At 41.5% G+C, this 216,865-nt stretch overlaps 4 protein-coding genes, 1 long non-coding RNA gene and 2 pseudogenes across 33 annotated transcripts, besides 18 other annotated features; 2 read left to right on the top strand and 5 right to left on the bottom strand.

Annotated features, from left to right (window-relative positions):
* Positions 1-546: 546 nt before the first annotated feature.
* MAEL (maelstrom spermatogenic transposon silencer) lies at positions 547-47,179 on the bottom strand. Of its 6 annotated transcripts, none has more exons than NM_001286378.2 (13): positions 47,095-47,179; positions 33,277-33,360; positions 32,932-33,024; positions 31,284-31,383; positions 29,920-30,075; positions 28,692-28,733; positions 18,457-18,581; positions 17,631-17,685; positions 17,364-17,505; positions 6,477-6,539; positions 4,802-4,934; positions 1,601-1,676; positions 547-1,093 (listed from the first exon to the last, which is right to left on the bottom strand). In NM_001286378.2, exons 3-13 carry the CDS (start codon positions 32,986-32,988, stop codon positions 906-908), a joined length of 1,137 nt encoding a protein of 378 aa, NP_001273307.1. In that variant the 5' UTR covers positions 32,989-33,024; positions 33,277-33,360; positions 47,095-47,179; the 3' UTR covers positions 547-905. The 6 variants fall into 6 exon arrangements, with proteins under 6 accessions (NP_001273307.1, XP_011508370.1, XP_006711646.1 ...); XM_011510068.2 differs by having other exon boundaries at positions 31,293-31,383; XM_006711583.2 differs by lacking the exon at positions 47,095-47,179 and adding an exon at positions 37,413-37,544.
* On the bottom strand, positions 16,684-16,802 carry RNA5SP65 (RNA, 5S ribosomal pseudogene 65; annotated as a pseudogene).
* Positions 32,709-33,908: an enhancer, noted in NCBI's record as "BRD4-independent group 4 enhancer chr1:166958090-166959289 (GRCh37/hg19 assembly coordinates)". NCBI's record gives its function as "activates an origin of replication core promoter dependent on BRD2, P300/CBP, MED14 and CDK7 cofactors, and independent of BRD4, by STARR-seq in HCT116 cells {active_cell/tissue: HCT116}" and the evidence as "EXISTENCE:reporter gene assay evidence [ECO:0000049][PMID:35650434]".
* Positions 32,911-33,486: an enhancer, noted in NCBI's record as "H3K27ac-H3K4me1 hESC enhancer chr1:166958512-166959087 (GRCh37/hg19 assembly coordinates)". NCBI's record gives its function as "activates a minimal SCP1, AML or CMV promoter by ChIP-STARR-seq in primed H9 embryonic stem cells {active_cell/tissue: H9 hESC(primed)}" and the evidence as "EXISTENCE:reporter gene assay evidence [ECO:0000049][PMID:30033119]".
* Positions 46,802-46,851: a silencer, noted in NCBI's record as "silent region_1518". NCBI's record gives its function as "represses an Ori minimal core promoter by ATAC-STARR-seq in GM12878 lymphoblastoid cells {active_cell/tissue: GM12878}" and the evidence as "EXISTENCE:reporter gene assay evidence [ECO:0000049][PMID:35858748]".
* Positions 46,972-47,261: a silencer, noted in NCBI's record as "silent region_1517". NCBI's record gives its function as "represses an Ori minimal core promoter by ATAC-STARR-seq in GM12878 lymphoblastoid cells {active_cell/tissue: GM12878}" and the evidence as "EXISTENCE:reporter gene assay evidence [ECO:0000049][PMID:35858748]".
* ILDR2 (immunoglobulin like domain containing receptor 2) lies at positions 47,221-127,065 on the top strand. Of its 15 annotated transcripts, none has more exons than NR_199384.1 (11): positions 47,221-47,538; positions 64,660-64,992; positions 65,909-66,028; positions 86,024-86,170; positions 87,284-87,460; positions 95,581-95,694; positions 99,952-100,168; positions 101,382-102,054; positions 103,371-104,969; positions 114,657-114,721; positions 126,331-127,065. NR_199384.1 is itself a non-coding variant. In NM_199351.3 (10 exons), the coding sequence occupies exons 1-10, from the start codon at positions 47,493-47,495 to the stop codon at positions 103,404-103,406; spliced, it is 1,920 nt and encodes a 639-aa protein (NP_955383.1). In that variant the 5' UTR covers positions 47,221-47,492; the 3' UTR covers positions 103,407-114,574. The 15 variants fall into 15 exon arrangements, 13 of the variants coding, with proteins under 13 accessions (NP_955383.1, NP_001397820.1, NP_001397821.1 ...); NR_199383.1 differs by lacking the exon at positions 114,657-114,721 and adding an exon at positions 83,191-83,247 and having other exon boundaries at positions 47,221-49,859; positions 126,660-127,065; NM_199351.3 differs by lacking the exons at positions 114,657-114,721; positions 126,331-127,065 and adding an exon at positions 83,191-83,247 and having other exon boundaries at positions 103,371-114,574.
* Positions 47,322-47,371: a silencer, noted in NCBI's record as "silent region_1516". NCBI's record gives its function as "represses an Ori minimal core promoter by ATAC-STARR-seq in GM12878 lymphoblastoid cells {active_cell/tissue: GM12878}" and the evidence as "EXISTENCE:reporter gene assay evidence [ECO:0000049][PMID:35858748]".
* On the bottom strand, positions 49,713-95,590 carry LOC124904449 (uncharacterized). 3 transcript variants are annotated; one of them, XR_007066715.1, is made up of 5 exons: positions 74,919-75,006; positions 74,602-74,806; positions 51,898-51,976; positions 50,291-50,490; positions 49,713-49,775 (listed from the first exon to the last, which is right to left on the bottom strand). It is a non-coding gene; the product is annotated as an uncharacterized LOC124904449 (long non-coding RNA). The 3 variants fall into 3 exon arrangements; XR_007066714.1 differs by lacking the exons at positions 49,713-49,775; positions 74,602-74,806; positions 74,919-75,006 and adding an exon at positions 95,154-95,590 and having other exon boundaries at positions 50,014-50,490; XR_007066713.1 differs by lacking the exons at positions 49,713-49,775; positions 50,291-50,490; positions 51,898-51,976; positions 74,602-74,806; positions 74,919-75,006 and adding exons at positions 89,149-89,234; positions 90,636-90,869; positions 95,154-95,590.
* Positions 51,955-52,024: an enhancer, noted in NCBI's record as "active region_2030". NCBI's record gives its function as "activates an Ori minimal core promoter by ATAC-STARR-seq in GM12878 lymphoblastoid cells {active_cell/tissue: GM12878}" and the evidence as "EXISTENCE:reporter gene assay evidence [ECO:0000049][PMID:35858748]".
* Positions 53,481-53,610: an enhancer, noted in NCBI's record as "active region_2029". NCBI's record gives its function as "activates an Ori minimal core promoter by ATAC-STARR-seq in GM12878 lymphoblastoid cells {active_cell/tissue: GM12878}" and the evidence as "EXISTENCE:reporter gene assay evidence [ECO:0000049][PMID:35858748]".
* Positions 72,275-72,569: a silencer, noted in NCBI's record as "tiled region #1052; HepG2 Repressive non-DNase unmatched - State 24:Quies". NCBI's record gives its function as "represses a minimal TATA promoter and a strong SV40 promoter by Sharpr-MPRA in HepG2 cells {active_cell/tissue: HepG2}" and the evidence as "EXISTENCE:reporter gene assay evidence [ECO:0000049][PMID:27701403]".
* Positions 75,067-75,116: a silencer, noted in NCBI's record as "silent region_1515". NCBI's record gives its function as "represses an Ori minimal core promoter by ATAC-STARR-seq in GM12878 lymphoblastoid cells {active_cell/tissue: GM12878}" and the evidence as "EXISTENCE:reporter gene assay evidence [ECO:0000049][PMID:35858748]".
* Positions 97,397-97,556: an enhancer, noted in NCBI's record as "active region_2028". NCBI's record gives its function as "activates an Ori minimal core promoter by ATAC-STARR-seq in GM12878 lymphoblastoid cells {active_cell/tissue: GM12878}" and the evidence as "EXISTENCE:reporter gene assay evidence [ECO:0000049][PMID:35858748]".
* Positions 120,265-120,765: an enhancer, noted in NCBI's record as "H3K4me1 hESC enhancer chr1:166871233-166871733 (GRCh37/hg19 assembly coordinates)". NCBI's record gives its function as "activates a minimal SCP1, AML or CMV promoter by ChIP-STARR-seq in naive H9 embryonic stem cells {active_cell/tissue: H9 hESC(naive)}" and the evidence as "EXISTENCE:reporter gene assay evidence [ECO:0000049][PMID:30033119]".
* Positions 138,046-138,545: an enhancer, noted in NCBI's record as "H3K4me1 hESC enhancer chr1:166853453-166853952 (GRCh37/hg19 assembly coordinates)". NCBI's record gives its function as "activates a minimal SCP1, AML or CMV promoter by ChIP-STARR-seq in primed H9 embryonic stem cells {active_cell/tissue: H9 hESC(primed)}" and the evidence as "EXISTENCE:reporter gene assay evidence [ECO:0000049][PMID:30033119]".
* Positions 138,546-139,047: an enhancer, noted in NCBI's record as "H3K4me1 hESC enhancer chr1:166852951-166853452 (GRCh37/hg19 assembly coordinates)". NCBI's record gives its function as "activates a minimal SCP1, AML or CMV promoter by ChIP-STARR-seq in primed H9 embryonic stem cells {active_cell/tissue: H9 hESC(primed)}" and the evidence as "EXISTENCE:reporter gene assay evidence [ECO:0000049][PMID:30033119]".
* Positions 146,111-146,160: an enhancer, noted in NCBI's record as "active region_2027". NCBI's record gives its function as "activates an Ori minimal core promoter by ATAC-STARR-seq in GM12878 lymphoblastoid cells {active_cell/tissue: GM12878}" and the evidence as "EXISTENCE:reporter gene assay evidence [ECO:0000049][PMID:35858748]".
* Positions 146,497-166,251, top strand: TADA1 (transcriptional adaptor 1). The gene is made up of 8 exons (NM_053053.4): positions 146,497-146,601; positions 152,907-152,998; positions 153,251-153,316; positions 158,840-158,937; positions 160,349-160,558; positions 162,424-162,575; positions 164,480-164,642; positions 165,042-166,251. Exons 1-8 carry the CDS (start codon positions 146,528-146,530, stop codon positions 165,192-165,194), a joined length of 1,008 nt encoding a protein of 335 aa, NP_444281.1. The 5' UTR covers positions 146,497-146,527; the 3' UTR covers positions 165,195-166,251.
* Positions 146,561-146,610: a silencer, noted in NCBI's record as "silent region_1514". NCBI's record gives its function as "represses an Ori minimal core promoter by ATAC-STARR-seq in GM12878 lymphoblastoid cells {active_cell/tissue: GM12878}" and the evidence as "EXISTENCE:reporter gene assay evidence [ECO:0000049][PMID:35858748]".
* Positions 146,641-147,040: a silencer, noted in NCBI's record as "silent region_1513". NCBI's record gives its function as "represses an Ori minimal core promoter by ATAC-STARR-seq in GM12878 lymphoblastoid cells {active_cell/tissue: GM12878}" and the evidence as "EXISTENCE:reporter gene assay evidence [ECO:0000049][PMID:35858748]".
* DUTP6 (deoxyuridine triphosphatase pseudogene 6) lies at positions 153,554-154,027 on the bottom strand (annotated as a pseudogene).
* Positions 166,252-166,401: 150 nt separating the features above from the next.
* Positions 166,402-183,286, bottom strand: POGK (pogo transposable element derived with KRAB domain). 8 transcript variants are annotated; one of them, XM_011509815.3, is made up of 7 exons: positions 183,157-183,286; positions 181,673-181,806; positions 176,023-176,149; positions 175,169-175,267; positions 173,021-173,823; positions 172,338-172,966; positions 166,402-170,176 (listed from the first exon to the last, which is right to left on the bottom strand). In XM_011509815.3, exons 2-6 carry the CDS (start codon positions 181,802-181,804, stop codon positions 172,352-172,354), a joined length of 1,776 nt encoding a protein of 591 aa, XP_011508117.1. In that variant the 5' UTR covers positions 181,805-181,806; positions 183,157-183,286; the 3' UTR covers positions 166,402-170,176; positions 172,338-172,351. The 8 variants fall into 8 exon arrangements, with proteins under 8 accessions (XP_011508117.1, XP_005245427.1, NP_060012.3 ...); XM_005245370.5 differs by having other exon boundaries at positions 172,338-173,823; positions 182,992-183,286; NM_017542.5 differs by having other exon boundaries at positions 172,338-173,823.
* Positions 182,761-183,000: a silencer, noted in NCBI's record as "silent region_1512". NCBI's record gives its function as "represses an Ori minimal core promoter by ATAC-STARR-seq in GM12878 lymphoblastoid cells {active_cell/tissue: GM12878}" and the evidence as "EXISTENCE:reporter gene assay evidence [ECO:0000049][PMID:35858748]".
* Positions 183,101-183,530: a silencer, noted in NCBI's record as "silent region_1511". NCBI's record gives its function as "represses an Ori minimal core promoter by ATAC-STARR-seq in GM12878 lymphoblastoid cells {active_cell/tissue: GM12878}" and the evidence as "EXISTENCE:reporter gene assay evidence [ECO:0000049][PMID:35858748]".

Below are 216,865 nucleotides of genomic sequence, written 5' to 3'. Positions count from 1 at the left end.
ACTCAACAGTTAGTAAAGGAAAATATGGGTATTAATAAAAACCAGAGGCCCAGGACAGTCATTCTCTGTAATCAGAGGGACCAGAGTTTGGAGTGAGACAGACTTAAACCAAATTGTTGCCTCTGTCAATGTCATGTGTGGTCTTGGCTTGTGGTTTAAAGTAAAAGGGGTTACCATACCTGTTTTACTCATCCTAGGTTATATATTACCCCAGGTTGAGAACATAAGCCAGTTTAAGTCAGTCACAGAGTGAACACCTGACTCAATATAATACCTGCTTGCTTTGCAGTCCAATGGATGAGAAATTCATTCAATATCTAGCCATGTGATGTGATTTAGGGTAAATTACTTAACCTTTCTAATTTTGCCTTCGCATCTTTCAAGTGCCTTCTTTTGCCAAAGTAAGTATATTTCAAAAACTTTTTAAGGTAGCAAAATTCTGTGTCTGTTAAAGGCTAATTTTCTTAGTTATTTGCAATAAAGACAGCCTGCAGGTCTCCAGTGTAAGGTTCCCATTTCATGACAGGAAGAAACAGATTAACACTATTTTAGAACCTTTCATAACAGATATTCAATACCTTTATTATCAGGAGAAAGAATGATCAATCTATAACATTCCCAAAAGTACAACTCTAAAAATGTCAGTTTTGTTCATATAGGACTCCAAACTTTAATGATATACCCATCATACAGCCAGGAAGCAGAACAATCCCTCAAGAAAAAAAGCACAAATGCCAAGATGCTCTCCAACCACAATTTTTTTAAATCTATGAAACAATTTCCTTACAAATTAAGTAGTTTTTATAGTAGTGACATTTGTCATTGATGTGATCTGTTTAATATGACTGTAGTAAGAAGGAAGTTGGGCCTGTTACTGTTTTCAGAAATTGAAAAGAGTACCATCATTAAGATAAGGAAGAGAAAGATTTGTATCCATCTTTTTGGGACATGTAAGGTGAGAGTGAAGTGTCACAGTTGGAGAATTTGTGGATATTGCTGGAAGAATTGGAAATGCTCTCTAGTAAGCGGGTAATTCCTCTTCCCCGAACGCTGCTGTTTTGGCCAGAAATTTTTGCCCTAGATGGGTAGTCACCTAGGATATTGAAAATACAAGAAAAGAGATATAGCAATTTTATAATTTTATTACAAAGAGATGCCTCAATTAACTGACTCATCCTACTGTAGGCCTTTCACTAAGCCATAATTCAACAGAAAAATGTTTTTGTTTTTAGCCCAGGAAACTTTTAATTGAAGTTCTTTAGGTACCACTTGAAATTTCATGTCACTAGCTTTTAAAGTTTCTCACCCCACAAAAGATACCATTAAAATCAAAACTATAAAGCTATTGCTGCTACAAGAAAAACAGGTTTTCTTTTAAATGCCCTAACAAATTCTGAGAAGTTACAATGTATCCAAGTGACCCAAAAATGTACACATCTAAATTGTTTAAGGTGCTAATGCCAAATAAAACCCTCAATTCAACAAGCTTCTTATATCCTAAAGCTAATTTAGATATCACTGTTTAAATACCACACCTGGGATCTTAGTAATAGGCTCTAACATCCTTTAGGTGCATTTTTGTAAAATATAAGTTGCTTACCAATGGGTGTGTTTGATCTTTGTTCCTCATTAGAAGAGTTGAAATGAGAGAATCCTGAACTCCCAACCCTTAGCTTCTGTAAGTAACAGGAAAATACCAGGGGGAAAAATGTTTATTTCTTATTCATTACTGGATGGTCTGTCTTCAATTTCATATTACTCTTTAAAAATGCAAACTAACACTCAAATACTTTTCCAATGTCTTATCAATTTTTGCTGCAAAGGGGGAGAAAATAGGATAGACTTTGGAGGGAGATTACGAAGTATAGGGCAAAAAAGGGTTTGCCTTTTTTTTTAAAAGTGAGATTATAGCACGTTTGCTGATAATGAATTAGAACAGAGGGAATCCCTGATGATACAGGAGGGGAAAATTACTGAAGCCATGTCCTTGAGTGGTAAGGGAAGGAAATCTAATATACAAGCAGACAGATTGGTTTTAGATAGGAACACAGAAAATTCATTCATTAAAATAGGAGTAAAGCAGAGAATATGGTAGATGCACGTAGATGAGTGGTAGGAATATGTAGAAAATCTCTCCCAACTGTTTCTATTTTCTCAGAGAAGTAGGAGGCAAAGGAATCAGCTAGAGCAAAGGTGAGGGAAGAGATGATGAAATCTGAAGGAAAAAGGTGGTGAGAAATAACTGTCTAGGAGAGTAGGAAATTAATCAGACTAGAGAAATGGGTATGTCAGGCAACAATAAAGGCCCCTTGAAGTTGGTGGTGATGAATAGTCAGTAAGATCGGTCAGCGTGGTAGTTCCTTTCCAGCCGCATTTAGTGTCACAGGCATAGGAGGAGAGTAGGTGAAGAGTTACATGTAATCAGGGTTAGTATCTGTCAAGTATGAGGAAAAAAAGAGGGCCAATGGAGTTGACAGTGCATGCAAGGCAGTGGAAAAGATAGGCCAAGGAATCTGAGTTGGGAAGGAAGGAGGTGAAGAGTAGAGACAAAGGTGGTAAAGGAGGAGACATGAGTCTACAGCATTACTAGTGTGAATGGTGTCCTGGAGTTGTGCAATGAAGTGGCCCTGTAAGGGAGTATAAAACAGTGGAGGCATAAATGAATTGTATATCCCAGTAGAGACTAAATAATTGTTAGCACAGGGGTAGTAGAAGATGGTGGTAGTCTGAGAGGGGGATGTTTGAAATTGAGATTATGAAGGAGGTACCACTGGGGTCCAGGATATGATTGTTAGGTAGAAGACAAGATTATTGAAGGAGAGGAAATCAAACTGAGAGGTTAGGCAGCTGGAAGGACTATGTGTAGGGAAATTGAAATAAATAATTCTGATGGAAAAACCAGTTTTCTGGATTGGTGTTGCTCTAAGAATGAGGGGAACCAACTCAGGAGTCTACTGACTCCAAAAAGAGGCCATTTGGAGTCTACTGACTCCAAAAAGGTACTACATCCTGGATAACAGGAAATTCAATGCCTAGGAATTTTGGGGAGACTATATAAAGAAGTCTGGAGGCCACGATCAAGGACAACTACTTCAAATCTAGGCCCTATGACACATGAAGAAGCAAAAGATGTCACCATTTGAAAAGGTTAATAGAGAAGCAGTGTCCTTAGAGGAGGGTCAAGTTTTAGTTAGAACCAAGAAGGTAAATAGACTTTGCCCCAAAGAAACTGAAGATACCTGAAATTTTGCTGATAACTAAGGCTGAGAAAACCCACAGGAAGGTTTCTCAGGAGTTGGGAAGGGCTGGGAAATAGGACCAGCCAAATAAGGTGAGTCTGGGAGATGAGAGAGAATCTGAGAGTCCTAGGCTTCCTATAGTAACTGATATAAACAATGAAAAGGCACATTATTGAGATTAATTCTGATGATGTGAACACAGATAGTGGTGATGAAGCTAAGGTAGGGTTTCTCAACCTGGGCACTAATGATATTTTAGGCTGGAAAATGCTTTGTTGTGGAAGGCTGTCCTGTATAGATAGAGTGCTTAACAGCATTCCTGGCCTTTATCCACTAAATGCCAGGGGCACCCCCTCCCCAGATGTGACAACCAAAAATGTCCCCAGGCTTTGTCAGATGTCCCATGGAGGACACAAATGGAGTCGAGAACCACTGGGCAAAAGGTTTAAAGGGAGGGTAGAGAAGGGTCTTGCCCAGAGTACATATGGAGAGCTCTGAAGTCCTTCCGTTTTTATTTTTAAATTATCATACAGTAAAACTTTTTTTGGTGTACACATCTATGAAGTTTAATGTATGTACAGAATTGTGTAAACACCACAATCAGGATACAGAGCCATTCTATCACCTCAAAAACCTCTCTCATGCTCAATCCCTTTACAGACACCCTGTTCCCACCCCTAACTCCTGGGAACCACTAATTTGTTCTTGTTATAGTTTAGTCTTCAAAAAAATGTCATATGAATGGAATCATACAGTATATTCTAAAGTACGTAATTTTGGAGACTGCTTCTTTTGTTCAGCATAATTAACTAGGATGAATCTAGCTGTTTTCATCAGTAGTTCATGCCATTTTTTGAGTTTCCTTTTCAGTAAGTGTTTATTTTAAAATAACAACATTTATTATCTATTAAGCTCTAAGGCAGGGAGGCCTTGGTACTGTCATATATTGCTGCATTTAATCCTAACAAATACTAGCCCCTATTATTGTTCTTGTTTAATACATAAAAAATTAGTACAGACAGTTCAAGTATTGTGCATAAAGTCACAAAACTTGTATGTAGCAGAACCTAAAATAAAATTCAGGAATTCTGACCCTAGAGCCCATACTCTTAACTGCTATGCACTTAGTGGTTTAGAGGCCTACTAATAAGTAAACGGCAGGGAGGGAAGGAAGGTGGTAGAGAAATTAGATAGCTTTTAATCAAATCCTAAATCAGGTCTTAAATATTTTTGAGGTAGATGTTTAGAATATTTATATTACTTACATTCAGATATTTAATTTTTGGAATAAATCTTTGGAAATGTTTTACATAAAGATTAAATACCAGTTTTAACTTTCTTAAAACTTTGTTAAATTGGTAGGAAATATACCAGAGAAAAAAGAATTTTACACAAGACACAACTGGATTAGGAACTGTTTGACATTCCATGAAGTACTTCAAAATAATGTTTAAGGGGAGGGAAAGAACCAAACAAAGGCTGATCTTTTGTTTCTGTTGGCCAGAATCACATTGAGTAGAACAGCTAAAGAGACCAGCAGCTCTTAAAAGTCAGTTCCTTACCTGGTAACGCCCTGCATCCAATACAACCATTTTGGGTGTCACACTATTGCTGGCCTCATAATCTTGTAGTGGTACATGAGCCTCTGTGAGCTGGATTCCAAAGAGAGTGGCCAGAGAATTACTGATGCAGTACCTTTAAAAGAAATAAAAATCTCACTATCAGAATCTAATTTAATTCAACTAAAAGTATTTGTATTTTAAAATCTCTAACAAAAAGAAAGCATCTGAGGTACTGTTATAAACTGGGAAAAAATAAATTTGGAGATTCAGAGAAGACATATAAATAAATAGCAATACATATAATAAAACAGGTTATTACTGCTAAGCAATCTTTTGATTGCCAGATAAAATTTTAGGTTCATTTTAAGGGCATGGCAATGAAGATAAAGATTACCAGGATTCCCAAATGTTTAAGGCAAGGAGAGGGCAGCGGCAGAAATAACACTACAACCATAAACACTAATCTATCCTGTGAACTAATATCACCCACTGGGCTACCAGAGCACCCAGGTTATCTGGGGCTCCCGGTACTTTCACTACAAAACGAGAACAAAAGACCTATGTGTTAGAGTACCCCAATAAGGAAGTGGTTCTGAAGGTTCACCCATATTGCTAGGAGAGGTGACATGGATAGAAAATAAAAGTAATATGATGTACAAAACCACCTTTATTTTTATTTTTTATGAGTACATAGTAGGTGCATATATTTATGGGGTACATAAGATGTTTTGATACAAGCATGCAATGTGTAGTAATCGCATCATGGAAGGTGGTATATCCATCCATTCAAGTATTCATCCTTTGTATTATAAACAATCCAATGATTCTCTTTTAGTTATTTTCAAATGTACAATTAAATTATTATTGACTATAGTCACTCTGTTGTGCTATCAAATACTAGGCCTTATTCATTCAAACCATTTTTTGTACTAATTAACAATCTTCACTTCCCCCTCACCCCTCTAGTACCCTTCCTAGCCTCTAGTAATCATTCCTTCTACTCTCTATCTCCATGGGTTCAATTGTTTTGATTTTTAGATTCCACAAATAAGTGAGCACATGAGATGTTTATTTTCCTGTGCCTGGCTTATTTCACTTAACATAATGACCTCTAGTTCCATCTATGTTGTTGCAAATGACTGAATCTCATTTTTTTAATGGCTGAATAGTACTCTATTGTGTATAAGTACCACATTTTCTTTATCCATTCATCTGCTGATGGATACTTAGGTTGCTTCCAAATCTTGGCTATTGTAAACAATGCTGCAACAAACATGGGAGTGTAGATATTTCTTCAATGTATTTCGTTTCTTTGGGGATATACCCAGCAGTAGAAGTGCTGGATCATAACGGTAGCTCTATTTTTAGTTTTTTGGAGAACGTCCAAACTGTTCCCCATAGTGGTTATATTAACTTACATCCCACCAACAGTGTATGAGGGTTCCCTTTTCTCCACAACCTTACCAGCATTTATTATTGCCTGTCTTTTGGATATAAGCCATTTTAAACCAGGGTGAGATAATATCTCACTGTAGTTTTGATTTGACCCCCTTTGTTTTGAAAGAGCATTGTGGAAACAGAGTTACCCCGATTGCCAAAGCTATAGCAAGCAAAACGGCACAGAATAATTTAATCAGAATACAGTATTATGAAGAAACTCCTTTCCCCAACTTACGCAATCTTCTTGCAAACAGCTAAAGCACAGAAGAGAATATCATTTTCTTCATGCCACTTGCACCTGTACAAAAAAATGGACTTTAATATCCTAACTGAAGTAGCACTGCTTAAAGGTTTTTATATGCCAGATTTCTATCTGAAATCTTTTAAAAAATGAGGTTACTTGAAGACTAAAACTTCAAATTTAACACAAAGATTTTTAAAAAACAGATTTTAATGCTACATTCTCTGATACAAATTCATGATACTACGCAACCTACACATAACCATACAGTCAAATTTTACCTTGAAATAAAATGAGTGCTTCTGGCACATTAGTGACAAAATGCACTCATTCAACAAACATTTATTCAATGTACACTATTTTCTAGGCCTTGTGGTAGGCACTAGAAATACAGTATTGAAAAAATAGAAATTATTGTCCACACAAAACTTACTTTCTAGAGGGAAAGACAGATCAAGAAAGATATGCAAGCATAATACACAGTAAATTGGAAAATTGGGAAAGTTCTAAGGATAGAACTTTATTTAAAAATAAAAAGATAATATAAAATATTGGAGAGGAACAACATTTTAGATAAAGTGTCAATGAAAGGTAACACTGAGAAGGTGGTGTTTCAGTGGAGATCTCAGGAGGTGATGTTGGTGAGGAAATGACGGAAATAATTTGTGTAAGTCAATACAAGGTTACAAACACTAAAATAGCACACTTTCATGACAAGAGCTGTTATAAACTTGTGTATATCTTTCCAATGAGTACACAGTCTATTAAGACTCAGAGCAGCTCTACTTGTACAATACAAAGCTTGCCTAAACTTAGCAAAAGTCTTCATTTAAAATTATAAACACACTAAACAGTGTAAAAAGTCCATTATTTGCACTGGATGAAAGTTATTTCATGCATGGATGAATGGAAGACTACTTAAAAATAAAATTAAGAATTTCCCACTGTTTTTCCAAAGAAAAGTGAGCCTATAAATGTGGTAGTTCACAAAACTGTAACATGAAGCCTTAGATTAAAACAAAAGTTAAGTTATATAAACATACTATGTACCGGCAAAAAATAAAAATTAAGAAAACAAAAAAACTCTAAACTGGCTGGGCATAGTACTCTCTAAAGTACTCTGCCTTTCTATACACTCTTCTGTATCCTGTTAGAGCTATTAGTTTGCTTTTGTTCCCTGGATTATCTCATTCTTCTGGATTGGGAGTTGTGGTCTCCCTGTTTTGTTCTTTTTCATGTTGCAGGCTTTTCTTGAATGCCTGATTATCCTTGATTGTGTTCATATTTAGCTATGAGGCGCGATCTCTGCTCACTGCAACCTCCACCTCCAGGGTTCAAATGATAACTCGTGCCTCAGCCTCTTGAGTAGCTGGGATTACAAGCATGTGCCATCATGCCTGGCTAATTTTTGTATTTTTAGTAGAGACAGGGTTTCACCATGTTATCCAGGCTGGTCTCGAACTGCTGACCTCAGGTGATCCACCCACGTTGGCCTCCCATAGTGCTGGGATTACAGGCATGAGCCACTGCGCCTGGCAGGCTTTCATTTCTCTGAGTCACTATTCAGGCCATTTTTTATTGGAAAGGTCCCCCCTTTCAACCCAAATCTCTGCTCTAAGAAATTCTATCTTCACAGAAGAAACAAATAAAACATTTATTCCATATATTAGTTAACAGTTTTTAAACCCTAACAACACTTAAGTGATGTCTTCTGCATATGATTTTTCATAACTTTTTGAAACTCTTTTGGAATTCTACCAGAATTTACCATACATGACTAGTATCTTCACACTAGAGTCTTATTGGACAGGAGATTCTGAGGCCAAGGATGATCGTGTCACTCCCATATTTCCCACAGAAACTTTCCCATACAAGTGCCTTATGTACAAGAGCAGCTCCAATCCTGCTAAGTATCAAAAGCTCATTAAAATGGACTAAGAAAAACTATTCTAAAGTGATAAAGTATAAAACTGCATCTCTTAATACTACTATTGCTGGGGTTTCTGGTTCAAGATGGTGAATTAAACACCTGCACAAATTTATCTCTTCTTGGTCCCAAGACGCTGTGAAGATGACAGGCAAAGAATAAAAATGGTACATGTCCACAATAAAGGAAAAAAGCAGGAAGAGGCCTCCATAGAAGACATTTTAACAAATCTGTGGCAAATAAAATAAATGGTAACTGATGAAGCTGGAAAGAAGTCACAGTCTTCAGTGCTCAAGAGGCTAGCAGCAGAAGAAAGTCTGCCTATCAGAACTCTGGAGAGGCTCTGGACTTGTGAACATGTCTCTACTCAGAGCAGAAAGAGAAGACATGAGGCTGAACTTCTGTAAAAAGAATAGTCTACTTCCCAGAACCCCCATGAAAAAAAGTAAACTGTTCTTGGAAAACCAGGCAGCAAGAATGGCTGCTGGTACCTTAGAGCAAAGCCTTTCATATTCTAGCATTTAGGATTTTGCCTCCAACTAAACATCTCTCTTGTCTGCTTTCCTTACAGGAAAGCCTCATCAGTTAACAATCCCCACTGAACAATATGGAACACTCGGCTTTGTAGCCTCATTTCTAAATATGAATGCAATCAAGGATAATCAGGCATTCAAGAAAAGCCTGCAACATGAAAAAGAACAAAACAGGGAGACCACAACTCACAATCCAGAAGAATGAGATAATCCAGGGAACAAAAGCAAACTAATAGCCCTAACAGGATATAGAAGATTGTGTAGAAAGACAGAGCACTTTGCAGAGTGGTAAAGAAGACCAAATACTTCACAGAGATTTATGAAATTATTACATCCAGAATCCCAGTTTTTCTCATGTCTTCAACCCTCATCGACACTGATGATGGCTATGATGATTTGTATAACATAGGAACACTTACAGGCTGAGAGGTACTGAGACTTTGAAAAGCCTCTGCCCACATTTTAACTTGTCAGAGCTCGTCAGGGCTTGTGCCGAGTCCTCTTCTCTTTCTGCTGTTTGCCGAGGTGATCTCATCTACGTGCTGTGAGGTCCATCAAGGCAGAAGACTTGTCTTCCTGTACTGTATCTTCAGTGCCCAGCACATAGTGAAAAGAATGCTGACACTACCCAAACCGCTTCACTGAGCTCTAGCAGGACGACAGTTGCTTGCCTGCTATCTCCAGATGTGATGCCTCACCAGGACCTCAGAACACTGTAACCTTGCTCCTCTCCTCCTCATCTATCCAATAGTATACACCAGAAACCTGGGTGTCATCTTTCATTATTTCTTTCTGTTTTCTCTCCCTGGGTCCAGTCCATCAGCAAGGTCTACTGACTTTAACCTATCTTAAATCAACCTATTCCTTTCCATCTCTCCCTGTGTTCTTGCACGTTTAAAACTTTTTCTAATGGTTTATGACCCCCAACTGCTTCAACCTCATCTTGTGCATTCTCCTCTTCACTCATTACTCCCCAGTCACACTGATTGTCTAACAATTTCTAGCAAACACCAAGCCTTTACCTCAAGGCTTTTCTATCTCTGTCCAGGGTGCTCTTCTTACCATTTTTTGCATGGCTGCATCTTTCTCCCACTTCGGTTCTAATGTCACACCCTCAAATTCTTCTTGACCATTCTATAAAGTGGTCTACTTTTCTATACATTCTTCTCTGTCAGAGTGTCTTGTTGATTTTCTTCTTAGCACTTATCAAAAGCTAAAATTACCATTTTCTTTATTATGTACTGTATGTTTCTTTCCTACTTAACTGTTAGCTTCTTGAAGGCAGGGACCACATTAATTCTGCTCACCTTTGGATCATCTTCTGGCACAGAGGAGGTGCTCAATAAATATTTGTTGATTAAATAAAGGCTGCCATGTTTAGTCAGCTGATCATAGACAGTGAATTAGTCCAAGAAGAATTATGACAAGAAGCATCAGGAGACTAGGGGACCTATAAAAATTATAAATATTCTAGCCTCCAAAATGCATGTTATCAACAGACTGTTTACTTAAGATTCTAATATTCAATTTGCCTAACTGTACTCAATTTCACCAATACAAAATCTACCCATTTCTCTTAGAACTAGACAAAACATTTATCACAAATTTATTACAAACTTTAAGGTCTTTTAGTAAGCATTTAAGAGCAGTGGTTGGAATAAGTTTCATTTGCTTATATTAACAGATTCTAACAGTTTCTATTGTATACTACAATCCAAACTCCCTTGTAAAATATCATACATTTGAATCTTATTATGTTATGAAGCTCAATAAAAAGTAGATCCATCCTGTCCAAAGAAGTTTAGTAAAGTGCCTACAGTACTATGTAAGAGTTTTACCTTTAACAAAATCCCACGGCATGGACCTCAAATAATGTCTCAAACTAGAGCTACTCTAGTCTTGTTGTAGAGTATAGCTACTCTGCTGAACTCAACACTGTATTTCTTCAATTATAAAACACATTTTCTTGACATTTTAACCAAAATTAGAATGCATCTTACAATTGAAGGTATTGCACAATGTCTATTTGACAGTCTAGAAATAGTTGCCATTGCCTAACCATGTACAAATTTAATTATTAATCTTGATGGTAACCAGACATTTGCAATCCTTCAACATTTTAGTCAATAAACCATTTAAAGATTATTTGAGGACATATTAGTTTGTCCCTGAAAACTTTCTTTTGACCTCTTCTGAAAAGATCAAGAAAGAACTGGCATCAAAACTTGCAGAAAGGATATGCTTAGAAGAAAACCCCAGAGACAACAGTGGAGTTCTTTTTTAAGAAATGCTGTATCGCCAACACTCTTAATGGCACAGAGGACAATAATGTATAAAAACATGGACAATGAATGACTCAATGTGAAATTTTAGAAATACTTCAGCCTGTAACTGAGGTAATGGTACATAAATCCAAATATCTTAACACATCATCCATAAGCTTTACAGATTAACAAGAACAACAACAACAAACGTGGGGAAAACAAAATCTACACCTACAGCATAACTAGAAGAACACTACAAAACTCAGTTGTCTATAAATAGAAAAATGAAAACTGTAATTTCCAATGGAGCAATTTCTCAATCTCCTACCCCAACCTTTATATGCAGTAGAGTCCAGAAAAAACTTGGGGAAGGAAGAAAGAAAATGGAGAGCCTAAGATTAAATTAAAATCATTCTTACAATGAGGAAGCCCATTCTTTACGTAAATATTCAAACAGTCCTAGTAGATCAGAGCACTGACTATAGGCAAGTGCCATGCTAAGTGAAAGAGGAAGGGGGAAGGGCCCTTTAGAAATTAGGTAGAAAAAAAAAAGCAAAGGGGGAAATTTAAGATCATGCAGGAAATAAAATTCTAAGAACCTACAACCACACTCCCACCACCCTGAAAACATTCATTAAAGAACCTGTACTTTGTCACATTGACAGAGAGGAAGGTTCTTGGAAAAAAGACTCTCAATCAAACCTCCCGCTAAATTATCAGCCTTGTCCAAGAAACGCAAAGGAGCAATGTATCTTCATCTACAGAAAGCTATTATGGGAAGAAAACAAGCTATTATAAGAACAAAATAGCCAGGCATAATGGCTTGCACCTGTAATCCCAGCAATTTGGAAGGCTGAGGCAGGAAGATCACTTGAGGCCAGAAGTTCGACACCAGCCTGGGCAACACAGCAAGACTCTGTCTCCACGACAAATGAAAAATAACTAGGTACGCATGGTGGCACATGCCTGTAGTACCAGCTACTCAGGAGACTGAGGCATGAGGACTGCTTGACTCTAGGAGTTCCAGGCTGCAGTGAGCTATGATTGTGTCACTGTATTCCGGCTGGGGTGACAGAGCAAGACTCTCTTTAAAAAAAAGAAAAGAAAAGAAAAGAAAACAGAAAAGGAGAATCAAAACACTTTAGCTGATAATTTCTCATACCCCCACCCCCCAAAAAAACATGAAGGAGGGGAAAAACCTAACATTACTGTATTAGTCTGTTCTCACACTGCTGTGAAGTAATATTTGAGACTGGGTAATTTATAAAGGAAAGAGGTTTAACTGACTCACAGATTTGCATTGGTGGGGAGGCCTCAGGAAATTTATAATCATGGGAAAGGCAAAGGAGAAGCAGCCACCTTCTTCACAAGGCAGCAGAATGGAATGAGTGCAAACAGGGGAAATGCCAGATGCTTATTAAATCCATCAGATCTCATGAGAACAGCATGGGGGAACCGCCATGATCCAGTTACCTCCACCTGGTCCAACCCTTGACACATGGGGGTCATAGGGATTACAATTCGAGGTGAGATTTGGGTGGGGACATAGAGCCAAAGTATATCAATTACCATTCCATGTTAAATTAAATATCCTCAAAAAGAATGTGAGAATATAAAAACACACCCTGAATGAGAAACTTCAAAACTAGAAACAGAAATAAACAAAAAATGAAGAAATTACTTAACTCAAGAAAGAGAGGGGAAAAAAAAGACAAAAACATTACAGAAAAGAACTAAATTACCAACTGCCCAAGGCTGAACAGATTCATTTGTAAAGTTAATAAGAGAAACTGAAGAAAGCAGAAACTATCATGAGAATAAACAAAGTAAAAAGGGTCAGAAAAAGTGATTAAAATGAAAGGCAAAGAAGATCAAACATACATATATATTGGACTCCTTTTAAGAAGAAACATTAGACAGTGGAACAAAACTAACATTAAACTATGATCTAAAAAAAAAAAAAATCTCCAGAAATAGAACCTGATTCTGCATATTGAAAGGGCTCACCAAATGTCTTAGAAAATGGACCTGCATATAAACTCAGAGAAATAGCCTAGTAACAGTATTAGACTTTAAAAATGAAAAAAGACTAAAGTCTCCAGGCAAAATGATCAACTAACTCCAGTCAAAAAGATCAGATAACTAAGGCCAAGAAAATTAACTGACCAAATTTCACAAAAGGAACACACAAAGCCATGAAATGAAGTTGCATTTTCTAGAAACTCAAGGAAATATGGTGTACACCATTAGAAAAAGTTTTAAACATGCAAGAACACAGGGAATACTCTTCCATGAGCCCCTGATCAATTTACTGTATCAAGGTTCAGCAAACTTTAACTTTTAAGGCATCAAATATCACAGCAGCCAGCTTACAACTACAGGAAATGCAATGAAACACAGACAGAAACACAGTAATAATAGGAGATTACTGTCAACACAAGACATATCAACTGGATAAAATATACCTAAAGAAAATGTAAACAATACAATTAATGTAGATGATGTATGTGTGTGGATCTCAAATGCTATATCCTGAAAAGAAAGTATATTCTCATATGCCAAGAGAACAGTCACAAAAATTGATTATATATTAAGTCAGCAAAAAAACCCCAAAGACCAGTAACTTCCATAAAGTAAAAATATTATAAACACTTTCTGATCACAATGTAAAAACACTGGAATTTACTAAAAGAAACAAAATGCAGAAAGTCCTTTTCACCTGGACATTTAAAAGCCTTGTTTTAAAGAGATGGTGGCTGAGAGTTAAAATGACATAATTTATTTAAAATGGCAATGAAAATATTGCATGCAATAATCTACGTAAATTCATTGAAAACAATGATTAAGAGAAAATTCACTCTACTAAACACATCAAAAAAATCAGGCAAAAGATAAATTACATTTCCAGCCCCCAAAACTAGAAAAAGAACAACAACATACAAAGAGAGTAACAGCAAAAATTAATTAGGAAGAGAATAGAAAAACAGGTCTAATAAATTAAAATCCTATTGTTTTGAAAAATTAAAAAAGACAACACATTTGCTTACAAAAAAATGAGAGAGCACAAATATACAATGACAAGATAACCATTGAAACAGATGAAATTTAAAAAAATTTTAAGAGACCACACTTCCTTGCAGATCTTTAAACAAATAACTTTGAAAAGCTATATAACATGTATCATTTTCTAGAAACATACAGATTACCAAAATTTACCCCATTAAAATTAGAAAGCCTAATAAAACCAATTTCCATAGAAGAACAGAAAAAGTTATCAAGGAACTGCTCCTACAAAAATGCGCCAGTCCCAGAGATGCACAATCTGTGTGAGAAAAATTTTAAAACATATTTGAAAGACACAAAAGTAGATTTGAACAATGGAAAGATGTCCCTAGTCTTTGGAAACAACTCAACAATATAAATATTTCAGTTATCCCCAAGTTAATTTATAAATTTAATGCAATCCTAACAAGCTTTTTTTAATGAAGCTAGAATAAAGTGACACTTCTGAATATTATTTTTGTTTACAAAACGGAAATGCTTTAGACATTCAAAAGCTAAATTAGCAAAAATGGAATACAAACAAGCAAACGAACTTAACTATTAATATATTTCAAAAGAGTAATTTGTACTGAAAGGGGAAAAAAGAACCTAAATAACTTCTGAACAAAGTATTTTGACTATATACTTTCAGACTAAAAGCGATTATAAACAAACTCTAAACAGTTGTATGTCTTTTTTTAAAAATAGTGGTACCATATAATTCTAAAAAATACTGACAGCCAGGGTTCTCATTCTCAGAGAAAGGAAATTTTTTAAAAAGTAAAAAAACTAGAGAACTCTATGGTATTGGATTGAAATTACAGGTTAAGTGTGAACTCATGATAAGATAGAGATGGATAAAAAGATTGAGAGACCTAGCTACAAACAGATGTATATGGAGTGTGTGTGTACATACACACACACACACACACACACACACACACACACACACACAAACATATATTTCCTAGCTCTCTACTAAGGGGATCTAGAATCAATGATACTCTAGTAAGAAATGAGCACACCTACCACCCAGATTCTATCTCCTAACTGTTATGCTCCACTAAAAGAAACCAGAGATTCTTGGGAGAAATGGCTAATCCAGGGCTGGAACAAAGAAAGTACAAGATAGGCCTGGAACATATTGTGCCAAATAGAAAGCAAAGAAGCACTGTTAGATAGAAAGCAATGAAGCAATGTCAAAAGGACACACAAACCCCTGCTTGAAGGTACTCCCACTGGCCATATATGGAACAATTTGATCATAAAAATAAATTACAATAATAGATTAAAATGTACTGAATAGGAATCCATGAGTCCATGCTCATATAAATGAAAAAAATAAATAAATGGGTAAAAAGGAGAAACTTTTTTTTTTTTTACAGTGGAATGCCAACCAATAAATGCAGAAGGAACAATCAAATTAGAAAAATCACCTTTCACAATGATAGTAATAATTGACTCAGGCAAAAATCAGCACTTGATACTAAAATTTGTATATGAAAGTTTGAGGAAGAGAATACCTACCCAATTTGAAAGTATTTCCCCACAAAATATTTATTAATTATATGGTAAAAAGCTGGGAGCAGTGGCTCACGCATGTAATCCCAGCACTTTGGGAGGCTGAGGCGGGTGGATCACGTGAGGTGAGGAGTTCAAGATCAGCCTGGCCAACATGGTGAAACCACATCTCTACTAAAAATACAAAAATTAGCTGGGCATGGTGGCGGGTGCCTGTAATCCCAACTACTCGAGAGGCTGAGGCACGAGAATCACTTGAACCTGGGAGGTGGAGGGTGCAGTGAGCTGAGATTACACTACTGCACTCCAGCCTAGGTGATACAGCAAGACTCTGTCTCAAAAAAAAAAAAAATGTATATATATATATATATATATATATATATATATATAGTAAAAAACCAGTAACTTTCCAATAGAGAAATATTGATAGGTACTATATTAAACAAGTGATCAAAGTTATCATCATCAGTAATTGGACAAACTGACATCATATACCTCCAGATATGACACACTGAGCAGTCAGTCACATAATCCCTTCTGTGGTATTCCTGCCAAAAATGCATAATCTCAATTTAACCATGAGGAAATACAGATCAACTAAAAGTGAGAAACATTCTATAAAGTAACTGGCCTGTACTCAAAAATGTCCAGATCATGAAAGTGAAAATAAGACTGAAGAACTGTTCCAGATTAAAGAGATATAATAACTAAGTGCAACATGTGGTCTTGGACTGGACTCTAGAATTTTTTTGGCTGTAAAAGACACAGTGGAATAACTAATACAATATGAATATGGTCTTCGGATTAGATAATAGTATTGTGTCCTATATTCAACATTCCTGATTTTGATCATTACACTATGGTAATATAAATGTTCTATACACACACACACACGCACGCACTCACACAGTAAAAGCCTACAGCACCCAGTATTCCCAGGCAGTCTCTCATCTAAGTACTAACCAGGCCAATCCCTGCTTAGCTTGTGAGATCAGACAAGATCAGGTGTGTTCAGGGTGCTATGGCCGTAGACTAAACATTCTTATTCTTAGGAAACACATATTGAAGTATTTAGGTATAAAGAGGCATAATGATAGCAACTTACCCTCAAGTGGTTTTGAAAAAGTGTATATATATTTAGAAACAAAATTATAAAGAAAATGTATTAAAATGTTAGCAATTAAGGAAACAGAGAATAGTAAACTTTGTGTTATTTTTGCAACTTTTCTGTAAGTCTAAAATTATCTCAAAATAAAAAATACTTTTGCCAATTTATTTCACTTATATATTCTTTTACATGTAAGTACAAGAGTTCTATGTAATAAAAATCTGTCTAAATAAATTTAGGGATATTCTCTCATCAGTATAGAAATTCTAAGTGATAAGAAAGAACAGTTTATTTGGCAGGTTTGTTTTTAGTGATACACAAGTAACAATATATCTTACTATCAATGAAATTTTATATTCAGGGAAATACAATGATTCCAAGCTTTCATGGGAAAATATTGCATAAAAAGGCAAAAATAGTCCTACCATATTTTCTCAGTCTAGAAAATAAGTCAAAATGACTCTAAAACAAAAATGCTAGCAATACCTTGTGTTGCTAGAATAATCCCACATGGCCACATCTAGGAGGCTTCGAATCCAAGTCTTAGAGGGCTCCTTGAGAAATTTTTGTTGGTAGATCCCCACTACAAGGTCCTCTACAGTGAGAAGTTGTAGATCTTGCCTGATTTCTTCCATTAGTAAATGGAAAAACACATACAATTAGTAAATTTAGATACCTGGAAGATATCAAAGTGGAAACAAATACAGATATTAACTATAAAGCACTTCTGCAGCAACCCAGAGTTTTACTTACCTGATGCCTTTGCCATATGCTTCAAACACCAGTTGACTCTGGTTCTATCATCAGACTGGAGAAAGCAAAAAACAAAAAACAAAACAAAAAAACTACTTGTATCTTCTCCTACTTTGAATGACTTCTAATGCTGTCCTTTCAAAATGTGGGGGTTGGGAGGTAGGGGGCACAGGAGAAAGACTGAGGAGTTTGTGCCAATGAAATGAAAACTATAAAAAATTGACATATATTAGAAAAGACTACAGCTATTATTAGTCAGTTACATTTATACAGAAATGTTAAGATACTTTATGAGAAGCAAGAGAGACCTAGGGTATGCAAATGAAGAAACCAATGTTCAGAAAAAGATCAGATAATCACTTCACGGTTATACTAAGTAGCAAGGTTAAAACCCAACTTTTCAACTCCAAGCCTGGAAGAATATAATCTCTCTAAATATTACAAACAAAGAAGGAAGGGATTGCTACAAAGACAGTTTTGAAGAAAAGGTATTCTTGTTTCGAAAGATAGGTGTACGGAATAGAATGGAGCATCCATTCTTAAGGGTAAAAAGATACTGTAGATATTTCAGAAAGAAGAACTCAGAGAACATGAACTCTACCAAAATAGATATATGTTTAGCTTTTGCAGTCTTCAAAATCCCTCCAAAATTGGAGACATTTTTAAAATAGGCACTATACCTAATTACATTCAAAACAATTCAAAATGAGTGTGTTTTAAGACACACAATATACAGACAAAAATACACAGGCAAAAATTCTTTGTTTTATGGATCTTTTGGTACTATAAATTGATACCTTAAAAGAACTTCTTAACCTGAAATTACCTTGCAGTAGATAGGTGGCCAGTTCCCTGGGTTGGGATGAATAAATCTATAAAGGTTTTGTAACACAGTTGCTTGGTTATGCCCACGTTCAAAATTTGAAATAGGAATCTTGTGACTAGAATCACCTGAGGGAAATAAAAAGGAGAAGTTCAAACTTTGAGCAAGATAAATATTATGGGGTAGGTATAGAAGTGGGGGTACAAGAAGAGAGTAGTGGGTAACACACAGTTAAGTACTTGTACAAAGCCCCGTTTTTGTTAAGGATTTTACATATTTTAACCCACAGTCTTACAGCCATTCTATGATTTGATTTGATGTGTGTGTGTCTGTGTGTGTATGAGAGACAACTGAGAATCACAGAAATCAGTAAGTTAATAATTGGTAAACAGTTGAGTCATGACTTAAACCCAGGTTTGTTCAGTAACCAGGCCTGCGGTGTTTTACTATTCCCATGCTGCCTTTCATAAATTTTGTATTAGTAAGGCTTGAGAACTTAACAGTAATGACTGCTTTATAAAAAGTTATATGATGACACCCACTTCACATGAAAAAAAGACCAAGTAATTTAGACCAACTTTCCCACAGAAAATAAAAAAGCGTGAGGATATTAAGATCACATAGAGCATTAAGGAATTAATGGGTTAAGATTAGAGAATATATCAATTCAGAGCGGTGAGATTAGCTTTAGGGAAGTTTTTCCTCTGGATCATTTGCCAATTCCAGAAGAGGAAGCTGAATGACTGAATAGAGTGCTTTTAACAGCTTCTAGGCCTGGCCTTCTAGGCCCCCAGGTATCTTAAGCAAACACAAACCCTTTCCAGAGGAAGTTAACATTATCATAAGTCTCAAATGACTCTGAAATCATTACTTCCACCAAATACTCCATGAACAATCAGGTACACAATAAAACAAGAACGAGAACAAATATATAGTTGACAGAAAGATACCCACAGGTACTCCAGATTTTGAATAGACAGATTTTACATAATTATGTCTGAGGCGATCAAATTACCAATTTTAGCATAAAATTGTTAATTATGTATAAAGATTCAGGAAGCCAGGTGTGGTGGTGTGTACCTGCAGCCCCAGCTACTTGGGAGGCTGAGACTGGATCAATTGAGCCAGGAGTTTGAGGCTGCAGTGAATTATGATCATACCACTGCACTCCAGCCTGAGTGAATGAGCAAGAACTCCATTCCCCTTTACTCTCCCCCAAAGAGATGCAGGAGTTGTTCAACTTCTAATGATAGATTAGGGAAAAGCTGAACAAATAAAACACCTTCTTCAAAGACCCGCAGAGACAAAAATGCGGTGAATGAATCATGGGCCCAAAATCTTGGAAAGGAAGAAATCTTAGAGAGCTGAATCTGGCAGTTGGGTTTGTTTCTTCCCAGGGCGTTACCAATTCTGGAAGAGGAGATTTAGAGGCTGAGAAACAGAACAGAGTTTCCAATAAACTCAGAGCTGGTAAGAACTAAATATTTTATTGCAATATTACTTACATAAAAATTTATAATTAAAAAAATATTCCATTGTCTTCTGGCTTCCATTGTTTATGCTGTGAAGTCAACTGTAAATTTTACTAATAATCCTTTGGTGATTACCTGTCCATCCTTCCCCCTTTTCTAGTAAAGGCCAACTACAAATTAACTTTTGTGATGTCTGAAACCCAATTTAAAACCACCTCAATCCATGAAAATGCATTAGGGTAATCTGAGATGCTAGTGACTCCAGCTTTCTGACAGACACAATCATAAATCTTCTTTGGAGAGAAATAACAAGATTTCATATACACTGTTTAGCACTCGAAAATAACTAGACATATGAAGAGATTCTGTTAGCTTGACTGAACATCACCATAACCAACAGACTATAAAATCAACTCCAAAAAGAAGATCCCGATAAGAGGATTATCCAACATAACACTTTTAAAATAACTAGGCTTATTATGTTTAGGGAAATTAAAGGCAATATTAGTAATTTCTGTAGAGCCATAAAAAAGAATCAAATTCAAAATCTTAAAATCTATTCCCAAACCCATTTTATAATGGCAAAATAAACTTGATAATAAAATTAGATAATCTGTCTTTAACATAAATGGAAAAGTCCTAAAACAAAATAGTAACAAACCAAACTCGGTATATTATATGTAAAATATATAGTGACCACACTGGGTTTGTTCCTGGAAGACAAGGTTCGTTTAACACTAGTAAAGTACCACATGAGGCCGGCACAGTGGCTCACGCCTGTAATCCCAGCACTTTGGGAGGCTAAGGTGGGCAGACCACTTGAGATCAGGAGTTTGAGATGGGCCTGGCCAACATGGCAAAACCTTGTCTCTAATAAAAATACAAAAATTAGCTGGGCGTGTGACGTGCACCTATAATTCCAGCTACTCAGGAGGCTGAGGCACGAGAATCACTTGAGCCTGGTAGGCAGAGGCTATAGCAAGCTGAGATCATGCCACTGCACTCTAGCCTGGGTGATGGAGTGAGACTCTGTCTCAAAAAGTAAATTAATGGCCACATGAACAAAAGATAAAAATCATATGACATGCAGAAAAAGCATTCATTAAAATGTGCAACTGCTATCTCCCTAGCCAGATAGGGAATATAAACATATCTTGGAGATGCTGTGGGTTCAGTTCCAGACTGCCACACTAAAGCAAGTATTGAAATAAAGTGTCACACAAATATTTTGGTTTCCCAGTGCATATAAATGTTATGTACTCTAAAGTTATGACTATATTAAGTGTGCAGTAGCATTGTTTTAAAAATGAACATACCTTAATATAAAAATATTTTATTGCTAAAAATACGAATGATCACCTGAGTCTTCAGTGACTTAACAATCTTTTTGCTGGCGAAAGATCTTTTTTAAAAAATGTTTTTATTTCCGTAGGTTTTTGGGGAACAGGTGGTATTTGGTCACACGAGTAAGTTCTTTAGTGGTGACTTGTGAGATTTTGGTGGACCCATCACCCGAGTAGTATACACCGAACCCAATTTGTAGTCTTTTATCCCTCACCTCCTTCCCACCCTTCTGCCCCCAAGTCCCCAAAGTCCCTTGTGTCATTCTTATGCCTTTGCATCCTTATAGCTCAGCTCCCATTTATGAGTGAGAACATGTGTTTGGTTTTCCATTCCTGAGTTGCTTCACTTGGAATAACAGTCTCCAATCCCATCCAGGTTGCTGCGAATGCCATCAACTCATTCCTTTTTATGGCTGAGTAGTATTCCATCATATATATACACACATATATATACTACAGTTTCCTTATTCACTTGTTGATTGATGGGCATTTGGGCTGGTTCCACATTTTTGCAATTGCAAATTGTGCTGTTATAAACATGTGTGTGCAAGTTATCCTTTTCGTATGACTTCTTTTCCTCTGGGTAGATATCCAGTAGTGGGATTGTTAGAATTTTCAAATGGTAGTTCTACTTTTAGTTCATTAAGGAATTTCCACATATTTTTTCCCATAGTGGTTGTACTAGTTTACATTCCCATGCTGGTGGAAGATCCTGTCTTGATGTTACTGGCTGCTGACTATCAGGGTCATGGTTGCTGAAGCCTGCAGTTGCTGTGGCAATTTCTTAAAATCAAACAATGAAGTTTGACACACTGACTGACTCTTCCTCTCATGAAGAATTTCTCTGTAGCATGTGATACTGTTTGATAACATTTTACTCACAGAACTTCTTTTGAAATTTAAGTCAATCCTTTCAAACCCTGCTGCTACTTTACCAAGTTTATGAAATATTCTTAGTCCTTTGTCATTTCACCAGTGTTCACAGCATCTTCACTAGGAGTAGGTTCCATCTCAAGCAACTAGTTTATTTTCTCACCCATAAGAAGCAACTCCTTACCCATTCAAGTTTTATTGTGAGACTGCAGCACATTTTCAGGTTCCATTTCTAATTCTAGTTCTCTTCTATTACTTCTTCCACTGAAGTCTTGAACTGCTCAAAGTCATTCATGAGAGCTGGAATCTAATCCTTGCAAACAACCTTTAATGTTGATATTCTGACCTCCTCCAATGAATTATGTATGTTCTTAATGGCATCTAGAATGGTGAATCCTTTTCAGGTTTTCCATTTACTTTGCTTAGATTCATAAGAAGAATCACCATTTATGACAGCTATAGCCTTATAAAACATATTTCTTAAATAATAAGACTTGAAAGTTGAAATTACTCCTTGATCCATGGGCTACAGAATGAATATTGTGGTAGCAGGCATGAAAACATTAATCTCTTTACATCTCCACCAGAGCTCTTGGATGACTAGGTCTAATGTCAATGAGCAGTAAAATTTTGAAAGGAATCTTTTTTTTTTTCTGAGCAGCAGATTTCAACAGTGTTCTTAAAATATTCAGTAAACCATGCAATAAGCAGATGTGCTGTCTTCTAGGCTTTGTTGTTCCATTTTTACTAGCACAAGCAGAGTCAATTTAGCATAATTTCCTAAGAGCTCTAAGATTTTCAGAATGGGTAAATGAGCCCTGGCTTCAACTTAAAGTCACCAGCTGCATTAGTCACTAACAAGAGAATCAGTCTGTCCTGTGAAGCCAGGCACTGACTTATCCTCTCTAGCTATGAAACTCCCAGATGGTGTCTTCTTCCAACAGAAGGTGGTTTCATTTTCGTTGAAAATCTGCCATTTGCTGTAGCCACCTTGATCAGTTATCTTTGCTAGATCCTCTGAATGACTTGCTGCAGCGTCTACGTCAGCACTTGCTCCTTCACTTTGCACTTTTATGTTATAGAGATGGCTTCTTTCCTTAAACCTCATGAACCAAACTCTGCAAACTTCAGACTTTTATTCTGCAGCTTCCTCACCTCTCTCGGCTTTCACAGAATTGAAGAGAGTTAAGGCTTTGTTTTGTATTAGGCTTCAGCTTAAGGGAATGTGGTAACTGGAGAATGTTGATCTATTCTGACCACTAAAACTTTCTTCATATCAGCAATGGGGCTGTTTCACTTTCTTATCATTGGTTGTTCACTGGAGTAGTACATAAATTTCCTTCAAGAACATTCCCTTTGCATTCACAACTTGGTCATTTGGCACAAGAAGCCTAGTTTTTGGCCTACTGCAGCTTTTGATATGCATTCCTCACTAAGCTGAATCATTTCTAGCTTTTGATTTAAAGTGAGAGACATGCAACCCTTCCTTTCACTTGAACACTGAGAGGCCATTGTAGGGTTATTAATTGACCTAATTTCAATATTGTTGTGTCTTAGGGAATAGTGAGGCCCAAGGAAAGGGAAAGAGATGAGGCAATGGCCAGTCAGGGGAGCAGTCAGAACACATACAACATTTATTAATTAAATTTGCCATCTTATATGGGCATGGTTCATGACACTCCAAAACAATTACAATAGTAACATCAAGGATCACTGATCACAGATCACCATAGCAAACATGATGATAATGACAAAGTTTGAAATATTGCGAGAATTACCAAAATGTGACACAGAGAAAAGTAAGCACATGCCACTGGAAAAATGATGCCAATAGACTTGCTCAATGCAGGGCTGCCAGAAACCTCAATGTGTAAAAAAATGCAATATATGCAAAGTGCAATAAAGTGAAATGCAATAAAACAAGGTGTGCATGTAGAGGGAAACATCTTTATCCTGATAAAGAGCACACACCAAAAACGGGGGTGGGGAGAGAAAGAAGAAACTACAGCAAATAGCATACTCACTGGCGAAACACTAGAAACTAGAGGTACTGGTCAGCATACTAAGACAAAGCAAATTTTAAAAATTTTAAATGAAGATATGTAGATTAGAAAGAACAAAGTGATTTAACAGATATGATTAAGTAATCTGCTAAAAACTCAAGAGTTTACCAATGGGTGGGACAAAACCAAAATATAAAAGTAAACAATTAGAAAATATAATTTCAAGGGATATCATTTGTAACAGCAACAAAAGGCATGATAAACTATAAATTTAACAAATGATATTCAGATTGTTAATGGAGAAAATTATAAAATTTTATTGAAAGATATTACGGATCTAAAAAATAAGAGGGAAGCCCCATGTTTACAAATATAAAGATTCAATATAATGAAGATACCAGTTTTCTCCAAAATGACCTAATGTAAAACATGAAGAACTGATTCTAAATAGTGTATGGAAGAACAAAGGGTCAAAGCAGCCATGATATTCCAAAAGAATGAGGTCGGGGGCTTATCTATATCATCAAACTACTGTGTTTAAGAATATGATATTGACAGCAAAAAAGTAGAACAGAACAGAATAAAGAGAACAAAAGATCCTCCTACACACAAACAGAAACATGATATGATACAGGTGGCACTACATATTGGGGTACAAATTGATTATTCAATAAATGATGCTGTGATAAATGATTATCCACATGGTTAAAAATTAAAGTGAATCTCTCCCTCATACTATACACAAGTCAATTCCAGGTAGAATAACAACTTGAATACAAAAAATAAAGCTCTATAATTTTTAGAAATAGAGATTATTTTCACAACCTTGGGGTAAAGAATTCTTGAATAAGACACAAAACGCCATAAATGATAAAAAATATCGACACATTTACCAAATTAAAAATAAAAACAAGCTGGCACAGTTGTGCATGCCTCAAGTTCCAGCTACTCAGGAGAGTGAGGCAGGAGGATCACTTAAGCCCAGGAATTCAAGGCTGCAGTGAGCTACGACTGCATCTGTGAACAGCCATCATGCTCCAGCCTGGGCAATAAAGCAAGACCCCATCTCTAAAAATCAAAAAATGTTTAAAAAGTCTGTTCATTAAAAGACACCATAAAGAGAGTAAAAAATACAAGACACAAACTGAAAACAGGTATCTGCACACAATTTTTAAAAATCCATCAGCAGATAAGATAAACTTCCTCAAATCAGTAAGAAAAACAAATGATTCAATAGAAAACGAGTGAAAGATATTGAGTTAAAAAACACAGGAAAGGAAATATATATATCACGCTTGTACAACCCACGGCATGCAGGCCTCATGCGGCCCAGGATGGCTTTGAATGCAACCGAATACAAATTCATAAACTTTCTTAAAACATTACAAGATTTTTTTGTGATTTTTGTTTGTTTAGCTCAACAGTTATTATTAGTGTTAGTGTATTTTATGTGTGGCCCAAGGCAATTCTTCTTCCAATGTGGCCCAGGGGGGCCAGGCGTGGTGGCTCACGCCTGTAAGCCCAGCACTTTGGGAGACCGAGGCGGGCAGATCATGAGGTCAGGAGTTCAAGACCAGCCTGGCCAACATGGTGAAACCCTGTCTCTACTAAAGATACAAAAAATTAGCCGGGCATGGTGATGCACACCTGTAATCCCAGCTACTCAGGAGGCTGAGGCAGGAGAATCACTTGAACCTGGGAGGCGGAGGTTGCAGTGAGCTGAGATCATGCCACTGCACTCCAGCCTGGGCGAGGGAGCAAGACTCCGTCTTAAAAAAAGAAAAAATGTGGCCCACGGGAGCCCAAAGATTGGGCACCCTGAAACATACAATATGTTAATTACATAAATGTTGAAACAAGTAAAATTAAACACATCATTTAAACAAATATGTACATGTAGTAAAACTATTCAGAAAAGAAATACACAAAATTCAAACGCAAAATTCAGAATCGTAATTTTCTCATAAAGAGGGAAGGGAATGCCATCAGGGAGAGATACAGGGACTTTCAATGGCACTGGAAATGTGCTATTTTTTCAGTTGACTTGTGGGTGCTTTTTTATTAATGTTCGTTATACCTTAAATAAATGTTATAATCTGTTCTGTGTGTAGAAGCTTCCTTTGAAAAGCTGATGGACCTTTTGTATAGGAAGCTGAAAGCAATTTTCAAAATTTTGATGTTTTAAAGCAGAATTTCTCTCAAGAAAAATCATTAACCAGTAAATTGGAGAGAAGCAGAGCTCATCTGGTTAAAGTGGGGAAGGAGAAGCACCAGGACCTCCTATACTCTCACTCATAGTTCATAAAAGATCAGACAGCACAGGAGTATTTGAGAGATCCATATGCATGTTCCTTAAATACCACTCAAATTCTTCACATCCACATGTAAATTTGTTCCAGTGTGTTACTATACAAAACATGGTCTCCTCCAAATCAGCTCAATTACATTAGCATAGGCATTTTTAGTTATTATGGTGACAGGTGTGACTCTAATAGTCATTTTTATCTTATTTAATTGGCACATTTCCCGGGATTATCAAATTGGCAATTTAAGACACACTCAAATTGGTAAGCTCCAAACATTTTAAGTTTCCTGGAATGAGAAACATTGTACTCAGTTTTGACTAGGTTGAATAATAAATTAAGAAAACATTTCTAGAATCTTTAATAGATTTTTTTAAAGAACCATGCTTTCTGTTAATCTGATTAATTTGAAAAGGTTGTAAAAATAGGTCGTCAAAAATAGATTTTTAAGAAGGATTTAACAGAATCAAAATAGCAAAGGAACAGTAAGCCAGTGACAGTCTCAGAAATGAATGTCTGGCACATAGTAGGGATTCCAATGCATTTAACAGATGAATAAACCTGAAACAGAGTCTAAGTAAAACTTGAAAATTAATTCACCGGCTAAGTTTCCATTTTTTTTTTATTTTTTTTTTTTAACTGCCATCTAGTTCAATAACCTCAGATGATGTAACAGTTGGGGATATTAGCTATGTTCACACTTTAAAGCAAGTACAGAATTTTTCTTCCATATTGTAATTACTTTCCATTCAAAGCTATATAAGAAGGAACTACTGCCAAGCACGGTGGCTCACGCCTGTAATCCCAGCACTTTGAGAGCCTGAGGCAGGCAGATCACCTGAGGTCAGGAGTTTTGAGACCAGCCTGATCAACATGGAGAAACCCCCGCTCTACAAAAAATACAAAAGTAGCCGGGTGTGGTGGTGCATGCCTGTAATCCCAGCTACTTGGGAGGCGAGGCAGGAGAATTGCTTGAACCCAGGAGGCGGAGGTTGCAGTGAGCCTAGATCGTGCCATTACACTCCAGCCTGGGTAACAAGAGCATAAATCTGTCTCCAAAAAAAAACAAAAAAGGAACTACTAGAACAATTCTCCCTTACATTTCTTATTCCATAGCCTACAGCCCTGATTCCAGTCAAACAAATAAAGAATTAGTACATATTAAGAATTCAAAATATACAACCAAATATAAGTCCAAAATATGTTCATTTATAAAGAACAGTGTTGTAAGTATTATAGCTGCTGGTTGTGGCAGATTTGAAAAACTTATTTTTAATTTCAAACACTTCTAGAGGCTAGCTGTCCACGTTTCTAAGCAAAAAAAAAAAAAAAAAAAAAATTACTGGGTGGGCACGGTGGCTCATTGCCTGTAATCCCAGCACTTTTGGGAGACCGATGTGGGCGGATCACAAGGTCAATAGATCGAGACCATCCTGGCCAACATCGTGAAACCCTGTCTCTGCTAAAAATATAAAAATTAGCTGGGCACCGTGGCATGTGCCTGTAGTCCCAGCCACTCCGGAGGCTGAGACAGAAGAATTGCTTGAACCAAGGAGGCAGAGATTGCAGTGAGCCAAGATCACGCCCCTCCACTCCAGCCTGGTGACAGAGCAAGGCTCCGTCTCAAAAAAAAAAAAAAAAAAAAAATTACCTTACAGACAGGAATCATTAAATAGTCCCTATGCACTGACACTTTTAATATACATTTAAAAATAAACCTATTCCGATTTTCATTCTATTTAAGCAGAAAATCACTTAAAACCTAATTCCCAGAAAAAGGGTTTAGTTCAAGGGCTTAGATATACACAGTCATGCCCTTTGGTTGCAAAATACTTAGAAAACTGTTTTCCTTATCTAAAAAATTCAGAACTCGTTTTATTTTTGAAGTATTAACTTATAAAACACAATTGAAATGGATGTCCCTGAAAACAGTCCTAAATCTAGATAATCTGAGACCTCTTAAAAGGTTTTCCTAAGTACCCAGCCACTAAGAACAGCCAACCTTGAGGTCAAAGGATATATACAGAAAATAAAACAATTCCCTGAAAAGAAAAGGGACAGTATACTATCAGTCTATAAAAAATTTAAAGATCACAGACACCATCTATCACATCTATGCAGATTCTCTAACAATAACCTAAAGTTATTTTCCTCTTATTTTATAGTTTGTGTGTAAAAGGAATAAGTCTAACCAGGTATGAATAGATTCAAGTCACAAATCCTACCCCATTCCTTTATACTTACTTGCAGCCTGACAATGAAATCGAAATCCTCGTGGAATTTCACCTATAATACAAAATATCTTGTTGAGAAGCAAAAATTTTAAAGTTCTCTAGTGCTACAGTAATACTCTACAAGATGACCAAGTTATCACACAGAAAGGTAATTTTTATTACATGAAAATACAAAAGATTAAACTTTTATAGGGTTTATTTTTAACCAAAGGTATGAAAACTGTTAAAGAATTTGGTATATTGTCTAAGCTACTTTTAAAAGTAAGTTACTCCTTACAGAGAAAGAAATGCTAGATAAAGAAAGCATGTGTCAAAAGAGTCTTAGCTCCACGTCCATGAATGGGCCTCAGGGGGTCATAAGGGCATTGATACAGCAAGGTGTATATGCGTTTCTCAGAGGAAAAACAGTCCCCAAATTCTATCTTTTTAATATTTTACAACCCATGTGGGGAAAAGCAGCTCTTTGACTTGTCCTAAGTAGCAACACTCACAAGTGTGAGTAGGATGATTAGCTTTTCTGTCATCTAAAAATGAGGAAAAAGTGCTGGGATGTCCTAATTAATTTTAAAGTAATTGATAATTGACAAAACTAAAAATGAAGTCATGTCCCCAATCTCTTCTCCCTATATATTTTTCCTACTTACCTTCAAGGGTATCAAATCCTATGTCTTCATACCTACCTTGCTTTTTAATGGGATGGAACAGTAGGAAGAGATGCTGATAATATCTGAGAGCTGATTAAGTATTAGGCTATTTCCATATTTGTCATCTATTCCTTAGAACAATCCTCCAATAGATATTATCCCCACTTTACAGATGAGCTAATAGGTTCAGAGGGGTTAAGTAATTTCTTCAAGGCTACAAAGCAATAGCAGCTTAAAAAGCTAGTCACCACTGAGGTGAAGGATGAGGTAGAAAAAGAAAAGATCATGGCATACACGGCTTTTAGAAAATCCCAAGATGTAAGGCCATAGGTAGGTGAATAGCAGGCTATGAATTGTTCAGATAGTCTATCCATCTGATTTTAATGGTAACTTGAGGTTAAAAGCCTAAACCAAAAAACCCTTTGTCAACACCTAATTCCTAACAGTTTTTCAATAAGCATTATGAAGTCTTGTTACATTAAGAACACAGCTGTACATGAGCTTGTAAGAAAAAGTACTATTATCAAATAAAGTCAAGATTTAAAAAAAAAAACCATACACGTTTAAGATCTAGCATCTACTCTGACTACTTACCAGGATTTATAAAACTGTGGAAATCTGCCATAATACCTTCTTGGAGAGAATACTTAACACAGCCAATTTCACAAGGGAGGAAGCGCTGTTCACAATGAGGAGGTAGCTCGCCATGGCTAAAAATGTTCAAAAAATAAAAAATGCCTCCAAGGAGAGCTAAAAAAAAATTGTAAGATAAAATGAATAAATGAATGTCTCAAATTTACCTCTTCCACAAAAGCCTCTTTAGTTGAAGGGAAAAAATGTTTTAGAACAATTTTCTTTCTGTTCCTATATTCCTAAATGAGCTGGAAAAGAGAAAACCAATCAGCCGTACCAAATAAAGAAATCAAAATTCTTATAATTACAATTATCAAGGATTAAAGTAACCACTCTTTGCATGAAGCAACAAAATTATTCCAACTTGCAGCCAGCTCTACATAATTCGGCCATAGATAAGCCCTGAATCTCAGGAATGACACAGAGCAGTGACCCATATTCAACAAATATATAGGTCTGGGAAACGAAGCTGAGCAGAATCAATGTAGAAAGATTGTAATATAAACTATGAACAATTCAGTTCATTCTTTTTTCACTTTTTACCAATATATATAAAACCACCTATAAATCCTCTAAAGGAATAAAGGAATGTGAGAATGTGTGAAGTGTTATTTACCAAGACTGGACACATTTAAGACTGTTAAAAGTTTACCAGTGTTCAACAAAGGCAGAACACAATAAAAACAGCCAGAAGGAATAGCAACAACCCTTATTAACTATGTTCTCTTCTTGGCAAGTTCCATAATTCATTTGTATCTTTATAAGCCCCCTCCACCACCCAGGATTTTTAAATATTTTATTCTTAATTGACAAATAATAATTATATACATATTTATGAGGTACAATGTAGTTTTGATACATGTATACATTGTGGAATGATTAAATCAAGCTCATTAACATATCCATCACCTCACTTTTTGTGGTGTGAATATGTAAAACCTACTCTTACCAATTTTGAAACATACATTAACGTAGTCATCACACTGTAGAACAGATCTGAAAACGTTCTTCCACCTGTTTACTTTTGTTTTTAACTTAAGTATATTTAAGTGTCCAATTATAAACAAGTCTAAAAAATACCTATGTTTAACAACATATAAAGTGGTAGAAACAGAGAACAGATTTTTGTTAAAAAAAAAACCACTCTCCTATTTTATTTCAACAAATTACCTAATCTTTTATAATGTCAGTACCACAATATTTAACACTTGCAGTTATTTACTTTGAAACGGAGGATCAAAATGAACAGAAAATATTTTTACTGACAAATATAGTGTTTTGGGCACTCAAATTTATCTCAGCAAAATATTTCAGGATTACTCTACCTTGATCACCTTTTAAAGACAAAGCTGACATATCTGGAGGTGAAACATTCTGCTTTGGTACAAGCATGCCTGGCCTCCTCAGTGGTGTGAAAACAGGTTTCTAAAGAGGAAGAGAATGATTGGCCACATAAACTCTTGCTGGGCACTTTTAGACCATACATTAAAATTTAGCTAAATAACTGCAAAACAGCCTATAGATTACCAAGGTCAATGAATCCAGTGAATAAATATATCTGTCAATAATACCAACACCCAAAGGCAGAATAACAAATTATAAATATTCTGAATCAGAAGGGGAGTGGTAAATAACCAATGCCACTACTACTGAAAGCCATTTTGCCCACTACTGATTATCCAAGGTAATCATCCTGAGCCACCTACTACATGCCAGGCCAGTGGCCAAAAGCACACTATGCCCCAAAGTACTCTAATTTTGCTTGTTTTTCACTTAAAGTCAAAACCAGATTATGTTGTCTCCAAGTCTCACATGAGGTACACATACACCATAGCTTTAGTTTTGAGGAGAGATATCTTGTAAGAATAAGGCTTGCAAGTATAAGTACAAGCTCAACTGAGCTTCTACTCATAAATCCACAAAATAAAACTATCTCTTGAATTTCAATCCAATGTTGACAGTTTAAGAATGGAATTTTACCATGTAAGAATGGAAAAAACAAAGGGTAGGGTAGCACCAACAATTACCTGGCACTTTCCTGATACAAATCAACAAGAAAACAAATTTTATTTAGTACTTTAACATTCTACTACACAGAAATTTACCCAAATAAACTTCATTCAACTTTTTTTTTTCTTTTTTTTGATACAGAGTTTTGCTCTTTCGCACAGGCTGGAGTGCAGTGGCGCAATCTCGATTCACTACAACCTCTGCCTCCCGGGTTCAAGCGATTCTCCCACCTCAGCCTCCTGAGTAGCTGGGACCACGGGCGTCTGCTATCACACCCAGCTTTTTTTATTTTTTACTTTTAGTAGAGTTGGGGTTTCCCCATGTTGGCCAGGCTGGTCTCAAACTCCTGACCTCAAGTGATCAGCCCACCTCCGCCTCCCGAAGTGCTGGGATTACAGACGTGAGCCACCGTGCCCAGCCTATTCAACTCTTGTAAAACATACACACATACACCAACTAATCCAAGTCTTGTTATTTCAATATTTTAAACACAGCAGCTGGCTTTGTTTCAGGTGTCATTTTTAAAAGAATGGTATATTTTGCTAAAGAAAAAAAGACAGAATGGTCTAAACTAGTTTTAAGCCCCCACTGCCCACCCCCCACCCCCCGCCAAGGCTCATTAATCACAGAAGAGTTGAAAGGGACACCTTGATGTCATCTAGTACAACCCCTAGATGTTACACTCCCATTAGCGATCAAAGTGTATTGTCTACAGGTTTCCTAACAGGAATTCCCCAGGCCTTTCACCATCAAATTACACCAATGTGTGCATGCCCTAGTTGTGGAGGCTGTTGGTTTTTTTTAACAGGCATTCTGACACCAGGGGAAAAGAAGAACGTCGTCTTCGCACTAACCGAACCCCCAAAGCAGTCCACCCTTGACATTCACTCATTCACTCATCCAGCCTTTACTGAATATGCCTATGTGCCAGGCAGATGGCGGCTCTTCTCTCGTTAACTTTACCTGCTTCTCTGAGGGCCCAGGGTCCTTTCCCTGAGCGGCCCTCCATTCTCGAGCCATTTCTGCGTATTTCTCCTTTTCTTCCTCCCTCAGAAGCTTTTGGGGATTGAAGGAGCAAAGAAGAGAAACAGCCGTGAGGATCCCGTGCTCTAGGGCCCGCAGGCAGATGCTGGGGCATTACAGGGAGGTGGTTCTGGTGTCGGTTTGCCCAGGGCCACAAACGGGGGCCTTCCTCTTCCTCTGGCAGGGCCAAGCCGCCTGACCTCCTCGAGGCCTTCTGCCCTCCCGCCTCACCCTCCGGCTTGCCCAACTGCCCTGCCCAGCCCTCTCACTCCGCTCCAGCCTTACCGCCCAGTCTGAGGAGCAGTAAGGGATGGCATCAGCAACGCGAGCCACAGGCAGGCCTCGTCGCCGTAGTTCGGGGATCTTCTCCTGCACGAAGAAATAGTAAGCATTCCGGCTGGCCTTACGGTTCGGCATGGCAGCGCGGTCAAACTTCCTGGCCTCAGACAGAACAAAGCACCGGCGCCCTCGCCGGGCTCCCGCCCTAAGTAACAGAGGTAGGCGCCTGCGCACGCAGCCCGCAACTCTCGGCCAATCAGGAAGCGACGCGCAGTCGCATTGCCCCGCGGGGGAACAAACAGCCTGAGACTGGAAGATTCCGGCTCGTGCCGCCTTGCGGGTGAGGTGGGGGGAGAGCGCCGTCGCAGGTGCCAAGTGCTCTGATTGGCTGGGTGCGTGGCAGGCGGAGGCATTGTCACGTGGGAGGCCTGGAGCAATTTCTGTACATTATTGCGTAATGTGCGACAAAGTAGGTAGAGAAAAAGAGGAGCTGCGGGTGTTTCCGCGTTTTACAGGTACAAAGGGCCAGCCAGCTTTATGCCAAGCACTGTGAAAAGTGTTGAGGAACATGTATGAGGAACATGACAAGGTCTTCCTTGCCCTCAAGTTTACAATCGAATGAGGGGAGAGGATGACAAAAACCAGTGAAGCAACAAAACTCGAATTTTTTAAAAGTACATTCAAAAATAAGTGTTAGAAGGAAACAGAGGAAGAGGTTGAGATTTAAAATATCCTTAAAGTTTTATAGATTTCCTCATAAAACTGTTTCCTTTTTGTCAATTTTATTCCTAATTAACAATATGAGTTTTTATGAAAAATTTCTTTTAAAAAATTATATTTTCTAATTGATTACTACTGATGTCTAGAGAAGGTATTGATTTTAGTGTTGGTCCTGTGTATATAGTCACACTGCTGATCTCTTATACTAGTTTACATCGTGCTAGTTGGTTCTCTCGGTTTTCTAATTACGTTTCCCAGAGAAAATTCCTTTCTCGGGTCAGCTTTCTAAGTGTATGTATATATGGGGTATGTATATGTTTTAAAATCAAGAATGGCAGTTGAAAATTTGCTAAATTTCTGGATCTTTTCAGGTAATCACACGGTTTTATCTTTTAAATTTTTTTTTTTTTTTTTTTTTTTTTAGACAGGGTCTCAGTCTGTCACCCAGGCTGGAGTGCAGTGGCACGATCCCGGCTCACTGCAGCCTAGACCTCCTGGGCTCAAGTAGGACCTCCCATCTCAGCCCCCCGAGTAGTTGGGGCTACAGGTGCACACCACCAGGCCCTGGTGATTTTTCTGTTTTTTGTAGAGACGAGGTCTCCCTATGTTGCCCAGGCTGGTCTCACACTTCTGGGCTCGAGGATCTGCCTGCCTAGGCCTCCCAGAGTGCTGGGATTACAGGCGTAAACCACTGAACCTGGCCTAATTTGTTAACATAAAGAATATTGCTAGTTTTCTAACGATGCAGCCTACCATTCTTAGTATAAACTATTGTTGATCATGAGGCTTTGCTTATTTTTTAAAAAACATAATATAGAATTTTGGCTTCCTTGATTATAGTAATATTGAACTGTATAGATTTTGTGGTATTTTCTTTACCAAATATTGGTATCAGGGTTGTGTTCAGATAGAATAATAGATGGGAATTATCTATTCCTTGACAGGTTGGTAGAGCTTATTAGTAAAACTCTCTGATCTTTTACATCTTTGGAGGGTGCGTCCACCTTTAACTACCATTTCAATATCTTTTGTATGGTTATTAGTCTTCTCAGTTTTCTTAGTTTTATTCACCTAATTTTTGTAATTATATTTTCCTAGAAAAAGTGTCTATCTCATTTAGATTTTTCTAGTGTATTGGTATAAAATATGGCAAGGATCTGAAGCAGCTGGAACTTTCATACATTATTGGTGGGACAACTGGTTGACAGTTTCTTATACTTATCATAGGACCCAGCAATTCCATTCTTCTAGGAAAATGAAAATATATATCCACAAAGCCTTGTAGATGAATTTTGAGAGTAGCACTATTCATAAGAGCTCCAAGCTGGACAACCCAAATGTTCATCAACAGGTGAACTGATAAATTGTGGCACATTCATTTAGTAGACTACTACTCAAGAATGAAAAGGAATGAGCTATTGATATTCGACATGGATGAATTTTGAAATTTTGTTGAGTGAAAGAAGGCATACATAAAAGTATACATAGGATGTGATTCAATGTATACAGAACTTGAGAAAAGGTAAAACTGTAGTTATAAAAATCAGATCAGCATTACCTGGAGCCCGGAGGTGGGGAGGGGAGATTGAGAACTGACACAGGGAACCTTCTGGGTTGTCAGAAATGTTCTCTACCTTAATTGTGGTGTTGGTGGCTATTAGTAGTATATATTTGTCAAAATTCATCAAACTATGGACTTAAAATAGGTGTGTTTCATTTTAAAGTCAATAAAGTTGACTTTAAAAAACATTGGCATAAAAACAAATGTAACAGTTGATTGTAATTTTAAACACACACACACACACACACACACACACACACACACGTCCCCTTCCTTTTCATTCCTAATTATTTATGCCTTCCAGATTTTTTCCTTAATACTTGCCAAATTTTGTTTATTTTATTGATCTTTTAAAAAACACTTTTGATTTTATTGATCCACTTTACAGTTTTTCTTTGCCTTTTCACACTTTTCTGCCTTAAGTTTATTAATTCCTTCTTTCTACTTCAGGCTGTTTTATGTTTCTTTTTTTAGTTTCTTGAATAAAAAGCTTTGTTCAATTTATTTTCTTGCCTGTTTATTATGTTTCTAATTTTTCCCTTCTCTGCGTGAGCTGGATTGATAACTATTTTTTGCTGTACTTTCTCTTCCACTGGTTTTAAAGTTATACATTCTATTTTTCTTCATTCTGCTGTTACCCATAAATTTTAGTGTACTTGTTTTAAAACTTACATTTTTATCACAACTTTTACAGCTAATAGGTATTCACATCCCCTCTTCCCAAACAGACAAGCAGCTTAGAAAATTATTACTTCTTCCCACTCAGACTCTCTCACTCCACGCACCACCGTCCCACTTCTGTCTCCCATGTTGGTATCATCTGGGATTTTAATTTCACATTGCTTTTTTTTATAACAACATTTAGATATGACTGAACTATAATAAACACAATATATCTAAAGTGTATAATTTATTGAATTTAAACTTACGTGTACACCTGTGAAACCATCTGCCATCAAGATAATGAACATATCCATCCCCTAAAGTTTCCTCACTACTCCTTTACACTGCTTGAAGTTGCCCATGGTTTACTGATGCTCTCTTCATTTTTTTCCTTCAGTCTTTTTTCTCTGTTTCATTTTGCATAGTGTCCATTGGTGTCTTTGTGTTTAGTAATACTTTATTCTGTAATGTCTAATCTGCATTAATTCCATCCAGTGTATTTTTCATATCAGATTGTTTATTTTCATCTCTAGAAGTTGATTGGGTCGTTTTAAAAAATCTAAAAATCTTTAAGCATATCTCTACTTAACATAGTCTATCCTTCCTTTACGTTGTTTAACATGGAATACAGTTGCAACATGTAATATAATTATGATAACCATTAATTCTTGTCTACTCATTGTATTATCTGTTTCATTTCTGGGTCTGTTTCTACTGATTGATTTTTCTTCTTATGGATTATGTTGTCCTGCTTCTTTTGTATGCTTGGTAATATTTGATTGGATGCTGGTCATTGTAAATTTTACCCTGTTTAATGCTGCATATTTCTATATTCTTATAAACATTTTTGGGCTTTGTTTTGGGACACAGTTCTGTTACTTGGAAACAGTTTGAGTCTGGTTTTCACTCTTTTTAGGCTTACTTTTCTGCTTTGTTATTTGAGATCAGAGCAATCTTTAAGGCTAATTTTCTCCTCTACTGATATAACATCTTTCTGAGTACTGTACTTGATATTCCATAAAATTTGGAGCCAAATTCCACTTTGGCTGATGGGAATATAAACTATTTCTAGTCCTATGTGAATTCCAAGGATGGTTACTTGTAATCCTTTCAGGTTGTTCTTTCTTTGGCTCTGTGTAGTTTTTTCCCACACATGCACTGATCAGTATTCAGCTCAGGCTTCAAGGGAGATCCTTACCATATCTCCAGAGCCTTTTTTTTGGTGATTGTGCTGTTCCCTTGTTTCTGGTACTCTGCCCTGCAAACTCTATCCACTGTGGCGCACCTTGACACCCACCTCCATCTCCTCAACTCAAGGAGACTCCACTGGGCTCTGCCTAGGTAACCCATTGTGATACTGCATTCCGGTACTCTCTCCAGGCAGCTACCTGTGGCAATCACAGAGCTCACCTTGTTTGCTGTGGTTCTTTCAGGGGTTACTCATCTCTACTCCCCAGTGTCTAGTGTTTGGAAACATTGTTTCATATATTTTGACCAGTTTTTTTATTAGGTTGGTGCAAAAGTAATTGCAGTTTTGTTTCAAGCTACTGGATACATTCATTTCCTGTTACTCCACCTTGGGCAAGATGGCTTTTTCATAGTTTAACATTTTTAAAACCATATCTAGATTTAACTACCAAATATTTAGATGGGTGAACAGGGCAAACCTCTATGAGGAGCAGGTGGCTTTTATAATGGGAAAGGATGGACGGAATAGAGCTAGTCATGTGAAGAATTGAAAGAAGAGAGTTCTAGACAGAGGGAACAGTATGTGTAAAAGCCTCAGGTGATAAAGAATTGGGTGTCTCTTCAGAACAGATGGAAGACTAGTTAGTGTTGCTGTACTGTATCTAGTCAGGTGAAGAATGGTGCCTGCTGAGGTTGGAGTGATCAACAGGGATTTCGGCTTGACCATGACCATTGTAAGGGGTTCGAGTATTGCTCTAAGTACAATTGTTGTTCATTTAGGGGGGTTATTTTATATTTATTTATTTATTTTTAATTGACAGATACAAATAGTATATATTTATTGTGTACAACATATTTCAAAATATGTATATGTTGTGGAATGGCTAAATCGAATGACTTAACATATGCAGTACTTCACATACTTATACTTTTTTGTGGTGAGAACACTTGAGATCTACTCTATTTAAGGGTTTTTAAAAAACATGTCATGTTTTCTATTTGGAGAAAGGGTTCAAAGCATTAAGAATGGGCATGGTGAGACCAGTTAGAAGGCTCCTTCAGGAGTCCATGTGGGTGATGATGGCAACCTCGAACAGAAAGGAAAGGCTGGGCTCAAATTGTATTTTGGGAAAAATAGAACTAGCTAATGGATTGGTTGTAGGAGTAAGAAAAAAGGAGGAGTCCTAGGATTTTGGCTTGAGTAACCCATGGGCACTTAGTGCTTTTACTAAGATAGGGAGGACTTTGGGGCAGAGGGAGACAGTGCTAATGCCAAGGAGGGTCCAAGGTCCAAAGCTCCCAATAATTTCTGTTATCTGCTCCTCTCCTCATAGGTCCATTTTTTTTTTTTTTTTTTGAGACAGGATCTCATTCTGTCAACCAGGTTCGAGTGCAGTGGTGCAATCACAGGTAACTGCAGCCTCAGTCCCATGGGCTCAAGTGATCCTCCCACCTCAGCCTCCCGAGTAGCTGGGACTACAGGTGTGCGCCACCATGCCCAGCTAATTTTTGTATTTTTTGTAGAGACGGGGTTTTGCCATGTTGCCCAGACTGGTCTCATACTTCTGGGCTCAAGTGATCTGCCTGTCTCAGCCTCTCAAAGTGCTGGGATTACAGGTGTGAGCCACTGCTCCTCTCCTTCTTTGATAAAATTGATTTTTTTTCTATTTTACTTAAGTCCTACATAAACAGAACAGCTTTCCCCATTTTCCAACCAGATTGATTTTTTTCTATTCAGAAATTCTAAAGGGTGGCAGGTTTGGGTTGAAATATGTGGAGGGGGTGGATCAAGAGTTCTATTATGGACATGTTCATTTTGAGATGCCTACTATATATTCAAGTGGAGATGTCAAGTAGGCAATTGACCATGTAAGTCTGGAGTTCTGGGCTTGAGAAAGAATCCAGAAGTAAGCCACATAAAGATGGTATTTAAATTCATGAACTAGATGAGATCATCTAAGGAGAGAGTGAAGAGAGAGAAAAAAAGGATCCAGGATGGAGTCCTGAGGAACACTAGCGTTTAGAAGCCAGAGAAGGAAGACCCAGTAAAGATGACTGAGAAGAACATGTGAAAAAGTAGGAAGAAAGGCAGGAAAACCAAGAGAGGGGAGTGATTCCAGTAGCAAGTGGTTCATTTATTCAATAGATATTTATTAAGAGCTCACTGAATACCAGCCTCTATTTTAAGCACAATAGGTTGAATAGAAAAAAGCTTATAGTGGAAAAAAACCCAGGTAATAAATAAATAAACTATTATGTATATAACAAGATGTCAGAATATCTTTTTGGACAATAAGTCCAATGAAGAAAAATAATGTAAGATAAGGGAATAGCAACAGTTAGAGGGTACAATTTTAGGGTGGTTATTAAAGGCCCTATATGAAGAAATGAAATTTGAGCAACGACTAGAAGGAAGAGAGCAAGCAAACCATGAAGATATCTGGAGAAGAGCATTCCAGGCAGAAAGAATAGCAAGTGCAAAAGCTCTGAGGTGGGAGCATATCAGGTATGTTTGAGGAAAAGCAAAGTAAGTCACATGGCTGGAGTAAAGTGAGTGAGGGGGAAAGTAGAGAGAATATTAGAGAGGGAGGTAGGGCCAGATCATACAGGATTTACAGGGCCTCCATAAGGACTTTAGATTTTTGTCTAAATTGGGGGAAACCACTGGAGATTTGGATGACTATTACTTTTTTTTTTAATTAAGTATAAGGTGTGATTTTCAACCAGGTACGTGTTATGCAAACCACTGAAGAGCACCACAAGTGTTCTTGGAAAATGTGGCTGAGTTTTTTCCTGATGGTAGTTTAAGTGAAGGCCAACATTATTCAGCGTGCATCTTCCCTCCTGTGCTAATAATAATAATAGTAGTAATAATAGGTGACATTCATTGCAAGCTACATCCAGCTTTCTGCTAAACACTCCACAAGGGTTATCTTATCTCCCCTTCACAACAACCCTATGAAATAGATTCCATGATTATCCACATATTGCAGAAAAGGAAATTGAGGCTTAGAGTGGTGAAGTGACTTCCACATGCCACACAGCCTTTGAGTGACTTTGACATCTATGAGATCCCAAGTTAACACTCATTCCAATCTGTTTATCTTAGATGTTCAAGGTTATTACCTGATGCTTTGCCAAAGTTAAGTGATAAATTTCTGAGTACCATCTAGACATTGTTTGAATGTGCTCTCAGATCTTTAGTAACTCAACCTGATGTCTGGTTGATTCCTCCTGCTTGCAATATACATGTGAATTCTACCTCTTGTGACTCCTTGCAATGTCTTTCTCAATTGATGTTAGCATTCTCTTCGTGCTGCCCCTTGTTAGGTGCTTGTTACTTCTTGAGCTCTTGTAATGAGCTCTCCCATGGAAGAGACCTCAATCTGTTGTCTCTGTCTCCATCAATTCATCCTACACCCTGTGGCCAGAATAACTTGGTTGGGACACAGGTCTGATCTTGTTCTACTTAGAAATTCTCATGGATGGTACATTGCCGGTGGAATTACATCCAAATCTGCTATCCTGGTTTCCCTTGGTTCAACCTCAGCCTACCTTTCCAGCCTTATTGCTGACTCTGCCTTTTGTAAACCTATGCTCTGGGCAGCAGTTCCTATTCTCACCTCTGCCTATTGCTTGTGCATCTGTACTACCTCCTGCTCCCTTTCTGCCCCTAGAAATTCTGTCCAGATGATGTTAAAGCTTAGCTCAGGGGTCACCTTTTCATGAAGATATCTCTGACCAGGACTACTGATAACTAATTGACCCTCCCCCACTTAATTTTCCTACCATATTTGGTACATGTCCTAATACAGGCCCTGTCACACCATCATAAAGACCACATATTTGCCTCCCTCCCTCCCTCTCTACACACATGGAGACAACTCAAATGTAAGCTATTTGACATAAGGGGCTGTGATTCATTCATCTTTGAATTCATATTCGTTTTTAATTTCTAGATAGCATAGTGTCTAGAATATAGTAAGTATTCAATAAATGTGTGGAATAAATGAATGAATTCAGGGAAAAGAAAAGGAGAGATGACGAAAAGGTAAGATGAATACACTGGGGGCAGTTTGTAATTAATTAGACAAGTACACATTGATCATCTCTATGTAAAAGGCACCTACTCAGAATTGGGGAAGGAGTACAGAATTAACACTTCTATGAGAGATCCTCGCCCCGCTACTTCAACACAAAGGTCAGGGCTGCTGTTTTCTAACCCTGGTCTTTAAAGCCCACATGCCACTTCTCTTGCTTGAGCAGTTTCTTTTCATGGTGCTCCATGTTCTGGCCTTCTCATTCTAGCTCTCTTCCCTGCCCATTTGCTGGGGGTGAGGTCATCAGATGACATATTTGTTCTGGCTCATTTCCCTCTCTCAGGTTCTGTCTTTGACCTATGCCAGGAAGAAGGCCTTTAGGAGAATGTGTAGGGCTGAGCTCTGAGAAACAATCTTCTGGCTAAATCACCAAGACCCAGAGCCCAAGGCAGCTTCATCGTGTAAACTGTAGGGCAGCCAGTTACCCTTTCTTCCTATAGCCTTTTGGCTGTAGGAAGCTGCTTGACCACTAGTATAAGAATTGCTCTGCTGCTCATCTGGGGGGCTGTCAATGCTCTTCTGGTCTCCAAAGGATGCTAACCATGAAATAAAAACAGAAACAAAAGCAAAAACTGGAGACAGGGCTCCTAAAAGAGCAGTAACCTTCATCTCTGGCTCTGTAACTTTCAGAGAAATTATAGGTTGCACTGTCAGTAAAAGCTCCCAGGGCTCAACTGCTCATAATTAACTTGATTAACTGCTCACGAATGAGACATAATGAGAGCAGGTGTACATGTGGGGGCTTTGTATCTGGCTGAAGATACAGGCCTGACAAAACACCTGTCACTCCTTCTCCTTGCTTCTCTCCTTTCTGCAGGGATGTCCTAGAGACTGGAGGACAAATTCACAATGAGTAAATTTTGGCATGGGCACAGCTTTTGTCCAGCACCTTTTCCTATATTATAGAAATATTAGAGGGTATAGAAAATTATAGGCTGGGCACAGTGGCTCAAACTTGTAATCCCAGCACTTTGGGAGGCTGAGGTTGGAGGATTGCTTGAGGCCAGGAGTTTGAGACCAGACTGGGCAACATAGCAAGATGCAGTCTCTAAAAAAAAAAATACAAATTAAAAATTAGCTGGGCATGGTGGCATGCACTTGCAGTCCCAGCTACTTGGGAAGCTGAGGCAGGAGGATAGCATTGAGCCTAGGAGTTCAAGGTTGCAGTGAGCTACGATGGCACCATTGCAGTCCAGTCTGGGTGACAGAGTCAGACCCTGTCTCTAAAAGAAAGAAAGAAAGACAATTATAAAGAAAAAATATAAATGAATGATGATCTTCCCAGAGATAACCATTGTTACTCATTTATTTCCTTTGTCCCTTTTAAATGTATTTTTTCATATTTGATACCAAGCTCTAAATATACTTTTATGTTCTTTTTTTCTGCACATTATCCTTGGATGGACCTTTTTAGGGAATGCTTTGGTAGAGAGCTAATTCAGGCAAGGGCTGCCCCCACTGTTGAGCAGGATCTAGCTTTAGGATGGGGCACACAAAGCATCACCTAATTCAGCACCCAGCACCACTGCAGTTGGATTTGAAGCCTGAGACTGCAGGTTCTTGGATTAAATCTGCTGGAAGTACATGGAATTTTCAACACATTCTCCCAGGCTTTTACCTTTTTAAATTTCTAGATAGTGTGGTGTCTAGTGTCCACTGTTCTTGCCAGTTCAGATTTTGTTTTGTTTTGTTTTGGCATAATGCATTTGTATACTTGCATTTCCTTTCTTTAAAGCATTTTCTTAATCAAACAATTTATTCAACATGAAAAGACTTCAAGATTGAAAATGTTTTTGGTTTTCAGTATACGGTGCCTAGAGTCTCCAGTTTTTTTAGTTCCTTGGTTTTCTGGGTTCCAGTTTTTTTAGTTCCTTGGTTTAATTTAGTTTTTTTTTTAACTTATAATTCATTGAGGATGGTTTTGAAGGTATGGAGGATGGGAAAGATAACAAACCCAAAAGGTAGCAAGAGAAAAAAAAAGATGGACCAAACTTACATGAGAAAAATGGTATCTGTTTCAGAGTCATACTTCGTATATTCCTCTTGGAATGCAGGATCAGAGAGGAGAAGTAGAAATATGATTTTATCTGTGTGCTTTAAACAGACTCACGTTAAGCAGTATTCATGTGCATGCATGCCTGTGTGTCTGCAATGAAATCATGTTTTAAAGAGGATTCAGCTACATTATATTTATAACTATGTGGTTGCTACCAGCTACCAGTATGTCTCCTTGTGGTGGTTCACTTCTCTTTTCTCTGTGTCCTAATTCTGTTCTCTAGTGTAGAGCTTTGCTGAAGCAGCCTGTTAGTCCCCCCACCACATACAATCCCAGCTGTGGCTTCCTGGGAATCTTGTTCTGGTCCCATACAGGTCATTGTTGTGACATGTTTGTCTCATTGCAGTAGAAAGTTTGAAGTATTGCAGAGCCAGACCCCTTCCTTGGCTGTGATGAATCAATCTCTCTATTTGGGGTCCTGTCCTATTAGGTCAGAATGAATGAACAACTGGAGCTTAACCAGATACAAGGCTCATTAGAAAACATCAGCTCAACAGCTTCTCAGGAGAACAAAAAGATAGGTATTGCTTCTTAAACATTACTGTGCATTGGAAGCACCTGGGGAAAGTGGTTAAACTGCAGATTTATGGGCTCCACCTGGAGTTTCTGAGCTCATTATTCTTAGTAGAGCCTGTGAATCTGTGTTTAAGCAAACACAGTAATATGATCCTGATACTGGAAGTTCAGAAACCACATTGGGACTCTGGGTGCCATATCCCATCACCCACCACCAATATGGCAAAATAACACCATTTTCCCATCCTCTTTCCACCTCCATCCCTTAGGCTACATGTTTTGAATCATTACATATATTTCAAAATTTATATTAACCCTTCATCACCTTGGTAACAACATGTGCAAGGTGATGGAGGGGCACACATTGTGATTCACTCCAGTTTAGCATCCCCTTCAGGATGGCCTGGGCGCCACTCACTCAGGAAGATTCAGGATACACCATGTGTACCTCTCTGGCTATAAAGTAGACATGCAGGGCACTACATGGAAAACACATTTCTGGGATGATGGACAAGGCAACTGCATTCTATGATTCATTGTGGCACAAGCTCTTCTCCAAGTCTCCTGATTCAACTACACAGACACCTCCTCTGAGCAGACATGAGTTCATTTCTGTGGGCATTCACGTTCCACTTCATATACACATCCAGGCTTCCTTCACTCAGTCCATCTCCCATTTTTCACATGTATAAACTTGCTCATATGTCCAAGTTTTGCATAAAATGCCATTTTTTTTGAGACAGGGTCTCACTCTGTCACCCAGGCTGGAGTCCAGTAGCGTGGTCACAGCTCACTGCAGCCTCAACCTCCCAGGTTCAAGTGGTCCTCCCATCTTAGCCTCCAGAGTAGCTGGGACTACAGGTATGTACAACCACGCCTGGCAATTTTTGTATTTTTTGTAGAGATGGGGTTTCACCATGTTACTCAGGCTGGTCAAATTCCTGAGCTCAAGCAATCCGCCCACCTCAGCTTCCCGAAGTGCTGAGATTACAGGTGTGAGCCACTGCACCTGGCCAAAATGCCACTGTTATGTGTGCTTAGATAATAAACACTATTCAAGCTCTTTTGTGCACTGTGACACACACACATAGATGCAGTAAATGGCACAGCATAATACAAATATATCATCTCAATCTTCTGGTGTAGATGTTCTTTTTGTGGTGCAAACAGTATATGCTTTAGAGTCAGATTCAAATCCTAGCTCTGCCACTTACTAGTTGCCTGATCTTAGAGAAGTTAGTTAAATGCTCTGGGCCTAAGTTCCCTCTTTAGGGTTAAATGAGAAGGTTTGTTAAACATGTAGAACTCTGCCTAGAACCTAAAGGAAACCCACAAGTGTTAGGTACCTCCTATATTTTTATTTTTCTGTATATGAAAGGAAATAGTCCTCAAATTTCTCTCATGCAGTACATAGCATGAAAAAATCATCCTGGCCAAAATAAGCAAAGAAAGAGTTTATGAAAGGATATTGGGTGGCTCAAAGAATTGCTGGGGAAGTGAAGAGCCAAGTGTAGAAGAGAGGCTAGAACCCAGAGAGCCTGCAAGACCACAGCCAAAAATCACACCTTGGAGCATCCTGGTGGCTTGACCTCTGCCACAGCTGATCATGTACACTGGATGCTGCTGCTGCCTCAGTGACAAAATCAATTCTCCACTGTCCTTGTTTCTTATATCCACCACTTGCTCCAGAATCAAAAAGCTCTGAGGGAGAGGTCAGCCTGGCTATGCCAGGGGCCCGGGCCTGCATTCCAGCTGGGATGGTCAGGGAGGTGGCTCTAGACTTTCTGGCTTCTGCAGTTGGAATTTCTCAGAATAAGAAGGGAATTGAGATGTCAGGCAGCCATAAAAGACAGCTGCCCAGGGTCTATTCTTCCCATTTCTCACATGTTCACATACATATTCTCCCTGTCTGTGTACACATTCACTCTTAGGTGTGGAGTCTGTCTGCTCCAGGAACTCCCCTCCAGCCTGGCACCACTCTGTTTTCAGATGCTACTTGAGACCTTTCTGCTATGTCTCTTTCCTCTGCCCAGAATGCCCTCGCCTGCCCCCTTTCCACCAGGGATCCTTGAATGGCTCAAATCTTGTGCTTTCTGCAAATGCCAGCTCAGATGTTACCCCTCCTTTATCGTGGTGCCCCCTCCCCACCCACGACTAACTTAGTCCTTCCTCTATGTTCCCAAGGCACTTTCTCTATGTCTCCATTATTGCACTTGCCCCGTTTTACTAGGAATAAGTATCATGTCTTTAATGGTCTGACCTTCCTCCCTTTCCTCGACCCAAGATGAGGCTCCTAAGGGCAGGAAGTCTATCTCATTCCACTTTGTAACCTTAGTTCTTAGCACCTAGTAGAGGCTTCATAAATATATTTCTTAAGCAAATCATACATTTCTCAGTTCTCTCTCAACACATACATTTTGAGACACAAGACAAATCCGTCTGACAAATAGGAATAATCCATGTGAATGCGTGCTGGAATCTATAAAGTGTTGGATGGATTTAAGCCGTTATAATCATTTATCTCATTCTGGTTTTACATATTTTCTGTTAAAGGGCCGGATGCCCTTATTCTACCTCATATTTTAACAGGAAAAAGTAATGACGCGAGATTCCCGCCTACCTTTTTCAATTCTGCGGAGCCTCTTGCCTGGTTCCTTGCACTGTCAAAAAGGAAACCAGACGGAGGGGCGGGGGTACCGCAGAAGCGAACATTCTAGCCTAGAGGACTTGCTAGTTAAGTCCTGTAAGAAGTTACGCCAAGTCCCCGCCGTCCCCCACCCTCGCCGCTGTCACTCTCTCCCCGTTCAGGTTGGCTGTGGCTGCCCGCAGACACAGGCTCCCCTGCTCGAGTCCCCAGCCAGCGTTCTCGCCCGGGTTCCCGAGCGCGGGCGTCCCTGGGAGAAGCCGCGATGGTCGCTCCCCGCTCGGCGCGGCCCGCGGGGCGGCCTCCCCCGCGCCTCTCGCTGCCTGCCACCCAGAGACCCCCTCTCTCCGCGTGGCCTCAATCACTCCACGCTGACCTTTGGGCCGCCGGGGGCCAGCACGTGACCGAGAAACTTTGGCAGTCGCGGCAGCGGGCGGCGGGGCGGAGGCGCGGGAGGCGGTGCGGCGGCCGAGCTCCCCCGCGCGGCGGGCTCTGCGGCGGGGAGACGCTCGCCCCGTGCCGCGCTGCCTGGGCATGCGGATGCGCCGCCGAGCGCTGCGCGGACCCCGGAAGCCCGCGGCAGCGCGCGCTCAGCCGGCGGCGCGATCCAGCCCCCGGCCCCGCCTGCGCGGCCGGCCCGGCGGGCGCTGCGCCCAGGGACGCCCGGTGCCCGCCGCTCCGCCGCCGCCCGCTGCCGCGGGGTGACAGCGATCCTTCTGTTCCAGCCATTTCCCACTTTCCTCACTCCGTAATTCGGCTGGGAAGTTGGGGAAGATGGATAGGGTCTTGCTGAGGTGGATTTCTCTCTTCTGGCTAACAGGTAAGAGTCCTTTTCAACAGAAACGAATAACTTTGTATATTCCTGTAGTGGTTCTGTTCTCACCGCGCCCCCCGCCCCCCCATTTTCCTCCTTACTGACCATGTTTAAAGCTGCTTAGCGGTCTGGTGGAAAGTGGGGGAGGGGGCAACGTGTGTGTTTGTGTATGTGTTTGTGTGTGTGTGTGTGAGAGAGAGAGAGAGAGAATGATGGGGGCGGCGGGGGAGAAGCCCAATGACAAGTGAGACGCATCTAGATGCAGGTGTTTGACTCATTGGCGCTGAGGTTGTTCTTTCGAATGCATTTCCCCTCCATAAAACGGTTCTCCTTCGGTCTTATCCTGAGTTTGTAATGCTGTGAGTCTTGTGAAAAGCCTGGCTGGAATAAAGGAAGCTCAGAGGGAGCTGATTAATTAAATGAACTGGTTTTCTGGAGGTGGAGGCTAGAGGACTGTCTCCTTAATTTCTTCCCTAGAGAAGGAGGGGGACCCAGGGCATTCTCTCTGTGGCTCTCTGGAGGGTGCAAGGAACTGGAGGTTGGGAAGAAGATGGGGATGGAACCTTCACTGGTTGTGGAGTTTAGAGCCTGGCTCTCTCTTACTTGGTATCATTTGGGGAGTGGTCCCAAATGATAATTAGAAAGCAGAAGAGCCTTTCTAATAGGTGCACTCTCCGCTCCCTAAAAGATAATTTGCAGAGAGATTTAGAGGCATTGGGCTTCTCCCCAGCATCAAAGTCACTGGTCTAGCTGGGTCCTCTGTGCCCTCCCCTCCTTTTTGGTGAACTTTCTCCCCATTCTGCTGGGGTCAGTAGATGCTCTTGTTCTTAACCTATTTCCCCACATGAGGATTCCGATTCCCATAGGGATACAGGGCCTTGGGGTGGCCAGCCCTGAGAGATTCACAAAGCAGCCCTGCTGAAGGGAGTAGGATGGGGGTGAGGAATGTCTGGATAGCTTGGACTGGGTCAGAGGCAACCATTCAAATCAAGGTGGAGGCAGAATGATGGAAGAAATGGAAAAAGGGATCAGAAAGGTGAGGACAGGATGGGGGTGGAAGGCAGGAGAGAAAAGGGACAATAGTACCACATGAGAAGTTTTGTCACCTCTAGCATCACCAGCCAGAAGATCTGGACAAAATCAAGGCACTAGGCAAAGGGGAACAAGCTTAAAATAGCTAAAACAAGTCATGTAAAGGGGGTAAAATACATTTAGCAAGAAAAGGCAAATACCCCATTTCCCTTAGCTTCAGAATAAGATTCTTCATTGCCTAAATATTTTTCCCATTTCAAATGAAATGCCCCTAACATTGCCGTTGCCCCACTGCTGGGTTTAGGCTGGGGGAGGCATCCTCAGCAGAGTTAGCCTCTTCTTTTGGCTGCTTTGAGTTCATCCCTCCCACATTATTCAGATATGAATCATCTCTAATTTCAGGGTTTGGCTGATCCATGCCACCCCGCTCCCCTGGCCTCCCAGTGCCTTCCACTCCCACCCTCACTGATTCTTCACATCCTTAATCTGCCTCTACTCTCGGTTATCAATATTCTCAGGGCACTTAGTCCTTGAGCCTGTATCACAACAGCACTGAAGTCAGCCAGGCATCGGGGGGGGGGGGGAGGGGTCCCTGAGTCAGAGGTGCTCTTTACAGACACGCTGGGGTCTGCCTAAAAGAAGTACTCTGGGGGTTTGCAGGGAGTGAGAGAAGAAGGGAAACATAGAGCTCTCTTTAGATGGCTCACAGCTTTTTATGAAATGGAATCATATCACTGGAGGGTACTACAGGAACTGTAGTTCAGCCCTCTCAGTTTATAGAGATGGAGTCCTAGAGAGGCAATATGCACATAGCACGTTCATGATTGATTAGGGACTAGATTCCAGTTCTCTCAAACTCCAGACCAGTCTCATTTGCCCTCTCCTAAGCTGCCTCTCTGGGCTTTTTGCTGGAGGGCTTTTTGTTTTATTTTTGTTTTGAGGGAGGTGATGGCTTTGTCTGTGCCTTCTGCCACCTGCACCTGGAGAGGCTGTTCTGCTTGGAATCAGGCAACAGGTTAGTTATCAGGACCAGCTCAGCTGTCAGATGGCTGGGGATTCTTTGCTCCAAAAGTGAGACTGACTCCTGGGATCCCATTGATCATCCTCTGCTCCCTGCTCCTGCTTTCTCCTCATCCCATCACTGCTGTCAGAGGTGTGGACAGACAAGCTGCCTCTCAGCCTCAGCAAAGTAGAGGAGCAAACAATGGCGGCTGGGGAGGGGAGGGAGGAGACAGAAGCAGACAAGGAGGAGATGAATTCAGACTCATTCTTCACAGAGAACCATGAGACGAAAGGTGAGAAATTTTAGTCCAGCCCAATCAATGAATTCTCTTTTGAGGGGGTGGTAGAAAGGAAGGGAGACAGGGAAGAACAGATTAAAAATGAGACAGAGAGCCAGGAAAAAAACCACATTCATTCTTCCTCTCCCTCCCTTTCTCTCCCCACCATCTCTCTCCCACTCCCTCTCTATTTCTCCTCCTCTCCCTTCTCCTCCTGTTTCTCTTTTTTAATGCAAGCTGAGCGATTTCTAATCAGCACTTCAGTTTTTTCCTCCAGGCTCTAGCAGCTTCTTCCTTGTCTTTCATTACTAAAATTCTGTATGTCTTCCTGTTATATATTTAGCCTTGTGATTCCTTATTGCCATTGTGATGTTGCTTCCTGTAATATATTGGTTTTGTTATTGTTGCTGTTGTTGTTGTTATTTTGAACAAAACAAAATGCTTACCAGCTGCTATTTTAGCAACAGGTGCCATCTAGCAATAAGACTTGAAGGAGGGTTCACTCTGTCTTTGTTCCTGAATATGGGTGGTGTTTTATCCTTTCCTGGCAGCAGAGGCTGTGAGAAACGCTGGAGCTGTGTCGACACTCTGGGAACACACTCCTGGAGCAAGCGATGTGTTTTCCTGGAGGCTTCTTTGGGTATCTCTATGACAAAGATTGCTTGATGAATTAGCATTTCTTTTTCTTTTCTTTTTTTTTTTTGAGAGACAGAGTCTCACTCTGTCACCCAGGCCAGAGTGCATTGGCACCATCTCGGCTCACTGCAACCTCTGCCTCCTGGGTTCAAGCAATTCTTGTGCCTCAGCCTCCCAAGTAGCTGGGATTATAGGCACGCGCCACCACACCTGGCTAATTTTTGTATTTTTAGTAGAGTTGGGGTTTCACCATGTTGGCTACGTGGGTCTCAAACTCCCAACCCCAGGTGATATGCCCTCCTTGGCCTTCCAAAGTGCTGGGATTACAGATGTGAGCCACCATGCCCGGCCCTTTATTAGCATTTCTTTTGATTTCACTTGTTTGTCTATTCTACAAGCACATATTAAATTCCTGTGATTTCTAAGTATTATACTAAGTGCTGAGAATGAGGCACTAAAAGACATAGTCCTTGCCCTCAAAGCGTTGTCAGTCTAGTCAGTGATTCAAATAAGTTTTCAGCTATGCACAGTTGTTCATGCCTGTAATCCCAGCACTTTGGGAAGCTGAGGCAGGTGGATCTCTTTGAGCCCAGGAGTTTGAGACCAACCTGGACAACACAGTGAAACCTCATCTCTACAAAAAATACAAAAAAATTAGCCGGGCACGATGGCTTGCACCTGTAGTCCCAGCTACCCAAGGGCCTGAGTGGGAGGATTGCTTGAGTCAGGGAAGTAGAGGCTGCAGTGAGCTGAGATTGTGCCACTGTACTCCAGCCTGGGTGACAGAGTGAGACCTTGTCTCAAAACAAAAACCAAAAACCAAGTTTTCCAGTCACTTTGTCATGGTAGTTAAAGGTCCTTTGATGAGAGCCACACCCCTGCTGTGAGAGCATAGAGGAAGCACACTCAACCCAAACCAGGACTGGTGCAGCAGCTCTGAAACAAATTCCCAGAAAACGTGATAGCTGAGTTAAGATATTTGTTCATGAATAGTCAGTGAGTGACTTACTCCTATGTCCCAGAAGTTATGCTGGGGTTGAAAAGATGAATAAGTCATAGTCCTTGCTTTTAAGGTACTCAGTCTGGTGGTGGAGACACCAGTTATGGAGTAGCATTGTGCAAAAGCAGTGATAAAGATCTGTACTCTGGAGTGCCTTGAAGGGGCCCCCAACCCAGCCTGCAGTGGGAAGGGAGGTATAGGGAATGATCATTAGTTGGTCTGGTTTCATGTTCAGGTAGACACCTGGTGACTGAAGGATAGGCTTGGGTGTAAAGAGTTAAAATGTTATTAGCCCTGGAGAAAGAAGAATCGCTTTTAGAGACTGCTGACACCTCAACTTCCGTTATCTCTTTTCCTGTCCTGTATATCTTCCAATTTCTCTTCCTCCTCTGTTCTACTTTTCTCTGTGGAACGTACCTCGTCCATCTTCTTTCGTCACTTTAGCACAGCTCTCCCAGCTCGGCATTGTCCCCCAGCCTGGATGCTTCTCTCTGGACTAGGAGAGGGAAGTTATTTGAATATCCTCATCACTGTTTACACTTTAGACATAGGAGTATTCTGGGTGGCTAGTTTATATAGAATTGAGTATCAGTATGAGTAGTCTTGCACTACTCGCACTACGGTGCAAGTACCTAGTGCTTAGTTCAGTGTTAGTATTAGTACCAGGACACCGTAAGTAGAAAGAGCCCTGACCTGGGAGCTGAGGATTAGGTTCTAGTCCCACCTCCTCCATAAATCACTGTATAACCATGGGTTTGGATCTTGGTCTTAAATATTGAGCAAGGTGATTTTTAAAGTTAACTTCAGCTCTAAGATTCTAGGGTTCTGAAATTTTCCCCATTAAAATTTGATGAGTTGTAAATGAAAGCTAAAGAGTGACAGGTACATGATTCCTTTTATGATTTACCCAGGAAGAGCCATCAAGGGAGACCCAGTTATTTATTTTTTTTCAGACTTTCTCAAACCATTAATGATTGGAATGAAAAACAGGTAGAAAGGAAGAGCTCTTCCTCAAATTTTCAGAAGAACAAATGGAGCTGTTGCTGGACAGGACAGGTTCTACTCTGAACAATTAAATGTGGTCATATTGGGAACTGGTAAAGTGAGGCAAGTACTTTGGACGAGATGGGATGAATCTTACTCCAGCCAATCTGGTCCTAGAATGTCCCTTCTAGTCCCAAATTTTTGTTCTGGGACTTACCTGTTCACCCCTTCCAACTATTTTTACTCTTATGCCTTCTTTCTCCCGATGTTTTTCTCACTTATTTACATGCTATGATGCTTTTCTATGTGTTAAATGGCTTTCATAGACATTATCCCATTTGATCTTGCCAAGTAAGTAAGGCTGGTATTGCCTACCTACACTTAAGAAGACCAAGGCTCAGAGGAAATAAATGACTTGTCCAAGCCCATGATATCTTACTGGTTAAAAGAATAAGAAATAATGTCACTGCCTTAATATGACTTGGTTATTTGAAGTGCCTGAATTCAGGGAAACATTCTTTTCTGGTTAAGGTAGATCAAACTGTAACTCCTGATTTAGGTGAACATACATGGTGTCTATTATGGGGCATTGGATATTGAGGCACAGAGTTCATAGAACTCAGGGAAATAGTGCAAGAAAAGTGAGAAAGAATGGCAGTTAGTTTTTCGTAATGAAATCCTAAGATCTAGTGGGAAAGGAGCGAATGAAGAGGACTCCAGCAAAGCACGTGAGAACAGAGGATGTGCCCCAGTGACAGAGCAGAAACTGATGGCACATCAGAGCCCATCTGGGACTAGGGGCTGCTGCTGTGCTCTCAGGAGCCACACAGGATGTAGCTACAGCATATGCATGCTTAAAGTCTCAGTCTTCAAGATAGTTTTTGGCTTTCTGAAAATGAAAGAAAGTGTTTTGGATGACTAGAGTTCTTTACAGGCCAAGGAACAAGGAAGAACTCAGAAGAACATGCCGCTTCCTCTATTCTCCTTCAGCATGTGGAACCCTACAGAAAGTGGTGCTGAATAAGGAGTAGGGCCCTTGCATTCAGCTGAGACCCTGTATCATCACTCCTTCCATGCCCTTGCCTCACCAGGAGGCAGCGTGTAGGGGGGATGGTGAGGCTCAAACTGACCTGGATTTGATGCCAGCTTAGGATTTTGTCTTTTTTTGTTGTTGTTGTTGCTTTAATAATGGAAAGCTAACCTACCTTATAGGGTTGTTGTGATAATTAAAATTAAATTATATAAAACTTCTAGCACAATGTTTGGCACACAGTAGGCCCTCAATACTGATTATGAACCCAAACTAGATGTATTTGTCAGTATTTTGATGCAGAAACAAGCAGCGCCCAAATCTCAATAGCTTACAACATACACTTAGTTCTTGCTCATATTATATGAGACCTGTAGTCAGCTGTGGGTAGCTATGGATTGGCTAGGTTTGATGGGGTTGGCTCAATTCCAATTCTCTTCTTACTCTAAGACCCAGGATGAAGGAGCAGCCACTATCTGAGCATTTTGTTCTCACAGTGGAGGGCAAATGCTCAAGGGGGTCAGGGCAAGGGCAGAGCCAAACCACACAAATGCCTTTAAAGCTTCTGCTTGGCCATATCTATGGCACATCTGCTCACAACCCATTGACCAAAGCAAGTCATGTGGCCAAGCTTAAGTCTACGGGGTAAGTATACTCTGCCTACAGGGACCAATGCAAGGATGGGAAGGAAACAAATCATTGGGAATAAATACTATAATCTGTCAACTGGGTTAAATTATTCAACACATGTATGGAGTACTTACCATGTATCAGTCTTTAGAAGTCTGCAGAGGGAGCTTTTTATTAGTGGGGGAGATAGATGGTTAAATAAGAAATTCTCAGGGAAAGTGATGTGATTCTTTGGGGTACTGTGACTGCTGTAAGAACAGGAAGAAGCTTCTAGAGGCAGTGATAGCTGAGCAAGTCCTGAAGGATAAGTAGGAGTTGGCCAGAGAAGAGTGGGATGGGGGAAGGAGAATCTGCAGAGAGAACAGCCTGTGCAAAGGCCAAGAATCAGGGGAGGGCATGATGTTTTCTGAAAACTGAAATACTTTAGTATGGTTAGAGTATTTAGTACTGTAGGAAGAATGGAAGGTAATGGCCCCATCTGAAAGGAGCTTTTGTGCTCCTGAAGGCTAGAGGGAATATTTTAAGAATGAGAGCAAGACAGTGGCACAATCAGATGTGCATTTTAGAAATATCATGTGAGCCTCAGTGTGGAGAGTAGATTAGACATGGACAAGGCTTGTAGCAGAAATCAACTAGGGGACACTTGCAGAAAGCATGGCGAGACACAATGAGATCCTCAACTCACATGGCACAGTGAGGATGAGAGAATTGGACAGAGTGACCAGAGGTGGAGCACATAGGACTGACTTAGATGGATGTGGTGGTTGAAGGGGAGAGAGTGTCAAAGTGCCTCCAAGTTTCTGGCTGGGGACTGCTGGAGATGCCATTCATCAACATGAACTAACACAAGAGGAGAAATGTGTTTTGTTTTGTTTTGTTTTGAGACAGAGTCCCACTCTGTCACCCAGGCTGGAGTGCAGTGGCATGATCTCAGCTCACTGCAGCCTCTGCCTCCCAGATCAAGCAGTTCTTGTACCTCAGCCTCCCAAGAAGCTGGGACTACAGGCACACATCACCATGCTCGGCTAATTTTTGTATTTTTAGTAGAGACAGGGTTTCGCCATGTTGGCCAGGCTGGTATCGAACTCCTAGCCTGAAACAATCTGCCTGCCTCGGCCTCCCAAAGTGCTGGGATTATAGGTGTGAGCCACCGCATCCAGCCAGGAGAAATATGTTAAGGAAAGAAGATGAAGTTTCCCCTCCCTCCCTTCCCCCTCCGTTTCTACCTTCCTACTGTCCTTCCTTCCCATTTAAAGTATAGCCTAAGCTGCTATAACTAAGAAATCCTAAAATATTGTAACCCACACAAAAGAGTGTATTTCTCTCTCCTGTAAGAGTCCAAATCTGTGGGGATAAGCCTACCGTTTCCAACATGCAGCTTCCGAGACTGCTCATAGCCATTTCTCAGCAGGAAGGGGCAAGAAAAGCAGAGTTCCAGGGCAAGCCACTTGTTTTGAGAGAAGTGGCCCAGACGTTACACACATCGCTTCTCCTAACATACCTTTGTCCTGAGCCTAGTCACATGGCCACACTTAGCTAAAAGAGAGGCTAGGAAATATATACTACTTGGCTGGCCAAATTAAACCTGGGAATTTCTATTACTGAAAGGAAGAAGGAGATGGTTAGTGTCTCCATCTACAGATGGATGAGTTTGAGGTGCTTGCATAACATCCTGATAGACAGTGAAGTTGTATATTTGATTCTGGAGCTTAGGAAAGAGATCTAGACAGGAGATACAGATAACAAGTTGGTAAAGGCTGATAAGAGCTTTGTTAGAGGAGTTTTTTCCTGTCTAAGTGGCTGTTCCATCCCAGAAGTCTGACCCACTTGGAAACCAAGACAGTTTTCAAAGTACCTCCACATTGCAGGGTAAAGACTGACCTCTTTTAGCACTGCTTTGTCCCATTGGAACTGCGTGTAAGCCAGCTAGACAACACCTATGAACTCATTTCAGATCTGTGGAAGATGAGGCAAATGAGACAGAAAGAAAATGTTTCTAGCTTTTACCTACGCAGTGATGGCAGAGTACAAGAAAGGATGGCACACTTGGACACAGAGAAAATATGCTTGATGAATAGCAAGATTTGTGTAAACAAACACCAGAGTTATTGGCAGCAAATAATAACTATGCCATGAGCAAAAATCCACCTGGGCAGTGGCAGCACTGGTATTTACCATGGCTCTTTGGAAAAGAGTGACATATTGCTGCTTTTGAGACTCTTGGGGGGAAAACATACGAAAACACTATCATGTTTTTAAAAATTTCAAGATGGTACATCTGGTTACCCTAATCCTAAAGTGGATTGAGCAATCAGGTATATCATGGTAACAACAAGAAACTGATTCTGGCCAAATTAAGCAGGAAAGGACTTTATTGGAAAGAAGTTGATTAACTCACAGAATCATTGGCAAAGCTGGAGAATGAGGCTCAGAAAATAGGCAGATTCCAAGGCAATGTCTACTATTCTTGGTAAAGCCTTTTTATTTTAGTTTTTTAGGTTTTTTTTTAACACAAGTTTATCAAGGCGATGAATAGTTCCTATTTCGAGAAGAAAAAAAGATTCAAGCTGCATCTTCTTTGTCTTTATACTTTTAGCCTTGTCTTTAAATATTTCCCAAAATGTTTTATTCTCATCCCGACAATGCTACTAAGGGCTGAACAAGCTTTCTTTCCTTGTCTGAATTATGACCAAACTCAGAGGAGATGTTTACTCATCTCCCTATTCATCTCCTACACTTAAAAAACCTGCCCATTGGTTGTTCCTAAAAAGTATCTTAGGAAATTGGGACAACATGTTAAAACTGTAAAAACAAAAGATGAATGTCTTAAAGAATACCTAAGTTGACCAGCTTGGCCAACATGGTGAAACCCCACCTCTACTAAAAAAAAAAAAAAATTAGCTGGGCATGGTGGCACGCACCTGTAGTCCCAGCTACGTGGGAGGCTGATGCAGGAGAAACACTTGAACCCAGGAGACAGAGGTTGCAGTGAGCCAAGGTGGTGCCACTGCACTCCAGCCTGGGTGACAGAGAGAGACCCTGTCAAAAAAAAAACAAAAAAAAAAACAAAACCTAACTTGAAGGCAGGCAAAGAAAGATTTGTACAGGTTGGGCATTGCTAATCTGAAAATTTGAAATCCAAAATGCTCCAAAATATGAAACTTTACGGGTGCCTACATAATGCCAAAAGTGGAAAATTCTGTACCTGATATATTTGCTTTCTGATTGTTCAATGTACACAAACTTTGTTTCATATACAAAATTATTAAAAATATTATATAAAATTACCCTCAGGCTATGTGTATAAAGTATATATGAAACATAAATGAATTTTCTGTTTAGATTTGGGTCCCATCCCCAAGATACCTCTTCATATGTATGCAAATATTGCAAAATCCAAAAAAATCTGAAATCTGAAACACTACTGGTCCCAAGCATTTCAGATAAGGGATACTCAAACTATATTGTTATACTGAATGAAGAAAGAATCTGAAGGCCAAGGTATGCTGAGGAATGGGCAATTCTGAGGTCAAATCCTGCTTTTGGTACTCAAAGAGTTAAGGGGTGGGTGAGCATTATACAATATTTCTAAAGATGCCTGTCTCTAATGATGATAATTTTCCATGACCTTTAGCAGCAATCTTTGTTTCTCTAAAATGGGGCTATGCTTATAGATCTGCCTCCCAAAGATGCTGGCAGGAATAGCTTACAACTAGTGGGGGAAAGGAACTTGCTTTGAAAAAAATGAAAGTGCTAAAAATAAGAATAGCATTGCCTTAGAGTCTGTGTTTGTTATTCTTGCAAGAACACAGTTCATCATATATAGAATCTTTTTCTTTACATGAGAATTGGGGCAGGACCTTTTTTTGCACATGCAGCGAGACATTGTCTGCACTTGAAGCTGATCTTCCCTAGCCTGGTGACTGGTGACGAGGTACCTACACCTGGAGATTAGCTGAGATGGGGGCTGAGATGGGGGAGAAGAGCTGTCACTCTTCACTCTACCTTTAGGCAGGTTTCCTAGTTATTGGCCAGAATCCATTCTCTGAGCTGGGGACCACCTGCTAAGAAAGGCCCCTCAGACTCACAGGTTCGGTTTTCATTCATTCATTAATTCATTCCACATTTTTTAGCTTCACCTATATTCTTTGCCTTTGCTGTATACTAGGGATACAAAGTCAACCAAATCCTGGCCCCTGCCCTCAGGGACCTTATAGTTAGAAATGAACTTTATATTGAATTTCTCAAGATGAGGGACTGGTCTTTTAAATCTGTTTTGCCAGAACTTAGCGTAGTGTTTCAAAATACATTTTTGGTCGAATTAAAATTAGATAGTCAAGGGTGGTTTTCCTGGAGGTCAGGGCACCAAAACAGTTAAAAGAATAGTCTGGTGGTCTAAGAATGATGACTCCCTCCTCTGCAAAGCAGAAAACCACCTGTGGTCTTCAATTCTAGTGCTTCTTTTAGTGAGGAATTCTTAAATTTTTTTTTTTTTTTATTTTTAGATTTAGAAGGTCTAATTTTTACAGGTATACTCTCTCCAGTATAATTCTTTACCTTGCTTCACTTCTTTTCCTCTCTTGCTCTCTCTCCTAAGGTGCCTCTCTCTAGTTTTCCAGAATACCTGCTTTAGTTTATAGGGTGAAGCACAGGTTCTTTCTGCACCTCTGTAAATTTCTTTATAGGAGTTTGAAACTCAAGTCCCATATGGTGTTACCAGTGCCTGGACTTGGAGGCCCAGCCTTCCTGTTGTACCAGCGTGTGCTTGTTTACGTGTGGGCAAGACCCTTTTTCAGTGCTTCTCTATGTCTGCCTCCCAGGAACTCCTTCAGTTACATGGCCTGATATTTGCCCAGGAGGAGGGGATAACATACTTATAGTCAAAGGGTTGGAAATATTTCAGTATGGCTGGAGCATACTGGGGGCCATGTCAAGGAGAAAGTTTTATATGCCATGTTGGGGTATTTCAATTTTGTCCTGGAGGGAATGGGGAATCGATGGAGGCCTTAAAGCAGGAACTGACATGATTGATGTGTGTTTTAAAAACGGTATTCTAGAAAAATATGGAGAGTGGATTGGGTTGGAAGTAGGAAGACCATTTAGTTGGCTATTCTCAAACCCAGGTGGTGGTGAGGACCTGTGTGAAATGATGGTGAAGATCTTTGGAGCCAGTCAGTCTAGGTTCAAACCTAAACTGTCACCTGCTAACCTTGAAATGTTAGGCAAGATACATACATACATACATTATCTGAGCATCAGTCTCTTCGTCTATAAAACAGGTGTAATAACAATGCCTACTTTATAGGATTTTGAGAGAATTCATTAGGATACTACATGAAAAGTGCTTAGCACAATCCCTGACACACAGTAAGCATTTTACAGCTATTTTCTAGTAGCAGAAATAGAAACTTGATTTAAGGGAGTGACAGTGGGAATAGAGAAAGATCAAAGTTGAGAGATATTTAGACTTAGCGACCAACTGAATGTGGTCAGGGACAGAGAGGAAATTATCAAAACTAAGATTTCTATCTAGGGCAATAGATTAAGTGGTATTTTGGCAAAAGAGCAAGGGATAGAGAAAGGATGAGTTTATAAAAAAAGAGCTAGGGTGGGAAAAGAGGAGACGATGAATGAGGTTTAGACATGTTTAATTTAAAGTGTTTGTTAAATATGCAGATGAGGCTTAAGGGAGTTGGGGGTGTGAGACATAACTGGTAGTTGGAGCCTTGGGAGTAAATCAGATTTCTTAGATCAAATGCACAGCTTATCACTACAAAGAGGCTGAAAATGTTTAATTTATCTGGAATTCAAATGTATAGTTACATATTCTTATTAGCCTGTATAGACTCCAGCATAAGAAGTACTTGTTCTTGGTACCTGGTTTTTGGCATCTGACAAGTAGGAAAATTGAAAAACGAAAACAAAACTCTAAGAGGTAGGACCCCAGCTCAGGATACTCCCCTACTCCCAGGGCAGACCTCTCGGGAATGGGAGCCAGAGAGAGGGTATCTCCAGGTCAAACTTCAGTGTCCACAGGAGACTGGCAATCCTAGTCCCCACCCAAATTAGCTACCAGTTCTGAGGGGCCTGATCTATGTGGGTCCCATGAGAGGTATTTTTTGAAGTTGGATGGATGGCAGCATCACAGTTTCAGATTTGGATCAGCCATGCATGAAGGTATAGGAAACAATACCCAACCCTCAGGAGAAGGGGCTGGTATTAGGGCCCCAGACAAGCAGGCCAGAGTTCAGGGCAAGGGTTCTCAGACCCAGTGGAGCAACTGGATTGCAAATCAGGATACCAAGGTGGAAAAACAGTCTCTAAATAAGGTAAACACAGGTTGAGAGAAAGAGATGCTGCCCAGTTGTATAGGACACCTAGACACCAGGGATCCAGGGTTAGGGCCAGAAGAGCAATTCTAGACCCTACCCTCCAGTGGGAATGGGGGTCCCGATAAACTTGGTCAGGGCAGTTTGGGGACTGGATGGCATTCATCTAACAGTTTGAAACCTGTAGTGTGGAAGCAGGGATTGGCATTTTTACTTTTATCTCCAACACTTCACTCTGTGGTTCTCAAAGATCCAATAAACTCACATTTACTTGGAATTCTAGTCCTGTCTTCTCCAGATCTACCTTTAGCTTAGAGTCCCATTGTGCCTGTACATGTATACATGTGTATGCATGTGTGCATACACGTGCAGGGTTACTCTCTACTTCTGAGTTCCAGGAGGTGCATAAGTGATGTGCAGTGAGGAGCATACCCAGGCACTGTCACTATTGAACTCCTAATGATGTATTCTAGCATTCTTGTGCAGTTTTTGCCCTGTACACACTCGGCATCTGACACCTTGATCTCTGTACTTGCGTAGCTCTAGGTTTGTAGCTTCACAGAAGTCATCAGACTGCTCTTGATAGCCTCAGCAACATTAGCAACTACATTTATTGAATGCTCACTGTATACCAGGTATTATTCTAAATACTTAGGATACAATCTTACTTAACCCTCAAACAACTCCATAAGGTAGTTACTATTATTCTGGTTTTGCCAGCGAGGAAACTGAAACTCATCAGAGTTGAGTAGTTTGCTTGAGGTCATGTAGAACCTGGATTCTTACTTAGGACTGACTGCAAAATCCATGCCTTTAAGTATCATGCTATAAAAAGGCAGATGTTTCTGAGAATGTATTTTTTATTTTTATTTTTTTGGAGCATGAGTTTATGTTTATGTCATAGAAGCTGAGAATTGACCAACCTCTATTAATAATTGATTAAGAGAGTCCAGTGGCTTGCTCAAGTGGCTAATCTCATTAACAGAGAACAGAGCTTGGAAGGAGGCTATTCTTAGTAATTATCTAATGAACAAAACCCCAAACTTCCTCTCTAAAAAAATAAATAAATCTCACTACACTTTTGTAGAGCACCCACCTGGGTGATGAAATGGTCTGTACACCAAACCACTGCAACACACAATTTACCCATGTAACAGACCTGCACATGTACTCCTTGAACCTAAAACAAAAGTTGGAAAGAAGAAAAAAAGAAAGGCTAAGAAATGTGATTTCCCAAGCAGTGCCAGAATAGCAGTGGAGCAGAAAAGGGGTGTGGTCAAGCACACAGCCTTGTATGGGAATGGTGCCTGTGAGTGGTTATCCAGCCTCAACCACTGCTAATTGAAGTCATTTCACCTCTCTTGTCCCATTCTTATTACCTGAAAAATTGAGGTGTAACTATTTGAAGAATAATTACAAGGTTAAAAAATTAATGCGCTAGAATTTAAGGAGAAACTATAAAGAAATTTATTTTCCTAATCTAGCTTCATAAGTGAGGGAGAATGGAATTAGCCACATCAACATTTAGTGGTGGTGAAGGGAAGCATGGGAACTAGGGTTCTTCAATGAGCTTCCAGATGGAATTGTTTGCCTTTTGATGGGGCTGATCTACATAATCTGGATGTAATCAAGCCTGGTGGTGATGTATGGTTATCAAGATTCAGGATGGGAGGTGAGGGGAAAGTTTGGCAAGGTGAGGGAGAATTAGCATTTGAGACCTACTCTTTACCGGTCACAGTGCTCTTCTACTGAGTCTCCTCTCTGAAGGTGCCCAATGAAAGAATGTTTGTTAACAACTCTGAGAGTAAGCATTATGGTGCTCATTCTATAGGTGAGGAAAATGAGTCTCAGATTGCTTAAGAAACCATCATTAGTGTATGGTCAGATGAGATTCAAAGCCATTCCTATTTGATGCCAACACTATTTTACTACACTTCTGACTCATTTAACTAGTTTCATCTGCAAAGTCCTAGAAATTCCCATATTAATAGCCATTCACTTGCTCATACATTTCTTCATTTATTCTGTAGGTAGCTATTGAGCACAGGGTAGGTCCAAAATGCTTTGAGATTTGATAAATCTCAAATACTCTGTTGTATTCGCTTCCAGATGTTACAGAATGCAGAAACCCTTTTCCCCAACAGGAATTAGGACCTACTTTTTCATTGTTCCTTTCATTGAATAGAGACATTGGTCTGGATGTCAGAAGATATGAGTACAAACATGTATCTTGCCCTTGTCAAGGGTCCTTCAGTAAAGAGGCATATTCATAAATAAGTTTATGCTTTAGCTGTGGGAGTGAATTGGCTTTGCAGGATGTCATTGTGAACACTGGCACTAATAAAGGACAGGACTCCATGGAAAGTAGTCCTTTTTTGCATGTCTCTGCCCCAAGCTACTTGAAGCTGACTTAGCAGTCTCCTGGATTCAATTTGGAACTTCTTTATCATATCTTCATATTCGTTTTTTCTGCCTCTCATCATATTTCTATTTCTGCTTCTAACCTCACATCAAGCTAGAAACTCTTGACTCTCCCATTCAACTGAGAAAGTTATGTTCCCTTTGCTTGGAATTTCTAGATCTTATCATTGAGTTCATGTGGGACCTTTGCTTCTCAAACACTCCCCTCGTCTCTCATTCACTGAAATTTCTCATTCTTTCTTGGTCACCAAGCATCAGGTTGGATCTTTTTACCACTTAAACTTCTCATCTGCTTTTTAGCCCCCACTTTTTTTCCTTCTTTTGATTATCCTTCAAAGCTTTGAACTTAGTCTACTGCATTTGATCTGAAATCCTCCATTTCTCTCAAAGACTTATTTTCCTTTTCATCTCTGTCCCCTTTGCTGGGTCACCACTGGAAGGGAAGTCACTTCCTCCTGAAGTGATACTTCCTGGCTTCATTGTCATTATTTATCAAATATTTGTTGAGTACCTATGGGCTTCACAAGCCAGGGCAGCAAGGGAAGATACCTTCCACACCTGACGAGTCTGACAGGCCTGACAGGCATGAAAAGAAGTACTCGGAAGACTGTGAGAGTAAATGTTTAGAAGAAAATGCTGGGTGTACTGATAGCACAAAGGAGGAAGTGATAAACTTATTGGTCAGAGAAGGCTTTACAAGAAGCCCTTGAACTGGGTTTTAAAAGATGCAAAAAGTTGCCCAAGCAAAGAAGTGAGGAAAAAGCATCCCAGAAACAGGAGACATCATGTGCAAAGACCTGGAGGCATGAAACAGGATATCCCACTGGGGAAGCTATTAGTTGTTTGATATTCTTGGAGCTTGGTGCTCAAAGAGAGGTGTTTCAAGAGGTGAGAGGTGAGGCTGAGGCGGTAAGAGGAACTAGATGACGGAGTACCTTGCCAAGGACTTTGGGTTTTATCCTGAGGGCTATGGAGGATGAGTGAAGGGTCTTAAGAAAGAGAGCCATAACAATCAGTTTAGAAAGATCATCTGAACTGTAGCAAGAAGAGTGTACTGGATGTTGACAGATTAAAGGCAGGGAGACCAAACAAAAGATTATTGTAATATTTTGAGGAGGAAATGAAGAGAGTCTAAGGAAAGGCAATAGTAATGGGGTTAAAGAGGAGGGAAGAAATATTAAAGATGTTAAGAGATTAAGTTGATGTGACTTAATGCGTGACTGGATATAGGGAGTGAGGTTGTATTGGTCCGCTCTCACACTGCTATAAAGAACTGTCTGAGACTGGGTAATTTGTGAAGAAAGGAGGTTTAATTGACTCACAGTTCCACAGGTTTAACAGGAGGCATGACTGAGAAGACTCAGGAAACTTACAATCATGGTGGAAGGCAAAGGGGAAACAAGCACCTTCTTCACATGGCAGCAGGAGAGAAAGAGAGTGAAGGGGGAAGTACCACACACTTTTAAACCATCAGATCTCGTGAGAACTCACTCCCTACCACGAGAACAGCACAGGGGAAACCCACCCCCATAATCCAGTGACCTCCCATCAGGCCACTCTTCCAATTTGATGTGAGATTTGGGCAGGGACACAAATCCAAACTGTATTAGAGGGCATATTTCTGCACAAAGCAACCAGATGGATATTAATGCCATTAATTATAATTGTGAAAATGAGGTTGAGGGGACACAAGTTAGGGAAGTGAAATGGAAAGGTGTGATCATGTGATGGAAGGTGAGGTCCAGGATATGGACACTGTTCGGACATGTTTATTCTGTTTTGCAGCCATGGTCGAAGGCCTTCAGGTCACAGTGCCCGACAAGAAGAAGGTGGCCATGCTCTTCCAGCCCACTGTGCTTCGCTGCCACTTCTCAACATCCTCCCATCAGCCTGCAGTTGTGCAGTGGAAGTTCAAGTCCTACTGCCAGGATCGCATGGGAGAATCCTTGGGCATGTCCTCTACCCGGGCCCAATCTCTCAGCAAGAGAAACCTGGAATGGGACCCCTACTTGGATTGTTTGGACAGCAGGAGGACTGTTCGAGTAGTAGCTTCAAAACAGGGCTCGACTGTCACCCTGGGAGATTTCTACAGGGGCAGAGAGATCACGATTGTTCATGGTAATAATGCCCCTATTTTGAATCTAGGAAATGGGAGGGAGGTTAGTTTCATTCTTCCCTTCCCTTATGTCAATATGGTGATATTCTAGCCTCTCACCCTTTCAGACCCTCAAGACTTTTATTTTATTGGAAATGGGAGCATCAAGAGACCTATCATTGCCCTAACGGGATGGTGAGGGGGAAAAGGGTGGATCGTGTAAAATCTCCTGAAGACATACAGATGAACTTTGGAAAGAGTCTTTCCAGAGCCCAGCATCAAGCCTCAGGAGCTTGTTTTTAGAGCTGAATTGACACGGGTTTTAGGGGAAAAACTTCTTCAGCCAAACATCCTATACCTTGACATCAGCCTTTAGGGTCCTTTCCCAAATGTGGAAAGCAGACTTTTTTGCTGGGAGAAGGGACGTATGCATACAAATAACAGAGCCAGGTAGATGCTTGGCCCAAGCCCCAGGTGGCTTTGCATCAATTCCACCCTTTCTCTTGCTCTCTAAAGCTCTGGACCTCAAAAGGTCCCAAGAGTCCGATATGATCTATTCGATTATTTGAATTTTGAAGAACTCCTGTGATTTTAGCTTATTTCCATGAGTTCAGAATAATTCTGGCATTTTCCTGGCTCTTAGGGGCCTCTGCAGGCCTGGTTCAAAGCCATCTCCTACTCCTGAAACTGCACTAGAACTAGACTGGTTTCTGACAGGCTCTAATTGTCCTTCCTTAGAGATGCTAGTTTCTGTTATGGTTCTGTTGGTCTTGTTTGTTTGTTTTAAGCAAAGCACACATCTTTCAACCACCATCCAGATAAAGAAAGAAAATACTGCAGATACCCCAGAAGGTTTCTCCCTTCCCAACCCCCATTGTTTAGTGTTTTTCTTTCAGAGGACAGAGTTTTAGGACTGAGTCCTTCTTTTTGTGATAACAGATGCAGATCTTCAAATTGGAAAGCTTATGTGGGGAGACAGCGGACTCTATTACTGTATTATCACCACCCCAGATGACCTGGAGGGGAAAAATGAGGACTCAGTGGAACTGCTGGTGTTGGGTAAGTGAAAACAACAGGTGACATTTTCATCTTAGACCACTTGCACTTGCACTGTATCCTATCCCTCTTCTCACTTCTCCCCTGTGTGCATTAGCAGGTTGCATACACAGTCTTATCTTTCATGCACACTCCCTTTTAGAATATGCTCTTTATGAGCAGTAGCTGTACTTATTATGTCTTACTTCTTGAAAGCTATGACCCCCCCGCCCCCACCTTTTATCATTGTCCTGAATATTTCTTCTGCTTTCTTCATTTTTTTCTCTCCTTTCTACTTTCACCTTTAACCTTGATTTCTCTCTTTGTCTTGTTATATGCTAATTTTGAAGAAAATGCTAGAGGCCTTTGAAGCAAGGTAGAGATTACACAGATAAGAATTCACTGATGTGTCAGAACCTCTGGAGACATCAGGAATCTTTTCCCACTGGATTATCTCCACTTAAAACAATCATAAGAAAAGACAGCTGTAAACTAGAGAGTTTGGTAATAAAAGATGCCCAATAAAAAGAGCTGCTTGGGAGATGTACTAGTGTTTAATTGGAAGCCAGATATCTTGAAACCTGAAAGTGTCCAAGTTATGCTCAAAGCAAATACATCTAATCCTTATTAATATTAATCTCCTCATAAATGAAAACTCATTATTTTTGGCTACTTTCCTTTTTTGTGGATTGGAGGAATGTCAGTGGGAGCTGACCTCTGTATGAAACTGAAAATTGAGCACATATTTTGTGCTCTATTAATGTTGTTTGAACAAGAAAATTAGAACATACAGAAATAAGAAAAGAAACTGCATAATTGTAGGGAAAAAGGTAGTTCAGGATATACACCTAAAGCCATTTTCAAAAGAAATTACATTTTTATAGCTTCCAAGAAACCAGGTGATAGCAATTTGGAGTAATTTGTAAGGGTGCCTCCTATTAAAAGTAAATGAGGTTGAAGGTAGATTTGTACCCTATATAAAAATTGTAGAGAAACTCAATCCCTAGGGAGAAAGTGGCAGTTGTTATTTAGGATTTTTAGTTTTAGTCTTTATCATGATTGTGTGACTTTGGCAAAACAACTATTCTGATGCCTTAGCATTATGTTTTGTTATTGTTTTATTTTTAAAAATTATTTTATTTGATTTTATTTTTGAGACAGAGTCTCACTCTGTCGCCCAGGATGGATTGCAGTGGCTCAATCTCAGCTCATTGCAACCTCTGCCTCTCAGGTTCAAGTGACTCTCGTGCCTCCAAGTAGCTGGGACTACAGGCGTGTACCACCATGCCCTGATAAGTTTTTGTATTTTTTAGTAGAGACAGGGTTTTGCTATGTTGGCCAGGCTGGTATCCAACTCCTGTCCTCAAGTGATCTGCCCACCCTGGCCTCCCAAAAGTGCTGGGATTACAGGTGTGAGCCACCTCGCCCACCCAGCCTCATAATATTTTGTAAATTGGATTAAGGTGATAATGGTCTGCCTTATTAGAAGGTTGACTTAATTCAAACAAAGTCTTTGGGTCCAATATATAAAGTGTAACTTGTGACTTGTAAAAGAATGGAAATATGACTGATATTCAGCAGGAAATGAAAAAGTAAAAGGCTTATATTGACATTGTAAAGAACATAGGGAGATCAGATCTGGGATCTGCTGTGACTCTATAAATCAAAAAGGAATAAAAAGACACATTTTTGCTTAATCACAACCCTAATAGCCAAGTTTGAAGGAACAAGTGGCTCATTGAGCCCACAATTAGCTAATTGTGAACATAGTTATTTGGCCAGGGCAGCCATTTGCAGAGAAGTAGTTGCCTGTGCAGGAAAAGGAGGCCAGGTAAAAACCACTTTAAATAATTTGGTCCCAGTTGTTCTGCAAACATGGGGAAATAAATAGAGTGAAAGCTTTGTCATCTGAGGATGTGTTGAAGTATATGAAGGGCATTCCTCTGGATCAAAACATGCAAAGCAACTTGGGCAAAAATGCTATTCTCAAGGAAAAAAAGGGCCAGCAGCAGAGAGGTGAGTAAAACAGAAGTTCAGATGACAGTAGTCGCCAATTATGGGAGGAAAGATGAAGAAAAAAAATCAGTATTACTCTAAAGGAATCATAAAGGAAAACTTACCAAGGCTGCAAATCCAAACTCGTTGCAGTAGAAGCAGCCTGTCTATGAAACAGAGACATGCTAGGGCTCTTGGTAGGGAAGAAACACATCATTCTGTTTTGTTCAACATTAGAGATGTTCAAAACATGATAAATTTGTCATGGAAACTTTTTAGGGCAACACTAGCTGTGTTACTTATTTAAAGGGGTTAGTTAGAAATCTACAAAAATTTTTCTGAGTCCATAAAGCACTGTATTTACTTTCCAAATACAAAATTCTGAGTCTTTTTTGTCTTCACATCCCTTTATACAATATTTCAAAATGCCATCACAGTTGTAAAATTTCTTATTTTGGGATTATTTCATCCTGCTGGCCTATTTGTTAAGTATTCTTTTTATGTGAGACCAGGAGAGCAAGCTGATTTCTGAGTTTATTTCTAAGGAGATGAAGACCTCTGTGAGAAGATAACTGGGACCCACAGTTTGCTAATTATAATGTTCATGAACCACTGGCTCAGTCATTGAATTTTATATGAGGAATGATTGGAGGATTTGGTCTAGCAAAAGTGGACTTGGAACAGTGAGCATGAGAAGTGTCTCCAAATATTTGAAGTGAAATTATATAGAAGAGAGAATGGAAACATACTCTGTCTGGCTAGATAAAATGGAATCAGGAGTGGAAGTAACAAAGGGAGGGAGTCTATCTCACTGTAAAAGAAGAGCTGGAGACATCTAACATTAACAACTGGAGACATCTAAAGATGGAATAAGTATTCTCAGAAATGAGTTCTATGTCCCTGGAGGTACTTATGCACAGGAAAAGGTATTCAGTTAAGTTACTTTTGAGCTTTATTTCTATTGTAAAGTTCTTGGTTTAAAAAGTAGATGAACATGATTGATGTGACTCCCTTGATGAATAAGAAAATGATCTCCCAGGAAATCAATCCTCATGACAGAGAAAAACAAAGTAACAGATTGGTTACAAGAACATGCAGGGTGATTGATGTTCATTCACAAGGAACCCAGAAGAATAAACTGTGGTCTTTTGCAGTAGGTCAGGGCTAAGAGGACTAATCCCTCAAGAGTGAAGAAAAAAACTATTGATGGTGGCTTGAAAGAGTCAACTGCTGTAGCTTTTCTTGGAGATGATCACAAAATGGGGAGCAGAAAACAGGTTGAAATTACAGAAGATTAATTAGTAAGAAAAGATGGGTTAAAGATGTAAATTAGAGGCAAAGTTAAGAAGAATTTGGTTTCTTCATTATACTCAGAAAGGTAAGGATGGAAAAGTTGATGGAGCAAGATTGTGAAGTATCTTATATGCAAGACTAAGAAGTTTGGACTAGATTCTGAAGACTTAGGAGAACCAGTGAAGAAATCTTAATAGAGGAATCGGATTAGATCTTAGGGTCAGAACAATTATTAGCAAGCAGGGTAGGTGAAGTTCCTGTTGACCCACTTTGGTCAGTTGTCCCCTGCTTAGCCTTTTGAGACCAGGGGCTCTTCATAGTTACTTTATCAAGACACAGAGAAGAATTAATTCTCCAAAGTAAATTAAGACACTGTTACATAAAAGAAGAATAGATGTGGGATGCCAAAAAAACAATATGTGTCTACCAGAGGATGCCATTACTACATCTAGCACTAATACTAATGTACACTGAAAATAAGTTGTAGTTTATAAAATTGTTCTGTAATAATCTTGTAGGAGGGCAGGTATTATTTTCCAAATGAAAAAAGTGATGTCTGTGTTTTATGCCTAATATCCTAGTTAAAAAAGTGTCATCGATCAAACTCAAGTGTTTTGATTCCTAGCCTTATCTCTTTCCACAATACCACATGACCTGTCTGTATGAAGAAGCTATAGAATAAGCTATGTTAAAAAAAAAATGTGGTTACTGCTTGAGGCCGTGGGTAATGTTTGTTACTTGTTCCAGGTTTGCTTCAGTATTTCACTTTATTTCTTAGTCAAACTGCCCACAACCATTGACCGAAGCTCTAACTTCAAAGGCATAGTTGTTATTGTCTAGATTGCATTCCTTCCCACTGAGCATGACTCACCCCTCCTTCCACCCTATACATCTGACCATCCACAAATCGCTATGGATGGCTCTTTCAGTGGTTTCAGAAATATCCAAAGATATGTGATTCACAGAAATGGGAGGACAACCACTGATTCAACATTAAACACAAAAACTATACTGAACACCCTTTAATGTCTTTTTGATGATTCAGAAGGTAAAGTCATTGTGAAGATGGAAATGCATAGTGTTTTGGTGCTTTAAGATGACAGTGACAGGTATCTTAGAAATATTTAGACAGTCATTTGGGATCATAGGGCCATACCAGCAGTCACAGAAGATGGGAGTGTCTAGAAATCTGCCATCCAAGATTAGAAATTTGTCTAGGATCCATGGTAAGGACAGGCTGTTTATAATCTGGAACCACGCCACTGTTTGGACAGGAATAAAGTTCCCTGGGGCATCTCCAGCTGGCAGGCAAAGGACTTCACCATTTCAGGAAGGCTCAAACAGGGAAGTTATTTTAAAATCTAAAAGCAGCTCTCCTTGTTCTTATGTCTTTCGATGTACAATCTGAGGGCTTGACCCCTTCTTTCTGATGTCCTATGTGGTAGCTTATTTTTTAAAGGCCTTTAATTAGAAAAAGGGGAAAAAGGCCTGGGAGGAAATGTGACTGGATGAACACCCCTGCCTATGGGCCAAGAATAGAATAAGAGGATATGAGGGAAGGGGTGTTTAGATTCATCCTAAGGAAGACATTCCTAATGGTAAATAACAATTTTTGGAAACTATGGATGGTTGAGGGAAATTATAAGAAACTCCTCTGATGAACTTTTAATATGGAACAGGTTCTCTTGTCGGGGATATTACGATAAACAAGATGGTTTTTTGGAATACTTTCTATGATTCTGGCTTTATTTAAAAGATCCATAGATGGCAGAATTAATTCCCTGTTGAGGGTGATACCTCAAATACTGCTGTTTTGTGTCATTTTAATATTGTTTCTGTTTTAGAAAAAAAGATACATGCTTATTGTAAAAATTTCAAACAAAACAGAAAAGTACAAAAGAAAGTATCTCCTAAAGATCTCACTATCCAAAGGTAACTGCTGTATTTTTCAGAACTCTTTTATTGTAAGGGATAGAGGCTCAAACTGGCTTAGGGGAACTCTGGTAACAGATAATTTGATTTACGTAACAGATAAATCCGGGGGTATTCCTAGCTTCAAGCATGGCTAAGTCCTGGTTTTCAGATTATGTGTTAAAGAATCTCTGTCTCCTCATCTCCATCTCCTGGCTCTGCACTCTCTGTGTTAGCATCATTTCCAGGCAGGATCTCTCTGCATGGGGCAGAGATGATGGCCCCCAGCAGATCCACCCTTCCATAGTCTTTAGCACCTTCCATCTCAAGAGGATAAAGTGCCTCTTTCCCCATAGTTTCAGTAAAAGTCCTGTTGTTGGGGGTGGCCTGTGTGTGAGAGGACTGTAGTATACCACCCAACCCCAACTGAACCTATGAACTGAAGGGAAAAGTGAAAAAGAGTAACTTCCTAAAGGAAACTCTGGCAATTTGTTTCCAAATGAAGAAAACAATGTCAGGCAGGCAAATAACAAACATGAACATTTTGGGGAATTCATCCATTTGTGCTTCTTTATGGTCCAAATGCAATGCTAATCCAGGAGGCCAGAAATAGGTATGCTCCCAGCAGGTCCTTGTGAGTAAGGCGCTCATTTGGGATTGATTCTTCCCCATGAATGTAAGCCCACAGAATTGCCTTTGTTTTCCTGTCACGCTCCTATTTTTTTCTTCTATCTCCTCCTGTGATTTAACCAGAAGTACAGTTATATTACATAGATAAGTGGTAAAGGAATGGGTAGGCGTGTGTGTGTGTGTGTGTGTGTGTGTGTGTGTATTTTAGATCAAATTATTCACAATACTGTGCCTGAAATTGTTATTCTGCTTTAAAATAAACTTCTCCATCCACTAGTATTAAAAAGCCATATAGTATAAAATCAGTGAATTCTTGGGAGGGGACGTCTCAGAATTTGCGATTGACTTTAGGGATGTTTAATGGGAGCATGTGTCTTAAGGCTATGCAGAAATGCCCCCACACCTACCCCTGTGTTACTGCTGCCTCAGTTTGAATCCTGTCCACCCCCTACCCCTGTGACTTTAGTTCAGTCTCTTCAGAAAGGCTACTTGTTGCCAATGTTTCCCCTCTCTCCTTCTCCTTCTCTTTGCCAGCCCCAGCCTGGTGCCGCTAACCAAGGAGATTTGACGATTAAAAGGGCCTCAGCTCCCAGAGTTCCCATGGCAACAGCCTCCTTGGAGGTCTTTGTTGCCTGCTAAAACTTTGATCTCTGAGAGTGGCTGCTGCTGTTTCTTTCTAAGATTTACAAACAGAGGAAGAGGGAAAAAGAATGAGGGAGAAGGAAGAAAAAGTTTACTCCTGGCAGAAGGGAGAAAAGGAATTAATTACAGAGCCACACTTTCGCCATAAATTTGGAGGCTACTTCTTTGGAACATCTTTTGACTTGAGCTGTACCTACATTTTCATTTGTAAACTCAATTATGCATCAGATATGCTTCAGATTATGCGTCAGTAGAGTTGATTCCCCAAAGAAAGCAGAATCATCCTTTCTATCATCAGCAGACACCTGTGCCTTCAGGTTTCCAGAACAGCTGAAATAACTCCATAGTTTTCCATGAGAGACAGAAAACAAATGAGGAGTGGCTTTTCAGGCCTCAGCCCCACTGCCTTTTCTCCCAGCACTCTCTCCTAGCTTTGGCCTGCTCTGCCCTGAGCTTACCTAGATGCCTCTGCTGGTCTTGTTTTTAAAAAGAACCAGAAAAAAAATGCATTGAAGGGATGGAGGAGAGGGAAGAGCCAGAAAAGTTAGCCAAGTGTCAGCTAGAATCTGATTCTGGTTAATGACTGCCAATAACATTCATTCTACTGAATGAAGAGTGGAGTAGGGCTTGTGGTTCCTTCAAAGATGTGGGATCATGCCTTTCATTCTTTGCAAGAAGCTTCCTTTGGCCTTCAGACCTTTCTACTCCATAATCTCAACCTTGCTCTTTGATAGGCACCATGGAGTGGAGTCAGTTTTGCTTCAAGTATGATTTGTATTTAAATTATGATTTTAAAAAATGATTATTTTTTGCATATTATATCCCTAGCACAGTGAGGATACAAAATAAAGAAATGACAGTGTCTTGTCTCTATAAAAATTACTGTCTTTTGGTGAAGATAAAAGATATATTTCTGAAGCAGTTAGAGAACAATACAAGAAGATATTAAAGCTGTATTTGGATATTAAATATGTAGGCCATTGATTCTCAAGAAGGGGCAATTGTTGCCTTTCCAGGAGATATTTGGCAATGTTTGGAGATAGTTTTTGGTTGTCACAACTTGTGGGATGCTGTGGCATCTAGTGGGTAGAGACTAGGGAGGCTGCTAAGCATTCTACAATATGCAAGGCAGCTCTCCCATTCCCCAAAGGAATTATCTGGCTCCAGATAGAAATAGTGCTGAGGCTGTGAAACTGATCTTGACCAAAGGTCTCTCTGGATATTGGATAAAGTCCACTGTGAACAGCAGAGGCTTCAGGGTCAGACAGCCCTGGACTCAGTGCAGCAATATGAACTTGGACAAGTCAACGTCTATGAGCATGGGTTTCCTTAGCTGAATAAATGGGGAGGGGTAATAAAATTTACACGGAAGACCTATTGTGAAGATTAAATGCACAAAGAACTTAGTAAATGTTAGCTTCCTTCTCCCACCCCTTACCACTCCCCACACCACATCGCCAGCGTTTCATCTCTAATCTGAGGGAACCCTCTTTAGGGAATTCTACATTTGGAGACTCCTGCTAAAGAGCTGATTTTCCTTTAGCCCATTCCACGGGCAGAGGCTTTAATGGCCATCTGTGAATTGGCAATCCTATTGCTAATAGATTCACATTTTCTCAATGACATCTGTACTGTATTTTGCCAGTGGTGACCCTAATCAGCCCAGTGGAAATCTTCCTGCTAGTGGGTTTGAAAGCATTCTGTCCCAGCATGCTATCTTTTGGTTGCTGTTGGAAGCCCCCATTTCTCAGTGGATGACCCTTAGTTAATTGCAGGGTGTTTACTGCCTAACCTAAATACAAGGATTAGGTCACACAGGCCAGGCCATTTGATGAAGTCTGGAGGGATCTGAAGAACACTGGACTTGGATTAGGATCTGGGTGAGCTTGGGAAGACTTTAGATAGGGTGACTTTACAACTTATCATCCAAACTAGGATACTCTTGAGAGTGAAAAGGGGGGACTTTTAATAATTTCTGGCAAGACAACAGGCATAAACCGGAACTGTCTAGGCCAACTGGTATGATGGTCACCCATCTTTAGCTGCTGACCACCTTGAAGGGTCTCCCATAGATTGAAGAGAACAGAAGATCCAGAGGGTTGGGGGGGAAATTAGTGTCGGCTCACCTCCACCTGCTGAACCCTGCTGCTATCTGGCATTTCGTTCCTGGGGACCTATGTATGTGCACGTACATCTCCATTCATCTAGGTACCTGAATCGAGCAGAGGGGCCCAGCAAAGAGGTGGGGGTTTGACGTAATAGTTGTTTTCTGAAAAAATTGCCCTAAGATTTTTGAACCATAAATGACGTCGTTCGCGGCCGTTCACTGCCCTGTGTTAAGAGAACAAATGCGGTCTTGCAGGCGCTATTTCCCCTTCCCTAAGCCCCCAGCCACCCCGGTCGCGCCCGCCGCCCCCTCCTCGCAGCCTTTATTCCGCCTCACTATTTTTGCTTCACTTGTTGCTCATCACTGTGGGAGGAAACTCGGCCTTCAATTAGCGCGCATTCCTGGCGGCCCGCGGTTACCGTGGTTACCCCGGGCAGGAGCCGGAGCAGCTGGGTCAGCCGCGCGCTGCATTGTAGTCGGGTGGACCCGCGCCGGCCCGAGCGGGGGAGGAAACGGGGGCTGGGGGCAGGCGCGAGAGTGGGTGGCACCGAGAAATTGGCTCAGCCCCTGGAAAGAAAGAATGGCAGCTCTTGAAAGCCGGGCAGGAGACAGTTGTCCCATTTTTCTCCAAAGCCAGCTGCCGCTATTCAGGCGTGCAGGCTTGCGTTCACACGGGGGCTGTGCCTCCGACTTTGCTGAATTGGCTTCCCATGAGAGGGTCTGGGAAAGGCCCCATGCCAACCCCTTCACACTAAGGGGGCTGGCCACGGAGGAAAGGGCAGGAACTCTGACAGTTTGAGACCTACCAAGTGTGTGCCCCTCTGTGTCTGCCTGAGACCGCCAGGGCCTTTTTTGGTTAAAGAAAGTGGCCATTCTTGCTATCTTTGTATCTGTGGCAGTCTGATGGATGGAGCACAGTGACTTCAAGACACCACACTGGGCTCCAAGAAACTCACTTTCCCCGTTCCATGACATCCCACGCTCCTCCACGGCATTTTAAAGTCAATCTAGCAGTCTTCTGCATTTCACCTCAGGCCAAGTCGACCATGTTATATTTCTAATAATATTTTGTATTTATTCGCTCTCTGGGGGTGGAGGTTGAATCACTATAGCACTTTGTGAAGTCAGATTACTTTGCAATCATTTTTGTTGTTTATTAGTTTGTAGCAGCATGGTGAATGCCTTTCAATTAGCCCATACTGTGTTATGATGTATTCAGTGATCATTTTTTCCGGTTGCAACTTTAAAAGGTGCTGAAAATTTCAGTTATCTCCAACATTTCCTACATCCAAAAATTGTATTTTAATTACATAAGTAGAGCAGTAGTGCCAAAAACATGAACACATTTCAGGGTCATTCACTACAAATATTAGGAGACTAGAAGGCAGTTGGTGCACATTTCTAGATGAAAGATAAGCAAAGTTTTGGGGTGGTGAGATATTGGGAAAAAAACTGGAATTGGGGTGAGTACACCTGGTTGTATTCTTGGCTTGATCATTAGTGAATTGTGTGACTTGGGGTAAGATTCTTAACCTCTCAGAGCCTCAGATCCCTGAAACATAGGGTAGAATATGGACTAGATGACCTCTAAGATCCTTTCTAGTTATAAAATCTGATTCTAGGATTCTGTGGGAATAGAAGTCAGCTCCTTAGGCCAAGCTTATAACTACTGCCAAAAACAAAAACAAAAAACAAAAAACCAACCTCAAAGCATTTATTAACAGTTAATTGTAGATGGTCCAATACTAGTTATTTTATGGATAGAATTCGGTTTCAGAATTATTCTCCTTTAAGACTATAATTTAAAGTGAACTAAAATGTAAAGGACACAGAAAGAAAAAGTAAACATATGAAATGCTTAAGAACATAGTTTATAAATATATATAAAAGAAAAGGGGGCTATATCCACATTTGTGATAGTCATAAACTATATTTATTAAATGCATGGTTACCATGGGAATATAGAATAAAAACTGGGATGTGTGTGCCCTTGGGAAATTTCCAATCTATTTGGGATTCCAAATAGCCATAGAAACAACTTAACACTTAAAAGCATAGCCATAGAAACATCTTTACATTTAAAAGGGCCAGAGAAAGGCATCTGTTCTCCTCAAAGACATAGGAGTGAAACATTTTGGAGGGTTAGGAGATGACAGAACAGGGGGTGGATACAGTACATCCCTGAAAATGGATCTAGGGCATCTGAGGAAAGCTTGAAAGTGGGATGAAGCTGAGATGTGCATTAAACATAAGGGAGAAGAGGGGAACCACACGGAGCTGGGGAAGAAAGGCATTCCTCACTGTCCTAAACAGAAAGTTCATCTGTATAGTGTGTTGGCAAACCCTAGAAGGACTCCAACTTAATAAGTTTAAAGAAATGGAGGTAACTCTGCTGTCAGCAGTGGTGTCATAAAGATAAAGGAAATGTTATACTTCCTTTTCCTAAGTTCCAATGCATTAAACAATGTGTTATCAAGTGATTGAGTAAGCAGGTTCTGAAAACAGGTTTGTCCTAAATCCTGAACTTCTTTACCTTCCATTGTAACTTTGAAGGCTTGGAAATGATTAGAGCTTGGATTTAAGTTTTAAGAGTAGAGACCAAAACAGTCTTTTTGGCTGAAAGTTTTATGTGTTATTTTATCTCTGTAATGACTTCCTCAAAAATACCCTAGGATAACTTCAAAAGTGGCAGTGGCAGAAAACAACTGAAATGGGGAATTTTATAGGTAAGATAGGTAAGTTATTTTATTCACAATGCATATTTCTACCCTGATCATTTAATCCAAAGCGTGTGAATGTGTTTAGCTCTAGAGTTTGTGACAGTATGATATGAAACTGGCACTTGTGTGTGTGCATGTACAAAGTATTAGTATGCCTGATTCGTTTGGTCTATTCAACTTTTTGGTGTGGGATAGGGTGGTGCTTTTGTCTCCTTAGATAGCAAGATGGCATTTGGGGATATTCCAATGACTGGAGAATGCTCCTGGCATTCTTCCCTGAGTTCAGAAGTGTTAAACATTGTGCAGTATATAGAATAATGCTGCATGAATAAATGAATAGTTCTTTCATATTTTCATTAAAAGCCTACTTCCACCTGAGGTTGATAAAGTCACTATAATGCGCAGCAAATCATAAGTCCAGCTAGAAACCCTGCATATTGAACAAGGGGATTTGCTATTGGAAACACTTCAAGTTCCTGATGGGTGGGTGAGGTGCCTCCTCACGCTGGGCTTCTGGAGATGCCAAGCGTAGAGCATAGTCCCTGCTCTGGAGGGGTTTCCATCTTGGTAGTGGAGGCACTCGTAAAAGTAAAGGCACATTGCAGCCACGAGATAACTGCTTTAGTGAAGGCATGTGCAGTGGTCCTAGGGAGCATGGAGGAGGAAGCACCTTCTTAGTGCAGCATTCTTACAGGGCTGTGTCAGAACATATCTCAGTCTTGTGGTCTTTGTGGTAAGGAATTGAACAAAGCAACTGAAATGCTTATCTGAGCAAAGAAAGTAAATCAAGTTTGCTTTGAGGGGGCTAACCTACCAAGAAAAAGGTGTAAAAAAACTTGGGGAAATGCCACTAGGACATAATTTGTTGTGAAATGTGCAAAGACAATGTTCTGAGTAGAAGTGGGAAACCAGGCAAGGACTAGGTCTCCAGGGAAAGGCCCCATGACCAGGCAGAACCTGATGTCAAAAATGCAAAGAGGGCTGATGAAAACTAATTTGGCGGGAAGATTTAATAGTTCTTGTGGCACAGAAGCACATAACTAAAGCTGAGTTCTGTGTGGGCTAGACTGTGAGCCTCTCAAGTGTCTCAAGGGAACACATCTTGTCCCCTGTGTCTCCACCTAGCTAAATATAAATTTCTTTGTTGAATGAATGAATGATGAATGAATAAATGAGAGACATTCCAACAGTGAGCTGGTTTGCAGGAATGTGTACAAAGAGTTCAGTTGAGGATAACTTCAAAAGTGGCAGTGGCAGAAAACAACTGAAATGGGGAATTTTATAGGTAAGATAGGTAAGTTATTTTATTCACAATGCATATTTCTACCCTGATCATTTAATCCGAAGCGTGTGAATGTGTTTAGCTCTAGAGTTTGTGACAGTATGATATGGAACTGGCACTTGTGTGTGTGCATGTACAAAGTATTAGTATGCCTGATTCGTTTGGTCTATTCATGTGGAAATTTCTTAAAAGTAATGGATTCTGCAAGATTTGGGGAAAACTGTTTGAGCGCTTACATAAAAACTGTATTTTCCTCTGATAGTTTGAGCTGTGGTTTGAAAAGAGTAAATGTGGCCTTCTATTTGCAGGGCTTGCTTTCCATCCTTTCCTCAGACATTAAAGTGACTTGTAATTGCCACTCTTAAACTGAATCCTGGAAGAATGACAGCGATTCACAAGTGTTGGTAAAGTGCTGCTGAAATCTGGAATGTATTTACTGCAATTGTTTAGACTCTGTAAGATCAGGCCTTCATTGGATATGATAGAAGAAAAGATAAAGCATTTCTAACTAGCAATAACATTTCTTAGGAATTGTTAGGGAAGAAGCTGGAAGTGGAATATTTTCAGAAATATTCAGCATAAATATTCAGCATAAATCCACTTTTTAAAATGCCTTTAGCTCCAATAAAATATAAGTAATGGTGTAAAAGCTATAGAGCCTTTTTTTTTTTTTTTTTTTTTTTTTGAGACGGAGTCTCGCTCTGTCGCCCAGGCTGGAGTGCAGTGGTGCAATCTCGGCTCACTGCAAGCTCCGCCTCCCGGGTTTACGCCATTCTCCTGCCTCAGCCTCCCGAGTAGCTGGGACTACAGGCGCCCGCCACCACGCCCAGCTAATTTTTTGTATTTTTAGTAGAGACGGGGTTTCACTGTGTTAGCCAGGATGGTATCGATCTCCTGAACTCATGATCCGCCCGCCTCTGCCTCCCAAAGTGCTGGGATTACAGGCGTGAGCCACCGTGCCCGGCCAAAGCTATAGAGCTTTGCACCGTCTCTGCTGTTGACATGATATATTGGTATTGTCTGCTCTCCCAAAACTCCTACTATGTTTTGAATTCTGAAGATATTTAATTTCACCCACTTTACTGCACATATCACCTACACTACCCTGTGGCTAACACTACACAGGTGCATTATGGGAAGGCTTCACCTTCTGAAGCATCAGATATTGACTGTTGCTTCAGGGAGAATGAGAAGCTTGATGTATGTCTTCCTGTTGGAGTGAAAAGCTTTGTGAATCACCTGTCCATATGTCTGATACACCCTTTCCTTATTTTAATTTTTTCCATTACAAAAGTAAAAAAGTCTAAAGTAAAAAAATGCAAGTTCCTTCATTGTTCTTCCATGCTGCTCATTCTAGCTCCCTAGAAATAAGAAGGGCTAGCAATTTCGTGCATAATACTATTGTTTCCAATTTTAATTTGAACATAGGTGACTAGATCTTGTATTTACTGTTATTCTGTGTGTGGAAGTAATGTTAGAACACCATCAAGGTAACCTAAACAGCCTGTGGGGAAATGCAGCTTTGTGTTTTACCATCCCATAAATTTATCTGTGTGTGTATACCCTTCAGAGGTTGCAAACTCATGATTTCTGGGCTCTATGCAGCCTGCAGACATACTGTGTATGGCTCACCCAGTGTTTTAAAAATAATGAACTGGTTGCCAACATTTGAAAATCAAGTTATTTCACATAAAATCTGGGGCCTGGAAAATATTGAAAAATAGGATGATCTGAAACCCTGAAGACACATTTCTATGGGGCCACAAGTGGCTAGAGGTGACTAGTAGCAGCCTCCTGATGACATCTCTAGCTACTCCCTGTTATATTATATCTGGCCAGCTGCACTCATTTGCATTACCTGCTGGTGCCCATAGACATTTGAGTTTTTAACTCCAATCACTGAGTATCAGATTTGGGAACTAAAAGTGATATAGAGTGACCACATAATTAATTGTCCAAACTAGAATACTTTGAGAGTAAAAAGGGGTGCTATTAAAAATTACACCTGGACCATAGGCATAATCCACAACTGTCCTAGACAAACCAAGATAGATGGTCTTTCTGTTTGTAGACTACTCCATTCAACCCCTTCATTTTACTAATGAAAAAACTGAGACCCTGAAAGGGAAAGTAATTTGCCTGTAGTAATCACCAAGTGAAGTAATGATAAAGTTGCCCTGAGTATTCTGACTCCCAGTTCACTGCTTTTTCCGATATAACATGCTCTATATAATATGTATAAGCACCACATCCTCCTTGAATGTATGGATTTTTATAGTTAATTAATTATCACGGTTTGCTATAGGAGCCCACGAATTGGTAGCTTATATCATCAGTGACATTTCTATCATGAATTTAAGTAATGATTTGGATCATAGCATATCCAGAGATGTTTAAAACATTGGTAATCTTGAGAAGTGGAGAGTAAACACTAGCAAAGTTTCTGATTTTACAAGATACACCAAGATATATATTTACAAGTGCTAATTATGCAGATTGAAAAAAACAATAAAAATCCACCATCAAGTACATATCTGATAACTGGATTGCTAAAAAAACAGTATGTATTGACTTCTTGATCATTGATTATTGCCTGGTCTTCAAGAAATCTCCAGGAGCCCAAATTCCCAAATCTTTGACTAGGTGATTATTACCTCGTTGAGTTTCCGAGAGATATTTTTATAGAGAACACTCAGAGGAGACCAATGCATGCTGTCTCTTAATCACTTTCTCAAGCTTTGGCCCCAAATATTTACTAGTTTCCTACCCTAGGGAACTGCGTAAGCCTTAGGGGCATCTCTTAGTCTTTTATGAAGGCTTAGGTCAAAGACTAGCCTGAGAAGACACCTTTTTCCAATGTCCCACTTGACTCCTACTTGTCCTTCCAAGAGACCTTGCAAGCAGCAGAGCAATCTTACCATGTCAGCTGCATGAGATGGGGGACAGAAAGAAGGAAGCTGTATTTGCCAAGGCCAAAAGCAGAGTTGGCCTAAGTCACCCATCCCATACTTCCTTACCTTGGAATATACTCTGGTCCCCATTAGCTTTTTAAATATGGGACCATCACCCACATAGACTAGGACACATGCTACCACACTGGCCTTGTAGAGTTGAGGAGAGCCAAGAAAAAGTGAGCAAAGACCCCTCTACCCTGCTCACTAAATCTTACCCCAGCTCCAGCATACTCCCCTAGTGTCCTGGAGGAGCCCCTTTTTCTTTGACCTTTGTCAGAGCTTCTTTTCTGTGGGTGACTTGATAGAGGAAGGGACAAGTGACCAACCATGACCTTAGATTTAAAATATGAACCACACACATGAGTAAACTTTTCTCTAATGCACCTCAACAAACTTTAACATGAAGGAATTGTTTTCTAAATGAGCCATATCTATATGGATGAAACAGATCACCAGAGCTGTGCTGTCCAATAGCAACATGTGTCTACTAAGTCCTTGAAATGACAATATTTTAGTGATAGTCACATAAGCTAAAAATAGTATCACATTAATTTCCTTTGTTTCTTTTTACTTTTTATTGTACTTCCTGGAAAAGCTAAAATTATCCACATTGCTTGCATTATATTTCTGTTGGCTGGTGCTGTTCTAGAGGTATATGTCAGGTACCTAAATGAAGTAGAATTTAGTTGCGTGTTTAGGTGCTACAGTGACTTTTTACCACCATCACAAGTCTGAAAGGAGGGAAATTTGCTAGTTGTTTATGGTACTACTAGTTTAGAGATATAATGTCAGGGGCAGAAGTTCATAACAGGACTTCACCTTGATATGAGAACATGATGAAAGCATTCATCATGTCTTTCTGTAAATCAGGCTAGTTTTAAAACGGACTAATCTGCTCCCTTATGTCTTCCAGCCTCTTGTTTCCTGCACAGCTCTTTGCTTCCCAGAGTCCTTGAGGGGCACCTGTTCTGAATCCAGCTTTTAAGTTTCTTTGCCATATTACGCAGAAGGCACTTGGGTCCATATAATGCCAGCTGTGGGTGCCATATGGAAAAGCCATACCATCTACATATGTACAGTGTATTTCAGAAGCCAGAAGGAGTGTAGAGGAATGTGTAACTGATCTAGTTTTATCTTTCCCTTGCCTTTGAAAATTTTAATCATTGAAATATCTTTAGGCCACAAATAGAATCATGTAGTGAGATAATTCTGAGTTAAAACCAAATATGTACTTTTGTTTTTATATGGACATAGGACTGTGTATGGATGTATGAAAATGTAGATTGAACATTTGGATACAGACGGGCTTGACTTTCCAATGAAGTGTATGGAGACGGATGTATAAATGAATGGAGATAGTGTATGTCAGTCTGCTCAAGCAGAGATTTCCTCCTCCTATAAATAGTTGGAGAGAAAGTTCTGTTTCTGCTTCCGCTTAGTTTAGGTGCAGAGTTCACTTAGATGGCTGCCAAAGATTGACAGGGAAAGTCATTCTCTTGTCTCAGCCTAGCTTTGGTGATGTGCTTCTCATATCACAAAGAGCATGCACTAATGGCCGCACGTGTGGATGGTACCAACTGGAGCCAGGCTTTAGGCTATGTTTTCCCTTGGAATAACCACTTTCCTTCTTCTTTTCCTTCCACTTCTTCTAGGCAGGACAGGGCTGCTTGCTGATCTCTTGCCCAGTTTTGCTGTGGAGATTATGCCAGGTATTCGGTCATTTAACTCTTTATTTGCTTGATTTGCTGTTATTCCATCTGTCTTGCTTCTGCATTAGTCGCTAATTGCTTCTTTACTTTATTGCCACATTTGTCTATATGTCTCTGATCTTTTCCAGGATTAACTAAACCCATTGGAAGGGCTTTTAAATTGCATTCCTTCTGTTACTAGGCCTTAAAAGAATAATGATAATTAAAAATAGGCTGAGATGGCAACCCAGTCCTTCAGTGTCAGGCATGCAGGCTCTTTGGCAATCTCCATGCCCATTTCAGTATTTCAGCTGTACCCATATACCTAAAAGTATTTTTAATAGAATCAGTATTTATCTGCCTTCCTTATTTCCTAAGTTATATGTTTACTGATTCATTATTGTACAACCATGTTACTCTGAATTGCCTTTTATAACATCATCAAACTTTTTTTTCAAACCTTAGGAAAGCTATGTACCCCTCCTCCCTTGAAAAATACAAATTTGCAGACCTACATTACTTTGTACACAATTTCAGGGACTTATTAGTCCCTTCGAATCCCTATGGGTCCACGGACCATATGTGAAGGACATCTGGGACGAACATACATCTCTGTCTTTTTATGTACCTTCAGTTGAATCCACCAACCTAGACAAGCCAACATCAGTTTGGTACAGCTTTATGGTCTGCAGTTGAGGGAGGCACAGAGAGAAGCAAGAATGAACTGTGGGGAAGAACATATCTAAACTCAAACAGTAGGAAAAGGGATGATTTAGTCTTGTCTTGGAGGGTTTCTGCCAAAGTTTTAAGAGCTGCCTAATAGCAACAGAGATATAAAATATCCCTGGGTATTGGTTTTTAGCTTAATCCAAATTTTTAAAAACATCCAGATTCTTTACCATTGAGCTTCACTAATTATTCGTCTATGAATTCTAGTCCCTTTCCATTAGGTGGCCAACCCAAACACAGACATTCTTTTTACTGATGTTGCTCCCAAGGACACAAATGTATGCCTCTTTGTAATCCCCTTATCCAGAATTCCCTCAATTTGTAAGCATTTGTTCATCACAAAAACAATGTTACATTGCAGTGCTTGAAACTAGATGTTACATGTCCCAGTCTCAAGAAAGAGTTACTGTGTTTTTCATATCTGGCCCCATATGGCTAAATTTCCCTCCCTTTGATTCCAAGAATCCTTTCACAGATAATATTCTTTTGTTTCTCACATATAACTTTCCAGTCTTATCCTTGAATGCTTGACCCAAGTTGTAGCCACCACTTCATACAGCTCATCTAAACCTAAGAGCTCCTATCTATCTCAGGCTATGTTGCATTATTGTGTTGTTACTAAGGCTTAGGCCAAAGCCTTCTGCTATCGATTGTCCTCGGCATGAATGCTCTCTAGGCCACTCCAGCCAGGCACAAGGCCTTCCCATTCCCTCACTGAAGAGATGTTGACCTGTTTAATTTGAATGTATTTCAGAAAGATTAGTGAGGAGGGACATTCAGGAAACATGTTGTTTGTTTCCTCTCTGAGGAAATTATGATCTAAACAAAGTCATTTTGTTAACCATTATTATACAACCCATTATTTAATAAAAATATCATATTCTCAAGCTCCCAGGAATGTCCATTTAATTGAAGGAATATTTGATAATCAAAATCTAAGAAAAACAATGTGTGCTTGAGGTTCATTGTAAAGGGATTTGGGATAGATGGCTTTTAACCAAAATGAATTGCTTTAGTCTTTTTGGCTTTTAAAGGAAAGCATGGCTCTCCCCAGTCTGTCCAGGCCTCCAGGGGAAGTTGGGTCCTGTAGCCAAGTCTCTAAAGTATGATGCTGAGACAAGTCACCTGAGGGCCACAGTAATTTTTATCTAAGCCACTCGCAATTTGTTTCCTTTCTCTTAATCTTTTGGATGGGCAAATGAAATGGAATTCACATTCAGCTTCTGGCAGAGCTGTGAAAGAGGCGGAGTTAACAAACATACCCAGATATACATGTCAGCCTTGCCATTTATCCAAGCTCAGAGCCACTTGAGCCCTTGGCTATGTTGGCTGCCTAGCATGGGCAGCTTGAGTGTGATCAAACCAAACTCATTCTCTGTTCACGGGGACAGTGTCTTCTCTATGGAGACCACGTCTCTAGTTTTCTCTAGCCATGGATTGTTGTCCTGGTATAAGCAAAGAGTTTGGATCTCAGAACTGGTGCTGAGTACAGGAAAGCTGTTCTAGGGACAGTCAGCAGGGAAAGCAGGTGAATACATTACAAAAGGGGCCTGGAACCACCTAACTATAAACTACATCTAGACCCCTAGACATAGAGACTGTTTCCTCAGGACTTAGACTTTTATAGAGAGGATTAACTTGACAAAAATAAAAATAAGTATTCACAGAACCCACCACTTCGTAGCCCAGCAGACAAGGTTCTCCTTCCCCCCAGCCAGGATTCTTTCAGCTCTGGTCCCATCCTTATTCTGATGCTACAGTCAATAGTGTAAATCCTTTCCCCAGTATAGGACTCTGAAATCCCCACATTGTTTTGTGCCGATTATTACATGTACCCAATGTAACATAGATAACCTTCTTCCCTCTTCTCCATTCCCCGGGACTGAGGGTCTGCACTCCTGACTCTCAGAGTTCCTCTTGAGTGTTGGGGCTCTGTCTCCTGTTAAGAGAAGCTTTCTTCCCTAGGTCCCTCCTCCTCTCCCCCTTTCACCGGGAGATGCCAATCAAAGTGCACCCTGCCCTGGAGGTGGGCTGCCTCGAGTGTGGATTTCTTTGTGCATCCTTCCAGAGTGGGTGTTTGTTGGCCTGGTGCTCCTGGGCGTCTTCCTCTTCTTCGTCCTGGTGGGGATCTGCTGGTGCCAGTGCTGCCCTCACAGCTGCTGCTGCTATGTCCGCTGCCCATGCTGCCCAGATTCCTGCTGCTGCCCTCAAGCCTGTGAGTACAGTGACCGCTGGGGAGACAGAGCGATCGAGAGAAATGTCTACCTCTCTACCTGACAGCTGTGTGCGCTGGGTTCCTCCTCCACCTCCTGTCCTGCCACCCCCAAGATTGGTCATTCCAGACTCTTCTCCGCTGGGTGCCCCTGGCCTCAGGGATGACCATTCTCATTTGCCTTTTCACCTACATACACCTCTCCACACTTCTTATCCATATCTATCACTCCATGCATTTGGAATTCTCATGGACACTATTGATAAAATGGAAGGGCAGGTTTGGCGTGGTGAGGTTGTGGTGTAAGACTGTTCCCTCTCCCTGGGGCATTCAAACTAGAGGAAACCTTCTCTGGTCGTTCCCTTCCCATGCAGAGAAGTTCCTTTTTATATGAGAAGAGTGTGCAAACTGTGGCCTTTGGGCACCCACCCAGCCACAGATTTGTTTTATTTACTCCCATGATGACATGGGCCACAATAGGGCCTAGTTCTTATTTGAGGATTCACAATTTTTACCTTACTGGCCAAGCCCATATAGACATTAAGTTTGGTACCCCTCCCATAAACCAAACACATCTTGAAAGAGAGAGGCACACCAGTTATCTTTAGTGTCTTCAGGAATAAAGCAGTTTCTAGGAAGACTCAGGTTATTTGCTCTGCTTTTGAAATCACAGAGCAAGGACCATGTGCAAGCCCATTACTTGCTTTCCTTCTCAAGAGAAGGTTCAGGATCCTCCTTGAAGCAGCCCTGGGCAGTCCCTGTGCTAGGCTGCCTCCAGAGGGGCCGAGGCAGCCTCCAGACAGTGTGGGTAAGAGTGGGCTGCTGCTGTCACTGGGGATGCTGCTGTGACAGCTCCCAGAACCACTTAATTATTTAGTTGCCAGGTACTAAACATTGTAATTCCTTTTGTCGTTGCCGTTTGGTGGAGCTGGAGAGTCCGAGGGAGTGGGGGAGAGTGATTCTGATGAATCAGTTCAGTTTTAGAAGAACAAACGCTCACACATGCACATACACACATCCAGGAGCTCCCTGAAGTGCATCCTCAGGGATTTTTGGTGTGAGGGTTGTGGAGGGTGGGACGACGTAATCTCTCTTGCTCTTGATCTCCCTCCACAGTGTATGAAGCAGGGAAAGCAGCAAAGGCCGGGTACCCTCCCTCTGTCTCCGGTGTCCCCGGCCCTTACTCCATCCCCTCTGTCCCTTTGGGAGGAGCCCCCTCATCTGGCATGCTGATGGACAAGCCGCATCCACCTCCCTTGGCACCAAGTGACTCCACTGGAGGAAGCCACAGTGGTAAATGTAGTTCCAGACTGCCCTGCCCATGCTTGTCTCGGGCCCCCACAGTGGTTCCTTGTTGTTAAGAACAGTCAGTTCAGTGATGTGTCTTTGGAAAATAGTTTTCTCTGTTCCAGAAATGGGATCCTTCCAGCTATGTCAGATATCTTTTAGGGTACATTCATGCTTTCCAAAGGCTGCAGGACATTGCTGACCCCTGCCTCCTCCCTAGACTCCTCAATTACTAGAACTGTAAGAAAAGAGACAAGATATCCCTTGAATGTTGATTATTCAGTTAGCAAATAGTTGTTTCATCCCTACCTACAGGAGTCCACTACTACTGTGAGGGCCTGCAAGAAGTGTAGGACATGGTTTCTCTGACAAGCAGCATGGCCTGGTCAGGGAGAGAACGGACCTTTATTAGGATAATCAGATGCTAAAGAGTATGCTAAAGACAATCAGTTCAAAGAAGAAAGAACTGGACTGGTCACAAAATCTTCAGGGAGGAGGTGAAATTTGAGCTGAGCCTAGAGGAATGAATAGGATTTAGGAAAGCACATTCAGGGGATGCTGAGCACCCCAAGTGGGAAGGTCAGCGTGATGAAATCCCAGAGCTGGGAGAACACAGTGTGAGTATGTGACAGTGTCCAATTTGTCAGATTGACTGGAAGAAGGTAGAAGGATACGACGGAGCCAGACTGGGGAGGGCCTTGAAACCCCTCCAGAAGATCTGGGGCTTGGTGTGAGAGCCACTGTGGGCAGGCTCCTGAGGGCAGAGGTGGCACCATGACAAAGGGAGTGGCAAGTGGGAGACAGTAGAGCCAGAGACCATGAGCTAAGGTGTGGTTGAAGTGGTTGAGATATGTGAGCATCTAGATTATGATGGAGACAATGGGAGTGAAATGTGTGGGTAAAGCTGAGAGACACTGTGAAAGAAATAATGAGATATTGCGGAATGAAGGAAAAGGAGGCTTCAGGATGACCCCAAGTTGTCTAGATCATAGATCATAAGACAGAATTGAAATAAGTGGTAAGGAGAGCTGATTTAGCTGAAGGTTAGCCCCATTTGAGGCACTATTAATTTGTGGTTATAGGCAGGGGTAGGTAGGAGGTATAGGTGGAGGGGCAGGGTAGGGTGGAGAGGTGGAGGGGCATTAAAATATAGCTCTTCTTGAGGCATTTGAACAGGATTACAGGGCAGTGAAGCTTAGGATTGTATGTGCTATAGATTTAGAAGGTGATTTTTAAATCCCTAGATGTAGATGAGCCGCTGGAGTTGGTAAAACAGACATTTCTTCCCTGGAGGTATCTTGACTGCCTCCATTGTGAAGTGGGGAAGGGTATCTAGCCCACCTAATGAGCTGCCAGTGCCTGATTGTAGAATGAGTGGCTATCCTCAGTGAGTAATTAGGATTTGTATTTTTCTCTCCCAGGAGCTATTAGTAGAATTCTGACATCTGATACAGAATGAGTCACAGACTGAGAAGTAAAAGTTAATGATCAGTGACACACAGATAATTAGAGAAATAAAGACGATGTAGTCCATTTCCATGAAAGATGAAGTGGGCAAAAGAGACATTAGTGGAACTTATCTCATACTCTTTGTCTTTTTTCTAATCTTTCTTCCCACCAGAATCCTTTCCCCCTTATTTTTTAATGGATTATCTAATAAAACTGTTCTTATTCATAGAATAGCAAATACTTACTCTCTGTCATTTTCTGTCTTTTTCCAGTTTCTCTTTGTTGCAGTTCAACCATTTTGGTCTCATTCTGCCATACTAACCAATTGTAACTAGAAGTGGCATTAAAATAGAAATGTCAAGGTAAGGTAGTTCCAGGGTTGGTTAATAGAACAGTTCAGGTGGCAGCCCTGAAGGACCTAGTTCCTCTGTCTTTTCTTCTGTTATCCTGAGCACATCCTCTGTCCTCCTCAGCTGGCTTACCTCATGATCTCTTGATGACTGCATAGTTCCAGGTAATTAAGCAAATTCAGAGATTGAAAGTGGTATTCTCTTCCTTGTATCACTTTTCTCAAGAGTGAGAAAAACTTTTCCAGCAGACTTTCCCTTTTAGTTTTATCAGCAAGAATTGGGCTCTTGCCCATTCATAAACAAAATTGGCTTGAACTACTCAAGATGCACCTCTTAGGCCTAAACAACTATTTACTTTGGAAGTGAACAAAATCACGGTTCTGTTAGCAAGGAAAAAGAGGAAGGGTGGCAATCAGTGTCACCGCAGCTAGTCTGGCCCATGCTGTCATGGTCTGGCTGGTGGAGCCAGGACAGACTTCTTCATGATCCTCACCAGGCATGCTTCTGTACTCATGGTCCCATGGGGAGTGTTAGTGATAGTGTTTGGCTAGTCCTCCTTTAGCAAAGGTGGCTTATGCCAGTGTTCCATGTAGATTATTCTTTAAAGAACATTAAAAATGTTAAGAAATGTTAATTTACAAAAATGTCAATTTAGCCTATTTTATATTTATATACTACTTCAATTTTAGGGTAATTATTTCACAACAGTAATTTTTCAGATTACATTTGTACACAATAGTCTTTTGAACAATGTGTGGTTGAAAAGGGCATCTTTGATGAACTATGTATAGTATAGCCAGTTGGTTCCTGAATGGAAGAGGTAAGAGGCACTCTAGTTCCTTCTCCCATTCTTCAAGGCAGCTACTTGAGACCTTGTTACCATGCAGGAAGACTGCCTGCTCCTGTGCTGCTCTGGATCCATCCCTTTAAGCTTTGTCAAGGCTCTCTCTGTGTTGAACACCCACACTCCGCCCTGTTCCCACCTCACATCTCCATTCTTTTCATCTTTAGTGACTCCTTCCTGTCAGCATTCAAAATATGCTAAAGTCTCTCCCATTAAAATACAACAATTCACAAAAATCCTGTGGTCCTCAGATGTTGCTTTCCTGTCCCTTTACTCTTCTTCACAGCCAAACTCCTTGAAAGAGTTTTGAATATTAAATGTTTCCTTTCCCTCTGCTCTCACCAACTCCCCAGCTCCCTTCCATCTTGCTATTGCTTTCACCATTCCAGAAACCAGCTCTTGCTAAGATTGTCTGATTGCTAAATTTAATGGATCCTTTTCAATCATTACCTCCTTTGACTTCTCAAAAGCATTTGCCACTCTGAGGCGCTCATCTTTCTTTGCCTTTCTCAGCACTGTACTTTGTAATTTTTCTTACCTATCTCTGTGTATGCTGGGTGTTCTTCCACTGTACATCCTCCAGATGTTCCTGTTTTGTTTGAGGTCCTCTCCCTGGGAAACCTTATTCACTCCTGTGGCTTCAATCATCATCTATATGCTGATGACTTCTGATCATTATCTCCAGCCTCTCTTTTGCTCCTCAATACCGTATATCCAACTGTCTTCTGGACATCTCCACCTGGGTGTTTTGCAGGCATTTCAACCTCAGCCCCTAGGAAATTGAATTAATCTGCTGCTTCTTCACTTCGAACCAGCTTCTACATATCTTATCTCAGTGGATGGCATTGTTGTCCACCTTTTAGCCCAAACCAGAAGCAGAGACTTCATCCTTATCCCTTCCTTCTCCCCCACTTCCCTCATCCAATTGGTCACCAAGTCCTTTAGATTGTAACTCAAAATAACCTTGAGTTGGTTTCCTTTTCTCCATCTCTACTGAAACTGTCCTAGTCCTTGCTGCCATTACCTCCCACCTTGCTTAACACAATCATCTCCCACCTGGTCCTTCCACATCTACTCTGCTTTGCTCTAATCCATTTTGTTTCCACATCTACCTGTCCTCCACCCATTCTTCATGCAAAAGAATTGAGTAGGCAAGTAGGGTTTTGAAATGTCATTTTCAAAATTAATAAGGATGTGTATCTATATATATGCCTACTGTATGTATACAGAGAATATGCAAATTTTAAGAATCACTTCTCCCACAGCTGAGCTGCTGTCACCTTGGGGGTGGAATCTGGCAGCTGTTCCATCATCCATAAACAGCTTTACTTAGCTTATTAAGATAGGACAGGAAGAACAAGGCTATATCCATGAGTATCTGCCTCGGAGACTTCTTTTGCAAGTTTTACAAGTTGGATTTTGGCTGTAATGAGGAAATTAGCTGAAAACTACCTAAACCTTAATTGGGTCAAAAGTATCAGCAAAAATCCTTTAACAATAAGAATTTTTAAAATTATAGTTTGGCATCAAAGTGAATATCCCAATATCCCCTCTCCAAAAATTGAAGTTGGCAAGGCTAATAAATTAGAGGAGGTGAAGTATGAAGAGCCACAGCAGCCAAATGACTTGGGCCAGACTGAACTTGAAAACAGATAAATCATCCATCAATCTTAAACTGAAACATCACTGGGGAAAAAGGTCATTTTCCAAATATGCTGAACTTTGGCCAATAGTCTAGGACATTTCTTATTAAAACATCACCATACGTCCCAGAGAGTTCTGTGATCTTCAGACAAATTACAGATAAAAATCAATCTGACACCATGCTATTTGCTGTCAAATCAAGAAAAATTTAATGAACGCTAACAAATTTTACCTGCCGTCAAGGAATGTACAGTCTACCAGGTGGTTGCTGGGGCTTGTAAGTGGAAATAAAATGAGTAAGTAATACAAGGCAGTATAAGATTGATCCATAATGCCAGCTCAGAAAGGAAAATCTCATCCTTGGAGAGGAGGGACCAGGAAAGGTTTTCTGGTGTTTCATATGCTCCTCAGAATGTATGTGACATAGAGCCAGATTCTACCAGGATCAGAGAATAGTTTAGTATATTTGAACTTGTAGCTTATCATTTTTAAAAAGTCCAATAGCTTTTAGAAGGAGAATTGCCCAGGTTTTTAGCTACTGAAACCAAATGGATGATACTCCTAAAGTCAAAAGATCAATACTTTGCCTCTGTCTTTTTTGACAAATTAGAGGAATTTAGATTTCTGAAGTCATGGGCTGCTGTGACTAAGAAGTCAAGGCTGAAAGTATCTGGTACAGTGGAGTCTCTTTATAATGCCAGCACTGAAGGCAAAACTATCATCTTCATTTGAGGCTATAAATGGTTACTGTAACTTTTCAGGGACATGATAACCTATGCATACACAATCAAATCTGTATCATAATGAGGAGTGTAATTTGTTATAATGACATAGAAAACTATGCTCTAGTCCAAGTGGCAATTAACTGAGGATCCTCCAGCTGCTTCTCAGGGTGGCAGCCATCTCTCACCGACCATGTCTGTCTGCCAGGGCACAGCTGGTACATTGTTCCATATAGCAACAACTTTATGGGCCCCCTCCCCCATGACCTCTAGTGCAGTATCACTGAATGTTTACCATAACAGTGCTTCAGAAATTAGAACACCTAGATAAAACCACAGCTCCAGGTAGGGTAGGCCCTTTTCATAATGCATACAGACATGCTAGTTTTCCTTAAAAAAATTAATAATAATAATAATCATGATACCCAGACTTTTCTACGATCCAAGCCTTTCCCTTCCTGATCAAAATTCTCCAATAAACCGCCCATATGGCCTCATCTGCTATATGTTGTAGTCTCTTATAATATGGTTTCTATTCCCAGTTTCTCCTCATTCATTCACTCATTCCTTCATTCATTACAAACACACATATTTCAAATGTCTACAATGTGCCAGGCTCTATGCTAGGTGCTGGGGATACAGAAGCGAACCTAGTCCTTGCTCTCAGGAAGTTTGCAGTCTAGAGGGGAAAACTCTACTGAAAATGCACTTCTCAAAGAAACCATTAACCCTGCCCCAATTCCCAGGCTGACAGCAATGCAACGAACATTTTTTAAGTTCCCCACTATGTGTAAAGCATGGTTTTAGGCACATGGAGATCCAGAACCATAAGGATTCTTTTCCTTCAAGAATCTTTGAGAAGATTAGACATTTATACAGATAACTTGAAACAAACTAGAATATATTAAGGGCCATAATAAAATTCAAACTGAATGATTTGTAAGTTAGAGAGAGAGACAGAACTTTTCAAGCTATGAGAATCAAAGAAAGCCCTTTGGCTGAGGCAGCATTTGAGCAGCTCCTGATAATGATAGAGAACTCAAAGTGCTCCACTGATTTGGTCTTAGTTGTCCTCTCATCTTTAAGAGATTATTTAAAGGTTGGCAAGTATTCATTGCATTTTATAGACATGAAAACTGAGTCCTACATAGGTCACCATTTCTTTGAGGTCCCTCAATAAATAGCACTGCATGCCTACACAATGCCCAGTTCCCCACTTCCCAGGCTGGAGTCTCATCCATCAGACATAACTGCCTCCAGAACAGACATAGCAGTTCTGTGGGATAATTGCATTTTAATTGAACTGTCTGTACGACTCAGTAAATGCCTTTGTAGAGATGGAAGAATGTTTAGCTTGATAAATAAAATTATTTCTGCTAATCATTGCTTCCACACAAGGATTATGGATCTAACCTCTGGGAGAAAGTGCCACTAAAAAGTGTGTGCTGAGATTCATTAATTTTTTTTCTAAGTAATTCCACAATTTGAGATGAATGTGGACTGCCCAGTATATTCTCATATAGAAAATCGGTGCACCTGCAAATGGGTGTGTGGGTGACTTCTGTTTTTAGTGCTTGGACTACAATTAGAGTGCTATGGAATTTTATATTTTAATCTTCCATGTAAATAGCTTGCGTGGGAGGGTTTTGTCCGCAGCCAGGGTAACATGGCCAGACACTATACAGCAGGGTTTTCTCTGAATTTACATGCAGTCATATGGTTTCTTTATGGTGTTTGCCCCACTTTGGGAACAGGGAATGCTGGAGTTAGGTCACTAGCTTACATCCCATTGAAAAGTCCTTAATAGCTGGAATATAGGACCATGCTGTGCAGACCATACAACCCATGGCATAGCTAAAGCAGTTCTTACTCTGGGCTTTCCTTCCTTGTTTTTCTCACCTGTCTCTTCTCACTACCTCTCTTCTTAGACTCTAGAGAGGCAAGATGCCCAAATATGGTTAAGCTTCCATCAGACTACATGGTTCCAGCCCTGGCACTGCTAAATTTTTCCTGGGCAAGTTATGAAACCCCTCTGACCCAAAATTTTCTCAAACATAAAATGTGGCTGATAACAGTACTGTTTTAGGTGGTTCTGAGGAACAAATGTCCATGTAAAGCATTTAGCACAGTACCTAGCACATTTTCAGTGCCCAGTAAGTACTGACTAATTACCATTATTTTTCAGTACCCATCCCATCATTCCCTTCTCTCTTTCGTTTTTTCCTCTTTCTCTTATCTGTAAATTAGGCCCACTGGTATCTATCACTCTTGGGGCTGGTATTGGGCTAGACTGATACTTAAGTGATATGGGGCTTAAACAGCCTTTGTCTCTGACAATATGAGTGATAGAGATGTAGGAGATGTTCTCTCTCCTGCTTTAGTTTTGTTTTTTATTAAGCCCTGAAAATAACAGCTGCTTGTAACCACATCGCAGCAGGTCAAATTAATCATGTCTAAAACACAGTATTCCTTCTCCTAAAAGGAAAATGCTAAAGAAATGAAATGGAACCATAATTAAAAATCCACATAGTTTGAATTTTGTTTTGTACTACTATGTATATGGTCTAGAAATTAATATTAGCTCTTATACACAACTCAGTTTAAGGAACTTTTGCATTATCTCCTAGGCAACTCAAAGCTTTCAGGCCAACTTTGTCAAGGCCCTTGATGTTTGAGTATCTGTAAGTTACCTGTGCTCTCACAAAGTGAAGGTGGGATCCTCAGATGCTAGAGTGACGCATGTCCTCAATCTAGAAAGTGGTCTTTTTTTAGTGTGAATATGCTCCTCCAATGGAACGCAAAAGCGCTGAGAAGATGAGCACTAAGTGGAGCTGTAAGAGGTCAAAAGATAGGAAGCAGAAGTTAACAAATGACTAAAAATAGACTGTAATGGAATTTTGTTGTTGACCTTTAGGTCCTCCATTCCAGTGGCGCCATCTGATAAAGGGGATCACAGATATGGTCCCATATGTATAAATATAGATCGTTATTTCTGGGTGATTTCAAAAAGAGTTGTTATAATTGGAAACCCTATTTTCTACTTGGTAAAATAAATGGAGGCCTCCTTCTCCTGATATTTTCCTTTTTCAGCTCACCTTCTTGTGCTTTTCTCAACAGTTCGCAAAGGTTACCGGATCCAGGCTGACAAAGAGAGAGACTCCATGAAGGTCCTGTACTATGTTGAGAAGGAGCTGGCTCAGTTTGATCCAGCCAGAAGGATGAGAGGCAGATGTGAGCATCTGTTAGTTTTCTGTGATCTGTGCATTATGCAGGAGTTAGTGTGTAAAGGGGATTTGGGGGTCACCAAACTTGGGCAGCCCTGAGCTTGCAGGCTTAGAATTAGCAGGGGTGCTGGTGACACTACTGAAGAAAGTAGCTCTCAGTACACAGAGGGGAAAAAAAGGTCTTCTGGTGTGAAGAGTAGAGCAATTCGGTAGCATCTTGGTTTATGTTGGTTTTCTCCATGGGGCAGTCAGTATTTCTGGGGCTGTGTTATCCATGCCCCATGGATAGAACCAACATTCTTTGAATATATTTTATTCAAACTTTCTTTGAATAAAGAACCAACTTTCTTTGAATATATTTTAAAAGGAGTAGAAGGGAAAGACTATTTTAATAAAGCATTCCAAATAGTCTTTCCCTTCTACTCCCTTTAAAATATATTCAAAGTAATGTCTTAAGATGTGGAAGCTTAAGTATCAGTTTTTTCCAACGTGAAGGGTGCTAGCCTTGGATAATACAACCACCAACTCGCTGCATGGAGGCCTCCTGAAAGTGAAAGAACAAGTCTGGCACGTGAATCTGGAAAAAAGGTTGTTGCTCCTCGAAGATGCCAAACAACAGAGATTAAGGGGCAAGCAAAGAGGCTGATCCTCTTGTCAAAAGAACTTTTTGAATACTAAGTCTGAGGTGGCCGGGCCCCAACCCTTAACTCACCCCCAGCCCTTGGATACTCTGCAGCTGACACAGCTGATTCTTGGGGTGGATTCCAACTTATGTATCATGGGAGGTAACATAGGGCAGGTCCCACATGGACAGGCTCATTATCAGAGGGTGCTGGCGGGTGTGGAAGTGAGGTCATTATGCTGTCTCTTTACCCTCCTCTTCTTGGAACTAACGAGAGACTTGACGGAATTGTTGGGGAAACAGTCCCAGACTAGAAGAGCTTTATTCAGATTAAGGACAACATATTCCACCCAGTTTGCAATTCTAAATTCATCCTGTCTGCGTTGTATCCATTGCTGTATCCTCCCACCACACCGACTATAAAAAGACCATTTCCAGATTGGAATGTCAGGAATGCAGATGTCACTGCACTTGACAAGCTAGTTGTAACAATGTTGTCATGGATCCCTGTAAGGGGCCAGAGACAGAGTGAGTCAGGGACCACAGAGGAGTCTGTGCAGGAAATTTGCGAATCTCACAGCTCAGAGAAAAAGTTAACAGCTAAGGTTAAAACTAAAGGAAGAATTCTGGTTTAGGTGATGTCTCCTGTCTCTCTACTTCATTAAAATGGTCTCTAGGGGCTTAATGGTCATAAGGTAATGGACTCTTAGAGTCAAAGGGGGTCTTAGAGATGGCCTAGGTTAACCTTTGTAGTGTGCAGGTGAGGAAACAGAAGCCTAGGGATGCGGTGACACAATTAGGACCAGATTCCAGCTCTTCTGATTCCCAGTCCTGTGGTCTTTCCAGAAGAAACTCTTGGGCAAACTGTGGATGGCTCCATGGCTGTAATGTGGATGGCTCCATGGCTCCATTCTGTTCAGAGACCACAGCCTTCTAGCTAGTAGGACTTTAGAATGTCAGAGCTGGAAGGGACTCTGAGGTTGTTGAATCCGTCCCCTTCACTAAGGTAGAAAGGGAAAGTAACAAGCACCAGTACTCAGTGCCAGTGCCAGAACTGGAACCCTGATCTCCTGGAACCTGCAAGTTAATATTATAACAACTGCATAGAGATAAAGTAGGAATACTGTTTACTTTGAGAAGTCCTGTTCCTGAAGAACATAGTAAACCATGGGCTGGATCATGGAACTGGGCAATCTTGAAATCTCATTATAAAATGGATCTCATGGTTTCAGGTTGGGGCAGGAGAGTAACAGATTCTGTAAGAATTGAGTTTGAGGTCCAGGCTCATGAATTTGCTAGCCAGTATGGTCCTCATTTGCTTTGCCCTTCTAAATGGTGGGGGTTGTTTAGGGGATGTTTTTAGTCTGGGAAGTTCTAGTATAGGGCTCAGCAAACTATATCTCCTGGGCCAAATATATTTCACTTCCTTTTTTTTTGAGACAAGGTCTTGCTCTGTCACCCAGGCTGGAGTGCAGTGGCGCAAACACAGCTCACTGCAGCCTCGACTTCCTGGGCTCAAGGGATCCTTCCACCTCAGCCTCCCCAGTAGCTGGGACCACAGGCATGTGCCACCATGCACAACTAATTTTTTAATTTTTTATAAAGATGAAGATCTTGCTATGTTTCCCAGGCTGGTCTCAAACTCCTGGGCTCAAGCAATCCTCCCTCATTGGTCTCACAAAGTGCTGGGATTATGGGCATGAGCTACCGTGCCCAGCCCCACTTCCTATTTTTATAAATAAAGGTTTATTGGAATATAGCCATGCCAATTCACTTATGTTGCATCTATGACTGCTTTCATGCTACAGTGGCAGAATTGAATATTTGTGCCAGTATGGCTTGGAAAACCTAAAATATTTACTCTCTGGCCCTTTACAAAACGAAGTTTGCTTACCCCTATCCTAGAGTTACATTGTGGATGTCTGTGAGATGGGGGCAGGTCGATGTTTATGTTCAACTTGGCAGAAATTTTAGCACAATATACAACTTAGACAATCCATCACTGTGAATAGTGAAACATAGATCGTCCTCATTATCTAGATAAATAAAAAAAATCAAGTATTCCCTGAAGTTTAAGGAAAGTTCTGAGCCAACAATGCTATTTTTCAGTAGGGTCATTTGGTGCATTTTAAAGGCCTCTTCTGTGTGATCCCTGGGATACTGGAATTCATGGGGATCATGAGAAAGGAAAAGTTCTAGATTTTATTAATCAATAGTATCTGAGTTATTTTCCTTAAAATAGGCATAGTCCCTTCTTCTTAGATGGAAGAAAAGGTTAAAAATTAAATTATAATTAAAAATCAACTGATTGCATGATAAAATTGAATGGCATTCGTGGTAAACGCTCTGCCCCTGGTGAAACAGAACTAGGAGGCTGTGTTGGGAGACCCTCCCTCATCTTTGTGCAAAAATCCCGTTCCTCCAAGGACTCTTGGGGATAGCAAGGGGGGAAAGTAGAGGGAATCTGAGACACATATTTCCACATCTTATCTTGGCCCACCTCTCACTCAACAGCTAGGCCTGAAATTTGGTAAATGTTGTTTTTGATAATATTTTGAAGTTCTAATTAAAGGACTTTAGAAAACCAATGGATTCAGTTACATTGCAAATAGATTCAGTAGATTTATTTTTTAAGTACAATGAAATTCAATACATTTCAAAGTTTTATAAATAAATAGTTGAGTTTTTGTTTATTTTTTCCTTTCCAGACTGTGATTCTGGTCCTTGTTCACAAGTGCTTTTGCAAAAAGCTACTTAGGCCACTTTAGGAAATTAGAAAGCTGTGACTAGATACCCCCATTTGTATTTTTGGGCTGGGGCCAGAGTATAAGTAGAGGCCCACAGGTATAAGTACAGCACACCCTCCTCTTCTTTCCATACTTCCAAAATGCTGGCCTAGCCACTCATGGACACATACCCCTGGAAAACTTTTTTGGGAGAGGGGAAGAGGTCTGCCCAAGTGCTGGAAGTAGGCTTGGTGCTACTTGAGCAGGATCTTCCAGGTTCCTAAATGAGCATGGGCTAAGTCAGGGGGTATATGGATACTAGGTACAGGTTTCCCCTTGACTATTCAACTATTCTGTGGACTTCCTGCTCTGTGGGGAGGGGCACAGCCAAAGGAGGCCAGAATGCAGTGCCTCTACAGCATATGGCAGTACTGGCTCTGAAGGTCCATCTTAGGACTGGGCCAGCAGTAAGGAAGATGCTGTGATCTATGGCTTCTGTCTCTCTTTTTCTGTTTTTGGCTTAACATGTCTAGGATCAACACAGCTCATCACAGAATTATAAAGGAAGAAGAAAACATTTGAACAAGGATGATGATGTACTAGGAGGAGGCCAGCAACAGAGATCCTGAGTTCTGGAAAGCCTGCCTTAGGTGCAACAATAACAAACTTGTTCTCCTATTCCAAGAACAGAGCATGTAGGAACCTCCCTCTCTGTAAGCAAGTAGGCTTCAAACTGGAGCCAATGCCTGCTGAGCTAAGAATACAAACACCACTAGTTCAGGCTTACAACCCACCCTGGACAGCAATGAGGCAGGAGTTTCCTGGAGCCTAGGGTCTCAGCCCTTAACAGGATTCTCTTCCTGTCTAAAACAGAGTAACACAAAAAGCTCTATCATGCCTGATTTTGTCCCTGCAGATAACAACACCATCTCAGAACTCAGCTCCCTACATGAGGAGGACAGCAATTTCCGCCAGTCTTTCCATCAGATGAGAAGCAAGCAGTTCCCTGTGTCTGGGGACTTGGAGAGCAATCCTGACTATTGGTCAGGTGTCATGGGAGGCAGCAGTGGGGCAAGCCGCGGGCCCTCAGCCATGGAGTATAACAAAGAGGATCGAGAGAGCTTCAGGCACAGGTGATGGCTGTGAGGGGCAGGTCTGGTCGGTGTGAGGGGGCAGGAGCTGGAAGGCAGGGTAGATCGGAGGCAAGGAAGATGCCATCCAGTAGCATCTCTGTCTCCCATTCCAGGTTATCCTGACACATCTCTCTTTCTACAGGATATTGAACATCTCACATTTGTCAAGACAGGGAACACTTGTGACAACATGTGTAGAAGTAATTATTCAAGACCTTTGAAATGGGTCCCCTAGACCCTTTAATGAACATTAATATATCTCTGCCCTTCTCATATATTTTATCCTATAACCTCTACAAAATCCCACCCATCATCTCCATCTTTTTTTTGTTTTTTTCGGTAGAGACAGGGTTTTGCCACGTTGACAGACTGGTCTTGAACTCCTGAGCTCAAGCGATCCACCCACCTTGGCCTCCCAAAGTGCTGGGATTACAGGCATGAGCCATCATGCCTGGCCATCTCCCTCATTTTTGATCATTTAGTATATGAAAGGTAAAATGCCAAACACTTCTCTTACATTTAATTCTCATAACTCTAAAGGGCAGCTACTATTAATGCCCCTATTTTAAGCTGGGAAAATGGAAACTTCTAGGTGCTAAGGCACTTACCCAGGTGATGTGGCCTCCCACAACAATTGTGGGAGGCTAAGATTTGCTATTCCCCCTAAATAGCACCTTCACCACTCATCTGTCCTTTACCTTAAAAGACAGTGAACATTGCCTTTCCCTTACAAATTGCAAGTGTCCTTCTCCCCTCCTGCCCCAGTAGGTAACTTGGCCCTTGGCTCTGAGGGAAGAAAAGGCCTCTCTGTGTGTCACCACACATTACAGGGACTCCTGGGACCATAACTGTGTGTACTGACACCTGCGCTGGCTTTGAGGGTGGAGACGTGTGGCTGTCAACCCGAGGTCACAACATAATGACCAGAAGGCAGCCCCACGGTGGGTCAGTATTCCATAGGATACAGAATATGTTCTATCCACACAACCCCATTTTGATGCGTGGCACACGAGTGGAATAGACTCGGTTGCCCCTACTTGACGTTCTGGGGTGTGAGAGGAGCCTGGAATGCTTCATCCAGCCTGGAGCGGAGCTGAGGCTCAGGCCGAGGTCTCCTGAGCGTGGCCCCAGGACACGATGGGTGCTCTTGGGAGCCCTACCTGGAGCTCCAGGGAGGGACCGGCCGTCTGACCCCCTCCTTCTCTGCCCGCAGCCAGCCGCGCTCCAAGTCGGAGATGCTGTCGCGGAAGAACTTCGCCACGGGGGTGCCGGCCGTTTCCATGGACGAGCTGGCGGCCTTCGCTGACTCCTACGGCCAGCGGCCCCGCCGGGCAGACGGCAACAGTCACGAGGCGCGGGGCGGGAGCCGCTTCGAGCGCTCGGAGTCGCGGGCGCACAGCGGCTTCTACCAGGACGACTCCTTGGAGGAGTACTACGGTCAGCGCAGCCGCAGCCGCGAGCCCCTGACCGATGCTGACCGCGGCTGGGCCTTCAGCCCCGCGCGCCGCAGACCCGCCGAGGACGCGCACCTGCCGCGGCTGGTGAGCCGCACGCCAGGCACCGCACCCAAATACGACCACTCGTACCTGGGCAGCGCGCGGGAGCGCCAGGCGCGGCCCGAGGGCGCCAGCCGCGGTGGCAGCCTGGAGACGCCATCCAAGCGGAGCGCGCAGCTCGGCCCGCGCAGCGCCTCCTACTACGCTTGGTCGCCGCCCGGCACCTACAAGGCCGGCTCGTCGCAGGACGACCAGGAGGACGCGTCCGACGACGCGCTGCCGCCCTACAGCGAGCTGGAGCTGACCCGCGGCCCGTCCTACCGCGGCCGCGACCTGCCCTACCACAGCAACTCGGAGAAGAAGAGGAAAAAGGAGCCCGCCAAGAAAACCGTGAGACTGCGTCTGCCTCCCCTCCTCCGAGGGGACTGAGCGGGAGCCTCCAGGCAGGGCGAGCAGTGTCGCTGTCTGGGGGCCGGGGAGGTGGCGAGGCGGGAGGGTCCTTGCCGGAGAGGCCGCAGGGGCCTGCCTGGGCGAGTTCGTCCGCGGATGCTAGGCCGGGGGCTTTTTCAGCCTCACTCTGTCCAAGGCCAGATGAAGGAAGGAAGCAAGGGCTGGGAGAGTTGAAAAACAGGCAGAAAGTTGAAGGCGTGTATATGGTTTTACAGGGAGCATTAGGTATTTAACCAACTCAGAAGCCTTTAGCATCAGGGATCTCGGGAGCCATCACCACCACCGGCCTTTAGTGGGCTTCTGAGGTCTGTGTGCAGAATCTTCGATGCATCCTTCTATGTGCATTCCTCCCCAGCCCTGCTTGGGGCGAGGGTTTGTAACTTGCATCCGATTTCCAAGAACCCACATCCCAGAGAAGGCTAAGAGCCACTGCTGTTTGCAAAGGACAACTCATGTCTGTCCTCTTTTGATGTTTTATTGAGTGTAAACTGCATTGTGCCCGTATATGTGAAGGAAATCCTTTGGTCCCTATCCAGTTCATTGTCTCTTTTGTAAGTGGTCTTATATAGACTTCATTATTTTCAAAATGCCAAGAGCTGCCTACTCCATCCACAGCCCCAAAATGGGAGCCCTGGACCTCAGAGAAATGTTGGGGGACAGTCACAAATGTCCGCTGTGGGGTACCAAGGGCCTCTGACCCCCATGCTTTGGAGATCACTCTCCAAGCACAACTGCTTCTCCCCCTTCGCAATTACCCTGCCTCCCCACCATTCCGTTTTTTATGAATCCAAGCTGGACGTTTTCTTTAGTGTTTAGTATGGGGAGAAGGAATATGAACAGAAAAAGATTTTGACACAATTATTAACCCTTCCAAAGGAATTCAGTGTATTTTATTTTTCCTTAAATAAAAAAATGCAATAACCAAAGTACTATGAGTAGGGAAGAAACTTTCAGGCGATTTCAGGTTTATGGAATACCAACCACACTTGCTGTTGTGGAGCTCTAAACATAGTAGTTATCCTAAAGGGGGTGAGAAGTTATTCTGTGACCATGGAACTAAGCCTATCAGATGTATGCTGGCTTTAGCCTCTACTGAGGCTTAGGATCAACCATCACAGGTCTAATGAAAGGTTCTGAGAATCAGGGGTGCCTGGCACTGAACGGGTTGTGGACTCTGCCCAGAGAACCATCTGTTATTCGTTGTTTTCTTTAACTAGCATGTGGCTTAATGTTGGGCTCTTTCTGCTCTTTCCTAGAATGACTTTCCAACCAGGATGTCCCTTGTGGTCTGATGTTGTCAACATTTCTCTGGATAATGAGAAATCAGACATGGACTACGGGGACAAGACACAAATCTAAGAACCAGCAGGCCCAGGACCTTCTCTGGCCATCACCTTGGAAGATTTGCTGATCTCTGCTTTGGCAAGGGATGGCAGGCAGCCTTTAAGGGAGGCTGATTTCAAACCTCTGTGCCCATCTAACTAGTTTGAGAAGCTTACCAAGAAAGCAAGAATGTGTGAGAACATTCCTACATACAGAGTTTCTCAACTATAGCGTTTATCCTGCCCAGCCTCCTCCCTTAACAGAACCAGGACTCCATTTGCAATTCTGAAAGAGAGTTAGCTCTGGACTGCTAAACTCCAGAAATTGCCTATGCCTACAATATGCTTTTCTATACCTCCTGTGCTATACTTAGAGACAGAAGAATTTATTACTACTATTAGAAGGCCTTCTTCTGACAAGGGAAGATAGCTTCAAGTCAAAATATACCTTTTATCCCCATCACTTTACAGTCACTAGTCAATGACTGTTGTTACACTAAAATCAAAAGGCCTTTGGTGAGCTCAGTGACAGTGACCTCTGGGACAATCACAGAAATGACTTCACTGCTGTTCTGAATGACAATTCTTAAGTGGCTAGGACAAAGCAAAAGCGAGTATACCTTTTTGAAAAGCTGTCTAAGTGGTATTTCCTTTTCCATTCTGAGAACGTAAACTGCTTTTTCCTTTTCTGCTGCACATGTCAATATCGGAGTCTTAGACATTAAGGGCTCTTCTCTTCCTCCCCTCTCCTGGACTTCCCACAGGTTGGTGCCACACACACAGCCCTGCCTCCCTCTGCACTCTGATTAGATTGTCATTGAATGCCTTGTGATAAATGCTTAAAATATACACATGAAAGAGAAGAGGGAGGAAAGAGGAGAAAGCAGTAATGCATATAGAAAAGAATGAGAAGGAATTTAAAAGGGAAATAACATCATCTCATTATATTTTGAATGTGGACCATTTCACCCACAAACTTCACTCAGTCTTTTCCGGTTTTGTGCTTCACTTGCCGTTAATTGTTTCTGCCATCCCAGTTCTGCCATTCTAGGACATGGGGGATGTGGAACATACAGCATTTGGCCTGACTAGACTGCCACTATGGCTGCTTTCAAGAGATTAGAGATACTGCTTTCTCAGGAAGGAGTACTTCCTATTCCCACCCTTGCCTAAATGATAGATTTTGCCTAAATCCCAAAGCTAGATCTCTGGATTTTATCGTTTGTGTAGATAGCAAAAATGGCCACGAACTCTTTCCTTCTCATCAAGAGGTGCCATCTTTTTTCCAACCCCTTGAATCTGGAGTTGGCTATGTGATTTGATTTAGCCAGTAGCCCAACAAATGTGACACAAGCAGAGACTTGAAAAGTTCTTGTGCATGGGGCTTGTCCTCTTTTGCTGCTCTTGGGAACCTTGCAACTACCATCAGGTGAACAAGCCTGGACTATCCTGCTGCATGACAAAAGAAAAGGGCCCAGTTACCCTTGTCACCCTATCTGACAGCCCGTCAACTTCCAGCTGATGCAGACATGGGTGAGTCCAGGTGATACCAATAGAAGAACTGCCTAGCTGAACCCAGCCCAAATTTCTGATTCCTACTCGAGGCGTGAGAAGTTGGTGCATTCTTTATGTTCATTTCTCTTTAAGAACAAACCTGACTCGTTCTTGTCTGAATGTTCATCCCTGAACCTCTTAATCCATCCAAACTTGTGTTTCTCATAGCCTCCACTATTGTTGACAAATTTTTATCAAAGCTTTTCACCCTGCACTCTTGTGGAGTGGAGGATAATGCTTGACTTTGCTATCCCTTAATCCAGCAGTGGTTTCTTCCCTGTCTATGGATCCGTGGACAACCTCTGAAGATCTCTTCTTTACCATCCTTTTGGTCTTCTCCAGAGCCACCCTACTGGGGCTAGACCCTATTCTCAAAGTACCATTCCTCTAGTATCCATTTGTACTTCATGACATTTCCAAAAAAAGTCCTATGTTTGCAATGAAATAAGAAAGTGGCTGGGTGAGGGTCGGAGGGATGAGCTGGTATGTGTCATTGCTTGGAGAATTGACCTACCAAAGGACTTCCGTGTTGCTTTGGCCAGTCCCAGAGAAATCAGGAGAACAGTTGAACCCAGTGCTGGCACTTCCAAGGGCTGGAAGACACAAGCCATAACCCTGGTGCTGAGTTTTAGACTTGCTGGTGTCCCTGGCCTCTGAAAGCCTAGGTCTAGCCTGTCTGTTTGGACCCCAGTTCAGATGGAAAAGATGATAAAAAACATTTCTTAGTCACCAGCTTTGGATTTCAACTTGCTCAGGCAATTTTGGAGAATATTGGGTAGCTGTGGTAGCTATTATCGCTTTATACTGAGCACTGTGTCAGGCTTTTCACCACCAAAGAGCCTCATAGCACCAGCTGCAGAGACCAAAAATAATGTTTTTTTAAAGCTACGGACGTATGATTTTGGTGAAGGTTGAGGGTAGCAATGGGAAAGAAAGAATTATTAAAATTGGAAACCTGCAATTCCAAAGACAACAAAACTACAGATAGACTGAAAAGTACAAAGAAGATAGCAGGCTACTGAATTAACCTTGGGAGTTGGGACCAGGTTGTCCTTTGTAGAACTGGATAAATCATTCAGACTTCCAGGCTTTCAGTAGAGAGAAAAAGCAGTTGTTTCTGGGTATATGGACAGGAGTTAAGGCTGAGTTGACAAGTCAAAACTTCTTGTCCTCAGCACCCCTGACTTTCCTCTATGTGTCCTTTTGTTTCTTCTCCTTTGAATAGTGTGTCCTGCACAGGAAATGGTTATATTTGTTAGCTTCTTTCCTAGGTCTTATTGGAGTACAAAGTAAATCTTGTGTAAGACATAATCTCTGTCCACTAGGACCCCGTAATTTAATAGGGGAAATAAGACATGCTCAAGAAAGGAGATTTTATACATAGAGTATGAAATAGTGCTATGGATAAATTATAATAAAACCAGAGATTTAGTTTTTTTAAAAAATGAGAATACTTTGATATTAAAGTGTTGTATGTGTTTGTCCATCATCTTATTTAAACATAGACTTGGTGATCTGAAAAGCCAATACTCAAAAGTCTGAACTGAAAAGAGGTGAATTAGGATCGGGAAAGGGTGAGCAGCAGGGGTCCCAGGGGGATGATGCATAAGCTGCTGTGCTTGCCTGTGAGTCACTACTGAGTCAGGAACACGCTGGAGGAGGGAGTGTGGATGCAGGTGGCAGGGAGGTGTCCCCTGGTAGATGAGCTGCTTCTCTAGGCCATGCATGGATTCATTAGGAAGTTGGAGACAATGGCCATGGACCTGGTGCATGGCAGCTATTCCATCCAAGCACGTTCACAGGGGAGCTCAGCGTGGCTGCTCCTGGGGCTCAGTTCTGCGGCTGTGAGTGCTGCTGCCCATATTCACCAACACAGGGCAGGCCTCACGGAGATGCTAGGCCTCACATCCCCCTTCTCATGATCCTCACTGTGCACTTGACATAGGATTAGGCATACTGGAGATGAGAAAAGGCTGCCACCCAAACCCAAGGCACCTGACCACATCTGTAAATATTTCTGAATAGTCCACAAAATTTCACATAGGTAGTCTGATTAGATCTTGCCTTTGAGAGAAGCTGAAGTCACAGATACTGTTGTAATTTACCACCGCCCCTCACCCAATTTTTTTTAATAGGTGAAGAAACCATCACTGCCATTAATGAAGTCACAAACCTATTAGGTCTTTAGACTCCCAACCTCTGGATCTTTTCTGCTGATTAGTGTTTCCCAAAATTGCCTAACCACAAGAATTAACTTGATAGCTGCTGTTAAAAAGGTATTGTTGGACCCTGTTTTGGAGATTGATTGGGTGGGTCTAGAGCCAGAATTCATATTTTTAATATGCATTCCAGGAGACTCCTGTGATCAGATGCATTTGGAAATCATTGCACTAAGTCATACCTCTGGGTACTCCAAACAGCTAGTCCTGAGGCTTCCTTGGGCCTTAGAATTTTTTCTTCAAATGTCCTGGTGAGGTCCCTCTCAATCCTTTGGGGCTGGCTGTGGTGAGTCACTCAGAAGTCTGGCTGTGACCTGGATGGGCTCACCAGAGTACGCTAGTGGTAGTGGGAAAACAGGCAGAGAGAAAGGAGTGTCAGGAGCACTCCCAGGGAGGCTGTTGTAGATATTTCCATTCCCAGAACAGTGATCTATTGTGACAGTCTCAGAACAGACAACAAGAATTACAGGTAATTTTCTCATTCTCTTGATATATTTTTAGCAAAACTTAAATCATGAATAGAAGGAAAAGATGCCATTGGGGAAATAGAAAAACTCAATCATTTTATAAAGCATACAAATCATAAGGATGACTGGCCAATAGCACTCCCACTTTGGTCTTACCTAAAGTTGGGTGGACAAGAATAATAAAAGTCCTCATTTTATATCCTTCCAAAATCAGATTTAAATGCTGCCAGCATCTTAATGGAAGTCTGAAATTGATTGATAGGATGTAGAAATCCAAATTCACTAAAATAGGGGGCCAGCTACATAAAGTCCTAGAAGGAAAAAGTGCCTCGCTTTTTTCTGCCATTATCCTACCCCCTAGTCATCTGGGGAATTGATCTATGAAGCTTGAAGAAGGGGCATTTAACATCAGAGTGGTGCAAGGGCAGTGTTGAGATGCTTTAAGCAGCAGCCTGAGCTTTAGCACTATTTGAAGGGGAGAAGGTTAATACTAATAATATTTGTGTTATTTTTATGATATATTACTGTTTACAGAACACTTTCATTTGATCCCAACATCAACTGCTGTGATAGAGGCAGGGCAGATGTTGTGGTCTCATTACATAGAATGTAAAACTGAGGTTGAAAAATACTAAGTGACTTGTCTGTAGTCAAATGGTTTTTAAAATTATAAAGCCAGGCCTTCTGACTGTCTTGTCTGGTGTCCTTTCCAATTCCTTAAATACTCATGGGACTGGAATCTGGGTATTCCAGATTCCAGTTTCTCTTCACAGCCAGACATCTGGTGAGAAGAGCCGTAGACTTGATGCTTGTTCATATGTCATGGATGTGGCGAAGCCATGAAGACAGATACTGTTGCTGCTTCATCCAACTAAGCACCATTCATTCCTCAAATGCTAATCTAAGAGGGAGTTGTAGCTTCACTCAAGGAGAGTTTCGTTTTCTTTTTCTTTCTTTTTTTTTTTTTTGAGACAGGGTCTTGCTCTGTGGCCCATGGTGCAGTGCAGTGCAGTGGTGCTATCAGCTCACTGCAGTCTCAAACTCCTAGCTCAAGCAATCCTCCTCCCTCAGCCTCCCAAGTAGGTAGGACTACAGATATATGCCACCACGTCCAGCAAATTTTGTTTGTTTGTAGAGATGGGGTCTTGCTATATTTCCCAGGCTTGTCTCAAACTCCTGGCCTCAAGTGATCCTCCCACCTTGGCTGCCTAAAGTGCTGGTATTACAGACATGAGCCACTGAACCCAGCTGAGAGCCTCACTTTCATCACCTGTGCTGTGAGGGGTAATATATGCTTCAGGTTTTCTGGAGAATCCTTCTTGCAGAGAAGTTTCTGAATGAAACGACAGATTCATCTGGATTCAGAACTCCAGGCAGAAGCTGCTTAACAGCAAAAATCTGGCATCTTCACTACATTTTAAGATTTTAGGTAGAACTAAGAGGGATCAGATATAGAGGAATAAGGAATGTGAGAAGGAAAAAGATATAGTAGTTTAGCTAAATTTTTCTTAGAGTTTCTTGGTGGGGCTGGCCATGAAGTAACTAGTCTGACTCATTTCTTCTGGGAAGGCTAAAAGAGACACAGATAGCTTCTCTTTTACCTTGGCTTTAAGGAAAAGCCATTTTATTAACAAAAGTATTAGACACGACTGCATAAGAAATTTGCTGTGTGAGAATAAAGAACAAGGGAGTAGGAGGGTGGGACAGAGAAGGGTGAGAAGTTGGCTTCGTGAGGGCCACCTGTCAGTTGTCTTTGTGCCTTGTGACATCAAAACTGAAATGTTTGTATTACTGTTGTCCATGACTTTTTTTTTCTGTGTCAGACATACAAATTGAATTTGGTTGTAATGTTTTAAACGTAATAAAGAATTCTTACCTACATTTGTTACCAAGAACTCATAATTAACACAACTATGGTTAATCATGATCTGACATTAAATGGCCTCAGCAAGAGAAAGAATCATATGATACATGTCCTTCTCTGATTGTTGTAAGTACAGTAATAGAGGAATACATATTGTGGGGTTACAGAGGGGGCTGGTACTGACAGAGCAAAAGGTATGCTTTTACAGATTGTAATAAGCTAGATAAATTCTGTTGTCACTCTTACTGCTCTCCACAGACTGTAACATTCAGAAGGAGATGAAGGGTAGGAAAGGTGGTTGGATAAGGTGATGGTACCTAGCTCATTTCCAAGAGGGGCACAAGCATATGCCTGCTAGAAATTACACTTGGGGAAGGGAGGAAGGAAGCTATTCGTGGGAGGACATTTCAAGTTCTGTTAAGATTTGAGAAATTCCACAGCACCATAATTAAGAGGAGGCAATTAAAAACCTTTGTTAGCAAAAGAAGTGATAAATACCTCTGAGAACTATTAATCCTGTTTTGGATGGCTAAGCCCTCTCAAGGGAATTCCAGATTTTAGTGGCCTTGTCAAGCAGAAAATCTGTTTTTGCTTGAAGCATCTGGGCTCAATTTTTTTTAAGTAGTTAACTTAAAAATGTTAACATGTAGATTTAACTTAAAGATAGACTCTAAAACAGTTTGATTACCTCTGGATTTTGTATTATTTTGTGTTTTAATTCCATTTAGGTTTTTCAGCTTTATAAAATATTTTTGTTTTTATTTATAAAGTATTTGTTTAGAATCACCCACGTGTTTTTTCTACACATCTTTTTTTCCTATATTTCAGATCTTCCTTTTGAAATATTTTCTTTCTGAAGGAAGTTTACTTCAGTAATGATTTGTTGGTAGGATACTCATCAGTCTTTGTTGATGTAAAAGTCTTTATTTCATTCTTGTTCTTGAAAGATAATTTCACTGATTATGATTCTAGATTGATAGTTATTTTCTTTCAGGACATTGAAGTTATTATTACACTCCCTTCTGACTTTTATTTTTGCTTTTAAGAAGTCAATTACCAGTTTAATTATCCTTCCTAATCTGTCTGGTCTCTCTGACTGTTCTAAAGATTTTTTTGTCTCTAGTGTTCTTTGGTTTAATTAACATGTGACCAGGTGTGGATTTCTTTTTATTTATCCAAATTAGGATTTGTGGTGTTTCCTAAATCCGTGGATTGGATTTCCCATTAAATATGGAAAACTCTCAGCTATATTAACACATCAAATATTTCCTCTTCTTTTTAAACTCTCTCTTGAGAATTCCAATTGTTAGATTTTTTTTCATTCTATGCCCCATATTGTTTAATCTATATTTTGTATTTCCTCTCTCTGTGTTTTCTATTCCCTATTCAGGTAAATTTCTTCAGGTTTATCTTCCAGCTCACTAATTTTCTTTTCAGCTAGCTCTAATCTCCTTTATTTGAGTTTTAATTTTAATTAATATGTATTTCATTTCTAGGAGTTTAGTTCTTTTTCAAATTTACATAGTCCCTGTTGTCTTGTGACTTACTCTTTTTTTTTTTTTACAATGCCCTCTTATTTATCTGAATATCTTAAAGATACTAACTTAAAATTTTATATCCAGTAATTCCAATATCTACAGTCTTTGTGGGTCTACTTTTAGAGTTTGTTACTTCTGCTAACTTTCACTCACAGTTTTTTGTTTCTTTATGGGTTTTATAGTTTTTTATTTTAAGCTCATGTGTGGTGCAATGCCATATTACATTGTGCCAGTCAAGAAAAACCTTTCTTGCTCCTTATCTGCCTTACATTTCTCCATAATGACTCTATATATACACAGCAACCCTGGGGAAGCCAGGAAGAGTGAATGATTGAGTAAGGAAGAAGTAAGTGTGCTAAATGGGAAAAAATGAAAAAGGCACACATACACGCATTGTGCATTTCTTTCTAATGCAACCTGTAGACTGCAAACAAAATCTTAAGATGGGGAGGGCAAGAGGCTTTAACTTTACATATTCTTTAGAGTTTGATAATATAAGAGAATGGCTGTCTTAATTATAGACATAGACTGTTTTAGGGTTTAAGAGTGAACAGAAGGCTGTTAATTGTTAAGAGTGGCCAAATAAATTATGGATGTAGATTTCATTCAAGAGGCAAGGAAGGCCGGGCCCTGTGGCTCACACCTGAAATCCCAACAGTTAGGGAGACAAAGGTGGGAGGATAGCTTGAGCCAGGAGTTCAAGACCTACCTGGGCAGTATAGTGAGATCCCATCCTCCACAAAAAGGTAAAAATTTAAAAAGACAAGAAAAAAAAGAAGCAGCAAGGAAGGACTAGACTCATAGGATGGATTAAAATTAGGCAAAACAAATAATTCATTTTTCCCTATGATTATCTAATTCTAATCCAATTTTTATATGCTTTCATTTCAAGAAATAAGAAGTAGGCTAATTTCAGGTTCTCTTAGAAAATCTTGGCAGAGACATCCTAATCATACTCATCACACCACTTAGGTGAAAATTATATTTTCTGCTGAATTGGTTATAAGCATTTCCTGAATACTTATCAGGTGGCCTAAGATGACTCACCAAAAATGGCATGAGGTGTAGAAGTAGCTAGGAAGTTGCTTAGAGGTGAGTGAGTTGGTCTGACACGCCATCTAGTGGCACACATCCAAGAGAGTGACTCTATTGCTAACCTTCCAGTATTGGATGGAGGTGTGCCTCACATTACTTAAGGGAAAAGCTACATATGAATTTATATAGCTTATTTTAATGCTATATATGAATTTATATAGATGAATTTGGCTTTTGAAAAACAAATTAAGTGCATTAGGAATTTTTTCTTTAAAAGTGATATGTTTTTCTTACACTTTGCAAGTTTAGAACTTGCCATATTATGTTTTTGAGGCAGGCTTCTGTGGATATAATGTGGGGAAAACCATGAGGTTTTTGCTTGGGATCAAGTGGGATTTAGGTGCATGCCTTTTGTGATTTAAAGCTATTTTAAAGTGTGCTTTTAACACCATGGAATTACAATTGTTTTCTGAAGTCAGGTCAGGACTCTGATTCTGCAGAATTATGGTGAAGCCAGTTTCTCTTTAACAAGCAAAAACCGTGTCATCAAACTGTACAACCAAAGGACCTAAATAGTCCATTCCCTAGTCTTCAGCTGTACAAAGATGAATCAATCTCTCTGTCTCTTGTTCTCTCTCTCACTGTCTCTAAAAACCAAGCAGAGGAGAAAATTCCAGACATGTTAAAACACTTTACTTTTTTTTAAAACAATCCTTGCTCTCTGGAGATATTTTCTCACATTTTGTTACAAATTTTGTGTAGAAGCATAGCCACAGTGGATTTTTTCTGGCTCTTTTTCTTTCTCTGAGACGTTAATGTCCAGTAGAGCAAAGCTAGAAGGATATATATATATATATATATATATAAATATATATATTTATATATATTTATATATATATATATATATATATGTATGTATACACACACACATATATATGTCAATTTCTATTAACCTTGTTTTTGGAAAAACGCTTTGTTCAACTGAATGTAGTTAAATTATAATGGACATTAATATACAACCCCACCCTCCCAGCCTCTTTTTGTTGCTGGTATGACTTAGGCACCTAGCTTTTCTCATTCCCTCAGGCCAAGGCGATAGCCTCTTATGTTTCATTCCTTTGGCAGCTGTATTAGTAAAAAAATTTTTGGTTGCAAATGACAGGAAGATAGCTCAGACTAGCTTAAGAACAAGAAAAGGAGAAATGGAGCTCATCTATTAGAGAGATCCTGGAGTAGCTCACAGGCTGGAAGAGCTGTAGGAACTGAGAACAAACCTGGGTCTCAATGTAGTAAGATTTAAGATTCCCTGTCCATCATCCACACCTACTTGTGTTTTTACATCAATACATTTTCTCAGTGAGGATAGACTTACTCCAAAAGGCAGGAATATAGCCACTAGCAGTCTGAGAGTCACAACTTTCCAGCTCATTTGACCAAGCAGGCAAAAGGCTTTACTCATGAGAACAATCCTGGAGAAAGACTGCAGTCAACTCATATTGAGTCATGTGCCCATATCTGAGCTAATCATGTGGCCAGAGATGTGGCAAGTCTGTTTATGACCAGGAAGGTGAGACTGCGATGGACTGGATAGTGGGATAGGAAGATTTCTCCAAAGAGAGAAGAGAGTTGTTATTAATAGAAGAAGTGAGAATAGTGATGCTGGGCAGACAAAACACATACACAACACCAACAGCTATCTGCTACTGCATCCGAAAAGATTCTTTATCTGCAGCCACAGAGCCCTGAACAACCAGCCTTTCCGGCTTCCTTTTGTTGCCAATTCCCTCACACGTATTATTCCAACCCAAGGCTTCAGGGAGGCTGTTTTTACCACAGTTCAGTGACAAATCCTACCAGAGCCTTCCATATACCAGTGAATGTCCTTGGTTATACTTGTCTCGTTCTGAATTTAGAAATCCATCTCTGTGTCACTGCCTTCATTAGGACCTTTCGTCTCCTCCCTGGATTCTTCTGGTACCCTCATTTCTTGTCTCCTACTTCCTGTTGTCTCCTAATTATTCACCTTCTACTTTTTTTGTTAGAGGTTCCAGACAGTTTCAAGAAAAATACTTAATGCTGGGCAAGGTGCTTCTCCCTTCCTCTCTAAGTTCCATAGAACAGGGGACATTTTGCTTCTCTGTTGCTATGGACTGAGTGTTTTGTGTCTTCCCCAAATTTTTATGTCAAAATCCTAATCCTAATGTGATGGTATTTGGGCATGAGGCCTTTGGGAGGTGATTAGGTCAGTAGGGTGGAGCTCTTATGATGGAATTAGTGTCCTTATAAGAAGAGACAGGAGAGAGATTACTTCCTCTCTTTCTCTGCCATGTGAGGATACAGCAAGGTATCTGTCTGCAAACCAGGAAAAGGACCTTCGCCAGGAACTGAATGTATTGGTGCACTGAGCTTGGACTTCCCAGATTCTAGAACTGTGAGAAATAAATTTCTGATATTTAAGCCACCTAGTCTATGGTATTTTTGTTACAGCAGCCTGAAGTGACTAAGACACCTATCCACCTCTTCATTCCTTTCTGTATAAACAGGAAAGGAGAACTACTTGGATTCCTTGAGTGTCTGAAGTTCATCATGCCACATTTCCCAGTGTAAAGTAAGTGTTTACGCACCCCACATTCTCTTTTCTGGTCCTACACCTTTCACTTCCTGTTCTCAGGGATGGCCAGCACGTCTGTGCTTCCTTCTCTCATGTGAAGGAGAACATGTGACTTGGGCAGAGTCCTTTCTTTGCATCTCAGCTTCAGACCAAAGCGGCCTTCTCTAACATGGTTATCAGAAACCCTGCATTTTGGGAGTTGGTTGTTCTTTGGTGAGCTCCCATTTAATTTGTAGCCTTTATGTATGTACAGCATTGGTCATGGAAGAATAGGGCTATGTCACTCAAAATATGTATAATTTTTACATTACATTATATAACTTTTAAAATATATTTTCTTAAAAAAAACTTAATTGCTTCCAAGCAACCGATATCTCACATTCCTCTGATTATTGATTACCCATGATACTAAACTTTCTTTCGATTCCAGAATTTGATACAGGAATTCAGACAAAATATTGAAAATGTTTTAGCAAATTTAGAGCAACAGATTGTGGAGTGGGGAGACTCCATTTATTAAGAGATGTTCCCTCAAAAGAAATGAACAGGCCTACAGCACGCTCCATGAAGAGAACTTGGAGAGTGCTCATTGTTCCATGGCGATTCCTGAGACGTAAATAACTCTCTCACATGAAGGTGGATTTTCACAGTGATCCATACTCAAGTCAGTCACAGTAGGCCATGGGGAATTTTCAAAAGGAAACCTCTTCTCCAGACACTTGAGGGCTATTGTGTATATTTTCATTGCTTCAGAGAGAAACGTCTTGAAGAACTGGCAAACAGCTGTTCATCACAGCAAATATATTTCTCATTCCAAGGAACTCATCAACACATTTTTTTTTCTCTCTCTCAAGGAAGTTCAGAACTAAATGGAATGATTTAAATTCTTGACTTAAGGAGACCAGCAGCTTTGATAATGCTGCCAAATTATCCTCACAGTATCAGAAAGAAAAAATTGACCTAAAGACTTGCGCTGTAAGAATTGTAAGTGGTGAAAGGGAGCTACTTAACCCTGGTTTTTGGTAGAGGGCAGTCTGGCAGTGGGCAGTGCTGACCTGCACAGAGGACAGGGGCAATGGGGCACTGGGCTGCATGCCATGGAGGCCCTGAACTGATGGGTGGCTGGGCCCCCTAGGTCCAGGCGAAACCCTAGAGCATCACACAGTTTATTCGTGAGGGTGAGCCTGAGGGTACATCTGAACTCTCACATACAGCCACGTCATATCTTGATAAGGACTCTCAGTCATGAAATTCCAGACCTCCAAATGTTTCCTAAGCAGAAAACTCAAATAACAAGTGGTTCAGTTGAAATTAAGATACCTGGCAAGACTGAAGTCTGACTTTGCCACTTTCTGCTTAAAACCCTTCTGGCTCTCCATAGTCTTTTTCACATATTGTCAAGTGCCTTAGAACACACAAAGCTCTTTGTGATCCCACCCTTTTCTGCCATCACAGCTTCATTGCCAGTCTCTACCTCTACTTCTTTTCTACGTCTTTGCTATGCTGTAATATGCAGAAACATTTGTAGAGCTTGACTACACTGTGTTGTTCTATACCTCTGTTCCTTTATTCCAGAATACCTTCCTTCCCCTCTCTGAGCACTTTCTTACATACATTTTAAGATTCAGCTTGGATGTTGCATCTTTTAGGAAGCCCCACTCCCACCAGGCTGAGCTAAGAGCCCCAGGTCCATGCTTCCTCTGCAGTGTTCGCCCTGTCACCATGTTCAATGCATAAACACAAAATGATCTATTTTTGTGTCTGGTTGCCCACTGGAATGCAAGTTCTTTGAAAGTATTCTTTTTCTTGGTATCCTTCATACCACTGTGGTATGTGGCATGCAGTAGGTCTTGTAGTGTGAGCTTAACTAAACCAAAATGAGATCATTTTATGATATCCTGAGAGCTCTGACCTCAGGAAGGCTGCGGAGCAGTCACTCCCATGCAGGTTGAATAAGCGCAAACACTTTTACATCCAGGTCACATCTCAGCCAGTACAAATGATCTCAGTCACTTTAAGACTTTCAGCTTAGTCATACCCTAGAACAGAGGTTGGAAAACTTTTCAAAGGGACTTGCCAAAAAACTGATTCCTTTCACATAAAAACCTGGAGGAGTGAGGAAGGCAAGCGATGAGGATTGTTTTCACTTATAAGCCGTGGGCAAAAGAGATTCTGAGATAGAGTATGGCCACAGATTTTGGAATTAGAAACACCAGAGGCCCTCTATCAGTTTCCAACCTTGGCTGCTCACTCCAACTGATGATTTATTTGTAGCTATAGAGGTTCTAAATGATGCTGTGGCTGGGACATGAAGGAGGCAACCAGTCCAAAAGCTGTTTGTATGTGTTTTTATCAGCACATACAATTACTATTCCCAGGCTCTAGAGAACCATAAAAAAGTATAAGCTATGTGTATAAGTTAGAGACATCAGGGTTGGACATCTCAGAGGGGCCTGGAAAACATCCTGTCGAGGTAGAGGGAAGGGTAAACCACTGAACTACTAGAGAAAGCTACTTAATCTCTGGTAGACCCTGGGTCTGCTCCCTCTCCACCATATCTTAGCCTCAGTTTCATTTAGTCTAAAAGGTAACAAATCAGTGTGATAGGCAGAAAATTTAAATGTTATGAGCACTCCTCAAACTCTTTCTCCTTCAGTGCATACCAAATGCTGAACAGCTGGCTCAGCTTCTGCAATTTTGTGGTATTAAATGATTTAATGGGTTCACAAGGAAAGAATCCAGTGGAACCTGGCTTGGCTCAATTGATTTACATGGAGCCAGCTGACCGTGGGAGAGAAGAGGATGAAAGAGATCATGGCCAGAATGGGCTAGCAGAGTTTGGAGAGGAAAAAAAATAGATTTTGAGTATAACCAGTATTTATACGAGATTTTGAGAGAGAGATAAAAAGAAGCTTTTAAAGTTTTTAAACTTTTATTATGAATACAATCCCCTTTGGGATTTTTGAGAGACTTTAGAATGTGCAATATAGGGCCATAGGTTAAACTGGTTATAACAATATTTAAAAGTCTCCTTTCTGAGTAAGACCTTTATCTTGTTACCTAGCACAAAGGGATTTTTTCTTTTGCAGTTTTTTTGAGGAGGTGTCTCCATGCTTGGCATGAAAACCAGGGGAGGAAAATACAAGATGCCCTACTGTGTACAGTGAAGTGGGGTTTTGGAAGATGTGCTCCAGAGAACGGCGTCTGGGCCCCCACAATCTCCCCATGTTGCACAGACTCTCTCTGACTCCTGTGATCTGGCCCTGGCTGTCCTGGAATACTACCCTCTACTCCAACAGAATTTTTAATTGTTCCACAGTGTATTTATGTACATTGTTATCTGAGCCTCTGAGTAAAGCAAAACAGGCATGATTTTCTCTGTTTTACAGATCCAATAGTCAAGACCACAAAGAGGGGAATGACTTCTCAAGGTGACTTAGAAAATAGCAACAAACAGCAGTGGAATTGGAGCTAGCATCCAGATCTCCTGAATCCTTGTTCATTATTCCCCATGACACTCAGTTCTTGCTTTGTAAACAACTATGGAGATTGTAGAAGCTCATATGAAAAGGGGGTGCAATGAACAAGAAGTGTAGATTAAAGAAGTGTGGAACCTTGAGTGTCAATTGATACAGTGCAAGCCATGTGGCTGCCTGCCTACTAACATGCAGTGGTAAGAAGGGCCTGCAGATCCACTGGCAGGGGGCAGGTTCAGAGTCACACCCAAGAGAGATCTATAGATGAGGGCAATGGGCCAGATCTAACAAGATGAAATGAGAAGGGATAAATGCAAAATCTCACATTTTGATCTGAGAGATAATTGCACAAGGACAAGATGGGGAGATATTGCTTAGGAGAGTCTTATCCTTTTATTCAAGTTATTTTAAAAAGTATTTGTTGGGCACTAATTATGTCTATACAATGGTTTGGCACTGAGCTTACAGCAGTGAATAAGATTAAGACAAATAAGGCCCCCTACCCTTATGGAGTTCAAATTCCAGCGAGGGAGACAGCCAATACACAAATACTCAAATGATTTCATAAAAGGATCAGTGTTGAAAATAACTCAGGATCATGGACATTGACTGTTAAGAGGAGGAAAATATTAGAAGGGTGGTCAGAGAAGGCCTCTCAAAGGATGGGACATTTTCAAACTGTTACTTGAAGGATAAGAAGAAACTGAGATTGAGAGGACCATCGGGCAGAGTTCCAAGGAAAGGGAGAACAAGTGAACAGTGCTTGAGGTAGGCATGATTTCAGAATGTTTGAGGAACAGAAGGGAAGCCATCATGGTTCAAAATTAGTGAACAAGGAAGGACATAGGAGCTGATGTTGAAGAGGCTGCAGGGGCCCCCAACATCACCTAGATCATTTAGGCTGAGAAGGCCATTATAAAGATGCCAGAGTGCTAGGCACCCTCCCCAAATCTCTTCTCTTTTTTGTCCTTAGAAAAAGGTTCTTATCTGGATAGCTAACCAGAGACTAAATTTCCCAGCCTTCCTTATTGTGAGTTGTGGCCATGTGACTAGAGTTATCACCAGAGCAATGTGAACAGAAGAGATACGTGCAACACCCACCTTACTTGACTGAAGGGAAATTACTTGCCTTTAACTTCCTTCCCTTGAGTGACCAACCATGCAAATAAGGACAATGTACTAGCCTTAGGCATGGTGGAGCAACAAGATGGGAGGAACCTGGCTCCCAAATGACCTCATGGAGAACTGGCCTGCCTGGCTGGACTAAGTGAAAGAGAAATACACTTCTCTCTTATTTAAGCCACTGCATTTTGAGGTCTTTATTATAGTGATATAGTCTTTACTGTAATTAAATCAATGAGAAATGTGGACTTTTTTCTAAGTTGGAAACCATTAGAAAGTTTCAAACAGATGAATGATGTGGCCTATGTTTGAAAAAGACCATTCTGACTTCTGTATGGAGAACAGATTACAGGAAGACGAGAGTGGAAGAAGTGAGAACAGTTGGAGGGCGAATGCAGATTTTGTGTGGGGGACAATGGAATAAGACGATGGCAGTGGAGAAGGATATACAGGATAGATTATGAATGTATTTTGGAGGTAGAGAAAATAGGCTTGTTGATTTATTCAATTTTGGAGACAGTGAAGGAAAAGGAAAAAAAAATGATTCCTAGGTCTTTGACTTGAATAACTAATGAAACAGCAGTGGAATTTCTTGAGGTGGACAAAACTGAAGTGCAGGGTAGGATAGGATGCTTTGACTGCAAAACAAACAAAACTCAGAAAACTTGACATAAACTGGCAAAAACAATAAGGACATTTATTAGCCTACAAAATGTAGAATGGGCTACAATAATTGGTTGTTCCAAAAGTTTAAATATGTTGCCAATATCTTTTTAACTCTACTCTTTGCCATTCAAGTTTAAGCTTCATTCTAATGCTGGTTCCTCTTGTGGTCGGTGACTGAGACAATGTGTTTCCTCACTCACCTCCAACAAGGAAGAGAGAAGTCATTTCTCTAATTATATAATACAAGTCTTTGTAGCCTGAACTTTCTGACTTAGCTTGTCATGTTCTGATTGGCTTAGATGAATAAGGAATAGGCTTGGAGTTACTGCCCTCTGATTGGCTTAGATGAATAAGGAATAGGCCTGGAGTTACTGCTCTCTGAGTCATAGCTGTTGCATAGAGGGCAGTATATGACACCCAGGCAAATTCAGGTTCTGTTGGGAAGGACAGGAAGAAGGGTTGATTCAGAGTTTATGTTATGCACTTTAGCTTTTTATTTCTTCTTCCTAATCTGTAAAGTGGGGAGAGAGACATGTGCAGCCTTGGCAGACAGAGGAGGTCCAGGATCTCACAGAAAAAGAGAGACTTTTGCATCTGTCAAAAGAAAGAAACTGGCTGGGCCTGGTGGCTCATGCCTCTAATCCCAGCACTTTGGGAGGCCAAGGCGGGTGTATCACCTGAGGTCGGGAGTTTGAGACCGGCCTGACCAACATGGAGAAACCTCATATCTACTAAAAATGAAAAATTAGCCGGGCATGCTGGCACATGCCTGTAATCCCTGCTACTCGGGAGGCTGAGGCGGGAGAATCGCCTGAACCCGGGAGGCGGAGGTTGCAGTGAGCCGAGATCACGCCACTGCACTCCAGCTAAAATCTCTCTGGCACCAAGGAGGAAGGTCACTCCTAATATCAAAGGGACCCATACGACAAAACTGCTGCATGGATGAGGTAATGTGAATGTCAGTGGCTGTATTTTGTTAACACAGATATCTGTCTGCAACCAATGAGACTAAGCAGCCTTGTGGGGGAACTAGGGAAGAAGGCAGAAAAATAAAACCCTGCTGGCCCTGGTTTTTGTGTTTTAGAAATCCAGTCTTTTGGCCTGTGAGAGAATGATCACAGAAGATTCTAAAACTGTCTCCCTTTTGGAAGTCACGTCTATAACATTTGAGAAATCAGCCCTTGAATATAAAAAAAACAAATTGGGACAGTGCCATTGAGGGCAAAAGGAGCCTTGGTTCAGGATGAGGGAGGGAAGAGGAGAGGACCAGCAAGAATAATGTCTTGGTGTCAAAGCCTCACCTGCTCTCCAGGCAGACAGATTCTCTGGTTGGGGGGCTTTCTTGCTTGTCATTCTATGAATAAGGAACTTGTTCAAAAGCTGTTCATAGTTGGCCATGGAGATGAGCTGTAGGAGAAGTTCTTAGTTAATGTTTGTAATAACCCCGAGGGACCTAGTGATTGTAAGGTTGATGGGGATCCGGCCATCTGTTCTCCCCCAAGAGGAAGGGAGCAGAGTTTATTTTCAATCGTTGTTGTTGCTGCCAAGAACCTGAGAAACTCGGGGAATGTGGAGCATTTGAGGCATGCTCAATTAGTTTGTGTTAGATATACAGAGTGTGAGCCCCTTGTAGCCACAGACTATACTTCCAGGCCACCAACTCTGATTGCTAAAAATGGAAGGTGACCAAAGAGACCAGGCAAAGCTATAAAGCTATTGGGGCTTTGCTTCTGCTTTTGAATGTGCTTTTGGTGTGCTCCACCTGTCATCTTGTATTCCTTCAGGAAGAGCTTGGTCTAGGGATTTTAAACATCAGAGTAAATTGTTACAAAAGTCGAATGGAGAAGGTGGGAAAATCCAAAGCAAGCAATTTTTCATTTAACCTTAGAAATAAACTGGAGTTTTAATATAAAAGTAACGGTAACTTAGAACTACCCATACCACCCCACAAAACAAAAGCTCTACACTTTCATCTATTTTTTCTACTTCTGTTGGTGGCCTCATCAACTGCAGGTAATTAATATAAGTCCTAGGAATCATCACAGACTTCTCTTACTTTCTCACACCAGTACAGGAGTCAAATGTCCAAGTCCCAGAGTCAGACCTCCTGAATTCAAATCCCGTCTTTGCCACTTTCCAGGTCTGTGAATTAAACAAGTTATGTAGCCTTTCTGAGCTGTGGTTTACCCATCTTTGAATATGGATAACAACCCTATCTGCTTCATAGAAAGAAATTAATATTAGAGAATATTGTAATTATCCAAGCAATTACTGAGTCCTGTTGATTTTACCTTTTCAATATCTGTTGCATTTGTTATCTATGGCAATCTCAAAGTGTGTGCAATGAGATGAAATGTTTTATTTGTGGGGGTAGGATGCTTGTGAGAAAAGACATCAGAGAGCAAAAGAATAGTGGGAAATGGAAAAGGGACAGACATGAACAACTCAGGGTTTTTGAAGAGGGCGATGGGTGAGACAGGCCTGGGGTGGAGGGCATGAAAGATGGCAATAGAGAGAAGGAGGCTGCCATGGGGGTGGGGGGAGCATGAAAGGGTAGCAATAGAGAGAAGGAGCCTGCTGTGGAGGGCATGAAAGGATAGCAATAGAGAGAAGGAGGCTGCCATGGGGGTCATGAAAGGGTAGCAATAGAGAGAAGAGAGGCTGGGAGGCTGACCTGAGTGTGGAACTTTGGAGAGAGATATATACTGACATTTGAATGACCTGGGTGTCTTGTTGAAAGTACAAATTAGGATTCAGCACAATTTAGGTGGGGCCTGAGATTCTGCATTTCTAGCAGCCTCCCAGATGACATCAACTGTGCTGGATTTTAAATGACTCAAAGTATCAAGGGAGTAGAGCCAATCCTTGCATTGTCCTTTGACCTATGTAGCCATCTTTGGAACTCTTACAGATCTGTTTGCATTCTGCTCTCATGGAGCTTGTCCCAAAATAATTCTTCATCTTCCCCTAGCCCTCTTGTAGATATTCACATAAGTACCAGAGCAAGGAGAAGAAGGGTTGTATTGAAAAAAGCTAATATATACATATTTTGAAATGATTTTAAAAGCAGATCTAAATGCTTGAATGTTTGGTATCAACTGAGCCATAAAACATGAAGAAATATTTGATTTTCTGAAATCCAGCTTTTTCTATGAACAAGTTCTTGAGAGGACAGCAAAAAGGCCCATGGCTCATCTTAAATCTGCTAACTCCTGTCAGCTTGTAAAGTGAAATAGATTACACTCAATTACAGCTTACACAATCACATAACCAAAGAATTTGGTTAGCACGTGTATGTTCAAATTCCCCCAGACTGTAAACTCCTTGAGGATAGCAATCGTGTCTTTTTCTTTTTCTTTTCTTTTCTTTTTTTTTTTTTTGAGATGGAGTCTCATTCTGTCACCCAGGCTGGAGTGCAGTGGCACGATCTCGGCTCATTGCAACCTCTGCCTCCCAGGTTCAAGCAAGTCTCCTGTCTCAGCCTCCCAAGTAGCTGGGACTACAGGTGCCCACCACTATGCCCGGCCAATTTTTGTATTTTTAGTAGAGACGGAGTTTCACCATATTGGTCAGGCTGGTCTCAAACTCCTAGACCTCAGGTGATCCACCTGCCTTGGCCTCCTAAAGTGCTGGGATTACAGGCGTGAGCCATTGCGCCCGGCCAATCATGTCTTTTTCATCTTTTTATTATTATCATAATTATTGGCTTTTTGAGAGAAGGGTCTTGCGTTGTCACCCAGGCTGAAATGCAGTGGGGCAATCATGGCTCACTGCAGATTTTACCTCCCAGGCTCAAGGGATTCTCCCACCTCAGCCTCCAAAGTTGTTGGGACTACAGGTATGTGCCACCATGTCCGGCTAATTTCTTTTTTTTTTTTTAAGATGGGATCTTCCTATGTTGCTCAGGCTGGTCTTTGAGCTCCTGGCTTCAAGCAATCTACCACTTTGGCCTCCCAAAGTGCTGAGATTACAGGTGTCAGCTACTGCATCTGGCCTCCTTTTTGTCTTTGTTTCCTTAACACTAAGTACATACTAGGGACCCAAATATTTGTTAGGAAAAAAAATGAATGTCTTTGGCATTAAGAAAAGTAAATGATCTCATCATGTCATATCATGTACAAGTGATAAGAGAAATAATATGCAAAGCTTCAGAGTGTGCCCTCCTTATCCAGAAGAGGTGGAAAGATTGTCAGATGAAACACTGGTGAGAGCAGAAGCTACATTACACACCAGGTAGGGAGGGTGTGCTTTGAGCCACCTGGTTATCCAGCCATTCTGGACCTTTGGCTGGACACAGGCTGGAAGAGTTCTGGGAGCTACTTTGGGCCAGGGTGGGAAGACCACAAAGAGAAAAGAATAGCTTTGGGGTGGAGTTTTGGTAGAAAAGACAAAGACACAGAATGATCTGCAGAGTCCGAGGAAAGTGGATGTGGGGATCAAGGGGCTTTAGAGAACCCTGAGGCAGAAATATTTCTATTTCAACATCCTGTATGTGGAACACTTCTAAGTCTTTGTCTCCAGCCTGGACTCTCTCCTGAATTCCACCTGCACTGCTTCCTAGACATCTCAACCCTGAAGACCATAGACTCCTCAAAAACAACAGGCATGATACCAAATTCGTGCCCCAACTAGACTTCATTTCCTATGGGTGTCTTACACTGTTTAATCTAGAAACTGTGGAGTCATTGTCAACTTGTTTTCTTTCATTGTGCAGTGCAACCCTGATGCTAGCTACCCAGAATGAGTTCAAATGTCACAGGTTAAGGGCACATTCCATCACAAGACTGCCCTTACCTCAGATGCCAGCTGCAAGCTCAAGGGTTCCCAGGCCACCTGCACTTTTGACCAACTGGCTACAAATTTTGGAGTTTCCCATGATTACTTCAGGTTTAATAATTTATTAGAACAACTTATGGAACTCAGGGAAACATTATGCTTCCAATTACAATTTTATTATCAAGGTACAAATCAGGGCTAGCCAAAAGAAAGATGCATAGAACAAAGCCTGGGGAGGTCCCAAATGTGAAGTTTCTCTGTCCTCAGAATGTGTCACTCTTCCAGGACATTGATGTATATTACCAACGAGGAGGCTCACCTGAGCACTGTTGTCCAGAGTTTTTATTGGAGTGTCATTAAGTAGGCATGATTGATTGAACTATTGTCCATGTGATTGAACTCAATCTCCAAGTCCCCACTCCTCCCCTCCCTAAGGTTGGGAGGTCCAGTCGGTTTCACTTGGCTCAAAACTCCAAACTTTTAATCACATAGTTAATCTTACTGGCATGGCCAGCCCCCATCCTGAAATCATCTAGGGGCACACCATGAATCACCTCATTAGCATAAATTAGGGGTGGTCCAGGAAGCCCAGCATAAGTAACAAAGACACTCCTGTCACTCAGGAAATCCCAAAGTTTAGAGTTTACCTCCCCGGAACCAGAGATAAAGACCAGCAAAATTATTTAATATACAACACACACCCACAGCCAACCCATTACCAAGCCACGCCAACTTCCCCTCCTAAATATCTTTTAAATACAGCTCCTCTGTTCCATCTCTACTGACACTGTGTAGGTCTATATTAGCTCTAATGTGGACTATAGCAATAGCCTCTTAACTGGTCACCTTACTGCTAGTTGTATTTTCCCACCAAGTCATCCTTTACTCTGCTATCAGAGTTGCTATTCTAAAGCCCCAACATGATCATATTCTTGTCCTGCACAAAAACTCTCAATGGTTCCCAATTGCGTATAGCAGCAATGTGCAATAGAAACATAATGTAAGCTGCATATGTAATTTCAAAGTTTCTGGGAGCCTAATTTTTTTAAAGTAAAAAAAGTAGGCTGGGCATGGTGGCTCACACCTGTAATCCCAGCACTTTGGGAGGCTGAGGTGGGTGGACCGCCTGAGGTCAGGAGTTCAAGACCAGCCTGGCCAACATAGTGAAACCCCATCTCTACTAAAAATAAAAAGTTAGCTGGGTGTGGTGACATGTGCCTGTAATCCCAGCTACTGAGGAGGCTGAGGCAGGAGAATCACTTGAACCTGGGAGGCGGAGGTTGCAGTGAGCCAAAATCGTGCCATTGCACTCCAGCCTGGGCAACAAGAGTGAGAATCTGTCTCAAAAAAAAAAAAAAAAAGTAGATGAAGTTAATTTTAGTAATATAATTTATTTGATCCAAAATTTCTAAAATATCATTTCAACATGAGATATATATATATATATATATCTGTTTCCATTTTTGACTTTACATGAACAGAATTAAAAAAAATTAAAATTCTTCCGCTTAGTTGTAGAAGCCACATTTTACCTACTTGAGAGCCACTGACTGTCTTGTTCAATAGCACAAGCCTACAGTACAAAGAAAACTTCCAGCTTGTGGCATCCAACTCCTTCACATGCTGACTCCTGTCCACCTGTATCCCATCTCCTGCCATCCCATACCTCCTGCCAACAGCAGCAGCACCAGCACCTTCTCTGGCCACACCAAACCATCTGCTCTTCCTCCAAATAGACCATTCTATTTCTCACTTCTACACCTTTGTCCATGCTGACTTGTCTGCCTTAAAAGTTCCTTCTCTCAGTAACAGAGCCAGAAAAAGTGACATATATTGTTGAGCATTGATGGAGTTCAGGACGTGCTACTTTAAAATATGGTACCTTGGCATTTCAGAAAACAGCAGAAGCAGAAGCTACCCTCACCTCCCCATCACTTGTCTGCCCTGAAGCAGGACATAAGACCCTCATTTGAGAGGTGCCCTTCCTTATCTCTGAAGACAAAGGAACATTCTTATCTCTGAAGACATAGGAACATCGAGAAGAATGGAGTATGCTTATCTATGAAGACATGAGAACACAGAGAAGAATCTGAACAAACGGGGCTTGCTAAGTTCCCTGCAGTTTATCGGCATTAGATTATACAATTTTGTCCTCCCTTTGTATTTCTCTATGACTGTCCATGATTCATCAAACCTAAACATAATAATATACAAGTCTACTTGTTTCTTTGGGTCTTCATTTCCAAAGCCTCCCATGTTCATAAATATATTAAATAAATGTATATGCTTTTCTCTTGTAAACCTGTCTTTCATTATAGGGGCCTCGGCCATAAACTTAAGATGGGAAGAAAAGATATTCTTTCATCCCCTACAGCATTAAGGCCTGATTTTGCCTCCTCAGTGAAGATATCTCAGGCATTCCAGACTGAGGTTCCTCTAAGCCTCTGCACTTCTGTGGTGCTTTAATACCTCTTTTGGAGTAAAGTATATTTTCTGCATCAAAGATTGCAACACATGATGTGACACCTCTATTGACAACTAGGCAGACTATTGAAAATAAAGGAAAAATGGTTTTTGCAATTATAGTACTTATCATATGATATTGAAATTGTGTTTGTACATGCCTGAGTGGCGAGCTTCTCAAGGACACAGTTTCTCACCTTTGTATCCCCAGTTCTAGTTCAATGCCTGGTGGCTGTTAGCTCCTTCCCCACTTATTAGATTAAACAGGACAAATCTCTCCCCGTGCATATAGCAAATACTCCTGGGACAGGAAGTTCATGAATCAACTGTGTACGCTGCTTCTTCTTTCCCTTAACCTTCACTGCATTTTGCTTTATTAAAACATTCCTAGAATGTTTATTCCTATTCAAGGTATACATAATCAATGACAATAAAAACTGTTACCAATTGTATAGGGGTTTACGTTCTGATTTAGACTAAGAAGACAAAATATAAAGGACGGAGGGAGAGACATCTTACAATTAGAAGGAAGAACCTGGCCAGCAGGGAGGTTTTTTGTTGGAGTTGCTGAAAGCATACCTCGTGTATACGCAGGTACTGCTGGGTACAAGATTAAGTCGTTTCAGAAAGAAACCATAGTACAGCTACTTTGGAAGTCAGTTTGGCAGTTTCCTACAAGATTAAGCATACTCTTACCATATGATCTAGCAATCACATTCTTTGGCATTTACTCAAATGAGTTGAAAACGTGTCCACACAAAAATCTGCACCCAAATGTTTATAGAAGCTTTATTGCCAAAATTTGCAAGTAACAAAGATACCCTTCAGTAGGTAAATGGATAAATTGTGGGATATCCAGACAAAGGAATATTACTCAATGCTAAAAACAAATTAGTTATCAAGTCATGAAAAGATGTGGAGGGAATTTAAATGCATATTACTAAGTGAAAGAAGCCAATCTGAAAAGGGCTATATACTGTAGGTTCCCAACTATATGACATTCTGGAAAAGGCAAAACTATGGAGACAGGAAAAAGATCAGTGGTTGCCAGGGGTTAGTGGGGAGGAAGGGGTGATAGGTGGAACACAGAGGATGTTTAGGACAGTGAAAGTATTCTGTATTAAACTTTAATGGTGAATACATGTCATTATACATTTGTCAAAACTCATAGAACATACATCAAGAGGGAAGCCTAATGTAAACTATGAACTTTGAGGGATAATGATACATCAGTGTTGGTTCACTGTAACAATGAATCACTCTAACAGGGGATGTTGATAGTGAGGGAGCTTATGTGTATGTAGGGGGAAGGGGATACATGTGAAATCTATACTTTCTGCTCAATTTTGCTGTGAACCCCAAATTGTTCTAGAAATAAATTGTATTAAAAAAATCAATGCCATTGAATGAGGAAAATATCTGTTCATGAGCTTCTGTGGTGCTTGAGGAAAAAGTAGTTTCCTACATTCTCCATGGCTCAGAAGCCTCCCTGAATCCCAAGATGGGTGAGGTAGGTACTCCCTGCACCTGCCACCCCCCAATTCACACATTTGCCATTCATCTTCTCTGCTAGACTGTGAGCCCCTTGAGGGCAAGGACTGTGTTCGGTTTTGGTGCTGCACCTTCATTGTCTGGTGCAAGGCCTGGCACCTATTAATGCACATGTGCTCAATCAGCGAATCAGGGTGTGGACAGCTAGCTAGCTGTCCTAAAGCATGCTGACTCCAGCCATACCTCTGGACACTTCATAGTACAGTTCTGCAGGAAATCAGTGGTGCCTGATGCTACAAGTGGCATTTTCTCCAGGGAAGATGGGGCAATTTCTTCCTGTGGTATGTTGGGCTGCGCTTGAGACCCCATCTGAAAAGGACAGTTTCTGTTTCTGTAAACAGCATAAAAATGGAGAATGTAAAAACACTATGATGGAGTTCTTGGTGGACAGAAATCTCTGTAGATGAGGAAAATAACATATCAGCCATGGGGAAACTGATGGAGATTTGGGCGGATCTTGTTTCAGGCCCAACTCCTTCCCTTACCTACTGACTGAAGGTGCACAAGTCACCAATCTCTGCAAGCCTGTTCTTGATGAACGGAATGAGAAAGCACTTGGGTTGGATGATCTTAATGCTCTCTTTTACTTTTGTGATTTAACAAAGCCCCACAGCAAATGAATTATTTTTAGCCTTGGTTGTCTAGGTGAAGCAATTCAGCAGCTGTCTCTTGTATGCTTTCATTTATTACCTTGTTTAAAATAGTTATTGTTTACAGTAATTTTTATTTCATTATGGTGCTGGGATTTTCAGTTGCTCCTCTCTAGATCTACTGCATGCTGTGCTCTGCAGACTGCCTCTTTTGTGCTTCCTTGCCATTTCAGTTTGGCCAGTGGAAAGTACTGGAAGGAGATCAGTGGGCAGGAGGAGAGAGAGGCCAGGGTATTTCTTCTCCATTCCTTCCCTGCCATACTAGTTTCCTGGGACTGTCATAACAAATTGCCGTGAACTGGGTAGCTTAAAGTAACTGAAATTTATTCTCTCACAGTTTTGGAGACCAGAAGTCCAAAATCAAGGTGCCAACAGGGCTAGCTCCTCTTGAAGGCTCTTAGAGAACATCCCTCGCACACCTCTTCCCTAGCTTCTCATGGCTGCTGGCAATCCTTGGCATTCCGTGGTTTGTAGACACATTACTCCAATCTCTGCCTTTATGTTCACATGACTTTTCACCTTGTATCTTTCTGTGTCTCAAATCTCCTCCTTTCTCTTATAAGGACACAAGTAGTTGGTGTCCACCCTAAATGCAGGAGGACCCGTTAAGCCCATCCAAAATCCAGGATGATCTCATCTTGAAATCCTTAAATACAATTGCAAAGACCCTATTTCCAAATAAGGTGAAATTTACAGGTACCAAGGGTAAGGACTTGGACATATCTTTTGGGGGCCACAATTTAATCCACTACATCTGTCCTGATGTCATCTCTCTGATGAAAGCAGAGACATCTAGAGGAGTGATATATCTTCCATAATTCAATTCTCATGAGTAACACTCTTCTCTTTGTCCCTTTTGCCCTAGGAATAGTAATAGTTTCCCTTTATTAGCTAGACTCTGAGTGTCACAGAGACCCTGTGATAAGAGATTAAATTGTTAAGCATGCTTCTAGTCAAAAATAATAGGCTGGGCACAGTGGCTCATGCCTGTAATCCCAGCAATTTGGGAGGCCAAGGCGGTGGATCACCTGAGGTCAGGAGTTTGAGGCCAGCCTGACCAACATCTCTACTAAAAATACAAAAATTAGCCAGGCATGGTGGTGCATGCCTGTAATCCCAGCTACTCAGGAGCCTGAGGCAGGAGAATCACTTGAACCTGGGAGGCAGAGGTTGCAGTGAGCCCAGATCACGCCATTGCACTCCAGCCTGGGTGACAGAGCGAGACTCCATCTCAAAAATGATAATAATAATAATAATAATAATAGTAATAGCATAAGAATAAATTTGTATTCCTGGAAAATAACTGACAAAAAGTGAAAGTGAGCCTGGACATAGAGTTCATAAAGATGAAGCTAGGCAGGAAGGTAGAGTGAATTTTATATTTTTCTTTGAAGAAGAATCATCTTATATTTGATTCACTTTTTCTGAGCATTTCTCAGAGTTCACTTGTTAGAATTTAGTGGGAAAATAAGAAGTAACAGTCATTGTGAGGTAAAGACTCTGAATTTAATGTCATATCAAAAAATAGGTCTAATATATAAGAATTATCTAGGATTTTTAAAAAAGCTCTTGATTTTGTACTTTAATATTGATATACTAAATTAGAATCCATAGATATGTTCTACATATCTTTACACCAAACTCTTAACACACAAGGGATTAATTTATGAATATTTGGAGTAAGACAGTCTTGGTTCGTGTTCCCCAAAAGGCATACCCTGAAATAAGGATTTGAGGAAAGTAGTTTATTGTAGAGAGTTTATTGGGAAAGTGAGACAGGGAAAGGAAGGACGTCAATAAAGAATACATCGTTAAGGCAGTTATCATTTCCTGCAACTGGAGCTCAATCCAGATGGGTGAATGTGGGAGGCTATATAGGAATGTCTCCTTCACCTGAGTTGAGAGGTGAGGAATCTGGACTAGTTATTCCTCAACTCCTTGCCCATCTTCAGTTGAGAACTGCTTCTGAGGGCATGACTCTCCAGAACTTCTGGCTTATCCTTTTTTGCCGGGCTGAAGAAAAGTCCTCAGGCAGAACTTTTGGATATTCATGGTGACAGCATTGGCTTATAGAGGTGAATGTGAGGGGGATATAAGTGGGACACTGGCAGCAGCTGCTCAAGAAATTTATGTCATTAAAGAAAAAGACAAAACCAAAAATACACACATCCTGGCAATGTGGCAAACTCTATTATATATCCCTAAATCTTCCTTCTGTCTCTGTCCTTGCCGTTGCTACATTGTGGGCAGAGTGTAATTCACCACCTCCATGACTCGTGTTGTCCAATGGAAGGTTAAGAGACATGATAATAGCAGATATTTTAAATGACCTGCATGCAGGAGGTTTCTTGTGACCTCCTGTGCCTCAGTCGTCTCTGCTTTTACTTAGAATTCCACTTTAGGGAATCAGTCCTACAAAAATACATGCATACAAAAATTAATTATGTAAAATTATGGTCATTGCAGAATTAATTGTAAAGGCCAAAAAAATAGAAATAACATTATAATATAAGAATGGGTAAATAAGTTACAGCATATTCTTACTGTAAAATTTTATGCAGTATGTCCTTAAATGGAAAGATGTGAATAATATAAAAATTTGGAAAAGCAAATTTCAGAACTATATATAATCCCCATTTTTTAACAACAGAGATGATAATTATGCATATTCAAAGATACATATTTGCATCTTTCTTATATACATATAGAAAAAACTGAATGTAAAATATATCTTTGGGCATTGCAGTTGAGGGAAGTAAAGGAAACCCCTGCTAATAGTTCTTTTAAATGTCATACATGAAACATGTATCAGATGAAAAAAAGAAATTTTTATTTCAATAGGTTTTTGGGGAGCAGGTGGTGTTTGGTTACATAAATAAGTTCTTTAGTGGGGTTTTCTGAGATTTTGCTGCACCCATCACCCTGACAGTATACACTGTACCCAATGTATGATCTTTTATCCGTCACCCACCTCCCCCACTTCCCATTCCCAAGTCCCCAAAATCCATTGTATCATTCTTATGCCTTTGCATCCTCATAGCTTGGCTCCCTTTAAGATGAAAAATTTGATGAGCCAAAGATACAAAATGAAAGTAAAAGGTTTTTTCCTTGTCTTCATACCAGTCTCCATACCACAGATAACTAATTTTGTAATTTATTCTAAAAACTCTTTTAATGCATATGTTCACACCATATATGTATCTGTCTGTTCTTATAAAAATGTTACATGTGGTACTGCAACTTGTTCTTTTGACTCTTGAGGTCACAGAACTACCTCAGTCTTTTCACAGAGGCATCCTTATTCCATCATACAGGTTTACTGTTATTTAGTTAACTTGCCCCCACTTATGAATACTGGGTGTTTCCAGTCTTTTGCTGTGGCAAAACAATGTAGCAATAAATATTCTTGTACATATATTTTGCTAAACATTTGCAACTATATCTATTGTGTAAATTTCTGCCAGAGGGATTACCAGTGAAAGGAGATGTGCATTTTAAATTCTGAAAGATATTGTCAAATTATCCTCCAGAAAGAACACACCAATGCACATTTCCACCAATGACTTAGGAAAGTGTTCATTTTCCCTTTAGGTTTGTCGCATTACGTGTCATTAAACATCTATATTTGCGAAAGAGGTGAAAAGAGTCTTATTTATTAATTGTTGTTTATTTGTATTTATTTAATTCGGAGAGACTAATTTGTCATTTGTTTTCTGACCACTTGTGTTCCTTTTTCTAAAAACATTAATAACCTTTGACTGTTTTCCTCCTGGTTTGGTCATCTTTTTCATACTGACTTGTAAAAGCTCTTTGATAATTGAGGAAGTTTAACTTTTTACCATTTGTTCTGCAAACACATTTTTCCAGTTTGCTATTAATCTTTTGACTGTTTATGACTTTTTTTTCCCATACAGCGTTTTGAAATGTTTATATGGTTGAACATGTTAATTTTGTTTCTTTTTGGCTTCCGGATTTTGTTCTTATTTAAAGCAGCCTTTCTCACCACAGATTATAAATTCTTTTGGAACTTTTATCATTTTTTTATGTTTAAATCATTGATCCAGCTGGAATTTATTTTGGTGGAGAGGAATGTTTACTTTTAACTTTGTAGGTATCTAAAATTGTTTGAGTTTTCTAAAATGAGCAAGTGTTCCTTCTGTAAAAGTGCCAGTAAATGAAAACAGATGAATGAAATGAAAAGATAAGGCATAATAACCCACAGGACAAAGCCTAGAGACAGAAAGACGAGGTAAGAGGTATTTTAATCATCTCAGTTGGGCTATTCATTCAATACATTGACCACCTATTATTTGTCAGGCCCAGTGCTAGATCCCAAAGACATAATAAGGGCCTGGATTGAGAAACGGACAATGGTAATGAGAATGAGGGGAAGAACTGATGGAAGTGTTTTAGCCCATAGAATGATCACCATGGCAACGGGAGCCTGAATCATCACTATGGAGACACAGTGCTTCAGATTATGACTAGAGGGATAGTGTGATTTTGTCAGTGAAAATTTTGAAAAAGGTAAACAGGTATGTTACAGATGTTTCAAAATGACACTATTACTTGCCAAATTGAAGTTAGTGCCTTGGTTTTTCCCACTGTTTGGGGAGACTAGAGACAAAATAATTCACAATTCACAAATAACATAGATTAAGACAAGCACAAGCTTTATTTGGTCATTTCTGCTCATGACTGCACCAGATAGGAACAGCCTTTCATTCAAAGATGTTAGCATCCAATATAACACACATCACATATGCGGCCCAGTGTCCTGGACCTCTGATCCCCAGGCTGCTTGGTTGTTTGGAGAGACTACTCATACATTTCTTCCCTGCAGCAACCATGAAGACCTCTGTCCAACACTTATAGCCCAAGAGAAACACATATATTTGGGAGTGAAACTTGGTTTTAATGGGGAATTTGATTAGGGATTGAATTATTTGATTATTGCCAATATGTGGCAAATGTGACTTCCTTAATGAGTACAGCTGAGGTTGCATTCATCATTATGTCCAAATAATAATGTCTCTTTGCCCCTCCATCTGCACGCAGAACTTCCAGCCTCACTTTCAGGGGCACTGAGAACTTCAGCAGTCGTGGCATCTGAAGGGGTTCACACAGGGTTTAGGCCAGTCTGTAACAGCACTGTGTTTCTGCCACTGCCTGGCTCTGGTCACTGCTCACGCCACTGCCAACCCTGTCCTGCAGTGTCCAGCCACCATGTAGGCTTAAACAAAGTGACTGCTTCTCTTTTATCTGTTCACCTTTAGGCTCTTCCCTAATTCCCTACGCACAACTGAAAGTAGATTGTCACATATTAGGTGTGAATTTTCTTTTTCTTTTCTTTTCTTTTTTTTTTTTTTTTTTTTTTTGAGGTGGAGTCTCACTCTGTCGCCCAGGCCAGGCTGGAGTGCAGTGGCGTGATCTCTGCTCACTGCAACCTCTGCCTCCCTGGTTCAAGCGATCCACCTGACTCAGCCTCCTGAGTAGCTGGGATTGCAGGCATGCGCCACCATGCCTGGCTAATTTTTTTTTTTTTTTTTTTTTAATAGAGACGGGGTTTCACCATGTTGGTCAGGCTGGTCTCGAACTCTTGACCTTGTGATCCACCTGCCTCGGCCTCCCAAAGTGGTGGGATTACAGGTGTGAGCCACGGCACCTAGCCAGGTGTGAATTTTCTTAAAGCGTCGGGATAGCCAAAGGGAAACTCATAGCTGGTTACCAGAGGAGACTGCTTTGGGGAACAAGGCCCAGGCTCAACCACCTCCATGTGAGTGAGGCCAGTTTATCTCCATCCTGGAATGCCCTCAACAAGAATCTATAACTTTTTATAAAATGATTCTGTAAAATTGGTTTCTGATTTGAGCCATAGCAAACATCTTGGAATTTGCCTCCTTTAATTCAGTGTACTTAATGTTTAGGCTCTCCAGGAATGTTTGGGGTTCCCAGCCCACAGGGGTCCTCTGCCCTGGCTGATGTGGTAGGTGTCCTGCATCTATCAGCCTGTCACATAGGTGCCCTATTGCTTATTAAATAAGGTTTAGGGGGAAAACTATGAGGAATGGTTGCGCATTAGAATCTCTGGAGGGCTTTGAAAAATAGTGATACCTGGATTCCATTCCCCAGACATTCTAGTTTAATCGTTCTGGGGAACGGCCAGAGCATGGAATTTCTAAAAATTCTCCCAAGTGATTCTAACACCGAAGTTGAGAACCATTGCTCTTATGAAAGCTATTGTAGGGTGAATTAAGTAGAAATAATCTGTTCAAGCAAGCAAATTCCAGTAATCTCCTTTGGTTATATCTGGCTCCAGAAATGATGGGCAGACACTGCATGTTTTCTGTAGTCCCCCTTGGGCTCTCCATAGCAACCAGATGGAATGGATTCCATTGCCCTGGCCTGGTTGGTTCCACAGTATCCCCTACCTAACATGGAAATTGTTGGAATAGACTAGACATTAATTTGTGTGGACATGTTAAGTGTTTCATAAATGTCTCCTAACATCATTATTATCTGTTGAGAAGCTGGCTCTGCTTGGCATTAGAACATACACAGACAGTTCCTTCTTTCCATTGTCCTCTTTTCTGCATATAGTGGAAAAGGTTGAGGCTCCTATTATTGGCATTCTGCAAAAACCTGCCATGCAGGCCTAAAGCAATACAAGTACTTTGAGGTTTGAGGCTACCCAGGAGTCCGTTATATCTAGCAGTGACCGCCATTACTATTTTGTATTGGGTAGTCATCCCTCAGGTTGAAATCACTGCCATGGAAGCAGCCAAATTTCATGACCCTGGTTTACACCAGCTGTCACCCTCTTCACAGGCAAATGGAACATCACAGGCTTCCAACAGATTCTAATAATGCAGAAGTAGCAAAGGGCACACTTCTGGAATTTTTTGTTTGAAGTTGCAAGCCCCGCAAATCCTACTAGGAAACAGAGCAAAGCCAGCTGGGTTAGGATCTACCATAAAGGTACAGTTCCACAAAGTCCATTTTAAATAACATATGGAAATTGCAGTAGTCCTAGTTTCATGTGGGTGAGACCTGCCTCATCTTCTTGAACTGGGGTCAACCATTCAGATACTATTTTCTAGGTTTGTACTCTACAAAACAATTGGTAACTTGGGGAAAGCAATAAACTCAGGTGTCATATATTTGTAATTAAAAAAGACAGGACTGGGTACAGTGGCTTACACCTGTAATCCCAGCGCTTTAGGAGGCTGAGATTGGCCAACTGCTTGAGCCTAGCAGTTCAAGACTACCCTGGGCAACACAGAAAGTCCCCTCATCTCTACAAAAGAAAAAAAAAGAACTGGGCATGGTGGTACACACCTGTAGTCCCAGCGGCTTGGGAGGCTGAGGTGAGAGGATCACTTGAGCCCAGGAGATCGAGGGCTGCAGTGAGCCATGATTGTGCCATTGTACTCCAGGCTGGGCAACAGAGCAAGATCCTGTCTCCAAAAAAAAAATCCATCTCTATAAAAAATAAAATTAACCAGGTGACAGATCAAGAGGAGAAGGAGGAGGAGGGGAAGGAGGGAGAGGAAGAAAAAGAAAACAAAAAAGATTATTCTGCCTAAATCTCTTACCTATCTGATGTGCATCTAGTGAGGACAGTGCAGCCTGTAGAGGGGGAGTCTCTCAAAATGTGGGTGCAGGGCATGCGTGAGCTCCATCCCCACAGTGTGCAGAAATCATGGAGCTGCAGGGAGGTGTAGTAGAATGTGGATGGTTGAAAGGATGGCATCAGCTACATTGGTTGGAGGGCATCAGGGAGTTTTCAGACCATTCCAGCTTGTCTCAGATGAAATCTTTAGGAAGAAATGGACAGGGGCACTCACACTAGAGTAAGCAGTAGAACATGGTAGCTAGAGTATGAGTTCTGGAATGGGGCTTACTGGGCTTATGTCCAGTTCTACTAGATGTGTAACTGTGGGCAATTTTCTTAACTCTCTATGATTTAGTTTATCTCCCTGTAAAATGGGAGTAACAATAGTAGTACCTACCTTGTGGGGGGTTGTGGCAAGGATTTTAAATCATCGCCAAAAAACATATTCAGTACAATGCTTGGCAGATATTAAGTGCTCACTGGAGTTAACATATTTTTGTGGTTATTGTGGCAAAATGGACTCTGGTGTCAGTGAGATCTAGGTTCCAGTCTTAACTCTGCCACTTCCTGTGTAACCTAGAGCAACTGAACTTTCCTGAGTCTCAGTTCCCTCACTTATGGCCTGGGGATAGCAGCAATTCAAACCTCACTGGATTATGGTTTGGGCTAAAGGAGGTAATGTAGTAGACCCACTTCGTAGCAGGGAGTTCGTACATATCAGCTGTTGTTATTTCCTAGAGCCTGATGAGAAAGAGCTCACAATGGGTTGCACTCTACTCTCTTCCTCACTCAGGACCCAAGGTGGGTGGTAGGGTGGGGGAGAGGGTAAACTCTACAGGTGGCCTCTGTATGCCCTGCCTTTACACTCAACTGCTGTCAGGCCCCTTTGGTCCGCAGCTCCCAGGTTGTCCCCAAATGTGACAATTCGTCAATTTCTTCCTGTAGGTAACAACCCTGCCTGTAATATGTCAATGATTTTGAGTCTATCCCTGCCGTTATTGGAGGGTCTGAAAGTGGCACCTTTGGACAACCAAGATATTTTATGAGTCCAAGGGGTAGGACTTCCCAGGGTCCGCAGAAGAAATGCTCAAGCGTCAGGTGGCCACCAGAGACCTGCTGCCGGTGGCCAAGGGTATCATCCCGGGCCAAGGCTCCAGGTTGGGACGCGGAGACCCACGACCCTCCTTGGGATCCCGGGCATCCTGGAGGAAAGGTGAGGGCGCATCACCCCCTGGCGGCAGCCGGGCAGACTCCAACCGGCCGAGGTGATGCTGCGCTCAGGGCCGTCTCTTCTTCCTCTAGCGAAGGCAAGCGGTGCTGCTGCAGAGACATTTCGCTCGCGCCGGGGCCAGCTCTGCATTCTCGCTTCGTTTCTCGGACAACAGCCGCTTTAGTGCTAAGAGCAGCACCGTGCCGCCCGCCCATCCCGACCCCAAAGCCAACTAATCCTCCCACACCCGCTTTCTGCAGGCGGCGGGGTTTTCCAGCTGAGAGGCCGTGAGCGCCTAGAGTTGGGTGACCACAGGGAGAGTCCTTCCTGAGGGACAAGGGCCACCCGCGCCGCCCGCGCCGCCAGAGCCGGTGAGTTCCTGAACCTGAGAGAACCTAGGACGCACCTGGGCAGGTGCCTGGGTGGCGGCCCTTGAGAGTCAACATAAGTCAACGAGGCCAAGACCGAACCAGCCGGCCTGAAAGTGCGCGATGTCCTTCCTGTCCTGAGTGAGTGGGCATTATCCAATCTGTTGAGGGCTTGACTAGAACAAAAAGAAAGAGGAAAGGCCAATTCTCTCTCTTGAGCTGAGACGTCGTCTCCTTCTGCTCACTGCCCATGGTCTGGGGCTTCCTGCTCCTTAGCCTTAGGAGTGCAGGACTTATAGCCGTGTCTTCACCTTCCCGCAGTCGCCTCCATTCCTCGGGCCTTTGGACTAGGACTGAATTATACCACCAGCTTTCCTGATTCTCTAGCTTGCAGATGGCAGATGGTGGGACTTCTTAGCTTCCATAATCTCATGAGCGATAATAAACACACACACACTTTTTTTCTATTGGTTCTGTTTCTTGGCAAACTGGGAATAGAGGGTGACTTTCCAAATGTACAACAAACATCATACTTCCTGGTGAAATGTGAGGAGTGCCATGAAAGCCAGGTGCTCTGCCAAGAGGCCCACCGTGAGTACCAATGCTCTGCACTGCAATGGAAGTTCTAGTCTTGAGCTGTTGAATACTGTTGCCACTAGTCACAGGTGGTTATTTAAATTTAAATTGAATTAAAAATTCAATTCCTGAGTCTCACTAACTGTATCTCAAGTGCTAAATAGCCATACATGGCTGCCGTATTGGAGAACCCAGCTCTAGGACATTTCTATCATTGTAGAAAGTTCTATTGGACAAAGCTGGTCTAGCCAATGCAAAAATCAAAAAATGAAAAAAGAGGCCTAAGAGTTGGAAAGAAAAAGGCAAGCTTTTCCTAATCTGTAGACAATATGATTGCCCAGATAGAATATCTAAGAAAAATCTGCCGGTAAACTATTAGAAATAATAAAGGAGTTTAGCAATGTCAGTATACACAAGATAGGCATAATAATAGCTATGACATATTGACTATTACTACACATCTGGCACTATGCCAAGGCTTTCATGTACTCTTACATGTTACAATAATTTAATTTTTACAAGAACCCTGAAGTAGCATTACTATCCCTACGCTGCAGATGTGGAAACTGAGGCAGAGTGATTAAGTAACTTGCTCAGAGTCACACAGCTAAATTAGAAGAAGCCAGGATTCAAGCCTCAGGCAAACTAGCTCTGTAGTTTGCACTTTAACACCATGCTATTTTGCCTCCATTGGATTCCGAAGTCCCAACAAATCAAATTAGACAACATAATAGGAGGCTGGGCATTGTGGCTTATGCCTGTAATCCCACCACTTAGGGAGCCCGAGGTGGGAGGATCGTTTGAGCCTAGGCGTTCAAGACTATCCTGGGCAGTATAGGGAAACCTCATCTCAACAAAATAATTTAAAAATTGGCTGAGCATGCTGGTGCACACCTGTAGTTCCAGCTACGCTGGATGGAGGCTGAAGTGGGAGGATCACTTGAGCCTGGGAGAAGGAGGTTGCAGTGAGCTGAGACTGCACTACTGCATTCCAACCTGGATGACAGACCTAGACCTTGCCTTTAAAAAAAAAAATCTCTTCACGAGAACAACATTTGTAAAAGAAATTAGGCATAAATCTCCAAAAGATGCAAGACTGAACGCCTTACTTTGGGGAAAGTCCTGGCTCTCAAGGATAGAGAATGCTGTGTGGTATAATTGTGGCTGTAATTCCAGACAGTGAACCACCTCCTACATTTCCACCAACAAATCTGGCCAAATCTTCTGAAATTCATTTATCAAGTTCCTTCCCTGGGGTCAGATTTTTCAGGGCGACACCAGACAGCAATTCATCTTTCTGGATCAGCACTTGTGGCTTTCCCTTCTTCCAGAGGGTGATGTCAGTAGTCTAGTCTTCATCGAGCATAGTCTTGCTATGTTAGTAGCAACTTCAGTGACAGTGCATCAGTTTGGAATCTCTACCTGCCGAGAGTGCCAAAGATTTCTCCAATGCTTTACCTTCGTCACTATACAAACATATATTTTTTAGCACTGTAGAGAAGCTCTTATCCACATTCTGAGTAGTGATCAAAGGCTTCAAAATTTCCAAATTTTATTTGGCTACGTGGTTACAGAAGTCTGAAGGGGTTCTTTTCCAAACCTTTCCAAACATGAAACTTCTAGCCTCCACAACTGTGAGATAATGTTTCAATTGTTTAAGCCACCTAAACTGTGGTATTTTGTTGTAGATGTCTGAATGGACTAAGACAAGTACCTATAAAACTTAAGAGGGTCTTAAGCTGGGGCCCATGGGCCCCAAAAAGGCCCATGATAGAACTGTGTTCAATAAAATTGTTTTAAATGTAATCCTACGTTATTTATGCATTAAAACATTATTCTTAGAAGGACTCCAAAGGTATCACCAGACTGGCAGTGAGATCCATAGCTTTGAAAGAAAAAGATTAAGAACCTCTTTACCTCCTTCCATCAGGCATAAAATAAATAGATGTAGTATCAGGGCAAGATGACTCTCAACTTATTTTCAACCATAAATTTTACTAGGGCCTAATATATTCCATGTTTATAACCTTTAACTATATTAAAATCTGTAGACTGATGCAGATATAGAGGAGGAAAACATTACATAGAATTTTCTAAAATATTTAATTCCAACACACATTTATGTTGAGTTTGAGCCACCATGTACCACAGTATAACCATATGTATAGGTACCATATGTATAGTTACCATATGCGTGTACCTTATGTACCACAGCATACATATAAGTATTACAAATTACAGCCAATGTTATAAGTTCAACAAGAAAATTGAATATATGATTAATAATATTTTAAAGCTGAACTGTAAGAGTCCTTCTAGTAAAGCAGAGCTGCTGATGTCTGAAATGGAAACAACTCGCACATTTGCTGACAGTGCTTTGAGAAGGCTAATGAGTCAATGGTAATGGGTAAGTGGAGTAAGAAAGTCAATCAAATATTTTTGCTATGCTAGGCCCTGGCCACTGTAAAGAAGGAGTCTATGATTTATTAAAAAAACTAAACTAAATCTAAATATCATATAATGGATAAAGACAGAATAATAACTATATAATCTTCGGAGCTGGAACATCTCAGAACTCCTTCAACATCAAATCTTAATGTCAATCCAAAAGACAAGTGTTGGCAATGATGGGGAGAAATTGAAATCCTTGTACACTGTTGGCAGAAATGCAAAATGGTGCAGCCACTATGGAAAACAGTGTAGAGGTTCCTCAAAAAATTAAAAATAGAATTACCATATGATCTAGCAATCCCACTTCTAGGTATTTATCAAAAAGAATTAAAATTAGGATCTCAAAGAAATATTAGCATTCCTATGTTCATTGCAGCACTATTCCCAATAGCCAAGATGTGGAAATAACCAAAATGTTCATTGACAGATGAATGGATAAAGAAAATGTGGGAGGTGTGTGTGTGTGTATACACAATGGAATACTATTAGCCTTAAAAAGGAAGGAAATTCTGCAATATGTGACAACATGGATGAACCTTGAGAACATTATGCTAAATGAAATAAGCTAGTCTCAGAAAGACAAATACTGCTGCATGACTCCACTTACATGGGTATCTAAAATAGTCAAATTTATAGACTCAAAGAGTGGGATGATGGTTAACAGAAACTGGTGAGAGGGGAAATGAGGAGTCACTAATCATAAACTTTTAGTCAAGCAACATGAATAGACTCTAGAGATCTGCTGTGCAACACTGTACCTGTAGTCAATAATAAGGTATTGTGCACTTAAAAATTTGTTAAAAGGTGGGCTCTGTGTGGTGGCTCACGCCTGTAATCCCAGCACTTTGGGAGGCTGAGGTGGGCAGATCATGAGGTCAGGAGATCAAGACCATCCTGGCTAATACGGTGAAACCCCATCTCTACTGAAAATACAAAAAAAATTAGCGCGGCGTGGTGGTCCGTGCCTGTAATCTCAGCTACTCGGGAGGCTGAGGCAGGAGAATCTCTTGAACCCAGGAGGCAGAGGTTGTAGTGAGCCGAGATCATGCCATTGCACTCCAGCTTGGGTGACAGAGCAAGACTCTGTCTCAAAAAAAAAAAAAATTGTTAAAAGGGAAGATCACGTATTATGTGTTCTAACCACAATAAAAAAAAGAAATCCTAATGTTAAAAGACCAGTGCTTAATAAAATACAGAATAGGAATGGGAAAAATTAAGGAGGTACAGGCCAGGCTCTTATAAATATGTAAGTAAACTAGCTATGAGAATACACTTTTTAGAGGGTTTTCCTTTGTTTGTACAGAATTATATTTATGAAGGAAAAAAGTTGTATAGAAACAGGCAGTGTATATGAATAATACCACCAACCTTCAGTTATCTATCTAATGAAATGGAAAAAGATATGGATAATATAAAGGAAATTTTATTTTATATAAGTGGAGAATACATACACATATTTACACACATAATCCATATACTTGGAGAAATATTCATAAATACTTAGATGTCAGGTAAGGTTGGATCCTCAGATGTCTGTTCTCAGCAACTTATTGAGTTGACTCTACTAGTTACTCTCAAACCAGCCTGTAACCAGCTGGATGATCCAAAAAAAAAAAAAAAAAAAAAAAAAAAAAACTAGACTAAACATTTGTCAAGTTTCTTGCTCTTTATAAAGCATTTTGACACACATTCTCTGAAGCTATTTATTAGTTGCACTATGCATTGTACAAATATTGCTATAATAAAAGATTTAGAATTAGTTCCTTTAAAGTAACCTTCCAAATTACAAGTGGTTTTAATATTCATTTCCTTTCAAAAAAATTTGTTTTTTAAAGTTGAGGTCTCACTCTGTTGCCTAAGCTGGAGTGCAGTGGTGCTCTCATAGCTCACTGCAGACTTGAACTCCTGGGCCCAAGAAATCCTCTCACTTCAGCCTCCCCAGTAGGTGGGACTACAGGCATGTGCCATCACCCCTGGCTTGGTATTCATTTATAATATTGTGTCCGGCATTGGTTCCTTCCAGTGGGTTCTTGGTCTCGCTGACTTCAAGATGAAGCTGTGGACCCTCGCGGTGAGTGTTACAGTTCTTAAAGATGGTGTGTCCGGAGTTTGTTCCTTCAGATGTTCATATGTGTCCTGAGTTTCTTCCTTCCAGTGGGTTCGTGGTCTCGCTAACTTCAGGAGTAAAGCTGCAGACCTTCACAGTGAGTGTTACAGCTCGTAAAGGTAGTGCAGACCCAAAGAGTGAGCAGCAGCAAGATTTATCATGAAGAGCGAAAGAACACAGCACCCACAGCATGGAAGGCCACCAGACTGTATTCCCGCTGCTGGCTCAGGTGCCCAGCTTTTATTCCCTTATTTGGCCCCGCCCACATCCTGATTGGTCCATTTTACAGAGTGCTGATTGGTGCATTTACAAACCTTTAGCTAGACACAGAGCGCTGATTGGTTCGTTTTTACAGAGTGCTGACTGGTGTGTTTACAAACCTTTAGCTAGACACAGAGCGCTGATTGGTGCGTTTTTACAGAGTGCTGACTGGTGCGTTTACAAACCTTTAGCTAGACACAGAGCGCTGATTGGTGCGTTTTTACAGAGTGCTGACTGGTGCGTTTACAAACCTTTAGCTAGACACAGAGCGCTGATTGGTGCGTTTTTACAGAGTGCTGACTGGTGCGTTTACAAACCTTTAGCTAGACACAGAATGCTGATTGGTGTGTTTTTACAGAGTGCTGACTGGTGCGTTTACAAACCTTTAGCTAGACACAGAACGCTGATTGGTGTGTTTTTACAGAGTGCTGATTGGTGCGTTTACAAACCTTTAGCTAGACACAGAGCGCTGATTGGTGCGTTTACAATCCTTTAGTCAGAAAAGTTCTCCAAGTCCCCACCCAGCCCAGAAGCCCAGGCGGCTTCACCTCTCAATATTAAATTGTTTGGTCAGATGTCCATTTATGTATATTATATTGTCTAACATTACAGTTTAAATGGACATTTAACTGAAAAACTGTAGTAAAATTAGTGTTAATAGGTGTATAAGTGCTGAGAGAGAAAGGGATATTTAATTGAGCTAGACGTATGAGTATTGTCAAGCATGGGTTCAAAAAGAAAATCTTTGAGGCCTATCTTTCTTCGTGGCTAGAGACAAATGAGAAACAGGGATTCTTCCTGGAAGATGTACCCAACTATCTGTAGCCTTTCCTAGTCCTGTTGACTTGATCCTTGAATAGATTCATATATATGTTTGAACCTGATTCAAAAAAAATGGAGGTAGCCAACCATAAGTCTCAAAACCAGCAGAGAGGAGATATGCGTAAAGGGGAAGAGCCATGTGATTTGTTAAAGTCAAGTTAACTAGAATGCTGAGTCCAAGTGTGGGGTTATGTGGGAAGGCCAGTGGTGTGTGAGGTACACAGGTAGGGTGAGTTCAGATCATGAGAACATTTGAATGCTGGAGTCTGGAATTTGTTCAGCAGAGCGTGGGGAGCCATGGAAAACTTAAGTGGATATTTTTTAAATGTGTCAAAACTTACCCAGAGTTTTGACACAGAGAGGAAGACTTTGCCTGACCTTTGTATCTCCTTTCACCTGTGTATCTCCAGTACTCAAAGAGTTCCAGACACATAATAGGAGCTCACTGTATGAATTCAAGTGAAGAGAAGGTGCCCGGCTGGCATTGCAGCCAGGACAGGGCTTGTGGGTTTAGGTTGGGCAGTGAGGAAGTTGAATGAATGAACTTAAGGGGACATCTTTGGAGAAATTACACAAGATCTAAAAGCTATCTAGGATTATTTAAAAAACTTTGGGAGGCAATTTGACAATATACACCAAGGCATTTATAAATATTCCCATCATTTGATCCAGTAATTCTATGTGTGGGACTCTATGCTAAAGTAATAATCCTAAAGGAGGAAAAGTTTTATGCATAAAGAAGTTTTGCTTCATTATGCTATATGCTTCAAAAGCAATATTACAGTATTGCTTTTTAATAGAGAAGAAATGGACACAGTCTAACAATTGGGAAACAAGTTGTGTACCTTCTATCTGTGGGGGTATTTAATATGTTGTCATTAAAATTATTCTAAAGACAATGTAATACTACAGATAAATCCTTAAGTTTAAAAACGTGCAAAATTGAACATAGAATATTTTAAGTCATGGGAGTGTGCGAAGTGAAGGAGAAATCTCTCTCAGTTAAGTGTTTGTCCGGGAGTGGTAAAACACTTTTTCCTTCTTTTTATCTTTATCTTTCTGTGTATTTTCCAAATTTTACATAGTTACCTCATTTACTCAAATACTTATTAAGCATCCACTATGTGCCAGGCGCTGCTCTAGAGAATTGCGGGTAACAGTGAATAAAACACAACTCCTGTCCTCGAGCCATAACATTTACAAGATAAATCAACTAAATGTCATATGAGACGGTTAGTGCTCGGGGAAAAATAAGGCAAGGAAAGAGTAAAACTGATACTGCATTTACTTTTTTAAATGGAGGGGTAAGGTACTCCTCCAGGCAGAAGAACAGCAGGCTGAATTCGGAATTGCCCCAGCGGTAACAGAATGAAAGAGCTTGGGACACGCCAGCCTGTCAGCAACGTTGCAGCCGAGGCGGGGCGCGCGGGTTTAGGATGGGCGCGCGACAAGGTGAAGCGGATCACGTGACTCGAGGGGCGGGAGGAAGAGAGCAGAGTTTGGCCGGGCACCTTCCCTGCGAAAAGGCGGGCGGAGCCGAAAACCAAACAAACGACTTCTGAGAGATTGGGGGCGGGACTGACGGCGGCCGGCTTAGCTTCCAGAGCCAAGGCCTTCCGCCGAGTTGGTTTTTGGGTTGTTGATCGCGGTGGCCGGGCGGTCTGCGGTCGGGCTGAGACACGCGGAGCAATGGCGACCTTTGTGAGCGAGCTGGAGGCGGCCAAGAAGAACTTAAGCGAGGCCCTGGGGGACAACGTGAAACAGTAAGAGCTGCCCTAGCACAGCGTCCAGGCCAACACGCGGGTGCTCTCCTGGCCTCGGGCTGCCAGCCCGCCCCGGAGACGCCCGCGTCGCCCGGGGGCCTGTGCAGCCTGGAGTCCGCGGCGGCGGGGCTTCGGGGTTTCTCCGGCCGGGGCGGGGCGGGCCACCTGAACTCACCGCCCTGGAGAGACCGGGCCTCCTGGGCGCCCGGGAGACATCGGCGGGCGCCGTTGCTCGGGACTGTCTGCCCTGGGTGGGGCGGGAGAAGCGCACTTCGCACCCAAGGGCCTGCTGAGCAGGTGCGGGCCCCAGCGCGGGCGTGCGGGATGCGGGAGGCTGACTTGGGCGGAGTGAGCCGGAGCCCTACGCGTCCAGCCAGAGGGCATAGCGCAGGGCGGCCCGCCCCTGGAGGGCTTCCTGGAGGTGGAGGCCTGTTGAGCTGGTGTGATCTGCTACGGATTATTGGTAAGCTCTTTTGACAGCAATTTCGTAAGGCAGACGGACCCTCTGGTGAAATCACAGTCATTGAACACTACAATTATAGTGATGATAGCAGTAGCGGACATTTTAAACATTTTAAGCTCTCTAAATATATTATCTAATCCTTACAACAGATGTGAGATAGGTACAGTTGTTATTCCCATTTGACAGATGAGAAGACTGAGACCTAGTGCGGACAAGTAACTCTTCAAAAGTCACTGTCAGAGTTGGGACCCACGCTTTTGATTCCCGACTGATGCATTAGAGGGGCTGTAAAGGATCCCAGAGACGCTCAGCCAGACCTTCATCCAGGTTATGGCAGGGGACCTAGTGCACAGTCAGGTTAGGTGCAGAATGGCCAAGGGTAAAATCAGTATCCAGTCAAAGCCAAAGCCAAAGAGCAAAAAAGGAACCTCTGGGATACAAGGAAGAGTTTGGAAATTTTCAAAACGTTGTTATTACAACTTTATTTTTCAAAAATATAGGAAGCAAATATAAACGTTTAAAATTACAGTGCCTGTGTTGTTGCTGCTAGATGGCTTCTCTGGTATTCTACACATTTGCATTACTCAGTGGATGCATACTTTTAAATGATGTTGGTGGAGGAGCAATTTGGGAATACTTAATTTTTCTCCAATACTTTCTTTTCATCCTTCTCTGTTCTTTATTATTACTGGATTGAAATTACTTAGGTTGGATGTCATACATGAATTTTGGAGTTTTTCCTTCATGTGAAATTTTGGGGTGGCAGAGTTGACAGTCTACTTTTCATCCTAACAAGATAATAATGGAAACTATAAAAAGATTAAAATTAAAATCTAAACTGTTATTTTAGCATAATTATTTAATTTTTGGTGAACATTTATTTACGCCCAGAGATATGTTTCACTTTGTGTTTGGGGGTTGGGGTCTTGCTCTGTGGCAGAGGCCGAAGTACAGTGGCCTGATCACACAGTTCACAGCAACCTTGATCTCCTGAGCTCAAGAGATCCTCCCCTGCTGTGAGCCTATAACTGGGACTGTAGGCACGCCCCGCTAATCCTGGCTAAAGTTTTTTTTTTCAGAGACAAAGTCTTGCTGTGTTGCCCAGGCTGATCTCAAATCCTGGCCTCAAGCAGTCCTCCCGCATTGGCCTCCCAAAGTTCTGGGATTACAGGCATGAGCCACCACACCCGACTATAGTGTACCACCGAAAATTGTCTTTCGATATTGATGTTCACTGTGCTTATTGAATTAAATATTCTTACTTATTTTAATAGGTAAAATTGACAGCTTTCACCCTAATTACTGTAGCTTTTTACTTTTGTAATACCGACTGATAAAATTTACCTTTTTTTTTTTTGAGATGGAGTCTTGCTCTGTCGTCCAGGCTGGGGTGCAGTGGCATGATCTCCGCTCACTGCAGCCTCCACCTCCTGGGTTCAAGCACTTCTCTGCCTCAGCCTCCTGAGTAGCTGGGATTACAGGCACCTGCCACCACGCCCGGCTAATTTTTGTATTTTTAGTAGAGATGGGGTTTCACCATCTTGGCCAGGCTGGTCTTGAACTCCTGACCTCGTGAGCCACCCGCCTTGGCCTCCCAAAGTGCTGGGATTACCGACGTGAGCCACCGCGCCCAGCCAAAATTTACATTTTTAAGCACATAAGGGGCATTTCACTCTGTTCCATCTAGAATGCTTACAAATATTTGAAAGCAAACGTTTACATACCAAAATAAATCTGAAGGACCTGGCTTGTGTATGATTGCCTTTAACCCTGATTAGATGCAATGGTGACCTCTGTCATCCCATACTCATCAGTTACAGGTTCAGGGCTGCCAAAAGTGTTTTTGAAGTTAGCATTCCTTATTTAGTTTTTAAAGGCCAAAGCCGACTGTCTGATGTTGGTCAAATACTGATGCTGAAGCTAAATTTGGTGCATCTGGAGTGTGAATCCCCACTAAAATGCAATCAAAAGAGATTTTTATGCCAGAAACAGTTAATGGTAACGTATAGTTCTAAATTTGTTTTTCCATTCTCTCATTGTTCTTTTCCCTTCTCCTTAAAAAGTACCTCTGGGTTAAATAGTCAGTAATACTCTTGTACTGTACAGTCATTTCTTATATTTCCTCCATGAGCAGTTTGCTTTGGTTTGCACAACCTATTTAAGTGTGGTCCTCGGTGGTAGGCAAAACATACAGGGTTATGCACGGAGGCTGGATATGAGTTATTTGCTATTTATCCAGTGGTCTGAACATCCTTCATGTCTGACTGGTTGGGTTGTGTGCCCAAGCTGCTTCCAGGAAGACATGGGCTTTGCTAGGCAACTCACTTTGTATAGTAGCCAGTAGAATGCCATGTTCAAATAGGTGCCTGATTTCTTTTGAGGATTTGATCATATGTTATTTATTTATGCATTTATTTATTTATTTTGAGAGAGAGTCTCACTTTGTCACCCAGGCTGGAGTGCAGTGGTGCGATCTCGGCTCACTGCAACCTCCACCTCCTGGGCTCAAGTGATTGTCCTGCATCAGCCTCCTGAGTAGCTGCGATTACAGGCGCCCACCACCATGTCCGACTCATTTTTGTATTTTTAGTAGAGACGGGGTTTCGCCATGTTGGCCAGGCTGGTCTTGAACTCCTGACCTCAAGTGATCCACATCCCCCTTGGGCTCCCAAAATGCCAGGCTTACAAGCGTGAGTCACTGCGTCCGGCCATGATCATATGTTATTTAATATTCTTTAGGTATATCCAGTGCTTCGTAATCTGACCCACTTATACTTCTACCCATTGTCCTGACCTTCACAGGGATTGATTGGCTTTGTTTTTGGTATTTGTCCTTAGTCTGTGTTGCTATAAAGGAATAGTTGAGGCTGGGTAATTTATAAAGAAGTTAGTTTGGCTCACAGGTCTGCAGACTGTACCAAAAGCATGGCACCAGCATCTTCTGGTGAGGGCCTCAGGTGGCTTCACTCATGGTGGAAGGTGAAGGGAACCTGCATGTGCAGATCACTTTGGTTTTTTTTTTTGGAGACAGAGTTTTGCTCTTGTTGCCCAGGCTGGAGTGCAATGGCACTATCTCGGCTCACTGCAACCTCTGCCTCCTGGGTTCAAGCGATTCTCCCGTCTCAGTCTCCCAGGTAGCTGGGATTACAGGTGCGTTCCACCACACCTGGCTAATTTTTGTATTTTTAGTAGAGACAGGGTTTCATCATATTGGTCAGGCTGGTCTCAAACTCCTGACCTCAGGTGATCCGCCCGCCTTGGCCTGCTAAAGTCCTGAGATTATAGGCATGAGCCACCGCGCCCGGCCTGCAGATCACTTTGTGAAAGGAAACAAGAAATGGGGAAGGTGCCAGGCTCTTTTTAAACAACCAGCTCTTGGAGAATCTCTTGCAGGAACTCACAGAGTGAGCGAGCTCTCACTCATTACCACCAGGAAAGATAACACCAAACCATTGGTGAGGAATCCTCTCCCATAACCCAAACACCTCCCATTAGGCTCCACCTCCACCATTGAGGATTAAATGTCATCATGAGGTTTGGTCAAATATCCAAACTATAGCAGTATTGTTGAGGGAAACAGTCATTTGTCTGTGGCTATACAGTGAGTTAACAGAGGGACCAGGATTGGAGAGCAAGTCTTTTAACTCTTGGTAGCTAGTTCTAGCTCTTTGGGCTAAAAGTTTTGCCACTGGAGAAAATAGTTTGCGTTATTTTGACAGAGCTTCCTGGTAGAGCCTTGTTTTAGTTCTGGAACAAGTTCACTCTTTCCAAATATACATTTGCTTCTTATAAAATACTGACATAGGACTTTTAAATAATAGAGTTTTTCTCCAGGTTACTATTTTTTTATTTTATTTTTTTTGTTGTTGTTGGATAGAATGGGATAGGAAAAGACCTTTGGTTTTCTGTGGAGCTTTATTTTATTTCTTTCATTATTATTCCTGTCCTTTAAAAAAATGTATAAAAGTGTCCACTGTTGGAAAGTTACTGTTGACCTATTGACTAATGAATGTGCAGCTATCAAGTGGAAAGGGTACCAAGCTCTAGAGCTGCATGTGTTCTGTTGTTAAGTGAAATGGGCCTGAAAGATGGCAGTGTCGTGGGTTTTGGGCCACTTAAGACCCCATAAAGGCTATGGGTTTTCTCCTGAAAAACAACAACAACAACAACAACAAACATCAACCCAAAGCTTTGCATGCAACTACATATGATCATAGTCAATTACATATAGAGATACTAAGATGACTTGAAGCTAATCCACACACAGAGGGAGATCTGCCATGGGCATTATATGGCAGTGAAAATATTAAATCATCCCGTTGAGAAATCTGATTTTTTTTTCCTGTTAGGAACTCAAGTATTGAGTAATTTTTCATCCCATTCCATAATAAGAAGCAGCTTCCTTAAGTACCAAAACCAGGGTTGTGGATGTGGTGTGATAAGTGACATTATTTCACTCTAATTCCTAACACTGTTGTTAAAGTGTAAAAGGTTAAGTCATTTTTTTTCTACCAGTTACCAAGTAATTTTTATTATTAGGTGTTGATTTTCACTTTAAAAACTACAGATATCCCCAGGCATTTTCTTTGTGCTGAGATGTTTAGAAACCCATTTTTTTTTCAGCCAGTTAGATTGAAAGTTGAGTTTATCTGAAGGGAAGGATGTCACCTAAAACAAATATAAATGACTACTCCCCTCTCCGTTAAACACACACAGTTTAAAATATAAATCTTAAATGCAGGATTCTGGAGAGTAGGTCTATTAGAAAGGTGACAGTGAGAAACAAGGGTATAGCTATAATAGTTTTGGGCTAAGTGAATCATGAGTCCAATTCTGTGACTACCTGCCAATTCCCTTTTATTTGTTTTGAGACAAGGTCTTGCTCTGTCACCCAGGCTGGAGTGTAGTGGTGTGATCATGGCTCGCCGCAGCCCTGACCTCCTGGGCTCAATCAGTCCCTCCACTTCAGCCTCCCAGGTAGCAGGGACTACAGGCATGCACCAACATGCACAGCTAAGTTTTGTATTTTTTGTAGAGAGGGAGGTCCTGCCATGTTGCCCAGGCTAATCTCGAACTCCTGGGTTCAAGCGGTCTGCCTGCCTTGACCTCCCAAAGTGCTGGGACTACAGGCATGAGCCACCGTACCGGCGAGTCCCCTTTTAGGGAGGATTTTCCTTTCTTTGTTGGTATTCTGATTCCTAGGTGTATTAGTTTGCTAGGGCTGCCATAACAAAGTACCACAGACTGGTTCGCTTAAACAACAGAAATTTATTTTCTCACAGTTCTGAAGGCTGGAAGTCTGTGATCAAGATGTTGGCAAGAGGCCTCTCTCCTATAGATGACAGCCTTCTTGTTGTGTGTTCACATGGTTATTTCTTTGTGAATGTATCTGTGTCCTAATTGCCTCTTCTTATAAGGACACCAATCATACTGGATTAGGGCCCACCCTAATGGCCTCATCTTAATTACTATTTAAAGGCCCAATCTCCAAATAGAGTCATATTCTGAAGTACTAGGGTTAAGGCTTTAACACAGGACTTTTGTGGGGGGACACAATTCAGCCCATAGAGCCAGGGAATGCAAAATTTCCTTTCCTCGGAGTTGGAGCATGTATGCTGAACTTGGGGAAGAAGCAAAATGTGTTCATGCTGTAGTCCCAGCTACTCAGGGGGCTGAGGTGGGAGGGTAGCTTAAAGCCAGAAGTTCAGAGCTCTGATTGTTCCCCTGCACTCCAGCCTGAGTGACAGAATAAAAAACCCCGTCTCTTTAAAAAAACAAAACAAACAAAAAAAACTAGAAGCAGCCAAATCTGTGGTTCTTAGTATTGTTTCTGCCTCTGCAGATACTGGGCTAACCTAAAGCTGTGGTTCAAGCAGAAGATCAGCAAAGAGGAGTTTGACCTTGAAGCTCATAGACTTCTCACACAGGATAATGGTAAAATAATTATCTGCAGAGTTATTTTACTATTCTGTAGTTTTCCTAGATTTGTAGTAAAGTCTTTTCCCTTTTTAAAAAGTAAAATTTTGGTTTTGTGGTGTATAAGGTTATCTTAATAATGTGGATACTTTAAGTATAAAGCATGGCAGAATAGGGGATATCCAAAATCTTGAGAAGCTAGACCAAAGTTGTGGTTTCCTTATGTTGAAAATGTTTTGAATTTGATTGTCACTATCTTTCCTTTTTCAGTCCATTCTCACAATGATTTCCTCCTGGCCATTCTCACGCGTTGTCAGATTTTGGTTTCTACACCAGGTAAGGGAGTGGAAATACTTCCAGTGTGTGTAAGTCAGCAAAGCACTAGACTTTAGCTTTCTCTAATAGACACAGCTAGTGTTTGTAAAGCAGATGTTTTTGAACTACTCAGAAGAAAAGTTTTATTAGGTAGATACAAATTCTTTTACAGAATCTTTTTTTTTTTTTAAAGCAGAAACTCTTTATTTTTAAGAAAAAGGTATGATTTCTCATTTTCAGTTCTTGGCATACATTTTAATTCTTTCCAGTGGAACCCAAACCTCCTGAACCCCTTTCAGTGTCATCCAAAGCTTGAATTTCTGTTTCTGGAGAAAAAGTCTGTTCACAAATGAGCTATGCAATTTGATCACCATTTTTGACACCAAACTTTTCTTTGCCAAAATTGAATTGTACAACACCAACACTTCCTCTATAATCTTCATCTTATGATGCCAGCTCCTACATCAGTAAAGTGTTTTTCAGCCAAGCCAGATGTGGCACTACTCTTTTCTAACACCCAGAAGGAAGGACTGTCTGAATGTTTGTTTTCACAAGTGCTTTCTCCCTAGGTGGTATTGTGTAATCCTAGGCATGTCCAAGTCCTAGCCCCCGTGGACCCCTTGGTCCGGGCGTGTTATGCTGGGAGAGCTGGGCAAGGCTGCTCTGTGTGCCACCCTCCCCCGCAGGCCAGTTTGCTCAATGGGGGAAATAGTGGTGTCCCTCAGAATAGGGCTTGAGAGAGCCAGAAGGCAAGCAAGGAGATAGCCCGGGAACAAGAGGGCGCAGGGTGAGCACCACAGCAGGGACTGCCCAAATCTACGGAGCCTTGTAAAGCAGGTTATGTCCCTGTACTTATATTACCTTTTGATATTGAGTCCCCACTCAGCTACATTTTAGATTACTTAAGTAAATGAGAAGTGAGGAAGAGGGTGGGAGATCAGGATGAAGAAGGTAAGGGAGATGAAGAGAGGGCAGTTGGTGTTAGGTGTCCTGTACCTAAGGGATACCTAACTTGAAAGGTGTCCGTAGTGGGGAGGTGGGGGAACCCAGCATATGTTGGGAACCTGGACTTCCACTATGTTCTTAGGTAAGATAGCACCTGAAAGGTCAAGCTTCAGCACCTGTGTTTCACAGATTATTGGTAGATAACAAGAGGTAGGGGATAGTAGCATGTTGAGGGGGTAGGTGGAAACGAAACCTGTCACTTTAACCTGAAGAGAAGATTAAGCTGTAAGTCACCTCTCTCAACCATCTTATTTTAATCAGTCAAAAACAAGTAATTAAATACATTGAAAACTTTCCTCATGATAAAAGTCATACTGGACTTTTTAAAAAAAATTAGGCCAAATGATTTATTCAGTAGTTTTTATATTTCTAAATTGCAATTTATATCTATTCATAAGACTACAAAAGTTACCATTACAATTGTGCTTACCAACTCCTGTTGTAGATTAAATTGAAATTTTTTTAAGGGCTTAGGGTGATTCTGATGATCATATATCGAAAGCTCATGTTTTATCTATAAATGGCTGGTATTTTTTAATCCTCTCTCTCTGTTTACTTCTACTGTATGATAAAGAACTCAAGCCAGGGCGTGGTGGCTCACGCCTGTATTCCCAGCACTTTGGGAGGCTGAGGCGGGCGGGTCACTTGAGGTCAGGAGTTCGAGACCAGCCCGGCCAACATGGTGAAACCCCTACTCTACTAATAATACAAAAAAGAAAATTAGCCGGGCGTGGTGGCGCACATCTGTAGTCCCAGCTACTCAGGAGGCTGAGGCATGAGAATCGCTTGAACCTGGGAGGTAGAGGTTACATTGTGCCACGGCACTTCAGCCTGGGCGACAGAGTGAAACTGTGTTTAAAAAAAAAAAAAAAAAATTCACATAAGATCTCCTAACACCTCGTTCTTTGACCCTCAAAGAAGTCGTTGTTAATGTGTAGTAAACTGTGAGCACCTGCTTGTGGGGTTGTTTTAGAGAGCAGTGACTGCCTCCCTCCCCTCACCACACTCATCACCGCACATTCTTACACTGTGTCAGATTTTTGATGTGCTATTTAATTTATATACAAGTAGACTTTAGCCATTCCTCTTTTATGTCCAAAGTTAAATCATAATCTATTTTGTTACATAAAATTTAATTTGATCAGAAAAGCCAATATTGTGAATCTTACTTTTTAGGGAAGCATATTGTAAATTGCCACATATGCCAAAGATAAATGGAGTGATCAGAAGTAAAAACCCTGGTTGATAAGAGTCAAGAGACTTAGGTTCAAGTGTAGGTTTTGCCACTAGCTTACATAATATAGTTACTTGGGCTTTCAAATTTATAAAATAAGTACAGCAATATCTACCCCGTAGGATTATGAAAAAACAGATGAAAGAACTTATAAAAAAGTGATTTTAAAAATAAAAAATGCCAGCCAGACACAGTGGCTCATGTCTGTAATCCCAGCGCTTTGGGAGGCCAAGGTGGGTGGATCACCTGAAGTCAGGAGTTCAAGACCAGCCTGGCCAACATGGTGAAACCCCGTCACTACTAAAAGTACAAAAATTAGCCAGGCATGGTGGTAGGCACCTGTAATCCTGGGTACTAGGGAGGCTGAGGCAGGAGAATTGCTTGAACCTGGGAGGCGAAGGTTGCAGTGAGCCGAGATTGCGCCACTGCACTCCAGCCTGGGTGACAGACTAATACCCTGTCTCAAAAAAAAAAAATAAAAATAAAAAAAATTGCCAAACAAATGTTGAAGTGGTATTCGTAAGTACAGGTGGCTGATTTTAATTAGATAAAAACCTTTGATATTCTGAATGGTTGTTAATAGTTATTTTAAAATAAATGAAGAAGCATTTGGATTTTGAGAATGTATTCTTCCATTGAACACCCCAAATTTCTCAAAATGAAATTAATATTTGTTAGCAACAAAGAGAAGATTTCTATTACAAGTAAAATATAGTTGTTTGTACCTCACAATTTTGGATGGGTTGTTTTCTAGTTTTCTAAGCTAGTCAGGAAAGATGATATTAATAATAATATTTGTTGAGTATAGCATACTAGACACTTTATATGCATTATCTTTAATCCTCACAACAATTCTGCATGGTAGGTGTTAGCCTGTTTTTATAGATAAGGAAACAAAATTAAGAGAAGAGAAAACAAAACAAAAGAAAAACTTGCCTTAGGCCTTATCCAGCTAGTAATTGGATGTGTTGGATCAAAACTGAAATCTAAGTGCTACTAAAAAGCCTTCCATTTTGTCAGGGTTAGGCCTTAGCGTGCTTCGCTTGGCCACGCAGCAGCAGCTGGTAAGCTGTGAGTTTGCAGGCCTGCTCCTTTGCATCATCGTCTGCATGTCCAGCCTACTTTCCTGTCATCACTTGGCATCCAGTTTCATTTATCAGGAAGGGATTTCTTGGGAAAATCATCTAAGATTGGCTGACCTTATCAAGTGAGATCTGTGCATGCCAAAGATAAGAGGAACCTGACTTCCCAAACAGTTCTTTTTAAACTGAGGAATCTGGAATATTTTTTTTTTCAAAGCGTTAAAAACGTTTCTTTCCAAAAATATCAAAATTGTAGGAACATTTTACTATGATTATGGGTGATTTTTTCTTTCTTAAAAATTTTTTTGAGTTTTCTTTTTTTTTTGGAGGCGGAGTCTCACTCTGTCGCCCATGCTGGAGTGCAGTGGTGCTTTCTCGGCTCACTGCAAGCTCCGCCTCCCAGGTTCACGCCATTCTCCTGCTTCAGCCTCCCGAGTAGCTGGGACTACAGGTGCCCACCACCACGCCCGGCTAATATTTTTTTTTTGTATTTTTAGTAGAGACAGGGTTTCACCATGTTAGCCAGGATGGTCTTGATCTCCTGACCTCGTGATCTGCCCGCCTCGGCCTCCCAAAGTGTCGGGATTACAGGCTTGAGCCACCGCACCCGGCCTTGAGTTTTCTTTTTAAGTGTACTGTAGTGAGGTTGTGTTACTTTTTTTTTTTTTTAACATTAAACAATATATGTTCATGGTTAAAAAAATATCAGTAGCACAGAAGGTTTTATGATAAAAGCTTGTTCCCACCCCTAGACCTATTCCCAAAGGCAACTACTTTTTGTTTTTTGTTCTTCTGGTGGGACCTCTTTAGCCCTCATAGTTGCTTAAATCTGTTTCTGGATTAACTGATTTTAACATCTCTGTCTTATTGCTCTGTGTTTGAGATTTCCTGAACTCTTTGGGCCTTTCTGTTGAATGCATTCTTTAATTCAGCAATTTTAATAGCATCTTGTTTCATGGATGAACATGTTCTGAAAGTTTTCTGCGGATACCTGTTGGAAATTTATCAGAATTCTTTTGCATTTCCTGTCTAGGACCTCTTTTTTTTTATTTTTATTTTTTTAGCTTGCTCTTTCTTGTCATGTGAAAGAATATTGTCAAATATCTGGTGATTAATTATTGTCCTTTTCATGTTTAAGAATGAAGCATAAAACTGCCTGGAGACTTTGCTTTAGAGTAAGCTGACAGGAAGCCTACTGTTAAACTGGGGGTCTCCCAAATTCCCATATACAGAGAGCTTTGCTGTAGGGTACCAACATCCATACCAGCTACCTTAGTAAATCCCAGAAATTGTGTTCGGTTTAACTAGAGAAGAGTCCTTATTCCCTCCCCACCTTCCTTCTAACCCCCTGACTTAGCTATTATAAATACCCTGCTCTGTGTCATTCTGTGCATGGGAATGAGCCTTCCTGGGCCTGTGACCTGCATTGCACAGAAGGGCCCTGCACTTGGTTTGTACCATCATTATCTTGAAATTCTTAATTTTTAAACACGAGGCCCAGCACTTTGATTTTGTACTGAACCCAGTTTTGGGGGTGAGTGAATGGGTTTGTGTGGATGATTTAAGGATATAGACATTCCATTAATTTTGTTTTTAGCCTTACAGATCCCTCCTGGTTTCCACTCACTCACATTCTCCCAATCCAGGTTGTGGGTTTCTTCCAGGCAGGTTGACGTGCTTCTGCCTCACTTGCCACCTTCCTTGCCTAGCCTAGGTTACAGCTTCTATGGGTCTGCTTCACGAGTCTGCACCCTTTTAGTCCATCCTAGAAATTTGTTGACATCTCATCGTGTCTGCCACTCATTTTCCTTTTTAACCTCTGTTGTGCAAGTGTGCCATTTACCTTCCTTACTTTCATATTTTGTAGCGTCTTGGGAGAGGAGATAAATACATGTGCTCAGTTCATCATCTTAGACCAGCAAATTCTGTCCTACATCTATAATAATACTACTGCTAATAAACAAAACACCCAATAAACATTAATTGAAAATATAAAAAAATTTGTCTTCCTAAAAAAATTTTAGTTGCAGCTAGGAAAAAAATGTGATTTGAGAGGATCGATAATTTTATTTAGAGAAGTAGAAAGAGAAGGTTTTGATTTAAGCATTCATTAGTTATTTGCATTTCATGAGCATTCCATGCTTTTTACCCCAAATGAAAACAAACTTAGCAGTTATCAGTTGTCATTATTTTTACTTATGGTTATATATTTCTGTCTCCTAGATGGTGCTGGATCTTTGCCTTGGCCAGGGGGTTCCGCAGCAAAACCTGGAAAACCCAAGGGAAAGAAAAAGCTTTCTTCTGTTCGTCAGAAATTTGATGTAGGTTGTTCTTTAATAGGTCTTGATAATGACTGATTGAAGTAGTGGCATGTTGGGACTAGCTTTAGTTTTTAAATGAATATTAAAATACTGGTAGTAGAGTTGAAAAAAAGGAGTATGATTTGGGAAGAAAAGCGTTTCAAGGATTGTGAGTTCTAGGTGTCTGAATTTTTATAGTTCTTGTTTGTTACTGCTTAAATAGTAATGTTATCATTAGTACCTAATGATTTTTCAGTTATTCAAAACAATGCTTTTGTCTCTCCTGTTAAGTATTTTTCTTGAATGAATAATGTTTCTTGGATGAAGACATCTGTCTCAAGGGCTCAGGCAGCCTGGAGGCCTTTAATGGGGTCCTGGTGATGTCCAGCTGGGCCCTGAGCCTTTTGAGGACTAGTAGAGATGTCATGAAGGCATTTGGCTATAAAATTTGTAAGCATTTTAAAACAAATTGCTTTTTTCAGTGTATATTTAGGGAAAAAAACTTCCCCGAAGTAACCCTTTTATAGGTTTATGGGGTATTGATAGCTTTATTGATTAACATCAATAAACAATTATTTATTTTCACCTTGACTATATGCTTTATATCAGTAAGAATGTAGAGGCCATTGGGATCTCTAGAGAGACATGTCTGATTTAAAAAGAGATGTTCAATATAAAGTAGTTTTATACTTGGAAAATGGAAAAATAACCATGTTGTTTTCATAATATCAATTTCAAACAGGGACAAACCATCTTCACTACAAAATCTTTTATATTAGCCTTAAGCAAAAGGTACTGGGGCATAACTCCAGGTGGTGATGGAGAACATGAATGGGCTATCAGAATCTCCCTGAGGAAGGCTGAGATTTTATGAATGAAAAAGACTGAGAAAAATAGTCATGACTGTATCTTAGGTTCTGTGTTGAGAATTCTAAGTAGAAAATAACAGCAATTAAGTAGTTACTCTACATAGCATTATCTTGGAATATTTGTTACTAGATCTGCCATATTGGTTAGCTAGGCTTTTTAAGATTTAATTGAATCATTCATTATATGTTTATACTTTTAGAACCTACTTACGGTTAGATTTAAAATGCTCTGATTTGTTTGAATATAGTTCAATACTTCTCCTTCTCTTTCAGTTATTTTTAACACAGTGCCATACATTCTGTGATCACCAAGGTATTAATTGAATAGAATAAACTACTACGCAAACTACCATTATTCCCCTTAATCCATGTCTTCATTATTACCTTGTATTGGATGTGAATCTGTGATTATTTGTGCATGAATTAACTCTTTTTTCCCTTAACCCCTGTGGTATAGTTTTGGTGGCATTAATTTGGAGGATCTCAACTTCAGTACAGGAGTTTACTTTGTGTCTTGTTTGCTACTGTAATGAGTAATTTTAAAAAGTTTTTCTTACTCATAGCATAGATTCCAGCCTCAAAATCCTCTCTCAGGAGCCCAGCAATTTGTGGCAAAGGATCCCCAAGATGATGACGACTTGAAACTTTGTTCCCACACAATGATGCTTCCCACTCGAGGCCAGCTTGAAGGGAGAATGATAGTGACTGCTTATGAGCATGGGCTGGACAATGTCACCGAGGAGGCTGTTTCAGCTGTTGTCTATGCTGTGGAGGTTGGTTTGCTGTTGGCAGAAATAATCTTACAGGTTGAATGTGATAGGCTTGTGTGTTGTTTAAAGTCGGTATTGCAAGAAAAGAATCCAAATGTCACTCTGATTTCACAGAATTGTCATTGTTGAAGTTGTTTTCTGTTTTTTTTGAGACAGCATCACTTTGTCTCCCAGGCTGGAGTGCAGTGGCACGATCATGGCTCACTGCAACCTGGAAATCCTGGGCTCAAGCGATCCTCCTGCCTCAGCCTCTCAAGAGCTGGGAGTATAGACGTGCGCCACCATACTCAGCTAATTTAAAAAAAAAAAATTTTTTAGGGATGGGGGTCTCTCTCTCTTGCCTAACTGGTCTCGAATTCATGGGCTCAAGTGATCTTCCCGCCTTGGCCTCCCAAGGTGCTGGGATTTACATGTGTGAGCCATAGCACCTGGCTAAAAGTTGTTTTCTTTTAAGAGGAGAAACTCATTATAATCCAAATAGTTGTCTTCAGTTAATAGACTAAGCTTTTCAGAAAGGTTATTTATGGCATAACTCTTCTGGTTGATCTGATGTTTTGTCAACAGGGGAATGGTTTTTAAGGAAAGAAATGAAATTGAGAATCCTATAGATTAAAGTCACTTGTTTTTGCTGTGATACAGCACTGAAGAGTATTAGTCTTGGCATCTGAACAGCAGAATTCTTGTCTCTGCTCATGATTTCATTTGTCCATTCATTTTATTCATTTAGTTACTTGACAAAACTAATTTGATGGGGTCTATAATGCACGAGTATGGTCAGGTGACATTGGATTTTCAATTCTCTGAGCCCTATTTTCTTCATCTGTACTTCAAAAATAATAACAGTTGTCCCATGAAGTTATAAACATTAAATGAATTCTGCGTGCAAACCAATTTAAATAGTACAATAATGTCTTGATATAAGTGGATTTTCCTTGGTATAATTGAAACACCCTGCCTGATGCTGGCTCCCCTATTAATAATGGTAGCCTGGGACGAGTTCTGTCACTCTATTTTCACAGGCTTCCTCAACCTTTTCTTATATACTTGGCTCTCATGAAAGTGAAGAGAAATCAAGTACCTAATTTATTTTGTGCTTATTTCCTATATATCTGTTGTTTATGTGGCTTTTGAGAGAGCCAAGGTTCTTTTCACGCAAGGATTTTGGTTCCAATAATATCAGATCTTAAAACTTTTTGTCCTATTTTAAACAAAGTTTCAGCATAGTTTGTCTCTTTTTAAAAAGTCATTTTTGCTCATGCCTGTAATCCCAGCACTTTGGGAGGCTGAGATGGGCGGGTCACCTGAGGTCAGAAGTTCGAGACCAGCCTGGCCAACATGGTGAAACCTTGCCTCTACTAAAAATAAAAAATTAGCCAGGCTTGGTGGTGGGCACCTGTAATCCCAACTACTTGGGAGGCTGAGGCAGGAGAATTGCTTGAACCTTGGAGACAGAGGTTGCAGTGAGCTGAGATCGTGCTATTGCACTCCAGCCTGGGCAATAGAGCAAGAATCCATCTAAAAAAAAAAGTCATTTTTGTGTACTTCTTTTAAAGCCATCTAAAACTCATTTTTGAGAGAGAGGAGCCAATTTAGAGATGTAAAGACTTTTCAAATTTCATGTATAGCAAGCCCCTCTTAAAGAGAACTATTAATACATGAAAATAAGCATGTCCCCCTCTTTCCCATACCCTCCTACTCCTTTGGTGTGGCTCCGTGGCTCTTCATGTGAACATTCATTTGGTTCTAGCATATACTAACCTATTCTGCATCTCCATCTAAATGCCAATAAATGTTTTTTGGTCAGTGGAAGTTTTATGATTTGCTTTTAAAGAGGATATCATGCTATTTTTCTTTTTGTATGTTTACAGAATCACCTTAAAGATATACTGACGTCAGTTGTGTCAAGAAGGAAAGCTTATCGGTTACGAGATGGTCATTTTAAATATGCCTTTGGCAGTAACGTGACCCCGCAGCCATACCTGAAGAATAGTGTAGTAGCTTACAACAACTTAATAGAAAGGTAAATGAAGTTTCTTGTGATTTTCTTTCCATCTTTTGCTAGTTGTTTATACTCCTCTTATAGACCATTGTTAAATAATTGATTGTGTTTTCATAGGTTTAAGTACCTTTAATAGGAGTACAATTTTATTTTTTAAAGTCCTATACTTGCCTGAGATCTAGTGAATTATTTTGGTACTCCTTTTATGAGAAGTGAAGTTGCAGAGTTTGGCTTCTGCATGCGGGTTTAATGTGCTTGTCCCCCCGCCCCGACTTTCTTAGGTGCAGTGGAGTAGTGCATAGGTGGTGCATCCTGAGGGCTCCCGAGGGGCATCACCTGCCCAGTGGGGAAGTGAGCCTGCTTTCAGTTAGAGGCAGGGCCTGTGATTGTTGGGTCACAGCTGGGTGTCTTGGTGGTGGGAGGAGGAGGAGGAGTGGTAGATGTTTCTCCAGGCCCTCATCTGGCTCTTGTAGGCATAGCTCAAGATAGTGGTCTGTGCCTGGTGTCATCACTTGCTTTTGGCCTCCTGCTGTGCAGACATGGTCTCTCAGCTCACCTCTGGGATTCCTGTGTCGTCTTCCCATTGAGGGCTTCAGGATGTCTCTATGTCCTGAGTCACCCCTTTATGAAACAACCTAGATTACTTTCATCCCTGTGTTGTCTTTCTTATCCTTCCATCTCCTTTTGTCCTCCACTTCCCCCAAAGGGAATTTAGTCTGAATTTTAAGCCTTTGGGAAAGGAAAAAAAAAGTAGTAATGTAATTTTCTTTATGGTTACTGAAGTGACTTGAATTTCTTGTGATTTGCTGGACTTTGCGTATCTGGTTAGTTTGGGAGAAGAGAGGTAAAGAGATAACTGGGACTTGCAAGTTCAGAGAAAAAAGTATGTATGACTGGGAAGGGTGGCAGGGTGATTGGTGAAGTAACAGGAAGGGAAGGCAGGAGGTGTAGGTGGGAAAGCTAAGAGAGTTGGATAGAGGGAGTGTTGATAGCACATGTGGGAGTTTGTGCCAGTGCCCATTTCATGACTCTGAAGACCTTTACAGGGGTCATGGGCCTATTTTAACCCATCTTAAATTGGGTTTACTGTTTAGATTGCCATATGTGGTGATTTATTGTCTGAATCCCATTCAGGCGTATCTGTTTGGGATCATTCTTCTCTAGAAAAAAACAAATCCCCAAAAGTGGCTCCTTGTAGCGGGTGATGTTGGGAGCAGCTTCTGGCCCTGGCGGGACTCCCAAGCCCTCTCTGCCCTGCTGGCCAGTCTCTGAGGGCTTTTGCCTCTCTATTGGCCACTTGTTACTCTAACAGGGCTGCTTTTGTCTGATGCTTCAGTCCCACGCTAACGTTCCACTGTGCTTTCCTCTGAGTTACTGCTTTACTCTTTTGTTTTACCTCTAGATACGTCCTCAGCATTGTGTAGGTTATCTCCTACTGGGTTATGAAGTAAAAACTATGTCTGACTTCTCAGTTTGTATCTAGCTCTATTTTGGGAAATTGGCAGGTTCTGGATTAATTTTCCCCACTCTCCATTTTTGCCTGTTGCTTCTGTGCTATGTCTTCTTTTCTTCTAATTTATTTTAGAACCAGTTGTTTCCAGTACCATTCACCTCCCTCTTTATTTGTTTTGAATGTTATATTCCTGTAGTTAAGGTCTGTTAGTTTTTTCAACTGGAAGTTCAGTATCCTGAGCTAGGTAAATATTTTAACATTGTGGAAGAAGGAGGGTAAATATAGTTGTATTATGTTTTATTTCCAGCCTTTAAAAATTAAAATTACAGATTATTCATGTCTACAGGAGTAGACATTGAATGGATTTCTAATTCAATTAAAGATTTTTTAAATAAGATTCTAGCAGGCCACTCCTGTCCTTGTTGCTCAGTTGTCTCTGTGCTGGGACTATTTCTGAAATTTTTATTTTCAGCCCTCCAGCTTTTACTGCTCCCTGTGCTGGTCAGAATCCAGCTTCTCACCCACCCCCTGATGATGCTGAGCAGCAGGCTGCACTCCTGCTGGCATGCTCCGGAGACACTCTACCTGCATCTTTGCCTCCGGTGAACATGTACGATCTTTTTGAAGCTTTGCAGGTAAGTCTTGGCTCCTTAAAGTTTACCTAGGTTTATGGATAGGTTAAGAGATTCTTTAAGTCTACAAAGGTATTCACTGGTTTTTTCCACTTCTTGGCTTTGTGTTTTTCAGTTTTGTCTGTTATAAAAGCCGTTATTAATACTAGCCTCATTTTTCAAATCCTGAGCCCATCTTCTATCTCCCCAATAAAGAAAGAAAAGAAAAAAAATCCCTTGTTCTGCTATTCCTGTTTCAGAAGCTTGTTATTTCCTTATTATTATCCAATTGGTGATTCATTTTAGTGTATGACTGAAAGTTTATAGATTGTGTGTATGTTTTGTTGATATAAACCCTTTTATATGTCAGAAAAATAAGTCTACTCAAGTATAATTGGACATGCGTTAATTTTTTAATCCCAGGTGCACAGGGAAGTCATCCCTACACATACTGTCTATGCTCTTAACATTGAAAGGATCATCACGAAACTCTGGCATCCAAATCATGAAGAGCTGCAGCAAGACAAAGTTCACCGCCAGCGCTTGGCAGCCAAGGAGGGGCTTTTGCTGTGCTAAATTAGGATTTGAGGGTGTGGGACCCTCACCGAATTCATTGATTACTGAAAATTGAATGTTTTTTGGGTCCACATTTCAAGGCTGAAGTGTATAGTGTATATATAACCTTTCCTATGGAAATGTGACATTGAGTACATTTTGTGTTGCTGTTGTGAAGCCATTAATATAAATCTTTGGTAATGACCCATATCTCTATATGTATGTGTTCCCAGTTGTGGGAGCAGGCACTAATGAAATCCTGTGCCTGGAATGGAGATATTTAGGTACCTGAGGCTTAGTGTCCTGTGGTCTGCATGTAAGATAGATGACATCCTAGAACAAAGAAGCTGTTTTAACTTAATCCCCCTGATCAGCAGGATATCTGTGTGTTCAGTGACATCATACATTCTGTATCTAGAAGTCTAAAATTTCTGCCTTTCTCCTAAAGAATGTGTTCTTGCATTTTGGTTGAAATAACCTACACAGTGTTAAAAATCAGATACCTCCTTTAGTGACCAGTTCAAATTTTAATAGCGATAGGTAGCCCCTGAGAAATTTATCACTATAACTCCACAGGAAATATGACTTGGAAGTGCTCTGTGTACTAAACAAAATAAAGCCCCTCTTTGCATTTAAAACCAAAGTCAAAACAAAACTCTTGTAATGCAATTAATTAACTTTATGTCTTCCCATGACTCAAGTTTTGTTAAATATGCCCAAAAACTTTGATTGGCAGTTTCTTCGGTTAATTATTCCTATAGAATGTATTTTAAGAAATCTATACAAATTGGATATATGCTTGGTAATTCTCCAGTTTCTAGGAGGTACCTATTTCTACCGTTTCAAGTGATGAAGTGAAAATAATTTACATTCGATAGTGTTACTGATAACAAACCTACTTAAGAGATATGTTGCTTTTTACTTAAGGGATAGTGTTGATAGATAAATTAGAATGTATAGATAGGTTTGTGAAAGTCTAAATAATGGTTGTATAGATATGTATATATGGTTCACATATCTGGATCTGTGTATTTGATTTTGTACTTTAAATGTGACAAATAAACCTTTTGGGAGAAAACTTTGTTGTTTATTAAACATTATAAGGAATATTGCCTTCTACAGAAATACAAAAATTGCCTGCTCTATGAGGGCTTGGCAGAGACTTCTCAAAATAATGTACTAGATGAGAAAGATTAAAAAGCAGATTCCAACTAAGGTATGCCATTTCTTTTTTTTTTTTTTTCTTTTCTTTTTGAGATAGGGTCTCACTCTGTCACCCCAGCTGGAGTGCTGTGGTGTGATCATGGCTCACTGCAGACTGGACCTCTGGGCTCAGGTGATTCTCCCATCGCAACCTCCTAAGTAGCTGGGACTACAGATTCACACCACCATGCCCGGCTAATTTAAAATTTTTTTTTTTTGTAAAGACACGGTTTTATCATGTTGCCCAGACTGGTAATGAACTCCTGAGCTCAAGCAGTCTGCCCACCTTGGCCTCCCAGAGTGTTTGTTAGGATTACAGGCCTGAACTACTGCACCTGGCCAGGTATGTAATTTCTTATGTATAGATTAAGACTTCTTAAAAAAAAATCAATAGCTTAGTTTCAGTTCTTGGCACAAGCCATTAGTTTTAGGTGAGAAACTACGTAAGAATTTTTAGGGCTTGGAAGAATTTAAACTGATACTCGAATATAGTTTTTTGGTTTGGACTACTCAATATACCTGGGCCTTAATGCTGCCTAGGGAATATGTGTGAAATTTCATAGTTCCATAGATGGAGAGGCAGCTAGGAGCCTTGACCGTGTCCTGCTGCCCACTGCAATGTCAGGTTCCATAGGCTGTATGGCTGTACATACAGCACAGAGGAAACTGCAAACTGGAAAACTTCTCACTACTCTCTAGGACCTGGCCTGAATTCCTAGTCACCTACCCACCTGGTGGGACCATAGAATGCTGGAAGACTGCCTTTGCCTCATGTATTTCAGGTCTACACTCTACTATCTGCTCTCCATGCCAATTTTCCTATGAAATCATTTTCTAAGGAGGGGAGATGATGGGGTAAAGTGCAGGGCAGTAAGGTAGAAACAGTAATACTTAGCATTTTCACAAGAGCCCCTGAAACATCTGAACTCTGTCCACCAAAGGCTGGTTCCATCTGTAACACCACTGCCAGCTGTGGGGACTCGAGTGCAATCGCTTCTCTAATTAGGTTAAGAAACAAATGCTTATTATCAAGCATCATGTAGAAAAATAATTATTTTAACGAGGGAAAAAGCTGTTGGAAACCATATAATTTCAGACTTAGAATAAAACTTATTTTTTCCTGCAGGAATTTATCACTGTGCAAAACCAGGTGTGATAAAGCTGGCTGTATTTTACCAGGCAGGTGGGAGGACTCGCTTAGCATGTTCTTTTGTTGTTCTGAATTAAAAAAAAAACATTTTAGGTTCAGAGGTACAAGTGTGCAGGTTTGTTATTTAGCACGTTCTTATCACCCACTTCTCTGATCAACCAAGGACAAACACTTTTCCTTTCCATTGCCTGAAGTGATGACCACAGGTAAATGCCGTGTCCTACCATGCCTTTGACTCATTCCAAAATGCCTCTGGGAGGAAGAGTAAGAGTAAGGAAGCTTAGTCTAGGGGTCAGACTTGGAGAGTGGCTCAGCATTTAATGCTGATGGGTTGAAAAGGAAAAATAACACTGCCAGATTATTCCTGGAGAATCAACTACTACTTTATGGGCACTGTAAATTGTCAGGACTAATTTTATTAAAAGTGCATAATTAAGACTTGCGGGTTCATCATACTTTCATTTAAAATTCAGATCCCTTTATGGGATTTCTTTCATGTGATTTTGGTAATGTACCACTGCTGAGAGCATACAAAACATGACTGAGGAAAAAAGCTATTTATGTCAAACTTGCCCCACTGCACACGTTCTTCCCTGTGTCTTCACAGATACCAATATTACTTACACTGCATCTCATGAACACTTTTTGACTGAAAGATGTAATATATTGGTACCAAACCGGATGGAGAATAAGGTGTAGCCAATACCTTGAATGTAACTTTTCACAATGCTAATAGGTAAAGAAATAAAATCACCATAGCCTATTGTCTTTATTATCAAAGTTTATTGTTGGGGTCAGTTCCTATCTACTAGGGAGTACAACTATATCTCAATATGTGCTATAGTAATTCTAGGGTAACAGCCATTCTGCAAAATAGTTGTACTGGGGCTCTGTTAGGCATAGATCATAATTAAGTCAGTGGAAGAATGAGCCCAGAGAAACCCTGGCAGCAGAGCCGTTACTCTAGGAAAGTTCCAGTGCTATGCAACCTGTAAGGCATCATCGCTCAGCTGATGATGAGACTCACAGAGGTGTTGGTGGAGCGAAACAGGAGTTGAACCCATTTTCTACTCTTCTTGGCAGGGTAACTATGGCTCCAAGGAAGGAACCCAAAATTAGGTCTTGTAAAATCTTTTAAGCTCCCAAAGCAAGAGAAATAAGACATGAAGAAAGAGCCAGTAACTAGGACAGATGAAAAATTAGGTGGAATTGGAGGGAATGGAAACTTCTGGAATGCAAAGTAGCTGGGTTTAGACGCCATTTGAGATGACCAAGAATACAGTACAGGTAAAAGCAAATGGGGCAACAATTCAAATATTGAGTTGTTCAAATACTAGAGGTTAAGTAAAATTTCCCCCCTTGGGGGAAAACTGGTTGAAAAGGATCAGAAAGGTGAATCAGTAACAGGACAATGAGTACCTGAGTAGAAATAGGTGTTTCAAGATGCCAAGAACAGTTTAAATATACAGGTGAGCTGAGTCTACAAGAAGGAAAAGTGGTTATGGCAGCCTGTTTCCAGATCTGATCATTGGAATGACATTTCTAGCAATGGCTTTGTCTGTGAGGTCCTGGCATATTTTGTGTAGCACAGATCCCTTTAAAGGAATGTTTTCGTAACACTCAAACTTATGTGGGAATGCAAATTACTATAGTGTAAAAATTCAATGACTTCCCACCTATTCCTGCAGGGCAGGAGATCAGAAGTCTTAAAACAGCTGTGGCTAAAAGCCCAAGCCCTCCCACTGCCCCGTGATAAAAATATTAAAGAAATTAACAAAACAAGCATCAGATGAGTCAATGGGCCTTGTACCATGTAGACAACAGATAATTTATAGCGACTTCTTCTGCAGGCAGCCTGAGAAACAAGAGCTTGCATACGAAATCCTGCCCTATCATTAAATATAATAATGAAAAAAACAGGGCCATTAAATGAGACCCTAAAAAAGTCTAGCTGCCAATCAGGTTGGGAAGATAAATAAAACAGCATAGTTTATTTTAACCTATATCTTCCACACTAACCTAGTTTGTCTATAGAAAAGCCATCTGCTGGCACCAGGCCAGTATGTCTTAATTTTCTTGTTATTCTAAGTATCTCATTTTTCCAAAAGAGGAAATGTGTAAGTAGCAGGTGTACATAGGTGACACATTTCTACAAAGCCTTCTCTGTAGTCTTGACCTGTGTGGGGACAGGGTCTACTTTTGGAAGCATTTTCAAAGGCAGAATAAAACTTTACTTGAGGTTTTCTCCATAGAAGGACACCAGAGTTGTGCCCATATGATGAGTCCCTCGTTGGTGTTGAATAAATTGTCTTTTCTCCAGGAAATAACCTTTGTTCTTTCATATTTACAGGTTTCTTTTGATGGACAGATGGAGTAATCTCCAAAACAAGAAATGGGGCAGAAGCAGTTTCTTTTCTGATCATGTCTCTGATGAAATGATAGGTCCTAGACTTTTCTGATACCTTGTATGGTGTGGGGAGGGGCTGGGCTGTGTCCTGGGATGGATGTACAGGCTGCTGTCTGGACCGGGGCTGTTCAGAGCCCCGTGGCCTTTTCCTGATGTTCCCTGCGCATCCAGCGCATCCACACTTTCAGGAATAATCATCTTGAGGAATTTCATCCCCAGCTGTTTAAATCAGAGTTCCATTTGCTGGAAAACAGAGAGAACCTAAATGAATTAACCCTTGGCTTTTTGGTATAACTTTTAACAAACATAATAATTCCATCATTCAGATTTCCAAATAGAGGCCAAGACGTAGTTTTATGCCCACTTGGTCTCCCAAATCTCTTGTTCACTGTGAATCTGTCTACTCCCATCACTTCCTCAGGAGCTGCAGAGAGAATTGTGGCAGACTAGAAGAGCAAAAGCTCATGACCAATATTACAGGCCAACATTCATAAATGCAACTTAGCATAGCTTTTTCTCCTTTCCTCTTCTGGAAGTTTTTAATCATGTCCCTGAGGTGGTAAGGAGCTTAGGAAATTAAAAGTGCACAAAAATGTTATCTAACAAGGAGAGGGAAAAGCAAAAGGTAAATGAAGAAAAGATGGAAACTCAATGTAATTCAGTTTGATATCCAATGCAGGCAATATAAGGGTCAGCAGAAAAGGGAGGCTGGATTCATGGGGTTTCTCAAAGCAAGGAGGACCCAAGGGGGAAAAAAAAGCAATTTTGGTGATTTTGAATGTAATAGTAAGAACTTCTTGCTCCATTGTAATTCCAGGGATCCCAGAATTACAATGGGATTCAGCAATATGAGTACAATTTAATTTGGAAGCAAGGCAGGAGACATAAGTCACTCTTTGAAACACAGATGGACTTATATAGCTGAAGTGGGTAAAATAAGGCTCCCATTAGCATTTCATTTGGAGAAAAAAGCAAGGAAGATGGAAATACCTAATTATACTTTAAAAGAAAGAAAAAGAATGTGTGAAGATGGTTGACGGTTTCAGGTCCTCTGTAAAAAAGGTGGCTTCTTCCTTCATATAAAACACTGTCTGGAGGATCAATTTAATTTATAATTAGGGAGATGAGAACGAACAGGTAAATGAATTGTTTGTTCTTTGTGGGTGTCCCCCCTGCTGTACATGCTCATCCTCCTCCTCTCTGGAGGTGTAGGTGGGTGGGGTCATTTCACTAGTGTTGTCTCAGTTAGGCCTCCATTCCTACTTTCCTTTGAAAGCTGTTCTTCTTGTGTACTCAACCCAGAAAATTCCAGGCCTATTGTCCTCAGCCCTCACTAGAGTCCTAGATACGCACCGTTTTATTTTCTTTTTTTGGTGTAAAGATTCAGTTAAAAAATATCTTCCTTCAGACATCTGCTGACTACAGGAAATTATTGTCATAGCCCATGTGAAGGTCATAATGAGACTAAGATGACGTTTTAAAACTCCTGAACTCTGTAGGGAAAAGCAAGTAGAAGCTATTATTCTTACTCGCTGGTAACATACTGTAGATAGCTCCAGGACTGAGACCCGAGGCCCGGAGGACACACTTAGTGTTCTCCCTATGTCACAGTCCTACAGGCCAGCAAAAGTGAGTACAACTGTCCCAGCATGTCAGTTACACATACTGGCCCTAAATGTTCAGCATAATTTAAAAGGGAAAGAAAAAAGTTGGCTTTTCAGACAAAATTTTGTGTGAACTGAACAACGTCAGACTATGCTTCTTTGGGTCCAAATAATTTTAACTTTACAGCTCTCAGATGTTCTGGCAGCTCATTCTTTGTTCATTTCACCTATTATACAAGTGTTTCTGGGTCCAAGCCACAGAGCAAAATAGACACAAATAAATCAAATAATAAATGTTTCATATAAAGGAGAAAATGCTAATGGTCTGTTATCTATACCAGCAGTCCCCAACTTTTCTGGCACCAGGGACTGGTTTCATGGAAGACAATTTTTGCAGGGACCCAGGAAGTGCGGGGTAGTGGGTGGTAGGATGGCTTTGGGATGAAACTGTTCCGCCTCAGATCCTCAGGCATTGAGGAGCCTGCAACCTAGATCCCTCACATGTGCAGTTCACAACAGGGTTTGTGCTCCTATGAGAATCTAATGCCGCTGCTGTGACAGCGGGCGGAGCTCAGGTGGTAATGCTTGCTCACCTGCCGCTCACCTCCTGCTGTGCAGCCCAGTTCCTGACAGGCCATGGACCAGTATGGTCCGTGACCTGGGGGTTGGGGACCCCTGATCTACACTACTGCACTGTAGGCTCTAAGGGAACTTAAAAACAGAAAAATAATGGAGAGAAGGTGTTTGTAGAACACAGACATGTCAGCAAAGGCACTGAGTATCTACTCCTGAGTGGTTACCTTTCCCTTTCCCTTCAGTTGCTCTCAGCCATGCTTTCGGTGTCACAATCTTTTGGTGGTTCTCCTCCTCCTGGCAACTCACTCTCGATTTCCCACAGGACATCGTCTTCCTCCTCCAAGTTGCTGGAGATATGGCACTTCTTGAACCCTTGGACGATGGACTCACTTGAGATGCTATTCCACGCGACCATGACCCACTCCAGAAAGAGGCCCAGGGGTGGCTTCTTAGCATTCCCGGTTGGGCTCAGCGCCAGGTTCCCAGCCAGAAGCCAGTTGGAGTACTGGGCCCGCACACTGTCATTCAGTGGCTTGTAGACCACGACATCCAGCACCTGAAGCTGTGAGGTCAGACCCCCTGGGATGATCACCATGTCAGTGTTCATGCTTTCCATGGAGTTCTTCACGGAATCTGTGGCATGGCCCCGGAAGCCATTCAAGATCAGCATCCCTCGCTGCTTGGGCACTGCTCCTGTCCTCCGTCTCCACACCACTTCCAACCAGTCCTGCATCAAGTCTTCAGTCATCCACCCATACCGGTGGCAGCGAATTTCCATCCCACTGGGAAACTTCCCCGGGGGGATATATGTTCCCCTCAAAATGATGTACGGTGGTAACTTCCTCCCATCAGCCAAGACACCAAGCATTGCTGTGATTTTCAGTTTTTCCCTGCCTGGTGTCTTGACCAAGACAGGCTTTTCGCCCTGGTTATCAACAGTTACCCGTGATGGCACCTCTAAACAAATGGGCGTCTCATCTGCATTCCCCATCTGAGCTACCTCATAGTCATGCGCCCTGCGCAGAGCCAGGACACTGCGCTGGTAAGTGACGAGTTTCTCAGTCAGGTCTTCCGGCAGGTGCTGGGGCACGGGCACTTTATGCCTCAGAGACAGGTCATACCTTCTCATCATTCTTCGACACCAACCCAAGCTTGCCTTGAACCCTTTCTCTGGAATGTTCATTTCCTGGGCGATTTCGAGAGCTTTCAGCTGCATCGCCTCCCGGGTGATGGGGTCCCCTTTGGCCTGCATGTATCTGACATATTCGGCCACACGCTGGTCCACCAGAGCAAACCTCCCATTCTTGGGGCCTCGGAATGCCCGCCGCATGGCGTGGGCGTTTTGAAGCTGTGGCTTCACTTTGCGCCAGTCTCGAACGTTTTTTTCCAATACTCCAAACTGCTTGGCAGCCTGGCAGTTGTTGGTACTCTCAGCATATTCCACTACCATCAGCTTGAACCCTGCGTCGTAACTGCGGCGCATGCCCCGGCTGAACTGAAACTTCCCAGCTATGTCATCAGCCGAGAGGTCATACCCTGGGAAGCCCATGGCCATGTAGAAGGGGTACCCCTCACTCCACTCGGGCAGCTCTGTGATATCCCGAGGCAGACGGAGGCCAAAGCTGTCAAAGTGCTGAGGCTGAGGAAACTGGGAGGTAGCATTCATTGGGTTTGGCCAGTCTGGAGGCTTTACGTCAGATTCTTCATTTTCTGGGAGACAAATAGTGAGGGGCAAAAATAATGCCAGTAAGTAAAATGGCTTATACCCTGATTTTTGGGGGTTGAAATGCTAAGAATACCTTAATCTGAAGTTCACCAAAAGTAGTAACTTTAATAACAGGTAACATTGCCTAAGTCCTTTTCCATATGCCAATTTATGTGGACTACCCACACCTAGTTCTCTTAATAGAGTAACTCTAAGTATCACTGTTCCTTCTTTGCAGATGAAGAAGGGGAGGCTACAGAGGTTACATAATGCACCAAGGTAGCCAAGCCAGAAAGTGGCAGAGCTGGGAACTCAACAGAGGAACCAAGCTTGGACCAAATAATTTGGGGGCCATGTTTGCATCAAAATACTTTTTATGTGAATGAGAAGCCAAATGTTAACCATACTACCATATAATATTACAGAGATGCATCATGGCCTGAATCATATCCCTTTAGAACCAAGAAAACCTACAGCAAAAACCACACTTAGCAAAGTTAAGCTTATAAGGCAGAAAATTAGTTCTTGCACATTAATGGTGCAACCAGGTTTCACTTTATATTTAGAAGGTGGTCACAGAAGTTGAATATGATTTGGGGAAATTACCCTATCTCACCCAAACTAAAATGTCATCAGTTGTAGGATGCATCATTATGTGCCATTAAGAAAGAAAACACTACTAATTAAGCTATGACATGCCACTGATTTTAAGAGGCATTCTCAATTTCAGAAACAGTAAAGCAATGGGAGAAAAACATGTCTCAGAGTCAGTGAAATATGGCATTTTAAACTCTTACTTCCGGAGAAAAGATAAAACTATTTTGGCCGTCTGGAGGCAATGCTATATTTATTCAACTGTGGCCTCAATAACCATTTTTCTTGACAAAGGACTAGGTACTTCTTAGATACATTTGCTCAAATGTATGCTATGATTGCTATTGCTTTTTCTATCCAGTATGAGATGGACAGGGAGCCAGGTAACTCAGGAAGTGTGCTTCCTCTCACTATTCTTAGTTTGCAGAGGCACATGGTACGCCACTGAGGGAGCCCTGTTCAGCCAGAAGGTGCACTAGACCAAATGCTGCACAAGCCTCATTTTGCTTCATCCACAAACAAGGTCATACATCAAGTCTTGTTACTCAGAGCTGATAGAGGAAGAATGGAAGCTCTGAGGTAAAAGCAGTTGCCTGTCACACACTGTCACACATTTAGCACTGCAAAGAGGGAGATTTCAAAACTCCAAAACCCATAATCCTTCTACCTCTTAAATACCCCGTGGAATGTACACTGAAAATCCCACTCCACAATGTTCCCAGCTGGATGGACGCTGAACTGCTTTACTTGTAGTACCTGCAGAGGTGCCTCCTTGGAGCTGCCACTCGTCAGAATTCTGAGACTCCTCCTCCCCTTCCAAACGGGTGATCATGTCTGGCTTAGGGAATGGGAATTCTGTTTATAGGAAATAAAATAGGTAACAGCTGTGTGTTACTGTCCTGGAGCACTACCAAAATAAGTACTTCAAAATACTTAAGAGCCACTCTCCCCTTCTTTGTGAAAAACAAGGGGAAAAAGGCTCAGGGATACTTAAAGAAAAAAGATAATGGAAAATAGGTCTGTCTAAAGGAATGGGTAGATCTCTCCTAATGAGGGATGGTATTGGCACCAACAATAAAAGAACTGCATTTAGCAGGGAGAAGGGTGAATGCAGCTGCTGATCCAATTAACATTTTGGTACCTGTATAAGCAAACTGGGAAATCTCTTCAAATGATTACATTCTGCTGATAAGATGTGTGATATCAATTTGGGGTGGAAGTTGGGGAGAGGAGCAAACAGTCTTTGGGAGGGTATGTCCCCAAACTTCTGAGGCTGACAGGGTAACATTAACGCCTGCCTTCTCTCGTAAGGAACAGTGAGGCACAGGCCCAGATCCATGGTGACATTTCTAAGGTTACATGGTTTTTATCCTTAAATGTGAATGCCTGGGTTGAATGGGGGCAGTTCTGAGGCAGCACGGATTGCCGAGTAGGGTGACACAATATTGATATACTGCCCAAATCAAAAATTGGAATAAATGGGCACAGACATTGAGGAGGCAGAGTCTAAGTTCAGGAGAGAGGGACATTGGATATACCAGAGAAGAGAGGCATGGAAACAATTCTCTGGGCTCAGAGCTTCCAGGAGACAAAGGAAAACACAGCTTTACCCAGGGACAGGACAGTTTCATAATTCATCCTCATGACTTCCCGGTAGAGGGCCTTTTGTTGCTCCGTCAAAACTTCCCATTCCTCATCGGAAAAATATATGGCCACCTCATCAAATAGGGCCGGTACCTGGAAGAGTGAACAGCCCTTTCACAATGACAAACAGGCATATGCAGACAGACTTTCAGAGCGGACAGGACCTTACAGACAGCCCAGCACAGCCTGTCCTCTCACAGGTCAGGTGAGGGACCCTGACCCAGGGGAAAACGGACTGTCCACATTCATACAGCTGCTGGAAGCCAACAAGGGCAAGAGCACAGTCCTTCTGTGCCCACCACAGCAGCTGCCACCCTCAGTTCAGATAAGGTAAGCAGCACTTTGAGAAGAAAACTAACTCCCTACCATGATCACCGGTTGGAGGACATGGGACATCGCACCCTCATGCACTGTGGTGAGAGCTGCTCACGGCTCACCTCTGACCCAAGACTTAAGCCACCCACACCCAGACAAAGTGTCCCACCAACACAAGCACCCCCAATTCCCTCCCACCCCAGAAAAAGACCCTCGGCCCCGGGCGGGGTGAGTTGGGTTTGTAAATCTGAATAGGATCACTGCCCTCCGTGGGATCTTTGTGGGTTTCCAGGGCACTGCATTTCCAAGGGTACTAACCAAAGTGTTAGACTTGGAACCCACAGCTGCCCAGGGAGGAGCCACTGAGAGAAGGGGCCCTATTTGGCCTTTCCAATCCACAAGAGCATGAAGAGGAAGAAAGAAGGGCTAATTACAGCTTAATATATGTAATGAGATGCCAGAGCAAACTCATTCACTTTGATCCTGGACCAGGTAGGCAGAAAGCCCAAAGGACTGCATCCCTCCCCTGTTCCTCTGCTTCCTGGCCCAGCACCAGGGGGCTCCTCAGTAGCCCAAGGCAGCCAAGCCACCCAAACCAACCTCCTCTTTTTGTTTTTAACTGTATTTCTTATTACAGTCATTAAAAATCCTACTCCAAAGCTCATCCTATTTAGTGATAAGAAGGCACTGGATGGCTTGTTTCAGGCTGGTTATTTTGTATTCTTGCCTTCAAAGCTATTTCCCAAAGCTGTATCTTGGGTCTGGGTGATTATGATACTGTTTTTCCTTAGCTTAGAAAATTAGTGTCCATATGCTATATAGCCTGCAGCCACTTCAGGGGTCAGGCCAACAGTCACTTACATACATTGGCCTTTCCTCCCTGACCCAAGGAAGCCCCCTTGTTCTCTCCCCACCTCCACAGCACCTCATACATAGGAAGCACGTACTAGGAAAGGGCCTGTAACTGCTTCATTTATTCCCTGCAATGGGCCTGTGGAGGAGTAGATACGCCTATTTTTTTTTTTTTTTTTTGAGATGGAGTCTTGCTCTGTTGCCCAGGCTGGAGTGCAGTGGCACGATCTTGGCTCACTGCAACCTCTGCCTCCTGAGTTCAAGCCATTCTCCTGCCTCAGCCTCCCTAGTAGCTGGGATTAGAGGCACAAGCCACCATGCCCCTACTTAATCAAGGAGAATATGGGCTTGGAGAGGTCTCATTTCCAGGCTAATGTCATAGCCAATAAATGGTGGGGTTGCGTTTTGGGGCCACCACCGCCTGACCCCAAGGATCCAGCAATACCGAGCACAGCTGCCTCCCTGATGACTAACCCTCAACTCTCCCCAGCTCTGTGCTCCACTTGTACTCAGCTGTGTGCAGTTCCCTGAACAACCATTCCCCAACGCCCCCACACCTTGGCCCATATTCTCCCCTGGCCTTGGAGGGCCTCCCCTTTCTTGGTCTGGCTGACACCCACCCATCTTCCAGGACTCAGCCCAAAATCCCTGCTCCCGAGGAAGCCCACTCTGTGCCACGCTGTGAGCACACCCACATGTCCCTGAAATGTCCTGGGCTCCACACTCCCGGGGCACTCATCACACTGCAGAATTCTTTTGGTTGACTTGTCTGCTCCCTCCACTAGAATCTGAGCTTGTTGAAAGCAGGACCTGTACTTACTCCTTTTTGCTTCCCTAAGCCGAGGACACTTCCTGTAGCTAGTAGTCACTGAAAAATGTGCTTTTGAATATACGATCTAGGCAAATCTCTGGATTTCCCTTCTCTTGTTCTACTTGGAACTGTTTCAAAGAATCATTAAATTTTATCTGTCATAAAACCAAACCTACTCTTTGGAGTAAGAATGGACAAACATCCCTAAGTGTGAAATATGAGGAGGTAAAATGGATTCGTCTTCAGGCTTTCCTCAGACTTCCTCACCCTGGAAAGCCAGTCAGCCCAGGAATTTTCCACCCTACTCCTTTCCCAATTCCCAGGCTTTTAAAGAACTGTCTCTTTGGCCTTTTTTTCTCCCTGGGAAGTTCCAGATCTAGGTCATACCTATTTATAGTCCCTTTCCCTTTGCTGATAAAATGGGAACAGGACTGTCTATGCCTGTCATTTCAGAGGGGCCATCAATACTCTTAGGGGGGGTAACATATTCTAGGCCTGGTAAAAACATCAGGTACCAGGAGCCCTGAAGCTGCAGGAAGAAAGCTGGGGGCTGGTGCAGGATTCATCTCTTCCTATTAATGACTGAGCCACGGAGGATCTTCAAACAAGCCCACATTATGCTCCAGAGGCACAGTGTAGTGGCTTAGACATTCTCCTCACAGCAAGCCTCTGTGAGAATGGAGCGATCCTTCAGCCAGGCCCTGCTGCGCAGGCCTCCCCTCGCTCCACAGAGGCCTTTTATCTGGCTCAACATAGCAGAAGGTAAACAGGGCCGGCCCCGGGCAAAACTGAGAAGTCAGGCAGTCTGTGTACCACCTCCAGACACCCCTCCTTGGCCTTGCAGGTAGGGACCTTCAGTCCCTGCCCTCCTCCCTTTCCTCAGAAGATCAAGGGCTCACTGGATAAGTGTTCTTCCTCTAGCTTGTGTGCACTGCCTTGCTCTGCTCAGGAAGTTGGCATTCCAATGCTATCTCAAAGGGTAAATGTTGTAAAGTGCTTACACCTTGCACAGCCTCGCTAAAGCCTTGCAGCCACCCAGCAAAGACGCAGGGATCTCGGGGGAAGGGGTTGGGGTAGTTTGTACTGATCCACTGATGGAGTGCCTGCTATGGGCCAAGCACTGTATAGGACACTCAATCATATAAATATATTCTCTCACTGAATCCGCTAAACTAGGGACATGGGGATCACTACCTCACTTTTATGGGTAAGGAAACAGAGTGGTTAAGTAACTTGTCCAAGGTCACAGAGCTAGAAAGTCTGATGCCAAAGCTTTGCTTTCTTAGCAGGCCACTCAGGCCTTAGCATGGTGGCTGTAGAGAGCCTGAGGCCTCCCTTAGAAAGATGGGCTAAGGCCTCATTCCACAGAGCTAAGGAGAAAGCTCAAACTCGCTGGCGTAGCACTGCATGTCCTCCTGGCTGGCTCTGGCCCCTGGCCTGGCCTCCTATACCTGATCCCCTTCCACTCCCTGCCATGAGTTTCAGGTTCCAGCTGCAGGAGCTGCTCCTAACTCTGCACCCAAGCTCCTCTCCTCAGTGCTTTTGCCTGTGCTGTCCTCTTGCCTGGAATGCAACCCCCTTCCCTTCCCTTGGCTGATTCCATAATGACTAAGACTCAGTTCAAAGCACATTTTTTATTTTTTCTACTTAAAATTGTATTTCTATTTCAATTCTATGGAATTTTATCCTAATATATTATCATAGTTCTTATGCTTGAAAAGCTTTCACTGATCACCCTAACATAATTCTCTATAACCAAAATACATATTTTAAAAACAGATTCTTTTCTTCTAATGCTCTAGAGCAGGGTTTCTCAACCTCAGCACAACTGACATTTTGGGCCAGTTACCTCTTTGTTGTGTGTGTATGTGTGTGTGTGTGTGGTGGTGGGGGGGCATCCTGTGCACTGTAGATATCTAGCAGCTCCCCTGGCTTCTATCCACTAGATGCCAGGAGGATCTCCCAGTCCCCAACGCACCCCCACCAAGTCAGACCAACAAAAGTGTTTCCAGATATTGCCAAATATCCAGGGGTGGGGAAAGGGGGTAGTGTTTCTAGATGTTGCCAAATGTCCAGGGGTGGGGGCAAAATTGCTCACTGCTCAAGATTAGGCCTTGTCCAGGAAGCCCCGGAGTTCTCAGCCTGAATGAGGCATCCCCTCATCTTGGCTCCTGGTGCATCCTTGCAGACTTCCACCACTGCACTCTGCACACTGTGCTTACTATTACTTATGTTTACTTTCCTGCCTTGCTCACAAGACTGGAAATTCCATCAGGAAAAGAGTCTCTCTTTACGCCCAGCACTGTGCTTGGTAACTGTGGATGGATGGCTGATTGCCTGGAGGCCACAAATGCCCAATCCCCAGCACCACCAGCTGCTGGACTCCCTCCTCCAGCCCTTCTGGTTACTTCCTTCTTTTCCCACCTAAGCATGGTTGGTCTTCATCTTGCTCCTTCCTCACTGTCCCAACATTCACTTTCATTGCACCTGTTCTCCAAGGCTCTCCATTTAGATGTTCTGGGTTGACCAATCTAGCCTCAAAGCCCTGAGTTTTGACTGCCTTGAGTTCTTGTTCCAGGCTAAATAGACCTGACGCCTGCTTGGATCAGAATTGGGAAGAAGGATGTGGTGGGCAAAGAACACTGATGAGACAAAGGCAGCGCGGTGTCCACAGCTAGACTGGCAAACTGAGAGCCTGTGGTTGCACTGTTTTTTTTTTTTTTAAATTAAGGTATAGCATACATATGGTAAAATGCATTACTTTTAAGGGTGCAGCTCAGGAGACCTGTTTTGAAGAACAAATGTCAGTGTTCATGTGTAACCTTAGGGCAAGGCAGATAATCTTTCTGCATCCCAGTTCTCTCCTCTGGTAGGGAACAATTTAGAAGTACCATGCTTGTATGGATAGGGGCTCTTCATGGAAGCAAAGGATACTATGTATACTGACAATGTTTATACACAACGGAAAATAAGCAGAGAAAAGGAATGTCAATTTGTTGCTTATTTAAAATGTTTACTATTCATGCCTAATTACCACGAAGTCCAGTAACTACGGTGAATAACTATCTGTAACTATAAGTATCTACTGCATTTGCATTTGTATAAACCGACCTCTATCATACTATTCTGCGTGTATACCCTGAATCTCTGTATTCCCTGCTGCCCACCATTTCTATCCAGGTCAGCTGGACAGGCAGCTCTCCTGTGTCAACTGTGGTAAGAGGTGCTCACACAGAACCAACTAGCCTAACCTCTCATGTCAACCCAATGACTCGAGTCTTATTTAAAATGGTTCCCTTCAACCAGCAGTAAGTCAACAAACATTTACTTGGTGCCTACAATGTGCCTGGCATCAAACGCAGTGCAGGATAAGTGGGTGAACGAGAGAGACAAGGTCCTGGCTTCTAGGACTTCCAATTGAACGATGACAAGCTACATGGCTGAGGGACTGTTTCCATAACACCTCCTCCATTCTTTGCACTGCCTTTTAAAGCCACAGAGCTGTTTTCTCAGGAATGCAAACACACCGGGCTGGGCTATTTTTACTTCCCACGTCTGTCTGAGGAGGAGACTTAAAGCAAGCTGGGCTCTCAGGCCTGCATCTGCTGGCTGTGTGGACTCCACACCTTCTTACTTACCCATCCGCCCTCAGAGCAGATTCGTACTTTCTGCATGTCTGCCGGGCCGTCCTCTAGTTCCCGGCTCTGAATCTCTTCTTCCTCTTCCTCTTCTTTCAGGCTCAAATTGAGAGGGTAGGCTGTGGACTCCATCTCTGCAAGCAAGATTCAGGTTCAGAAAAACCAGGTGTCACTGTGACCTCCCCAAAGCCTATGATGGGGGAGGCTGAGCCACATACAAACCTCTTTAGCCCCAAGCACTGTTCCCGCTGGAGGGAAGTAAGGAAACAAGAGTCGGCCAGGAAGCTACAGGGTGACATGTTTAATTATGATAAGAGAGGCTGTGGGTAGATAACGTATCTGGCTGCCTTCAAATATTTAAAAAGCTATCTGGGGAAGAGAACCCAGACTGGTTTGTAGAGACTGGACGGCAGAACAGAGGCCGGCCAGTGGATAAATACTCCTGGAAAAGGTTTTAAGCAGTGAGAAAGGCAGTACTTTCTCACAGCCAGTGCCACCCAAACAGGAATCAGAGGCAGGGGAAAGGTGCTGATTTCCTATCAGTGAAGGTGTCTGAACACAGATTGGACACTTACTCAACTGGAATGGGTGCTAGAAGCCAGTTAAGCATGGGCGGAGCGGTTGGCTCAGTAGGCCCATTGCCTGGATTTTCCAAATTCAAAGGTTCTGTCCACGAGCTGGTTCAGAAAATAGGGTCATTCTACCTTAAGGGACTTTGCAAACGCAGGAGTCAGTGAAACATAGTGAGGGTTATGCCTGGATACCCAAAAAGGTGCAGAAATCGGCTGGGGCCCACCCCGACAGGGAAATAACCCATTGCCTCTGGGCTGCAAATTCTCTATTCGCTGACTCTTGGCCAGTACAAAGGGCCGCACTCCTGCCCTCTATGGGCGCGGGCAATTCCTAGGTGTGGAGTGCGGATGCATCTTGAGGGCTGCATCGGGGAACCTCCAAAGAAAAGATCCCTCTGGAGTTCAAAGTCGGTTCCTTCGATATTTCCAAAAAAGATAGGCGAACGCGGCATGGATGGGTCTAGGCTTCAGATGCCTGCAGCTGGGGCCCGAACTTGGCGGCGGTCTCCCTGCCGGCTCCGGGGCAGAGGTGGGAGGGGCCGCCTCCCCGCGCTAAGGTGCCGCAACCAGGGCCGCCGCCCGCCCTGCCCCGCCTGCGCCACCGCCGCCGCGCCCCCGGGCGCGTTCGGATTTCTCCAGCCATCTTGCCCCATTTCCCTTTCTCCGCGGAACCGCGCCGGGAGCGCTTCCGCTGCCCCCTCCGCCCGGCCCGCCTCCCCACCTGGCCCCCTCCCGGCCCCAGCGCACCTGCCGGGCGGCGAGAGCCGGCGCCGCCCGCCTCCCCGGCGGGCCCGCAACAAAGGCGGCGGCGGCGGCGGCGCAGCCTCGGCGCCCCCGCCTCTGCCGCGGCCCAGCCGCCCGGGACCCGGGGGAGGGGCCGCGCCGCCGCCGCCCCCGCCCGCGCGCACTCACCGCCGGGCCCAGCGGCCAGGGCGCGGGGTGGGGACGCGAGGGCTCCGGCCCGGCTGTCACAGCGCCATCCTTTCCGCCTCTCCGTCCTCCCGTGCGCGCGGCCCCTCGGGAGGGAGCGGGGAGGACACGTGGTGGGAGGAGGGAGGGTCCGGCCCGGAGCTGAGGGTGTTGGGAGGCGAGGGGAGGAGCGCGGCTGATGTCAGCAGGCCTCGGCGGCGCCGGGGGACGGCGCCCGCGCGAGCTCCGGGGCCCTCCTCTAGGCGCGGCTTCCGGCCGGTCCGGGCAGTCCCTGGCGGGCCTGGGTAGCCGTGCCCTCGGCCTTCCCCGCCCCGCCCGATGCAGGCCGCTTCCAGTGCTGCGTGTGACCTCGGCGTGGACGAGGCAGGAAGAGCCCAGATTGATTTTAACCGAGCGTAGCGTGGGCGCACAGTTCCATGTGCTCATTTGCAGTCACCAGCGGGTTGCACTTGCTTGGACGAGCTCTCCAGGCGTTCTCGCCGTGCTTCAGGCAATGAAAGGCTAGACCGGCAAGAGCGTGTAGGGGCATGAGGAGGGGTCTTTGGGGAAGAGTATTCGTATTCTGGCAGCGGGCTCCTGTCCAGAACTTCGTCATATACATGGAGAAGGAACTTCCTGATTTTTGTAGCTGTTGCTTAATATCCCAAGCATGTAATTCCTTGGATGAAGTGGGTGTATAGAAGGACCTTTCTTCTCCAAAACGTCCAAAGGAGTTGTTTACTCTCAGCTCTGTGGGCAATACAACAAAAGTGACCTGAGAAGCCCTGAAGCCCTTTTCATTCCAGAAAAAGATTCTGGGTATGGGTTTTTGTTGAGAACTTGTTGAAGAAAAAATTATTCTGACACTTGTTAAAACAGTAAGGAAGACTTTATACAGGGTTATTGCTATAGGTGTAAAGATGATCACACTGGGGGGAGAGATGAGGTCTAACACGGAATACAGTAAGGACAGCTGGGGATGTATAGCCAAGGAGCAGAACGAAGGGGTCAGTAGATGGAAAGTTACTGATACGAGACATCAAGCACCTAGAGGGATTCTTGCTGAACCCACTTAACAGGATTCTTGCTGAAGGCAGGCTAGGGCGATCAGATATCAAGGGTGGGGGAATGAGAAATTTGATCAGATATCCAGGGTGATCAGATATCAAGGGTGGTGATTTCTCTCTAACCTAACTTAGCAGGGTTCTTGCTAAAATAGAGCTGGGCAGGCCAAAGGTTCGGGGTGAGTGGTCAGGGGACCAGGGTGGAGGCCTGCTGAAGAAGAGGACTTAAGCCTGATTAAACTTTGGTCAAGGAAAGAGTCCGTCAAACTCTTCAGATTGTCTCTGAGACCTGAATATCTGTTGGAAAAGACCTGTCTTTCCAAGTTTTTGTGGCCACTACTACTTACATGTGAATTTTACTTCTCTCAGTCATGGGAGAGGTCACTGTGCACTGTGCTCTTAACACGTAAAATGTAGCATGACATAACGTACACATCTTGGAAGTGCAATCACGGTGACAACCCAAGACCGTAGAAGATCTAATCTGTGGGTGGAAAAGATCGTTCAAATATTGGGAGGGAGGCTAGAATTTACTTTTTTGTTTTAATGAACAATTATTTTTGTGTAAAAGTAAGTATTTGTAGAACAGGAGTGACATGTTAGTTTGAATTGATTGACATTGCCCTCTTAATTTTTCTGAGGAAATGGCAGATTCAAACAGAAAGTGAGGAGGACATTAGGAAGGGAGAAGAGTAATAGGGATGTTGCTGGCACCCCAGCATCTTAGAAAAGAAATTAATACAGTTTTGAGATAGACACACACACACACACACACACAGACACACACACACGAAAAACCCTACTATGTTAGAGTTTTAGTCTCTGAGAGCCCTAATGTTCTCATGGGCTTGGATTAGGTGTCCCTGGGAAGAAATTAAGAGTGACCCACCCGAATTCTTGACTTTGAGCCCACAGCCCCATGATCTCAATTACTGTTAGAGGATCTTAGAGGATCCACCTTTTTACGGGTCTGTAATTGCTAACAAGACTTACTCTAGGAGCAACGTGCTGGCCTAGGCACAATACACTACAGACTCATGTTTAAGTGGTTTTCTAAGTCATTGTGCTTCTCTTTGCTGGTGTTTCATCTGCAAAAAGAGAGTTGAACCATATATTGTCCTAACATTCTCTCAGCTCTGTTATTGTTCCCATTCTCCATAAGACTTTATCTGAGTCTGAATGGGGAGTGATTGAAGCCAGTCTTTGAGACAGTGCATTACTCTGGTAATTCAATAGGATGAGTTTCTCTTAGTTGGTGGCTAATATCAGCCGAACATCCATTTAATCAACATAATAGTTCTTTAATGATGCTGTTGGTCTGACTTCATCCTTCCTCCTATTGAATTATTATAGTACCCAAACTATAGGAATTCCAAAGAGCCTCAAATTTTACAAAATACTCATTTCTAACTGTAGTGTTCCCTGGTGAATACACATTTCTGATTTCCTTCAGCAGAGGCCCCATGGCCAGGTCAATATAGCCACGGGCCCACATACGTCTGTTCCTCGGGGACCGCTGTAGACTGAAGTAATAGTCTTGGTACTTTGTGTCCCTGTGGTAGTGTTATAAGCCACACCTTTGCTGAAGTGTCATGTGCAGAATGTACTTCAATGCACCTTCACTTGGCCTGCTTCTATGGTGAGCTTCAGCCAATGGAATGTGGGAGGAAGTGACTGTGTGTGAGTCCTGAGTCCTAAGAGGCCTCAGAAGTTTCTCTTTGCACCTCTGGGAGCTTTTGATCTCTGCTATGACAAAAGCATGCTTAAGTAGTCACTGCCCCTCCAACTTAGGCATCAGAAGGAGGCATGTGTTACAGAGCTATCCTTGCTAATATGAAGACCAGTGACCATTAGAAGAGATTATTGTTGTTTTAAGCTACTGAGTTCTGGGGTGCCTTGTTATAGAGCAATTTTAAGGGTGTAGCTTATTGAGATGATGACAAGAGGCAACCTTGGCCTTAGGGCTCCCAGTCTTGGCCCTCAAGGAGTTGCTCTGAAGCAGGAGAAGGAGAATTGACCATTTTGTGGTACATATCCTCAGGTATGTGGACAAGGAAATCCTAGATGGGGAGGAAAGGAGGAGAGAACCAAATGGGGAAGGAGCATCACTGCTGACTGTATCTTTCTCTTTCCTGGGATTCTGGCACTTCAGAGGAAGAGCAAGATATGAGCCCTAGCCCTAGAAATTACCCCATAAGAAGCCAGGCATGCTGGCTTGTATCTGTAATCCCAGCTACTCAGGAGGCTGTAGGAGGATTGCTTGAGGCCAGGAGTTCAAAACCAGCCTGAGCAACATAGTGAGACCCTATCTGTTTTCAAAAATATTACCCAATAAAGCCAGAAGTTATTCCTGGGACATCTTGATAAAATGGTAAGGAAAATCCTGCTCTGGTCAGTTCCTTGGAAGGACTTAGAAGTTCTTGGAGAGGAGGTGTGTTGTTAGAGCACCTCAGAGAGTTAAGGAACACTCAGTGGTTTCTTTAGAAGAGGAAAGGGAATTATAACACTTAGGGTCATACTATTATAGCTACTGTAACAAACAGACCCCAAATGCATAAAGGCACAAACACAACAGAAGTGTGGTTGATGTAATAGTCCAGCGTGTTTCTGCCACAGGTGACTCCTGATGCCGTGATTTAGGATCCGTGTTCCTTCTGTCTTTTGGCTTTGTCGCCACCTGGGGCCTGTGGTTTTCTCCATCTGCCAGAGTGAAGGGGAGAGAAAACAAAGAAGGCACAACCTTTTCTTGCCCCTACAGTGACACATGTCTCTTTTATTCACATTCCATTGGTTGGGATCAGTTACATGGTCACACCTGTATGAGAGAAGTTTGGAAAATGTGTGTGTTATCTCTATATAGAAGGGGAGTAGAGGGAGGGAGGGGAGGAAGGAGGGAGGGAGGAAGGGAGGGAGAGAGAGAGAAGAAGGAGAAGGAGGAGAAGGAGAAGAAGCAGAAGCAGAAGAAGGAGGAGGAAGGAAGGAAGAAGAAGAAAGAAGAAGAAGGGAATTGGCTCATGTGATTATGGAGGCTGAGTCTCATAGTGTGCTGTCTGCAATTTGGAGAGGCAGGAAAGCTGGGTGTTATAATTCAACCTGAGTGTGAAGGCCTGAGAACCAGGAGCTCCAGTGTCTGAGGGCAAGAGAAGATGGACACCCAGCTCAATAAAAACTTTTTGTTCTGTTCAGACCCTTAGTGGATTGGGTGATACCTGCCTATGTTGGTGAGGGCGAATTCAAATACTAATCTCTTCCAGAAATACCCTCACAGGAACACCCATAAATAATGTTTTACCAGCTATCTGAGCATCTCTTAGCCTAGTCACGTTGACATATAAAATTAGCCATCACAGGTATGATATTTCTAGGTGTAAACTTTTTGATATTTATTCTGCTTGGTGTTCTCTGAGTTTCCTGGATCTGTTTGGTTTGGTGTCAATTGCTAATTATGGGAAATTCTCAGCTATTTTTTTCTGTTTCTCTCTTTCTGTCTTCTCCTTCTGGTATTTCCATTATGTGTGTATTATACCTTTTGTAATTTTCCCATAGTTCTGGTATTTTTTTCTTTTCTGTTTTTTTTTTTTTTTAATTTTCAGTTTGGGAAGTTTCTTTTGACATATCTTCAAGTTCACTGATTCTTTCCTTGGCTGTGTCCAGTCCACTAATGAGCCCATTAAAACATTCGTTATTTCTGTTATGATAGTTTTTATTTCTAGAATTTCCTCTTTCTTCCAACTTCCATCTCTCTGCTGACATTACCCATTTGTTCTTCTTTGTTGTTTACTTTTTCCATTAGATCTCTAAGCATATTAATCATAGTTATTTTAAATCTCAATTTTCATAATTCCCAACTATCTGCCATGTCTGAATCTGGTTCTAATGCTTGCTTTATCTTTTCAAACTGTGTGTTTTTGTTTTTGCCCTTTACCATGCCTTGTAATTTTTTTTGTTGAAAACCAGACTAGATCTATTAGGTAAAAGGAACTGAGATGAATAGGCCTTCAGTGTGAGGTTTCATGTATATGTGGCTGGGAGTTAGGCTGGGTTTATTGTTTGCTGTGCTTGTAGTGTTGGAGTCTAAAATTTCCTCTCATGCCTGTGTTTTTGTCTGCACTGCCGTCTTTGGATTTCTGTAGACTCTTTCCTAAATACAGTCTGAGGCTTGCATTTCTTTTATCTGTAAGCCGCTGTTACTAGACAGGTGCCTGATTGACATGGTGGTAGGATTTGGAGGGAGAAGAAGCATTCTTTGATCCTAAGATTAGGTCTCAGTCTTAGTGAGCCTGTGTCCCTGGGCTGGGACCTTCACAAGGGCTTCTCAGCTTCCTCCCATTCCCCACTAAGTGAGACAGGAAGAGCGGGCTGGATTTTGGCATTTCCCTTCCCCAGGTCTGGTAGACTCTGGTAAAACCCATGTTGGTTAGGCTCTGATAAAATAGTTTCCCTTGAGGGCAGGCTGTAGTTGAGAACAGAATGCTCTGGGATTGTTTCAAAAGGGTTAGATGTCCCGTTCTCCTTGCCAGAAGCATTAGGGGAACATTCTCTGATTTTAACCCTGAGAACCTGATGGAGCTTCTGGGGGTAAAACTTCTGAATATGTGGGGGCTCCACTACAACTGCCCCTCCCCTGGTGGGGAGAGGTTACCTTGCCTGCGGGTCCACATTGAGCCTCTGACAAGTGTTCCTACCATACAGGCTCCAGCAGTGGCTTCTGCACCTGTAAGCCATGATTCTCTATATCCCCCATCTCTCCATATGTTGAGGTGGCAACTTGCCCTGTGACCTCCATTTTCTGATGGATCTAAAAAAAAATGTTAATTTTCAGTTTGTTCAGCATTTTTTCTTGTGAGGATGGGAGTTACTACTTCTAAGCTCTTTATATGCTTGGACTGGAAACTGCTTCTCTTATTAGAAAAAAATTCTTTTACTCATGGAAGAGAATGAAAATCACTTGAAATTTTCATCAAACACATATAACTGATGAAAATGGTTGTTTCTTAGGAAAAGCTGAGGGAATGACATCAACTTGTGGCTCAGTGAAGATAACTAAGTAAGGTGATAAATATATTAAATGTAATATTTATCCATTAGGTGTCCAAACTTTCACTGAAGGAATGAATTTAGAGATTTTGGAGGAGTAAATGGGTGCTTACTTGTTGTTTAGTCTTCTCTAAATGTCATTGTTCCCAGCCTAGCTTTTGCTAGGAGCTAGAAAGGAGACACTTCTCTAATGAGAGAGCGAAATGCTGGTGTCTTATATTGCCCACCGGAAGATTCTAAGTGCTTTGGAATCCACTTCAGCGGAGGAAGAGTTGATATCTAACTACAAAATTACAAAAATTAAGTGGCCTGGATAAAAAGGCATCTGTAGACAAAGTCAGACTTTTCTTCATAAGTAATTTTAGATCAGTACATGTTTGGTGGAATCCCTAAAGTTCTAAACCTCAAGCATGGTAAAATAATTTTGATCTGGAAAAATTTTAAGTATATGTTAACAGTTTGTTAGCAGTGGCAAATATCCCAGTTACTGGCAGCAAATGCATATGGGTCTGCAGCAACCTCAATTCTTGCCTCCTCAGAAGAAAGAATTTGACAGAAGGACATAGGCAGAAAAAAGAGACCAAAGCAAGTTTCAGAGTAGGAGTTGAAGTTTATCAAAAAGCTTTAGAGCAGGGAAGTATACTTGGAAGAGACCCAAGTGGGCATCTTGGAGGTCAAGTGCTTGGTTTAACGTTGAACCTAGGATTTTATATACTGGCCTACTTCAGGCATCTTGCTCCCCTTTCCCTTCATTCTTCCCTTAGGGTGAGCTGCCAGCAAGAGTGGTGCCCTGCTTGTGCTTGGTAGGTGAGCATGCATGGTGTGTTTACTGGAGTTGTATGCAGGCTCACCTGAGGCTTTCTTCCCCTTTCCGGTGGAATGCCCTTGGAAGTTCATACTCTACCATTTTGCCTCTTAATGTACATGCTCTGGTCGCAGCCAGCACCAGGGAGAGGCAGTTTGTCAATAGATGAAATACATGAAATTGGTAATTGGCAGCTTCCAATAAGATCTCAGGAATTAGGCAAGTGGGCTTGCCAATTATCATTTTAGAGAGGCAGGGTGCCAACTGCCAGACTATCACCTGATGGTTGCCTGATATTCCTGGTGGGTTGGGGGAGCCCTGTCCTGCCCTGCTAATGCTTGACTAGCTACCTACTGTAACAAGTTGTCTTGTAGAAGTTATAGAAGAGTAATAGTCCCATGAATATAATTTCTCATCTGCTATGGTTTGGATGTGACTTGTCCTTGACAATGTGATTGTGTTGAGAGAAGTTTGGGTCTTGAGGTATCCACCTTCATGAAAGATTCATGATGTTCAACGGAGTGAATGAGTTCTCACTCTGGCAGGAAGAGAGAAGATTTAACAGAGTAAACCAAAAAGTATCTGAGACAGGTCAGATTAATTTAGCGGTTAGTTTTTCCAAGGTTAAGGACCACGGCCTGTGACACAGCCTCAGGAGGCCCTGAGAACATGTGCCCGAGGTTGGGTTACAGCTTGGTTTTATATATTTTAGGGAGACAGAAGCTATAGGCAAAGACATAAGTCAATGCATGGAAGATATACCTTGGTTCAGCCCACAAAGGCAGGACTTCTCAAAGTGACGGGGGCTTCCAGGTCTTAGGTGGTGTATTAGTTCATTTTCATGCGGCTGATAAAGACACACCTGAGACTGGGAAGAAAGAGAGGTTTAACTGAACAGGTCCACATGGCTAGGGAGGCCTCAGAATCATGGCCTGAAGCAAAAGACACTTCTTACATGGTGGTGGCAAGAGAAAAATTGGCAAGATGCAAAAGTGGAAACCCCTGATAAAACCATCATATCTCGTGAGACTTATTCACTACCACAAGAAAAATATGGGGGAAACTACCACCAGGATTCAATTATCTCCCACTGGATCTCTCCCTCACTACATGGGAATTATGGGAATACAATTCAAGATAAGATTTGAGTCGGGACACAGAGCCAAACCATATCATTCTGCCCTTGGCCCTTCCAAATCTCACATCCTCACATTTCAAAACCAATCATGCCTTCCCAACAGTCCCCCTAGCTTTAACTCATTTCGGCATTAACCCAAAAGTCCACAGTCCAAAGTCTCATCTGAGACAGGGCAAATCCCTTCTACCTATAAGCCTATAAAATCCAAAGCAAGCTAGTTACTTCCTAGGTACAATAAGGGTACAGGTAATGGGTAAATACAGCCATTCCAAATGGGAGAAATTGGCCAAAACAAAGGGGTTACAGGACCCATGCAAGTCCAAAATCCAGCTGGGCAGTCAAAGTTTAAAGCTCCAAAATGATCTCCTTTGACTCCATGCCTCACATCCAGGTCACATTGATGCAAGAGGTAGGTTTCCATAGTCTTGGGCAGCTCCACTCCTGTGGCTTTGCAGGGTATAGCACCCCCCATCTGGCTGCTTTCACAGCTGGCATTGAGTATCTGCAGCTTTTCCAGGTGCACAGTGCAAGCTGTCGGTGGATCTACCATTCTGGGGTCTGGAGGACAGTGGCCCTCTTCTCACAGCTCCACTAGGTGGTGCCCAGTAGGGACTCTGTGTGCGGGCTCTGACATTTCCCTTCTGCACTGCCCTAGCAGAGGTTCTTCATGAGGACCCCACCCCCACAGGAAACTTTTGCCTGGGCATTCAGGAGTTTCCATACATTTCTGAAATCTAGGTGGAGGTTCCCAACCTTAGTTCTTCACTTCTGTGCACCTGCAGGCTCAACACCATGTGGAAGCTGCCAAGGTTTGGGGCTTGCACCCTTTGAAGCCATGGACTGAGCTGTACCGTAGCCCCTTTTAGCAATGGTTGGAGTGACTGGGATGCAGGGCACCAAGTTCCTAGGCTGCACACACCATGGGGACCCTGGGCCCACCCACGAAACCATTTTTTCCTCCTAGGCTTCCAGGTCTATGATGGGAGGGGCTGCCATGAAGACCTGTGTCATGCCCTAGAAACATTTTCCCCATTGTCTTGGGGATTAACATTTGGCTTCTTGTTACTTTTGAAAATTTCTGCAGCCAGCTTGAATTTCTCCTCAGAAAATAGGTTTTTCTTTTCTACTGCATTGTAAGGCTGCAAATTTTCTGAACGTTTATGCTCTGTTTTCCTTTTAAAATGGAATGCTTTTAACAACACCCAAGTTACCTCTTGAATGCTTTGCTGCTTAGAAATTTCTTCCATGAGATACCCTAAATCATCTCTCTTAAGTTCAGAGTTCCACAGATCTCTGGGGCAGGGGCAAAATGCTGCCATCTCTTTGCTAAAACATAACAAGAGCCACCTTTGCTCCAGTTCCCAGAAAGTTCCTCATCTCCATCTGAGACCACCTCAGCCTGAACCTTATTGTTCATATTACTATCAGCATTTTTGTCAAAGCCATTCAACAAATCTCTGGGAGGTTCCAAACTTTCCCACATTTTCATGTCTTCTTCTGAGCCCTCCAAACTGTTCCAACCTCTGCCTGTTACCAAGTTCCAAAGTTGCTTCCAAATTTTTGGGTATCTTTTTTAGCAATACCCCACTCCTGGTACCAATTTACTGTATTAGTTTGTTTTCACACTGCTGATAAAGACATACCCAAGAATGGGAAGAAAAAGAGGTTTAATTGGACTTACAGTTCCACATGGCTGGGGAGGCCTCAGAATCACAGCAGGAGGCAAAAGGCACTTTTTTTTTTTCCCCCAAGATGGAGTTTTGCTCTTGTTGCTCAGGCTGGAGTGCAATGGCACGATCTCAGCTCACTGCAATGTCTGCCTCCTGGTTTCAAGCGATTCTCCTGCCTCAGCCTCCTGAGTAGCTGGGATTACAGATATGCGCCACCATGTTTGGCTAATTTTGTATGTTTAGTAGAGATGGGGTTTTTCCATATTGGTCAGGCTGGTCTCGAATTTCTGACTTTGGTGATCCACTGCCTCGGCCTCCCAAAGTGCTGGGATTACAGGCATGAGCCACTGTGCCTGGACTAAAAGGCACTTCTTACATGGCAGCAGCAAGAGAAAAATGAGGAAGCTGCAAAAGCGGAAATCCCTGATAAAACCATCAGATCTCGTGGGACTTATTCACTACCACGAGAATAGTATGAGGGAAACCACCCCCATGATGCAATTATCTCCCAATGGTTCCCTCTCACAATATGTGGGAATTATGGGAGTACAATTCACGATGAGATTTGAGTGGGGACACAGAGCCAAACCACATCAGGTGGATTCAAAAATTTCCTAATTGGTGACTGGTTGAAAGAGGCTTTGCCTGAAGAGTTGAAGTTAGCAAAAAGAAATGCTTGAGTTAAGATGGGGGGGTTGTAGAAGCGAAGATTCTTGTCATATGGATGAAGCCTCCAGGCTTCAGAGAGAATAGATGGTAAATGTCTCTTATTGGATCTTAAAAGGTGTTAGGTTCTCCAGAATAGACTGGGTAAGGGGAGGGGATTCTCTACAGAATGCAAATTTTCCCCCACAAGAGACAGCTTTGCAGGGCCATTTCAAAATATGTCAAAAGACTGTATTTTGGGGTAAAATATTTCGATTTCCTTCAGGGTTAACAATCTGTCATGTGATGCTATTCCAGAGTCAGGTTGGAATTTGGTATCTTATTGCTGCAATGAGTCTGTTTTTCAGTCTTGTGATCTCTATTTTAATATTAATGCTGTCCAGTTGTGCCTAAACTCCAAAAGGAGTAGGGTATAATGAGGCCTGTCCTACCTCTCCTTCCCATTATGGTCTGAACTAGTTTTTCAGGTTTCTTTCAGGTCCCCTTGGCCAAGAGGGGGGTCCATTTAGTCAGTGAGGGATGTATAATTTTATTTCTGGCTTACAGTTCCTTTGTGCATTCTCAGCTTCCCCCTTTCTTGCTCCATGACTTGAAGAAGCATGGTGCCCTCACTGGATGAGCTGCCCAAACTTGGACTTCCCAGCCTGCAGACCCATAAGCTAAACAAACCTCTTTTCTTTTAAAATTACCCAGTTTCAGGTATTCTGTTATAGTAACATAAAACTGATTAAGACACCATCTATTGGGTCATTCCTGTCAGCAGAGGAACATGTTGTGATATCACTTATTTAAAAGAAAACATTTTACCAAATATTAAAAAAAAACCATATTTACCTCATAACTCCCTCCAAGTACCTTTTCTTTGCTGCCTTTACCACAAAAACCCATTTTTTTTTTTTTTTCTGAGACAGAGTCTTGCTCTGTCACCCAGGCTGGAATACAGTGGCACAATCTTGGCTCACTGCAACCTCCACCTTCTGGGTTCAAGCAATTCTCCTGCCTCAGCTTCCTGAGTAGCTGGGATTACAGGCATGTGCCAACACACATGGCTAATTTTTTGTATTTTTGGTAGAGATGGGGTTTAACCATGTTGGCCAGGCTGGTCTTGAATTCCTGGCCTCAAGTGATCTGCCCACCTTGGCCTCCCCAAATGCTGGTATTACAGGTGTTAGTCACTTCACCCAGCCAAAATCCCTTTGTTCTTGCTGTCTACTGTGCCTCTCTCCCATCTTTCCCTTGAACATTCTCTAATCATGTTTTGTCTTCCAATGCTTTTCTGCAGCAGAACTTGTCAAGGTCATCAGGAAAGTCCATGTTGCTAAACGGAATGACCAATTCTTAATCTCCACCTTACTTGACTGTGGTAGATGGTTACATGGCTGGCCCCCAAAGATTCATACGTCTCAGGATCCATGCATTGTGTGCTTTCTTCTCTCATTAATTCTGTACTTGGCCATGGGACTTGCTTTGACCAATGGGACATCAGCAAGTCTGAAGCAAGCAGAGGCTTGACAAGCACTTGAGCATTGGTTCTTGCTCTCTTGGAGCCCAGTTGCCAAAAAAGAAGTCTGGGCTAACCTGCTGGAGAGGTCATGTGGAGGAGAGTCAAGGTGCAGCTGCCCACATTAACCACCAGGCCTGTGAACAAGGCTATCAGGAAATAACCAGCTTCCAGCCAACCTGGTGTCTGACTGCAGCTGTGTAAGTGATCCCAAGCAAGACTAGCAGGTGTACCACATAGCTGAGCCCAATCTGAATTGCTGACCCCCAGAATCATGAGTAATAAAATGGTTGCTTTAAGTCGCTAGATTTTGGGGTGCTTTTTAATGCAGCAATAAACAACTGATATGCTTGACTCACAACAGCATTTGATAAAGTTGATCATGGCATGCCTATATATAAATATGTGTATATATTTATTTTAATTATGGTAAAATATACACACAAATAACACAAAATTGACCACTTAAATTATTTTTAAGTGTACAATTCAGTAGCATTAAGTACATTTACATTTAGTGTACTCATTGCCACTGTCCATTTCCAGGACTTTTTTTTTTTATCACATCAAACTCTATCCATTAAACAATAACTTCTATTCCTCCATTCCCCATCCCCAGGCAACACCATTATAAGTTCTATCTCTATAAATTTGCCTATTCTAGTACGTCATATACATAGAGTCATACAATATTTGTCATTTTGTGTTTAGCTTATTTCACTTAACATAGTGCCTTTGAGTTTCATCCATGTTGAAGCATGTGTCAGAATTTCCTTCCTTTTTAAGGCTGCATAATGTTCCATTGTATGTATATTCTGCATTTTGTTTATCCATTCATCTGTTGATGGACATTTGAGTTGTTTCCACTTTTTGGCTATTGTGAATAATGCTGCTATGAAGGTTGGAATACAAGTATCTATTTGAGTACCTGTATCATGACTTACTTTTTGAAACCTTGTCTTTACTTGGCTTCCAGGATATCACTGCTATTGTTTTTCTCTTGTTGCTTCTTCTTAGCTTTCTTTGTTGTCCTCATTTCCCACATAGCTGACCATTTGAATGCCTCAGGGCTCATTTCTTAGACTTCTGTTTCTATACTCATTTCCTTATTTCATCTGTTCTCCTGGCTTTACATACTCACATTTGAAAGAAGACCCACATTGATTGATGTTCCAGCTTGGACCTCTCCTCTGAACTGCAGACTCATATATCCAACTGCCTGCCAGAAATTTCTATTTGAATGTCTAATAGGTATGTCAAATTAAATCTGTCCAAACATGAAATCCTGACACTACTCCCAAGTTATTCTCCTATAGTCTTCCCATTCTATTAAGTGACAGCTCCATAATTTCAATCGATCTGGCTGTTATTCTTAATTCCTTTCTTTTTCCTTTCAGCCATTAGGAATTCTGTAGGCTTTGTCTTCAAAATACATGCATAGTCTGTCCTCCTCTACCATCCCCATCCTTGAGTAAATTGCCATCACTTCTCACTAGGCCACTGACAATGACCTCATAGCTGGTCACTTGGCTTCTACCTTTCTCCCCTACAGCCTGTTCTCAACACAGTAGGCAGACTGTTTTAAAAAGGCGAGGTCCTTCCTCTGCTCAAATCCCTCTAATCAGCATAGTAGGATTCATAGCTATTACTGTGTCTACTAAGGCCTTCCATCCCTTCTTCCTCTGAGCCTTGGCACTTGCTGTTCCTTTCCCTTGGAACACTCTCACCTTCTCCGTTCCAATGTCCCCATCCAGCTAAGGCCCTCTGTGATTCCTCTTTATAAAGTAGTTGCTTTCCCATGCCCCACATTCTCTATCTCCTACATTCCACTTCATTTTCTCCATTGTACTTAACACCATCTGAGATCCTTTATGTTTACTTGTTTATTTATTATCTTTTTCCTGACTGGAATGTAAGCTCCATGAGTAGAAGGACTTGGTCTACTGTGTTAATTGCTGCAACCCTGGCAGCCAGAGCAGTCCGTGGCAAATAGGATGCCCACAAGAAATTAATGCTCAATAGATGAAGAAATCATGAGTAACTCTGCCTCCTGGTGTTTATACTAGAATGTAAATCTGCAAAATATACCTTCAGGAACAGGATGAGATGACCTTCAGAAAGTAGTTATTTGATGTATACATATTAGATTATGGAGATTGTCTTAAAGATAATACATTTCATTTTAGTACAGAATAGCTAATTATTTTTTCTGGCAGTGGTTACAGAATCAGACTGTTTGTTTATTGCAGCCACTTCTGGTCTGTGATATACAATCAGGAATTTTATTATCCTATCATTCACTGATGCAGTGGTGGAAAATAGGGGAGGGAAAGGAATGTCAAAGAATAATTCTTTAAAAATGAAAAATATACTCATACTTGGCTGGGTGCAGTGGCTCACGCCTGTAATCCCAGCACTTTGGGAGGCCAAGACAGGTGGATCACTTGAGGCCAGGAGTTCAAGACCAGCCTGGCCAACATGATGAAACCCTATCTCTACTAAAAATACAAAAATTAGCCAGGCATGGTGGTGCATGTCTGTAGTTCCAGCTACTCACTCGGGAGGCTGAGGCAGAATTGCTTGAGCCTGGGAGGCTAAGGTTGCAGTGAGCCAAGATTGTGCCACTGCACTCTAGCCTGGGCCACAGAGCAAGACTCTGTCTCAAAACAAAACAAAACAAAATACTCATACAAAAATAGAATGAACATACATCAAAGGTTTATTAAGCTTGTTAATAAGGGGATCAACAAGATGGTAAAACTGGTGTCAAGATCATTTGAAGAAGTTTTAGGCACTGAGGAAAGAATGTTGAATGCCAGGTTATACGCAAACCTGGGTTACTATCATACTGGCCAATAAAACCATAATTTTGTGGTTCTCCTTTCTATAGTATAGGAATTGTTTGCATTGCTACCTAATGAAAATCTGCAAGTTATCATCTAACCTCACAGTATCTGGGCCCCAATCAATAATAAATAGCAAGTCAAACAAAGGTATGTCTACTAGAGAATCAAGTAATTTTGGGGTGAGCCTGTTAAACAAAGCTTCAGTCTCACATTGAAAGGGCATGCAGGCCGGGCACGGTGGCTCATGCCTGTAATCCCAGCACTCTGGGAGGCCAAGGCGGGCGGATCACGAGGTCAGGAGATCGAGACCATCCTGGCTAACATGGTGAAACCCTGTCTCTATTAAAAATACAACAAAAATTAGCTGGGCATGGTGGCGGGCACCTGTAGTCCCAGCTACTGGGAAGGCTGAGGCAGGAGAATAGCGTGAACCCGGGAGGCGGAGCTTGTAGTGAGCCCAGATCGTGCCACTGTACTCCAGCCTGGGCAACAGAGCAAGGCTCTGTCTCAAAAAAAAAAAAAAAAAAAGAAAAAAAAAGAAAAAGGGCATGCAGTTCTCCTTCTGTCTAATTCCCAAGTTTTGGATAATTTTTCTTAACAGTAATGTAGACCAAATTAATCTAAAAGTAATTTCTACTTAATAAGTTAGAATTTTTTTAAAAGAAGAGATTTCTAATTATAAAAAGTAGTGTGACCTTATTTTTAACCCCAGAATGAGAACACTCAATTTGACACATTCGAAGTTGAGGATGGATAACTAGTAAGGCAGCTTATTTGAAACCAAGATTTCCAGACAATTGTGAAGGGTGCTCAGTATGAGAATACAGAGTCTCCCCCGCCATTCATTTTTCCTTTAAAACATTTTCTTGATTAAGGAGTTTTTGTTTTGAGGTGTGTGCAATGTATTATCGTGCTCAGAAATCCATGTAGGCAGGGAAATGAGCATGCTGTGGAACTGGTCCTAACAGACCTCACGGGATTGTGGCTCTGTGGCTGGACATGGTCCTCCATAGAATGAGGTTGTAGGGGCTGGAGCCTCCACCCTCACAAATTTGGAACTGTGTTTTCTGCTCTATCAATGGTAAGAAACTACCAGAGCAAAAAGAATATGGGAAAAAATGAGGAAGGAACTGCATTATCTCATATAATTTTTTGCATCACAGTGGGTATTGTTATTTCCATTTTACTGAAAGAAAAGCAAAACTTAGAAATATTATGTAGTAATAGATTGATGCAGTTAGTGGCAGGACTGAGTTTATTCATCTCCAAAGACAGTTATTTTTTCTTTTTCTTTTATTAAAAATGTTGGTCACAGCCGGCCCTGGTGGTTCACGCCTGTAAACCCAGCACTTTGGGAGGCCAAGGCGGGTGGATTACCTGAGGTCGGGAGTTTGAGATTGGCCTGACCAATATGGAGAAACCTAGTCTCTACTAAAAATCCAAATTAGTCGGGCGTGGCGGTGCATGCCTGTAATCCCAGCTACTCGGGAAGGCTGAGGCAGGAGAATCGCTTGAATCCGGGAGGCGGAGGTTGCTGATGAGCCAAGATCGCGCCATTGCACTCCAGCCTGGGCAACAAAAGCAAAACTCCGTCTCAAAAAAAAAAAAAAAAAAAAAATGTCGGTCACTGCTTCCATCTGGGTGGCTCAGCAAGGCAGATGGTTCATAGTTCTTGTCTGTGACCCTTGTGTTACCGTCTTAGGTTTCTCAGTACACATGGAGCTCTTGAAACATGGCCTGGCACAAGGTCAGCACTCAGTATATGTTGGCTATTACCTTCCTTATCTCCCCTCCATGCCACCCCACTCTCCACATTGATAGCAGTAGTCCAGACCTACACAAGATTTGACACTTCAGGGTATGTTCACTCTCATTGTTTTATTTGATCCTTGCAATACTCCCATGAAATTGGCAGGGCAGGTATTATTTCTACTGTTTTACAGATGAGAAGACTGAGGTTTATGTAGAGGAAGCGCCCTTCTCATGATAACATCAAATATTAAAAGGCAGATGTGGAAAATAGAGGCGTCCCCGTGGCACCGCACAATACCACTACCCCTTTAGCCACACTGTTGTTTTTCATTCGTGCTATTTACGTGCTCCCCACAGCAAGCCTGAGTGACGATGGCACGTTCTCTCTGGAGCGTCTCTTCAATCTTTTCTACTTCTTCCCCCTCTCTCCTTCTCCTTAAACTTTCCTTTTGAGAAAGGTGCTTTGGAAACCTAAAAAAGGGTAGCATCAAACCCTAAAACCACACATGCTGCAGAGTGAGGGAGGGCTGAAGGCTGAGCGCCCTGCCCCTGCTGTCCATTTTGGGTAGGGCAGGAGCTCTGAACCAAGCCGGGACGGGAGGGGAGGAGGGCGTATCTAAATTACCCCAAGAAATAGATACTGAGGTAAAGTTCACAATAATAAGCTAGGAAGCAACCTCTGAAGAAATTCACTTCCTACTTGTTCTTTGTAGCACCCCTAGAAAAAAAACACTGTGAGGATGTTGAAGAATCAGGTGGGATTATTAGAAGTAATAAGAATCGTATTAGTAAAAATGCATATTAATACTATTACAAAATCCTGGGTTTTGGAATGAGACACATCAAGGGTCTAATACCAACTTTGTTACTGCTGAGCTTTTTTGGCCTTGGGGAAATTACCCCCACCTTTGTGGCCTCACTTCCCCCTTTGGTTAGAAGTAAATCAGCCAATCTGTGCCAAGTGCCTCCCGTAGTATCTGGAACACAATGGACACACGGTGGAAAAATAAAAAAAGAAGACAGAGATGGGACAAAGATACTGTGGTCATTAAAAACACTTAACAATGGACTACCTTAATGGAATATATATTCACTTCATACATTTAAAAATTTAAAACTATTTTATATATTTATTCCCGATTTTTGCTGCTTTTATCTTTTTAGACACATATTGATTATGGAAATTGGTGAACTTGTCCTTAAAAGTAATTACCTATTCAACTCCATACCCATCAAGAAGAAAGATGTCCCTCCCACAGAAGAGAAGTCTCCATGCCTGGTGTATGAGCCCTAAACAAACCAAAGACCAAACCGTTTCCTTTAACCACTTCACTCCATTTCCCACAGGTGGCTCAAGACAGAGCTGAAGCGATTAGGGGAGGCTTCCTGGAGCAGGAGGTGGGTACAGAGTTGAAATAAGTAGAAAGAAGATAAGGAGTTAATGAATATGCCTCATATTATTCTTCAAAGGCCTTTCGATTTACAAAAAGTTTCGAAGGTTAGAGGATCCTGAAGGGAGAAGTAATATAGGTGAGACCAAAAGGATGTTTCAAGAGAACCTGAGGGAAAGAGGCCATTTGGTGTGATAATTACGTTTATAATTTATGGAAACTTCAGAAGGTTTACAATATGATAAAAGCTTAAAGATATTTATTGTTAACTAACAAAAATAGCCAAGCAATGATATCATAACCTGTGATCTATTATATCCATTAGAATTATTAGATTAGTAAAAGAAAAAAATGCAAGTTGGATAGTGATACTGTTTGGACCTGTGTCCCCACCCAAATCTCGTGTTTGATTGTAATCCCGTGTTGGAGGTGGTGTCTGGTGGGAGGTGACTGGATCATGGGGATAGGGTTCTCATGAATGGTTTAGCACCATCTCCTTGGTGGTGTTTTTATGATAGTGAGTGAGTGAGTTCTCATGAGATCTGGTTGTTTAAAAGTGTGTAGCACCTCCCTCTTGTCTCTCTTCCTCCTGCTTCCAGCCATATGAAGATGTCTGCTCCCACTTTGCCTTCTGCCCTGAGTACAAGTTTCCTGAGGCCTCCCCAGAAGCAGATGCTGCCATGTTTTCTGTACAGGCTGCAGAACTGTGAGCCAATAAAACCTCTTTTCTTTATAAATTATCCAGTCTCAGGTAGTTCTTTACAAGAGCGCTAGAATGGACTAATACAGAAAATTGGTACTGAGGAGTGGGGCATTGCTGTAAAGATACTTGAAAATGTGGAAGTGACTTTGGAACTGGGTAAAGGGCAGAGGTTGGAAGAGTGTGACAGGCTTAGAAGAAGACAGCAAGATGAGGGAAAGTTTGGAACTTCCTAGAGACTTGGCAAATTGTTGTGACCAAAATGCTGGTAGTGATATGGATAACAAAGTCCAGGCTGATGAGGTCTCAGATGGGAGATGAGAAACTTATTGGGAACTGGAGTAAAGGTCATATTTGTTATGCTTTAGCAAAGAACTTGGAGGCATTGTGTCCCTGCCCTGGGGATCTGTGGAACTTTGAACTTGAGAGTGATGATTTAGGGTATCTGGTAGAAAAAATTTCTAAGCAGCAAAGCATTCAAGATGTGGCCTGGCTGCTTTTAACAATATAGGTTCATATGCATGAGCAAAGAAATGATCTGAAACTGGAACTTATATTTAAAAGGGAAGCAATGTGTAAAAGTTTGGAAAATTTGCAGCCTGATCTTGTGGTAGAAAAGAAAAGCCCATTTTCTGGGGGAGGAATTCAACCAGCTATAGAAATTTTCATAAGGAAAAAACAGCTAAGTGCTAATATTCAAGACAATGGGAAAGGCCTCCAAGGCATTTCAGAGAACTTTGTGGCAGCCCCTCCCATCTTAGGCCTGAGGCCTAGGAGGAAGAATGGTTTCTGGGGCCAGGCCCAGGGCGCCAGTGCTCTGCATAGCCTCGGGACACTGCTGTCTGTATCCAGGCAGTTCCAGCTCCAGCTATGGATAAAAGGAGCCCAGCAGCTCAGGCTGCTGCTTCAGAGGATATAAGCCATAAGCCTTGGCAGCTTCCACATGGTGTTAAGCCTGTGGGTGTGTACAGTGTAAGAGTTGAGGCTTGCAAGCTTCTGCCTAGATTTCAGAGGATGAAAAGCCTGGATGTCTAGACAGAAGCTTGCTGCAGTGGCAGAGCCCTCATGGAGAACTTCTACTAGGGCAGTGCAGAAGGGAAATCTGGGATTGGAGCCCCCACACAGAGTCCCCACTGGAGCACTGCCTAATGTATTTGTGAGAAGAGGACCACTGTCCTCCAGATCCCAGAATGGTAGATCTATCAACAGCTTGCACCCTGTGCCTGGAAAAGCTGTAGGCACTCAACACCAGCCCATGAGAGCAGCTGTGTGGGCCAAACCTTGCAAAGTTACATGGGTGGAGCTGCCTAAAGGCTTTAGGAGCCCACCCCTCACACCGATGTTCTCTGGATGTGAGACATGGAGTCAAAAGAGGTTATTTTTGGAGCTTTAAGATTTAATGACTACCCTTCTAGGTTTCAGACTTGCACGGGGCCTGTGGCCCCTTTCTTTTGGGCAATTTCTCCCTTTTGGAATAAGAGTATTTACCTAATACTTGTGCTCCTATTGAATCTTGGGAGTAACTAACTTATTTTTCATTTTACAGGCTCATAGGCAGAAGGGACTTGCCTTGTCTCAGATGAAACTTTGAACTTTGGACTTTCAAATTAATGTTAGAATGAGTTAAGACTTTGGGGGATTGTTACGAAGGCATGATTGTATTTTGCAATGTGAGAAGGACATGAGATTTGCGGGGGCCAGGGGCAGAATGATATGGTTTGGATCTGTGTCCCCACCCAAATTTCATGTTCAATTGTAATCCTCAGTGTTGGAAGTGGGGCCTGTTGGGAAGTGATTGGATAATGGGAATGGAGTTCTCACAAATGGGTTAGCACCCATTTGTTTCAGGCACTGTTTTCCACCACACTTTCTTTCCCCCAGCTTATGGTGGGGAGACCAAATAAACCAGGAAGATAGGAAATAGAACTAAAATTAATCCCTTCAGTGCTGTTCTCATGATAGTGAGTGAGTTATCATGAGAGCTTGTTGTTTATAATAAAAATGTGTTGCTCCTGCCTCCTCTCTCTCTTCCCCCTGTTCTGGCCATGTGAAGATGCCTGCTCCCACTTTGCCTTCCACCATGAGTAAAAGCTTCCTGAGGCCTCCCCAGAAGCAAATGCTGTCATGCTTCCTGTCTAGGCTGTGGAACCATGAGCCAATTAAACCTCTTTTTTTTTTTAATAAATTACCCAGTTTCAAGTATTTTTTTTATAGCAGTGTGAGAATAGACTAATACAGACAGATTCTACTGGAGCTCAATCTCTCTTAGAGTAGAGGAGGGAACCAAGCTGGTGGACAAACCATTGCCATCTACAATAGATGAGTGCAACACATTCTAAGGGGCTGCAAAACACTATTGCTATATTTGGAAGGAGAAATAAAAGATAATGCCAAAACTACAGAGCAGAACCTTGTGGAAATTCTGAGCTTGTTGGAAATTCTGAGCCTTGTAGAATTCTTAGCTTGTTGGTGACCAGGCTTTCTTGGGCCATGGTGTGCAAGATCTTTTGGGGTGAACTCTTAGAAGGGTGCCAACTGCTAAGGGTGCCATAGCTTATACACTGTGGGGCTCAGTGTCTACTGGTAGCAACAATGGCAGCAGTGATAACAATACTAGTAGCTAACAGTGGCAGATGCCCTCCTCCTTTCTTCCTATTTCTCTTGCCATTCCTGACTCTTGCACAGGATGATCTTTTTCTGTCCAATAGACATAAATAACCTCAATAGATATAAATACACTTCAAAGCATAGATAATAACAAGAGTAGTAAAGTAATAGGGGAAGGGATAACTTTGGGGTATTTATCACCTATGTATTTAATTTAATTTACTTAATTTTGAGTTTAGTTTGATTTTTACTGATGGCTGTGTTTAACAAACACTGACCAAAAGGCCTGAAAATGTAACAGCTGGCCCTTATGAGCAGGTTCATGACTGGAGGACAGCTGAAAGAATCAGGTACTGGATATTTATGAAAAATGGGTGTTAGAGTTACCAATGTGGATAGGTTTGCTAGGCAAGGAAATAAAATGACTTTTATTCAGTCATTCCAAATTGAAGAGAGAAGAGAAAATGATACAGTTTATTTCCATGAAAGCTGTTAGGTTAGTGGCAATCTAGAATTATTTCTTAAGATCTGTCATTGTCTTCATAGCTCCCTTTTTTTTTCTCCCTCACAGGTTTTCTCAATAGTTTTTTTTAAAAAAGCTTTATTGAGATATAATTCATATACCATAAATTCACCCATTTTAAGTGTGCAATTAAATGGTTTTTCATATCTCCTTTAACTGACCTTCCTTGGAAGCTTCTCTCATTTTTTTTCCTCCTCAGGGAGAAAATGGAGCAGATCACCATGTTGATTTCCTGTCTTAAAGATTACAACTACTTGATCATATTACATAATATTACATTCTGTAGTAACTTTGTTCAGGATAATTAAAACAAATATTTGCAGCAAAGTGGATTCCTCCTAGATAAGCCTCAAGCTGAAGGGAGAGAGCCCCTGACAGTAGAATGCCAGGTTATCAGTGCAGTATTTGGTATTAGTCTTCACATAACTTCAAGGTGTCTCTGAGACCACACTCTTAACATTGATTGGGTTTCAGGCACTGTTTTCCACCACCCTTTTTCCCCCCCCAGCTTATGGTGGGGAGACCAAATAAACCATGAAGATAGGAAATAGAACTGAAATTCACTATGGACTTTTATGTTAATGTCTTTATATAAATTATAATTAATAAAATTACTGATGCCAGTGGCTGCTGTCATCACACTGGTTGCAGCAGGGGCTGTACACTCCATAGAACTGGCGGAATCCCTGCCTTTTCTGAGTTGGGGCAGGAGCTCCCTGGGTGCAGCTGCAGCCTCCCAAAAAAAGGCTGCAGACCCAGGCCTTTTGCTCTATGGAGCAGGCAGAAGACACGCCCTCCTGGGCAGGGCTACAGCTGCCCATACAGAGGTTTCTGGATCCGAGCCTCCCTGTGCTCTTGGGGCAGGCTGGGAGCAGGCAGGATCTGCCCTCTGGGGTGCAGCTGAAATTGCCTGACCCTCAGCTGCAGACCTGGCCCTCCCACTCCATGGAGCAGGCAGGAGCTGGGGACAAGCGGGAGCCCTGCCCCTTCCTAGTTGGCAGGGCAGGGGCAGGAGCTCCCCAGGTGCAGCACCTGGGTATCTCTGCAGCCAGCATCATCAGGCCGGGAATGGCCCGCCTTCCCCTGCTGGCTCAGAAATGTCTGCTCCTGCTGCCTGGTGCCACCTCTTCTCTACCGGCAGCAACTCCAATCTCAGAGCAGGGTTGGGACCGAGCCCCAGGGGCATGAATGGCAGACAGATTCCTGGGTGGAAGTGGATGGGTCCCCAGTAAGGCTCCACTTTCAGGCCAGGGAGGGCCTGAAGGCTGGGGGCTGGGCTGCCAGTCCCCTGGACTGGAGTGGGGACTCATGGATCCTCTTCTGCTAGCCCATGGCCAACCATGGACCAACTGGCATTCACTTCCTCCCCTCTGAGGTCCATAAAAGCCCAGGGCTCAGCCAGAGCAGGGCAGAGGATGGCCAGAGGATGAAGAGGGCAGAGAGAGGACAAGATGACCAGCTGCAGAGAGGAGTACCCTCTCTGCTGATAGCTAGAGATGATGGAATGACCAGCATCAGAGAGGAGCTACCCTCTCTCTGAGAGCTGCAGAGACGACCTGCCTGCAAGAGGAACCATGCTCTCCCTCTCCAGGGTCTCTTCTTGGCTGAGGGCTGCAGATATTGGGATGACCAGTTGCAGAGACGAACTATCCTCTCCAGGGCTTCCTCTGCTGAGACCTGAACACTTGCTGGATGACCTGCCTACAGAGAGGAGCCCATCTTCATCTTGTTCACCTTTTACTTGTCTTTGTACCTCATTCTTCCTGGACGCAGGACAAAAACTTGGGCAACAGTGTTATGGTCACAGAGGTTTCTGGCCAGAATATTGACAACCCCAAAGATCCCATAACATTACTATTAAATTCTTCATTTTATAGATGAGGTAATTGAGGCTTAGAGTGAATAACTTGTCTGCAGTCATACAGCTGGTTCGTGGTAATGTAGATTCCCTTGGTCTGCAGTGATGCTATGCAGGACCTCATGTTGGTAAATCAGGAGTTCTGTAAAGCCCTGGAGAGGCACTGTGGCAAGGAAAGCAAAATGCATCCAGAATAGGTTTCAGTTTAGTAAGGACAAATTGCTGCCTCCTCTATGGTGGAAGAAATCTGATGCACTCAACTAGCCACACAGTGGCTGGCCAGCCTCTGCAAGAGATGATACCATATCAAAGCTCAGTATTGGTCTCTGCTACTGGCACATTGAACACTCAACAGTGGCAGAAGCTAGATCAGCTTTAGCAAGAGGAAGCCCATGCTGTTGGGCCTTTGCATAGCACTTGTCACTGATATCATGGCCACCATGGACCCATGCATAAGCAAAGTAGTGGCCAAGGAAAGAGCCTGGTCAAGGAAAGAGGATCTCTGCCAGGTTAGTGGATGACTCCCTCTTGGACATCAGGTGAGACACAAATCTAAGCACTTTGTGGTCATTCCAATGGGTCCATTCACATGCCTCTTCCCTATACTTGTCTCCAATCTGCCAATCTTGCTTTTTCCAGCACCCTGATCAATCGGTTAATCCATTGTCCATTGCACAGGAGCCCTAGTGCATCTCATTTTTCCTTTCATACGAGAGAAATAACTGAGTATACTGTTCAAAGTTCTGCCCATTGGGAGGATTTCACTTCCTCACTGTCCTTCCAGACCATTTACATCGTTTACCTTCAGCTTGTACCAACATATCAAGGCAATCAATCCGTGAACCAAGCCTGAGATTTTCTTTCTCCATTGGTTGATTATAGGGCCCCTGAGGAATTAAGCTGAAGGAAAGATGTCTATGCATTAGAAATAAGTGACATTGGAGTCTGGAGCATGCAACTTATCTGTGCTCTCCTGACCTACTCAGGCCAGGTCCAAAATGTTTTCTTTCTGTCATACTCTTTTAACCTTCTGACTCAGTAGATTTGATAATTTCTAGCTCATTAAGGGCAGCTTCTGTGGTATATCTAGGACATATTTTTCTTATAACAGAGGGCAGGAATGCAAAGGCCAACAGAACTAAGCATGTGCATTTAGAATTTCTGGCTGCTTATAGTGTACACATTCCACTCACATTCCATTATCAAGAGCAAGTCACCTGGCCAAGCTTGACACTGGAGCGTGGAAGCATACTTCACCCATGAGGAGGCAAGGCAAGGGAAGGGCTGTATAACGCTCTGACAAGGGTGGGAGCAGAGAACTGTAGTCTGCCACATTCCTGGAGCTTTTTTTCACCATTCCTCTCCATCATTATCTCTTCCTAAAATATTTATTGTTTATACCACTCTCCATCTTCTGTTTAGTTATATAAAGTTTTTACATTATTCTTTGGTTTAGGTATATTATATATTCCTGGTAAGCTTGATAATAGGAACCAGGAATTATATCTCCCTCATATATTTTAGCATAGTGCTAAGAGCATCTTAGTTCCTCAATATAATTAACTAAGGGGTTGATAGCACCTATATGATAAAATCATAAGCCACATCAATTTTCATCTGGTAGCTCTATGATCCCTGAGGATATACTTAAGAGACATTTACCTATTATTATTTTACATATATGAGAAATACCTCTTTTACAGCTGGTTCAGAGAAGTGCAAGTTCTAAGAAGAAAAATGAAAGCTCATTTATTCATTCAACACATATTTGTTAAATGCCTATAGATATACTCCTCCTTCAAAGAGCTTAGAGTTCAGCAGGTGCAAACCCTGGGGTGTTTTCTGATTATCACAGAGAATGGACTCTGATATGATTTCAATTTAATAAAATGATGTGGTGGGAAGGACATCAGGGGCATATGATCTTATTCCCTCATAACATTAATGTGGAAAGTTAGTTTATATTTAACCACTAGGTGGTAACATAATGGTGTAGTTAAATATAATGTACTCAGATTCTGTATTTGCCAAAAAATTCTAGTCAATTATTACCAGCAGCTGTTAGGCAAAGGAGATAACGAGTCCATGAGGAGATTAAGCAGAATGTTTTTAGCCACCAGATGCTATTAGCTTTTTTCTTCTGTAAAGTGGATTAATGCAAGATTCTAGTTTGTTTATATAGTTGTTAGAACTCAGCTCTTTATTATGCCATCTTGTAAAGCAACCTGTGGCTAAATGCTAATATCTGGCTAGCTTCTGTTTTAGCTAAGACACTAAGGGTCAAGGGCACCTGAACTGCTTTGTGCACCGCTGACCACAGCCAGTGCACTTGCTTCCATGGGAGATGAAGAAGCCTCTCAGAGCATCACAGAGAGTGCTGGAGCTCTCAGCTCTGTTATGTTTGCCCTGATCTGGGATTGTGAAAGAGATAACACTATAATTTCTGAGGCTCAACCTGATTTTACCTTCCATGCCTATCCAGGCCTTATGCAACACAGGTAGTTTTACAGTCAAAAGGACCTGGTTGACATTTTGGGCTGGATGATTAAAAACGAACAACAATCTGGGTTTGAATCCTGGCCCCACCACCACTTATTAGCTGTGTGGCTTCAGGCAAGTTATAGTTTTGTAGGTGCAAATGGGGGAAATACTAATTTTACTACAAAAGGTTGTTGTTGCAAGGCCTAAGTGAGAATCTATATCTGTAACTCTGTCCATATCTACATCCATATCCATATCTACTAGTAATATTGTCATGCCGTATTAGGCACCCAAAATTATGAATGCACGTCCCAATCCCTTTGCTCCTCATATCAATCAGTTTTACAAACAGGCCAATCTTCTTGCTGACCCCAAATATGGTTTTCTCATTTCCATCTTCAGAAGGTGATGAAATACTAACTGCTAGAAAAATGAGTGCCCTTTCCTCAATCTTCACTTACCAAAATTCTATCCTTCCTTTGAGATCCACTTAAAATGCAGCTCTCTATCATAATTATTACATGTCTTAACATTTTACAGTCTTATTTCGTTCTCTATTTTAGTTGTGTTTTTGTTTTTTCAAGAAAAGTAGATACATTATGATGATGATGATGACTTTCCTGTTAACATGTATAACATAATATAAAAATGCTTAATTTTTTTAACTTTGATAAATGAAACTATTCTAAAAAAAAAAAAAAGATCGCAAATAGCCAAAGCAATCCTAAGCAAAAAGAACAAAGCCAGAAGCATCACATTACCTGATTTCAAACTATACTATAAGGCTACGGTAACCAAAATAACATGGTACTGGTACAAAAACAAACACATAGACCAATGGAACAGAATAGAGAACGCAGAAATAAAGTCACACACCTACAGCCATCTAATCTTCACAAACAAACAACCAGCAAAAGTGATATTCTAGTTCTTCTTTTGTAGAAAACTATAAAAGGAGTAATTTTATCCCTAAAAGGTAAAAGGCAATGCTGCTTTTTGGGGATAAAAGTTCTTCTTTTGTACTTTTCTTTTCTTTAATACTTTCATCTTTTATTTTAGATTCACAGGGTACATGCGCAGGTTTGTTATCTGGGTATATTGCATGATGCAGAGGTTTGGGGTATGATTGATCTTGTCACCCAGGTACTGAGCATAATATCCAATAATTAGTTTTTCAACACTTGTCCTCTTCCCTCCCTTCTCCCTCTAGTAGTGCTCATTGTCTACTGTTGTCATCTTTATGTCCTTGAGTAACCATTGTTTAGCTCCTCTTTTATAAGGGAGAACATGTGGTGGTTGGTTTTCTGTTCCCGTGTTCATTTGCCTAGGATAATAGCTTCCAGCTGCATCCATGCTGCTGCAAAGGACACGATTTCATTCTTTTCTATGGCTGCATTGTATTCCAGGGTGTATATGTACCACATTTTCATTATCCAATTCACCATTGATGGGCATCTATGTTGATTCCATGTCTTTGCTATTGTGAATAGTATTGTGATGAAATGTCTTTTTGGCAGAAGGATTTTCTTTGGATATATACTCAGTAATGGGATTACTGGGTCAAATAGTAGCTCTCTTTTAAGTTTTTCTGAGAAATCTCCAAACTGCTTTTCACAGTGGCTGAACTAATTTACATTCCTTCTGTATAAGTGTTCCATGTTCCCTGCAGCCTTGCCAATATCTGTTATTTTTAGATTTTTGAATAGTAGCCGTCCTGACTGCTATAAGATGGTATCTTATTGTGGTTTTGACTTGCATTTCTCTGGTGATTGAGCATTTTTTTCATATGTTTGTTGGTTGCTTGTGTTCTGAGATGGAGTCTTGCTGTGTGCTGGAGTGCAGTGGCGTGGTCTTAGCTCACTGCAACCTTGCCTCCTGGGTTCAAGCAATTCTCCTGCCTCAGCCTCCTGAGTAGCTGGGATTATAGGCACCTGCCACCACACCTGGCTAATTTTTGTATTTTTAATAGAGATGGGTTTCACCATGTTGGCCAGGCTGGTCTTGAACTCCTGACCTCATGATCCACCCGCCTTGGCCTTCCAAAGTGTTGAGATTACAGGCGTGAGCCACCGCACCCAGCCACATGTCTTCTTTTAAGAAGCGTCTGTTCACAACCTACAGAATGGGAGAAAATTTTTGCAATCTATCCATCTGATAAAGGTCTTACATCCAGAATCTACAAGGAACTTAAACAAATTTACAAGAAAACAAACACTAACATTAAAAACTGGGCAAAGGACATGAACAGGCATTTCTCAAAAGAAGACACTTATGTGGCCAAAAAACATGAAAAAAAGCTCAACATCACTGAGCATTAGAGACATGCAAATCAAAACCACAGTGGGATATCATCTCACACCAGTCAGAATGGTGATTATTAAAAAGCCAATAAACAACAGGTGCTGGAGAGGCTGTGGAGAAATAGGAATGCTTTTGCAATGTTGGTGGGAATGTAAATTAGTTCAACCATTGTGGAAGACAGTGTGGCCATTCCTCAAAGACCTAGAACTAGAAATACCATTTGATCCAGCAATCCCATTACTGAGTATAAACCCAAAGGAATATAAATCATTCTATTATAAGGATACATGCATGTGTATGTTCATTGAAGCAATATTCACAATAGCAAAGACATGGAATCAACCCAAACATGCATCTGTGATAGACTGGATAAAGAAAATTTGGTACATATACACCATGGAATACTATGCAGCCATAAAAAGGAAGGAGATCATGTCCTTTGCAGGAACATGGATGGAGCCAGAAGCCGTTATCACCAGCAAACTAATTCAGGAACAGAAAACCAAACACCCCATGTTCTCACTTGTAAGTGGGAGCTGAACAATGAGAATACATGGACACAAGGAAGGGAACAACACACACTGGGGCCTGTCAGTGGGGTGTGGGGGTAGGGAGAGCATCAGGATAAATAGCTAATGCATGCTGGGCTTAATACCTAGGCGATGGGTTGACAGGTGCAGCAAATCACCTTGGCACACCTTTACCTATGTAACAAACTTGCACGTCCTGCACATGTATCTCAGAACTTAAAATAAAATAAAATAAAATAAAATAAAATAAGTAGCATCTGTTCATATCTTTTGCTTATTTTTCAACAAGGTTATTTTTGCTTGTTGAATTAAGTTTCTTATAGATTCTGAATATTTGATCTTTGTCACATGTATAGTTTGTGAATATTTTCTCCCATCCTGTAGATTGTCTCTACTCTGTTGGTAGTTTCTTTTGCTGTGCAGAAGCTCTTTAATTAGGTCCCACTTGTCAATTTTTTTTTGTTGCAATTGCTTTTGAAGACTTAGTCATAAAATGTTTTGTAAGACAAATGTTCAGAATGATGTTTCCTAGGTTTTCTTCTAGAATTCTTATAGTTTGAGGTCTTACATTTAAATATTTAATCCACCTTGGGTTTTTTTTTATATGGTGAAAGGTAGGTATCCAGGTTCATTCTACTGCATATGGCTAGCCAGCTATCCCAGCAGCATTTATTGAATCAGGACTCCTTTCCCTATTGTTTGTTTTTGTTGACTTTATCAAAGATTAGATGGCTGTAGGTGTGTGGCTTTATTTCTGGGTTCTCTATTCTGTTCCATTCATTGGTCTGTGTGTCTGTTTTTGTACCAGTACCATGCTGTTTTGGTTACTGTAGCCTTATATTGTAGTTTGAAGTCAGGTAATGTGATGTCTCTGGCTTTGTTCTTTTTGCTTAGGATTGCTTTGGCTACTTGAGCCCTTTTTGGGTTTCATATGAATTTTAAAATAGTTTTTTTCTAGTTCTGCAAAAAATGACACTGGAAACTTGATGGGAAAAGCATTGACTCTGTAGATTGTTTTGGACAGTATGGCCAGGCATGAGTCTTTCGATTTCATAATGAGAAGATAAATTCCTTGGGACTGGAGACTTTGTCATAGACTTCAGTTGTATTCCCCAATGAATTTAATACAGTGCCAGGCACATGCAAGACTTAAAACACTTAGGGATTTGAACTAACACAAGGACTGCTTGGCTCTTTAAGAGCAACTCACAGATGTACCAGTTGCAAGTAATTTGAGATTTAGAAGATGACACCGATGCAGGACAGGCAAGCCCTCAAACTGGGGCTTAACACAGGAGGATTCTTGGCTTCTCCCAGTAAAGAATTTAGGAGTGAGCCAGTGCTGTTAAACAGCAACTTTTATCAAAGCAGCAACTGTACAGCAGCAGCAGAGGTACTGCTCCTTGAGGAGCAAGGCCACGCCACAGGAAGTGTACCCAGAGTAGCAGCTCAGAGGCAATGCTGCACTAATATTTATACCTACTTTCAATTATATGCAAATTAAGTGGTAGTTTATGCAGAAATTTCTAGAATGAGGGTGGTAACTTCCAGGTTGTCAGGTTGTTGCCATGGAAAGGGGCAGTAAGTTCTGAGTGTTGCCATGGCAATGATGAACTGACATGGCACACTGGTGGGTGTTGTCCTTTCCAAAGCTACTTTAGCTCTGAACCTTTTTTAGCTAGTCTTCAATTTGTCCAGTATCTGAGCCTCACCTCCAGAGTTCAGTCCCGCCTCCTACCTCAACACCAAAAGTTCAGTTTAGCTACTCTGATTCTGAATTATTCTTTACTCCAGGCTTTGGTGAAGTTTTTCAAGACCCTTGAAACATGTTTATTGAAATACGTAATATTGATAAACATTCTGTAAAAAATAAAGTGTCATTAAAGATATGCCTGGAATAACTTAGACACAGCCAGTAATTTTTTTTTCTTTCTTCTGTAAAACGTTTTATTTTAAGAATGTGGTTTGATTATGTTATTAGAAGACACCCAGCCAGCTCTTAGGCATTTCTCAGACAATTTACCTTGACGAAATTTAGTCCCAGGTTGTCTTGTTGTCTTCCCTCTTCTAGCCATGATTGCCTTTGTTTCTGTGGATATAGACGCTCACATGTGATCTACGATATTTGTCTTATTTGATAAAGCTAAACATTTTTGACAAGTTAGATCTGTTAGAGAAAATTCTAAGACAAGGATGTAAAAACAGATTTTGGATTCTGTGCTATTTATATTTGTGTCACAGACTCCTCTCTCATCTCATCAGTTTAGAGAATGCACTGTTGTTTATAATGATGAAATATTTTGACGTATTTCTTTAGAGTCCCTGTATCAGGAATACTTGAACTGTTCCTGAATATTTCTATATTCACTTTATATACCATTCAATTTTATAATCAACTCACCACTGCAGGTATTTGTACCTTCCACCAGTAATAATGAGTAAATACTCTATAGTAGCAATTTTCACTTCCAGAGAAAAGAGGCAAACAATTGTGCAAATTGTATTCTCTAGACTGTATAACATCCAAATAAATTTTTAAAAGTAAGAAACAGATTAAGCTATATACATAGTCTATTATACATTCCTAAACTTAAAGAACAGTAATACAGTAATAGTATGTATCCAGATACAAAATTTCTGAGTTTAGAAACTTTCTGATTTTAAATTGAACTGATTTTATTGTTTTCTGCCATTGAATTCCAAAACCTCTTCTAATTAAAAAAATTAAGCATTAAGTGAAAACAATATTATTTATATCTGTGTAGTTGTTTCAAAATAAAGATTCTTTTAAATGTCAGGCCCTGATACAATGGATAGATAGGTTGATACATAGAGGGATCAATAGATATATAGACATATACAAACTTTTACACATACATGTATATGTAATCGCTTGTATTATATTTATATTTAGTTTTTATTTCTGTTTACAACTAGTTTATATCTACATACATATGTGTATGCTATATACAAGCGCACACACACACACACACACACACACACACCTACACATATGCATTATGGCTTGAATGTATCCCTTCCAAAATTCAAGTGTTGCCAATGTGATAAGAGTATTAAGAGGTGGGGCCTTTAAGAGGTGATTACGCCATGAGGGCTTCTGTGTTATGAATGGGATTAAGGCCCTTATAAAAGAGGCTTCGTGTAGCTTTTGGATAGCTTTGTCTTCTGTCATCCACCATGTGAAGAGACAGCATTCTTATCCTCTGAAGGTTGCAGAATGAAGGCTGCATCTTGGAAGTGGAGAGCAGCCCTTGTCAGACACCTGAACCTGCCGGTGCCTTGATCTTGGACTTTCCATTACCCAGAACCGTGAGAAATAAATTTCTGTTCTTCATAAATTGCCCAGTCTGTGCTATTTTGTTATAGCAGTGCAAATAAGCTAAGACAATATGTATACAATAGTCTTGAGTCTTTCATTATAGTCTCATAGTAATGGAAATTTCCCAAAGTAAATTCATCACTTTGTAGTTGGGGTTGTCTATAGTCTTGGTTTTACTTTGTAATCCAAAGAGGGGCCTAATAGCAGAATGGCTAAAAACTTGAGTTTTGTTGTCAGGCAACTCGGATTCTAGAGCTGACTCTGCTTCATACTAAAAGTCTTGATTTTCTTACCAATAATATAATGGAGATAGGAATACTTATCTATCAGATTGCTGTGAGGGCTAGATGAAATATTCGTGTGAAATGTTCAGCCAGGGAATTGTACCTCTGGTAGTTATTATTAGTGTCATTATTATAATATATATATTTGTCTTTTCTGTCATATAACATATCTGCCATTTTGCAATTCATTTTCTTTCTAAAAAATTATTTATTTATTTTTATTATTATTATTTTTTAGAAATAGTCCTGCTCTGTCACCCAGGTTGGAGTGCAGTGGCACAATCATAGCTTGACTTCCTGGGCTCAAGCAGTCCTCCTGTCTCAGCCTCTCAAGTAGTTGGGACCACACATGTGCACTACCACACCTGGCTAATTTTTTGTAGAGATAGTGTCTTACTGTGTTGTGCAGGCTAGTCTCAAACTCCTGGGTTCAAGCTATCCTCCTGCCTCAGCCTCCCAAAGTGCTGGATTACAGGCAACATGAGTCTACATGAGATCTCATTCTGCCTTTCAGGTCCGACGCCCTCCCCTCTCCTCAACTTCCTGTGCCACTTCAGTACTCAGTATATGAATCATGGGCAAAACTAGTTGTGTATCTGAGATCTCTCTATAGTCTAATCTGTCATGCCAGCAAATGTCTCCAGGGAAGAAAAGGCTGATGATTTCTGTTCACCTAAAAAGGGCTCTTTCAACTCTGGAATTGCAATTCATTTAGAACCCTTTGTTTTCAAGCTCTTCAATGTCTAAGATTTTTGTGACTTGTCTATTTTTTTTTCCTAGTTGTTGAAGTGGGAGTGATGAACTGCTGATATTTGTGTATCCCACCTGGAAGCAAAAGTTCTTAGTGACTTTTAAAGACAGTAAGTACTGGCCCTGGTACATGACTTTTCATATGGCCCTTGCTCATATACTTATTGTTATATTACATATATTTCTATATAATGTATAATTGTGTAATATTTATAATATATAGTACATATATGTAATATTAAGTATACTACATTTATATTATATAATTATTGATATATTAGTAATTAGTATATTTACATACATATTAAAAACACAAGTTTAGAGCATCAAATTGAACATTATTTCTTTTGGAACCATGCAAAAACATATGCTAAAGTATATGAGCAAGGGCCATATGAAAAGTCATGTACCAGGGCCAATGCTTACTGTCTTTAAATGTTAATATTCATATATATGACTATTACTGCA

The sequence above is a fragment of the Homo sapiens genome, chromosome 1 (genome assembly GCF_000001405.40).
Source record: "Homo sapiens chromosome 1, GRCh38.p14 Primary Assembly".
Lineage (NCBI taxonomy): Eukaryota > Metazoa > Chordata > Mammalia > Primates > Hominidae > Homo > Homo sapiens.
This window is presented reverse-complemented; position numbering and strand designations above follow the sequence as displayed.

Coding starts and splice junctions, on each gene's coding strand:
- ILDR2 (NM_001438645.1), top strand. CDS start 49,769: ATGGCGGCTGGGGAGGGGAGGGAGGAGACAGAAGCAGACAAGGAGGAG. Junction 49,860..64,659: donor AGAGAACCATGAGACGAAAG/GTGAGAAATTTT, acceptor TCTGTTTTGCAG/CCATGGTCGAAGGCCTTCAG. Junction 102,055..103,370: donor AGGAGCCCGCCAAGAAAACC/GTGAGACTGCGT, acceptor GCTCTTTCCTAG/AATGACTTTCCAACCAGGAT.
- POGK (XM_005245370.5), bottom strand. CDS start 181,804: ATGGAGTCCACAGCCTACCCTCTCAATTTGAGCCTGAAAGAAGAGGAA. Junction 176,150..181,672: donor TCTGCTCTGAGGGCGGATGG/GTAAGTAAGAAG, acceptor TCACTCTTCCAG/GTACCGGCCCTATTTGATGA. Junction 175,268..176,022: donor TGAAACTGTCCTGTCCCTGG/GTAAAGCTGTGT, acceptor TCCTATAAACAG/AATTCCCATTCCCTAAGCCA.
- TADA1 (NM_053053.4), top strand. CDS start 146,528: ATGGCGACCTTTGTGAGCGAGCTGGAGGCGGCCAAGAAGAACTTAAGC. Junction 158,938..160,348: donor CTGTTCGTCAGAAATTTGAT/GTAGGTTGTTCT, acceptor TCTTACTCATAG/CATAGATTCCAGCCTCAAAA. Junction 160,559..162,423: donor CTGTTGTCTATGCTGTGGAG/GTTGGTTTGCTG, acceptor GTATGTTTACAG/AATCACCTTAAAGATATACT.
- MAEL (NM_032858.3), bottom strand. CDS start 33,408: ATGCCGAACCGTAAGGCCAGCCGGAATGCTTACTATTTCTTCGTGCAG. Junction 30,076..31,283: donor GTCTTTAAAAGGTGATCAAG/GTAGAGTAATCC, acceptor ATTTTTTTTTAG/CTCTCCTTGGAGGCATTTTT. Junction 4,935..6,476: donor GCTGTTTGCAAGAAGATTGC/GTAAGTTGGGGA, acceptor TTTCTTTTAAAG/GTACTGCATCAGTAATTCTC.